At 38.4% G+C, this 235,044-nt stretch overlaps 20 protein-coding genes, 1 long non-coding RNA gene, 3 pseudogenes and 8 gene segments (V, D, J or C); 19 read left to right on the forward strand and 13 right to left on the reverse strand.

Annotated features, from left to right (window-relative positions):
- Positions 1 to 6,447: 6,447 nt before the first annotated feature.
- Positions 6,448 to 11,033, reverse strand: tufm (Tu translation elongation factor, mitochondrial). The gene is made up of 10 exons (XM_044330829.1): positions 10,951 to 11,033; positions 9,427 to 9,473; positions 9,200 to 9,338; positions 8,839 to 9,005; positions 8,450 to 8,719; positions 8,160 to 8,292; positions 7,926 to 8,030; positions 7,405 to 7,556; positions 7,047 to 7,166; positions 6,448 to 6,652 (listed from the first exon to the last, which is right to left on the reverse strand). The coding sequence occupies exons 1-10, from the start codon at positions 10,985 to 10,987 to the stop codon at positions 6,482 to 6,484; spliced, it is 1,341 nt and encodes a 446-aa protein (XP_044186764.1). The 5' UTR covers positions 10,988 to 11,033; the 3' UTR covers positions 6,448 to 6,481.
- Positions 11,034 to 11,777: 744 nt separating this feature from the next.
- On the forward strand, positions 11,778 to 15,733 carry hspbp1 (HSPA (heat shock 70kDa) binding protein, cytoplasmic cochaperone 1). 2 transcript variants are annotated; one of them, XM_044330831.1, is made up of 8 exons: positions 11,778 to 11,878; positions 12,351 to 12,499; positions 13,477 to 13,693; positions 13,875 to 14,099; positions 14,212 to 14,367; positions 14,875 to 14,971; positions 15,079 to 15,190; positions 15,483 to 15,733. In XM_044330831.1, exons 2-8 carry the CDS (start codon positions 12,368 to 12,370, stop codon positions 15,561 to 15,563), a joined length of 1,020 nt encoding a protein of 339 aa, XP_044186766.1. In that variant the 5' UTR covers positions 11,778 to 11,878; positions 12,351 to 12,367; the 3' UTR covers positions 15,564 to 15,733. The 2 variants fall into 2 exon arrangements, with proteins under 2 accessions (XP_044186766.1, XP_044186765.1); XM_044330830.1 differs by lacking the exon at positions 11,778 to 11,878 and adding an exon at positions 11,947 to 12,098.
- A 240-nt stretch (positions 15,734 to 15,973) lies between these two features.
- tmem86b (transmembrane protein 86B) lies at positions 15,974 to 18,134 on the reverse strand. Its single transcript, XM_044330833.1, has 3 exons — positions 17,537 to 18,134; positions 17,117 to 17,360; positions 15,974 to 16,833 (listed from the first exon to the last, which is right to left on the reverse strand). The coding sequence occupies exons 1-3, from the start codon at positions 17,585 to 17,587 to the stop codon at positions 16,382 to 16,384; spliced, it is 747 nt and encodes a 248-aa protein (XP_044186768.1). The 5' UTR covers positions 17,588 to 18,134; the 3' UTR covers positions 15,974 to 16,381.
- Positions 18,135 to 18,225: 91 nt separating this feature from the next.
- Positions 18,226 to 22,933, forward strand: aspdh (aspartate dehydrogenase domain containing). Its single transcript, XM_044330832.1, has 8 exons — positions 18,226 to 18,770; positions 18,967 to 19,024; positions 19,188 to 19,332; positions 19,467 to 19,551; positions 20,195 to 20,344; positions 20,850 to 21,073; positions 21,160 to 21,299; positions 22,335 to 22,933. The coding sequence occupies exons 2-8, from the start codon at positions 18,970 to 18,972 to the stop codon at positions 22,370 to 22,372; spliced, it is 837 nt and encodes a 278-aa protein (XP_044186767.1). The 5' UTR covers positions 18,226 to 18,770; positions 18,967 to 18,969; the 3' UTR covers positions 22,373 to 22,933.
- On the reverse strand, positions 22,565 to 31,611 carry gys1 (glycogen synthase 1 (muscle)). Its single transcript, XM_044330827.1, has 16 exons — positions 31,470 to 31,611; positions 29,197 to 29,315; positions 28,765 to 28,946; positions 27,784 to 27,975; positions 27,343 to 27,528; positions 27,003 to 27,147; positions 26,601 to 26,718; positions 26,074 to 26,194; positions 25,867 to 25,973; positions 25,648 to 25,707; positions 25,192 to 25,384; positions 24,786 to 24,912; positions 24,595 to 24,690; positions 24,338 to 24,501; positions 24,170 to 24,250; positions 22,565 to 24,039 (listed from the first exon to the last, which is right to left on the reverse strand). The coding sequence occupies exons 2-16, from the start codon at positions 29,312 to 29,314 to the stop codon at positions 23,791 to 23,793; spliced, it is 2,139 nt and encodes a 712-aa protein (XP_044186762.1). The 5' UTR covers position 29,315; positions 31,470 to 31,611; the 3' UTR covers positions 22,565 to 23,790.
- Positions 31,612 to 33,907: 2,296 nt separating this feature from the next.
- On the forward strand, positions 33,908 to 45,978 carry pold1 (polymerase (DNA directed), delta 1, catalytic subunit). The gene is made up of 27 exons (XM_044330825.1): positions 33,908 to 34,081; positions 35,084 to 35,272; positions 35,884 to 35,997; positions 36,178 to 36,318; positions 36,541 to 36,666; positions 36,840 to 37,008; positions 37,635 to 37,749; positions 37,882 to 38,011; positions 38,154 to 38,320; positions 38,424 to 38,528; positions 38,673 to 38,813; positions 38,955 to 39,065; positions 39,234 to 39,425; positions 39,517 to 39,605; positions 39,694 to 39,810; positions 40,319 to 40,432; positions 40,675 to 40,822; positions 42,795 to 42,890; positions 43,090 to 43,227; positions 43,454 to 43,629; positions 43,756 to 43,908; positions 44,024 to 44,126; positions 44,258 to 44,390; positions 44,810 to 44,923; positions 45,092 to 45,144; positions 45,508 to 45,605; positions 45,712 to 45,978. The coding sequence occupies exons 2-27, from the start codon at positions 35,086 to 35,088 to the stop codon at positions 45,797 to 45,799; spliced, it is 3,318 nt and encodes a 1,105-aa protein (XP_044186760.1). The 5' UTR covers positions 33,908 to 34,081; positions 35,084 to 35,085; the 3' UTR covers positions 45,800 to 45,978.
- An 839-nt stretch (positions 45,979 to 46,817) lies between these two features.
- On the reverse strand, positions 46,818 to 54,072 carry zgc:55558 (GTPase KRas). The gene is made up of 5 exons (XM_044330834.1): positions 53,757 to 54,072; positions 53,413 to 53,525; positions 50,783 to 50,961; positions 49,339 to 49,498; positions 46,818 to 49,186 (listed from the first exon to the last, which is right to left on the reverse strand). Exons 2-5 carry the CDS (start codon positions 53,521 to 53,523, stop codon positions 49,073 to 49,075), a joined length of 564 nt encoding a protein of 187 aa, XP_044186769.1. The 5' UTR covers positions 53,524 to 53,525; positions 53,757 to 54,072; the 3' UTR covers positions 46,818 to 49,072.
- A 1,328-nt stretch (positions 54,073 to 55,400) lies between these two features.
- Positions 55,401 to 72,507, reverse strand: slc17a7a (solute carrier family 17 member 7a). The gene is made up of 13 exons (XM_044330828.1): positions 72,352 to 72,507; positions 63,504 to 63,756; positions 62,864 to 62,982; positions 62,426 to 62,540; positions 62,215 to 62,302; positions 61,873 to 61,959; positions 61,109 to 61,251; positions 60,729 to 60,878; positions 59,961 to 60,093; positions 58,917 to 59,027; positions 58,519 to 58,646; positions 58,328 to 58,397; positions 55,401 to 58,241 (listed from the first exon to the last, which is right to left on the reverse strand). The coding sequence occupies exons 1-13, from the start codon at positions 72,411 to 72,413 to the stop codon at positions 57,937 to 57,939; spliced, it is 1,764 nt and encodes a 587-aa protein (XP_044186763.1). The 5' UTR covers positions 72,414 to 72,507; the 3' UTR covers positions 55,401 to 57,936.
- Positions 72,508 to 73,699: 1,192 nt separating this feature from the next.
- slc6a16a (solute carrier family 6 member 16a) lies at positions 73,700 to 86,991 on the reverse strand. Of its 2 annotated transcripts, none has more exons than XM_044332079.1 (12): positions 86,541 to 86,991; positions 81,320 to 81,539; positions 80,242 to 80,399; positions 79,262 to 79,388; positions 78,993 to 79,168; positions 78,779 to 78,889; positions 78,387 to 78,628; positions 78,104 to 78,284; positions 76,931 to 77,132; positions 76,215 to 76,374; positions 75,940 to 76,102; positions 73,700 to 74,892 (listed from the first exon to the last, which is right to left on the reverse strand). In XM_044332079.1, exons 1-12 carry the CDS (start codon positions 86,541 to 86,543, stop codon positions 74,551 to 74,553), a joined length of 2,085 nt encoding a protein of 694 aa, XP_044188014.1. In that variant the 5' UTR covers positions 86,544 to 86,991; the 3' UTR covers positions 73,700 to 74,550. The 2 variants fall into 2 exon arrangements, with proteins under 2 accessions (XP_044188014.1, XP_044188015.1); XM_044332080.1 differs by lacking the exon at positions 86,541 to 86,991 and adding an exon at positions 82,133 to 82,218.
- A 4,097-nt stretch (positions 86,992 to 91,088) lies between these two features.
- On the forward strand, positions 91,089 to 98,989 carry eps8l1a (eps8 like 1a). Its single transcript, XM_044330666.1, has 14 exons — positions 91,089 to 91,177; positions 92,025 to 92,142; positions 92,309 to 92,367; positions 93,428 to 93,563; positions 94,702 to 94,790; positions 94,880 to 94,954; positions 95,029 to 95,177; positions 95,274 to 95,480; positions 95,729 to 95,837; positions 95,941 to 96,081; positions 96,179 to 96,326; positions 96,934 to 97,096; positions 97,774 to 97,906; positions 98,363 to 98,989. The coding sequence occupies exons 2-14, from the start codon at positions 92,025 to 92,027 to the stop codon at positions 98,447 to 98,449; spliced, it is 1,614 nt and encodes a 537-aa protein (XP_044186601.1). The 5' UTR covers positions 91,089 to 91,177; the 3' UTR covers positions 98,450 to 98,989.
- A 659-nt stretch (positions 98,990 to 99,648) lies between these two features.
- On the reverse strand, positions 99,649 to 102,785 carry nme4 (NME/NM23 nucleoside diphosphate kinase 4). Of its 3 annotated transcripts, none has more exons than XM_044330667.1 (5): positions 102,556 to 102,785; positions 101,494 to 101,624; positions 101,299 to 101,400; positions 100,872 to 100,984; positions 99,649 to 100,735 (listed from the first exon to the last, which is right to left on the reverse strand). In XM_044330667.1, the coding sequence occupies exons 1-5, from the start codon at positions 102,689 to 102,691 to the stop codon at positions 100,615 to 100,617; spliced, it is 603 nt and encodes a 200-aa protein (XP_044186602.1). In that variant the 5' UTR covers positions 102,692 to 102,785; the 3' UTR covers positions 99,649 to 100,614. The 3 variants fall into 3 exon arrangements, with proteins under 3 accessions (XP_044186602.1, XP_044186603.1, XP_044186604.1); XM_044330668.1 differs by lacking the exon at positions 102,556 to 102,785 and adding an exon at positions 101,764 to 101,895; XM_044330669.1 differs by lacking the exon at positions 102,556 to 102,785 and adding an exon at positions 101,717 to 101,895.
- A 1,583-nt stretch (positions 102,786 to 104,368) lies between these two features.
- Positions 104,369 to 122,629, reverse strand: xpo6 (exportin 6). 2 transcript variants are annotated; one of them, XM_044330665.1, is made up of 24 exons: positions 121,802 to 122,629; positions 120,576 to 120,666; positions 119,902 to 120,014; positions 119,263 to 119,460; positions 117,939 to 118,098; positions 117,315 to 117,392; positions 116,615 to 117,146; positions 115,564 to 115,690; positions 114,456 to 114,565; positions 114,167 to 114,275; positions 113,902 to 113,994; positions 112,639 to 112,708; positions 112,333 to 112,492; positions 111,961 to 112,053; positions 111,281 to 111,425; positions 109,963 to 110,109; positions 109,472 to 109,655; positions 109,164 to 109,319; positions 107,870 to 107,984; positions 107,559 to 107,730; positions 107,051 to 107,212; positions 106,657 to 106,755; positions 105,315 to 105,545; positions 104,369 to 105,004 (listed from the first exon to the last, which is right to left on the reverse strand). In XM_044330665.1, exons 1-24 carry the CDS (start codon positions 121,802 to 121,804, stop codon positions 104,903 to 104,905), a joined length of 3,450 nt encoding a protein of 1,149 aa, XP_044186600.1. In that variant the 5' UTR covers positions 121,805 to 122,629; the 3' UTR covers positions 104,369 to 104,902. The 2 variants fall into 2 exon arrangements, with proteins under 2 accessions (XP_044186600.1, XP_044186599.1); XM_044330664.1 differs by having other exon boundaries at positions 109,466 to 109,655; positions 121,802 to 122,628.
- A 1,471-nt stretch (positions 122,630 to 124,100) lies between these two features.
- On the reverse strand, positions 124,101 to 127,847 carry antkmt (adenine nucleotide translocase lysine methyltransferase). 2 transcript variants are annotated; one of them, XM_044332289.1, is made up of 6 exons: positions 127,398 to 127,847; positions 126,488 to 126,651; positions 126,277 to 126,381; positions 126,051 to 126,191; positions 125,546 to 125,596; positions 124,101 to 124,920 (listed from the first exon to the last, which is right to left on the reverse strand). In XM_044332289.1, the coding sequence occupies exons 1-6, from the start codon at positions 127,501 to 127,503 to the stop codon at positions 124,714 to 124,716; spliced, it is 774 nt and encodes a 257-aa protein (XP_044188224.1). In that variant the 5' UTR covers positions 127,504 to 127,847; the 3' UTR covers positions 124,101 to 124,713. The 2 variants fall into 2 exon arrangements, with proteins under 2 accessions (XP_044188224.1, XP_044188225.1); XM_044332290.1 differs by lacking the exon at positions 127,398 to 127,847 and adding an exon at positions 126,878 to 127,340.
- Positions 127,848 to 127,883: 36 nt separating this feature from the next.
- On the reverse strand, positions 127,884 to 135,304 carry hirip3 (HIRA interacting protein 3). The gene is made up of 8 exons (XM_044332291.1): positions 135,188 to 135,304; positions 132,237 to 132,357; positions 131,945 to 132,089; positions 131,378 to 131,770; positions 131,101 to 131,255; positions 130,858 to 131,005; positions 130,216 to 130,314; positions 127,884 to 128,269 (listed from the first exon to the last, which is right to left on the reverse strand). The coding sequence occupies exons 1-8, from the start codon at positions 135,259 to 135,261 to the stop codon at positions 128,085 to 128,087; spliced, it is 1,320 nt and encodes a 439-aa protein (XP_044188226.1). The 5' UTR covers positions 135,262 to 135,304; the 3' UTR covers positions 127,884 to 128,084.
- A 550-nt stretch (positions 135,305 to 135,854) lies between these two features.
- kctd13 (potassium channel tetramerization domain containing 13) lies at positions 135,855 to 141,099 on the reverse strand. The gene is made up of 7 exons (XM_044332234.1): positions 140,687 to 141,099; positions 139,682 to 139,942; positions 138,944 to 139,113; positions 138,225 to 138,314; positions 137,802 to 137,854; positions 137,476 to 137,671; positions 135,855 to 137,283 (listed from the first exon to the last, which is right to left on the reverse strand). The coding sequence occupies exons 2-7, from the start codon at positions 139,917 to 139,919 to the stop codon at positions 137,035 to 137,037; spliced, it is 996 nt and encodes a 331-aa protein (XP_044188169.1). The 5' UTR covers positions 139,920 to 139,942; positions 140,687 to 141,099; the 3' UTR covers positions 135,855 to 137,034.
- Positions 141,100 to 142,771: 1,672 nt separating this feature from the next.
- On the reverse strand, positions 142,772 to 160,165 carry sez6l2 (seizure related 6 homolog (mouse)-like 2). Of its 3 annotated transcripts, none has more exons than XM_044332296.1 (19): positions 160,043 to 160,164; positions 159,198 to 159,278; positions 158,873 to 159,001; positions 158,550 to 158,765; positions 154,308 to 154,444; positions 153,417 to 153,609; positions 152,567 to 152,752; positions 152,278 to 152,461; positions 151,263 to 151,426; positions 150,347 to 150,541; positions 148,910 to 149,048; positions 147,773 to 147,969; positions 147,398 to 147,592; positions 146,296 to 146,490; positions 146,003 to 146,194; positions 145,652 to 145,690; positions 144,608 to 144,725; positions 144,358 to 144,469; positions 142,772 to 144,123 (listed from the first exon to the last, which is right to left on the reverse strand). In XM_044332296.1, the coding sequence occupies exons 2-19, from the start codon at positions 159,253 to 159,255 to the stop codon at positions 144,094 to 144,096; spliced, it is 2,679 nt and encodes an 892-aa protein (XP_044188231.1). In that variant the 5' UTR covers positions 159,256 to 159,278; positions 160,043 to 160,164; the 3' UTR covers positions 142,772 to 144,093. The 3 variants fall into 3 exon arrangements, with proteins under 3 accessions (XP_044188231.1, XP_044188232.1, XP_044188233.1); XM_044332297.1 differs by lacking the exon at positions 160,043 to 160,164 and adding an exon at positions 159,856 to 160,008; XM_044332298.1 differs by lacking the exon at positions 158,873 to 159,001 and having other exon boundaries at positions 160,043 to 160,165.
- Positions 160,166 to 160,260: 95 nt separating this feature from the next.
- asphd1 (aspartate beta-hydroxylase domain containing 1) lies at positions 160,261 to 167,883 on the forward strand. The gene is made up of 6 exons (XM_044332299.1): positions 160,261 to 160,343; positions 162,067 to 162,546; positions 162,775 to 162,981; positions 163,868 to 164,075; positions 166,562 to 166,675; positions 167,065 to 167,883. Exons 2-6 carry the CDS (start codon positions 162,094 to 162,096, stop codon positions 167,172 to 167,174), a joined length of 1,092 nt encoding a protein of 363 aa, XP_044188234.1. The 5' UTR covers positions 160,261 to 160,343; positions 162,067 to 162,093; the 3' UTR covers positions 167,175 to 167,883.
- A 2,013-nt stretch (positions 167,884 to 169,896) lies between these two features.
- cabp5b (calcium binding protein 5b) lies at positions 169,897 to 175,534 on the reverse strand. The gene is made up of 6 exons (XM_044331819.1): positions 175,289 to 175,534; positions 173,725 to 173,755; positions 173,488 to 173,631; positions 172,253 to 172,362; positions 171,943 to 172,090; positions 169,897 to 171,192 (listed from the first exon to the last, which is right to left on the reverse strand). The coding sequence occupies exons 1-6, from the start codon at positions 175,337 to 175,339 to the stop codon at positions 171,164 to 171,166; spliced, it is 513 nt and encodes a 170-aa protein (XP_044187754.1). The 5' UTR covers positions 175,340 to 175,534; the 3' UTR covers positions 169,897 to 171,163.
- Positions 175,535 to 180,425: 4,891 nt separating this feature from the next.
- Positions 180,426 to 184,799, forward strand: LOC122966560. The segment is given in 3 exon segments: positions 180,426 to 180,509; positions 180,606 to 180,737; positions 184,615 to 184,799. Coding segments are annotated over 3 exon segments (360 nt in total).
- A 1,039-nt stretch (positions 184,800 to 185,838) lies between these two features.
- LOC122966533 lies at positions 185,839 to 186,322 on the forward strand (annotated as a pseudogene).
- Positions 186,323 to 189,153: 2,831 nt separating this feature from the next.
- Positions 189,154 to 189,741, forward strand: LOC122966512. The segment is given in 2 exon segments: positions 189,154 to 189,323; positions 189,414 to 189,741. Coding segments are annotated over 2 exon segments (351 nt in total).
- Positions 189,742 to 191,107: 1,366 nt separating this feature from the next.
- LOC122966502 lies at positions 191,108 to 191,607 on the forward strand. The segment is given in 2 exon segments: positions 191,108 to 191,163; positions 191,258 to 191,607. Coding segments are annotated over 2 exon segments (363 nt in total).
- A 789-nt stretch (positions 191,608 to 192,396) lies between these two features.
- Positions 192,397 to 192,994, forward strand: LOC122966514. The segment is given in 2 exon segments: positions 192,397 to 192,596; positions 192,687 to 192,994. Coding segments are annotated over 2 exon segments (351 nt in total).
- A 1,369-nt stretch (positions 192,995 to 194,363) lies between these two features.
- On the forward strand, positions 194,364 to 194,853 carry LOC122966503. The segment is given in 2 exon segments: positions 194,364 to 194,436; positions 194,526 to 194,853. Coding segments are annotated over 2 exon segments (363 nt in total).
- A 924-nt stretch (positions 194,854 to 195,777) lies between these two features.
- LOC122966887 lies at positions 195,778 to 197,819 on the forward strand. The segment is given in 3 exon segments: positions 195,778 to 195,811; positions 195,897 to 196,198; positions 197,517 to 197,819. Coding segments are annotated over 3 exon segments (639 nt in total).
- A 1,514-nt stretch (positions 197,820 to 199,333) lies between these two features.
- Positions 199,334 to 200,000, forward strand: LOC122966516. The segment is given in 2 exon segments: positions 199,334 to 199,550; positions 199,641 to 200,000. Coding segments are annotated over 2 exon segments (351 nt in total).
- Positions 200,001 to 207,834: 7,834 nt separating this feature from the next.
- On the forward strand, positions 207,835 to 212,853 carry LOC122966477 (zinc finger protein 501-like). The gene is made up of 2 exons (XM_044330760.1): positions 207,835 to 208,116; positions 211,350 to 212,853. Exons 1-2 carry the CDS (start codon positions 207,850 to 207,852, stop codon positions 212,553 to 212,555), a joined length of 1,473 nt encoding a protein of 490 aa, XP_044186695.1. The 5' UTR covers positions 207,835 to 207,849; the 3' UTR covers positions 212,556 to 212,853.
- A 5,943-nt stretch (positions 212,854 to 218,796) lies between these two features.
- Positions 218,797 to 219,300, forward strand: LOC122966554 (annotated as a pseudogene).
- Positions 219,301 to 221,814: 2,514 nt separating this feature from the next.
- Positions 221,815 to 222,442, forward strand: LOC122966535 (annotated as a pseudogene).
- Positions 222,443 to 224,236: 1,794 nt separating this feature from the next.
- LOC122966890 lies at positions 224,237 to 224,722 on the forward strand. The segment is given in 2 exon segments: positions 224,237 to 224,285; positions 224,376 to 224,722. Coding segments are annotated over 2 exon segments (396 nt in total).
- Positions 224,723 to 225,612: 890 nt separating this feature from the next.
- On the forward strand, positions 225,613 to 226,120 carry LOC122966561. The gene is made up of 2 exons (XR_006398404.1): positions 225,613 to 225,813; positions 225,904 to 226,120. It is a non-coding gene; the product is annotated as an uncharacterized LOC122966561 (long non-coding RNA).
- A 504-nt stretch (positions 226,121 to 226,624) lies between these two features.
- On the forward strand, positions 226,625 to 230,294 carry LOC122966892 (the record flags this gene model as incomplete). Its single annotated transcript, XM_044331263.1, has 4 exons — positions 226,625 to 226,655; positions 227,587 to 227,895; positions 228,365 to 228,441; positions 229,992 to 230,294. Coding segments are annotated over exons 1-4 (720 nt in total), but the record flags the coding sequence as incomplete, so codon positions are not given.
- Positions 230,295 to 235,044: the final 4,750 nt, after the last annotated feature.

Consider the following 235,044-nt stretch of genomic DNA (forward strand, 5'->3'; position numbering starts at 1 on the left):
CATATTCCTCTGTGTCGTAGACCTTAGGTGTTGTCCAAAAGCTATTAAAAACACATCAGTGAGTCACACTATTGCCTTGAGTGACATGCTCTTTCATCACGAAGAGTTTGGGCATGTTAGTTTGTTTAGAAACAGCTCCAAAGACTAATAACAGCGATCACATTTTCAGTCTCTGAAGAGTAGTTCTGTGTACAGCAGACACAGCTTGTTGTGTTACATATCACAACCTCTTGACTTTGTGTCAAGGCTCTTTGAGAAATTTACAATGAAGCTCTGTAAAGGGAACTGCGTTCCTACGCATGCGCAGTGGTGTCTGCTGTACACGAAACTACTCTCCAGAGACTGAAAATGTGATCACTGTCATTAGTCTTTGGAGCCATTTCTAAACAAACTAATGTGCCTGTAAGGAACATATCACCCAGTGGACAACAGTGGAGGTCTACAGCACAGAGGAATAAGATATATCATGGGTATACACATAATACTTGTAAGTAGGATCAGTTCATTATTGGAAATCTCCAGCCATATCCTTTAAGTAGAATATAATTGTATCTGCTTCTTGGTAGGTGGTGGGTACTTCTATCCAAGAATAATGTTATCCAGATCTGGTTTTATTCAATTACCATTTATTATGACTAGTCAGCTAAAGAGTGGGTGTGTGAAATATTAAACTGTTTTTCTGGCAACAACAAGTCCCATCACAGTGACATTTAACAGAATAAACTGTTCTATCCTTTCATGCATTTGACTTTCATGGAGTTATTTTACTGCCAAATGAATGTATAATTTATTACTTTAGAAGACTGTATCCTCTGAGAACTGCTGTATGACGGAAGGAACATCGAGAATAAAACGGGATGCTTCCCACCCACTCTGCGGTGTTGGAGGATGAGAAGCCGTGGAGGGTCAGTCTTCAAACACGCAGAGTGGGTTGTTGAAAGAAACATTCAGCCTTAATTGCAGCAGCCCTACTCTTCACTGGTTTCCCTCAGCTGCCAGGAGGAGGTGGAGGGTAGAAAAAAGTAACACGATGCAACACTAACAGCTGTGCTTCCCTTCCTGAAAACCATAACTCCAGACATTTTAGACATGGATCATTAACAATCGGCTCTCATCAATAACATATCAACTGGGGTATTTTTAGGAACTGACAAAAAAAAAAAGATACTTTGGCTTGTTTCATTTTCTACAGGATCATATCCAACAGGCTCTAATGTGGAAAAACTGACAAGACGGTCAAAATCAGTCATTATGTTTTATGAAATGAGGGTCCTTGTTGAAAATGGAAGGAAAAAAAGGCATAACTCTCTTCGCCCTTTCTCTGGGGATGTGACATCTCATTGTGAGAGGACAAGTCAAGGAAACCAATCTTAGCATCTTTTCCCCCATGTGTACCTACGTTTTGATATTACATTGCAGTTATCCTTTCCATTCACAGTAAAACCAGATCGCTAAGACTCGTCTCATGTTATTCTTTTGAGGGTGGGGACAGCTTAAAGGTTAGAAAAATGAACTTGTGAACGGAAGATGGCTGGTTGGAATAACTCGCCCTGACTGGGAAAAGCTGAGAAAGGAAACTGAGCAACTGGTTTTACAAATCAGGTTGGAGAAAAGAAAAAAAATAGTGCAAATGCGCCAATATTGTCTCTGCACAGATAACTTTCACTTATCCTCTTTGGTAACACTTTACTTTAACTCCTTATTTTACATTCATAAACACTTCATAAACTGTTAACACACTACAATGTATTTGTAAGCAGATGTAGGGACATTTTAAAGTGTTTATAAATGTCAACAATTATAACTTCTCGTATGAAACATGCATTACTGGTGTATTAACAGTTAATAAAGCAACAGTAATATAGTATAACTTAGCTGTAATCATATTACAGATATGTAATAACATATGATTATATACATGAACAAATCCCTAAAACATGTATTAACTGTTTATACACATTTACAAACCATTCATAGGTTGGTCTACAGTTCATTTTTGACCTTGGAAACTGTCAAAAAACTTGTAACTTAAGGTCCTCTTACTAGATTTCTCACGGGGCATTCAGCTGCATCTCATAACCTTCATTACCTTATGGAGTCTGCTGAGTTGTCATGGGGAGTGATGAAGTATTTATAAGAAGTATTTATAAATATGTACATATCTCATTGATAGATATAATAAATCAATACATCATATTTAGTATCCATAGGACAGCTGTGTTACATTATGCTGTCATTATCTGTTACAGATGTTTCTCAGTCTTGTTGACCAATGAACTGACCAAACATTAATGTAGTTAATGTCCTCACATCTGGTTACAACTACATTACAAACCCTTTATAGTGCTTATAAATGTTAAATGGCAGGCAAACTAGTATTCAGATCCTTGACTTAAGTAAAAGTACCAATACAAGAATGCAAACTACATTACAAGTAAGACTCCTGCATCCAAAATCCTACTCAAGTAAAAGTACAAGTATTATCAGCAAAATAAACGCAAAGTATCAAAAGTAAAAGTATTCACTCCACAGAGAAATGGTCCCTGTGACTGTTGCACATGTAGCATTTAACTGTTGTACCTGTTGGAGCTTGTTTTAACCATTTAATACACTGTTAGTTTCATCCTGTGGTTCCCAAATGTGGGGTCAGTCCCCCTCAACTTTTTATATATAAAAGTTCTGTTTATATATTATATATTGGATAGTATTACCTATTTGGTTCTTATTTAAATGACACCATCTGAGATTTTTTGAGGGGAAATCTCTTATGATATACAGTATAACGTACGTAATCTTAATCTGAAATGTAACAGTAAGTGCAGCTGTTGAATAAATGTACAATAAAAAAGCAAATATTAAAAAGTAATAAATAAGTACAGTAAATCTCTCTGAAATGTAGTGAGGTAAAAGAATAAAGTGAAGTACCTCAAAATTCTACTTGAGTAAATGTACTTAGTTACTTTCCACCACAGCAAACTAATGTTATTGAAAACTAACAGTAATGCTCCTCATCCGTCTGATGTGTCTACTCATCGTGAGGTCGTCAATGTGAGAAACATGAACGGAGCAGTTTGACGGTGGTTTGAATCACATTCAGTGTATCAGCAACTCGTACAGGACAGTTAAAGCCAGTATCACTGAAACATACTAGTGTTTACCGTCTGATCATATCTCCTCAAGTTATTTTGCTTATGGAGACATTTGTCCTCCAGCTGAGCACATCACTCAGTGGTACTCGCTGCTTCAGCCTCAACTCCTGCAGACGTACAGTATTTGATTACAGCAACAGGCTGATTGGATTACAAGAGGCACAGACTCAAATACCTACAGCAAACAGAGCAACTGGAGAACTTCCTGTTGGGAATGAGCATGCAGAGAGGACACCAACTACTCTGTGCACACCAAGAGCAACAGGGTCAACCTGGATTAACACACCTAAATTATCTACTAAAACAACTATTGCTATAAGACTTATCAAAAACCCTCCAGTGGTGTCTCATTCCCAATCTCCCCTGTCAACTATTCACCGGAAGAATATCATCTTAGACTGATGATGTTTTTCCATATCTATTCTCAGATCATCATCTTTCACTGATGAATTTAGTGGACTGAATTGTTTTAACAGAATATTAATAATTTTATTTAATTATTAAATTTCACAATGTTCACTGAAAAGACTGTTAAAGGAACAAAGGAGGAACTATATGTCATTTTTACTGTAAAGATACTGACAGATTGTATTCATGGGTGCCCACCTTTAACATAACGATAACATATTATGGTGGAGACAGTTAACATGTGAAATCAAGGTAAAATCAGTTCAGATGATTCCCGTTTTTAACCAGACCACAACCAGACCTTTTTCTTTATTATTTACTTTATCTTGTAAGTTGAATATTTTGCGTCTCAATTAAATGCTCGTCTTTTGGTCAGGTGAGTTTCCAGTATTTTGGCTTTTCTCCAGCAATGTCTTTAAAAGCCAACTCTACAATTAACACATTTGTGTAAGTTGAATACTGGACCACAATTGAGTCCAAACTAGTTGTAATGTCACAAATCCTGCTCGTAGGTAGACATATTAAACTCAGTGTTTTTGTGAGCAAAGAGAAACTTCAGCAAATGAAAGTTAAAAAAAAAACCTTCTACTGTCAAACTCACACACACGTCATTCTGCACAATAAAACTAAAATTTCACGTCAAGTACCAATAAGCTATACACATTTTTGAGTGGAGGAGGACTTAAAATTAGATTTAGACAAGATTTAGTTCTTGGCTGATGTTACTCAAACACCTCTGTGTTCAGGGATGATAGCTGGTTTCCAATCAGGTGTGCTGATTTTTGGTTGTTACATATTGTAACCATTTGCTGTTTCCTATTTGTGCGGTTAATTGTATAAACCATTATCAATAGTTTAATCAGTTCTGTTATTGTGCAGAACTTGATACACTGTTTAAGTATTATACAAAACATTTTTTGTAAACCTCACTTTCACAGCTAACAAAAGACATAACGTTGAGCACACAGTAAACTTGACTTCCTAATGCTGTTCGTTGTAATTAAAATAATTTTTCCATCAGAACTGTGACTACAGACCTGGAAAGCTCTTGAAGTACATCTTTGCTGCCATCCTGTGGCAGATAAAGCTTGTAACATGCAGTACCATGTACTCTTTGTCAGACCTAAGTCTTCATCAGATTTACAGTGGTGCTTGAAAATTTGTGCATCCTTTAGAATTTGCTCTATTTCTCGATAAATATGCCCTAAAACACAGTCAGATTTTCATACAAGTCCTAAATAGTCCTAGATAAAGAGACATCAATTTAAAAAATGAGACAAAAAACCTTACACTTGTTCATATATATAACAAATGTTATATATTTGTGTGGCAAAAGTATGTGAACCTCTCGGATTATCAATTAATTTGAAGGGGAAATTAGAGTTGGGTGTCAATCAATGGGATTCTGGGAGGCCCTCCCTTATTTAAAGAGAAATCTGGGTCCTCACTATCAAAGTCTGAGCTTCACAACACAGGTTTGTGGAAGTGTGTCATGGCTCGAACAAAAGAGATTTCTGAGGACCTTAGAAGAAGAGTTGCTGATACTCACCAGGCTGGAAAGGAGTACAAAACCATTTCTAGTTTGGACTCCACCAGTCAACTGTCAGGCAGATCGTGTACAAATGGAAGACATCCAACACCATTATTACCTTCCCCGGGACTGGTCAAACAACAAAGATCACACAAAGAGCAAAGGGTTTAATGATCTGACGGGTCACAAGGGACCCCAGGGTAATGTCTAGGAAACTAAAGACCTTTCTTGCAGTGGCTACAGTCAATGTTAATGAGTCCACCATCAGGAGAACATCAATGGTGAGCATGGCAGAGTAGCGAGGAGAAAGCCATTTCTCTTCTAAAGAACATTGCTGCCTGTCTACAGTGTAATGGTTTGGGCCTGCTTTTCTGCCTCTAGACAAGGACAGCTTTCATCATTGATGGAGCTATGAATTCAGCACATTCTGCAAGAAAATGTCACGGTATTGTCCATGAACTGAGGCTCAACAGAAAGTGGGTCATGCAGCAAGACAACAACCCTAAACACACATCTTTCTACAAAAGAATGGTTAAAGCAGAAGAAAGTTTATGTTTTGGAACAGCAGAGTATAAATCCTGACCTTAATCCTATAGAAATGCTGTGGAAGAACCTGATGCTGGCAGTTCATGCAAGGAAGCCCACCAACTTCTAAGTTGAGACTATTCTGTAAGGAGGATTGGGCTAAAATACCTCCAAGCTGATGTGCAGGGCTGATAAATAGTTACCAGAAACATTTAATTGAAGTTATTGCTGCAAAAAGGGGGGGGGGGGGGGGGGGGGGGGGAGGGTTAGGGTTAGGGTTACACCAGTTACTGAATGCAAGGGTTCACATACTTACCCTCCCACAAATATGTAAGATTTGATCATTTTCCTCAAATAAATAAGTTTAATGTTCTTGTCTCATTTGTTTAATTGGGTTTCCTTTATCTAGTTTTAGGACTTGTGTGAAAATGTGATCACATTTTAGGTCATTTATGCCGACATAGAAAATTCATAACAAAACAAAGTAATAGTGTTTTAGATTTCTTGTTCATTTATAATATTTAGTCCTTTCATTTTTGGAATGGCCTGGCTAGCAATACCTAATACTATAAAGCAGAGGAGGCATTTTTATTATTAAATACATTTATTACATAAATGACATGACAGTATGGCCTTTAAACACATAGACAGTGCTAAATATTTCATGTATTCTGGTTGGGTGGAGCTTATAAACAAAGCCATGTGATCCTTTGAGTCCTCTCCTGCTCCTGTGAATGGGTTTTTTTGTATTTGTATTCATTGATAATTATTTGATTTGACCAGAAATAGACACCCACCCACCCTGATCCCCCCCCCCCCCCACACCCACCCTCACCCCCAGTCAAGCCCCCTCTGCAGAGTTTCCCCTTCAGCCCCAGTTGCACTGGTCTTCATCTGTTGCGGTCTCGATGTCTGTGACCAGGCCGGTGCCGATGGTTCTGTTCCCGTCTCTCAGAGTGAACCTCTGACCTTTCTCCAAAACCATCGGCTGACGGAGCGTGAGCGTCAGGGAGGTGTCCTCCCCTGGCATCACCATTTCCTGGAAGAGACGAGAATAACGCACAGGAACGTGGTTACTAATAATTACTAATATTCAAAATGCAGCTGCTAGACTGCATTGTTTATATATAACAGAAGATACACAAGTTTGTAAAAAAGCTAGTAAAATACATATACTGGTGGTCAGCCATCAGTCAAACAACTGTACAGCTGGTTTTCAAATCATTGTGTAAACGAAGACGATGCTGATGTGACAACATTTCTGATCTGAAACATTGTGAAGTTACATCATGTTCTAACACATGCATGAGGCGTGGGAACTGTTATGTTTGTTTAAAGTACTTAAATGCAGCTTGACACTATTTGACAAACATCCATGTATTGACAGACCAAAAGACACACAAAGAAATACACACACACACACACACACACACCTTGTCAGCGGGCAGAGTGACTCTGCAGGCCATGTCCCAGGTTAGTGAGAACATGACGGGCATGAAGTTGGAGACAAACGGTTTGTGTCTGCCTCCCTCCTCCTTACTCAGAACATACACCTGTAACACAGGGAGCACAAACATGATACAGTCCAAACGTGTTTTCACTTACAAACTCAGCATCATTACTGTGACATTTGTCTGGTCTCCCAGTTTGCCTTTAAAACTGCTTTGTGGCCATTACAAGTATTAAAATTATTGGATGTGTCTATAAAAAGACATGTAATAGATGTATGACAAATGAATCAATAAAAAAAGTGTGTATATGATAGTTAAGTGCAACTTTGTGCTCCCAGACCTGAGCCTTGACTTTCTGGTGAGGCATGATGGATCCTGGTTTGCACATCACCATCCCTCTCCTCACATCCTCCCTCTTCAGGCCTCGGACCAGAGCGCCCAGGTTGTCTCCTGCCTCTGCCCGGTCCAGAGACTTGTGGAACATCTCAATACCTGAGCCCAACGGGATGGACATGAAGGTCAAATTCTTGTGTGTACACCTTTGCTCATTCAGTATAACAAATGCTTAGACACACCAGTACAGTAGACACATAGCCTGACTTACAAAAAGACTTACCAATAAAGTATCTGAGTAAGGTATTGGGCCAAGGAGCCACAAAAACAGCTGTAATGCTCCTTGACTGTGAAGGTCATAGCATCTGATTCCCATCATTTTTATACACTTCAAGCCATGAAGTCACTCCTAACGCTCTGACTTCATAATATCTCTCCCCTCTTTGTTTTGGTTAATTTCCTGTGCAACCAACACAGGAGTTCCTCTTCTGAGTTTCTATTCCTTTTTTTTTTTTGTTTTCCACTCACCAGTAACCACAGATTTGAAGCTGCGATTGTGGCCCACAAACTCGCAGTCGTCTCCTTTCTTGATGATACCTCTCTCCATAGTGCCAGTCACTACTGTACCCCTGCCTGAAAGACACAAATGTTCGCAAGTCACCATCATTTGTTGATTTTTTTACAACCTTGAGTGAAATATCTGCAGTGCAGTCTTAAGTGGTTGTGTTTGTGCAGCCTGCGTTTCTTGTTTTTTTTTCGTACCTGGGATGGAATAAACTCCTTCAATGGGCAGAAGGAAAGGTTTCTCTAGTTCTCTTTTGGGCAAAGGAACATAATTATCCACAATCTCCAGCAGTTTCATCACTGCATTCACGCCCAGGTCCGGCTGTTTGTTCTGAGATGGAGCAAGACAATCGTTCAGTCAGACTCACATTAAAGACTTAAATTGTCCTGCATTTGGTCGCTTTCCATAAATGATGGCTGAAATCTGTTTGTTGATAGATTTTTTCCTTTTACAATAGCTAATCGATCAATCACTTTTTCCCCCTCACCTCCAGAGCGCAGAGGGCGGAGCCTATTACAACAGGCGTGTTCTCGCCGTCGTAGCCGAACTCCGTGAGCAGCTCGCGGATCTCGATCTCCACCAGCTCCAGCATCTCCTTGTCCTCCACGGCATCCGCCTTGTTGATGAAAACCACCACGTGCTCAACACCGATCTGCCTGGCCAGCAGCAGGTGCTCACGCGTCTGGGGCATCTGGCCGTCGGTGGCCGCCACCACCAGGATGCAACCGTCCATCTGAGCCGTGCCTGTGATCATGTTCTGAAAAAGAAAAGAGGTGGACGGAGATTAAATGGGATTCATCATTAAGAATCATTAAGAAAGACGAGGCTGCGTCATGTTTAGCGGTTTCTTGGTCAGGGAGCAGAAAAGTAGATTACCTTGACGTAGTCAGCGTGACCAGGGCAGTCTGTATGAGCGTAATGTCTGTTGGCTGTGGTGTATTCTACATGAGAGGCGTTGATGGTGATTCCTCTGGCCTTCTCCTCGGGGGCATTGTCAATTTCCTCATACTTTTTAAAGTTAGCACCACCAGCATCAGCGAGCACTGAGGACCCAAAAAAAAAAACAACAAGACGGTCACATTTCTGACTTCTAGTATCATGAAACTAGAAAAATGTGGGCCGTGACTTTTTCTTCGTAGGTCACTGGAGCTAATTAGACAGAATTTAATTAAATATTTTGGACATGCAGTCATCTGAGCCTGTGTGTGAGTAAAAGCTAAGACATCAGTGACTCTACCTTTTGTGATGGCTGCAGTTAGGGTGGTCTTGCCGTGATCCACATGACCGATTGTTCCGATGTTCACGTGGGGCTTGTCTCGGCTGTACGTCTTCTTAGCATCTGCAGCAAAGGTCCGCCGACTCAGAGGCACAGCGCACTAGAAAACAAACTCAAGAATTATACAACAAGAAACTCTCTGTTAAACTGGCAAAGTACTTCAGACTGCAGTTTGTGTGCACACTCACCAGTTTGTAGGAGCTGTGCAGGAGGCTTGGCGAAGAAAGCTGAAGGGCTGAGCAGAAAAGATCAGCTGATTATTTGACTGGATATTTCAGTGTAGTTTCTCCTATATTTCCACTACCAGTGTTCCAGTACAAGTTCTTATCACAATACGTATCTTTCCTTATTCAGCCTCACATAGACTGTTCACCTGCAAAAAAATCACACCTGCTCAACTCAGCCAGCAGGCTGTCAGTGCCTGAACCTTTTAAGTCAGTTTCAATCAGTGCAGGCATCTGTAAACAGAGAGAACACGTCTCCTCTGCCTTAATAGTAATGAGTGTCTCACACAATGTTGCCGACTGTTTGATCCAAATCTCTCCCAGAATCAGAAACCACAAAGACACAACACAACCCAGGTGTCACCAGGATGCAAACTCTGGTGTTCTGCAGATTCATTAGAAAACTATTTTGTGGACTCCTGAAATGGACTTTTGCCTCCATCAGAGTTTATTTAGCTATTTTTTATTTAATGTTTATTAGCATAGGGACAAGTATATAACATGAACTTATGCCACATACCACATGATTTATTCTAGCCTAAGCTAGTTTGCAATGATTATCCCTAGATGGGCTTTTTAAAATACATATAACTCAACAATACATATATCACGACACAAAATTCAACAACAACGTACCTACAAGCAGCATAAAACACAACATAAAAGTTTCATAAAACAAAAGGAACCAGATCATTCATGACTACATGATTGATCCTTCTTTAAAAAGCCATCTGTCCAAGTGAGGATTTACTAAAGGGCTCTTTATTATTCCCTCGTGTTAATGAAGCCCTGAGAGGAACCAGCGGGTCACTGAGCACCTGAGCAACCTGCTTATTTAAGCTTTTATAGACCAGTTTAAAATTAGCAAATTTAATAAAATGATCAAAACATTTCTTAAGAACATGACAGTGGTATGATCTTATTGCTTTCCCGTCCAGAATTGCTCGATTATAACTAATCTTAAAAGGCTTGATTATTATAGGTGCTGCTTGTGACCATGAAATGTTACAGAATGCCACATTTTTACTTCTGTTTGCACCAGATTACATTATTAGTGCCATATTAGTATCAGTTTGACACACAGAGCATCACTGACATTTAGTTCAGACATACAAAGACAATGCTCAGAGAGCTGAAGCTACACCTGCATTAATTCATGTCTATCAGTATTTATTGATGATAGGAGCCTTTGAACCAGAAAGGAAGAGTCTCCTTCACATGCTGTCAGCTATCTAACCAGCAGTATCTATCTGTGATGTTTGAGCCTGTTTCACTCATCATTCACTGTTAGCTGCATCGTTAGCTAACACTCACAGTAACGTGACCTTGCTCTGCTGTTGGAAGAGACAACATCATCTCTTTCTCATTATCGTTTACGTTTAAATAGACGCAAAGAACCAATTCTAATATGTGCACAACAAATCAGAGTATGCAGAAATCAGACATGCATAAAGCGTCGGATACTGATAAAGATTTTAACTATTTTACCGGAGAAACACGCACGCAGCCCCACGAGCGCCGCCATCTTGGATGGTTAGACAAACCAAAGACGATCGGTCAGTCAAGAGAAGTCACTGCCTGCTTCCTCTTCTTCTTTTGGCGGTTGGCAAACCAGCTTAAAGGCGCATTACCGCCACCTACTGGACTGGGGGTATGTTGTAGTAGTAGCGGTAGTACTTGTTGTAGTAGTCGTAGTAGTAGTAATAGTAGTAGTAATAGTAGTAGTAGTCTCTCTCGGGTGATATGTCACTTGTATTTCACCGACACATACCAGGAACCAGGGGAGGCATATCATCAGACACTTTTCTTTTCAATCGGATGGTGATGGTAGTAATACACAGCAAACCATTAATTACAATCTGATGAGAGAAAGTGCCAAAGTGCAGTTTTAAGGACACTACTTTCATTATCAGACAAGAGTAGCTAGTTTTGTTGGAAAAACTGCATAGTTTTCATTTCTCCTCTTCGCTTATCTGCGATATTGCAGGAATTATTGTTTTGCCCTGGACAAGTACCTGACAGGCTCCACAATTGTGTTGATATCTAAGTTGTAAATGTTGTATATTTTACATTATATACAAACCATGTATCATATATATTATAACATATAACATATCGCAGATATTATAACATTAGATATTATAATATATGACTGTAATTTTTAATATTTGACACTGTTTCTCTGGATGCTTCGAGGCGATTCTTATGAGAGACGTATTCCTCTCACTCCCACTAACACTCTCTGAACGTCGTGCGTACATACGTCACTGATTTACCGTAACTACGTTAGTAGAGAGTTTACCGTTTTGCCTTTTGTATACTGAGGTCGTATTCCTGTTCAGTTAAAGGTCTACCACATTATAACTTGAGAGGACTGAGTTGAAGCTGAAATTCTGGAGATTGATGAGACTCTGAGGTGAGACAGGAACACAGCCCAAAAATGTCACTGACCAATTTAGTTCAATCTTTACGGTAAAGCATGGCAGCTTGGTTGCAACTCGTGAAGCTAGCTAGAATATTCTAGCTCATTCATGTGTTTGTGTTCGAGAGGGTTTATAGTGGGTGTTCACTTCTTTGGAAGTCAAAAAGGAGCCGTGTGTCCATTTATTCAACACGCTTTTTAGGACTCTTGAAAGGTAGGTTGGGAATTAGTGGATTTTGCCAAAGATATTCAGTGTTAATCGTAGCTACATGAAGATCTGTAGCTAGTTATGTCAAAGTTTAACATGCTTCTGATGTTGTAAACTAATAATCTTTACAGTAAAGTCAGGTGAACTCCAAGGTTTAAAAGCTGATTTCTGGGTTTGCTTTTTGTGTATTTAATTGATATCCTCACCTCAGTATCACTGCGATTTGATGTGGATCATTTATGAAGTTTTTCTCTTCAGCTCTTTCAGTAAACATCATGGCAGAAGACAGACAGAACAACAGCAACAGCAGAAGATATCCCCAGAACCTTCAGGGGGTCCTGCAGCTGGCAGTAGAGGCTGGCTCCGCTGCAGAGGGACCTGCTCCTGTTCAGCCAATGTCAGAGGAGGTATGTGCCTATTAATTATAAGGTTCAATCCTTACAAGGCCATTTTCAAGTCAGGTTAGTATAGCTCAATATCACAAACCACAAATTTGTCTCAGGGGCCTTTACAGTCTGTATAGCAATAGGAAATCCTCTGTCCTTAGACCCTCGATTTGAATAAAGAAAAACTCCCTAAAAGAACCCTTCAATAGGGAAAAAATGGAGAAACCTCAGGAACAGAAACAGATGAGGGATCCCTCTCCCAGGACAGACATGCAATAGATGTTGTGTGTACAGGATAGAACAAGATGTATAGCATGGAAAACAGGATGACAAATGTATAATGGACTTATAATGTGATCAAGCGGAGGCCAAGCAACTTCCAAGTGCCACCAAAACAGATCGGACCTGAGCCATGCAACCTCCATCACCATAGAGACCTGGGAAGAGGACAGACTACACATGATAGAGATGAGAGAGAGAGAGAGAGAGAGAGAGAGAAATGAGATGAGATGAGATGAGATGAGATAAGATGAGATGAGATGAGATGAGATAAGGCTGAAACTCCTGCAGGATGAGGAACCAGAACTCTGGAAGTGGAACTGACAGCTAGGGAAGCAGAGTGGATCTAGGATGGGTGATGGTTCAGCAAAGTGATGGCTAGGCTTTGGGCATTGGACCCCTACAAACACACATCTTATCGCGACCAGACTGCACACATGTAAATTTTGATTATTCCTCACAGAACCGGAAACAGTCTGACAATGAGACATGTGAACAACATATGTTGTCAAATGTGTTTTTAAACATTATGTGGCTTTGTCACAAGTAAAGCTGATATGATTAAACATTTTTGATAATTAATTTAAACTAATTATTTTTGCTCAGTCCAGGTGCACATGCGTCCCTTTATGTTTGGATAAGATCGTGATGACTGCACATTGCCTCAGAGGTTGTTGATTCAGAATGACAAATATTCTCATGGTCTTTCTTCGTTCCAGAGGAAAGCATGGCTGAGAGAAGCTCTCGCAGAGGTCTGCAAAGGGCAGATGGATGAAGTAGCACAGATGAAGCAGTGCTTGGAAGTCCTATGCAAAGACGGAACGGGAGAGAGGGAGAGAGATGGAGAGGAGGAGAGGGATGACGAGGATGAAGATGAGCGGGAATCAGCCTTTGAGATACTGTCAGAGTTGTGTGAGAACCTGGACAATGCAAGAGGTTCGTAATAAACTACATGACACCAGAAGAACACACAAATTATTAGGTATTAGAGTTGTTATAGTCAGTTATATATAGATAAGAAATTATCTTGGAGCAGCTAGAAAGAGGTTTTGAGTAGAAATGATCTCCATTTACTGTAATATATCCTGACTCTGTCCCCTCTTTCTCTGCTTCACAGACTTGATGATTCTGGGTGGACTGGAGTTGTGCGTCTCCCAGTATCTGTGTCATGCCCAGAGTGGGTTGAGGTGGCGTGCTGCTGAGCTTATTGCCTCCTGTGCCCAGAACATGCCGCAGGTGCAGGTCCACTTGCTAAGCATTGGGACGTTGCCAAAACTGCTGCAGCTGACAGACTCAGACCCCCACCCCACCGTGAGAGTAAAAGCCCTGTATGCAGTCTCATGTGAGTACCTGAGAGCTCTGTTGCACACAGGTCACATTCACTGTGAAACATTTAGACGAGATTGTCTGCATCAAGCGGCATGAGCTGTAACAGCGTCCTGTTGTGACTCCAGGTCTGATCCGAGAGCAGGAGGAAGGACTCCAAGCGTTCCTGTCCCACGATGGCTTCTCAGTGCTGATGCGAGGCATGCAGTCGGACATCGAGAAGCTCAGGACCAAGTCGGCATTCCTTCTGCTCAACCTGCTGACGTCACATCCTGAACAGAAAGGTACGATTGACAGAGGCGTTTAATCAGGACGGTGTTGTTAAACTAAGACGATGTTGGGATTACTAACTTTATAACAATGCTGTAATGATCTCTTTCTTCAGAGATGGCACTCAGACCATCATATGACACCAAACTTCTCCAATTTGTTTTAGGTTTAGCAGTTAACAGTGGAGGAGGAGCCTCCGGGATACTGTCTTTGAATTAATTATTTGCAATTTGTAGTATAAAGCTATTAGATATGAACTAAAATAAGCAAAGAAAATTCATTGCACATTTTATTTCCTGTAGCTTTAGTCAGGGAGAGATCTCCATTAAATTGCAAGGTACTCTTTTTATTGTGGCAGATGAGCCTAATCATCTCTGTCCAGCTCTGCTCTGTTAAGCGTGGTAGTATTGACAATATAAAGCTGGTTCTTCCCTGTGTGACAATACTGAGACTTTAATTCATTCTGGCTCTGATATTTCTAAAACTTCAGCATTTCCTTTCTTGTTTTCTCCTCCCTACAGACACAGTTGTCTCCATGGGTATGGCACAGCAGCTGGTTTCCGTGCTCCGTACACCACACTCACCTTTCCACGAACATGTGCTTGGCGCCCTTTGTTGGTAAGAAACATTCTCTACCTTACTCTGTCTTCAGCATCTACAGGTTGACATTAATTCATGGTTCACATTAGTAACTCTGCCCGTCCTTGTTTCTGATGTTTGTCTAGTTTGGTGGAAGACTGTCCGCAGGGGCTCAAAGACTGCAGGGAACCGTCTCTGGGTCTGGAGGAGTTACTCAGACAGAGAGCCAGAGAGCTCCAAGGAAAAGAAGAAAGTCAGGTAATTCATGTTATAAATGGCAAATTACAAAATCAAGGTGGTAAAAATGGGTTCAAGTAATTCAGACCTAATTTTTTTGTTTAAGAAAGCAAAAGAAATGACCACAAGAAAAAAGTCATCTTTTTTATTATTTTCATTTTCAAGTGCTAACCAGATGCAAAAATGGAGATACTTTGCTTATATAAATGAATTAAAATTCAGAGAGTAGTAAACTAATACTGAACATCCACAGTTTAGTACTTAATTGTTGTCCTGGAAATGGCTGTTAAAGTCACTTTTTTGTTTCCAACAGGAAGAACTGGACTTCTGTGAGCATCTGAGAGTTACGTGTTTCCGTGGGCAGCAGTCAGAGGACAATGGGATGGATCGCTGAACTTTACCTTGCTTGTTTTGGTGTCAGTGTGTTAAGATGTAACAGAACATTCACGATCCGGATCGTGAATCTTAAGCAACGTTTTTGTCTGTTACAACAGTTGCATGTAATCCAGGTGCTGGAATTTTACTGTGTAAATAACTAATGTATAAAATACTTTTTTCAAGTCAGCTCTTATTTCAGTCCACTGTTTTCAGCTCTTCATGTCTTAAATGTACCAAATATCTCCATTGCAGATAATATGTGTATTATTTTCTATTTTAATTGTTAATATTTACAGATAATGCAGTGACATGTACATCTATTATTTAATTATAAGCTTTGGTTTGTGAAGCCTTTTCATTTCAGTTAGTTGTTTCATAAAACATGACTCAGAATTATGGACATCATAGATTTTTTTTTCCACCATATTTATTTATTAACAAAACAAATGGGAGTATTTATATACATATAATGATCAGCTCACAAGTGGAAAACATCGCCACCACATGCACAGCCTACACATAAACATGGATGTTCTCAAAAATCATTGATTAAAATATTTTTTGGCACAAATAACATATCTTTTAAAAATGTTATGACTATTGGTATGAAGCAAGCTTCTCTTTTGCTTCATCTTACATCAAAATCATTCTCAAGTGCTGACCGGTAGGAGACATGTCCTTTTTCTTTCATTCTTCATCTTTTTCTTAATGTGCTGGGGTTTTAAATAAAATCCAAAACTTAAAGGGGGTATTTATAGGCAGTTTGGGGATTTTACCAGAGAAATAAATGTAAAGGAGTTACATTAAACTTAAGGGATGCCACAGAGATGCTGGTTAGGACCTCTTCCATTTTGAAAAGTCATCCGTGTCATCCACCGCCTTTACATCGCCCACAGCGATTAGAAGCTGTGCCAAATAATATGTCACCATGATAACAGAGTTACCATGCTGCAGAGGTGCTATTGCCTTGAAAACTTGCAGAGCCAGCATAAGGTCAGACACCATGAAGAACAAACTTCCGAACAGTGTTGCTGGATGACGGGTCCTCACAGCTAATGTCCCCATGAGAGTAATTAAGATTGCATACACCCCCACAGCTGGAACGAGCGCATCTGAGTCTGGTGCCTTCCTCAGAAATGGATATATGTAAACATAGAAACCTCCCCCAATCATGAACAGGATCAGATATAGAAAGCGGATCCAGGAGGAAGAGGAATTTGGTGCATAACGAGCCGAGAGGAAGGCGACTGAGTACAGCAGATGAGCCACGGCAAATGCACCCATTCCTGAAACAGATACGCACTATAAATTAATAAAACATGAATTGTGAATAAATAAATGAATTGCAGTATATACAATGTACATTTCAAGATGCTGAAAATGTATTTTTACCATGACAGTTAATACTGTTCTGTATATGCATGTACTGTACATGCTGTAAGTACAAGGCCTACTTTAGCATTTATGTCACTGGTCAATTTGATCATATAAATCCCCAAATTGCAGCTTATTGTGTGTCTGGAAAATACTACAATCTGTGCTTCACTCGTGTACAAACAAGGCTTTTACCATGGATAAACAGCTCAGGCCAAATCAGGCACACGTCACCGACCGCAGAGAAAAGTAGTCCTCCTACCACTCCCAGGACACTCTGACCTCCGTTCCAGTACAGCACCACTACAGCCAACAGGAGTATCGGTGCTGATTTGACACCTGCTGACACGATGGACGCGGGGGAGTTGGGGGTCCACAAGTAGAAGTATGCAGCTGTGGCCAGAAAAAAAGGCAAGAGAGAAAATAGGAGAGCACAGGACTGATGGAGAGGGAGGTACAGGAAGAGCAGGCAGAGAGGGGAACAGGGGAGATGTGTCACAACTTGAATCTGCACAAGAGTAGATGATTTTATACAATTTTACAATTTTCAAATGGAGTCAGTTGTAGTAAGTAACATAAACAATGATTGTCAGTAAGTCAATGGTTTTTAGGTACCAGATTTCTCCTCTGCCGCCTGTCATAGGCATGTGTCTCAAGGATGTCCATCTTCTCCAGCACTGACCTGGGCTCTACCTCCTATTTTCTTCTGCTATTGCTGTTACAACAGAGATGGTCACAACACAATATAATCCTCAGATCCTCTCGTCTTGTTCTGCTGTTCTCCGTCTCGGTCCCTCTCGGTCGGTGGAATCTCTGCCGTGTCCTTCAGTCTGTTGGTGATTTAGAGCAGTGAACTTTAGACCAATCCTTGCTGTCTGATTGCACTTCGATAATCAATGTTCTCGCTCTTGCTGTGAGTTCTCATGGACAAACTGCTGACCTTTGACCTCTCCGGCTCAAACAAATTGGTGATGTCAACACAGGAAGGGCAAAGTTGAACTAGGCACAGTCATTTTGAATAATAAAATATCCATTTTTGATGAGGTTGCTTTCTTTCGTTTGTTTGCATTAAGACACACATGTCTGGATTTTGACAGATTGAATATGTGGAGATAACCACATTCTCACCTGGAAAGAACACAATCCTTTTAAATCATGTCTCTAAACATTGCAGGTGCTTAAAAATTAACAAATTATCTCTGCAGCAACTATTACAAGAAAGGGGAATAGATCCACCAGCAGTCACTATGTGAAGGCTGACAACACCAACCAAACAACATCACCCAGTTTTCTTGACTGATCTGTTAAATATAAAAGAAAAAAAAACATGCTGCTTTACAGGATTATTCAAATAATTTCAAATTGCATTGTTTGTATTTATTAGATGGCCACAAAGCTTCAGATTTCTCCAAAAAGGCAAAAGAACAGAAACACCAACTGTGCAACATCAACAGCAGATACTGCTGCAGAAAATCAATATATTGTTTGAAAATGAAAAAAATAAAACAACATAGTGCGTGCAGGACAAATGAATGAAATGTAAGTGTATTGATTGCTGTTCAGTACATGCAATGTAAGAATCACTTTCTGTCACATCTGTCTTAAAATTTAGTTTTTCATTGCTCTTCACAAGAACTTTTTAATGCATCTGAAGCTGATATTGTCTAAATGGGTGGAGGCGCAGCAGCGTATAATAATTCCACAGATTGAAGAACTAACAATGATTAACTATGGTCTCTCTGAGTCAAACTTTGTACCGTGCTTGCCCACAACTCCTGGAGTCACGGGCCGCTCGTGGTGCTTCAAGTTGGGAGACGCACAGCTCTAGAGAGGTGTGGGATTATATCAGGTGAGTAAAGCAATAAATAGCAATAAAAAAAAAAGTTAATACTAGTCACTAGTTACTAGTCAGACGCTAGTCAAGGAGAGCTTGAAGGAGATCAGATGTGAACTAAAAAGCAAACATGTATGTATGTTGGTTTGTGTTGTCAGGTTGCAGGTGAATGTTCTGGTCTTTTATTGGCATGTTTGCTTTCTCTGCATAGGACATGGCAACCAGCAATTCTTCCCTAAGGATTGGAGTTGTAGGATATGGACATCTAGGTCTGCAACCCCCCCTCTTACCCACCTCGCACACTTTCTGACATACATCCTTATGAATCTCTATTTTCACATCTACACTTGAAATTATATAATGTCACAAAAGTATGATAATCTATCCATGACTTACTGTAGTTTTTTACTGTGTGTGTGTGTGTGTGTGCAGGACAGTACCTGGTGGAGAGGATCCTTAAAGATGGGGCTGCTGTCGGTTTAACTCTCGCTTTTGTTTGGAACAGAAATTCTGAGAAGATCAAAGGTTTAATTGCTGATGAACTCATACTTGGTGATCTGTCATCCTTTGCAGACAGGTGCAAACACACATATAAGTAAAAGAAATGTGCAAAAAACAGTATGAGCATCTTGTATTATCTTGGTGCTGTCATTGACAACATGTGCCTAATGTCCCATGAAATCTGATGAACAATCGGTGTGTGATTTACAGGCGGTGTGATGTGATTGTAGAGGTCTGCCATCCTCAGATAGTCAAAGAATTTGGGCTCCACTTCCTGTCTCAGTCTCATTTAATGGTGAGATTCTTCTCTATTTGTGTGGGAGTTTTGGTGGTTACATTTACATTACGTGCTTTTTTTTTACTGTCACTGCTTTGATTTTTTAATACAGCATTTGTAGCAGTTGTAGATACTGTATGTCTTCCTCTGGAGAGAGCTATTTGATGGTACGTTAGACTGCGAATAGATTTGAGTGTCTGTCACAGAGATTTGCAGATTTATTTTGCTTCATCTCAAACATTTGCATACAAAAGAGCAATTTAGTAAACTTTTATACAGAAGGCGACCAATTGGCCTTGATAAATATTGAAAAATATCTATTGCTCCTCAACTGTAACAAGACTCAACAGAGACAAGAGTAAAACAAGTGACAAGGTGTTTTCATGTTTGTCACTAAGGACAAGGTTATGATAGTGTTTTGGGTGCATTATTGTCTTCCTTGTCTTCAATACATACAGTATGTATGATCACTGGTCAGAAATGATATTTACATGTAACATATTTCTACTTTAAACTCTTGTGTGTACATTACTCTGTGCTGAAATAAAACAGATGCAATATGCATCTTAAAAGGTCCTGAAAACACAACACAAAGCGTTGAGTAGTTTTCACTGTTAATCACAGAATCCTGTTTTGTACCTTTACTTCTCCCTCCTCTCAGGTGGGCTCTCCCTCTGCCCTCTCTGATGCTGATCTGAACCAAAAACTCCGTCAAGCGGCTCAGCTGCATGGTAGGACGCTCTACGTCCCCAGTGGTGCATTATGGGGAGGCCAGGACATCCAGAGGCTGAATGATAGTGGGGCCTTGAAGGTAATACTTGGGTAGTGCAGGAGTGGCAAAGGGACAGACAGGTGTGCAGTGCTCACTCTTCACATGGTTTAGACTGAGAATGATAGTACATCTGCTTTGTTTTCAACCAGTCAAGTTGTATTTGCTGCACAAAACTCCTGATAAATGAACTCACTGATGCCAAATTAGTTTTTTCAACACAGAAAAATGATCTATGACTTTATTAGGTTTAACCTTTTGTAGTCTTTTACTACATGTTGAATAGATGGTACATGCTCACCTTAATATTTTATCAAAAGCATCCGTTACCCTTCACATCTTCTGGTTGCACAATGGTAAGTTAATCACAGCACTGCTGGATCCTCACAAAACTATATAAGGTATATAAACATATATATAAATAAGGCAAATGGTTTTTAACATCAATATAGAGTTTACTTTGCTTTTACTTGATTTTACATAAGCATATCATTTGCCGAATATGACTCAGTACTGTTTTTTGTTTCTTCTCTCGGCTTATTTTCAGGCTCTGTTTATAAGAATGTCCAAGCATCCATCCTGCTTCCGGCTGACAGGAGACGTCCTCTCTGATTGGACGGAGGGGGAGGGCAGGCGTGTTTTATTCAGTGGCTCTGTGGCAGAGCTGTGCCCCCTTGCTCCTAACAACGTTAACACCATGGCAGCAGCAGCGGTGGCAGCAGGAACACTTGGCTTTACAGGTGTTCAAGGGGAGATTGTGTCAGACACAGCGTGAGTCCCCCTAAAAACCAGATTGACCTAATGTAGCCTTTCATCTCTGCTTGAATCAGCCAATTTTATACCTCTTCATGCCGCAGGTTAAGTGACTATCATGTGGTGGAGGTGGAGGTGACTGGGCCTACTGGCTTCTCAGTGCACACAGTGAGGAGGAATCCAGCCAAACTCGGTGCTGTAACCGGCAGTGCAACGTACAACTCCTTCTGGAACAGTTTACTTGGTGAGACCCACATTGTTTTCCAAGCTCTTTTTCAAAGATCCTGATGTAAAAACACCATGAGGCACCTATTTAATGTTTTTTTTTTGGAAAACTAGTCCATTTTACTTTCAGTTACAGTATCTTATAGCAGTGGTGGAAAAAGTACTCAAATCTTTTACTTCAGTAAAAGTACCAGTCTAAAAATACTAGCAATACAAGCAAATGTCCTGAATTCAGAATTGTACTTAAGAAAAAGTACATAAGTATTTATCAGAAAAATGTACTTGAAGTATCAAAACTGCAGAGAAATGGTGACTGATATATTATCACATATTACATGATTATATTATTAATATGATCCATCAGTGCATAGAGCAAGTATCATTTTACTTGTGTAGCTGGCTGAGGTGTAGCTCGTTGTAACTATTTTATGTACAGTTTGGTAGTTTAGTCCAGTGGCTCCCAATAGGGGTCGGGCCCCTGCTAAGTCTCACAAGATAAATCTGAGGTCATGAGATGATTAATGGGGTTGAGGTGCTTTCATTGTTAAATATTGAATCAGTTTTTTAAATGTAAAACTATCTGAGATGTTTAGAGGGGAAATCTCTCTCTGGTGAAAATGCTACTCAAAACTTATTCATCTGAAACATGACAAGGGGCCCCAAAGAGATGCAGCTTTTTGTAAAGTAACAAGCCAAAAAAGGGTTTAATCTTTAATAATGTCAAAGCTTAATCTGAAAAGTAACTAGTAACTTGAGCTGTCAAATAAATGTTATGGAGCAAAAAGTTTGCCTCTGAAATGTGGTGGAGTAGAATTATAAAGTAGCATAACATGGAAATACTCAATTAAAATACCTCAAAATTGTACTTAAGTACAATACTTCAGTAAATGTAGTTGCTTTCCACCACTGTCTTCCTGAGAGTCTATTGGAAACAATAATCTGTCTATTATAAAATATCTGCTGAGGTCAGATTAGAAAAAGATCTAAAGTTGATGTGCGAAAATAAGTGAATTGTGATTGAGAGTCTGATTTGTACCTTTCTTATTCTTTTCAGTTTGCAAAGGTCACGGAGGCAGAGTTTACTTGTGCTGAAGCCAACAGAGGAAGAAGATCCACTGCAAAGTTCCAGATATAAATCAGGAGGTGGATAAGTTGTGTGGATGGTGTAACTAGATCAACGTGTTACTGAGCATTTGAAAACCCACAGATCTTTTGATATTTGTGTTCCAATAAACTGCATGCAAACAAAGAAAGAAGAGCCAGTTACAATTTGTAAAACACTAATAGGTCTATATATTTAAACTTTATTATAAGTTCATCTGGTGCAAGATTGTAACAAATGATAAAAGTCTTACAGGGAGTGTGAGTATATGTCTGGTAAAACCATTTTCCTTCTTCCATGACAGACAAATAGTCAAGACGCACTCTAGCTCTTTCTCTCATATGAAAACATGGTTGCCATCTCAGGACACAGTCCCTTTTTTCCTCTATTTGTCTCATCTCTATTCCTTTTACAAATAAATACTTGCTGAAACAGGCAAACCCAGGAATAAGCATTCCCACACAAGCACACGCACAGATAGATAAACAGGATTACAAGGCTGTTCATCGCTAATCGACACTGAAAGGCTGTGATACAATAAGGCACAGAAATGAAATGAAAATACACACAAACTATTCTCAAAATGAGAAAGCTAAGAGCCTTTTCAGAATTGTATTCTGATGCTATTTGTTGTTTGTGTGTTTTCTACATTTTATTTCCATTCTGGGAGATTTTGTAGTAAAGAAAGAAAGAAAGAAAGAAAGAAAGAAAGAAAATGCTACAACAATATGGAGAATTGAGTTTGAAACACTGTATCATCATCACACCTATAAGCAAAACATGAAAATAAAAAGGATAAGTGCTCTTTGTGGCTACTCACAGCAACTGACACTGTCATACATGGGCCTTTTTTCCTGCATTGAATGTGACAAAAGATGACAAGCTGGTAAAAAAAGGAGGGTTATGTTGTTTTCCCTGCTAGGACCCACCTTTGAATCAAGTAAAAAAAAAAAAAAAACACCCCCAGGGACTCATAATAATCCTTCTATTTTTTTTCATTGCTCTATACCTGTGTTATCCAGTGTTAGCACACTACAAAATCCAGCAATTGTGATTTTTTTCCCCCCACGCTGAGCTGTCATTTAGCCCTATCTACCCGCTGCATTTAATCCACAAAGCAAACCACTTATTGAACTGCTGGTGTAACTGAAAAAATACCAAAACATGTCAAACTGGCAGATATTTTAAGAAATTCTGAGGTACACACAGGTCGGGAAGACACTGACAGTGATGCAATTTTCACAACATGCCGATATTAAATTTATCACTCGCGTTCACACAGCCGCACACATGTATTAAGTGTGTGAGTACATGGATGACTTTAATGATTGCCACAGATAAAGTTTCACTAGTGAAGTTTAGTAGTACTCTATGTGTGTGTGTGTTTTTGTGTGTGTGTGTGTGTGTCTCAGTTTTTGTCACTTGTGACACCGTCGCTGTACCCATTGGCCCCATGGATAACAGAAATCTTTGAATTTTTGAACGGCAGGGTGTAGGGCTGGCGGATGTTCATCCGGTCCTTTTCTGCCTCCAGATCCTCGTCATAGCGTTCATCTTCATCATTGTCCTCAGCCTCGCTGTGGTGAGGGGAGGAATGGCGGGACAGAGACGGGGACGGTGGCACAGAGGCCGGTCGGGGGTAGCGGAAACCTGCGGTCTGAGGACGAGAACGAGAGCATCAGAATGTCTGTCAGAGGATGGAACTGAAATGATTTCACTTCTATGAATGAAATAAACATTGAAACTCAGTAAATCTCTCACACCGGGACACACAAGTTAAAACTTACCGGGGTGCTGTCATGAGGTTCGTACATAAAGGTGTCAGGGTAGGCTTTAGCCAAGGCCATATGACGGGCAGCTATATAATACTAGTGCAGAACAGAAGAGAAAGAAACATTAATTCATTTCAAAGTTGTCACATGAACAAAACAGATCCTCTGAATTTGAAATCTCACCCTGCCAAGGTATCTCCAGTCCAGGAGATCACTTAGACGCTCAGTCCGGTTCCTCTGGATGATCCGCTGGCGCCGACTCTGCTTGCAGAACTGGAACAGGAAGGAAGTGAGCTGGTTACACGACTCGTCCACCCCTCGATACCGCCGGTCCAGGATGTAAATACCTGCAAAAGGAAACAAGTGTGATATGAGAGGGATCCCTCTTTATAGAGAAAACTTTGAGAATGATTTAACAGATAAGTAAAAAAGAAACGCACCGTATGCTGAGGGGTCTGCTATGTGTTCCTCCATGAAACAGCCAAAGCCTGACAGGTTAGTTGAGACGGATGGAATTCCCATAACGGTGCACTCAGCTGACGGTGACAGAAGAAGTCAAATTAACATTTGGATTTAATATATTATACCTTCTTGTGTACAGATACACCTTACCAGCATGCATGAGTCATACCTGGTGTGTAGCCCCAAGGCTCATAATAAGAGGGGAAGACACCGAGATGGCAGCCTCTTACAAACTCCTCATAATCCATGGGAAGCAGCGGAGAGGTGGATGAAAGGAACTCTGGATGGAAAATAATCTGAAGAAGGGAGAAGCCATTCAGTATCAGAGCTGGTTATATGAGAATCAGCAGCAAACTGTAACTCTTGTCCACATGACGCTCTTCAGAAGTCACAAGGTGGACTGAAAATCACAGCGGAAACTCACAACCACAAACCACAACCTCCACAAACTAAACTGAGTATTCTGTATTCATGTGACCTTGTCTACATCCTGCCTGATCAACAATATAGTACATAAAAAGGTGAGAAGAAATCTACTGGAGTTAAGAGGTGATCATTTTTGAGCTCTGACATACCTTGACACGGTCAGCAGAACTGTTGAAGAGGCCGATACGGCGGACACAGTTTAGGATGGGGTCGGTGCTGTCCTCCAGCATGTTATGGGTACAGATTGGAGGCTGGCACTGTCTCTGAGTGGCAAAGATGGCACGCTTCATCATGGTGAAATCCTCTTTGTCCAGCATCTTTGACACATCTGGCAGCTGCCCACTGAAGAAAACAACAGGGATTAGAATTAATGATGATGCTTGAACAGCTGGGACCATACTTGTAGGACGGTTAATTGGGTTTCTTAGAACCAAAACCAACTACAATGCCATATTTAGTAGCATGAATAAAGTCAACCAGCTTGTTTTGACAATGATGTAACAAAGTATATCCAGAGCTGATGTGAAGAATCTGGATTTTGTTATAAGATAGGTCATCCCACATCTGACAGGTTTCTTTAAGTAAAGTTAAAGTGGTAAACTTACACTAGAAGAGATTCATAAAGTTTCTTTCCGAAACGTTCCTTCACAGTGTGAGCAGTATCCCTGTCAGGGACAGAAAAAAGAGACTGTAAGACAACTGCAAACACTTTTTCAGGTTGTCTGCTGGTAAAGATAAAGCAGAATCTGTCTGTATATGGATGAATGTTTGGTTGTCTGGCTCACAATGTGCACTTTTAGTTAGTTGCAAAAAAGCCACCTCACCAGAGCTGCTTCCTGACTGCCTGGCCTTTCAAGGTCTCCACATTGAAGTTGTTTGTGCGAGCCGGCATGATGAAGAATGCGATGACGGTCACGTCACTGTGGTTGACCTGTGACAGGCAGACCAAACAGAAATATGGGGTTAAATTTTATACTTAACACTTATATATGTGTGCGCATCTGCTGACACCTCTAGACAAACACACTTACTCTCAGTAGATAGTTCAGTCGGGCTAAAGCCTCCAAGAAGACGTCGGCTCCTTTGTTGGAAAATTCATATCTTCCGGCAATGAAGAGGAACAAACACTTGTCCAGGTTGAAGTCAAGGTTCCTGATGGTCAAGACAAACCAAATTCTGTCACATGATGTGGATGAGTGTTGCACTTTGGCTGTCTGGCTTACAATGTAAAGTTCAGTTACAATTACTTTTAACTATAACAGCAAAATAAGTATTATATGAAAATCACATCACTAGCAAAATGACTTATTGAAATGACTTATACTGTGTTCATTTTGGTTCTTTTAGTTATTGATAGGCAAACAGGAAGTTAATGTGTCCACCTAAAGTCAACAGAACATACCTATTAATATAATATGCACATAAAACACACTTATTTCCTTACTCTTCCTTACTGTTATCATACATTCATCAACACTCAATGTTCATCCTCTCTTAACTTGCTGCTAAAGTTTTGACCATGCTGTGATATTGTGATGTGTGCTGTGGGATCTCTGACCCGTAGAAGTGTCCCCTGACGAACTCCTGAATCCGAGCCTTGCTCTGAGCGTGGAGGTTTTGAAACTCATGCACAGCTGAGAACTTCTTCACATTGAGCCCATTGGGAGTGACGATGTCTGTGCATGGTGGGACAGATTAAGTACAATAAATGGGGCGACATAAACAGAGACAAAGAGAAAGAAGGAGAGAAATCAATTCAACTTCAGTCAAGTATCCAATTCTAATCGCTTTGTGAATTACAATGAAGTAACAATGAGACATTCAGTGCAAAAAACAGCAAGAAGACCTTGTATCTCTGTTCGGGGAGACCTACTCCCTCAGCCAGTGATAAATGAGAATAGAATGAATAATTGAGGATGTTTCTGAACACAGCACCACACATCAATTCACCTCCACACACCTGGTTTCCTCTTGAGTAGGTGCTCTGCCTCAATGGCTGTGATCTGTGACACTGTGGTGAAGACGTGGGCACAGTGTGCAGCCGCCCGCTCAATACAGTAACGGTGGTAGATCTGTCTATCACCTGCTTCTTTATCCACGTTGAACTAAACCAGAGACAAAGGGGACAGAGAGTATAATGAGGTAATGCAGTAAATTTTGAATTTTCCTTTATATGTCAATATGTGTACGATTCAATACATTATCCATTGCATTTCTAATAATAAAAATCACAAACGTGTGTGTTTTTTATTACATTCCTATGTAACAAAATATAAATGCACACATTTGCACACACACACCTCTGAAAGTTTGTTATAGAAGTCCACATTTCCAGCACACAGGTAGCGTCCCAGGAGTGTGGCATGAGTGGTGAAGATGGTTGCGACGGGCAGCTGTCTCTGTCTACACAACACCAGGCCCAGGCCAGCCAACCACTCATGGAAATGGGCCACGATGTGTGACGGCCCCCCGCACTGGGCTGCGAACTGCGATGTGAGAGAACAAAGGGTCAATGTGGACAACACACTCACACACATATTACACTCAAACACAAGGTTTTCTTCCAACGCTTTCCATGGTTTTGATATTTCAATCGATACTCATTAAAACACCTTTTCAGACAAAACACCCAGTATTCAAAACAAACAGCTAAAATGTTCATTTCGTTTTTATATACAGTTCAGTATAAATGTTCATATAAGTTCCTGTCAGTTGTCAGGTACGTAGTGTGAGCTGCTGACCTCTCCCAGAAGCCAGACTGTCAGGAACCCGAACAGCACAGCATCGTTGGCCTCACGGTCAAACCACGGCACACCGATGCCGCAGTGTTCCCACAGCTCACTCTTCCAGGTGTCCAGAGACCAGGCGGTGAACCCAACATCAATCAGAATAACATAGGGACTGCCCTCAATAAGCCAGCGGCCGAAGTAGATCTGGAGGAGGCAGAGAATGGTGAAAGTAAGTAAGATGACTTTCATTCTATCTTGTGGGTATCATGTGTGATGTATTATCTTGCAAGAAAATTAGTGTAAACCATCAAATCTTGGGACACGTATTTGTTTAACATTTAGAGTTGCAGCTGCAGCAATTCCTATTTTTTGTTACTTTGACCATCTTTGACACAGAATCACAATCAAAAAAATGTTTATGTGGTATGCATGACATAGTTTAACATACAGAAGCTAAATATCTGCACATTTACAGCCCAACTAACTCTGCTCTGACGCTGGCTGTTTCTTGGACTGTCAGAATGGCTGTGTGATTCAAGGTAAACCAAACAGGCCTCATTTGAAAAAGCTGCACTATCCCCTTTAAAAAAAAAAGAAAGAAAGAGAACCATAACCACTCTTAGCCTTGACCCATAATTTCATAGCACTGCTAGAGTGACACAGCACAAAACATTAAAAGTATCACACACACACACGCGCAGACTGACAACCATCTATTTCTGGAATATGTGTGTGAGAGAGAGAGACAGAGAGACATTGATACAACCTCTAACCTTTGTGGGGAAAATGTCACGGGGTTTAGAGACATGTTCGGGGACAGAGGGCTGGGCAGATATGAAAGAGGGGCTGAGGATTTTCAAGTGTAGTGCAAATTCACCGCACAAATCTCACTCTATAATCACTCCAACTATGTGCAGTGAGAAAGACTGCCCTTGAGTGGTACATACAGATATAACTCAGTGTGTGTTTACTGTGTATGTGTGGTAGTAGTACCTTACACCCACTGGAGTTCATCTTGTCAATGGTTCTCTTCAGCTCGGGGTTAGTGGGCTCGATCAGCTCCACCTGAGTGCGCACGTTGCTCTCCACGTAGGGACCCACCAGGAAATAGTTCTCCCCCCATTCCTCTGAGGTCAGACGGGCTTTGGTCTGGATGACGGTGTAGATGCCTCCAACTTCACACATGCAGCAAACATGCCACACATACGCACACAATGTCGAGACAGATATACAATGTGATTCAACCTGATATACGGTATATGAGGCAATATGGTGATAAGTTCTACACTTCCCCCTGAAAAGAATAAACTGTGTACATTAAAAAGCTTAAACATGAACTTTTTATATAATGTTTCACATATGCTTACTACTTATTTTCACATGCGAACACATACAGTCTATGGCGAACACACATCAGACACTTGCCTTTGTTAGCGACCTCCCACGCGATTTCAAAAAGAACAGCATCCTCCAAATCAAACTCCTCGTCCCAGTCCTCCATCCCCGACAGGGATGTGACGGACAGGCTGCGAGCCAGCGGCATGCTGGGTAAACACAAAACAAGCCGCATTGAGCCGGATGCACAATTATATACACACAATACATACTGTAATCGAGGATGAAAGGCTCTTACAGTGTCACTTATTTAATTAAATTACTGCAACCCCCCTAAAAGTCCTAAAACTTCACATAAAAATCTGTTTTGCTTTGTCGATACAAAAACATTTATCGCATTTATTACCAGGACTTTAGACCACTTGCCTGTGATGACGAAGAAGGATTTTTAATTTTTAATTCTGATACATCCATGTAAGTTTCTCTGGATAACAGTATCAGGCAACTCCCAAGTCTAACTGACCAACACTTCCTCAACCGCCTGCCAAGTGTGTGTCATCAATGAATCACAAAATCCCATTTCATAACATAAAATTCAGATTATTATGTAAATCTTTCTCAATTCTTTAACATTGGGACGTGATGATCAGCACGGTAGTCAAAGAGCAGATAAAGACACTTGTTCCTCTCATTTGTTGTCAGCTGTTGGACTATATGTTTTGAACATTTTCATGTTGCTGGTAACTTAATATGTGTAACCTTTAGCTGTTCTCACAAGAAGCCCTGGTCAAACACACAACACTGGTACATTGAGTAACATGGATCCAACATACATTCTGCATATGTGTGTGTGTGTGTGTGTGTGTGTGTGTGTGTGTGTGTGTGTGTGTGTGTACAGCATTTTTGCTCTGTGTACAACCTGAGATGCTCAAAGGGCTTCTTCTCATGCAGCTACTGTAAATAACACACACACACACCTACACATGTACAGTCATGCCTCTCACATACTACAGGACTCCTGTTTTGCAACATCTACAAGTCGACTTTATGAGGGCAACATTTTAATCTTAATTGTGTTGCAGTGTGAGGGCTGTAACTCCCATATCAATGCCATCTACTGCAATTAAAGTTTTATAATCTGTCTTCTTTTCTATCTTGTGAGGCGTCTAAAGAGAGTAATTTAGGGAGGACAATCTGAGGGTTTAAGAGTTCAGTGATTGATAGTGCAACTTCTTGTTCAGTTCCTGCTAACAGAAATGGTGCAACATCCTGAGCAAAGGGGGGAGTGGCGTGAGCAAGGATGCAGAGGTGGAGGGAGGCACAGATGAAGATATAGATCAGGTACAAACTTGATCCAACCATTCATACTGTGACACTTGTTGATATGCTCCAATGAAATGTGCCCGGCCAGTGAAGTTGAGACATGTAAAAAACGACAAAACAAGCATGTCCACAACTTTGTTTTTTTTAAACTGCTCACTTATATTCTACCCATGAGCTGCTCTCAAACCCCTTTGTGCCTAGCTGATAGCAGTTGACAAAAGGGACAACGAGATAATGGCTTGAGTGAGTGGCTAACAGCTCATCACTATCCAAGGCCTAGATAGGAAAGAGCATCATCCTGAGAGGAAGACTTTGTTCACGTTGATGTCAAACATTTTCACAAATAATTTTAGTCTATTTGCATGTCGTATATTTCCATCTAGCTAGACTCACATCAGACCCCTTTAAATAGAAGTTAAAAGCTTGCATTATGGTACCACATGTGAGACCACTTTCATATATAGATATAAGATAGCCTATGTAAACTCTTACTAATATGGACAGTAAATACCACAGTGCTGAAATTAAACTTCTGCCCATTTCTTGGCAACCCCCCGGGGATTCCCTCTGGGTACTCTCACCTGTACTTGAGACACCACTTTGTTGTTCTGTAATGGACTACTGGCACTCATATCAACACAATAATACCCATCATACCCTTGTCTATTTATGAATATTTTTATTGCACCGTCTAATAGGCCTACAGGTCCGAGGGAGGACAAGAACCCCCCCGATGTCCCAGATCAGGCTATGGAGGACGCGCTGCACGCCCACCTCGAGCAGTGACTGCTCCGTCAGAGATTATAGACGACAGCAGCACCACAAAACCATCAGCAAAGTGCCCGGTTGAACATGCATATTGCCTGTCTTTATCGTCAGTGTTTTATCATGAGTTGTAGGGCGAACGTGACAGCACGCACACACTGCAAACCAGCTGCGGAAACGCGCAGAGGACACGGCGTCCTGATGCGCGCGACCGTTCATTGAGGAAGTATTCAACTATTATCATTTTCGACAATTATAAACAGATATCTACTCACCCTTCGGTTTTGTCCCAACTTCACGAAGATGAAATACTCATTGGCAGCTGTCGCAGTCAATCCAAAAAAAAGGAAAACAGCGGAGAGTGAGAGAAAAGGGGGCGGCGGCTTTAGTTAAATGCCATCGACTCACATTGGTTCTTAAAATTTACTGTCATAATGAAGGACAGGACGCTTGTGGCCTGCGATGGAGGAAGAAGGCTGGGTTGGTGAATGCGGGGTGTCCGCTGTCACATTATTCATGAGCTTCACTCCTATTGGCCTCAGTCTCATCTCTGTCTCCTCCTCTGCTCACAATGTGACGGGAACTGGGCGTTTTCCTCAACTGAGAGACTCTATTGGCTGAGCAGAGGTTAAAACGAGCTGCAGTGGTTGGTGAATTATCATTTCATTCCTGCAAAAGAGGGGAGTCACGGGCAACTTTTTCTTTTTTTTCCCAGTGAGGAGGGAGAAGAGCAAGTTATTTATAAAGCCTTCTCTAAGGGTCACGGAGAACATAGTTTGGAGAATACAACGTGACCAGTGACATTAAGACACCCAATCCCTCTACATATCTTTGTGATCTATCCCACAGTAACCTTAATAGCTATTTTCAACCCGCTGCTATCCCCCTAACCACCCCAACCACTATACGCCCTTGATCAGCCTGACCACATGGGCCACATGGTCTGGGTCTATATTGGTAAAGCTGCTGAAAATAAATGAGTGGCCTGTGGTCCCCCTGTTTTCAGCAAAGATCTATGCTTCTGAGGTGTCACTGTGCCTTGCACTGACCTCCTGCCATCTTCAAAATGTGTTGTTCTGTAGCATGGTGTGACCTCTGACCTCCTTGTATGTGTGTGTGTGTGTGTGTGTGTGTGTGTGTGTGTTTGTGTTTATGTATGTCAGGAGGGGATGACAGAAAGTACAGACATCTTTAAGGGATGAGTAAAAACAGACACACAGTGGAGTGCACTGATTTACATGAAAAGATTACATGGTCATCACTCACATAAGGCATCAGCATACCTGTGTTTTCGTTTATGATGCCTTGATTTACAGAAATAGTTGAGTTCAAAGTGAAAAAAACATGACATCAGATCGTGATACGTTCGCTTTAACAGTTCACATGCCAACTCTGAATTGGGGATCACTGGTTTCCAGTGCTATGCACCTCACTACTGGAAGGAACTGCAAAACAAAGTGAAATTGGAGATATGCATTCCTCCTCTGAGGGACTTTAAAGTTTTCCTTGCCGATATTTTGTTTTGAATGAGATCTTGATCTTGATAAGAAGTAAAGCACAGCTATCTAACATTATGACTTACCTATATGGGCATCAGTATGATGGACATATGCAAATGAGTTCATCATTACCAAAAGCAAACATACATAACACCTTTTAGTGTTATGTAGTCTGTGAATGACTGTTGCCCTCCACACTTCCGTACTTATTGCATTTATACTCCACAGCCTGTTATCAGATAATGATTTCAAATATCAGATTACAAAGCTCAAGTAGATCAAATATCAGATAGCATGTATATAATGTCTTTAAAAGGGACAGAAAGTATAGCAGGCAGGGATAAACTTTTTAACATTTGAGCACATTTACAGTACAAATAGGGGAACATAATTATGACATTGTCAACAATCATAAGGAGTATTGAAGGCAGACCTGAATCGTATTATTTTATTTTATGTGTTAAGATATTTGCCTCCTTCTTGTTTGTGTGAAGGCTGTCATGTTTATGCCTGTGGTACAATACAAATATAAAAAATGTTTCGTTTGAGCAATTAGAATCAATCATTGTTTACAAAACTTCCGGGTAGAGAACCCCTGCGTCACGTACAAGCAATTTAATGGCGCGGAGCAAAAATAAATGTCAGTTTAAGCAATTAAACAAGTAAACAAAGAAGGAAGCGTAGTATAAGTAAGTATAAGCAGTAAGTAGTAAAAGTAAATAAGCATAAGTCCGTGTAAAGCAGTGGTAGGGCTGCTTATCACTGCTTTACAAAGTCAGCCACCTGTTAGTCTGACCGGCGGCGAGATGTCGCTGTTGGGTAGATTTGGTTTATCTATTTAACTATATATGTTTACAGTAACGGCTGACAATGGCAACAGAAATGAACAATATCACATATCTCTGCAATTCAAATCAACTGCCTGTTGTCTATCCGGAAGTGACAGTTGTTATTAGCGCGACATCACGGTGATTTGGTCTATTGTTATTATTAAATACAGTTAATAATATGCCTGCTTCTGTTCTTGAGCCCTATTTCCCTCCCTCACTGCTGCGCTCTTCTGACGTCATTTTGCCGGGTATACACGGTTTTTATTCACGTACAAGGTATAGCCAAGCCGCGTTAAACTTCCTCCTCACGACACACGCTCTTACCACTGAGTCTCCGCCATGTCAGTGACGTCATTGTCCATTCCTTGTCTAACTGGCCTAGTAACAAAACGGAAATTTTTCCGCGGGTTCTGCGGTGAAAGTTCACAAATTGAAGAAGAGTGGCGGGAGCTGTTGTCAACTGGGGTCTGCAGCGAAGAAGTAACGTTGATTTCTAACTTTGTTGGAAAAGCACCAGCCATTCACAGTTGTCCTGACAGGTTTCATACCTACGTTTAGGTAAGATAAGCGTTGGCGCTGACACTTGTTCTGTTGTTTACACTCGCGGATGCTAGCTCGCTGCTTTAGCTTGTTACAAAAGCAAGCAGCTGCGCTAGTTAAAAACAAAAGATAACTCGGCATTAACTGTGCAGTAGGGATACCGGGATTGATATATATACCACGTTTTAGAGAAAATATGAATGTGAAAGCGCAGCATGAACACGTTATGTTACCTACGTCAATCTGAAATATCATTGAGAATACACAACACAGTTACAGGACTTGGCAGTTGTGATGCTAAAAGTGTGTAGTCTATGTTGAGAGAAGTTAGAAGGGGTGCAGCGACAGCCATACTAGATTCATAAAGAAGCTAATGAAGCAGGATGTGCAGTATTGAAATCAGGTGTCTTGTCTTTATATTCATGCCAGTCTACTTTTGACTTGTGTCCAGGCTACTTTTTTTTCCTCATGCTGTTTTGATACACCTTATCTTTTTATTGCACGTTATTTCCCATTCTCATTGACATAGCAAACACGTCGTGCTTGTCATTTAAAAAGTGCCATACAATACTACAATATTCGTTTTATAAGTAATGACAGCACTGTACGCACTTCACCTAATATTCTACAGTATGCATACCCTATCCTACACATTTCCTGAGCTTATACTCTAGCTGCCACAAATGCAGACAGTGCAAAGAATATTGGCATAAGTAAAGTCAAATTAAATGTTTATTAATTATTCTGTCTGAGCTTTCATATGTACAATAATATCTTAGTTTTCTGATAAAATGCTGGCTTTCATTGCAGGTGGTATTATGCTCTTAAAGTGGTACAGTAGTAAAATGCCGTAAAATTTTGCCTGAATATGAATATATGTGTTAAATGCTATCATTAAGGACTAATTGCCACACTATTGTAAGCGCCTCTTTTCCTGAATTAAGCATTTTCTTTCTCTCTAATCTTCTTCTTTAAAGTGCTTTGTTCCACTAAGTTTTCTTTTGATTGACTGAATTGTAGGCATGGATTTTAAAAGACGCAATGGTGGCCCCTTCAATGGTGGTGCGTCCCAGGCCAAACGGGGTAGGACGGCTGCTGAATGGGAGGACAGTCCATCGCAGTTTGAAGAGGAATTGCTCATGTTTGACGAAGCAGAGATGGAGGCAGAGGAGATGGAGGGGCAGGCAGGGCATGATGTTATTCCTGTCGGTAAGTTGTTGAGAGAAAAGCACAGCACAGTGCAGTTGTGACCATGAATTTTTGTAGTATCATAGGCTGGTCATTCTTTTATTGGTTTTTCTATAACATTACATTTAATGTTGTCATATATGTCAGTGGCCAAAAAAAGTTTTACACCATCTCCATAACTGGAAAATCACATGATGAGCTGAAGCTGTAGACTCTCATAGCAGCCACCCAATATGAAGTCTCCTTATGTCACACAGTTATCATTTTTAGTTGAACAAAGACAGCTACATACACTATTCTGCAGAACCTATCTTCGTGTAGAATAACGGTCATGTTTGTTTTACAGCCTGATTTTCTCTTTTGTTAGGTAAGTAATTTGTATGGCTGCTGGCTCTAACAAATCAGTTTGAATGGTGAAATGGGTAATCTAGTCATGCCATGAGTAAATAAAGCATGCTTTGCTTTGTGATTTATGCAAACGCCTGCAGCTGTGGAACTAGTTAACCTTCATCCCAGGAAGTTACTCTTACTGTGTTGGTTCAACTTCTGACAAACAGTTCTTAGCTGTACCTATTGTCATGATAAATGATGCACTTTCATTTAATTTCTGTCTTACGTCTTTGTTCTGTCAGGGGACCTCTTCTCAGCAGACCTTAACCCTCGATGGCGGCGGCCTCATGCCCCCCCGCTGGAACCATCTTCTGATACTTTGGTGTTTCAGCAGATTGATCTTGACCATTATTTAGGTAACTGCAAAACAGACTAATTTTATTTCCCCTTAAGCCACTTCTCTGGCTTTCTTTAAATGGCCTAATCTCACAGTTATCTTGGGTTCTTTGACTTGGACTTGCCCACCTGCTCAAGTGCTGTTGCTATACATGAAAAGAAATGGCATCTAAGTTAGTTTTCCCCTTTGTGTTCTGCAGGGCTGAGTGTGGCTGGCATGCCTGGCCAGTCACAGGGAAAAGTCCCGATCATTCGGATGTTTGGGGTGACAGACAGTGGCAACAGTGTGTGCTGTCATGTTCACGGTTTCGCACCTTACTTCTACGTGCCTGCACCAAGTGGTGAGTCATTTTTTGGTCACACATGATAGTGAGTATACGTTGTATTTAGATGACTCATTTACACATTTAGCTTTTATTCAATTACAATTGAAACATCTTCTTAGTAGAACACATTTCTGTCTACTGAGTGTCACTTTTCTGAATGATTTTACTTTAAAAATCATGTCATTAAATCTTTTTGAATTTAAACAAATTTTCCCTCTTTCTGCTTTCTGTGAAAAGGGTTCAAACCTGATTACCTGGGTGAATTTAAAAGAGAGTTGAACAGTGTTGTGTTGAAGGACATGCGCTCCAATAAAGACAACATCTCTGTCACTGTGTTGGCTGTGGAGATCACCCGCAAAGAGAGTGAGTACACGTGATGTGCAAATACTGGTGAGCATTTGTTGTTCGTTAAACATATGTGTGTGAAAGTGTTCTCACCAGTATGTTCTTTGGTCTAATTACTGTGAATCTGATGAGGATGAGCCTAGTTAGAAAAAACATTTGAATACAAACTTCTTATTTTCTTCTCCCTGCAGATATGTATGGTTACCATGGGAAACGTATTCTGGATTTCTTGCGGATAACCATGGCGATGCCTCGTCTCATTGCTCCCGCAAAGAGACTGCTGGAGCAGGGCTTCAAGTTTGGACATTTCCCCCTCCAGGGTTACCAATCCTTCGAGGCCAACATAGATTTTGAAATCAGGTGTGTGTGTGTGTGTGTGTGTGTGTGTGTGTGTGTGTGTGTGTGTGTGTGTGTGTGTGTGTTAAAAATGGATAAAGTGATTCGATAACTTGACAGTCAAAGGGACGGAATAGACTTAAAATTAATCTCAAAATATATTTTGAATGTTTTTTGAACAAAAACAAAACAGTTAAGAGACCTCATTAAATCAACCATTAGATTACACACAATGCTTTCTAGGTCTGTGTAAACAGACAAATGATTGTTGACTTAACACACTGATACTTAATGAGTGGCTTAATTCAGCCTGTGGTGTATGTACCTCAGAGTTTTACCGAGATGTATTTATTTATTACTTAACTTCAACATGGTGTTTGCACTGATTGTGTTGTGTTAGATCAAACAGGGTTTTGAGTAATTTTGTAGCCATATTCTTGTGTTATTATATATTAAGTTGTTTTCTTACATGTATATGCAGGAGATCGTTGGAATCTCACTAAAATGCATGTCCAGGTTATGAAGAATTTGGGAAAACTCACTTGTAGATAGAGTTTTTATTTCGTAATTAATGATTTTCTTACAAAATACTTACTAATACGATACTTAAGTTGTACTTTTCAGTCTCATGAGCCTCTCTGTTTTGTCAGGTTTATGGTGGACTGTGATGTGGTGGGATGCTGCTGGATTGAACTTCCCAAAGGCAAATACAGATTACGTGAAGAGAAGAGCACGGGAGACACGGATTCTCAGTACCCGGGCAAGGTGGGTCTAGTTTATGTCTTACATGTTGCACAACACAATGTCATTGTTGTGGGTCCAACATGGGTCATACAAACAATATATTGTCAGGATATCAACAGTGGTGTTAATGAACTTCTTTTCTTTATACTTCAGGTGTCCTTGTGTCAGTATGAGATTGATGTAGGATGGACAGATTTAATAAGTCACCCAGCAGAGGGAGACTGGCAGAGGATCGCACCGCTCAGAGTCCTCAGTTTTGACATCGAGTGTGCAGGAAGAAAAGGTCTGTCTTTTTCTTTCTCTGTGACATTATTATCATACAGCAAGCAAACTATCTCCCTTAACAGATTTCTTAACACATAAACGAAGCCTGATCATGCAAAGTTTTTTTTTTCTTGTGTGTTAACTATTTCCTCTCTTTCCAGGAATCTTCCCAGAAGCAGACAAAGACCCTGTGATTCAGATTGCGTCTATGGTGCAGCGACAGGGTGAGACAGAGCCCTTCATTCGCACGGTGTTCACGCTCCAGTCCTGCGCCAGCATCGTGGGCAGTCAGATATTGTGCTTCACACAAGAGAGTCAGCTACTGCAGGTATACAAGTTGGCTTCAGGAAGGCACTGAAAAACATACATATTTTGTAATGTTCTATTGTTCATCCTTCACATCCTTGTTTGTTTGTTTTTACTGTGAGCAGAGCTGGGCGGAGTTTTTGAGGACAGTGGACCCAGACATCATCACCGGATACAACATCCAAAACTTTGACTTTCCCTACTTGCTCAACAGGGCTGCTGCTTTAAAGGTTAGATGGAGCCACTTTCACCTACTACTTCCATGCACATATATACTAATGCACTGCCTTGGGACACATATATTTGTCGTAGAAATACTTCAGATCTCCCTTTTCTCCCACTTTACTCATTAATATATGTTCTTTTGTGTTCAGGTGAATCTGTTTCCCTACTTGGGCCGAGTGCGAACCACCAAGTCAGTCTTGCGAGACCTAAACTTTCAGAGCAAGCAGATGGGCCGCAGAGAGAACAAGGTCATCAACATGGAGGGCCGTGTTCAGTTTGATCTGCTGCAGGTCAGCACTTACTAAAATCACTAAATTATGATTTGACAATAGTTACATCACACTGCAAGTTAGTGCATGTTACATTGCTTGGATAAGAATGTTTTCAGTAAAAGATACACTGAGTATAATCTGACTTTGTGTGTCTGTTAGGTTCTCCTCAGGGACTACAAACTGCGCTCGTACACGCTGAACGCTGTGAGTTTCCACTTCCTGCAAGAACAGAAGGAGGATGTGCAACACTCCATCATCACTGATCTGCAGGTAAAGCACAAACCAGTGACTGTCTTTCATCTTGAAGAGAGAGCTGGTTACCTTTTTACATTTCATTTACATTTTAAAAAATAAAAAGATGTAAACTTCTTGAAAAACATTGTTGTTGCTGTTTTTTTTTTTTTTTTTTCCTGTCCTTCCCCCTTTTCCCCATCTCAGAATGGCAACGAACAGACACGCCGTCGTTTGGCGGTGTACTGCCTGAAAGACGCCTATCTCCCGCTGCGTCTGCTGCAGAAGCTGATGTGTGTGATCAACTACATGGAGATGGCCAGAGTGACCGGTGTGCCTCTCACCTACCTGCTCTCAAGAGGACAACAGATCAAAGTTGTCTCTCAGCTGCTGCGACAGGTAACAAACACAGGCAAACACAAACTCATGAATCAGTTACTGCATGCGTGCATACATATGTATGGAAACTAAGTGATGTATGTGTGTTCAGGCCATGAAACAGGACCTGGTCATGCCTGTTGTAAAAACAGAAGGAGGAGAAGATTACACTGGAGCAACTGTCATTGAGCCAGAGAAAGGGTATGTGTGTGTGTGACTCCTGGTGATGATGGTTTAGTAGGTGCAAGCTTCTCATATACCTTTACATCACCACCTCCTTCTCTTATAGGTATTACAGCCTTCCCATTGCCACCCTGGATTTCTCCTCCTTGTATCCGTCCATCATGATGGCTCACAATCTGTGCTACACCACCCTGCTGCAGAAAGGCTCAGCGGAGAAACTAGGGTAAAAAAAATGTTTTTTTCATTATGTCAAAATCCATAAACAAATGGCTTTTGTTTCATGTGATTCCCTACTTGTGCAGTGGGAGTTGACAGTCAAAAAACCTGTGAGTCATGAAAGTTATGAAGTTAAAAATGGCGAATAACGGCTTTAGTTTCCCTCAACTTCGACTTCTTGTAGTTGAAATGTGTTTTATAAAAGGAGCTGCTGACTTCATGCCACTTGCATCATGAGTCTCATGAGCTGAATGTGGTTTGCCATATATGTTAAGCCAGCCTACAGACTTATTCTGATTAACTGATTATTTAGGAAACTGACAGGAAAAAAATAAAAATAAGCAACAAATTTTTTTACCTGAAACATTGAAATGCATCGACACAACTTCAGCTAGTTTAATTCATTGTTTCTTAATTGATTCATTCTTTGTAATACCCATTTAAACACGTACAATGTGCTTATGTTTAGTATTATAAATGGAGGACTAATAATTGAAGGGATTGTGTGTCTTTAGTCTGTCATCAGAGGATTTCATCAAGACTCCGACTGGTGATCAGTTTGTGAAGAGTTCTGTGAGGAAAGGACTTCTACCTGAGATCCTGGAGAACCTGCTGTCTGCCAGAAAGAGGTTTGAATTGGTTCAATAAACCTTAGAATTCAAATTGTGAACACCTATCCTCTAATTCACAAATAGTGTTTGACCTGTTTCCTCTTGTTGTAACAATTTTCAGATTTACGCTGGAAAAAACTATTTAGAATTATATTTTAATACCTTACAGATGACATACAACAGGTGAAGGTGCTCTTGGTGCACCCATAAATCAACCTGATGTGGCGTCTTTCTCAGATTGTCCCACTGTCTGTCCACAGGGCCAAGGCTGAGCTGAAGAAGGAAACTGACCCTTTCAAGAAGCAGGTGCTGGACGGCCGACAACTGGCCCTCAAAATCAGCGCAAACTCTGTCTATGGCTTCACGGGGGCCCAGGTGGGCAAGCTGCCCTGCCTAGAGATCTCCCAGGTGAGCTCTTTATTCTGGGTGTTAAAAACTTTGGAATCATTGTGCAGACTAGATACAAGTGACTGCAAAATGTGTGATATTGCAAGCTTTCCACATATGTCATATATCATGATTTACATACTGCAATTACTGTGAAGAACAATGTTTTACTGTGGCCATATTTACAGTATGTTTACAATATCAGTGTCCTGGTCTTCAAATGTAGCCAATTTATCAAGATTTTTAAAAATAATGAATAATGTTTTTTGTTTTTATTCATTTTATTTTTTTAACAAAACCTGATTACACACCTGAAGGGCCTGAACTGTAAACATGTGTAAAATGTTTACAGATCAGGCTCTACATCACAATTTTAAAGGAGGTTGTCCTCACTTGACTTAACGTCACTCTTCCCACTGCGCTGCACAGATGTGAAATCAGAACACAAGTGGTAACCAACAAAGATGTAGAACAAAGATAACTGTTGAAATTGAACCCGCAAAACAGGTGGAAGAATTGTAAAAATGAGTTATGACCTCTTATCTGTAAAGAGCAGCCTCCAATAAACAAAGCTGACAAGATGTCAAAGCTAGAGACTTGTTCTGTACAGATTTTACACAGCTGTCAGTAGCTACGTTTACATGGATACTAATATTCCGCTAATAATTTGAATAATAGCTCAATCAGAATAAAAATGCCTCATGTAGCTGCCTCAATCTGAAGAGATCCAGCCTGATCAGAAGGAATTTTCAATTGGGCAGAGAGGGGTGGTGTAAACCTTTGATAATCTGTTCAATAGGAAAATATTAGTACCTATCTGACAGTTTCTCTTTGGTTGGAATAAATGTATTCTTCCTGTGCATGTTTGGCCCACATGGGTGTGAGTGAGGGAGAGATAGGGAGAGAGAGAATGAGGTTAGCAGCTGTGAACATATGGGTTCACAATGACGACAATGAGTTAGCCTAACCTGACCAGTTCACTTAAGGTGGACCAGCTATTCTCACTCATTCTATTCTTTTCTCTCTCATCACTTTTGTGCATGTCACACAGCTGTTCTGATTAAAAGCGGCGATGCATGTATTAGATTACATCACATGTAAACAGTTGACCCGAAATCTTCAATCGGGATGATTTCATTCAGAATGGGGACAAAAAAAAGTGTGCATGTAACAGCAGCTATTGAGGGACTTGTTTGGATCAGATCAAGTTTTTAAACCTTTTAGAGTTGCATCATATTTTAACAGTCCAGTTAATGAGACAGACATTTGGAGGATAAATAGGAGTCCTCCATGGATGGACTCTGTTAGCACGATGGAGCTGAAGTTAGTTACTTGAACAATAGCTATGAGGGCAGCAGTTACAGATGCTTTTAAAACTGGGGAAAACTGTTTGTAATGCTACTAGAATAGAAATTTAACAATCCATTACGTTTTGGGTGACTAATTATCAAAGAAGACAAACACTGCTATAGAAAAAAAATTGGTTGCCCTACTGAACATCCTTATCATCCAGCATCAGGTATGATCAGATAAGATGACCGTTGCTGTGTCTGAACACTTCCTGCTGACCTAAAAACTGCTTTCAGTCTCAGTTGTAGTTTGAATGTCGTACCACATGTACATGCAAACAAGCATGTCGCTTGATGTTTGCATCTAACAGAATTTGGACACAGCGTCTTACAGCTGCAGCAACACCGGAACTGACAAATAAAAAATGTATTTAAAAGTAGACTTTAGTGTCTGAACTCAACCGACTGTGATTCTTACAGTCAGTTTTGTGTGAGGTTGACTTGCTTAGTTACACAACAATCTCACAGTGTTGAGCTGCTGCTGAGCTATTTGCAGGTTTAGTGGTCAAATACGTCACTCAGTGGCCAATATGTTGCGCAGTCACTGAAACTCACAATGTGTAATGTGGATGTTAATGATTTTACTCCACATCATAGATAATTTTAGTGAACGTGTTTAAAATCTTTTGTCTTTTCTCCTGTAGAGCGTCACTGGTTTTGGAAGACAGATGATTGAGCAAACCAAACAGTTGGTGGAGTCAAAGTACACCATTTCCAACGGTTACAAGGCTGATGCCAAGGTGAGGAACACATGGAGCTGCCCTCCACCAATACTGACCCAAACTATTCTCTTTTTCCCCTTTTTTGGTCATTATATCAGCTTTATTTATTTATATCAATAAAATACTTAGTCATTTGAGTTTTGAGCTGACCAATGGTTCACCTTTGTGTGTATGTTCTTGTTAAAATAACATTTTCATTTTTATTTATATTTTAAAGGTAATTTATGGGGACACAGACTCCGTCATGGTTAAGCTTGGTGTGGCCACAGTGAGGGAGTCCATGGATATCGGGAAGGAGGCAGCCGAGTGGGTGTCGTCCCATTTCACACCACCCATCAAACTGGAGTTTGAGAAGGTACCATTTCATTATAAGAGGTGTTACACAAATCAGTCTAATGTAAATCAAACTAAACGGAGAGGGAAAGAGACGTGCAGCAGAAACAGACCTTGTCTTCTGGCCAAAAAATGTCTGAGAATCAAGCGACAGTGTCAGACTGCAGTGAGGCAGGGTTTTAGATCACAGGAAAGTTGGAGCTTCGTCTCTCTCAGCTAACGAGAGCTCTTTTTTGTTAATTCCACAGGTGTACTACCCGTACCTGCTGATCAACAAGAAGCGCTACGCAGGCCTGTATTTCTCCTCCAACGCAGACACACACGACAAGATGGACTGTAAAGGCATCGAGACTGTCCGAAGAGACAACTGCCCTCTGGTGGCTAACCTTATTAACACCTGTCTGCAGAGAATCCTCATAGACAGGTACACACACACACACACACACTGCAGTTCTAAATGTGGTATTCAGATGCTGAACCCACTTTGTGGTGGAAGTTGGGTTGAATTTCAACTATGAAGGTAATCACAGCTGATGTGATGTGTCTTTAGGGATCCTCAGGGTGCTGTGGCTCATGCCAAGGAAGTGATATCCGACCTGCTGTGTAACCGTATCGACATCAGCCAGCTGGTCATCACCAAGGAGCTGACGCGTACCGCCCAGGAGTATGCTGGCAAACAGGCGCACGTGGAGCTGGCCGAGAGGTCTGATTAACCAGAGTGATCAGACACTGATCAATAATTGCTCAGAGGGAAATATATATATCCAGTATGTGTGCGATATGGGTGAGCTGACCTATTTCATATTGATATTTTCCAGGATGAGGAAGAGAGATGCAGGCAGCGCCCCCAACCTGGGAGACAGAGTTCCATATGTCATCATTAAGGCTGCGAAGGGAGCAGCAGCTTACATGAAGTCAGAGGTCTGTAGCGCCGTCTTTGATTGTCTGTTCATGTTTGTGTCATTTGTTTATTCCCCCTTTACATGTCATACATATAAAATCCTGATGAGATGTGGTTGGCCTCTTTTTTCTGTTGCCTCATGTTGCTTCAGGACCCTATCTATGTGCTGGAGAACAACATTCCCATCGACACACAATACTACCTGGAACAGCAGCTGTCCAAGCCCCTGCTGAGAATATTTGAGCCCATCCTGGGAGAGAGCAAGGCAGAGAGCATCCTGCTCAGTGAGTCTACTCGCATCATAGTCTTGTAACAGTATTGCATAAAAAAAGTAATGATACCAAGCATTTGCTGTGTTCTGCCTTTTTCCATTTCCTGACCATGAAATATTTTTTTAGGAGTTTTACAACTTTAAGATGCCACTTTTGAGGCTGTGAACTCGTGATTGGCATTTGTCATTTGTCAGTTAAACTAATAATTGAACAATCTATAGAATGATCATCAAATATATCAGCATCTGCAGCCTCACACTTATCTTTCTGTGTATCAAAGCTGCCTATTAAAGTATCAAGGCTGCACGATTTAGCCAAGACATGTGGAAAATACCTGTGTGTGCTGGTTAAATAAATTACACAATACTCATCATGTATTACCATCTGGCTTTACATCTCAGCTTTGATGTTGATTTTCTGATGTGTTTCAGAGGGAGACCACACTCGCTGTAAGACCGTGTTGACGTCGAAGGTCGGGGGCCTCATGGCATTTGCTCAGAAGAGGAGCACCTGTATCGGCTGCAAAGCTGTGCTGAAGACAGACGGTGTGTGTGTTCAGTGTTTTATTATATATTATATTATATTTTTGAAAAAATGGAATGTTTTTCTTTTGGAATTTTTAATTTAGGATCAGTCTATACTTATTTTTGTATGTATCGTGGTACATTTAAGAGCTTTATACAGTATGTGTAACATCTAACATGTCATTGCAGCGGCTGTGTGCGATTTCTGTAAGAAGAAGGAGTCGGAACTTTACCAAAAAGAGGTGGGCAACAAGCCAGACGACTCAGTATTTTAACATGTTTTCTTCATTAACAGTTGTAATACCAAATTTATTTGAACAATTTATGTTAAGGTTCTACATTTATTTAAGTACGTTGATTTAACACAACAGAATGTCTATTTTAATATCAAATCAAATTTAGTATTATGATAATTGACTTGCTGGCTGCTATAGACCAGTTAGCTGGTTAAATTGTAACTTTGTTTCAGTAAAGCACAATTAATTTTTCATCAGATTGTTTGAACTTTTGTTTCTAGAAGAATTTACTGGATAATATATGAGGGAAAAGTCACTTTTGTCCTGTCATTACCAACGAGTTGTTAACACTCAAGTTGTGAATTTCAGATCTTTCACCTAAACACTCTGGAGGAGCGTTTCTCTCGCCTGTGGACTCAGTGTCAGCGTTGTCAAGGCTCCCTCCATGAGGATGTGCTCTGTACCAGGTACATAAACGGCACATATTTATTATAACTGTGTGTTTACTGCTGAGTTATGGCTGATCCCACATGGTTACGTCCGGTAACGCTGTCCCTCCTCACTCCTCTGCAGCCGAGACTGTCCCATCTTCTACATGAGGAAGAAGGTTCAGAAAGATTTGGATGATCAGAGCAAGCTGGTGTCTCGTTTTGGATGGTGAGAGAGGCGCACACACTCATTCCCAATCTGCCTCATTTCATATCACCACAGACTCTTATCCAATCACTGTGTGTTTTGGTGGTCAAAATGCATATATATCACTATTTCTATGTTTTCTAATGTGAAAAAACTGACATTAAGTAGTGTTTTTTTTGTAAAATAAAATGAAAAAGCAATCTATTCCTTTTGGACTGTTGAGTATGATCACTGCTTATCGAATAATTATTGGAAAAATCATCAGTGACAGAATTTGCATACATGCTCTTTTGCACATATGCAAATGTTGCGTGAATATATTTTTTCTACTTTCACTGTAGCAGTTGTGGCAGACATGAGCGTGTGAATTGCGCAATTTAGGGTATTCTTGAGAGATCTGACAGGCTGTGATAGAGAACTTGAGAAGGTATACTTAAACTGGGTTTGACCAAGAAAGGGATTTCTACAAAACTATTTTCTGACTTCAAATTTATTGATATATTTGAGTGAAAATGTAATTTTATAAAAAGGGATCCAACTTACAATAGAAGACAGATTTCCCTTTTTATGAAAACCCCATTGACAAAACCATGATGCTGAACCACGCTGCTGTCATCGAGTTTACACACTGTAAACAGGTTTATAGTGCATGATCCAATCTTAACTGTGATGACAAAGCATGTACTTTTACAGAAAGGAAGAGGAACTTGATCGCCTTCCTCTTCAGCGTTATTGTCGTAGTCAAACCTCATAAACCACATCCCTTCCTTCCCACTGATTTGGAGGTTGAAAAAAAAAAAAAAGATCTCTAAATGTTCATGGCACAAACTGAGGATGGGGAAACCAGACGTAGTGTTTGACCTGCCTTCTTTCAAGATAAGGTCTGAAAATATAAGGTCTGTTATCAGAGCTCATGAATCAGACGTGGTACTTTAGTTTGTGTTTGAGATGAGTTCTTGTCATGTCCATCTTTTTAAAAATACACATATCCTCTTGTTAACCCCTTATCTGTGAAGAGCAACCTTAGATGAACACAACAGACAAGACGTAAAAGACTTTTACTTGTTCATTACAGATTTTACACAGCTGTCAGTGAGAGACTTGTTCAGATCAGATCAAGTTTTCAAACCTTTTAGAGTTGCTCTATATTTTAACAGTCCAGATAATGAGACAGACATTTGGAGGATAATTAGGAATCCTCCATGGATGGACTCACCTCTGTTACCAACTGAAGTTAGTTACTTGAACTTACAATAACTATAAGGGCAGCAGTTTATTAATGCAGATGTTTTTTAAATTGGGGAAAGCTGTTTGTAATGCTACAAAAATAGAAATTTAACAAATCCATTACATTTAGGGTGACTAATTATCAAAGAAGACAAACACAGCTATATAAAAAAAAAAGTGGTTGCCCTATTGAATATCCTTATCAGCATCAAGTATGATCAGATAAGATGACCGTCACTGTGTCTGAACTCTTCCTGCTGACTGAAAACTGCTTTCAGCATCAGTTGTGGTTAAAATGTTGTACCATATGGCACATTTTCTCATGGTACATGCTTGATGTTTGCATCTAACAGTATTTGGACACAGCGACTTACAATTGCAACAACACTGGAACTGACAAATAAAAAAAAAAATGTATTAAAAGTAGACTTTGGAATACAGTGTGACTGTGTGGGACAAACAGCAGTTCAACAATAAGCTGATGGAGACAAAACATCCCATCTCAACTAATCATTGGACACAGTTCCCAGCCTGTTACTCCTCACTTCCTGATAAGACACCATATTCCTGAGTTAACTTTTTCAATGGCACTAACTAATCCTAAACTCTACAATAAACACATAACAGGAGATGAATAAAGTGCACCTAGGAGTCTGGAACACTATTTTGAGGCTTTGTTACCGTGGTGATCGTGTCCTTTTTACAGCATTTTCGTTGACATGTGGTCTTTGTGGAAAAGCAAAACATACACGTTAGATATTGCTGTTGTGTTTCAAGCCCAAAAGGACACACTAAACTGTGAAGAAACACCAGGAGAAGACAACTAATTTCTCAACTTCCAGAAAGTTTTGGCCAATCATCTGTCTGGAAGCAAAATGTTTTCATAGGAAATCGTTGTCAGTAGGATGACTTTCATGTTCGTTTTTTTTGGGTGGGGCTCCATGAAGACAGATGTGTACTTGAGCAATCACATAAGTCACATGACAAATTTCACCACACTAAATGTGTTGAGTCATAAAATCATTTTGATTTGGATCACCTGATGCGACGGTGCAAAGTGCAGCGACGCACCACTGTGAACCGTCGAACAGGAGCTGAAATGTCTGTAAAAACACTGGCCGGACAAATCACAATTACAGAAAAATAATTATCTTTCCAGACTCATTCTCATTTAGGTTCTTGAAGGAAAAAAAAAGTCTACCACAGACTCAAATTAAGTTTTCACAAATGCTGGAAAAAAAAAAAAAAAAAACTCAACTAAAAACTGCAGTTTCGAGTTGTTTGGTCATCAAAACAAAAACCAACAATTCAGTGTTAAATGAACACTGCACATTGGATGAATAAATGGCCAATCTTGTTGCAGCTTACTTTTAAAAAGGCATACTATGCAGGATTTTCCTTAAGAGACTGAGTATAGACTCGCTTAATAACACAGCAGAGCACTCCTCCTCCCGCTGACTTTGTTATTCTCACACAGACAAGAAACTGTACGATGCTTTCACATCAATTAACTTTTGGTTGTGGACCATTTATCTTATCTACCTGTTATGTTTCATATATTCATCAGCATGCAAGGTTATTGATAAACAGTGGAGATAATAAAACAGTTGTAATAAATCAGTGTTGACACTGAAACCCTGTGTAGGCCTACTTTTTTCCCCCCCACACACAGATCAAAACTGATCAGGAATTGATAAATAATCGCACTGATGACCTTGAAACAATCAGAAAATTACGTTTTATTTATCTGATTGACGCTTTGTTTTTGCTACCGCCGCTCTCTTCATTCACTCTCTAGCGCGCTCGATCAACGCTGCTCTCTCTCACTCCCAACTAGCTCTGGTGTCGTTTAGGAGGAGGGGCCACCTTTAAATGTTGCATTTACAAACAGCAGCAGCCGACAAATCCTGCATAGTATGCCTTTAAATGAAAACTGACAGCAGGAGACTGGATCTGCTTCCCTGTCCAGAGCTGTGCTGGACGTCTCTGAAGTGACAGAGGAGGTGTGTGTGTGAGAGGGGGGAGCATGAAACAAGTGCTGCATCTGTGGGATGCTGGTGTATGTGCTTTGCTATAGTATTATGCAACGTCTCTGAGTGTTCTTCTTGCTCTTCTTGTTGCTGCGGTTGGTCTCTTTATATCTTCTAATCTCCCGTACTAGCGAATAAAAAGCTTCTTCTACACCCTGCAAGACAGACACAGAAAAATGCAAACTTCAGGGTTTTTTTTTTGTCTTGGTAAGAAGTTTTTTTTCCTGTAATATCTGTAATTTATTTGCAGGTGTCATGCATGCATCAAATCATACTAAATACAGATGTTATTGTCTTTCCTACGTACCTGTCTGGTTTTGGCGGAAGTCTCAACAAACGGCACACCGTAGGTTCGTGCCAGTTCCTGCGCCTGCCGCGTCTCCACCGAGCGGGAACTCAGGTCGCTTTTGTTCCCCACCAACACCATGGGAACGCTGTCACTGTCCTTCACCCGGTTGATCTGCTCTCTGAGGAAGAGACGGAAGCCATATTCATAATATATACACCTGATATAAATTGGATCAACCCACATACAATTTCCCAGACGATATCCAATAATGAAATTAATATATACATACAGCCTCACAGGTATAAATAGACATAACCCAAACAAAACTAAATCTACATTTATGCAGCAGTTCATGTCTGTTAACATTATATCCTTTCAGTCCATGGATAAATAGTCTGTAATCCATATAAAAGGAAACTATGAGTAATGTTTTTTCCCTCCTGGTACTCAGTGCTTTAGAAATATCCAGAAACCAAAAGGTATTCAATCAAAGCTCCACCCTCACTTCTATTCAAATCTAAATCTGGAACCTGAACTTTTTTGAAAGGTTTATCGCAAATCATGATATGAAGAACAGCAGAGAACAGAATGAATTTCGTTCTCCACCTCAGATCCTTTCAATTTCATCCACGTCTCTGTATCTTCCAGTTTGAATATATAGTTGCAATATTTACCACATGTCACATGTGCACAGTTTTCCCTTGGTATTCAAATTACACAGAATATAGAGTACCAGTCAAAGGTTTTGACTTTTCCCGGATTTCTTCTACCCATTTTTGTATACATTTACCTGTGACCTCCTCCACCTTCCTGTATTATATATCTAATACTTGATACCTGTTACCACATGCAGATATTTTACAAGCAGTTGGTGATAAAACCAGCAGCAGCCTATTGCACAACCTCAGCATGCTAATCTTCCATCTAACCTCACAGGAGTCCCATCCCATATCACCATCAAACAGATGCACATTTATGAACTCCCAGAAAGGATCTGATTACCACATTATGGACATGTTCACTTTTTCAAAAGCTTTTATAACCCCATCCTCCTGACACATTATCTAAAAACAGGACAGACATGCTCTACCTGGTTACCAAAAGCTTTTTTTTCCCTCCTCTCTCTTTGGTGCCAAGTCACTTTTTACCCTATTCAGCAACACGTCAACATTGATCGTAAATCTTACATACAGTAATACCTCTTTCTGTAACTCAAAACTGAACAAACCATATTGCAGAGTACAGGCAAAGCTGTCCGTCATAGCTTGTAACCACACTCTGCTTATCTGTAGACGATATTACAAGTGCTTCCTGCTAATCAGGAAGTAGCCTTTTCAGGGCTGGACAAACGCGTACTGTTGAAATAGACTTTTAGTCCATCCTGCTTTGACAGTAATGTCTAAACTTCTCTCCCTAGATGCGTTTTATTACTGGCGCTTGCAAGCCACGACTCATCTTGTACCTGTAGAGGTGAACGTCCTCAAAGGACTTGGTGTTGTTGATGGCGAACACGCAGAGGAAGCCCTCTCCTGTCCTCATGTATTGGTCCCTCATAGCGCTGTACTCCTCCTGACCTGCAGTGTCCAGGATGTCCAACAGACACGTCTCTCCGTCAATCACCACCTGTTTTCTGTAGGAGTCCTGTAATGTTTACCCCCCAAAAAGAAAGAAAATCAGATAATGATTGCATCATACAGATTCCCATGTTTTACTGACTACCTCACCGCTGCTGTCATGTAGCAACAAGATGTTGTTGGCTGAAATGTTATGTAACGATCTAGCTGAATAGTTTTCAACAACAGCAGAGATAACAGTGTTTGATTTATATCTCTCTCTAGTTTGTGGCAGTTATTTGAAAGGAATGAGGTTACCAGGGAACTCTTTGCTGTAATGGGATTTACCAGGTATTACCATGTTTAAGTCCACTTTTAGAGGTTCTGAGAGGTTTAACAGGATTTTGGTCTGATTGATGGTGCTGTTGATTTGTGATGACAGCTCGCTGTTGTTATCTACGGTGATGTTTTTCTGCACTTTGTTACTGCACTGGTTACTTTGCAGTTTAAGATTTTTACACACAAAACATATGACCACTTTATTAAATGTGATAACAGATAAAACTTTCCAGCGGCAGTAAATCAAGTTGTTGAAATTATCTCCACCTCGAGGACATTGAAATTCTTTCCACGCGTTCATAGATTAGCAATAATAATAATCCTACAATATAAACACAATGTCTGACATATTTTAAGTACAATCTACTGATAAAAGATTTTGAATGTAGAACTTTTAATTATAATGAAGTATTTTTACATTTTTGTATTGCTACTTTTACTTAACTTTTGATACTTGTTGTGTCATGCACATTCACAGTGCCCAGCTCACATGGACTTAAAAGATACCCAAAAAGAAAGACTGTTGCAGCAGTAAAACATTTGTCAGACAAGAACATAACATTGCAAACAAGTAACTTTGTCTCCTGTCTCAAGCTATACAAATACAATCTGACACAAAAAAGGTCTGAAGGTAAGTTAAAGTCCCCCTTCACTCAAAAACATGTTCTTGTTTCTTCAGTTGGATGTTTGAGCTTCACTCTGCACAATGATAAATGTGCAGAGTTTGACACTAGAAGGCTGTTTTCACATTTATCTGCTGAAAGTGGAAAGTTTCTCTGAGCTCATTGAATATCGAAGTGGTGGGCCAACAAGCATAATTCATAACACCACCAGTAGTTTGGAGACAATTCTGATCCAATATTCAGTTTACACGAGTGTGATGTAGAAACGTGAAGCCTCCAGTGCACCAACACTGAGAATGGACTTCACAGTGAAGTAGGAGACATCTTGTCACCGGCAGGAAAACTTTAGAAATCAATAGTATTTGCTTATTTATAGATTGTGGATTTTTCAATGAGGGAGAAGAAGGAGTAGATGTCATTTCTAGAGTTTTAATGTGGTAATTTAAGTTTTCTTTTTGTGTAGAAAAAAACATCAAACAAATTATTAGTTAACGTAGAGTATTTTATATACATTTAAAAACAAGTCTGGGGGGGATCTTTAAGTGAGGGATCTGTGCACCTTTTGTTTCACCCTCTCTCTTCTCTTGATTTTTGGTACAAAGGTCAGTAAGATCATGTGTATGTTAGTTAATCTCCACTAACAGGGCAGATGTGACTTGGCTGTGGCTGTTTACAACCATCTAAAACCTTTAAAAGGCAGATTCACTCACTGACAGGTAAAATTACATAAGAACAACTCATATAGTGAACACATTACATTTACAATGCGTCTTCACCTCAGGACACACTCTATACACTCTAATAATGCTGCTCCTCCACCACTGAAGAGCTTTGTTTGGCTCCGCTCTGAGTGAATGAGCAGAGCTTCAAAGTCTGCTTGAAGGGGAGAATGTAGTGTCCCTAAATGAGGCTCTGTCTCTGCACAATCTGCCTTTTCTTTTAAAGCCATTAAACAATGAAATAAATAAGCTCTCTGTCAATCAGAAAACCTGCACAGATTCCCATATTATCTCCCATGAAGTTACAAAAAATCTTGTCAGCATTAATTTCATATTTTGACAACCTGTTTTTATAACTTTGAATATATGTAATATTTTGATATTTGTATTCTGCTTTGTCTTTATTCCTATTAAGTGTGTTATTGTGTGTGTGTGTGTGTGTGTGTGTGTGTGTGTGTGTGTGTGTATGACTTAAGTAACTTTCAGGGACACACACCAGACTTAAGACCAGTTAATTTGGGACGGCTTTTGCAATTGGGGACAAAAGCCATGTCCCCAATTGGTAAAACGTTGATTTTTGGGTCAGTGATTAAGGTTAGGGTAAGTCAGGATATTAATGTAAGTCTATGTAAATACCCCATTGTGTGTGTCTGTGGAGATGATAAGTTTTGCTTTGTGTCTTATTGTTTCTGTTCAACTATCCAGGCAGGGACTACAGATGGAAGTGAACTAGTAGCCAAATCTGGTGCAAAGCATCTTTTTCTCCTTGTTTGAGATTAATGATTTTGTACACGAATCTCTCTTTAATAAACCAAACTTAACACAGGTAGAGTGTGTGATGGTTGGTCTCAGTCTCACCTCGATGGTTGGATCATATTCATCCACAAAGTGGTTCTGGATGAGCTGGATAGTGAGGGCGCTCTTCCCCACGCCTCCTGCCCCGACCACCACAAGTTTGTACTCGGTCATGCCTGGAAATATGGATGAAGCCAGCAGGTCAAAGTTGTTATCAAAAGCCAGTATAGTATCAGGTGAACATGATCAAGCCTAGTGAGTCGGGATTTGCCTCCTTCCTGCCTTCACCGACATGGCGAGACAGTGACCCAGATTTAAGGTGACTGTCCGTTTACGTTAGTTGTCTTAAAAGTTAAGTTTTTAAACAGAGCTACTGAATCTACATGAACGGCGGTGAAAGTTCTTACCTTGTTGTAGGATTTGTAACAGTCCGTGAAATGATAGCTGAGTTTACGAGTGAATAAATGAGATTAGCTTGCTACATAACGTTAGCCTGAGACGATTTCCTTGTTCAAAACACTTGTAGAAACACTCCAAGGCTCTGACCGCAACTTCTTTTCCTGATTACGTGTCAATGTGTGAACTGGAGATTTATGAAACTACCGATACACACGTAACTTTCTGTTTTAAATAAATAAAACGCCCGGATATTTCGTGCGAGTTCCTATTTAGTCTCCATTGTGGTTCGTTGAAGCAGTCAGAGGCGCTATCTATCGCGTTAATCCCCTCGCTCAACAGCCAATGAAACGACGGCAGACAGACAGACGTCTTAATAGCCCAATCACAGTGGAGTTGGAATTTGTAACCCCGCCTATACCGAGCAAAGATGACCAATCATAAACAGTAGCCCTAATTGGGCGTGGCCTTTCAGGAAACCTTTACAGATAGTCATATCGCCACATTCTTCACATATCAATACTGATCATTATTAGTACTTATAGGAATCAATAAGGGACAGCCATGTAAGTACTATTGTACTTGTTAATCTATATTGTCAAAACACATTAACCTCTGCATCATATAATGCATTTCAATAAACAACTCTGCAATAAATAATATTTTTGTGAAAGTTTTGCCCATTTAATTTACACATTGGACAGTCAGTCAACAACTGTTTATATTTTTTGTAATTTTTAAGTGTTTAAAGTGTAGCATTGTGATTATAGTGACGCTGTGGGGTTGACAATTGACTATTGATTGAGTACATTTATAATCACAGGTATTCACTGCCCTCAAGTGGTCACAGCGATAAACTGCAATAATACAAAAGTGTTAATATCAGTATATATTGTTAATTAATATCAATATTGTGGACTCATTATTAGTGTGATTATTATAACAACGGTTATACTAGTATTGGCATTAAATGTTTCATGTTAGAGCTGTTTTAATACTGACCTGAGTACTTTAGGTGTCAGTACACTGACATTACAAATTTTCAAACCGAGAATCAGGTGTGTTCACTGCCTTCCTGTGGTCAAAATGAGGAACTGCATTACAATATTAATATGAAATAATTATGAAAATAGTCAGGGATCACCCAAATGAAAGATTTGTTGAATCTGAAACCTAAATTAGAATAACTCTGATTTCTGCATTTTAAATTGACTCTACTCATGAAAAGAAACCTATGATTTTGGACACAAACACACCCAACCCACCACCCCTCCACCTAAACACCCACACACCCACCCCCCCCCCCCCCCCCCCCCCCCCCCCACCCCCCCCCCCCCCCCACCCCCCCCCCCACACACACACACACACACACACAGAGCATGCATCATGCCCCACCCTCTGGTTCATCCTCACTTCCCTTGTCTGTGACGTTCATGTTTCTGCTTCACTCTCCCACCGAGTGCATCTGCTCTCCCATCTAATCTTTGCCTAAAATCACACAGATAATCCTGCATCCATCTGTCCTGAGAGAAGGAAAGAGAGAACTGACATGGCGCTCATGATGTAAAAAAATACTCAACACTCATTTAATGTGTCATCATACTCTTTAGGTGATAAATCCTGCTGATTGTGCTGACATAGTGACATAGTGAATCTTAAATTGTTGCTTAAATTTTATTATACACAAGGATTTTTCACATATACATCTTTTATACATAGAATATTTTCCACATATTTGCATGTTTAAATATTATCATTTTGTTTTTATTTTCACACTGATTCCCACCAGGTAACCACACATTTCATCAAGAAGGAGGAAGACAACATCGGAACAGTCATAAACTGAGACAAAGAAGAAACTTGATTAAAAATACACCAATACAACACTTAAAAATGAAATTGTTCACAGGAATGATCATTCATGCCTTTAAGACATTTCTCTCAAAACAAAATGGTAATTTTCTTTAGTCACTTTTTGAAATAATTTATTAACATACTAACACATTTTGCCATAAACCCATAAATCCTTTTTTACATTCCAGCAGTGATTTTTTCTCTCTCACAAAAGTGAGATCAAATCACAAACCCTCTACGAGTTAAATAGACTTGATCTGAAAAAGAGGCATCTCCAAATGTGCTTTTAATTTCAAGATAAATTGCTGTGTGTCAGCATGACTTGTGAGTACACGCAGAATGTGTGTGTGTGCATGCACATGTTGTTTCATGTCTGCTGGCTCTGTCTACTGCATGTGGAGGTGCAAAGAGTTGCACTGTGCAGCTCGCACAATACAGTATGACAGTTCACCTCCTGAATGTTAGTGTCCTCTCAGGAGAAGTTCCTCTGGACTATTCACTCAATTACCCAGCTGTCAGTGCATCAAGATGGAGAGATAGCTGCTTTTAAAGGGCTTTAAGAGGAGCTGAAGTGATTGGCTATGACTGTTACCAAACCTTAACACACCCTCTGATAATACATGATAATAAATTCTTGCTAATCCCACCCTGTTTCGCTCTGTGCGCCAGGGTTGCACTTCACAGTCATGTAAATACCAAATAGCGTGCCACCACTCCCTCTGCACACTGTGCGTGGTGTTTTTGAGTGTGCTTGCATGAAATTAGCACCCTGTGTGTGTGTGTGTGTTGGTGTGTAAAAGGAAGAGAGGGATGGCGGGGTACCGCACTGCTGTGCTCATTAAAACATGCTCACTGCACAGTGTTTCAGCACCTGCACCCAACACAACAACACATTCACTATCACACACACACACACACACACACACACATAGACAATCTGAAAAGCTCAGAACTGACGTTTTGGTACTAGAGACATGGAAACATCACCAACAAATATCAAAGACTGGAGGAGAAGACAGAGAACTTCTTGTTGAATACAGGGAGGAAGACGGGGGGTGGGGGGAGAGGCAGCCACAGAGACAGAAAAAGGCAAAAACAGAGGCAGCATGTTCTGTGATGCCTGGGAATATCTGAACTATAGTCCCACGCTGGTTTAAAACAGTTAATCAACTATATCACGCACACTTGACTTGTCTTTACAGGCCGCCTCTCCAGCGGGCGCGTACACGCCACATGAAAAGTCAAAAGTGTGAGATGATTGCTCATGATATGTGCCTTGTGACCCATGAGCCTAGCTGTACATGACCTAGTTAGGTCAGACTCAGGTGAGACTCAGCTAGACACCACATGCAGCTTTGTGCACAAGCTCTAGCACAATCAAATACACACACAAAGCACACAAAGGGGAGCCTGATGTAACAAAAGCTTTACACACAGAATGATACAATAGCTAAGCACCATTTTCCTCTTTGATTAAAAAGTACCAACTACAGTAAATGAAGCCATGTTGAATACCACATGCAAGCATATTTTAATTATGCATGCTTTGGAAATGTAATGTTGCTGTGTTGAAGGAAAATTAAATGCATTTCCAGTGTCTTAAGATAGTCTGAAAGGGCCCTCACTTATAAAAACACATTTGCTTTTAGTTTGTGTATTGATTTCTTTTATATCTGAGAGCATTGAGAGTAATATAGACTGGAAGAATCAAGTGTAAGCTTTTTTTAGTGACATCACATTTTGTATTTAGTCATTTGTAAGCTCAAAAATTTCACATTAAAAAACCCCAGAGGTGCTTTTCCAGCAAAAAAACCCAACAAAAAACGTAAATGTGAGGCTTACACATAAAAATTTAAATACAACACAATGCCAGTGGCCTGGGAGAGTTGCTGTACAGGCAAAAAACCCACCACACACACACACACACACACACGCACACAGAATCTCCTATGTGATGTCGTGGAAACCAAACTCCTGACCAATCACAACGAGCTCAGGAGCAGGAAGGAAGTCTGGGAGATGAGTTCAGTTTTTGCAAATGAATACTGTACGTGTTTATGCACATTAACAACTCTAACACTGACATGCACGTAGCACACACACACACACACACACACACACACACACAAACAAACAAGCACACACACACACGCACAATGGAATGAAACAGATGCGTACTTTTGATATGTGCAATTGTTAATATTGTACAAAAGCACACAGCAGGTCCATTCAGTATTGCAGTGACTCTCTCTTACAATCCCTCTCCAAAAACAATCTTCCTCTTTTCTTTATCTTGTCGTTTTTTTTTTTTAAACGTGTATCATGTCAGCTTTTCTTCTATGTCAGCTCCTTTTCTCCCCCATACATGTAAGAGTTGTATCCAGGTGGTTGTACATACTCCTCAGTTTTATCCCAGTCCGTCACCCATCCGGCCCCGGCTCCTCCTCCTCCTCCTCCTCCTCCTCCGGCCCCTCCTCCATTGGAACCAACCACCTGTTGGCTCATGGCCCCGTACTGCCCACCTCCACGGTAGAGCTCCTCTGTCTCATTGGCCAGTTCATCCTCATCGATGATGCCGCACTTCTCCTCACTTGTGTCCTCTATGTCCGCCCATGGCTGCTTTTCTCCTGATGCAAAGAGTCCTAGTGAAAAAGAAAAAAACTTTTATGACAGACTGAAGTCTTCTGAACACGCCTAAGAAAACTCTTTCATCATAGTCAAGTCATACCATAGAAAATCACTCCTCCATAATGAACGAGGGAAGCTATCAGGAAGACATACTGCCACTCCTCACGTGTCTGAAATGATGTAAAAGATATTGAAAATAGGTGAGTTCAAGAACAAGTTTGCCTAATCTCATTTACCATTTAAAATATTACCATTTTGAAATTAAAGTTGATGGAAGTGAATGTTTTTTACCTTGTGTTTGGTCATGGCTCCCACTATGAGGGGACAGACCATTCCAGATAATGTTCCCACCCCGTTTGAGATGCCCATCAGTATGCTAGCATAACGAGGCGCGATATCCAAGTGATTGACATTAAACCCTGAGTGAAGCAAAAACAGTGCACAACATCATGATCCCCAATTTCTTATGGTTTTTCACTTTCAGTGTTACTGAAGCAGATGTTTGCACTGACATTTCTCTCAACAACACAGTAAAGAGAAATAGATGAGGGGTGAAATTTACTGCAACAACCTGTTACATCCAAATGTTCTCGCAAATTGTTGATTCAATAATTTACACTGAACTAACAACAACAGCAGGTCTTATTATATCAAGTTTTCAGCTCATTTGTTCATGACCTTGTTCATACCTGAGATAGCAAATCCACTGAAGCCAACAGCGAGGACCAGGAAGGAAATGGCAACACCTTTTGTGTGAGAGTATCCCACCACCAGCAGGAGGGTGGCCTCCATTCCAAAACCTGAAACATCCAAGTTAACACATCAAAAATTAACATGGAGAAGGGAGGATTCTCTGTCTTAACAATCAATGATACTTTGTTATACAGCAGTGCGTCATATTTGCTTTTAGAAATGAAACATGCTCATTTACATGCAAAAGAAAGACTGACTCAACCTTTAAGTTGTGTTAAAATATTAATATCATCCCAGTAGTGGCTGCTGTTGCTCTTCAAAGACTCAAAATGAAAATTGCTGGGTAAAATGTGCCAGACAATGATGTTATTAATGTTGGTGATTTAAATCTGAGGGGGAAATGGAAGCAACACATACACAATCAAAAATGAATTAGTTTCTGACGATTGGCGCTCATTGGGACTGAGGATATTTGTTATTTAGTTTGTCAATGTCTGATTGTTCTTTATGTTGATTACACTAAAGCAAATATGAACTTCCATTTTTATCCACCTGATGACCAAATGTGCTCATGTCTAAGTGTCTGTAAAATGTTTTTTTTTTACATTATTATCAGTCACAGCGGTCAGATATGTTGTCACACTTTACTCTGTTTAGGGCCAGAAATGTTGAGTTTACTTCAAGATTTGGAGGTTTCTTTGAGTGAGGTGATATAATGTTCTTTAGTAGTTACTCAAAGTCTGACTTAACCAAGAGTGAGTTTAATTTTTCTTGTGTTAAACCAATATTTATCTTTTATACTGCGTTTACTTTTCAATTTTTTACAGCATCTCACAACATTCAAGCATGTGCGAGCACTTACATACACAAACTTAAGTGGCAGGGTGAAAGAGTTTTAACTGTCCCGCTATTTCAAATCAAGTCACACTGTAGTGGCACGCACAAACTCTCACACTGTCTCGAGCTTTCTTTTTCCATCCATTTTCATTCCTCCTCCCCCCCTCCTCCGACCACCACCCTTTACTGTTTGACACGCTCACCCCCACAGTTCATTAGCTTCCTGACATTCGTGGTAGACATCAGGTTGTGGGTTCTCAGGTAGTCTGCCAACTGGCCTCCAATGGGCACGATGATTGTCATCACCAGATGAGGCAATGCTGACACCAAACCCACCTGAGAGAGGAAAGGGGAGAATGAGTGAGAGAGACCAGAGTAGTGTTTTCATTTCTAGAAAATTAGAAAGAATGAGAGGCCGAGGGTCAGTTAAAACGTGTCTTGACATCCAGGCTAAATTTTTTTCAAAGTGTTTTAAAAAACGTCGTAATAAACATAAGCTCTGTGCCACTAATAGCTGAAGATTGATTGATGGGTGGATGTCATGATGTAATTGGTTGAAACTTCTTATGTAAGCACACATCATTTTGTTTTACAGGAAGAAAACATTATTGGATTTTGCTATAAGAATACAAAGAAATAGATTTTTTTGTATTTTTTTGGCATACATTGTTAAACAGGTGCCCAGTATGACCAGGGATGTGATCTAAAAGGGTTAAAAAAGCATTTTTCATTTCATCTCGACTTTAAGAGGGAATTCTGTTATTTTTCACTGTTTTATTATTTTACTATTTTATTATTCTCATAATTGTGGCTTTTCTGATTATGAGTCATAATATCTTTGCACTCGCCATCTCTGATGTAGAGATTTTGGAAACGCAACTGTGACAAAAGACAAAACAGCTTGGATTCAAGGTCAAACTATAGTTACTATAAAATAAATCTGAGTAGCTCTATAGATTATATGATCTCACCTTGCTGATCTCAAAGCCAAAGACTTCTTCAAAGTAGGCTGGCTGGCTGATGAGCAGCAGGTAGAAAGTCCAGCTCCTGCAGAAGTTGGCCACAATGATGGCGTAGACTGGCATGGAGGTGAAGAAGTGTCTCCATGGGGTTTTAAATTTCTGCCACCAAAAGGAATAAGACATTACGGGGATCCACTGACTACAGAGAACTAGAGAGTCAGCCAAGTGTGTGTGTGTGTGTGTGTGTGTGTGTGTGTGTGTGTGTGTGTGTATAAACACGTGCAGTGAACACTTATGTGTATAGGCATCCACACTATCTGTATTTGTGTGTAGGTCTAAGAGACTGTCAATGTTAGATTAAAACAAATGAGCATCATATAACACCGTACGTGGAGAGGATTGAGAAATGATGCTGACTCTCCGATTGCATCTTCAATGTACTTCCTCTCCTCCGGTGTGATGGTGGGATGGACTGCGGGACTCTCGTACGACACCAGAATCCAGAACAAATACCAGAATATCCCAAAGCTGCCTGGGAGAGTTAAAGGGTACAGCAGTGAGAGAGAAAGAGAGAAAATAAATGAAAAGTAGCTACTAAGAATTCCTCCCAGGTTACTGTTGATGCTGTGCAGCTCAGCTGTAAATTGTGTTGAGTTTGTGAGGAAATCAGGTAGTGTACCTTTAGGGAAGTATAAATGAACACTCTCAGTACAGAAGCAGATGAAAAGATGCAAGTACATTTCAATAAATTTTTAAAATTCCTAAATTTTAGCCAGCGCCAAAGTCTGCACACTCAGAGGTTTGTAACATCAAAGACATACAGTATAAGTTCTTGAGTTTCATATAATTGCTCTCGAGCTGCAGAGTTGCTGCACACATTACTATGCTGCAGTAGTTCTCAAACTTTTTCATGTCAAGGACCCCTAAACTGACACAAATTAGACCATAGACCCCCATTTGATAAGATTTTTGCTTTCACATGTTTTATTACAGAAAACGTATGAAACCCATGGCCAAAATATTCACACATTCTGTCATTGTGTTACATATGGATGGAATTATAGTGAATATAAATTATTCACCACTTTGAGAACCCCTGTTATACTGCTATACTATACTGTACAGAAACACATTTGACTATAAGGATACTAACCATAGACATAGAATACTGAAGGCCACCCAGTGTATTGCACCAGTATCCCAGCTAAAGGCATGGCCACCACCGCCCCCGCATAGGACCCTGAGAAGGCATCAAGCACAAAGACAAGTGACAAATTATCATTTTTTCCCTTTTAGTCATACAATATGTTAGGCATTTTGTGTGCAGAAAATATGTACTATTATGAAGTGGCCATGGAAATCCACATGTCCAGTATGTTTAACCTCTTCTCAATCTCATATTCAAACCCACAGAAATCTACTTTGTGGGATCTGAAAGTTTCTGAAGATGTCAGAGATTTCAGGGAAATGTGTCAGTCGGATATTGAAACTTTACCACAAAAGGCTGTTGTGGCTAATCGACTTCTCTCCAGAGGAGGAGCCCACTTGGCCCAGATCCCGTGGCAGGCTGGGTATGATACACCCTGAAGAACACAAGATGGTCAGGAAAAAAAAACAAAAAAAACCACTTGCTGTTTCATACAATATGTACACACAGTCATGCACAGAGTTCTGCAAGCATGTGTGCACACAGACACATACTTTACCTCGACAAGGCCCTGACATATCCTGACCAGTATGACGCAGCTGTAATGGCAGCGTGCGGCAGAGGGAATCAGCATGTTGAGGGTGGATGTGGCCACTATGGCAAAGCCAAACACTCTTAAAGACACAAAGACAAACGCACTGACTCAGATTGAATACTCAACACTAACAGCAACAGCAGAACAAGAATGACGAGAGAAAAAAACATATCATCACTGTCAAAGGATGGTCGGATGCCTGTTCTTTCTATGCTGCTACATCTGCTTATAAAGACCATGTTGAACTGAATTCTTTGTGTAGTCTGATACTGCTTAAAGCTTAGAAATTGATTCAAGGAATTAGCTCGATATTTGTCTTTTCATAACTAGCACAATAATGAACTGTTCAGATTACAGAGACGCCCACATTGGAGAAGATATTGTAAAGTTGAAGACATTCACCTGTTGGCTGCAAATTTTTGACATATAAAACCACCCGGGATCTGCGTGACGATGTAGCCCCAGAAGAAGGAGCCGTGAATCATCCCCACTGTCTCAGGGTCCCAGGTGAACTGTGCAGCCTGGAGATATATGTATATATATATATATGTATTGAAAATATGTTTCCTTTAAAACAGAGGAGATAGCTGTACACTGTAAGATTTTAAAGATAGTCACAATCAAAGTCTATCTTTCTAAATTTTCATCCCTATTCTGATGTACTCTCAGCTTCCTAAATATATTTTATGAAATTATTAGTATAGTTTTATTAGTGGAAGTGCTAAAATGAAGAAGTAAAGTGATGAATGGGAAAGAGAGCAAAACATGAGAGTATATATGCTTATGTCTTTACATTGCAATGACACTGCACTTCATAAGTACATGTGGCCTGTTTGCTCTATCATTTTGTTCTTTCTTTCAGAGAAATAATATCTATCAATCAGGTTCTGAACAAAAATGAAGAGCATAAAGAAACGGAGACAAATCCTTAAAAACATGTCATACATGGAACGCTTGTCTAACAGTGCAAACATCCCTCTCAAAGACAGACAGAAGCAGTAAAGGCAGATATGAAAACTTTGATTTCTGTTGTGCCACTTACCACCAGTACTTCTTTGTTGCCTTTGTAGACAGTGTGGTCATTGACCATGCTTACGATGGCCACACCCAGGTTGCACCGGATGCCGAATGAGATGCAGAATCCCAGGCCAGACAGGATGGCGATGATGTACCGCCTCGGCAAGCCGAAGCAGGTACAGTCCACCACCGGCAGCTCCTTCTCCTCCACCAGCTCAGGACGGCCCTCCGCTGATAACTCAATGGTTTCTCCATTGGGCTGCCTCTTTTCAATCAGCCTGAGAGGAGACACAAAAACAATGCATCACAGTGATCAAGGTGTTCAATCCAACGGTGCGACACGGTAAGAATATTTTCTGGATATATTTATTTGTTGTTTTGCTGATACATGCAGATAGCTAAGCACATTTCCCTTAAAAAAAGAGACACTGAGTTCCTGATGGAAATAAGGGGAAGAGGGAGAGATCAGAGATAGATGACACACTGATACAAACGGGGATTTCCAGGGAGTATGGGGAACATTTCCGGCTCAGATGATGCTTTAAAAAGAAATCAATATGGATGTAACAGCTTGCAATGCAGGAAACATGGCCTGGTGTCAGCAAACATTTTTTTAGCAAAACACTGATCCAAATCTATACATTTCTCACTGTGAAGCAATTTAAAGTAGTTTCTCAAAAGTATGAGAGATATTTTTGTGGGGTCATCATATTACTCTTAAGCTGTGACAAGGAGTATATATATCTTTTCTTCATCCATGTTGTTACTGCAGAGATTTTGTAGTATTTGTCTTCTCTTCAAAGGCTCACACACACACAGAAACACACCTCCATGCAGACAACATGCACCATATTGGGGTCGTGTCTGAGTCAGCATGTCGCAGTGTGTGGAAGCAGCTGCCACTAACCGTGGAGCAGCTAGTTCGCTAGGACAGCACATCCCCCCCAGCGTCTGCTCCTTTAGGATACCTGGGACCTGCTGCCACACCGGTGCTGTACAAGATGGCCACTCTCTCAGGCACAAACAGGAGCTCTCTATAGATCTGCATCCAACCACATCGTATTACCGAACAGAAAGGTGTGTGTTTTTATACTGTGAGGTCATTCACACAGTGTGAACGTGCAGAGAAAGCGAGGAAGTGTGAACGATGAAAAAATCTTTCTTTCAGATGTCCTTCTTAGCAAAACATCAGTTTGTACATTCTGTATGTGCATTATTGTTTTGTAGATAAAGGGGAATGTTCACACATTTAGAATTCATGCCTGAACTGCTATACTGAGAAGAAAATGTATCAAAATTTGACGTGTTATATCCCAAACATCTGTTCTGTCATACACACTTCATTTTTTTGTCTAAAATGTCTTTTTGGCAGCCAGGGACCTTCTGAATTTTCCTTAAGATTATATGAGTTACCAAATTTGTCTTAAAAGACACAGAAAGGTGTTGTTATTTTAGGGTAATGGCTCAATTTGTGCAACACTTTTTGTGGCAAGCGTCACTTTTTTCCACAGGAGTCAAACAGAGAAGTCAGGAGAGCGGCCATCTGGGTATTACAACCTCTATATTCTAAACAACACCCCCCACTATTTCAACACACACACACACACACACACAGATGCAGAAACATATATCTCCAGGAAGCACATACATGTTTCTCCAGTTAAATTAGACATAGTGCCACATTTTCCACATATATGTTTTAATGTGATTGTGAGTGTGTGTGTAGTTCTGAGTATGTCTGAGTTCACAGCGAAGCGGGCTCGTGTGTCAGCCGTCCACTTTCCATTGGGCTGATCCAGTTAGTCAGTGAGCTGGAGAATTATGCAGAGAAACAGACACAATCACCACAAGGATTTGTTCCATGTGACAAGGATGATTGCATTTTTAAAGAGGTGTTTCAAATTTGAGCTACAAATATGGTAGACAAGTGTTTACTGCATTGAACCCTGTTCTGTTTTTCAGGCAAATATTAGAGACAATCCATCTCTCTCAGGCTCTCAGCACACCCAAACTCTAAAATAACTTATTCACGCACGCTAACACAAGACAAGTCAGACTCTGACACTGGTTAATTATTGATGTGTTTTTGGGTGGGATAAATAATTCACTCTAGCTTTTACACCATAATCTGTCAGTATCTATCTATCTACTGGCCTGTCTGTTTCTGCGTATACTGTACACTCTGTCTCATCCATGCAGTCATTATATTTCTTAGTTATGCATGTGGATTGCGCTCCCTCCCCCATTTCCACACAGTAGACTGCATAATCTCTTTATACATACATGCAACCAGTCAATAAACAAACAAACAAAGTGATCTATACAACAAACTTGGATGCATCATGAGATATTCTACTTGTCAAGTAAAGCACAATGAACAGAAAAAGTAATACTTTGTAAAGCAACGTTTTAGAATTTGTAAGAGATTAGAGAGGCTGCATCCTCTCCCTCTCCCTCTCTCGCTCTCTCTCTCTCTCTCTCGCTCTCTCTCTCTATCTCCCCCCCTCTATCTTAATCTGTCACAACATTCAGATTAGGATTACAAAAATGATTTACTTCCGGAAATGAATATGGAAGGACAGACTAGCGCTGGGCGCGGCTCAGCATGTTTCTCCCTCTGTGACGACACACTGCTGGGTTCATGCTGGCCTTTCATTCACTTTTTCAATCCTTTTGTAAATCACATTGCTTTCACTTGCAGTTATCTTATTACTATTTATTGATTTACAAAATGTTCTGTTTTAGAATTATTTATAGAGAAATAACCTTTATTCCATTATTGGTTTAGCTACAGCAGATGCAGGCACATCATATACATTTGATACAAAGCTGAAACAATTAGTCAATTCATTTATTTGTCAATAGACAGAAGATCAATTGGTAACTACTTTGATGATTGAATAATTGTTTTAGTCATTTTTCAAGCAAAAATGCCAAAAATTCACTGGTTTCAGCTTCTCAGATGTGAAGATTTGCAGCTTTTCTTTGTCATATATGACAGTAAACTGAATATCTTTTGGTTTTGGACTGTTGGTCGGATAACTCAAGACATATGAATATGTCTCCTTAAGCTGTGGGAAATTTTAACAGGCATCTTTTACAATTTTCTGACAATTCATAGACTAATGATTAACCAAGAAAATGATCTGCAGATTAGTCAATACTGAAAACAATCGTTAGTTGCAGCCTAATTTAATAGAGGGTGCAGTAGTTTCTGGACATGGAGCTTTAGCAGATGCACCTCAGTGCACTGAACACATTACAAAGGGAGATTAAATTGATGTCACAAAAAGGAAGGTGTGTACATCTTTTCTGTTGAATCATTTGGCCACACTCACACTCACTGCTATCCTCTCTGTGTTAAACAATTGTGCTGACTCGCCCCGTGAGTGGAGCTCAGTATCCTTCTTCAGAGTCCTCATTAAACCTCAAGACAGATTGCAGCCTGACACCTACACATATGCTATCAGCTAACGAGGCTAGCCCACAGCAAAAAAAAAAAAACCTGCCACTAATTATGGATGCTTCCCACTAAAGGGCAATCTCACTAAAGTGTGTGCAAATGTCCCAGAATAGCTGACTAGCTGTGGGTCTCCCTCTTCTGATATTCTAATATGGTGTTTTAAGGCGGCACTGCCATTTCAGTTTATAAATAAATACAGGTATCTTGACATAAATCAGCATTTGTCACTATGCCTGCCTGGCTGATGGAGGTTCCTGTGCATGTAGAGGTATGAGACAAACACATTAGAAGAGTTGTCCCTGGACATTTGCCTCCGTGTGAGGCTCACAACACTGTGAGCTTCCACTCAGCTGATGTAGCGTCTCTCGTTAGCGTAGCGAGGACTTGATTGGTCTCAGCTGGCAACAATTAATGAGCGAGAGAGCATGAGCAGGCAGGAGTCCCGTGACCTCAGGCTCTCTGAAATATCATAATTACAATAGTAGCAGGCTCAGAGGAGACCTAGTAACTACTCACACCTCAAACTGTGCACTTCACTTGACCATAGGCCGCAAAGTTCAACCTACAATATAAAACCTGAATAAAAATCAGACAGGAAATGCAGAAAGTCAACTTAACAAAGTTGTGTTAGAAAATAAAGACTTAAATGCCTTTACACACTGGATCTGAAGTCTTTGATCCAATTAATGTAACTTTTTCTATAGTAGATGTAACCCAAAAATATACAAATATTAAAAAAAGATTTGCATTTTCACATTGAGTGTTATTAATAATCAAGGTGAAGTCAATTAAATATTGAATTCAGTGCACACTAATTGTTCCTTCATCCATGGATTATTTAATCACATGTAATGTAACAGCCAGTATGATAGAGTGTCATTGTTTCTTTTCATACGGAGGTGAATATCTGTCTTGAGTCCACACTGATCTCAAACAACTGCTCTTGTCTTGATGATGAAATAATGCTCATGAATTTAATTTCATGTAATTTTGCATGTAGGCTATGACTCGCACCACATCACAAAAATACCACTGTGACACTCACGTGCTGGCTGGTGACCTGGGACCTTTGTTACCCTGTATATTAAATTCACCAATTCACAGAGCGTTCTCTGTAATCCTCTCATAAGAGGATGATAGAGAGAGAGAGAGAGAGAGAGACAGCAAGGGAGGTTGACAGTAAAAATATTATATAACACCAGACACCCTGGTCATTATTTGTCCACAACATGCTGAATTGATCCTGCATTGTTCTGTATGTAACCTAAAATAATAAAGTTAAAATAATTCAGTTAGTTAAAATAATAGCTAAAAATGGTTTCCCCTTCATTCGTCCTCTATTTGTGGGTGTTTGGAAGTACGCGTGGCAGCTTGAGGAATTTTTGAATTCAAATTTCCGCAGTCATTTTGTAATTTCGATAGTGGTGTCTCCCCCTTTCCTCTGCGAGCCTCTCACTCTCCCCGAAGTGAACAGATTGGGTCTCTGTGGGACTGTGTCACCCAGGGAGACACCCTCCTCCCCATCCTGTCACACCACTTTTTTTTTTTTTCTCTCACTCTCTCTCCTGTGTGGACACAAACACACTCGTGACCTTCATAGAGTCTATTATCTAAAAGCTCACATAGTATAACTCAATCACTTATGCACTCACACAAGTCAATTTCATTTGTATAGCCCAATATTGGAAATCACAAATTTGCTTTAGGAGGCTTTACAGTCTGTACAGCATACAGTACAACATCCTCTATCATTAGACTCTTGATTTGGATAACTCCCCTAAAAAAACATTTACACTTTCACAATGTTTCTCACAACCTTTACCGGACAGCTAACAATGAACTGAGATGTGTCATAATATGATCATCACATTAAGACACATGAAGATGCTTCTTATCTTCATGTTATCTTGCCTCCCAGTTCTGCTGTGTGCCACAGTGTTTCTTTAACACATGGAGGCAGTGTAAATATGTGTGTTGACATCATGGATACAAACAGCATTGCTGCCAATAACCGGCTGTGCTGAGAGGCTGCAGCTGACTTTCCAAACTGCTCAACTTTGATAGATCCATCGTCTGTGAAGAACCTTCCATAAACCTGTGTGCACGCAGACACCCCCACACACAACAATACAGGTACAAAGAGTAACAAACTGGTAGTGACGGACAGTGCAGAAGTGCCTCAGATGTAGCACTTGCTGTCCTTTTCACTAAACTGGAGTAAATTTCTAAAACACCCTGAGTGATGTTTTTCTGCCTCAGCTACAACGACGGCCGGTGGAGAAGTCATCTTTTGGCTTCAGCTTTAACATTATCACTGCCATTGTTATAGCTGCAATGATTATAATCATCACAGTCCCTGCACTGATGTGAGATAGTCATATGTTAAGACTAAGCTTTGGTCTTCGTATACTGTATTTTACATTTTTTACATTGTTTTTTTCTTCCATTATGAAAATATTTACATCTGACATCAAACCAGCTACACTGTATTCTGCAAAAGTGACAAAAGTAACTGCAATGTTACATTTCACATGTTTCTTGGCTTGCACATGTCTCTGGGTGTGCTTTAATTATTAATGTTAAGAACACGCTGCAATATATAACAGAACAATTGACAATAATTCTTAAATGGATACGAATGCTATGATTAAAATAATGGCATTTTCTTCTTCCTGTAGATTCACATAATTAGTTCATCCAACCATTATTCAAATATTTTATTTAGACCACCTTTCAGACCACTGTGTAAAGCAAATGACAACGAAGCACTCCACCATAAGTAAAATGGATTAAAAATGGATTACCTGTTTATATTCTGCACTGCCTTATGTGTAGTGAAACATAAGCTCTCCTTGTGGAGCCATGCAATCCTGCAGATGCAGACAAATGGCAGATTCATTTAAAGTCTTTTAATAAACCAATTTAGGGGATTTTTCTTGGATGCAAAATGTCCATGGGGTGCTATTAGAGACTTTGCATTTGGTGCTGAGGAGACAGTTGTAGCACGAGTCTGTGTGATTATAATTCATTTAGTGTTGTGAGGTACTTCCTTGACACAAGGAGATGAATAGATGATATTCAGGCATTAATTTAAAGATGTTAAAAGAACAAATGCTAAGAGGAGAGATGCAGAGTGCGCTTGACCTTACATCTCTGAAGTTTATGCTTACCTAGTGGAGTTTAATATAGAAACAGGAGATGCATTCTGATGGAGAAAATGTTTAAATAATAGATGAACTCCTGGCTGCTTTCATCGGGAGGGATCACAGTTTTGTGTGTGAGGTGGTGAGATTGCACACAGACACACTCATCTATCCACACAGTGCAGGGATGCCCTCTGCACATACATTTTCACACAGGAACTCATATATACACATATACAGATGCCTCAAAGCACACAAATGTATATTTTTCACATCCATTTGAACCAAATATTCACTTTTATATATGAAACCATTACTTGTACCTAACACTGTGGCCGCATAAAACCCAAGTTCACTAGTTAAGCTGAAGAAACGCCCACTAAAACCAATCTGAATCCAATCTGATACATCGCATCTCTCACAGCATCAGCCGTGGCTGTGCACATGACTCACGACCAGTAAGAGAGAAAATGCCTGAGATTTGCATGTCTGTTAATCTGGGAGACCCCAATAGGATGAAAGTTGTCTGTGCTGGTGTCTCAATGGCTCGATGGATGGATGGATGGATGGATGGATGGATGGAGGAGGAGGAGGGAGCGGCTGGAGGAAGTGACATGGGCTGGGATGGAGTGAGTGGGAGGGGAGAGTTTAGGGATTTGCGTGGCTCGACAGCTGGACTGAAAAACAGGCTATTTCAGGACGGGATTTATACGTTTGGTTGCTACCTCAAATCCTGAGAGAGCGAAAGCTTAAAGCAATGGTTATTGCAGCAGGTTCTATCAGTGTCTTTAATCTCTCTTTTTCACTGAAATATTGTCAGCACACCAATCTGTGTTGCAACTTTTGTACTGATATTCTATTTACTTAGATATATCCGGCACTTTAACACATTATTATTTATGAATAAGAGACTCCAGTAAAATATGTTGATCATTTCTTTAAACATTTCACTGGCACAGACATTAAATATAACGAAGATCTGCTTCTTCATAAACTGTCTCAACGATTCATTATTCTGAATTAAAGGCTGCAGAGGTGATACAGATGTATGTTTTTTATTTGTCTCTTTTTTGATCAGCCACACAAAGTGGTTACAATATTGTCTTTGCTGTATAAAACAGTTTCTTAAAGTTAGTGTCCTTGGTGGATTTCATGAAAAGGGCCTGATATCTCATGGTTCAGTGATCAGAGAAAGACAGTGAAAGCTTTTATCAGAAAGACCTGAAATGTTACACAAACTCAAGTTTGCTACATGTTTCATAGTGTAATCTTCATTCTAGAGAGTGTGAAATAAATCATGTCAAAATTAGTTATCAGAAATTTAAAAAACATGAAAATGTTCCATGTCACATTGAACTACTGTGTTAAATGAATATAAAGGAATCTAATTGACCTCCATGCTAGACTTGAGTAGTATAATGGTAATTATTCAAATGTTTATTATTATAGCGGATGATATCTAATTATTATATTTGGAATAACTCTCATTTTAAGTTTACTAAAACTAAAAATGCTAAAACATAGATAGATAGATAGATAGATAGATAGATAGATAGATAGATAGATAGATAGATAGATTTGACGGCTAATTGAGGACTTTAGTTCCATCTGGGCAGTGCTCTCATTCAGCCAGGTCGTGCCAATAACGCACGGAAACATTATGTAACATCACTTTCTTTTCGTCTGAAACAGCAATAAACCCAATCTACTCTGAGCTCGGCCAAATCTGACAAGAGCTAAATAAAAAAATGCATACAATATAAGTATGCAAGTATAAAAAACCACACTCCAGTCCCACATGCACAATATAAATGCACAATATTCACTGCACTTTGTGCTCTAAAAATTTCTCCCGATAAAATCCCAATTATGGACTTCTGGTTTAGTTTATGTCAGCAGTGGATGCTTTGTTTTAGTACCGAATAAAACCAAACTAACCACGAAATGACAGCCAAAGATTTTCTCCATCACCAGAAGGATTTTACACCCACTTTCACCCACGTACAGCATCTTTCACTGCTCTGTGCGCTGCGCCAAGCTGGACTTTTGCCGCTATCTATCTAAACCCAACAGTCGCCTATTTTTCCAGTTAAAATCGACAAAAAAAACTTTTCCTCCACTAGAGAGTTACAGTTTAGAGGAGAGAGGATGGAAACCCGCAGCATGATGAACTGCGGTGTATCGCACAACAAAACTATCTTCAGTAAACGGGTGAAAAACGGGAAAAGTCAAGAGTGGAGTCAGGAATATTTGGAATAGGTGTGTACCTGTGAATTTTCCCCAGAGTTTTGCCCGCGACCGCCTTAAACCTGTCTGGTCGGATCTCCATCCTTGCAGCTCCTTGACCCGGCCGGTGTGCTGATGTCCCGCGCGCCCTCCTGTCCTGCCTGAACGCGCACAGTCCTCTCTCTCTTTCTCCGTGCCCGCACCAGCCTCCACTCACTGAGAGGCGTAGGCCTCTTTAGTTCACTGTAAAAATCACACGGTCTAATAAAGCAACTGTTTTTGACTAAAGCGTGGGCTGTGGGGTTGAATAGTCTGCACAGGTCGTTTGTGACAAATCTAAACCTATAGCGCGCGTTACTCAGGTGTTGTTTTCAGTCTGATTTTAGGGCAGAGCCACTCATGAGAAAACATCATGCCATCATACTGAGAAAGAGCTACTATCGTCTAATATTAGTATGAGAGTGAAGTTGGAAATTGTAAAAGACAAATTAACACTTAAGTGACAAAACCCAACAATATACATGTCATGTTTCTCTCTTGAGATTCTTTTCTGTTTTGCTTCCTCTTGAGAGTGTGTTAAGGGGAAAAAAGACACTTTTTGGTTTGTCATTTGAAAGTTCTCTTTGCGCAACAGCCTCTGCATTTTCATATAATGAATATTTATTATCTCAGGGGCCACATGTTTGCTCTGGAAGAGCTGAGCCAACTCATAAAATCTACTCTGTAAACTCATAATGGACTAATACATGCAACGCCAGTTTAAAAAAATATACATTTTGTAAGAATTACACACAAGTGATCATAAACCAAGAAGATGCAGTTAATAATATAAAATGCAGAAGCAGCACAAAACTAACTTCACGGCAGAAAAAAATATGTTCGTTTATGACACCCCATCCCAACAAAACCTAAGACTGTCAAGAGCACGTGTAGGTGACTTAAAGCGCATCTGGATCAGCATTACTCAGCAAAAATGGTGTCAGCGAATCAGGTATGAAACATTTTTTATATGTCCTGAGTAGGTTTATTGCCTCGTGTAACTTTTCAAACAGATACATATAGAAATATTACTAGTGTCTGAGGGATGTTGCCAACAGAACCAGCCTCACTGAAAAATGTCATTTTTAATTGTTCTAACAATTCAATCTTGCATCAAAGCTCTAAAACATATAGAACCTGTAGTACTAATTAAATGTTGGTGGCCTCCAGCGTTTCGACAATCTAGAAAACCCCCTTACTTAAATTACTTCTACTCTTTCTTAACCCAAATAAACCCCCAAAAATCATATGTCCAGACTCGACAATCTAATTAATTTATTTTTGTTCATTTGAAGATGTTCACGGCTTATGATTTGAGTTGAGATGTGTGAATCATTAGGAGGCACAGAGTCAGGTTGCTGCCATCTAGAGGTTTATTCACGTCCTCATCTAGTACAGTACAATACTGCTACACTGAACACTTTGTGTGAACACATGTAAAAACATTGCTGTGATCTTATGAGGTAAAATCATAGAAATATAATGTACAATAAAGTTATTTTACTGTCATACTAACATCTCTCATTTCACGCACGCACGCACGCACGCACGCACACATCTAAAAACACAACCACACAGACATGCAAACAAACATATCACAGTTGCTCAAGGTAGAATGTTTTCATGCAAATCCATACTTGGCATGTAGCTAAAAAATAGTCAACATAAAGCATGTTTCTGTCAGTTGCTGCATTTCTTAACTCACCAGCTGCTCACACTCCCAGCCCACTCAGTTCTGACCCCTACATGATATCAGGCTGGCAGAGGCAGTAGATAAACCCAAAATACTTGTGGCTGGTGTCAAATTTCCTACTTTAAAACCTTCCATAAAAGTGTTTGTTTCACCAGTTACAGCAGCTTATTGCTTTTTTGTGTTTTCATTTTCTGAAGAGGTGGTGTGATGCACAAGGATGAGTTTAGATAGAGTTTCATGACTACAAAATCTAAAAAGCTTTTGATTAGACTGGTAATGTTCATTCAATAATATAAATTGTTAAAATGACTTTGGCTTATCAGCAACATGGAGCTTGCCAAATATGATAAAAGGGTGCTACCCAAAGTCTCTTCCTCAGATGAAGAATACTTCTGTTTATGACTGTTCTTCCTTCGCTTTGCGATCTCTCTTGCAGGGTCTTGCTTATACACTCTCTGAGGTTCAACATTTTGTCCTTTCACGAACAACTACCCTCCCACAGACGTGTTCACACTCCTGTATCTTGTTCCTCATCTTCCTCCTCCTGTTGGGGCAGGAGCCGGTAGTGTTCATTGCCCATGGGAAGGAAAGTACTCCTGGGACGAGCGTCGTCTTCCTCAGGGGCAGCTTGGTGAGAGTTGGTATCCAGCTGATCAGTGGAGCTGCACTTTGTGTACAACTCACGGTGCATCTCCTGGCCACTTCCCTCCTCAGACTGAGTGTTAGGGGACCTGCGGTTTTTCAACATGGAATGGATGTAGCCAATAGGAACAGGCAAGGTGGCAATGACTATGAGCATGACAATCATACCCAGAGCCCAGCCCGGGTACTCTAGAGTCGTCTCAGAGGCCTGAGGAGAACAAGAGACAAAACAAGTCAGAGAGGAGCGTATGGACAGCCACAGTAATGCTTAGTAGTTACCTGAGTTAGTCTTACATATAGTCAGGTCAAATTTGACACATTACTATATCTGAGGGCAGTAAAAACACCTTGTATACCTTTCTTTTTGCTTGAAAGGTTCTGACGTTTTCTGTGACCCAGAATATACAAAAATGGAAATATTTCAACTTTATAAAATGCTCCAGGTTAAACTGAAACATTTAGACCTGTATTTATTCAAAATGACAAAAATGACCTTTCAAAAATGCATTCTTCACATTCAATAATTTTCATTTAAATCATGATGGTTGTTCTCCTATTTTATGTTACATAGAACCAAAATATAATGTGATTGTGAGTGTTTTTTCTCAATAGCACAATACACAAACCCACCAATAGTTTCTCACTATTCCACTGATAGACAGGTGGCTATAATATGCCAAGAAACACAGCAATGTGCCAGCAAAGGCAGTGAAGAAGAAGACTGTAAGCTAGTAAACATGGATGTAAATATCACAGAATTTGAAGTATTTTTCAGCTTTGCAAATGTTTTATGAGGAAGGAAATGCATTCAGTGCATCCATTAGACCTCGAGGATACACACAATGCGTTTTGGTGAGTAACACTGAATGTAAACAAAAACTGTGTTTGTTTACAAGAAAACTACACAGGGTCCCTTTAAGATTACCTTTAACTTTTAGATTAATGATTCCTGTGGGGAATCAGGTCTTTATAGCAGATAATAAAAGCATATTCATAAATATGAAGAAGAAAGATGGTGAAGCAATGTTGTAATTCTGAAAAATCTACACAACATCCAAACAATCTGAAAGTACAATTAATGAATACAAAGTTGATACTATAACATATGCTTCAACAGATTTACAGGCTGAAACAAATCTACAGTTGTGCATTATAATATAGTGTATAATAATGGTGTATATCTCACATACACATTAAACTAAAACAGGATTTTTATCCTCTGTATAGGACAAAAAGCAGTGGTCCAGCATCTTACTGTGCTTTGATCCCAGGCGGTGTATGTTGGTCTTTTGAAGACCACACGCAAGAAACTAGCAGCCAAGAGACCAATCATCGCCAGTAGACAAACGTATTTCCAAAGGTATTTGTACAACACCGGAGGGCGCCATTTGAGCATGACTTCAATATCATCCAGGAAGCTGCAGTTGTGGAAAATACTTCTGTGAGATGTATCTTTTCAATGTAGGAAATGAGGACAATGAACACAGATCATTTAATGGTGAAAAGCTGTCAGAAATATTGTCTTCTTACCGATCTGTTCCATAAACCCACGCCACACTGATGGTTTCAAAGACCACTACAATGACTAATGGTAGGGTTGCAGAGTAGTCGTCAAACATAGTCACAAAATAGTTGCCCGAGCGCTGAGTAAACAACAGTCCTATCAAGAACCCCAAAATACAGCTTGACACTGAAAAACAGATAAGTTAGTGTTAGAAAAGAGTACAGATACCTGAACAAACAAAGCATATGAGGTTCATCTGATATAATTTACTACAATTAATATCCGATACTTCTGCTAATAGTGCTGTATTTCTCCTTTCTGGTGTTTAAATTGCAAACATTTTCAACAGTTCTGGTGTTCAGCTCATGTTTTCAACTTGTTAGAGTATTTTCTTTTTTAAAATACGTTCATAAATAATCAAGAACAGTCAGTATCAAATATTGGCTGCCCTGGCCTGTTCTTTAAGCTTTTAATAATTTTCAGTAACTGCAAATAGACAATTGTTGTATAGTCTTTAGAGGCAATCGACGTCTGAACTCTAAAAAAAGGAAGAAAATGATGACAGGTTCAACATCTGGTCAGATATCTAAATGTTTTGCCCAGGATGAATATTTAACGTTTTAATCGTATTAATCTTAATTTAATTTCACTATAATGTGAGGAAAAAGAGTTCTTTCAAACAAAAACTGCAATCACCTGTAACACTTTGAACTTTAAACACGTGTTGACTTGTGTGTGTTACCAGTGAGAAGGGTCCGTTGGTGTCCAGACAAGTTGAAATTGTCCATGAGAGGTGTGAGGATTCCCTGCATGGTCCCAAACATGGTGCTGAGGCCCAGGTTGAGCAGCATTAGGAAAAACAGTGTAGACCAGAAGGGACTGGCTGGGAACAGGGCCATCACCTCAGTGAATGCTATGAATGCCAGGCCTGTCCCTTCAACACCCTGTGCTCACACAAAGACAAGACAGAGAGGGTGGAATGAATAAATCTGAACAAGAGTTTTTATAAATGTTGACTAAAGATTGCAAAGTATTTGGCGGCTCCATGCACAACCAAAGAGGAAACAAAAATATGTCACTTGGGATTGGCATTTCCAGAGGCAGTATGTTGTGCAAGTACATTATCCAATCATGCTATTATGTTTTTGGACTATAACATGCAGATACTGTATATACTACAAGACTACAAGTCTACAGCCACACTTGTAGCTCTGTGAGGCTTTAATGCTCGTTGTAAAGAAAAGCTAACTCTTACATAGATAAACCAAAGTAATGGACAAACTATAGTTTTGACCTAATGATACAAAAATATACTACTCCTGTACCTCTACTTTTGAGAGTATGGGATTTTTGATAAGATAAACACTGTGAGGTAACATTACTTTTAGTACCTCCTCCTCTGTTTCTTTAGTTTTTCCTTTCACTCCTCAATCACAGCTTGCTTCCATCTCTCCTGGGTGCCTGCTAGATACGGCACATCCCATATGTTTTCATCTTCTTGCCTGCTGGATGTTTTACAGTACCTCCCAGATTTCTCAGGGGTCCTGGGAACCATAGCAGTCCACCCACTTACTATTGTTATTGAGGGACTGATCTCTGGTTGAGTTCCTGTTGTTTTTTTAAAGCAAGTCAGTGTCCAGCACCTCATGAAGCAACCTGCTGTGATCCTTCTCTCCCTTAAAACTTGTTCTTGAGAAGGTAGCTGGTTTATAACTTTTCAAGGCACTGGATGGAAAACAGCTTTATGAAATTCAAAATTTCTCAAGTGATACAAAATGGGTTAGAACTACATCTTACTGCTTAATAATAGGATGGATTTGATACCACTGACCACATATTCTTGGATGAGCCTCTCAGAGTTTGATTCTTGGTCCTATCTTGATCTATTATGATCTTCTAATCAAGTGTCCCTCACCTCATTCATCTCCTTCTCCAGATTGCAGTCAGTGATGTTAGCGCCCACCAGGGAGCCGTAGTGTTCGTACCACTCTCTGTATTCAGCTATAGACACAGAGCTTGGATCTGTCATGTTAAACCAAGGCCACCAGTGCTGGTTAGATCCGTGGGACATCATGGTGCTTAGTAGACCAAGATTTCTGGAAGTGGTTGAAATAAAAAGGTAAAATATAAAAAAGGCAATGTCTGCTGTGGAAAGCTACTTGTAATTATTTTGCTTGCCCTTCAAGATAGATCCATACTTAGCCACGCAGCGTAGTGCAATGGTCTTGGCACGGAAACCTAGTACGACAAAAACCACTAGCGAGGCCAGCACAGATGTCATGAAGTTGATGCCGGAGACCATCAGCGCGTCCCTGTGGCAGTTGTTGTGTACTGGATTGTAAGAGGAATATGCGATAACAGAGCCGTAACCCAGTCCGAGGGCAAAAAATACTTGTGTAGCAGCCTGCCGCCACACCTGCACATGACCCCAAATTTCCAGCTGAAAAACACCACAAAATAGAGTCTTGTTACGTCTAAATTACCGTAAATGCTACAAAGTTTAGAAAAGGTCCTCATAAGTTAACTCTATACAAATAAAACACAGTCTTTAAGCAACATAAATATGACCAAACACATGACGAAAACTTACTTTAGGGTAAAACATATAGGTGATTCCTTCCATTGCACCGTCCAACATCAACCCTCTGATGAGGAAAATAAAGAGCACCACATAGGGAAAGACTGAGGAAAAGTACATCACCTGAAATATGGAAAAAAGGAAAGGATAATTGCTGTGGCAGAAACTTTTAACAGTGAAACGAGCAGAAATTAGTATATGGGGTGAAAAAGAGAAAATAACTTACCTTCGCAGAAGACTTGATGCCCTTGATCATAGCTAAGGCGACGATTGTCCATGCAGCTAATAAACAGCCTGTCATGATGGGGTTAAACTCTCCAGATTCTTCGATGGAATTTGTGATGTTAAGGGCTTTCCGAAACCAGAAATATGACGTTGGGGAGCTGCTTGCACATTCTTTGACTGTGGATTAAGAGCAAACAACACTATAGACCTCGGACTGACATGTATGTGACATCACATTTTGTTTAACTTCTCAGTTACGCTAGCAAGTACCTGTGTCATTGGTGGTTATATCAATTGGACACTGGTTCCATGGCAGCGGATACTGAAAAGAATTACCCAAGTAGAACAGGCTCCATGCAATGATAACATTGTAGTAAAGGGCCACATAAAAGCAGACCTACAGGAGAAGAAAGGGTTTATGAATGATTTACTTCATTAATTATCAATATTTACATAGTAAGTCCTTGAGATATAGCATGCAGTGTGTAGTGACCTGTACAGTATACTGTACATTCTGTGAAACGTTCTGTCAAGGTCAAACATCTGGTCAGTGAGTTAAGGTATGCTTAAAGTGTAACCATAATGGGTTTATGATGATGTCTAACAGAGCAATGAGGTTTTTTTGGAAAATAAACAAGTTTTTTAAAAAAAAATGTCTGTGCCAAAGCATACAAGTACACGTCTGTGTGCTGAACATGCACAGAAAGTTCTTTTCACACTGTTTGCCTTGTCTCGTCTGTACAGAAAACTGTTACGCAACAAACTGCCAGCACCACGGCGCACAAACTCTCTCACATTACATGGTAGGATGTCATCATCATCCTTTCTTAAGTGTAGTGTGGCTGGTAATAAAAAGAAAGGCTTGTTTACAGAAAGGTGATAAAAGGGGTAGTACTGTAGGTGTGATGGCTTTTTAATGAGAATAAGTGGAGGAAGACATTCATGCTTATAAATCTTTTCATTCTGGGGCTGTGCAGCAATGAACCATGTTAAAAATACTGATGATGGCCCAAACATGAAAAAGCCAGCCGGCTACCAAGCCACAGCAGGCCAGTCGACATACTATGAACTATCATTTTGCTGACACATGTGCAAACAACAGCCTTTTTTTTCAGAACAGTATTGACAGTTGAGGTGTCTTGTAGAAAACAGGATGGAGAATTGATTTTATTGCTTCCCTATTTTAACTTTTATTTGCCCCATGTCACAAATAATCCAAAGTATGAAATAGAAGAACTATAAATCTTCACCATGCAGCTGGAGTAGCCGATTCCTGCCAGCTTTGGGGAGATCTGCTTCCATACGCCGATGCTGCCCTGTCGAATGCTCTGGCCGGCTGCCAACTCCATAAAAAAAAGCGGAACTCCCACAACCAGCAAAAGAAAAACATACAGCAGCATGAAGGCCCCTGGAAGGAAAAATAAAGACATATATATTTTAAGGGGAACTCCACTGATTTTACACATCCTAGCCTGTTTACTGATATTAAAGAGTAATGCTGTATATGTGAAAATAGTTGTATAAAGAAGTAGAGGCGTTACAGTTTTCTGTTGATTGGTGATCACATGATGTGCCCTTAATAAAGAGAGAGTTCACTGCTGTCACACATGCTCTAAAGGGGCTTTATGCAGAAATGTGTCAGCAGATTTGTCAGCCTATTGATAAATAATAAAAGAGAAGAGAATAGATGAGAATATAGCTGTATAAAGCCAAATTTTGTGGCTCCAGAGGTAGCTCTGTGCAGTCTGATAAATTGCCTCAAGTGATGTCATCTGAGTCCGACTAAAAGTTTGAAACTGAAAAAAACAAAACTGGGATGTGTAGTTAGAAAGAAGTTAGGTAACCAGACCTCTTTAAACCTAATCCTCATCTCTGCTTGAGGCCATATTAGCCGCTATAACACACCTGAATCTGTACAGTTGAGTGAATTGAGTAGAGATGCATGGTGGGTAATGTAGGCGCCAGATTTTGATAAGGAAGAATGCATGAAGGAGAAAAGGTGATATCTCTGGTTCTGCTGAATCGATTTTGATGCTTTTTCCATCATGAGACAGGACACTGTTATAGAAGTGCGATGCTAAATCGGTGGAGTACTCTTTTAACTTATTTACTCACTTTGCTGATCCCTTCATTGTTTTTCATATCTCTATGTGTTAGTTCAAAATCAAAAGGAAAATTTAAGTAAAGCTACAGATCTATTTTCTTTATTATGCGTCATGTTGTCTTCTGTTTCCTGTGTTTTTCAAATTACAAAGGTGTAAGTTACTGGTGTCCAAAGAGCTACCATGATGAGTTGAAATGTACAATTATTTCCTCCGAGACACTCACCTCCTCCATTTTGGTGGCAGAGGTATGGAAACCTCCATACGTTCCCTAAGCCAACACTGAACCCCACCTGGGCCAACACGTACTGGATCTTAGAGTCCCATGCTGGCCGGTCATTTGCCTCAGCTTCATCTTGACCGTTCACAGTTGTAAGCTGAGTTTCAGACTGGCCCTCACCCAGCCAGGTTCTGTCCTCGTTGCCGTCCAGCGCAGGCTTCTCCATCTTGTAATAAACAGAGACGAAGAAGTTTAGTGTTAATATGGGTCCAGTCCAGATAAAATGAAACATGATGCTGTTATGTTATGCTAAGCTACTTGTGTGATGCCAATATTCCACACATATATGCAACCAAAATAATGACCAAATATGTCTATTTCACATTCCAGCAGATGCACACCGAGTTCAACTCCTTATTTATCAGAGACCACAACAGTCCATAACAATATGCAAAGTGTATGGTGTCTGAGGGGAGTGACTTAAGACCACTGAGAAGGGAAAGCGAGTCTGTTTTTGTGTTTTGTTATTACAGCGTCACGTGCGTGCTAAGCTCTGGCCTCCCACCCGTCACCTGTCATGTGAAAACACCATTGTGAGTCATATGTGCTGTAAATCATTCCACTCTCCAATTTCATATCAAGGACGATACGCTCCATGTGAGAAAACTTGAGCAAACATGCAGGGTCTGGGCACAACTCAAATATTCTAGTTTAATAGCAATAAAAATTTGTTTTTTGGTAGGTTAGTAGAATACTGCACTATGAAGTACATTGTTAGGCAACATTACAAAGGAATTGATCATTCAATTTGTTATTTACTGCAGTCTGTTCTGTTCTGGTCTGAAAAGTTGGTAGTTAAAGAACATTAGATCATCGCTCCACACTTGAACAGTGAACTAGACACACTCATTGGACTGAACACACATTTGGATCCAGCTCAGATAAGCAAGCTGGATCCAAAATGGCTTAACACGAGCCAAACTTCGTTCAGGACATGACCTAGCGGGATAATTTGTATGAGCCACTGCTGGTATCAGCTGGTGAGAATGGAAAAGTACAGGAGGTGTATGACCCAGAAAAGCATTTGGCTGTCCGAGACACACGGCCAGATAGGGAAGGCGGTTTCAGAAATATGTATACACACATATGTAGAGGAGTGTGAGAGAATGACAAATATGCATGCACACGCAAATAGTGAGAAGGGAAAGTAAGAGCAGTAGCCACTAGGCAGCCTTCAGGATGAAGGGGGGATAGTTTTTAGTGACGTGTGGGTGGGAGTGGGTTGGAGAATCCACAGGGAGGTGTTGGGATTACATTGGTTCACACTGTGGGTGGTGCTGAGGTGCATGGGGGGGGGGACCATGTAGTGGATATAGTTGGCAACAAGGCAGGAGAAAGGCTACAATTTAAAAAACAGAACAGCTGACCAGACAGCAGCTTCACTAATGTCCAGGTTCAAAAAAGTTCAATCCATCAATTCATGAAACCATAGAAATTAAAGTGATCCCACCCTGATCAACCAATTACATTACAGAACATCAGCGGCACTGTAAACGCCCATGAACAACCAAATGCTTTCATACATTTCAGCAGAAAACAGGTTTTTGTTGTTATACGCAGGTTAGGCTGAAGCAATTAGTTGATTAGACGGAACATTAATATGCAGCTATTTTTATAATTGGTTTCAGCTTCTCAAATGTGAGGCTTTGCTGCACTATATTCTGACATATAAATTAATAGAAAAAAACATAATGAATAGACCAGATGATGATGAAAATAACTGTACATTTCCTCCAGACTGAGGTAACCTTGGATAGTGATTCAGCAAGGTAACCTGAACCTGATTCAGTAGTAGATTGAGAACTGATAATGTCTGGCTATCAGATCTGTGTGTAACCTTGGTGGCGTATCTCTCTACTTTCAAAGGAAAACACCCTTTAAAACAAGTGAGCGGCCATCATATTTCACATCTATTTGAACTTTTTCTGAAACGTGCTTTTAATTTTTAAAACATCTTTGACATAAATGGCAATATACTGAATGCTCATTGTTCAGTTCTGGGCCTTGCTGCAGTCTTTTGCAAAATGTTACTGAACTGCTTAGTTTTTTTTTTCTTTCCTTCTATTTTCCTATATTTGGTTTAACCCTAAATTATCTTCTTTCCCAACAGCCCCCTTCCCCCAGCACACCAACACAGACAGACACAAACCACACATATACACACACATACACACACACACACACACACACACACACACACACACACACACACACACACACACACACACACACACACAAACGGTGGTTGTAAATTTTTGCCTATTGGTCAGTCAAGCTCTATCTCTGGGTGCAGTTGGAAAACAGGCAACCGCAGTTAGCGAACAGTAATAGGCAATATTCAGAAGCAGTGGCCTGAGAACACCTTAGGTCTAAAAAGGTTGTCTAAAACCACCTTTAATTTTTATTTTATATTTATAGAAAACTGAGATGTCTTTAGAAATGGGAGACTTTTAAAAGCACTGTGCAAATATGGTTACACTCTCAATCACTCTCGATCACATCTCAAGTAGTCCTGAACTTTTCTGAATCTAATGTTTTTATTGATAAATGTCAATGCATTTGCACCATAACTGATATCCAATAAAACAGAATAAGCACATCCATATGTCAGAATATGTCATTTCAATCTTAATCTTTGTATTTTATTATTTAAACTAAAACCATTGTATGAAATGTATGACTTTATATGTAATGATGTCATCAAATCTCATATTTACACAGTAAATACAGTAACTCAATACAACTGCTATGCTGCTGTATTGAGGAATTCCAGTTTATCAGTTAAACAGTAAATAACTGCTGCCTGACTGATTCACTCAACTGACTGAAATGCAATAGTCTGGTATCACACTGCATAAAACACAGTTTTATTGTGTTGTGTATTGGACTGCTTTGTAATAAAATGTGTTTCTAATATTTTGTCCACCTCCTTGAAGAGGAGGACATGAGAGGACATTAGAGGACATAAAGAGGAGCAATGTAATGTTGTTGTACAACTTCAAAAATATCCATAGAGTTCATTCAAAACCCATCTGACACGACATCAACGACAATTAAAAATGATTAATAAGAGTATTTATTATGTGACTACTCTACTGGATTAAATGACAGTGTAGAGGGAATTAGATTATATTCACTCAGATTAGTTTAGATGAAAATGTCTAACTGTTTTACATTTGCTCAAATTTGTTGGTATTTGTTTGTGGGTTGGAAAATGCATTTTATTGACACCATAAATTACCTACAAATTGTCACATACACATTTGTTAAGTCTCATTTTGAACTTGCGGATCATGAAACATTTTTGACAATTTGTCACCAGTCACCAGACTAATTTCACTCCGCAGTGCAGAGACGTATTGATATCCGAGATCCATAAACCTCATTCAGGTTTTCAGCATATTAAAAAGACCATTACCTAAAAAGTATATGAAGGGTTATACATATTACTGTAAATGTTTATGTGGGATATGCCATTTTTGTTTCCTTCTGTAGCAGCAGAGCAACAGTGGAATATTAAATATAAGTGAAACAGAAAGAGAAAGTTGCACATATAAGCAAAAGTGGCAATAAGTTACTGTCACACATATTCAGTATATAAAACATTTTCTTTTATGTGTTTACACATATGCGGATGAATGTCTTAAACAGCATGTATGCTTGTATGTGTCTCTTAGGTTATAATGACCCCAACCCTGCAGACACAGGCAGAATAAAGCCCCTTTCATGCATGCACCCTCTGTAAACGCTCTAGCAATGTTACATGTCAACGTCATGTTTGAAACGAAGACTGAGTCAATTTATCTGTAAAAGTCTGTCTGGCAATCGGCCTACTCAGGACATGTCTGTAACGCTTGGCTCTGTCTTGGCTCAAGAGTAAATTGAACCAAACAAAACACAGTAATCACACTCATCAGGCCATCAGCTAACCTGCCAAACAGTAGAATTACAACAGCATGTGAGCAAAGAAGGAATTAAACAAGAGCCAAAACCTAACTGTAGTGTCCTGACAATCTTTTTGATGTTGTGTCACAGGATCTATTGCAGTGCTGATGTCAGTCTTGTGCAAAACATCACACCAGTGATTGCGTATCAACACGTGTCGCCACTAAATATAGGAAAATCTTGTGGATACTTTTAAAAACAAAGGGCATGCAGTAGCAGAATATTAACAAATAAATCACAGCATCAAGAAGCTGCAGAATGGGAGCTATACAGGATATAATCCAGCAGCACTGAGACAGACATTTAAATTTACTTATTCACTTTATCAACCTGTTTCACCATATTTTAGGTTCAGAAGGGCTGATATCTATCGAAGCGTACATTTAAGGTATACACTTCAAAATACACATACGGCACTCTACCTCTTAAACATACATACACATATACACATACACACATATATAAACACTGTAGTATTACATAACCTAAGTAGCTGTCAATCATGAACATACTCACACAGATTATTTTACCCCTGCAGTGTAGTTTATTGCCTGTGAAATATCACAGAAACATACATCTACATACAGATTGTTTTACTCTACATTTATGAACCGCTACATCTGTCTGACACAATAATTGCGGGGTTAAAGTGCTTCCTTTCAGCTTTAATTTCAGGGTGTTAACATCCACATCAGATCAACAGTGAAGGAACTGTTGAATGTTTATATACAGTGCTCCAATTATAGACCAAATGGGAAAATGGACATCTTGAAAAAAGTCATTAAATTTTATGTTTGGCTGTAATTTGGTTAGTGCTGCAGTACAGTAGCCCATTTGTCCCCTTTTTTTTTATTGCAAATGAATAAAACAGACGTCATGCAGTGACACATTTTACAGTAATTTATGGGTATTTGTCGCTGCTCATACAGAGCTGCATGGTTACTCCTGTGGAAAAATGTACAGAAAATCAGCAGCATGGGGGAGATTATCCAAAGTGAGGCACCCTACAGTATTAAAGCCTATTCATGACCGGTTAAGTAACAGACAAAGACGTCTAGTTAACGGAAATTCACACAACAATAGATGCAGAACTTTTGACTTTTCATGAGGAAGAAACTATGGGAAAAAAAACCAAAGCAACACGTGGTCTGGATGGATAATAAACACTTAAACTCATTCTAACACATTGACACAGTAGAACAACGACGTTGAATAGACATACCATGCTGACAGCACGGTCCAAGAGAGGAGTAGAGTTTCCAGTAGTCCTGGTGTTGGTTTCTCTGCCCGTCCCTTTCTGACAGGGCTACTTTTAAACTCTTCCTTTTTTGGGGTTTGAGGATATTCAGGCTAACCAATACTATGATTTGTTAAGGGAGAAAAGTCCCTGAGCCAAGTGCTTTTAACAACATGTGGCCACTCTTGTGTTGGAACAAGCTCTGTCGTCGTCAACCAGAAAGAAATGCAGGAGAAGTAACTGTGGTTGGAGCCAATGGGAGGTCTGAAGGGGCTGAACTACCCTTACCCGAAACCCTCAGCGGGGCTGGACGACATAAAAATACTCTGCTGGATGTTACTGTGTGTGTAACCTGCTGCTTTCACAAAGAACGCACTTAGATAAGAGTTTAGGCCTCTTCTGAGAGCAGCATAAAGACTCCGCTTTATACTGCGTTCATGCATGCAACAGTTTGCAGAAACAAAAAGCCAACAGCTGATTGTACTTGCGCGTCTATTTGTGCAATTAGGGTACAAGCGCTGACTGCACCCAAAGTAAAGACGTCTTAAACGCTCAGTCAGAAAGCGCAGCACAAAACTGCGATCACTATCTGCGTGTTAATTATCGCCTCATTAACTCACAGCGGCCCATTAGTCAGCGCCTTAATTGGGCTTCCTGTTGCGGCATTCTGCTGCATTAAAAAAGACAGATGCAAGATAAAAGAACATTAAAAACATAATAGAGAAGATAATAGAGAAAATCAAAGAGAGATTTAAAAACGAATACAATTATACTAATAGTCAGTAAAAGGACAATTAATTCTGTAGGTGAGGATCAAAAGTTGTAAGAGCTGCACATTCTCAACTCAACAATAATGCAATGATCCAAATTCAGCACATTAAGGCCTCAGTTCCGGATTAAAAAAAAAACAATCCTGCTCTGCATTCAGAAATACAGGCTATAGTTTCAGATATAAAAACATTATCCAGAATGGTTCCTGTTATTATATATTAAATGATATAACTGAGGTTTCATGTTGTAACTGTTTGAGGAGGAGCAACAATAGAACATATTTTATGAACAGTTCATTTACTTTGGGAAGTTCATGTCAATAACAGCTCTTATCTCTCTGGAAAAACAGAAGGAACAGTAAACATTGACTTTGAAGATGTGAGAGGAAATCACTCAAATAAAGCGTCTATTTCCTCAGATTGTCTGCAGAACAGTGTGAGCAATATGGGCTCAACACTTCAACAGAGATGATAACCGCTACACATTTTGCAAAGCCTATGAACTGTTAGGAGTCAATAGTGACTACAGCAGCATCACAAATGCAAAACTGGGGAAATGCAAAATGTATACAAAGCTGCTGTGGGTTCTGTCAATGGTGCTTATTGTCTGCGTGTAAACAGCATAAAACTCATCATCAGTGCATCTGAATACATAAATGAATGGAATGAAACTGTCTCTTTAAGTGACTTTTTTCAGTGACAACTGAAGCGAATAAATGAACATGTTCTTGCCCAACTACAGGGTTATACAGTATGTGAGCGCCGGTGTGCGTACGTTTGCGATATATACTTTCTTGTGGACAGGGATGATGCACAAATGACTTTTTGGAGCAATAACGCCCCCTCGCGGTCAGGTTAGGCAAAATTCTTATCTTCCAAGCTCCTGACTCACCTGCTGAGGTGATGATGAGAGAATAATGTGGCTCTCAGCACTTGAACTAATTGTTTACTGAATACATTCCAGCGTAAATAAGTAATGATTCAGTGTTGAGAGTGTCCAGGTTTAGATTTTACGCTCCTGATCAAAGCACCTCCTTAGTGGGGAAGCCACTGCAGCTAAGGAGATCAATCCTGGACTCCTATTGATGCACCATAGAAAGTATATAATGATTTACTACAGTGTGGTAGGCAAGTCACTGCGGCCACACAGCTGATGTAAACAAGTTAGTAGTAAATTCAGTCTCAGCCACCTGTTCGCCGAATGTGAGAAAAATCACTACTGCTCCTAGTGGCAAAAATGTGCCATGATGATCCTAAATAGTACCAGCTCTGACTAATGCACTTATAAATTCAGCAAAACACAATTTGTATGTATTAAAACTTGCCTTCTGGTTCCTGTAGTATGAGCTGCAGACCATTTTTACCATTCAAATGCATTTAAAGTGACTGTTCAATTCATACAGGTACATCAGACACTTGCAGAAGATGATAAATCTGAGGGCTCCACTTCTTTCCTCCTTCGGATGTTTACACGTCAACGTCAGGAATGAATGGATTGCTGACACCATTACAGTGAATCCCTAAAACAACTCTGGTAACTGAACGGCTCTTAAAGGCATGGGTTGACATAAGATATGTCATAGTTAAATGTCATGCATGTCATATACAAACAATAATAAATGCAAAATTTAAACAAAAAAATGTCAGTTTGACAGACTGCTAGATAATTCATTTAGCCAAGACCTTAATTGATTTGTCAAGCTTTAATTCACGCCAGGTGAGAGTTTGCAGAGTAAATACGTCATCCATAAAAACATTTATGGGTGTCAACACACACTGGATCCTCCAAGAAGCAGAGAAACTAACCTGAAAATGAAGATAACTGACCCAAAGCAGGGAGGCTTCATCCAAATATACCTGCAGTACACCCCACCTGTTTATTATTACTGTCCTTGACAGAAGTGCTTGTAAAATGCTTGTAAAATTTTCCATATTCCTTTAATACAAATCTAAACAGAACATTAATATCTTGTATAACTACAAACAGTGATTCATACCCTAGGGTCTTAGGTTAGTCTTAGGTGTTTTGTAGGTTGTAAATTAAATCTAGACAATGTGTTAGTAAACATATATTTTAAATACTATCTGCTTAGTGTCTGGGCCCCTATTCTCAAGCTTCAGATAGCTCAACAGGATATCCCCATTTCACATATCTCCATTATGTCTTATGTGATTGTATTTGTACTTTAACTGATTTGTGTGACTGACTTGTAGTATAAGTATAGTACGCTATTGAGACACAGTGAATGTCTTTAATATGCAGTACAAAATTAGAGGCTTTTTAGAACAAAGCGCTGAAAGCATGAAGCATAGAGGTGAATCTGTTATGCTTTGTGGTTGTGTGGCAGTGAGTGGTTCAGGAATTTCTCCCCTTTCTCCTCTACACTTGCCAATTCCATCAACCATCAGATTTTCATTATGAACAGCATGTCTTCAGGTAGTAGGACTCGTAACGGCCAGCCGGTGTCACTGTGCACCAGCATAAAAATGCTCAGTGTGCCCCAAATGCCATGTCCTTGGCTCTTTTAAATTCCTCTTATCCAAGAGTATCTTATCTTCAGACCCTTAGTGACTTTAGGTTGTAAGAAGTTAAAATCATGATGAAGACACTGTTTTAACTTAAATGTTTAGTAGACCCACTTCTCATCCCCTCATAGTTTAACCTCTTGTCTGGACGTTTGCTTCTCTGTCTTCTTCGACTGTTGATTGCTCCCATTAAAAACCATCACTCGTACTCTGAAACATCTTCACAGTACAGTAGCATCCATTATGGGTGTGTATGCTCAAAAGAAAGAAAATGGAAGTCTGGCTGGGGCCTTATGACAGATTAATTTCTTCAAGAACAGACACACCAACTATTACCTCTATTATCACTGTATGTTTGCTAATTAATTCAATATGAGTTTGTCAAAATGCTGAAGATTACATGAGCCAGCAGCACTGCACCTTCTCACATGTCATTTTTATTAGACTTGCTTTTTTTTCTGGCAAACATATTTACTGTCGGCCACTCAATGTTTGCACAGTACTTAAAAAGTCAGCACAGCCCTCAGACATTGTTCTCTTATTTGATTTTATAATCTTGATGAGTTTTTACAGGGATTTACTTTTTTTTTTTTATCAATACTTTTCTTTCGTTCACTACACCTTCTTTGACAGATTCTTAGTTGATTAAAGGATTCACAGCCAAACTATTTCTTTTTTTCTATTTCCTTATAAAGTGATTTTATTGTTAAATGTGTTTGGTAGGTGGTTGTGTGGCCACAAACAGACGACCTCATAGGGAAGGGAAATCAAACGAAAGTCATCTTAACTAAAACTCAACATTCTCTCTGCAGGAAAATCAAAATCATAAATTGCATTTAAATCTTTAATTATTACCTATTCAAACTTTTAATTACCTTGGTCTCTGTCAAGCCTTATCTTGGCACATGTTTTGTTATTGTAGTCTCAAACGAAACTTAATTTTACAGACTTTGTGGAGGTGGAGAGTTTGAGGTAGACTGCATTACATTTCTGGAATAGCATGTGTTGCAGATCACATTAGCCCCTTGGCACAAGCTACAGGCAGTTGTTGATAGAAGTGGCTGTCATAAGGAAGGAGAAGCTCACAAAGATGCAGTCAGAAGAATGGGAGGGAGGGAGCGTGTGTGTGTGTGTGTGTATCAGATAGTCAGAGGAGAGTGAAAGCAACACAGATTAGCTGCGAAAGGAAAGCCAGACTCGTTTTTCTCGTTTCTGCATATCTCAAGAAGGTGGGACGGACTCGTGTAAACAGCTTAGCTCAGTGCACATACAGCTCTGCATGAGGATTGGTTTCTGAAACTTGGATTTAAACACTCTAACCAAAAGGTAAAGTGATTAATCTAGACTGCATGTCTTAACTTTATGTAAATAGTGTGTGTGTGTTTGTATGTGAAAGAAAGAGGGAGAGAGAGAAAGAGAGAGAGAGATACACCTGTCAGATGACGGGCAGCTGCCTTGTGTCAATAATATGTTGCTGAGTGGAGACTTGGAAGCAGCTTCACTTCATCTTGATACATTACAATATTTATTACTTTGGCATTTTATGAGAAACTGAACTAGTTTATGCAGTATAAACTGATTCATCAGTAGATTGGAAGAGGAAGAAGAATTACATGAGGGAGAAAGGCAGGAAGATGAGCAGAAGAGATGTAAAACATTACACTATGTTTGCATGGCAGAAACTTGTGATGAACTGACAGTGTCTCTATTAAGTTTTGGTGGTTGTGTCATCTGCATGCTATGCATCTGCTGACAGTGGTTTTTCCTGTAGTGTGTATCGGTCACTTACAGTGAGTATGCACACTAAATACTCAGCATTCCTACAATCAACTCATGGAATGTGGCAATATCAAGCACTCATTTGTCATTTTGTATGATGTCTAGACAAAGTTGAGAGGACCATGTTTTAAACAGTCGGATAAAGTTTATCAAAAGTTTTAAGCAAAAAAAAAAGCAAAGTAACAAGCAAAACTTATATATCATAGTCAAATAATAATGAGAAAAGGTATTACTAAGTTCCCAAAGAACATGAAATTAGGTGTTGGAAACATCACAGAAAGGTGATACACCGGTAAACATTTTTCAGGCAAAAGTTTTATAGTACCTAAATATTATTCCCTATTCTATGTATAGGCTATGTTTAATTTTACTCTGTTTTATCCTCACACAACAGATGTCTGGACCACCTCCTCCAGTGGTCCCTAGAAAGCCTTCAGGCGTCCGAGTCATGATAACTCCAGAGGAGCAGCTTCCTCCTGGTGGCCTACCCACCTACACAGATTTTAACAAAGGTAAAATTATCTGCCTAATATTAAATTATCTAAATGATCTGTGTACATGTATATTATGTGTATGTGTACTGTTGCCATGAAAATGTCTTTTTCTTCCTCTGCATGTTATTTACAGCTGACCTGATAGTTTAGTTTGTATCACTAACCTTGTTCTTCCTCTGCTCAGAGAAAGGTGCCAGTGCGGAGCAAAACGACACATCTCTATTGAATGCAGAGAGAGAAGTGGTATGTGCTTGCATATATCATTTAGATTTTCCTTTTTATATGTGTGGGTCAGTGGGTTTAAGAATACAGCTTACAAATAAACAATAAGATCTTAAAGTCAAAGGAGACAGCGATTTATGTGGTCCCATAAAGTTTATGTCAGTAAACACAAAACCCAGACCATTGTCTATTGTCTACTGATCAAAATAAAAAAGAAATGTAACATTTTCAATGTATATATATACATAAAACTGAACTTTTGCTCACTGATCATATAGATTTTTGAGGCAGACTTAGTGTGGGAGGTGTAGAGCCAAGAGATTATTTAATATGTCTCTATATTTACCGAAGGAAAATACCTTCAGTGACCTTTGTATTGACTTTTGAATGAATATAGAGCTTTGAAATATGTACATGTTAAACACATAAGGAATAAGAAATTCAGAATATAAAAAGAAATATTTATACAGAATTAAAATATCATTTTAGACATTTAGTTAACTATTCTATGATTGGTGACATTACAATGAACCACTAATGGTGCTGCAATGGCCATAAAATCCTGTTAGAGAGGATTATCACAGATATGAAGATGAGAGATGATCATGAGATGATTTTTATTTTAGTTTGAGTAGGCCAAGTCTACATCATCAGCTGAGTTTGACTAATAGTTACAATATACTGAAATCCAGTGATACAGCCCTGCAGTAAATAGTGAAGGTTACAGTGTTCAGTTTGTTTGTTGAGACAGTGTGAGGTGTTAATTCAGCTGGTAATGGTTATATCTGAGGCTGTAGTTTGTGGTGATGCTGTTGTATAAGATTCATGTGGTGATAGTGTTCCTCTAGGTGGACAAAATAACAGAAACACACAACATAGAAGATTATATAGAAATCAATGCCTCTTTCACAGTCTCAAATGTTGAACAGTTTAAGCATAATGAATATAAAATATATGCTACCTTTCATGTTAGTGCAACTCCTTGTATGTTGTTTAACTGACCAGCATTATGAATTATTAACTTATTGAAACAATTTCTGTAAGTCTCTCTAAGTCACTGTATGTGTCAAACCTTCATCAGGAGATTATGAACCACTGTTTTGATGATGTGGAGCGATTCATGGTGCGCTTGCAGCAGACAGCCGAGGCCCAGAGTGTCCTCAACCAAAGGAAGAAGAAGAGCAGCAGGAAGAGCAAGAAGAAGGAGAACCAAGATGGTGAGAACTGATATCCTTTTATACCATCCTTTTGACTAAGTACTGATGTCATAGTTACACAAAGATATCAAGATAAAAGACATACCTTTCAAAGCATCTGCTCTAATCAAGGTAACTGTTTGTGCATGAATAACACAGCTTGAACAGGCCCTCAGAAATGAAGCAGTCAGAGGTTTGAGGCTATTTGGAGGTGCTTGGTGACTGCAGGGGAAGATTGAAACAGATAAATCTTGGTAGCAGATTGGAGAATGCTGGCTAAGGCTGCCGAAGAAGAGTATAGAGACAGGAAACTCGAGACAATAGTAGTATCGACACTATTTTACAAGATGAAAGCGGGTCAACAGGCAGGTTGCCAAAAATGTTTCAGATAATTCAGAAGACTGTTTCCTGCAGTAAGCGTAACAAGAAAACTTTGTAGTGAAGCACTTTAAATGTATCTTCAGATCGAAGATAAATTAGATTTCTGAGTGGCTGTCTCTGTTCCACTGTGACATCAAGATTAGTAAAGAGAAAAGTGATAAGATTTGGCTCTCAGGCCTGATCTTTCTATGTATATTGCTGTTTCTTCACCACTAGAAACTACAAATTGTCAATAGGTGTGAATGGGAGTTATACTGTTTGTCCCTTATCTGTGTACGCCCTGTGTTGGCCTGGCAACATGACTGGGTGTTTCCTAGGTTTCTGGCTAGTGCATGCTGGGATAGGTGTGACCCTATATAACAATTAAGACAATTAATGTATTCATGAAGAAATAGAGGACAAATTTTATTAGTCACTACCACTGGCTTTGTCTAGTAGGCGAGGACTAGCTGGAACAAGCTAGAACAAGCATTCCACTCCACACCTAGACACATTTTAAACAATGGAAGTTTCTATTATTTCTATTTTCTACAATTCCTTCCACTCATAAAGTGTTAAATACTTAGTTAACTTGCACTTGGCAGCTTGCATATCACTCTATATGATCAAAAAGCACTTAACAAATGATACTGTACATTTAAGTATGCCAAGTTTGAAAAATGAATGCAAGACCAACATCAACATGGATTGTATTGTGGTTATAATGTGTCTGTGTTTTATATGTATACTGTATTGGGTCGTTTTGGTTGTAGCTGCGATTGTGCTCTTCTGTGTGCAGATGATTTGTTGACCATGAAAGCCTGTCCCCCATCAGAGGAAGAATTCGTGGACCTCTTTCAGAAAATCAAATACTCCCTCAGTCTGCTGGTGAGATTAGCTCTCTTGTAACGTAATGAAAACTGAGAATAGCTTTTGAGTGTTTAGAATGGCATGATCTAATTTCCTGGTTTATATAGGACCGTCTCAAGTCATCCATCTCAGAGCCTGACGCGCCGGAGCTGCTGCATCACGTCTTTGTGCCTCTTAGACTGGTGAGTCTCTCTAAATGTTTCAATCTCTCTCTCTCTCTGTGTGATGCTGACTGTAGTGACTGCCTCTTTCACAGATGGTGAAAACCACTGGAGGGCCAGCATTAGGTGCAACAGTTGTCAGTCCTGCTCTGACCACTGGTGCCGTTTCACTTCTCCAGGAGCATCTAACTGAAGAGGAAAAAGAGCTCTGGGCTTCATTAGGGCCTAACTGGACTTCACACTGGTCTGTGTGTTTATGTATGTGTGTATAAATCTCTGTTTTGGAATGTGTGTGTGTGTGTCATGTTGCTCTAACAAACCCTCTCGCCATCTCTCCCAGTTCACAGCTTAGTGTGTCTGTTCCTCCATACTCACCTGTCTTCCTGGATGGATGGAAGCCTCATATGTTTGATTCAAATGGCGAGCCTTTGGAAGATCCCATCGAGTCACAACACAAACAGGATGCCGTCAGAGAAAGCAGGGCGGCGCAAACTCTACATGACCGAGCTCGACAGACAGCAGTGGGACCTGAAGGCACCGATGAAGTGTAAGACTGTAGAGATGCTCTTTTTACAATATGTAGCTCAGTATGGAAAGTTATGCTAAATGAGGAGTGGGAGCACAAATGCCAGTAATATTTGTAACGGCTGCAATTAACAGTATTTTGCCAAATAAAATCTGTCTGGACGCTGTTAAGAGGGTAACTCACTTGGACATCTCTCATCAGAGATTACAATAACTGATATGTGATAACTTTGTCAAATCTGTTGTTTTTTTTAAACATTTCTATTTCAGAGAAGGAAATGGGCTCCCACCAGAGGGTGAGAGACTTTTCTGCTGCAGTTATGATTTTGTGGCTAGAAACAGCAGTGAACTCTCAGTGCTTCAAGGAGAAACACTAGAGGTACAACTTCATAATCAGAATTACAGATGGTGACTGACTCGTAAAGGTACATTCTTGGAATATGTCACTACATTTGAATGATCTGTGTCTTATCTTTCTTTAGGTCATTGAGTCATCAAAGCGATGGTGGAAGTGTCGGAATCGCTTTGACCAGATAGGATTTGTTCCCTTTAACATCTTGGAGCCTCTGTCAGCTCTGAATAATACTGGGAGAGAAAGCCCAGTGGCACGCAGAGAGTCAAAGGTAAAAGTATGGACCCGATGTTAAAAACTTCACACACTGAGCTTTTTTGTCTCGTGTCATCTTACAGTTTTTACTCATTTCTGCTTTTCCACAACAGAAGGTGCCTCTTACTCCTCAGTCAAAGTACTTCTCATATGCTCCGCCAAGCCCAGCTGGGACCACTCCTACAGCTACAAGCCCAACAATGCGACCTCAGAGTATGGTTTTACCATCTACAGCAATGCACGGAGAAGACGATGACCGAGGTAACATACCCATACATGTTAAATGTGAGCTCAGCTATGATAGCAAATCATGTGTACAGACATAGGAGGGGCTTGTTAGTTAGAATATCAAGTGAGATCGCAAACATAACTATTGGCTTCTTGTATACAACTTCTTGGAGTTTGCAACCCATAAACATGAATGAACAAAATAAGCAATTTGCTCAATCAACACACTTAATTTTTAATACGTTAAGAGCATGTTGAGAGTAGAATATTTCAGCATGTAACAGCAGAAGCAGTATGATATGATAAGAAATATACATATAAGAAATATAAATGAAATGTATCATATGTGGAAGCAAGGATTACACATGCACAGGTGTAATAGAAGGCAGGTGTAGTCTTTTGTTGAACATTATTGTCTGTATAGAGCTAACTGGACATAAACAGACCTCTGACTATGTGGCGCATCTAAAAATCTTTAGAAATTTAGTCATAAACCTTCATGAACATGTATCACATTTAAATGCAAAACAACCCTGAAGATTGAGCACTAATCTTGAAATGGAGCAATGTGATGCTCAGACTCACCATGCTTTATACCGTACTGGTTTACATGCAAATGATGTTGTGTGTGTTTTTGCAGTGCTGATAATGAATGATGAGCTTCTTCAGCGGCTGGCTGGTAAAAGAAGCTCGGGCCGTCCTCTGGTGGTCCCCCGCACAGCTGACACTTCTAGTCCACTGAACTACCACTCACCGCCTGCCGAGGTGGAGGCCTGGCTCACTGCCAAGGGCTTCAGTCAGCAGTGAGTATGCACAGTGGCAGCTCAGGCAGTTTCCAGAAACCTCATTCAGAACAAGACCTGTTTCTAGAAACTATTTATTCATTTATAGCCACATCTACTTGTCTTATGCTGAAGTAGTTTTAATTTGACAAATGAAAATGACTGAAGAGCATCATGACCTATACCAGGCAATTTAAAATAAGAAGTAGATTTTTATTGGTCAAGTGGAGAAGCACTGTCTTGCCTTCAGTGTGTTGTATTCAGGTGCTTATTGGACAATGAGGTGCTAAAGAACAATGAAGAAAAAGTTATCTTCACACTTTATTGCAGTTTGCTGTACATGCTACGCATGCAGCTTTCACAAGTACACTCCCTGATTTTGTCACAGTGCCCAATAGCGCCCTCAAATGTCAACATTTCCTCCCTGCTACTGTTTATATACTCAACTCTGAACTGAGTAGGGCTGGAGTTGAACATAAACAGTGAGCTGGGAGGACATTTAGGAAACTTGATGGCACTAAATGCAACAGAAAAATTAAGAAGTCTAAAGAAGAGAAACTTAGGTTATTCCTATTTCAACAATTTCTATTTGACAAATATACTCCAGGTTACACTGTAATTGAACTTTTGACAATGAAAGCTCCATAAAATTGAACAGACACCAACACAGATTTTGTTGCTGCTCCCTCCTCTGTTAGGACAGTCCAGAGTCTGGGCATTTTAAATGGAGCGCAGCTTTTTTCCCTGAATAAGGAGGAGCTCCGCACTGTGTCACCGGAGGAAGGTGTAAGAGTTTACAGCCAAATAATGGTGCAGAAGGCCCTTCTCGAGGTTTGTTTGTCTGTCATCCTGGATGTAGGCTACTGTGTCTGTGTACATATGTGTATGTGTGTGTGTGTGTGTGTGTGTGTGTGTGTGTGTGTGGTTATGCTTGGGTTCATGTTTTCTGAGCCACTTATTTGCTCAGCCTTGGCTTATGCACCAACTTACGTACCACATTATTAGTGACCTACATTGACTGCAGAAATACACATTAGCTTCTTACCTCAGTGGTCACTGTGGATAGATTTTGCAGTTGTTAATTGCTAGAGACTCTGATATTAAGGGGTGTGTTTTAATTTGACCTTCACTTCACAAACATCAGTTTAAAATATGACCATAAAGAGCTGTTAGTTCAGTGCAAAGGTCATCTTCAAATGACAGAGTCAAAATAATGGACTAAGCCAGTTGGGAAACTTCTTTCATCTGCCAAAAAAGGAAAATTTCTTTGATATTTTTCTTCCTCAGGATGTGCGCAAAGCCACAGAACTGGAGACGGTGATGGAGAAGCAAAAGCTGAAGATTGACCTGAAATCAGAGAGTGAGGTGGTGTGATAGAGCGATCTAACATCCACTGATGCAGACGTGGCATCAAAGATCAGTGGACATAAATGTAATATTGCTTATACAAGCTGTTATATCTCTCATGTGCTACAGATTCATCAGCCAAAGCGAACTGTGTTTTGATTTTTAAGACAGAGACTTTAACCTCCTTGCCAGAGTTGACTAAAATTATCCTTTTGTTTGGTTTTCATCATATATTTAACAATGTGTAAGTATTTCTACTATCCACTGTTTAGCCAATACCTGAAACATGACATTAACCACAAGAAAGCAAGTGCTACAAATACGGACTAAGACTGCTTTTAGAGCTACAAGACCCATGAAATGAGCCTTCTGATAAACATGTTTATGACTCCACAGAACAGTCAGCTGTTGATTTACAGTTTTTATTGCTTGCACATCAACCTGTATTAAAAGAATGTTGTTTGTTGCAGCCGGATGCTGTTATTGACCAAATATATCATAAATATACAATTTGAGACCCGACTTTTTCTTTGATGTTCTCTGGAGACTAACATATTTAATGATTTTTCATTGTAATTCGGTGCATATTATGACATAATGTGAAACAAGGAAACACGACATTGTCTGAAGGAATGTGTATTTCTGTATCGTAGCTTTTGAGCTTGTAGCAACCATTACTTTCATATTCTGACATTGAGCAATTATATGGTTAAACTATGAATTCTCAAAAAAGATGTTCTAAATAAATCATTTAATGTTTCATATTGAGTAAAACATAAAGACTCTGTATAAAGAAGCAAAAATATGTTTGATTTAAAGTCATTACAAGCAAGTGACACTGAAGATGTCAACATATACAATCTGAATCACTCCCCTGCATCTAACAATAGCAGGTGGAGGTAAATCATCATCATTACCATCATCATGTAAAGCTGTGCAGGGCACAACAACATGTTATATAAATACATTTTTACACTGGAAGCACCACCAAATTCTACAAAGAGGTCAAATCTAGTTTTAAGAGTGATAATTTGATTTTGGCTCAACAATTCACATTTCAGACAAATCCTATTCTCAAGTTTTGTGCTTAACTTGAGACTGTTCAGCCTCATATTTCATTGTTCTGCTCCACAGTGGTTTTAAACAGAGGTAGGAGGATTACTTAACGATTTCAGTTACGCAGATTTACTCAAAGTAGAATAATTACACTTGAGGACATACTGTAGTTCAAGTGAATGATTAACTTAGTTTCTTTATTAAATTGCTTTTCAATATTCATAAAAACAACACTACTACATAAAAATAGGATTGCAATCTCTTGAAAAATGTGTATTTTTTTTCTCTGTGGCAATATTGTTGATGAGAAACTTTATGTAACACTTCATCAGTCTGCTGGATCATAGTTGGTGAGCTGAGTGCAGGTTGTGTGTAACAGTTTGTATGTACAATAGAAGCTGTTCATGATCATCATACAGCAGAGCAGTTACAGATGGTGAAAGTCAGTTCTTACATTTTTACAGAATAGGCAATAAAGATTTGTTAAATAAAATTAGATTACACTGTGTCTATGTTGATTGGTAGCACTTCGATCTAACATTAAGTCAATTTTAACATAAAATCTGTTTAGACTCTCTCTAGCTATTTAGACTACTGTGCAAGATTTTGGGATAGAAGCCAGAATGCCTAACATATAAATAAGCACACCAGATTTTAGCCATTTGTCAGAAGGACCTTGACATATTAGATGATTGTGAAATACATTCTGATGTCACATCTGCTTTGATCCACAAGCAATTCAAATATTTTAGTTGGAAATCAGGCACTGACATTTTCAACATCTGCCATGCATATTTCCACACTGCAGGTCAATGTTTTACACATATTGCATCCACTGCAGGGGACAGAAGGACAAATGATTATGATACACGTTTCATCCTGAGACCAAAAACCTGTTCAATGAAAGATGTAACAACATATACTTGCTAATGTAGCGTGAATTATACAATCTCAGTGACATTCGTTTCAACAAAAAATTTCATTGTAAGTGCACTTGCTGAGGTAAATTATTTGGCAGGAACTCTAAATCTTTTTCATTCGCTGTGGTCACATTGTCAGAGGAGAAAGAGCTTTTGAGCAGCAGCAGGAGAAGAGGTAGTATTACTGATTCTCACTGCGTTCGACTCTCGGCGTCTTTACACCTCACAGGTGATGCTCTGGTCACAGCAATCCCAGTTCAGGAGCTCTTTTCCCTGAAACCACAGCTGGATTTCCCTCTGAGCGCCCTCCAATGAATCGCTGGCATGGACCACATTCCTTTAAATGACCAAAGCACATCATGATTTTACCTCCAAGACATAAAAATCACATGTAATAGGTGCATATCAAAAAGTTTATTGCTCAATCCTAAAACTTACTGTGGACATAATGAGATCAAATGACACCAGGTTACCTGCTGACATGAAAGCTGAAATCTCCTCTGACTGTGCCTGCCTGGGCTTCAGCTGGGTTGGTATGTCCCACCATCACACGTGATGTCTGGACTACATTGTGCCCTTCCCACACCTAAACAAGAATAAAACAACACACATTTGAAAACAAGCTATTCAAGACTTATATTTGTAGCAGCTTTACACCCCAAACACTGTGTATTAGGTTTAAATCAGTAGCAGTCATTTTATAAAACACAAATGTCAATATGGGACCAATGAGAAAGGTGATGAAAATCACATAGAAACCATTATAAATCAATATATGCACATTATGACTAGTATTTGTTATATTTTCAAAGACAATAATTACATAGAGGTGAAGAAAAATATAACTGTAATTCACTCATATTAATGATGATAGAAATGATGGAAGTGAAGGGGCCTCACCATGACAACCACAGGACCGGAGGTCATGTAATGCAGCAGACTGGGATAGAAGGGCTTCTTCCTCAGTGCACAGTAGTGCTGAGACAGGAGATCCTCAGACACCTCCGCAACAGAGACAGCCACAGTTCAAATTAAACAAACAGAAAACTTGCACATTACAAACATTGCCAAACACATGATTTCTGACTTCTGTACCTGCAACATTTTCAGGCCAACCAGCTTGAAGCCCCGCTGCTCAAAACGCCGAATGATTTGTCCAACAAGACGACGTTGAACTCCATCTGGCTTTACAGCTACAAGAGTCTGCTCCCTAACATCTGGAACACCTGGCGGTACAGACAGAAAAGATGCTGATGTTAACCATCATCCTCGCGTGCTGCCATATTAGTGACATTCAGGGAAGAGGACAAAAATTGACCCAAATTCAGCCACAGTACTACAAGGGAACACGCCTCCACTACACACACATTGAGCTCTGCTGATGTCAAACACAAACTATCTCTGTGAGCAGAACGAAACTAAACACATTAGATATTGTATGTATTTGGTGTTAGTTGTAGTTTGGCAGCTGTGAACACAGCTGGCCGCTGTGAACACTCCAGGCACGAGCTAATGAATGACTGCATGCGATCAATTAAATACACACGTGACCCAACACGAGAGAACGTCACTCTACTGGTATTTCACATTAAGACTTTCTGTGCCAGTAAAGTCCAGCGAATCGTTAACGGGCTGGATGGAAGTTCAGTTTGAAGAAAAAGGTTCTGGTGTCGTACTGGACGGTTTCTGTGCGTTGGCCATTACGCACGGGTGTGCGCAGATTTTGGCAGATTACGCACGCCGCAGGTCACCTTTTCTCCAGCATCGCTGATACCCACATACACAATCATCATCATCATCATCACTATCTTCTGTGCCTCTAACCTAGTTCCAGTTCATGACCTCTTGAGTTTGGCGAGCAAATTTGTTTTCGAAATGGCCCCATTAAAGTTGGAACAAATAAACGGTGCGCCTCGGAGGTAAAGTCGCCTAGACTTTGTGCAAATCATGTTAAACACATTAAATCTAAAGGAATATATTGTATTTCATCACCACATATTAAAAATAGACAGTTTTCTTATGTCCTGGAAGAGTGCCATCTAGTCCTTCCACTCGAGTTTTCTAAAATGAGAACAAGTTGTTTGAAAGTGGTTGAAAGACTAAATGAAATGTACAAAACCAAAAATCGATTAAATACATTCTCTATAAGTCACTTACTTGATTTGCTCCTGTGCGCAGAAGCTCTGTGTCCTTTCAGCAGCGCGGTGGGAAACCCAAACAAAACTTTGGTGGTTTCTTGATTCCCTAAAGAAATCTGCTGGAGGATCCTCTTAAAAACGCACCGCTGCAACATGACCGTGTTTTGACGTGTGTTCAGTTCTGTCAGACACCACAGACAGAAGTCAACCCTTCTCAATCAAAACTCACGAGTCATCCCCCTCTCTGTCCCCCCGCACCGACTGTCTGAAACATGTTTAACTCCAGTGATGCCAGAGGTGTGTCTACTATTTCTCTTCTACTATTTGCTCCAACATTCACACTGAATTCGGAAATGTTTAATTTACAAACCTTTCTGGTTTATTTGTTGGATTTCTTTGAATAAACTTTTCCCAGAATCTCGTGGAGCATATTTCTATCTTCACTTTTCATTTTACTGCAGCCAGTAACAGTGGACTGGTGACTGTGAGTTTAAGAGTCAAACATGGATCCTGGAACTCAGTTCCTACAACTAGAGCCTTGAGATCATGATTTGAGTTTTACAGCATTTAAGGCGAATGTTAACCACAGTAAAATGACTAATAATGGCACAAGAACATTAGAAAGAAAAAGAAAAAAGAGGAAAGGAGGAAAAAGTCAAATAATGCAGATGCCAAGATACGAGGACTTTGTCCCTTTTGGATCTTTTTTAGATTCAGAACTGCTGGATCCTTCACTTCTCATTATGTAACTCAACAGCGTTTTGTTCTTTCATTTTCCATGATAATTAAACTCTATAGTGGCAGTTTGTAAAGCAGACTCATATTTTTGTCAAAGAATACATCGTACAGTTGAAGAAGGTTGAGTGAGTAGTATTCCCTGTGATGAATAAATTGATTTGGAGGTGTTAAATTGGTGGAATTCTCTTTAAAAGCACATTAATCTCTGGAAATGTTAGTGATTTCATTACCTTTTAGGTTCATTTTCAATGCAAACAAAGTTCAATCAGCACTAAATGAAAACATCTTACAATTATAATTATATACATACTTAAAAAACATCACTAGATATTTAGCAGCAAGATGAAATTTTGAGACAAAAATAAGTTCTAGTGAAAATAAGTCCAGCAATAAATCCAATTAATTCCGTTCCTGTTGCAGCCTGTAAGATGTAGTAAGTGACACAACCTTCCAGCCCGTTTTCTAATATCCAGCAATGACACAAACCTCAATGTGAAGCTAACAGCATAACTGAATAAGCATTTGCCTTCAGTATTTACACAGCAGCCATCTCCATTCAGTCTTGGTGACACTTCAACATCTCAATATCTGAAATCCTGGACAGATGGACAGCATCACACACGAATATTAAAGCTGTAACTCTGTACAAGTTCATCCTACAGAAAAGATGATGGAACATCTGGTGTCGAGTTTGTGAAGTTTCACCTTGTTAATACTGTGAAGTTCTTCCTGTCTTCTGTATGCAGTGTCCTCACACAGCATGTCACATGTAATATGTCACGTGCCACCTCATCAAGACCTCTGGCTGTCAAAGCTTCATAACTTTCAAAGGGCATTAGCCATTCTTAAAATTAAAATTAACTCAAGCTTAACCATTGACTCTTTAAAGACTCAAAATCAATGTTTTGCTTATTTGTGTGTGTTCTAAAAGATACAAGGCTGAAAAAAAAAAATCAGCAATTAAAAAATGGATTCTAAAAGGATGCCATTGATAGAGAGGTTAAAACAGTATGAACATTATTCTCACATACAACACTTTAATAACAAATACAAGAGAAGAGCACAGAAACCGATGAAATTAACCGATACCTGAGTTTTACTAAAAAAGCACTTTATTAATCAAGCAGGTTTTCTCTTTTTCAGAATGGAATGATATGAAAGATCTTAAGTTGAGAGTCCGTCTCCTTTGGAGATGAAAAAAACTTGAAGGCAAAATGAATAAAAGCAGACATTTTAAAAACTCAAAATGAGTTGAAAGTGCTCAGTCCCAGCCCAGCTTTGTTGCAGAGGCGTGGGAAAGAAGGCCTGGCTCAGACTGCTCCAGGTCTGGGCGAAAGCCAACTGCAGACCAGGTTTACATTTCTTGCCAAAATATCATTGGCAACACATAAGGAGGGCGCTGCTTTCAAAAAATAATTACGCGCCAACCTTCTACAGTAGAAATCAAAGAGAAATATCAGCAGCATCCTCAACTTCCAATCACTCAACCGTGTGTTTTGATCCTTCCTATTTCTTTGAATACATGGACCAAAGCTGAATTTGGAGAAGGAGTGTTGGGCAAAGTGGTCAGCACAGGCAGTCCTTGAAGATCAGAGTTGATGTGTAGAGTGGTTCAAGCAGTCATTGTGCTATAGCTTGATGGTGCCAGTGGGCAGGCTACTATTACACAGTCTGTAGTAGCGAAGGTCATTCACCAGCCGCTGCACGCTTTGAGTGAACGAAGGCAGGTCCTAGAGAAAGAAAAGAAAAGTTGGAGAGTAAAATTACAGAAGAGACAGGAGTCGACATTGTTCAGAGTGCAGAGGAGCAGAAAACATGTAAATGAGAGATCAAAGCTGTCTGGCCAAATCATGTATGAAACGATCGGTAAACTAATGAAAATATGCCAAATATGTGCACACAGATGACAACATACATTGCCATGGTTACCCATTAGAGAATAGCTCACAAACCCCACATGCTTATGTCAGTTTTGAAGCTGTGATTACAGTTGCGTTTTGCAAATTCTTACTCTTACACTGCGTTCAATTTCATTCTCACCTGTTCAAGCTTGAAGTTGCGTGCGAGTACAGCTCGTTGGTTGGTGTCCACACCCTGGCAGCCATTGAGGAACTCTGGCATGAAAGCCGAGTAGAAGGCATCAAAGTCAACAGAGGCCATGTTGTAAATAGCAAGGGTGATTTCCTCCTGAAGGAGGTCGTGACTTTTGTGGAGAAGGACCTGCAGCAGCACGTTGATGAAGTGGAAGAGCATCGAGGTCCGGAAAAGCTTCTAAAAACACAATAAAAACAAACAAATAAAACAATTACAATGGAGTCAATACATGAGATGAAAGCACTCAGTGTAGCTCTCATCTAGTCACGATGTGTGGATCACAGGACACATGTTGTCTAAATTACAGGTGAATCTTTTTATCAAGGACATCTAAGAATTTGGTTTAATACTGACAGTGATGTCTGAGATCTTAGAAGCTAAATTTACTGTTGCTTTGATTACAGGGGACAGATCACACTTGTGTCTCGTGTGCTTTCCCTCCTCCTGATTACTAGAAAGAGTTTATTTGTCAAAAAGGGATGAAACGGCCAGAAGGAAAGAGAAAAAATTGACAAATTCTACTGCTAACAAGCTTTCAAGTTTACAGCTGACAGTGATAAATGTTACATCCTCATAAAAATTATAGCTATGGAAAAGAAAGAGAACTGCACTGCAGTTACAACCATTGCCTGCAGGTGGCCCATGTGTTAAAATTGCAGACATAAAAGCAGAATGACTCTGGGATGGCAATGTCGGACTGTCAGAGGTTGATCAGCCCACAAATTCGGTCCAAACCTTGACAACTTTTAGATGGTTTTACATAGATTTAGATTTTGTCCAGATATTCATGTCTTTAGAAAATGAATCATAGAGACTTTGGTGATTACCTGACTTGTTACCTATTGCCACAAGGAGGTCAGTTTTCACTTATCTGTGAAATATCTCAACATCTACTTGATAAAAAGGCACAACATCTGTACACACATTCATGGCTTGCAAACGATGTATTCTAATAGCTTGGTAATACTCTGACTTTTCTTCTAGTGCCACTATTAGTTGACATTTCTTTTCTTGAGTGAAACTATTAGATGGATTTCCATAGACATTGGTACACACATTCATGTCCCTCTCGGGATGAATTTAATAACTTTGGCAATCCCCTGACTTTGAAACTAACACCATTCATCAGGTCAGAAACTAACTGCAAAAATAGTGACGTTCCCGTCAGCCTTAGTTTACTTATGAGTTAACAGCTAATTATCAAATATTATTATTGATGTTAACAACTCTGCTCTGTGACGTACTTAAGATCTAAACACAAAGACACTGATATAAAAGCTCAACTTACTCTGTGATACAACTTGTGCTTGCTGTTGAGTGACTCCAAATAGGAGAGATTCTGCTTGAAGATGTGGATGTCTGGCTGCAGGAAGGACTGGCCAAAAGCCTGCCAAAGACATTTAAGCAGTGAGTCAGGTAATTGAGAAGAGCTATGTTTAACAATAACTTTAATTATTAGCATTGCTTCAATTAGCCAATTTTACAATTTGATATGACTGCTGATTTTGAGAACACTTCAGTTCTTTATGCTCCACATTAAAAGCTATACTATTGTTACACCGACTGTATAAGTAAACTGATATTCTCTTGAAGAACAGAAACTCAAACTAAGACCGAAAGTCTGGATTTCCTTGTTCAATCAAAAGGAATTTGATGAAGTGTAGGTGCATGCAAACACGCACCTGCATGGCAGCTGTGAACTGGGCCTCATTTTCCATGGTATCTTCAGTGGCTCCTCTTTGGACACTTGTTAAGACTGAAGTTTTAAAGAAGTACCTCCAGTTTTGGTGAAGTATTTGGTATAGCAACTCAAACATCTCTGCCTTCACATCCGGGGAAGGCCGCTATCAAAGACAAAAGGTAAGAGACAAGATACCATCAGTTATGCAGGAAATGTGATGAAAACAAAAGGCAAAGATATTATTGTTATAAAATAAGATCATTGTTAAGTACCTGAGAATTCTAGTTTTAACATTTGCACTGAGATATTTTTGGTAATACTGGCAGCTCACGCCACAACATTCATACTTCACTGTAGGTACTGTACATCTTTTTCAAAAGGGTTTCAGATTTCAAAAGGGAGAGGTGACACTACATGTCTACAGGCTAATCAATAAAGATGCAAACCAAATCAGGATGGAGGACTCCAGGATGAATATGATAATTCAAGACAGGTGACCAACAACTGACCTCTGCCACGACTGGGTAAACCTGCTCCATGCACAGAGAGAGGATGCTAGGTAGGAAGGGCTTGAAAGCTTGACCCGGCTCTTGCACCACCACCTGCAGGATTTTCAGGAACTTCTGTACCACTCTACAGCCTGCACTGCCCTCTTGCAAAATACTGGCCGCCAGCTGTTCCCTGAAACACACACAAGTGACATTGCATAATTAGCTTTAAGAAAGTTTTTGTGCCTTTTAAATCTTCATTAGATTCACCTAGGCAGGATGTAATATTACTACAAATAATAACTATTGTTAAATAATCTTTTTTTTTTAACCTGGTGAACATGCTGAGGAAAGTGTGGATGATTTGTCCTGTGAAGGCAACTCCCATCTGGACTCGCAACGCCTGAAACAGCGTCAAGAAGAAGGCCAACATCTCATCTGTCACATCTGGAAGGAGAGGTAACAATTAACAGCTAGTCAAATAACCTTTTGTGTCCCAGTTTATTAAATAATTGTAATGATTATCATTAATCACATTTTGTTAAAACAGCTATGAGATATGTCTACTGAAACAGAGTATGGTTTTGTACAGAACTTGGAACAGAGTATATGTGACCATTTGACAGTAAAAGCCAATTCATGCTTTCCGCCTCGACGGGCAGCTGAAGAGTTGCATGCGGACCGTGGACGCATGCGGTTCCATTCGTACTACATTCGGGGGTCCGTGGACACAGACATGTTCCACATATGCCCTCTAGTAAACAGGGTCACAGCGTGATAACTTTCCAGAGTTGTAAAATCCAGTCTGTGAGTATTACAAGCAGCTGTGGTGTGTTTTTCTTATAAGCCATTAAACACAATATTCTTTTACTCCAACTGCACTTGCTAGATTGGATTTCATTGTCTCAATGGCACTTTAAACAACATGTCCACACCAACACGGCCCTTTGTATTGTTTTACACAAGGCTGTTTTCAGTCTGAATGCAGCTGCAGAGTTCCTGTATGTTGCTGAACAATAAGAAAAAGTCAAAAAAAGGAAAAGAAAAGCGACAGCTTAATAAGAATAGGAATACAGTGCACGTATAGCATACAGTAGATGAGACGTTTTGCTTTTCTAGCACATGCCCAGTTGACATGCATGCCATGCGTATAGTCTTGGGCTGCGTGTCTGCAGAGGGGTCTGTTCACACCCTTGTGGCCTAGCGGACGTGGAAAGCATGAATTGTTAACACAAGATGTTTGCACACTGCCATTAATCAGATTCAGCGTTGTATACTTAAATCAAACTCAGTTTTTTTTTATTATATGTTATCTAACACAATCTAGCTGCGTCTATAAATACCAGTTACTACGGTAGAGGCAGTCAAAAAGCAGGCAAAAGTCAAATGTTAAGACAGTATAATGATGTGGATCTGATCTTTTGCAATATGAACTGTTATCATCTTGCATGCACTGATGGGAGACAGGGGACCATTTCTACATGCCAGTACAGTGCATGCTGGGACAGACCTCAGTCCCTGCCCCCCCTGACAGGATAAGGTAAGTAATGGATGAATTGGACCATCTTTATACTGTGATCACATTTTTAATTCAAACTAACAAACCTGTAGATGAGACACACTGACCTGGCTGCTGAATAAACACCGGGAAGAGGCTGAGGGAGACTTGGACAGACTCCTGAAGACTCTGGTAGCAGATCTGACGTGATTTGGTGGATTCCCCAGAAATGCTGTCCACTATGTCTCTGAGCACAGGCAGGGTTTGCTGTATCACTGTTTTCACTAGTAAAACAAAGGCAGGGAGAGCAAAAAGAGCAGGACAAAATGTGAAAAAGCTGATAAATCTGTCATCAACATCAGTATAATTTTTAAAAAAGATGCCAAAACTAACAAAACCAAAAACAAAAGAAAGAGAATGAAATACTGACAGTCACCCAGATCAGGTCGTCGTGGAGTTATGTTCACTGTCCCTCTTAAAATACGATATTCCCGAGTGAGTGCTGCCAGTAGGCTGGCATGGTTGCTGGAGCGTGTTTGCCACTGCTGCTCACTCTCTGGTAAATTCGGCCACGGGAGCAGCAGCATGTTGGATAAAGCCCTACACACCAACATGTGAGCCTGTATGAGCAGGCACATGCACACACAAAGACAAAGAGAGGATGATTAAATCAAGTATTTAGGACATTTTAAGAACTTGAAACTTCAACATTATTTTAAAAACTCCACATAATTTTAATCTTTCGTTTGTGTGGTGTTTTCTTCAAAGATTATTTTATGACTAAATATCAAAAAAGATAAAAACTATGATACCTTTAAGGAGGTATGCCTACTTTGCTACTTCTTGGAAGTGAATAAATCTATTAGTTGTTAATTAATTGTTAATAAGTGAGCCACGATATGCACAATAAAAGCAACAAACATTTACCTCTTGAGGGAGTCTGCGGGTCTGATTCTCTGTAATGAGGTTGAAGATGTTCTGAACAGCTGGCAAAGTGACCAAGAACACAGGTCGCACAGTAGAGGTGATGGAAACCATCAGATGGCATGCTGAGAGCAGCAACTTTTCAGGTACCTGGAAATAAAGAGAGAATTTAAGTGCTAGAAACAGGAAAGAAAGTCTGCTTTCCTTACCAAGGCTTGTTTACTAAGGATACGTGAACACATTTCAGTCAGATAATGTTGACTTGTCTTGAATACAGTGATGAATGAGTGGCTCATCTGCAGTAAAACATTATTAGTTATCAAATACAACATTGCTGACTGACACACCATCAAGAAGTTATAGTGAGAAGCCAGAGTTTTGGTGGAGACACAGCTACACTCTCCACCCTCTTACTCTTCACACAGACTCAACCCAAAACACCCTTCTCCTCCCACAGTCCTCACACTTATTTTCATTTTTTTAAATCATGCAATAGTTGGAAACGAGCTGCAAATCAAGTCTTTAGCTAAGGAATAGTGAATAATGTGCAATGGCTGGACTGTAACTTTGTTCTTCCATCTATTTTTCCATGAGCAAAACTGGTGTCTCAAAATAATCGACATATTTCTAAGTATATTTGGGCCATTCTCTACCTGATAGAATAGGGTTGAAAGGAAACGAGGGAAGAGACAGACGGGGGAAATGACATGCAGTAAAACTGCCTGGCTGGACTTGAACTTAGCCGTTCATGGCCAGCGCCTTAACCCCTAGACCACCAGCTTGATGCCTGTCTTAGGGCAATCTGAATAAGATCTGCTCTGTGTCTCACCATGTAAAAGAATACTGTCAATAATGCGGAATTATCAAAGCTAATAAATCTGTTATAAACAAAATGTGAATGATATGGCTAAAAAGGCCGATTTATGAATAAATTAAATTGTACCATTTTACCATATTAACACCCAGCCAAGAGGAACAACAACCAAAAAGCATGAGATACATAAGTGGAAAATTCTGTGAACACCGTCTTAAGGTTTAAGTGTTAGTTCATATTTTCCATATCATACTTCCTCCCAATGAGCTACCGTTTCAACATGAAAGCAGCACTTTTTTATGAGAGTATCCATGAACTGTAGTCACTTATATTTGACTTATAAACTTATTTCACCCAAATAAGAGATCCTGCGTAGATCATATTTAAGGCTTTTTCAAATTATGAAGTTTAAATGTAATAACTTTTACATGACATAAATTCATCCCAGACTCATTATTCATTTATAAACACCAGAAAGGACAACAATATGAGTATGAGGGAAGCTACCTTTGCCGTGATGAGTGGGCTACTGGCATCTATTGCAGATGTGATGAGGTTGATGAACTGGCTCTGGTTTTGACCGTGGACCTCACTGTAGAACTGCGCGAGCCAATGAGAGTAGGCTTGCAAAGCAGCGAGGGCCTGTGCATGTCTGAAACCAACAAACAACATTCACACAGCTAAAAAACATACCGCAATGGCCTGAATAAAACATACTCGCTTCTTCTACATACAAGATTGTGTTCCTTGTGATGTGTTTAGTATATTTATGATAGTATTCATTTAAGTTATCATCAGTTTCCCAACCAACACTACAACATAACTTTAGACGTAATTGTATTTCTACGAAGTCTTTCCCTGAAATAAAATTTTTATGCAACTGCATTATGTCAAACATGAAACTGCTCCAATAACAATGAACAGGGGACTCCAAAAAAACCTCCCCAACACTGTGCCAACAGCAAAGGTGGCTTTTCAGGGGCTTTTGTTCATGCTGTGAAATACAGCAAAGTGACTAAATTCACACAAACACTGTAATTATCAACAAAATTTCCCCTTTTCTCTTGTCAGTGAGCGGTTTAGACTTGTTATTTGTAACTGCAACTTTCATAAACAGTGGTTCACATATATAAACAGCGTGTCACCCATGTTAGAGCTGAGTTTTCCTTTAACCATGTGATACTCACACATCTATGAGGTCTGGCTTGAGCACAGAAGGCACAGCAGTCTCCAGGTCGTAAAGGCTGGTCTGAGAGCCGTAGCAAGTCACTTCAACCAACCTTGAAAAAGAAACACATGGTCCATTATAATATTTTGCTCCTTAAACTGAGCAGAATTTACCAGCCAAGATCAAGATTTACCAGTCACACTTATTACGCTAAATACATTAAACCATATAGACAGAACACTAAAAATAGAAACCAATGTCACTATAAGAGTAGAAATTATTATTGACTAAAGAATGTGCAACAATGTGGTTACTCTTGTTCAAATACAAATATAGCCTCATTATGTTGGCACAAAATCACTTTACAATGTTTTGGTGGCAGAGCACTGACCTCTCCACCACTGCCAGGGCATCAGTGAAACGTGCAGCAAAAACTTCTCCGATGAAATGCTCAGCCAAGCGTCCGACCGCTTGAAGTAGGGAGCTGAGGTCCCTGAGAGAACAGTGAAGTCGACGGCAATCATTCTCTGCTGTGATATTAAGCCTTCGACCTGAAAGAAGGACATCATGACAGGTCATCTTTACATTTTCATCTATGGGATTACAATCACTCAGTTTGACTGTACCTCAAAACAGAAGACAGAAGGTGAAGCTGAAAAAACTACAAAACAAACTAAAAACATGGGAAGTTACTTACTTGTGCCAGTGGTAACGATAAACTGCTGCAAACCCAGGTACACGTCCAAATTTTCTTGAAGGACTGGAAACTTGAGAGAGAAGAGGGGAAAGAAAGAGACTCTATATAACTGTACTGTACTGTATATAACTGTATATCATCTATAACAAATACTGATTTACATGGAATTATAAAATCAATAGCCACGAGAAGAGAACTGTTTCTTTGGGATATTTACTTTTTTTTTTTTTAAACTTATGGACATGTCACTGAAAACAGCGAGACATGTACAAACACATAACATGCACGATACAAAACTGAAAGAGATAAGATAGAAAAAAAAATAAAAAGATAACCTCAGTTCCTTAAAGCATGTTTACAAGTAATTACTGAGAAGATATTTGGAGGAACTGATCCCTAACAGGAACAAATTCATGCAATCATAATTGAACTAAAAAATACTTTAAAGCACAATAAAGTACAATAAAGCATTCACTAGACTGAGCATTTTACTAAACATTGCAACTCATCTCCTGATATGTGTTCTATTCAAATCTGACACGAAAACTAAAACTTACATCCATAATGAAACACAAAAACAAACTGGATGTTAAAAAAAGGTGTTTGATTATGTTACCTTCTAGTAAAATGATGTAATTTATAGTGCCGTGCTGGGGCAGGTAAGTTGTCTATCTCTTGTTTTATGTAACCAAAATGGACACTCTCTTATAAAAACAAAATGAAACTCATGATTCTACATTTCACAATTCTTGAACGTGTGAAACTTACTTGTTAGATTTGAAAAGTTAATTTACATATGAGTGCATCAATCTACTTCTGCTTCAACAATCTTAAGTTATAGTTCACTGTAACTGTGACATTCAGAGAGCAATGTTAAAACTTTTACCATTGGTATGAAACCCTTGTGCCTTATTTTCTAATATTAATATATACATGAACTCATGATTCCAGTAGTTTCACAAATGAGGTTGCTAGTAACATAGCATTAAGCATTAAGTATCATTGCTGTGGGTAGCTGTGATTTAATGCAACATACATTACATAATGATTTTGAAATGTGGTTAAACATCAGACAAATTACTGTTGCACAATTTTAACGCACACCTGGCAGCCAATCAATGCCAAGTGTCTAGTATAATATTCAGGAGTTGGTATTGCTCCTTTAATGTTTTGAGACATTACTACTACACTATGAACTAAATGTTTTAGAGTGGATCTTTGAGGCTATAGGCTCTCTTGCAGCTACACATTTAGATCTCTTACCAAAGTGGTGAATGCATGGGATGGGAGCAGCTCCATCACCTTGGCAACCACCTCCAGACTCTGACGCAGGTACCTTTGCCACTCTGTCTGTTGCTATAGTTACCAAATAAAATAGAACATTAGGATTTGAAGTGAAAAATACTGTATTTGCTTTTGTAACGTGGACATATCATTAAGGGGTTTATATGCTAATAATATAATAAAAACACAGAACATATTGAGTGAAAAGGTGCAAATGACAGAAACATATGTAAATTGTTCTTACATCATCATCCAGAGTCTCATCATCCAGCTCTTCCAACTGAGCCTGATTGTATCTGAACTGTATGCGATTCAGAACTTCCCTTAACAGAAGAACTAAGGCATCTTTGTACCTGTCAAACAATACATTCATTTACTTAACAAGCACATTTTAAACAAAAGCAAAGACAGATTAATAACAATCACCAGGCACTTTGTACACCTTATTGTCTATATTTCATATGGTTGCATTAATTTAAGATCATTCATCAATTTTAAGTTTAAAAGGATAAATAGGTTTTTAAGCTACTTACCTATTTAGAACACTATCTCTGTCAGCCAGTCTGCTTTTGATTTTGGTTGTTAGAAAATCCAAAAACACACTCCATATATCCAAACAGGCAAAGTAGCCCTCATGGGTAGGCTGAAAAAAGAAATGAGAAGGAAATTATGTAATCCGTCCGAACTAGCTAGGGATGTCAACGGTTAACCGCTGAGAATATTTTTGACCGGGTACGCATGTCTGTCTACAGGTTAATTTGCAAACACTTCGCTAACGGCTAGACAATTACATCATCAGATATTCTTTCTGAATGGAGAAAGTAGCGTTGTAATACCGATTTCTACACGAAGTGTTGCATTATGGGTTGTTTGTAGCATTAATGTTGCTAGGCTAGCGAGTGTCTTAAAGTCTGTTTATAGCGAGTGTGTTAGAGTCAGTCAGCACTAAAAAAGTGTTTCCTTAGTTCAGTTTAACCTGCAGGAGTTTCTGAAGGCTTGTGTAATGTGTTTTTCTGCCACGAAGGAAATAAATTCATGTGAAAATGAGTCCAAAGTGTTTTCCAACGCCTCTACTGCAGAAATGGAATATGTCAGGCTGCCAAATACCACTGTCAGATGATAAGGAGCTCAAAAAGACAAACAGGTAGTTGTATTAATACTAACTGCCGGAGGGAATAATTTTTACCGCTTCCAAGAGCCTGGTAGGAGAGTGTGTGAGTATGTAACCATAATATGATGTAAGTTATATTCAAAAAGTAACGTTATTTTTCCAAAAACAGCTGTTGGAAAAGGGGGGTGTTCTGATAATCAGAGTCGCCTTATATTCATATTATTATTTATATCGTACCTCAAGCCTGAGTACATTATGCACTTTGAGGGGAAGAAGAATGAGCTAAAGTCAAGCTAACGTTAGCTCTGACCACCAACTGCTGGACAGCTCTCACAAACGAAAGTTATGTCACAACTTTTCTTAAAAATTAACCGATTAGTTATCGGTTAATAGGTGTCAGTCTGTTGAAAGCAAAATGAACTAAAACTGACATCCCTAGTCAGAACTCACATGTTGTAGGAGATCAATAGAAGTAAACATCCTGTGTTGCACTTCATGAATAAATGACTTATTGATAAAATTATCATTACCTGGTTGAAGGTGTACTTGAAAAGCAGGCCAAGAAACTCTACAATTGGAAACTGAGGACTGGATTCAATCCGCCTCAAGTGAACACTGACAAACAGGCGCAGAAAATCTGTGAACTTTTCCAAGTAACTGCAAGATAAAAGAGAAAACATTACAAAACAAAAACATGTAAGTCTTGCAGTCAGGAGTTACTTCATATTGTTTATGCTGGTTAATCACAAAACTATTTCTTAAACCAAGTTCAAAAGCACACAGTGTCAGAGGAAGTCACATTACCCAATCGTAATTTTCATCTCGACAATGGACAGTGACAGCTGGTTTGTGGCTGCACAAACTACGAGACCACTCACGAAAATATCAAGATTGTGTATTGATGTATGATTGTGATGTAAAAGATGAGGTAAAGGGGAATAAGAGAAGCTCAATGAAGGAACCGATGTCTGGAAAGACCAAACTGGCCACATCTAGTCTGCAAATTGCCATTTTGCCTTTTCTTTTTAAGTCATCACTCTGTGGTTAGGTCTGCAAAGAAACTAAGTTTGGAAAAGAGGCCACATTCAAACTTGAAACTGATACAATATACAGTCATGTTAACTCAACAGCCAATGAAGACTAACTTAAAACTAAGTTGAGTATATATTTAAATAAAATCTGATAGGACCGAAGAGACATGGGTTTTTCTCAGCCGCTCTAGTCAACTGAAAAACAGATGAAAATAGTGTCATTAAAAAGGTTTTAAAAATGTGTTATAATATTAGCACAGTTTTATACATAGAGCAGAAAGAATAGGTCAGAATGACACACATGTGACAGAGCTGAGGTACATGGCTGTATAGAGCCAGTGTACAGAGCAGTAGTGATGAAAACAAAGACTGTTTTGAGAGGACTGCTAAGAAATACCTCATAGCAATCTCTGACTGCAAATTAGGCTTGTCTGTAACCACAGTAAACATGACCAGTAGACTACATGTTGGAATTATTGTGGTAGAAAACACTGTACTGTCCATGAACAGCGAAAGCAATACCAGTGTCAACTTAGGGACAGAGACATACCTCTCATCAAGCTCCTGTAGGCGACTCTTGACTGTGTGAGCGTTATTCTCTCGTGTCAGCCTCTGCAGGAGAAAGAAGGTCTGCTGGAACATGCGCAGCAGGTACTCCTCAAAATCCAATGGCACACAGTTCTTTGACACCAGTTCATTGACACAGGTCATAGCGAGTACACCGAGTCGGGCGCGATCCACCTTGTTGCCCTCGCTCTGCTGTCCGTTTCGCCCTCCTCCATTCGATGTTGGTGGCATTGTCCCTGGATTGAGCTGTCCATTAGAAGAGGAGGAGTTGGAGGAGATGAAGGGTCCTGTTTTGGCCTTTGTCCGAAGATCACAACCGAAACGCGCAAAATGGAAAATGGATGCCAGCAGGGTGGGTGTGATGCTTGTGGACAGAGGGATCCAGCTGAACAGGTGGGCCAAACACTCCAAAACAAGACAACAGACCTGTTGACTCTCATTGTCCAGTGCTGCCATGGGCTGGCAAAGCAGCTTGGAGTACTGGCTGCCCTGAAACAAATTGCCCAGCAATTCCACTGACAAGATTGAAGAGACACAAAATAGCCTGGTTAACACATGAAAACAAACCACTCCATAAAATACTGGCTTTGCTATCATCAAACAAGCAACGACTGCTCTGTGATTATAACCACATCACTAGCAAGACTTTGTAGTTTTACGTAACTACAGGACGATTCACTCACCACTTTCCCCTGAGGTGGGTGAGGGAGGTGGGGTGGAAGCGATGACACTGTGCTTGTCCCAATAGGTCTCCAGGATACCTGCAACACAAGATGTTTTAAGACTGCAATTATCCACAGATACTGAAAATTAGCCACCCAAAAGATTGTTCTAACTGGGAGCCTGACTCTAATATTTGGCAGATTTTTATCTTTAATTAAATCTGAGAATAAAAAAAACCCCCATAAAAATACTGAATTTTGCAAGTCCTCATTACCATGATATGTCATATCATGGGTGGCTTTATATCCAATTCAAATAGCATTTCTTTTAATGTGCATTAGTTTGAAATTTAGAATGGATTTCAGATTGTAATGTGGCTTTTAACATTGTCGTCAGACAGAGAGAGCATTATTAGCTCACGTCAGTATCAACCATCAGTTCTACACCATAACTAAAACAAGAATAAACAGAAGTGCTTGAATTGTTTTTGTACATTGTGCCTGCAACCTGCTGTTGTGCTCCAATACTGAAGAAATGCACTACCATTAACCTAGCAGCAACGACTACTGGGACTTTGTTGCCTTTATAAATCCTATTTACATTAGGAAATCATGTTGCAGTAAATACAAAAAGGTCGCTCTCACCTGTCAACAGTCCAAGCACTGTCGGTACCTGCTCCAGCAGCAGTTTACGCAGCTCATCTTTCCTGGCAACACAGAGGTCTTCTCGAGGACATGCAAGTTCCTCTGATGTGGTTTTCAGCATCACCAACCCCAGTGGAGCCAGTGCTGGCGACTGGATCAACTGCAATTCACAAGAGATTGACGGACAACCGCTTTTATCAATAAAGATACTGAAGTTTGCTACTAACAGAAGCTTTATAGGGTTTGGTCAATAGTTTTTCATAGTGTTTTATAGCAGCGGTGGTCAAACTCATCTAAAAGAAAGACAACCTCTGCTATCATCTTATACGATTAATACCCTTATATGAAAATGCCATTTACATAATGAGCATGTATGTTTAAGCAGTCATCTACTAACTAAATCGATAACAAGACAAGATGCATCATAGTCCATTGTTTGTAGTTTACCACCTTGGTTGAACAATTTCCCCGCAGTTTATTTAATCTATTGCTTTTCTGTTCATAATCTGGTGCTACACAGTAAAAGGAGATATGTTAGTATATGCAAAGTGTGGAAACAGCTCAGCAAACCAGAAAAACACCTTGCATCCCCAAAGGCGAATTATTTCAAATTAATTTGCTAAATTTCTTTAATTAAAAAAAAAGGGAGCATGTAGTGGAACTAGAGAAGCGGGGATGAAGGCTGGACTACTGGAATTCAGATGAAACTACCTAATAAGCTATGGGACCAGTTAATATAAGTTAGCCTAAGCAGATACAGTGCAGATGTAAGGCTGGGTCAAGCCGTCAAGTATTTGCTCTTTGCTTTGGTGACAGTAGGTTTTCAAAGGCAACTTAGAAGTATGTTAGGTCAGGGCTTGAGAATGGTGTTGCCTGCCGGAGGATTCAGTGGATTTATCACCTATGAGCCTGGTATCCACTGCAGGGCCTGATGATAGGTCAAACATAATTTAACATGAATACTGGGCATGTTCAATCAGCTGTAATTTTACTCTAACGCTTGCCCCCCGCTCTGAAGGAAGAGAGGCTTTGCAAATAGAGCCTCCAATGTAGACTTTTTTCTTTAAACCTAATCAATGAAATCCTATCCACCCAGCAGCAGTACAATGTTGTAGGATCAATTAGGAAGAAAGATACTTTTCACAGCAACTTCACATGATCAAAGAACGGAAACTATGGTTTTGCAACCTTGTAGTTTTGACATTATTTCTGTTTCTTAGGCAAATAAGTATTTTTAGGTATTCAGCAACACATCAATCAGCACCCAGCTACTGATGATTGAAACGCCACACTTAACAGCAGAGACCACATGAGCAGGACTTACCTGAAGGGTGTTCGTGAAGAAATCATGGTAGAACATTGGCCAGTCCTGGCGACCAATGTCCACAATGACTTTACAGAGTTTATTACGAATGAAATAGGGCACAGATTTGTGCTGCGCAAGCAGGAGTTTCGGCAAACAGTTGCGAATCTCCATCTTGTCTTGTGAAGCAACACCGATCCACATCTTGTTCACCAGGTTCTGGAAAAAAAAGGGGAACAATCAGCTATCAGAGATGTGACTAGGCAATACAGACAGAGATTTAGCAACAGTTCTCGATAATCTGTCTTATCTGATTATTTGTAATGTTCTGATATAGTGAAAACATTTTTACTGACACCGTATACTACAAACGTAACACTGCAAATAAACCACCTAAATTGAAGCAAAAATGTCTGAGATATGCATGAAAGAAGGTGAAAGTATGTCACAGGATGTTCAGCCTTTTATCCCATGCAACATGTAAGTTGCATAACGTCTTTAAAAGACAAAGAGGAAACAGGAAAACAACATCTTTACCACTTCATGTATTCAGACCTCAAAAAACAATACTTTTACTCTGAGTATTGTCTTATTTTCCAAGCATGAAAAGGGCACAATTCTATGAACTGAAAATACTTATCTCCCACCTACAGGACTTACTTCAAATACTGTGAGGCTGTACATCATTACATACTCATTCCGAGTATTAGAGAGGAAGAACAAGCAGTGGCGCCATGCTCCATTCTGCTGTGCAAAATTATTCAGCAGCTCCTCTGCAGAAAAAAGGAAGTAAGCATGATCACTGACAGAGGTACATGACATTGTAATACTTAGTTCGCAGACATACTGAAAGTAATGCGTCACAACACAGGAAGTGTGTTAAAAAGAAATGCAAAAAACCTTTAATGGTAAGCAAATCAATTCAGATCACAGTAAACAATCTACAGTGACTGTCGGACAACAACATAGTCCATACATTTTATTTGTGGATCCAGATACTATTAAAGACCTTGGTAGAGAGTATCAAGTAGGTAAAATTTCACAAATTATATTTAAAGATATGAGAAGGCCTCATGTATATTACCATTTTATCAAATAACAAGATGAGATCTACAAAGTGATCTAATTTCATTTTGAATAAAAAGACACCTTCAAATTTGATGTATGTGCAATTAAGCAGACCCTGGGGAAAAAGGTTGTAAAACAACACTTTTTCCCCTCCTCACTGTTTTAGAGACAAGCTCTATTTTGTTTGCATTAAAACCCAGCTTGGTGGAAAACACAGAGCCTTGATCCTAATGAATAATGGTAGGTTTTTACAAGGCCAAACCTACCTATTTCTCTTTTTCTCTCATTGGTTGTACAGCTGTGAAAGAACTCCGTCATCAGGCTCTCCAGAGCACGCAGCGATGCCTCCTCTGAAGACTGGTGGATAAAAAAAGGCCAAGTTAAATTCAAAACGCACATTTAGCCTATTTTAAAATATGCATGATCCAAACCACAGACAGGTGTATTTTTATCATAACCAAATACCTATTAATATCACATCAATCACACTCAGACTAGCAAGTGCAATCTGTCTAATGGTTATATTTAATAACCACTAGACATAAAATTTAGTGGTGTGCATGTCATGCAGTATACATGCACAGCAGATGCTCAACTGCAGACCAATCACAAGCCTCTCCAAACAGCTGCTCGTGAACAAGAAACCCACCTTCACAGTGAAGAGGACAATGGATTGCCAATCAAATATCTTGATTACAAGATATTATTTTGATTACATACCTGAGCATTTATTATGCCTATTTATTTGGTGAAAAATGTTTTGTGTTCTATGTGCAAAGCTCTTCAACAGGCCTGATTTAAGGACATTTTGTAAGAGTGCTTGCAGGCGTGTATGTACCATCTTGCTTAGTGAGCTGGAAATTTATTTCCCCATGCTCATACCTGCACATATCTATGGTTGGTTAATATTACACATGTTTTGGTAAAGTCCCATGGAAATATGGTTCACAACTGCAATCAGACTTGCTCATATGGTTCAGCATGATCAGGATTGCATGATAATCTTTTTTCATACAAACCAAAGCAAGTTGTACGTTAAAATCGACTGTAATACCACACTTACACAGGTAGAGGAAGTTGGGCCCTGCCTGGATAAAAACCAGATAGCAAATTGAGATTTTAAAGAGCAGCTCCTGTGGCAGGCGGGTCTGAATTCCTCAAATAAGCCACAACTTGCCGAGGCTGAACACTTCTCAGGGCAAATATTCAGTTTTGCAAGATGGGCGTCTTGTATCGTGAAATGGCTTTAAGGAGCTGTCACATCCCGTGAAATACCTGTCCTCTCACAAACCGTTATACGACTTCACCGACGAACAGAGCCGTCAGTTAGCTATACAGTAAATAATTAAAATACATTATTAACATAACTTTAGGTCCTTCCTGTTCAAGTGTGCGAATCAAAAGCTTATGCACCATGTTAAGTTAGCTATTAGCACATGAGACAGAAAGACCTGAATACCTTGTGAAATAATAATCGTTAAACTGTACTTACCATGTTTAACTGGCTCAGATGCTTTCTTCAGTTCAGTCTCGGATTAATTACAGCAGTAAGACAAACGTTAAGTGACCGAGCGAGCCAATTCTGTAGCTACCGTTAGCTAAGGTGTTGCTGGCTAACGTAACCGCAGAGGGGCTTCATCATGGTCTGCTCGCTTACTTTGAGGTCGATACTTCACCGACAAATATCTAGCAAAGACAGGCAGCGTTTCCTTTGCATACAACAACCTTTAAACACTGACTTAATTTCACCTTGCTCGAGTAGCTTAGACGCGTTTTTTTCGATTACCAAGCAGCTAGTTGCACTGCATTGTCGTCGTATAATTCCGTTTACAGCTAAGAAGTTAAATACAGAGATCTTGTTCTTTTGTGGAAACTAGCTAACATTTGCTCCAGAAAAGGAGAAATGTGCAGCGTTAATTAGCTTTCTCTGTCTGTGTGGTCAAAGTGTTTTGAAGCTGGCTTAAGTTACCTAAATGCTAGCGTTGCAGCGGGTGGCTAGCTCGCTAGCTTTTCTAGAAAGATGAAGGCAACATTTTCGTTAGCTCGGTTAGCTGTCAAACGTAGACATGCTTAACTACAGGGCTGTCGCTCACAACTTGCCTTTTACCGGTTGCAATTTCAAAGCGGGTAAATATGCACACCTAAGTTATGTAGCAGACAAATTTATAACAACACTAAATACATAATACTATACGCGCTTGTGCCTGTTATTCCCCTTTTCAGTGCTTAGGGCGGCTCAGGAATATAGCTCGCTTGCTGGTTACAGGGTTTCTTCGCAACTTCCTCTTCTGCTGCAGGAATGAACCAACCCAAAGCAGCTTGAGTCGAGTCAGTCAGTGATCTCCGGTTAAACCTTTCAAACTACAGCTACTTTTGTGGACAAATTTGCAGACAAGATTCCTCATAGTATGCATCAGTGTGAAAATGAGTTACAGATGAAAGAAAATGAGATAATTACTCAATAATCGATTTACATGTTATATATTCTGAGCTCTAAAAGCATATGCAAAATGGTCATATAATATTGTCTTTCTGCTAGAATAGAGACTACACAGAGACGGTTCAATTCAATTTGTGTATATAAAGTATACGGCGTGAATTTGTGTATATGAGGTAGTATATATCTGCAATTATTTGTAGTAGAGCTGTGCAAATGGCAGTGGAAACATAGCAGTGGTGCAAAAATAAAGTCATTAGATTGGGGGGAGGGTGGGGGGCATATAGGGACCTACATGGCATAAAAATAGACACAGTATATACACATAGTAAATAGCACATTATAGTAAAAATATATATTCATATAGTAAAGACATTAAAAAATGTCAACATATGCTGTGCAAATGGTATTGTAACATGACAGTAGTGCAAAAGAGAAAGTCATTAAAGGAGGGAGCAGAGGGGAGAGATCAGGGTGTGAATGTTGATAGGTGAGAGGACACGGAGGACAGTGTGAAACAGACAAATAGAGAAAAGACTACATACAAATACAATACAATACAAAGACAACAATAGAATACAAAAGAAGGCATACACAGACAAATAAAAAAACTCTTCTGCTATAAGTATATTATGTCTAAAGTTATGGTTTTTTATGCCATAACTAAAAAAAGTGCTGTAAAAAGGCTCTTACTGATGGGGATAAAAAAAATAAATTAATTAACTTAATAAAATTAAGATAAAAATTCGGCAATTCACATAATACAACACTGTCGTACAATTAGTAGGTGAGTGCAAGATGAATGCTTTTGCTAAATATTCAAAAAATAATTGTATTACAAGCAATTTGTTACATGGCTCACTGTATATTACTGTCACTCCTGATTGAAGAAGTTATTCTTTGCAGCTGAGTGCATCTTTTTTTATTTATAATTTGTGTATCAACTCAAACTGCTGAAGCCTCAGATAAACTTTGGAAAACATTTTTGCATAATATGAGGATTTTAGATTTTGTCCCCCATCACTTACATTGAAAGTGCTTTAGGAAGGGAATTTTTAATAGCCAGTATGAAGAGGAGGAAACATTCCAGCAAGCAAAACCTGTTTGAATGTTGATTATGGGCACGTGACTCTTGTTTTAAGGTTGCCTCCAATAGTTACATTTCAGTCTCTGTAAGCCATTATTGCTTGTTTTGTTTGGGCAATTAGAAGATAATCCAGACAAACAACTACCACCAAAACAAACCTGTGGGATTATCACTTACAACACAGGGAAGGTAAATGCATGACATGTATATAATATGTATACAGAGTTAACTGTGTCAAACTGGCAAAGGATGCACTGTACACAGGGATACTGGTACATCTGAACCCTTTATTCACAGCATTTCACAGTAGCCACCTCTGACATAAAGAGCCTGAATAGCCACATTCCACACTTGCTGACACAAAGACTCCCCAGCGCTGAGTGCCTTTGACCATCAACCACAGGGCATTTTAACTATTTCCTCTTTCTCTCAGAAAGATTTATTTAAGAGTTATTACTCACTCAGTAATAACAATAATGGATAAAATTAACAGAACACTTAAAAAGGAAATGACATTAAGTTGCATCACCTACAGATGATACAGTATTAAAAGCTTGTTGTCCCCAGGAAGGTTTCAGAGGTAAAGGTGTTTTCCTTTAATGTTGAGAGAAACCCTCTCTGGGGAAATTCAAACATTACAAATAACAAATAAAATCCATCAAAACAATGTAAAAGAGCATTTTATGCAGAAATTCTACATGCGTGCTGATCCCTGCACCGACTTTGCACAGTTTGTCAGAAACTATCCAATCAGTGTCATTAGTTTTGTTTTGAGTCAGTAAAAGGTCCTTGATATTCCAAGAGAAGGATTTTTACATCTTAAAAGAAGTAAGTTAATGATATATAATTTAATTTCTCTGAGGGAAAACGACGAGGAACATCAAGGTAGCTTCAAAGTGGATTCTTTCTCCTTGTCATTTTCCTTGCGGGTGTGCTGTCTTTGTGCTTGCATGCTATATGCCCAGGCTCTGTCCACACCATGTCCCTCAATCCTGCAGGGTGTCCAGTCAGGTAGGGGAAAACGACCAGCTACCACTAGAGCATCATCGGGAAGCTCAGCCTGCAGCTTCTCCTGCAATAATGAAAGCTGGGAACACAAGAGCACAAAGAAAAATTACTGCAATACTCGAACAGAGTTTGAAATTTCTTACATTTACTGGTATTGACCCATAATAATACATCTGACTGCAACTGCACCTCAACCGTGTGCTGACAGATTATTCCTAGAATAATTGTTAAACTGAAAAGTTGCAACCACCTGACTGAAATAGTATAACAAATAATTTAGAGACAATTCAGACAGAAAAGTATTTCTTAAAACATTGTGTTCACCATCAGTGTGATACTCAAACATGATTAAAACCAGGGCAACAAATAGATTTGGCCCAACCAAGTGAAATTTCTTACTCTTGTCCTCTGAGATATCCTACTAGAGACAGGGGTGCTGCAAGGAGCTCTACGCTCCAAGATCTGATATTAAATCACCCAACATATTACATCACACCTGGCATAACGGCTCCCTGTTTCAAGACAGACAAGAGACAAGAGTTTCTGTAACGCCTGCAGGTGACCCACTGTGCCTCATCTCATCTGGCTTTTAAAGAGCTCATCCTCATTTTTTCTTTATTGTTGCATAATTTGGCTTTAAGCTATATCGAGATGGCCCATCATCCATCTATATATATATATTATATATATTATATTTTACTCACCACGCTAGGTGCCAAAAACACTGTGATATTCTTGCATTCTGTCAAGTCGACCTGTGATGAGATACAAGGCAGCATGTAAATTGGCAATAATAAACAATTCAGATTTAAATATGGATACAATAATCTCATTAAAAAAATACTCTTTAGTATTCACATAAAACACTGACAGGATTTACTCCTTGACACTGTTAAATTAATGGTTGCAAAGGTTCCTGCTGAAGGGAGGAAAACCATGCTGACTGATTCATTCATGTTATCTTTACCTTCCACCAAAATTTATTTCCTTTTTATTTCCTGCACACAAGGAGTGGGGATATTTCCACTCAAACTATGATTTTGTTGCAATAATATCCTGTTGCAAGAACAAATGCAGTAATACCGTCAAAATTAATGTTTACATTTCATGGTGGTGCAGCTTGCATCAAAGCCTCCTAACTGATAATTCAGCTGTCAAATTTGAACAGGAGTGTTACTAATGCCATAGCACAAGTGACAAATGTCAAACCTTCCAGAGATCTTCTCGTCGGTACGACACTTTTCCGTGGTGGCCTGCTCTCCACGCATGAAAGTGGGCCATTCGAACGAGCCAGGGGTTGAGCTCATATCCAACAGCAGGAGTGAAACCCTGCCGATGGGCTTCCAAGACCTTAAGGGTTAAAAATGACCACAATCAAAATGCATTTCTCACCAGTGTGAGAAAAGGTCAGCACAAATAGCTTGCCTGTACTTACAATACGGCCGTCACCAGATCCCAAATCCACAAGGTTTCCCTTTCGACCTCTCAGTAATGTCATTACATTATTTACTTGGGCTTTGCTGGCAGGGATGTATGGGACCTGGAAGATATATTACAGCCCTGATTCTCAAGCCTTTCAGAGGTATGAGTTGCCCAAGCAGCTGCATCAATAGTTATTCAAAGTATTATAAATGTGTAGATCATACCTGTAGCCTCAAGGGGACTTTTCTGAAGCCTGGTTGGAGGATTCCCACCCACATAGCATATACAGCAAGCCCTGTGCCAGCAGCTATCTGAGCCACATCCCAACCTCCAAGTTGCCTGGTCTTGAGCTCAGCAAAGGCCTCGTTTGGTGCATCGTCATCCATTTCTGCATGACATGGATGTAATATAGGATCTGAGTAAATGTAAATTCTAGAGAAAATTCTAGACAGCAGTGGCTTAGCTATTGCTGTAAAAAAAATCTTCTTATTGCTGTATGCAATACATGTGAGACATATCAATAATCTCTACATGCACACACGTAATGTATATGCTCAAAAATGTGGTGCCCCAGTGCGGTGGTTGCAGAATAGCACATCATTGATTATTACCACCTGTATGTCCCTTGTTATTTCAGCTGAGTGTCTGGATGGAGTTTGTGGTGATAGTCAGTCTTACAACATGGTGTTTTTTCTTTGACAATCCTCTTTTCCTTCTACACAAAAGCCAGAGAGGTTTACAGACACTGGCGATGTACTAATCAGCGAATCAGCTGATGTGCTGGTGTCTTCTTTTTAGACAAATGACAACAAATAGCTCACAACTGGAGACTCTACTGCTTTAGAGAAAGTGCTAATGTGTGTTGGGAGCAGCATTGAAGAACATTTCGTCCCATATGTATAGTACAGTAACATCCGGTGGTCAAAATATATAAAGCTTTAGAGTTTAAAGAGTAAATTAACCTTCACGGTATTGAAATGATATGAGGGTGAAGTTTATTACGTTGTAATTAAGTTATCTGGCTAAGTATCGACACATTCCGTTATTAGCAAACATCTTTAAGGCCTATAATCCCATATACAAACAACACAGCAGGAGTGTGCATATTAAAGTAATAGATAATATCTCATTGACCTGCAGGAGAGCGGGCGGACACATTACCACATCGGACCAGTCCGTCTTCGGAAATATTCCGTCCATCCGGGAGCATACGTACGTTAGTTCCGGGAATGTGACGCATAGGGTGAAATTCCCGAAATTCCAGCTAACACCTGACATTTTCAGCAGTGATTTCCAACTGGGTTGGTGTGAGTTATAGAGAGGCACTTCTGAAACTTAGGTGTTTTCCTCAATAAAACTTCAGCAGGGTGGATACAAACACAAAAGGCCTGAACTCTGACTTTCTAGCCACAAGGGATCACTACTATTTGCTTCCTGCTACTTTTATGGGCTCAGTTAGCAAGTTTTTTTACTGTGCTGTCAGGTCTCTTTTTTCCTTGTTTTGCCTTCCTTCATCCCAGTTAGATTCAAAGCTAAATCAACCCTTTTCAGTTTTTTGTTCCTCAGGTAAAATAAAATAGTTGTTACAAATGAGCACAATATTTTATTTGAAACTGAACATAAATGTACATTAAATTATATTTATCATCACTTTCCATTATTTTCTGTAAAAAAAAAATTATGTATCAATTTTCTCGCATAATGTTTTGTAAATATTTAGTATCAAAACAACATATACAAGACAAAGCCCCACTTGAACAGAGGAAAAGGAATGTCTATATCCGAGTGGCATCTGAACACCTGGAAGAAGAACTGTCCCTGTCAGTCGCTGTCAGCATCATCACTGATGATTCCCTGCAGGTTAGACCAGTCTGTTGCTCTTCTGCGCCCTCTGTTTGTATTTTCCTGATCACTATCAGAGCCGGAGTTCAAAGAGCGCTGATATGCGGAGGATGGAGGGTCTTCTTGTTTCTGCCATGCTGAGGCTCCTCGCCGTTTAGGTCGACCTGAAAAAATAATTTATTAATATTTTCATATTTCGCAATAATACAAATAATATCAGTGACTTAATCACTTCGAAATTACAAAATCATAGATTATATGATTGCAACAATGACATGACTATACACTTTGCACTTCCCCATCCAACCAGGCTATAAGCCACACCTATAGCTATCATTACTCATGTGCTATGTACACAATGTTAACGCTTTGGACAGTTACCCACTTGGGATACCAGTGAACTTCTAAAATTCTTCATCTGACCCAAAGATAATGTCACAAATGCTTGATTGAAAAGCCTTTTCTTTAACATTTCTTACTATGTTTACATGTACTCTGCATAAGTATCACCACAAAATGAGTATTTTTCTTTATACAACAGTTAGATTCAACCAAGTAATTTGACTGGACAAGAGGCATACCACGAGTACTGAGTGCTAGAGTACAATAGCACTGGGACTTTTAACTATAATTACATTAGTGGTTGTTATCTATCTCACATTGCAACAAACTTTGCACCACAAAGATTTCCACAAATAGAATTAAATTATCAGTGATCGTCATAAAAAGATCACTGATAAAAAGACCAGCACATCTTAAAATATTCTGCAGCACTAAGTCCAGACAAAATGTTTACTGAACAAAGTCTGGTTCGATATTCAGTTACACTTTGGATACAGGGGTAAAGACGGGAATCGGGATCTCAAACCTGACTCATTCATTCTAAAACGTGATGAGAATGGAGCAAAGTATTTCACCATGACATTCAACGAAGAAACAAAAAAACCACAAAGACCCACTGGAGAGTGACAGAGAAGATCGGAGGGGCGCTATGTTTGAGGAGCGAGGAAACCCCCTCTGTCTGGTGCCTTGGTCTTACACCAACCACAGCCGGAGAGCCACCATCATACAGAAACTGTCTGATGCAGTACTTGAGGCGAGGGAGATCATGGCAGTGAGACGCTACGATGTGAATTGTGATTTATAATGAGTCGCGGAACATAAAAAAAAAAAATATCAGTAAACAAAAAACTTGGAGACCATCCACGGAGAGCGGGAAATGATGGAGCAACGTACTATCTGATCAAGCCGTTGACTCATCGGAATCACACATGCCAACAAAGTGACTGTCAACACACTGGCTGGTTGCCCAATAAATGGAAACAGACTGATAAATGTACATGATGCGGCTGTGATTATCTTCGACGCTCAGCCTGCAGCCTCGTACCTACAACTGAATCACAGCTGTACTGATATTCAGTACAACAGCACTCCCTCACGTGTGATATTACTTAAATAACCTTTAGTGACCAAGAAAGCCTGACGCATTTCAACAATGCAAGCAGCATGAGAAAACATTTATAGCATCTATCGGCCTTACAACAGTAACAAAAGGCTATTGCCTGTATTTGGAATAATTCTTGTATGAATTCTAAGGTGTTGTGAAACCTTAATTGTTTCAAGATAGTTTTGAATGAACTTTTTGCTTTTCTGGTATTCATATTGAGTTGTGTGTAAAATCAAATTGTCTTTCCTGTTCAAACTACAATGAAACCTAATTACAGATTAAAGCCACAAAAATGTAATTTCCACAAATTCTGGTATGTATCATGTTCATTATAGAGCATATTTATATTTATTTATATCCACTGGTACTTGTGTTGTTACAGGTTTTTGAATAATGTGGATTTGAACCACAGAAATGTATTTCTGTATCTGTATTTTATAAAGCAAGTGTGTTTCCAATGAGCAACTGCATGCTACTACCCAATTTTGCACTGATTTTTGCTTGGAGGGAACCAACAGCAAAACTCTGTTTGTTTTTTCCTTCTATGGTTCATGGATTATTATGAGAAACTCTGCTTGGCATATACATTAATACTTAATTACTGCCTTCCTCCATAAAACTGGAAAACATAGTTATGGGTGCAAAAAACTGCCAGATAGTTACCTTGTGTGGCAATGATGTTGCTGACATCAAGCTCAGCCAGTTCCCGAGCTTCTTCTCTCTTCATTCTGATTTTTTTGCATTTCATAATAGATGGATTACCTGTGTGAAAAGACAATTATGTATATTATTACTTTAACAGGTGATTCTCTGAGTTTATCGAACTGTTTCAGTTATGGAGAAAATTAAAATTGTTTTTACACTGTTCACAAACGACAAATGTCACACTGCTGTTTTACCAATTTAATAGTCCACTGAAGGTTTTTGTTTTAGGCTCATCTAGCATTCTTTTATGTGCAAAACCAAAAACTTTATGTACAGTATTTAAACAATTGTATAAAAAGGGAGAAAGCAAGAAAAAAATACAGATGTAGGTGCCTGGTAAATTTCTGGAAGCTTGCCAGTTAGATTTTTATAATTTTTGTGCATTTTGTGCGTCAATTTGGCCGTCTAGTGACACTAGACAATTGGCCCGTGGACATCAAAAACATCAGGATACGTTCTCAGGCCACAAACATCCCTTCTACTGTTTTACCACTCAGAGGTCATTGAAAATACATTTTCAAGATACCTTCTCATGGGCCAATGTGAAACCTGAATTTGGGGATGTGTATTATGTTAAAAGGTGAATGTATTCCCACTGACCTTGGACACCAAGATCCTCAAGCTCCCTCTTCAGAACAGCCACCATGGAACGAACGGAGCGACAGTCTTGGAGAAGCTTCTTGTAATTATGTCTCACGCCACAGAGAGAAATGTAGCGTTTGAGCCTCACAACTGCTTTGTTTTCTTCCTGCAGGATAAGTCAGAGGTCAGACAGGTTGTGAAGAGAAGATGCGGACTTCGTTCCTCCAATTCTGATTTATAACATCACTCATGGCGAGTCACCTTTTGACTTTTCGAGCTCTCCTTTGTTTTCACGGTTTTCTTCTTTTCAGTATCTTTCTTATTTTCTGTCCCACTGTCCTGTTCATCCAGAGAGGGGAGTGATGATGAATCCGAATCTGACTCGTTCGTTTTCTTTTCCACTGAGACTTTTTCTTCTGCATACCACAACGGAAAGTCATGTCAAGTCATATAAAAAGTGTGTTATCTTTTTCAGATACAATATGAATGAATGAACTTTTATTGATGGGATATGCAAGCATAAAGCTTTCATAGTCACCTTTTTCACTGTCAGCGGCGGACTCATTCTCATTGTTCTTGTCACTCTTTTCCGACCCATTATCTGAGTCATCTGAGTCATCTTCATCCTCTTCGTCACTCTGTGGTGTTTTCTTTCCTCGACTCGTATTACTGCTCGTTATCGCTCCGTTCTTTGTAGTATGTGGTTTCTTTTTTACCTTTTCTTTTGGACTGTCAGCACAGCTTCTCTCACTCCCACTCGTTTCTGACTCATTCTTTTCCTCACCTGCTGAATCTTCACTGTTTATCTGCCGTTTGCTGTTCTCATTTGATTTTTTCACCTCTTTCTCTTCATCCTCGGATCCAGTTTTAATTTGCTCTTCCTCTTCACTCTCCTCACTTCCTGTTTTGCGGTCCTCTTTATCCTCGGATTCTGTCATTAGCCACACAACAAGAAAATAACACATGAAACACAAAGATTTCATGCTCTACTAAAGGAGAAACACAACACACTGAAGGAAATTTCACCACAAAGTAGACCGTGCTATAGATTATTAAAACTACAGGCATCTAAATGCATTTCATGTGAAGAACAGTTATAACCCACCTGATGACGAGTTTAACTGACGACGGGATTTCTTTGCACGGGATTCATCTTCACCCTCACTTATCACCTCGTCATTTTCCTTTTCTCTCTTCCTTTTATTTTGGGGCATCTTTGTCTCCAACTCACATCCATTTTGGTCATTTTCCTTGCAGGAAAAAAAAAAAAAAAAAAAAAAAAAAAATCAGGATTTACACAAGAGTAATGACTACAGCACTAAAATGATCCCCCTTCAACAACTTAAAACACTGAAAGAATGAAGCATATATGAGCTGCACAGGAAGAATTCACATACCTGCATTTTCATCAGTTCCTCTTTAACCACCTGTTTCATGAAATGTTTGGCCTCTGGACTTAATGTTTCACATCCCTCACGTGCCAAATATCGCTGTTTTAAAATTCCTAAGGTCAGTGTGCTGAAATAAGACATCAGAAAGCTTTCATCAAGATTTGTGAGGGAGAAGGTTATTTGCAGTAACAGATACTGAATAATTAACCTGACAGTTTGTGTTTCTGAATACAGAATGAGAAACACATCTGAAAATGGTAACAATGAACATAAATACCCACATTATACTGAATGACTGGTTTTAAAGAGATGAAGACTATGAATCCTGAAGGCTGAGTGACTGTTGTTGAAAAAAATCATTCAAGTCCAGTTCAGAAGTTTGCTGTAGTGCTGTGAGTTTAATGAATCCACAGACACAGAGAGGATCTGAACCGGTGAGCTGACTCAGAGCGATGACAGGGAAGCACGTTGATGCAGTGATCAGACAGTATGCAGCTAGATAGTAGTGATCAATGGGTATTGTGAGGCGGTATGTAAGGGGCATTCTAACTGTTGCCATCTTGTTTTTTTTGGAACCAGAAGTGATGAGAAGTGACCATATTTGGACGAGAGCATGCAGCTGGGGAGGATTTCACCAGGGTCCAACTACAGCACCTCATAGACTGCTGTGGTAGCGACTTCTCTATAACAAGGTAGCCACACCCTAAATCATACCCTACTTTATTGTCTATTTTACTCTAAATGGGACCATAATTTACTAAATGAACATCATGCTGTATTGAAGAAGACTTGAAACTAGTGATTGAGATCATAAATTCATTAGGAAAATGTTTACTAAGGTAATAAATCAAGTGAGAAGTAGGGTCATTTTCTCATAGACTTCCATACAATCAGACTTCTTTTTGGAGTCAATGGAGTCGCCCCCTGCTGGCCAATAGAGAGAATGCAGGTTTAAGGCACTTCTGCATTGACTTCACTTTTCAGACCCGGAGCCACCTGCTTGGTTGTGACACACAGTTGGCAAATGACAAGATCAAGGGGCCAAACCAGGGTGGGGCAGACGTCCCAGACTTTACTCAATGAGTAAGTCTGCACTGCCCAAATGTGCATGTCTTCATAATTGTCAAATGCAAAATTTAGAGGTCGCAGACACAGATAATAAAGGATTAAATGTCTTTTTTGAATGAAATATTAGGGGACATAAAAGAAATATCAACTAATAGATTTTATCCACAGAACTGATTAACCAAAATTTTCACTAAAGTTTGTGAACACCACTTAAAGTACAATTTTCCATCTGTGGATTAAAAAAAAAACACTATTTCAGTTAAGGCTTTCTAGTCATAACAAAATACTTACAATATAATGACTTTATTCAAAGTGCATTGTTTATTTAAAAGACGGATATACGTGGTCTTACTTAGCGTAAAAAACTGACGCTACTTTTTTTTTTTTTTTTTAAAACAAGAAATTCAAACCAATTACAATTACCAAAAGACAAATCGCTAAAATTGCATTTACTAACCAGAAGTTGACACAATATTATTGCATCTTATTCCACTGACAGATACCACATCTCACCAGCAGGAGTCGTTTAAAACTGGCAGTTTATCCCAATATCGTGGCAAATACTCTTCTTCTTGGCAGCTGTCCCTCACATGGATAACTTTACCTAACTTAACGAAGCTAGCCAGGCGACCTAAAAGTTCAATTTTAGCCCCGTACGGCCCTCACATCCAATGTTGGCTGACGGTGTTGTGTTGGGATGATAAACCAAAACATTGCCAAACCGTATCACATCTGTTGGGTTATTAGTAGTAAATGGCACATTAACTGCAGTGCTGGCAAATGGTTTGAGTAAATGACCATTAAATAGCCGTGTTCAAAGAGGTAAATGTCAGTGGGTATTACTCAAGCCCCTTTCACACATCCAGTCTATCCCTGAAATGTTTGGGAACATTTCTTGCATGGGGTCATGTGTGAATGGGAGCAGGGATCCATATTCAGGGAAATTGGTACCGCCCATTTCCCACCTCAAGACCTAGTAACATTTCAGGGAAAATGCCGGTACGGCTGTGTTGTGCAAGTAGGTCTATCTGTGGATTCACAGTACCTACATGACACACCCAGTTTACTACATGTCACACTCACTTGGTTAGGTTTAGACATTAGCAGTGAGATGATTACGGAGTACATCCCAAGTCTCTTAATTGTATCCACATTTCCCTCACTTGTGTCCTTTCCTTGCGTCTATGTCCCTCCCACTAGGGATGGGCAATATATCAATATTATATCAATACTGTGATATGAGATTAGATATCGTCTTAGATTTTGGATATTGTGATATGGCATAACCTTTGTCTTTTACTGGTTTTAAAGCATTACAGTAGAGTGAATTTTGCCAGACTGTTGTAGCTGTTCTATTATTTGCCCTTACCCACTTAGTCATTATTTCCACATTACTGATGATTATTTATTAAAAATGTCATTGTGTAAATATTTTGTGAAAGCACCAATAGTCATCTGAATGGCCCTTCACTTCTAAAAGTTAGTTTTGAGCCTTAGCGCTTTCCATAGTACCTCGGTGGTACGAGCACAGCACCTCGGGGGCGAGCTTTTGTGAACGCGCGTTTGGACGGCGGCGGGGCTACGCATAGGGGGAAACAGATCGATACAACACCAGCATTGCCATGGCATGTGTGAAAAGGCGAAAGATAGAAATGTTCCTGAATATAGCTGTATGTGTGAATCGTGAAAGTCACCAGTGGCGTCTGAACGGTTATCCCAGTAGGATCTATGTGTGACAGAGGCTTTATACTGTTAACTGACAGCAGTTATCAGTCATTGTAGATCAAAGTTAGCAACAGTTAGCTCAAACACTCACAATCATTGCACTAACCTGTGCTCTTAATCTCAGTTACAAACACACAACGTGCTCAAACAACTCTTAACTGTACCTTAAGTCTGGCTCATTATCGAGCTGCCGACACACAAATCTGCGGATCCTTGCTGTCTCTTTCTCTGACACCATTATTCCTGACTGCGACGGTTTCTATTTAGCGCCCAGGCACCCGGACGTGACAGGAAGTGACGCCAGAGACACGCCCTTTCATGATTGAATTTCAGAATAAAACTTTGGACAATTGATAGACTTGATAGCAGTGGTTCCCAAACTTGAGATTGACACATATTTTTCCTTTTTCTTCAAGCTTTCCTCAAACCTTTGTTTTATGTATTGTAAAGCACTGTGTTTTATCTCCTCAGGCCTCTAAAAGTTATTAAAATCTTTCAAAAAAAGACATTTTTTGTTTAAGTGACAGACATCACAACGTGTGACCAGGGGTCCCAGGCATACACTTTGCTTTATTTTAAGGGGACACAAGCCGGAAAGGTTGGGAACCACTGATCGATAGCATGTGTCACAACGAAGTGATATATAACTTCAGTCTCAACTTAGATTTTGTTCAATTTAATAAGAGGACAGTCACATTGAAAATATAAACTTTGGTAATAAAATATGACTATGGGTAACTTCCATTTGTTTTCTGTAACAGTTATGTGTTTCCTGAGTCAATTTCTTTATTATACTTTAGGGAAGAAGGAGAAAAAAAAGAGAAGTGAAGCTGAATTTCATAAGTAATTTATTCAGAACATTCATGACCACAATTGGACGGAAGTTTTATTAGTGCATATTTTAAGGTATTCTAAAGGTGATTTTGTTAAGTGTGTGAGATGCATATTGCTCTCATTCAATTTTTTTGTTTCAGTATTCAGAGTGATTAGGCTTGCACAAGACACTGGTGAATATTAGAAAGAGAATACTTATCTTTTCCCTGAGGGGAATAAAAACACAACCCAGGATTAACAGCCTTTATCATTGCTGTACAGCCAATTATTTTGAACAAATTTCAGTGGTTTGATGTAAGACATAAAGCAAAAGATCATGGCTCAGAATAAAATACAAATACAATCAAAGAAATGGTGGACAGGTCATGGTTCCTCTTGAAACATGAAACTGAAACATAAGTTCACGATTTAGTCATTTACACAAGTAAATTCAAAATCTGAAGTGTGCCATGGAGTGCATCATATTCCAAAAATTAAAATTCACTTGAGCACTACATAACACAAAGATTGCATACAATACAAAAGTTAAATAGCAAACAATAAATTAGGTTCATAAATTAATTAATAAAAAACATCTGGAAGCAACAGCAGTAATAATTTAAATAAAGAAAATGGAGCTGCTCAACAATCTCATTCGTAGAGAACCTCACTAAAAATGGCTACTCAGTTTTATTCCAGTGTTAATGTATCTAAGCTAAACACGAAATCCATCCTCTGTTCATTACTGTCAACTTATGAAAAGGCAACAGATGTTCCACAACCTGAAAAAACAGTGCAGTGCATATCACAAAACAACCATATTAACAGTAGGCATAAAATCCATCTGTGTGGTTGGTGTTGGGCATTGAGGCCCATTCAGTAACATGCAGGAGGTTCCTTGCAAGGTAATATTTATGCCAGTTTCGTGTCCCAGGTAAATTGACATATTTCCTATTTTTAAGAATGTACACAATTGCTTTTCATGTAAACAAAAGCATTTTCATCTCCAAATGACTCTCAACTCGGTTACAAATCAGTCGTCAACCCCTACACGTACTGCAGTGATGTCTAAAGACATTAAATGAAATAACTAACACTCAAGCTATTGCTATGATCAAGGACATCTCTTTCATTCTGCTTCCAACAAAAAAACAAACATACATAAAGTCACTCTTCCATGCCTTATGTCTTCACATTATTAGTCCTTGTACACAGTTTGCTGACCGTGCCCTCTTTCATCATGCATTATATGCCTCCTCACGTGGATCCGTCTGACTCGCCTGTCCCCTCCCGCAGCACCCTCTTCCTCTGATTGGCCAGCTCCCAGTGATGTACCTGACCCTCTTGAATCTAAAAGGTGAAGGCCTCCTGGACCAGATCCTCTACCGTTCTCATAAATGAGAATATTGAGGGTTTCTTCAAAGATTCGAGCCTCAGGAAACTCAACCTAAAAAACACAGATGTTAAAGTTTGCTGGTGAGTGGCTCAACATTTATTTTCAATGGACAATATAGTTGAAAGCTTTTACCTGTTAAAGCGGAAAAGTTGGGTTAAAATAAACACCAACATGTAATTAAAGCGTATTTACCTCCTCTACTTCCAAGAATCTACTGCAATGTACACATTATGTCATGCTTACTTTGGTCTGCTTCTTCTCTGTGGCATAAACAATTGAAGTGCAGCACACTTCAGCAATCTTGCGGCCTTCTCCATAAAAAGACCAGCAGCAGATCTCGTCCCCCAGCACGTCTTTGACAAACAGGACACGGCCATTAAACCGTAGCACGAGTTTGTCAAACAGTTCAATGTTCTTCAGCAGGTTATCATCCGAGTTGCTGGTCACAGGGAGAAACAAAGAGTAAGTTATTATCAAATGAGCAGATTAATACTCTTAATAAAAAAGTATTCCACACTCTATAGATAGGTTTTCGTGCCCTATGTAGGACAGTCAGCCCTGATTATTACCTGGTGTAAGAGTATTTGTTGTTTCCTCTGTTGTTCTGCAACTTTACTACTGGCTGTAAAAACAAGAATCAGGGATAAATCTGAGGAAGTTGTTAAATAACGATTATCTCTGTAGTCCATAAATGAAAAATAGTCTTTACAAATTTTGTGTACATACAATGTGAAACAACTTAGAAATATTACGATTTACATTTTGGCAGTGAAATGAATTCTTTCAAAGTTAACAATCATATTAAAAAACTAATAAAACAATTTTCATGGTGCACAATTCTACATCAAATGTCTCTTCAAACCATGTAGGTTTCTCTGTACAGAAAAACCTACAGAGGACACTACTATATTGGACAACTAGGGTTTGACAGCTGCAATCCTAATAAACACTTTTGTCACTACTCCATTTGATATAGATGAAAGTTAATTTACCTTTCTGCAGGTAGCAATCATCCTCTGCTCTTCTTTGACTGAGGTGATCATGGGGATGCGGCACACACTTTCAAAGACATCCTTTTGTTTCTGATGATAAATGAAGAAAGTACGTCAACACACAACTGCAAACAATATTTATTTTTGACGTATCCATTAACCAGTTCATTATATGGTCAATTAAACATCAATAATTCCAGGGTCCAAAGTGAAGGCATTGAATTTCTTGTTTAGTCTGACCAATAGCCAAAACCCGGATATATTAAATTTATGATATGAAATGGGAAAAGCAAGTAACTCTTTGTATTTGTGAAGGTGTTTTTACAAAATAAATGACTAAGACATCAATGAATAACATAGTGTGTATTAACTACATGTTTATCAGCTGATCAGCTTATTGTTTTGACACTTTATTAAACAGACACTGATAAATCATAAAGAGTTAAGATAGTGAAATACAGACATGCAACTTTGAGGATACTTTGGTCCTTTGGCACATATTAACTCACTGGGATACTTAGGAGATAGCTGACAAGCTGGGAGGTGGATTTGATGTGGAAGAGACGAGGAAATTCTAAAATACTTCAAATACTTCAATAGTATATTGTGCTAATATGAGAATTTCTCTGTTTCACATCTGCATGTCTGTATGTTCTTAGATGCTCTAGAGCAGAAACAGAACCAGTAAAATTGTTTTAAAAAGCATTTTGTCCGTTTACCTGCATGGCAGTGAGGCAGTGCTGGACAAGGCCCTGGACCTGGTAGTACTGGGCCTCCTTCAGAACCTCATCCAGTTCTTTGTGGTCCTCTGGAAGTGGTACTGAGCCGTCTCGCAGGAAGTTCAAAACCAAAGAAAAATGTCGGCCACATCTGTCCAAAACTACCCAACCTGGGACAGTGGGGAAAATGATTTTCAGTAATTAGCATTCTTCTGTATTTTCTATTTATTTAAATGGTAGACTAATGGCCCCCAGTGTGCGGTATGGATGTGAGTCCTTTTAAACATTTTACTGAGACATATGAAAAGGCAGTATGGACTTGTAAGAATAAATTCAGGACTCACATTCAGTTTAAGCCCTGAAAGTGACCAACATTTGGGTATTTAAACTTCAAACAGCACATCCACAAAAATCAGTTACATGTTCACTCATTGTTGGGTCACTAAAGTAGATAAAATCATGTTTTACATCTGAATTAAATACACTGGATTATGAAAGAGCAAAACTTAGAAGTGTAGTGACGTGACACTAATGTAAAACTGAAGTTATGTACTAGTCATTTATTTTATAAAGATTTCATAATTTATATAAATTCAAAACAGAACACCTGAACTAAGTATGATAGTAACACCTCATAACAAATCCTGAGGGGACGTCATACTTAAAGTGACATGTACAATAAACAATAGCAAAGTGGATGCAGTAAAAAGGTGAGAACAGTCAGACACGTCCACTCACCTTCTGAGTCTATGGTAACCTCCGTGCCTCCATTGCATATACTGTGTAGCAGACTGTCTTCCTTGCTTAATGTCTGGACAGTTGTATAATGCAGCGAGCCACCCACATTTAACTTGACATACTTGCTCCCCAGCAGACCTCGATTCCTGAGATCATCTGTGTTCTGACAGGCGGGCTGGGAAACAGCAGACTGGGCCGAGTCGGCAGCATGACTGCCAACTGAAGCCTCAGCAGACATGGGGCTGAAGAGTCACTTCCTGACTGTAATACAGAAGAATACAATGGCTTGTTTGTAGTACAGGTTTGGACTAGAACAAGGAACAGTTTTTTTTATCAATGTCAATATGGATTGTCACTATTTCAATTGTATCTTAAATTGACCGATTAACTGTGTGGGTAAAATATGTATAATGGCCTTTACCATTAAAATTAGGCCATTTCTGACTCTTTCCTGTTTTCCTGTTGCTTTATAGAACAAAGGACTATTATGAATTGTATCCACGGAAGAACCACAGTGGCACTATTTTCAGCATGAAATACTTAAATCCAAGAAAGCAGAGCTATGTGTCCTTGAAAATAGAGAACATACATAAGACTAACGTTACTTCTACTACTACCACTGCTACTTCTTTATACCCCCTACGTGTGAAGCGTATCAGTTTGTAACCAGGCTTTCTCCACACTTCATCTCAGTGGGATGCAGAAATTATTTATAAGTACAATAAGTCATCCTACATTAGAGGCAAGCATGTAGACTGTCCTGTCAGCTCACTGATGCTTCTGTTGTCCCACAATTTTGGTGTTAGCTTGATCAACATAATGTTAACAACAACCAGAAGCACTGTTAGCTCATAAATGATAGCACCGACTGACGTCTGGTTGCTAAGATAATATTTGCTTTACTTATCGGGCTTATAAGATACAGCGACAATAAGTTAGCATATAATTAAGCTTTATGTTATAATATATTTGTATAATTTATTAACAAAATGTAACTTTACTTACCACGCTAAACATCCAAGGGAGCTACAGGAGTGAACGTAACTACGCTGAGATAGCTGGCGTTAAATGTGTTAATATAACTAATATATATAAAACTAATTAATTTAACTACAACGCAGCTGACGTTTCACAACTCATTTTAACAGCAAGCTAAATCAAAATGGCTAACATCGGCTAGTCTGTTTTTGTTACGCTGAAAGCTCGCCTCCGTTTTCGTACCGGTTCTTAGAGGACAAATCAGATATTAACCATCAAAAAAACTAAAAAACATAAGCCAGACCCCAAACGAAGAAGGGCCACTTCCATTATTAATCATAAAAATGATGAACTGATGCTAATATGAGGAGCTAGGGAGCTAAATAGGTCACTCGGAAACGAAACTGGAGCATCTTCTTCTTCCGCTGCTTTCTTCTTCTACGTTCTAAAACTGTTCAACAGCAACTTGTAACGGAATCACTGCCACCTTTTGAACTGGAAATTCCTGTTTCCAACAGAAAAACTATATAATATATAATAATAATAATAATAATAATAATAATCATAATCATAATCATAATCATAATCATAATCATAATCATAATAATAATACATTTAATTTGTACTGCACTTTTCATTTGCAGTGAATCTCAAAGTGCTACAGCCTCAAAAAACAAACAAAAACATATGAAGATGACAAAAGTTGAGATAAAAAAAGTAAGCTTTTTAAGCTTGTTTTAAAAGAGTCTAATTTAAAAAAATCTACTGTACATAGACGATTGTTAAAGTATGCAGTAGATTGTCCATGTACCATGTTTAGCATGGTTTATGCACAAAATATAAGAAATACTGCTCTCTTTTTTATGACACTAAAGGTGGAGTTTTTTTTTTTTTTTTTTTTTTTTTTTTAAACTTTATTGAGAACATGAATCCACATGAGGTACATTCTTGAGAACAAAATACCAGGGGGGATTCACAAACAACACAGAATTAAATAACATAATAATAATAATAAAAAAGAATACAAATAATGAATATAAAATAATTACATAAAATAAAACAACAGAAAGACATTAAAAACAATACACTCAACAGATTTTAGTCTTCTTTTTAGTTCAAGATTTAATGGTCTGTAAGTACTGCTCATATTCTTTATGACAGTGGTCAAGGACCCTAAACTGACAAATTTTACTACGGTCCCTCATCTGATAAGACTTTTGCTTTTAGATGTTTTATTACAGAAAGTGTATGAAACCCATGACCAAAATAGTCATAGATTCTGTTATTATGTTACTTATAGATGGAATTATAGTGAAAATAAATTATGCTGGGGACCCCCTGGAACCACTGCTTTATGAAAAACTGAGAAGAGAGACTTAAGGTGTGGAACTATATTGAATTTGTGACTAATTTTCACTCTAATGATTCAATATGAACAACTTATATTTGTGTGATTCTTACAAAACAATGAGAACACTTTAATAATAACTTGTAGAGACTAGTCTATCCTTCTTGACATGTTAACACCAGACTCAAGCTTTGACATTGTGGATGGTTGACTAAGTATATTTAGAATCAAGACTTTTACTGCCCTCTAGTGGCCACAGTGAGGAACTTCAATGAATAATGCACAGTCATATCATAACATTAGTTATTTAATATTAATATATACAATTCATATTAGTGTGATTGTAACAAATACCAACAGCAGCATGTTATTTTTTTCTGGCGTGCAGATAGGTTTACCTCTAGATAAGTTCATGAATTAAACGAGATGATGGTTGTCTGGAGTGTATTCAAAATCATAACAGAAATGATCTTTATGTAGAATAATGATAAATACAAATGATCGCCACTAATTAAAGGTGAATTTTAATTTCCAACTCAGTGCTTAATGTGTGAAACCTAAAATATTATCATGCACCAACTCTGTATTTTGCCCCTCTGTGTTTGCTGTGAAGGAAAAATGTCTATCAAGTACGAAATAATCTCATATATATTACATGACTTTTCAATGGGCGAGTTATATAATCATTAACACAGTTTTGTTTATGTGCCAATGTAGGTATGACAGCCTTGTTATTCGGAAAAATAAAAACTCATTTCAACAAGTTTTACACCATTCAACAGAGACTTTATTTCCAGTTTAGCAAATAATTGACTGCCTTCAAAAGAATGTGTTGTATCATATATGAAGCAAAGAAATGCTACTGATGATAAGAATTAAGTCTACAAAGCAATAGTCTCCAAGATCCTCCATGTGGCACAGCGAATGAGACTACATTCACTGTTCAAACAATCAGTCGTAAATAAATACATAATGCATCACAGCAAGCAGCCAAGTTTGTAATTTTTCATCAACATAGTGCATACAACATCAAATCTGATAACAATGATAACTGTCAATAACTATAATGATAATGGTAAGATTGAGCAGAAGCAATATAATTTACAATCAGTGCATGCTATAAGCATAATGACATTCATGTCCTCGCCTTTTCTTCTATGTCATGTGACACTGGGTGACGATGCACTCCAGAAACAGCAAAGAATAAAATAAACACTGCCTTTTGTAAACACTATTGCAACAACAGATGAAACACTTAAGGACATTAAATTATTTAACATATTTTGGCACTGAATTTTCATTATACATATAATGAAAATATATAACCTCCCGCCACCATGTATAAGTGTATATATGAGGCTTATATATATATATATATATTAATTTAGTGTATATATATCAACCTCAGTCAATATTAAGTCAGATATTTACATTCAATCTGTGTGTGTGTGTGTGTGTGTGCGTGTATGTTACACAGAGAAAGACAAAGTAAGGAAGAGAGAAAATGACTGCTGATCTCAAAACTTCTCTCATGATTGAAATTAAAATATTCTTCCCGTAATACTTTTCAAAATGTGACATGAGCCACGCTAAAAATGAAAGAAAAACATTCAGCGTGTACTGTATGCTTGTGACTGTAACTTTTGATTGTTAAAAATAAGGTATTGCCAAGTTTTCTAATGTTTGGCCTCATAATAATTTAACTTAATCAATAAAATCCATTTCCCATCAGTCTGTTCCCCTCCTTTCCTGTTCTTATGCCTCCCACACTGTTATTTCTTCTCTTTTGTCAATTTCTTACCCTTCATAAGGCACCAGTCCTAATGATACAGGAAGTTGGACTGTGAAGTAGGACCCACAATTGGCAGACAACCAAATCAGTGCAAAAAAATCAAAATAAAGCACTTCAGAAGAATACAGTGCTATAACCAAGAGCTATAACCAGAGGTACAGTGATGGTAAAACAGAAAGATAAGTAAAAATGAGTGATAAAAGGGGAGTGAGGCCTTACAATACTAAGCATTTTTTCCTCCAAAAGAATTTATTCTTTTTGTGGTTTTTAATTCTCACGGAGATATTTTCTCCTTTAAATGGATACTTCATACTCCCGTGTATCCTGTGGACAAAGTGAGAAAGCAATTATTAAAAAACAAAACAATACAGTTTTACCAAAGCTCTGAAATCACAAAGTATTTCTAAGAAAAACATAAAGGACCCATTTCAATGTTCATGTTTGAAACTGTGAAATCGTCCATGTATAAAATAAATATATCTAAAATCATTTAATGTCTCAATTAAACAAATATGAAGTACAGAAAAAAGAGGTTTAAAGTTTCAGCTTTATACTCACCCCTGCCTCATAAAGAGGGTTGTTGAAATCGGACTCAACTGTAATGGGACTGTAGGAGTGTGTGTGCGAAAGAGACTTCCAGAAGAGCGGCTTCCATTCTAGTTTGCATATGCTGTGAGTGATATAAAGAAATGACATATAACCACATGAACAGAGAGTTAAAGCAGTGTTGCAACTACACCACAGAGATGGATGAGTGTGGACATTTGTAAAAAGTGAATCAAGTTTTAGATGTCACATTGGTACTCACTTTGTATAGTACATGTAAATTCCTCCAATCAGGAGGATGACCAGGATGATTGGCAGAATTATTGCCAAAGCGATGTTCTCACTCAGGATCTGATGGGACGGCTCGAATGCCTGGGACACTGTGAAGAAGTCAAGAAAAAGATGCTTCTTCTATCAACTGTGATTTGTTTTCTCTTCACAATGTACTTTTAATTCATTAAAAATGATAACATAATGTAAGCCAAACACATGAAAAAATAGGTTGCTAAATCTGGGGACCCTTAAAGCTGGAGTGCAGGACTTTTGTCTCCCCCTTCTGGCATTGAGAGTAGTTATAAAAGCACTGTCGACAGGTGCTTACGTCATAGGCTACACTGTAGCCTACTCTGTCGCTACTGTTGCTGCTGTAAAACGGTGGATAAATTGTTTTGAGCATCACACAACCCCAGCAAAATGACAGATCAGAATTTGATCAATTTGGTCCAATAACATTTGGAAAGTCTAGAAGAGCTGCACGATTAAATTATTTTATCCCTATTCAAGTTAGCAGAGAGCTAACTGGAAGTTAGTTGGGTTGGCCAGCAGAAATCTCTAGTATGCATGCTCTTCCCATAGAGCAGCAGTATACATTCATCCAGGCCAGCGCGGGAATGTCAAACACAACACCAGAAATATAATCTCCAATATACTGTGAAATACAGAGAGATGTAACGGATGTTCATTTATATGTAAAAGTTCCACACTGCAGGTTTAACTTTAATTTGAAAGAGTATCTTTTTAGTACACCAATTACCACTTATATTACATTTTCTAAATGTAAGTAGTCTAACATTGCCCAATGTTAAACAACACTATTGTATCCCTCGTGTCCAGTGTAAAACAAAAATTCAAAAATCACATTTACTTTTGTAACGGCATCTATCAGCGTCCTTCTTAATATCACTAGCTAGATGGTGCCAAATTTAAAAAAAACAAAATCCTGCACATAGTTGCTTTAAATATCATGTCTGAAGGACTTATTTGACTTCATATGCATCAGATAGGAGAAAAGAAGAAATGAAATCACCTTCTAATTTGTGATCATCCAAAAGCTCCTCATATGCCACTGTGTGAAATGAAGATAAAAGAAATATTATAAGACATATTCATGTTGCAGAGGAAATAAAGTTATTATTACAAATTATTATAAATTACATGTGGAAGTTCTCGTCTTATTTCTGTGCTGATGTTTATTTTATTACTAAAATAATGAGTGGTAAAAGCACCTTGGTAATCAAACTCAAAAACGTAACCTTATTAAGTCAAACACAGACACAGTGAATTGGTTTTCAGACATTTTCCTGTTCTGTTTTTTAAATGAAATCAAAGAGAGTCCAGAGCAGTATATAAAAATGTGGACAACAATGATAAGCTTCACCTTTGCAAAAGGGCGGTGGGCTGTTCCACTGAGACGGGTGGCCAGGAACGCAGCTGATAATGACCTCACCAATAAGTTCATAGCCCTCATAACAAAAGAAACGCAGAGTTTCTCCTGCCTGGTAGCTGTGCTTGTACAACGTTTGGTAACCATTGTCAGGGACACCAGGGTTTGGGCATGGGTCGTATTTTACTGTTCAGAGCACAAAAAAACATACAGAGGACAGTCATGTAGTTGAACGTTACTTCATAAGCAGACAGGCAAAACCAGCAGAGAGCAGGAGAGGGACTTACAGACACACTTTGGACTGCGGTCACTCCATTTGGGAGTGCCAGTGTCTCGTCCATGGCAGGAGATTTGGCTGGGACCTTCCAGTTGATAGCCCTGGTTACAAGAGAAACGGACCACTGTTCCAACTGCAAAACCTGCTTCAGGGCGCACTGAGCGTGCTCCGTTTACCACCTCTCCTGGATCAGGACACTGCTGGACTGTGGGGGACAAAAACGGACATGTATGACAGCATCTAACTTGCAATTGGGAAAAAAACTCAAGACAAAGAGGAGCAGCAATAACAGCATGGATGATTTCTACATCAACTGTATGATGAAACATTGATACTACTTAGAGAGATAACAGCAAACGAGAGAGAAAGAGATGAGTAACGGCATGCATGGGGATTTTGGGGATGGGGGTGCCTAGCTTAGCATAAAGGCTGCATAAATCTGCTTACCAAGACCTCTAAAGCTCACAAATTAACATGTTATATTTAGTTTTGTTTAAGCTGTAAGGAAACCAAAGTGTAAAAACAACACATTTCTTTTCATTTCTTGTACATAATCCCTTGTAAAACTATTACTTGTTGTTTTTACACTTTGGTTTTTGTACAGATTGAACAAACAAGATATAACAATTTAATTAGTGAGGTACTGTTAGGCGGATTTTGGGTAACACTTACTCAAAGTCCCCCTGTTTAGCATTTATAAGTATTATAGTGTGCTATTTATTAAATTTTTATGTGCTGCTTACTATGCTAAATAGGGGGACTTAAAGATAAGATTGATAAGATCTTTGATAAGATCCAGATTCCAGTCTTGATGCTAAGCTAAGCTAACCAGCTGCTGGCTGTGGTTTCATATTTAACATGGTATCAATCTTCTCATCTTATTCTACGCTGGAAAGTGAATAAGTGCATTTCCTTAACTGTTGAACAATTTCTTTTGTGACATATGAATGTGTTTAGTTTGGACTTATATGATAAAACTAAAAACATGAATCTTTTATATCTCATCATCTGATCTTATCTTCAGAAAAAGTCAAATCTCTTAGCTTCTATACTGTCTCAGTCCTAACAAAGATTTCTGTGTGGAGAAAAGATCTTTAAAGTACTTGTCTCACCTTTAACACAAGTGGGTGGACTGCTACTCCAGGAGAGGTCCCACTGACAGGTAATGATGTCAGAGCCACTGATGTCATACCCTGGTTGGCACTGATAGGTCAGCACACTGCCTCTCACAGGGGAAGAGTGGGACGAGCTGATCCATCCGAACTCAATTTGAGGCAGGGTAGGGCAGGTGTCATTTGGCTCAACCTCTGCACGACACAGAAAGCAATTCAGTGAAAGAAATTAAAACAGGTTGGTCATGATCTCATTTGTCCTGCCCAATTATGAGACAGACTTTTACATAATCTATATTTTAAATGTAAAAGATGTGTAGATTCACAATGTTTACACTTTACGCCATAAAATTAGTTAATTTAGGAGTCACTTACCACGATAATGTATAAGGAATCCCTGACTTAGGATGAAACTGGAATCATCTGGATCACTTTGAAACTGAATAGTGACCTCTGACCCCCCAGACACAACCTGGAAGCGCTCTCTGGACCCCAGGTATTGGCCGATCACATGGGACATGAGATCACGTCCATCAAAAACAGTCAGCACATCAGTGTGACGGATATTTAAACTTTAAGAGGGAAAGACAAGAATAAAAAAAAGAAATGAGATTTCACTTCAGGGAGATTCTGTTTTTTAAGACGAGCAGTCCACATACCTGATGCATTTTATTAGTTAATAACAGGACAAAGAGCATAATAATAAAATATTCATTAAGTATAACTCATTTGAAATCTGTAAATACACATGTACAATATATCACAATGTAAACTGCTAAAAATGAAATAGTAATAGTAATAAAAAATAGTAACATGAGCTGTTATTGAATTGTATATGCAGTGCAGACACAAGCTGAATTGCTGTTTAAATAGATTTTTGTCTATTTAAGATTTTTTGCAATTCATTTGGAACATTTACTGAACAATATACACAGGCATACTATTCAGTAAATGTTCCAAATAAATGTCATCAAAAGCCTTTGTACCATCTCTTATTAATGCTTTTCTTGACTTCAAGGTTTCATGCAGTGTTTCACCTACCAAATATATTGCAAACCCTTGTCATGTAAGATGTTTGACACATAATTTTACACAATAAACAATAACTACATAATTTAGACATTTAACTATTTGCAGTATTTTGCGTGAACAATATGTCAGTTTTTTCCAAATGTGTATGGCATTACAAACAAAATGTTGCATAATGCAGTCTTGAAACATGTACTCCTACATATAAAAATCAGTCACACTGCCAAACTAGATTTCCAGGTCAGTATTTGATATATGTGATAACCATCCTCCTACAGCTAGGGCACCTTTTGGGCCCAGTGAGAATTTGAGTTCTGCAAATTAGAAAAATTAGAAGCAACATCTGTGAAGTCAAGGGATTATGTAATTATATTTGTAGGGGTACTGTAGTTTTCAATTACTGTGTGTTATAAATATGACAATATGCAAGTATTTAATTTAGTCACTTTTTAACTGCCAACCAATTAAATTAGCAATACTCACATGTGGACATCCAGTTCAATACGTTTCTCCTCGTTACCATGGATCTGCCATACGCAGTCGAGCCCCTTGGAGTAGCTCTGGGGCCAATCAGGAGACAGGATGGTACCTGCAGGCTCGGTCAACTCCCCTCCACACAGAGCTTACAGAGGAGAAGAGAGGAGAGAAATTGAGGTGAGAACACAGACTGGAGGACAAAGGGAATTATGAAATAACAACAGAAATTGGAAAAAGAAAAGCCAGAGAGCTGGAGGAAAATGAATTATTAATGGAAGGTGAGAACACAAATAAAGACAGTTTGAAAAGGAGAAATGAAGAAGAGGTGATAAAGAGTTCAGAGAGCACTTAAAAAGGAAAAATAGTGGATACTATAAAACTTTCATAGTTACACTTGGACTAATTAAAAACAGCCATCTGCCTGTTGTCTACTATTTGTTCTGCTATCAATTAATGAATGTGATCACTTTGACACTGTTACTACATTACATTACATCTACCATCAACTATTAGATTAACATCAACCACAGCAGCTTGTGGCCTAATACGAACAGCTAGGAAAGTGTGCCAGTAGGGAGATGAAAACTCTTGGGTGCAAACTGCAGTGATGATTGTATTTGGTTGCAAACCAACAATTTTGCCTGTGAGAATGCATAAAATTAGATTTGGATTGAAGAATACTGCTGACTTCATATACAATGCCAGAACTTGCTCTCATACAAAGCATCAACCAAGCATGAAACTAGGAAGCCACACACACGGCCAGCCGTGTCTGTGGCGTGAATCCAGGTATTGTTCACAGAAACACGTGATAGAATAAAAAGACATCCCACACACACTCCTCTGGGAACATTTTAACCACAACAGTTGTCAAATATCTTTCAGTGAGAGCATAACAGGCAGATATGAGCAGGATATGACTTCCAGGACATAACACTGGAAACCAAGAAAACAAAAAAATGCTAAAGTTACTGACATCCTACCATCCACCTGCTGTTCCATCACTGTGTGTGAGCTTCTTGTGCTTTACTGAAAGCAAAAACACCACACAGCATATGGCTTTCAGAATGTCTTTCTGTCACTTTAACGCTTGGTTGAAAGCATAACACCTGTGTTTTCAACCAGTCCCTGACCCTGTGCAATGTCTCTGCCAGTTTCATATCTGCCACAGTCTCTCTGTTGCTCTCAGTTTTCACAGCATGCCAACAGATCAGCAGATGACAGAGTCAGCGAGGCTGTAGTCTTCATGCTATAACATCTTGACGCCTCTCAACACAATTCAATTTGAATATTAATCAAATGACTTTCTCACTTCATATAAAACACAAGGGTGGACAGGGAATAAGAAAGATTGCAATTCTGATAAGGGAAATAAAAACTATTTGATTTCATAAGGATAAATATATTAATGGATTCACTCAGATGCTCAGTCCCAAAAGTTACCTTTGCACACAGGTTCGCTGTCATTCCAGTGGGGATTGCTGGGGTCAATGCACTCAATCGTCCCTGAGCCTTGTTCCATGACAAACCCTGGAGAGCAAGTGAAGGTAACAGTGGTGCCTAGCTGATATGTGATGTCACTGCTGCTGAAATTTCCATGGGGCATGTAGGGCTCCCAGCAGTGTTCATCATCAAAAGCTAAAAACAAAAAAAGAGACAAGGAGAAAAAAAGATAACAAAATTATTTTTTTTAATAAAAAACATAATTCTGTTATGTGTGTGAGTGCACTGATCCAGGAAAGTATTTTTTTTCTATTCCCTACATTTTTGCATACATTTTTACAGATTCTACACGATCTCTGTTGAGAAGCAGATACAGTAGTTGTTCTCGTGGTTGACAAAATTAAGCAACCATACCTGTTTAATTGAGGAGGGAGAAGTGTAGCTTTTCACTTGGGATGACCAAAAGCCTCAAAACCTCTTTCCTAGAAAAAGCCCAGCTGTGAGACACTAACAGCTTCAACGGTAAGCATCTCCAAAGCCTAAAATACATCCCACTGAGGCGTAGGCAGACTGTGAGCACTTATGTGGCTTATTATAGCCCTCTTAAACACAACAGCAAATGAGAAGAAAGCACTGGTTTTCTTGAGTGCTGCCTATTAAACTTCACTCCCACTCCAGATATAATACATATCAATAACCTGTAACAAGTGACATATCACCTGTGAGGATTTTAAATTTTTATATTTGGTGGGTTCCTGTTATTCAATAATGTGTCACATCTATTCTTATATCTATCATATTTTCAGGCAGGATGTTGACACAGGTATTGACAGGATGTGCAGCTATGCTACTGCCTTTGTGTTATGCTGAATGTGGAAAAGGATGCAGGCTGAGTATCCGGAGTCTCTCCGCTCACCCTCATAACGCAGCGCCAGAAGCAGAGGGATGGAAGAAGAATCAGCTGTGAGCTCCAGGTACAGTGTAGAGCTCTCACTCAGCAACCCACGCTCTGGGACATCATCCAGGTCTGAATCAAAGAGCGGTGGAGACAGGGAACTGTTTCCACTGCGCACAATTAACCTAAAAGGAACAAACCACAAAGATGGGCGGTGGTAAGCCCAAGAAAAGAGGAAGACGTTATGATAAGTGTCTGAATAAAGAATGCATGAATGTGCATGGATAATAAGTTGAAGGTACATCAACATGACTGTGAATAAAGTTATATTGCTTTGGTCTTGGATATACTAAAGCTACTAGATTTTTCTGTTCATTTGTGAAATTAAGTTATTATAATTTTTCTAATATTGTTTTGTAATGCTTAAATAGAAGGTTAAGTTACAAGCTAAGAAAAATAACTAAGGGTTTACTTTTCAATTGTATTAATTAAATAAACTCGTAATTACTTATAATGTGCGGCTATCATTAAATGATGGTTGGTGGTAGAGTAGTGAGAAATAAAAAACTGAGCAACAGTCTAACTAGTCAAATGGGGACAGTCTGGGCAAAAGACAATATCCATTTGCATCATGGGTAGTGTAGTACCCAGGATTTCAGAGAACGAAGCATATTTTAGAATCGTTTTAGCATATTTTATTTATTGTCTGTCTATCATAAATTGGACAGGTTTAGGGATGTGCAATTTTGAAGTAGTTTGGTATGCTTTAAATAATTGACAACAACTTTGTGCATCTCAGATCTGCGGAACATTAAGTGAAGGTGGTGAAAAATAAAGGGAGGGCTGCTGACTGTCCCTGACTTGCCAAAAATCTGAAAGAGGAACATAATTTTGTGGAAAGATGCCAAAACTAAAAATACAAACTTTCATTTGCCAAAACAAAAGACATTGGTGATTCTGAATTTGATATGAGCATTCAAATTTTCAAATGATTGAAGATTCTGTGATACACATATTAGTGGAAACACAAACTTACTTATCATCATCTTCATCCAGTGCAATCCTCTCAAAGTGTAGGTGGAGTCTGTGCCCCTCTTTGGCTTCTATTAACCAGTGGCAGCTCAGGTTGTTTCCATTACTGTGGTTGCTGACAGATGGAGGAGGTGGAGACAGTATCCGGCCCACTGTTGCATTACGAATCCATCCTCCGCAAGACACAGCTACGGAAAAATAATAATCCACATATTACTTTCCACGGTCACAATCACACTGCTATGAAAGACTAGCCAGACTTGTTACATTTATTTCTAAATGAGTCTACTGACCAACACACTGTGGCTCAGGAGTGCTCCAGTGTGGCTGTGTTGTGTTGACGCAGGTAGCCACCTCATGGCCGCGAATCTGGAAACCTGGATCACAGTGGAAATGTGCCTGACCTCCAGGATGGATGTCTGTCACCGTCACTCCGCCGCCCTCAGGAGACAGGGGGAATGGGCAGGACAGCAGAAAGGCTAAAAGGATGTTTTAGAGAGACAGGAAGGAAGTGGAAAAAACAGTTAGACCTGCAACACGTGTGCTTCATTCTCTTGACATCATATTGTATATAATGCTTTTTAGGAAGTTCAAAAAGGATATTTTCTTGTGTTTTTAATTTCTTCTAATGATGAATTTCTATTCAATTTTATTTATATAGCGCTAAATCACAACAAAAGACATCTCAGGGCACTTTTCACACAGAGCAGGTCTAGACCTTACTCTTTAATTTACAAGAGAAGACTGTACTCTCTAATTTCTACTCTCTCTGTGCACTGTGTGATCATCATTCATAAATCTCTACAATTTATGTCATGTCCATTGTCCCATTCTGTCAAAACTCTTATTCACAATTTTCATGCGTCATCATTGTGACCAGGAGGTCGTCAGTTCAATCCCCTGGCCCCACAGGATAAATCAGGGTGGGGAAAGTGAAAAGCAGCACTTGCCCCTCCGTCATCACCACCACTTAAGTGACCCCAAACCCTAGCTGCTCCAGTGGAGCTGCCCAGTGGTCAGCAAATCAGACTGTGGTTGTACTGGGTGGCTTCCATGTGTGAATGTGATCAGGGTGTTCCTGAAAAAGAGAGCATTGCTGCAATAGATAAAGGGGAAAATATGTAACCTGAAGGGTTAATTTACCTTGATAGTGGAGGCTGAACATGCCATGGTTGGTCTGTCGGAGACTGCGATAGTGAATGTACACCTGATTGGTTGTACTGCGAATCACCTGACCCTCTCTCATCAGGGTCTCGTTGGCCAACAGCTCTGGTCCCACACCTCCGTACCCCATGATTGTCAGAGACTCTTCCTTGGACAGATTAACCTTCCTCACCTAGAGGGAAAAGAGGAAATAACAGCACAGAACCAGCTTTAATTATTAAACTTGCCAGGCAATTTAGCAGCAAGTGAACTATAAGTCTTTCTGTGCACATTTGGCACCTTTAAGATGAACAAATGAAAAACATAAATACATGATATGGTGTGTGAAACGGTCTTAATTTATTGTTCAAATAATAAGAGACATCATGTTTGCGGTTTTTGAATTGTGTGTGAATGTGTTGGCTTCAATTTGCTAACAATTAACTTGAGCCTCATTAGCTAAGAATCAATACAGCGCAGCTCATTGACCATATTGCTACACTTTTTTTGTTTGTATACAGCTAACTGTAAACGCGTTAGCCACTCAACATACAGCATCAACACTGCAATTATTTATTTGACTGAAAATGTAAAATATGTTTCAAATTTTGTATCTACTTTGACAGATATCACAGTTCACATTCAAATAAGAGATCTAATTAGATTTCTATGCAAAATTTCACTGACTGTATTTAATAAAACATATTTCAAGTCTCACTTTTGTACTGAATCTATATTCCTCTCAGTAATTAGAAAAGGACAGAAGCCTAAATATTCAGTTTAAAGAAAACATTAAAACTTTATTTTACATTGGAAATATGTCTTTGAAAATAGGTGCATATTTGAAAAATTATTTATGCTTATGGATTCTTAAGAAATAATACACATTACCTGAATTTCCACACCATAACCCGCATACACAGTAATGCTGTAGGTGCATTCCAGTGGGGAAAAAGATGATGATGATGATGCAGGATCTGGTGACTCAACAACATCCTCCATTGCCGACAAAGTTGCATTGCATTGGACTGTGAAAAAACGGAAAATGCAGGGGAAGAAAAAATAAGAACACGTGATGGGAAATAGATCTAAAGTTTTTAAAACTTACAACAGGAACACTTTAGAGAACATATATTATTTTTTAGCATCATGACTCATATTCATACACTTTCAGTGCTGTTTCAGCTTTTTTCCCAGCTGATATTTTCACAGTCAAATGTTTTTGAGAATCAAGGTGCACTGTGCAAAGGCCAGTTAACATGTATGCATTCCAGTGCATGTGGGGATTGTGACATTTTACAGTTTTACAGAGACACACGGTGCACCTTTGGTATAGCGAGGAATGAGATGGGATTAGGAGGCATACATACTCAGCTGATTTGAAAAAAAAGGAAAAGAAATTATGATTTGGTAAGATAAAATATCTGCATATTTGTGTTTAGGAGGAAAATAAACACATCAATAGGATTACAGATTGGTCTGAGGCTGATTTTTAGTATTATATTTATTGTCACGATTACCAATGCACAGGAAACGCCTCCCACCAACCTAGATAGAGATAGTGGCAACAGCTCAACACTACGTGCTGCTATTGCGTGACAAGCTTTTAGCAAGCTAGCAGAGATGTCAGAATAGCTAAAAGTAAAGAATGAATAGTTGAACAGGTCCAGCTTCTGCCACACTAAGAGGTTAAGTACAAATGCAAAGTTTAGCAAATGTACCAGAAAAAAGGAAGAAAGAGATCAGGCCTAAACATTGACAATGCCAGGATCACTATGTCTTGTGTCAAATAAAAGTAAAAACATAAATTTTTATATGATTAATTATGTTTAATAATAATCAAATTAAAATAGAAGTTTGGATTATTATGAGTGGTGTCAATGAAGAGATATTTGAGATCACCTAGGGCCTCTTGGGGCAGAAAAGTTAAATCTGAGCTTAGCTTGACCCTGATTTATCGTCACTAAGTAGCGGTATGCAGTTGAATGGACTCCTTACCACTGAGTACTGGCTGAACTGTACTTTTAGATGAAGCTGTGATCTGCTGGATTGCCTTGGATTCAATTATTTTATGGGCCGCATGACTGACTGAAACTGCTGCTATGCTTGAGTAGATTCAAATTATTGACCAGCCCTTGTAAAACAAATGACATCAGAAGAGGAAAGGGCTTTACAGTTCATTTGGCTAGCAATAAACAGAAACCAAAATGTGTTAGCTAGAAGCATCAATCAGGGGAAAGCAACCAAACACTTTTGGAGCTGACAGTGTTAACTGAGCATGCAGACAGGTGGGAGAAAATGTAAAATCTGGCCACTTAGATGGAACACCTTTATGCTATTTTTTCAAAATAGACTGGATTTAAGTGTAGTGGACACACTTGTTTGTTGTCAAATAATTCTTTAATGGCAGGGAAATTATAATTTGTGACCACAACACATAATGTACATTTCAGAGTTGAAGTTAAATGTTAAGAAATATGCTTATTTGCTCTCTTGCCAAGACTTAGATGAAAAGATTGATACCACTCTCATTTTTATACAGGAAATATGAAGCCACCACCAGCAGCTGGTTAGCTTAGCTTAGCATAAAGACTAAGCAGGGAGAAACAGCTAGCCTTAGCCTTCCAACACCTCTAAAGTTCAATTATTAACAGGTCATATCTAATTTGTTTAATCGACACAACAACTTAAGTGCAAAAACTTTTATTTGGTGTATTTTGTTACCTCTGGACAGAGCTTGACTGGCTGTTTCCACAGACATTTTATCAAACTTCTCACCTAACTCTTGGCAAGAAAGCATATTTCAAGTGTTGAACTCTTCCTTTAAGCTACAATTGTGTTGCCATATAGGCTAGTGAAAATGTCGGCTTAATCGATAATCTCCAGTAAAAACACAATAAAAAAACTGTGGAATCACAGAGGAAGTAGGTGACAAAACACACACATCTCACTGATCACTCATCTAAAAATCAGCGGACCCACCTCCTACCTCCTCAGTCACATTTCCTCAATTCTCATCTGTAGCTGTCATAGTAATACTGTCTTTCAATGCTGCTGAAGGCCAACCACCATCATCACCACCTCCATCCCACTCCACACACTCCAGATCCAATCCTCCAGAGCTCTGGACTCGACTATTGCACACAAACTGATTTTTGTACATGGACTAAAATATGTAGAAATATAGCTGACCTGTGTAGATAACAATGCTGCATATTTTATTTATATTTTGTTGTCACTACTTCACCTACATAACATACATACATAATTATAGCTACACCAGAACCATTACTGCTCCACAAATTTTGCACAACCTTTTTTTTTATTTAAAAAAATACAATCCACAAGTCAGGTCATGTATATAGCTTAAGCATTGTAATGTGTATAATATTCATAGACTGAATTCCATTTACTTGACTTCTTATTTTGTTTGCATTTTACTCCTAGTTCTTATCTGTTTCCTTGTTTCCTGCACTGCTATAACATGCGCATTTCCCCTCTGGGGATCAATAAAGTCTTATCTTATTTCATGACCAGAATGAGTAAACACTCTCATTGAAGGTGGATGAGTGCTGATACTCATTGTGGTACCTGAGCCAAAGGAAATTCTCACTTAAGAGCATTTCTGACAATCATTTGAATGCTATTCTGTTCTTCACCACCCCTCATTAGTATTCTTGTCATGATGGCATTGTTGACTGACTCATACTGATTTGTCAAATTAATACCTCTCTTCTTAGAATATGACAGTGATGATATCAGTGTTCATGTTCACCTGGTTGCTCTTTCTTCAGTTAATAAGTTGTTTGCATGTTCACTGATTAGTATGTATTTGTTTGTTGTAATGATAACTAAAACACAGAGAGAGTGCATTCAGACTTTATTGTCAAGATTCTTCCGGATACAGAGATTTTCATGTGACAATGTGAACGAGGAGGACAGTAACAGTGAATGTGTCGCATGAAAATGGACACATTTCATTTACAAAATTCTTGTAGATATTGAGCCCAAACCCCTCCTGTATGATTCATACCTCACTTGTCTCAGAGCTTCAAAATCTTCAAAGTCGTCAGCTTCTCTTTATCTCCGTACATCTTGTCCTTTGTGACTGATACAGATTTCATTGAGGGAAATAAATCAGTATTTTTTTTACTTGGATTCAGCTCATCAGTGTACTGCAAAATTTTGTACATTTAAATCTCATGTGGTCATGGTGCAGTTGCCCACACAGGAACAGACTATAAACTAATGCCCTGTGTACTTTCTTCAGTGCCAGCAATGCTAACCATCATCTGGGTCAAAGATGCACACATCCATCTAAGTACTTTACTGATAAAGGTGGCTGTATGATCATCTCTCTGCAGATCTCATGTGTGTTTTCTTGTGTGTTTTCTTGTTTTGGGTTATGGTGGAGAGATAGGGGAAACACTTCATCATCTCTTCATCACCGTTCATGGCTCCGTGCATTATTTATGTCTCTTCACAATTTTGAAGAATGAATCCTGAAATGTAGAGGAACAAAAAACATGTTATTTTGCTGAAATAAGACCAGAAGCATGGGCAAACATGTCTGTACTTTAGACTGTTCTCAAATAATACTGTTACCAAACAGCTAAAATTCTAAAACCAATATTGGATACTGAATATATTGCAGAATAACACTTAACATTATTAGCGCTAGCTATGTTGACTGAATAGCTAAACAATGAGCATTAAGTCACTGGTTATGTAACAGTGTTGCAGTTTTCTAAAAAAAAAAAACATAAGGTACATGCATGTTTTTCTTTACAGCTAACTCACATTGTACAGTAACCCGCTGAGTAACCTATTAATATTTTATGACTGTTTCATGTTACCTTGTCTGTCAAGATCTTCTTGTCACCCTTTCTTCAAAGAGTCAGAGGCAGAGAGGAGAATTGAATGAAGTTGTGACGGAAACCAAAGTGATTCAGTAGAGGAATTTGTTGCTGTTGCCGGCGCCACCGAAATCTGAACAACTCCAAAGCCACAGGCGAGATCCTGAATTATTTGTTCAAGCATTTTTTTTGTTCACGTTGGTTTATCAGAACCATATCAACTAGCATCAACAAACAACCAAGACTCATGGGAAGCCAGGTGTTGGCATGCAGGTACCTGGCATGTGCATTGTAGTTATAGTGGTCGTAGTGATCAGAGTGGTAGTTGTCTCCTCCTCTATGGGGAGCGAGGACATGGTATTCCTTGATCCTGTCTGGCTGGCTGCAGAGGAGGAGCTTAAAGCTGTGGTGAGCAGGCCTGGTGATATGACTGTTGCTGTAGACTCGGTTTGCCCAAGCCCAGGCACAGCCTGTGTTGGGTTGGTGGTAGTACCTGCAGAATCCAAACATTCAATTTAAGGTGTGTCATTTCCAATGAGCAATCACCCACATCGTACTGTAGCTGCATTTCCTAAGCCATAAAGACCTGTGTTAATGTACCTGTGCCCGCAGAAGCCTGTCCTAAGTATTCCTTACTCTGCAGGGCAGCATGGATCAGGTCACCCAGAGGGTAAGAGTCTGGGGTTGATGTTGGTGGTGTATCAGGCTCAGGAGTCATAAAGCTCATACCTGAAATAGCCAGGACTAATTACTGTATATGTTATTTGCCAGAATATAATGAAATTAGCAAAATGTGGCAAACAAACTGAATAGAAAATACATTTTTCTCTAGGTTTAAGATAAACAAAACACTCTGCATTATTCTGGTGGGACACATTAGAGAACACACACACATACACACATGCACACACATACATGCAGTTACCTGAAACAAGGTGGATCATGGTGACAGACAGTATCACAGCAAGTTGTGTGAACCCCATGGCTTTGGATGAAACTGAATGACCTGAGAAGGTTAAAGTGAGCAGGTTAGCAAACTGTGATCATGTAAACAGAATAATTACTGTATCTTGTATACTGTCATGTAACTGCTTATTAGTGGACAGCTGATAATAACAGCAAGAGGCACATGAATAATCCATGTTGACTGGAGAGGCATTAGTTAGCAAATTATTAGTCATATCATTTCTTTCATGACAACTTCAGGGAAATTCTCTCGCAATTCAGCATATGTTTACATCACACAGGCCACAATGACTCGGATTAGAGGATAAATGCGATGTGAATACTGCAAAAGCTCAGCTCCATCAATCTGGAAAATATGCATTCATATCATACGATGAAGATTCTTAAAATTAACAATTAAATAAAAGTTATTTTTACAGGTCTACGAAAAAGGAACAAGCACACATCGCATCCGAGAGAAGGTTAAATATTCAGGCTTTCCCCTTGCATTTTCTCATCCAAATCTGCAATAGCATGTCCGAAAATGCGCTATTCCAAAACTGCCTTCCTTCGCCGCAGGTAGACTGTAAACCTTTATTCTATCATTAAACGGTTAATGGTAATGTGTCAAAAAGCACCTCCGCTGTTATTCGAGGCGTTTCCTCGGTAAAAATACCAGCCTGGTGTGTGTCAAAATGATGGGGCTCTACGAGGCAGCATCACTCGCACCTCTCCCGGCCCTCTTTGTGCGGAGGACGAATTTTGGCACCAGTCATCACTACTGTGACACCATCTCAGCTACGTAGAAAGGTGCCTGCCGCTTACCTTTGTCTTCAAGGCTGCGTCCTGTTGTCTTTTTGTTGGACTGTATCCTGTTGCTTTAGGCCCCGGGAACACGGCGGGGTTTGTGCTGGTGAGATGCCCCTCGCTGGTTACTGTGTGGTTGACGCATTCGGCTATGATGTGAGGGCATTTGTGTTGAAGCTTCAGGTGCGCCCTAGCGGCAGGACGCGGCAACTGCAGCGGCGCGCGGTAAATATCCACATTTTGTCTGTGCGCGCTGGAGGAGCTGTCCACCAGCACGGCGCTGAAATCTGCCAGACACAGCGCTGCACGGTATATCAAGGTAATCAGACACAGATGTGAGATGCAGCACGCAGTGGGTAAAATAGTGGTGTTTGCTCATTTAAAGGCCTGCATGTGCCATACGGTATGCATGGCGAACCTTTTTGTGCTGTGCTTTCCTGTAATGGGTGGATGTTGGCGCTAACATGGATTGCGGACATTATAACATGAGCCAGCTGAGCTGTGGGGGCTAGCGCAGAGCAAGAACAAGATGAGAGCTGAGGCGAGTGAAAGAAAAAACGACTCAAGTCCGCAATTTATGGGACACCTTTGCGGTGCGTAGCCTTGCTGTAGCCTATAGGTGTTTCCACTGCTCATCACTTAGCATGTAATTGATGCGACTACCAAACGAATCCGTTGGAATAAGCCTATTAGGAAAGAGCCCTCCCACCTAAACACACACACACACACCGGCACGCACGCACACATACACACACAAGCGCGCGCATATAGACGTACACGCACATGTTTTGTGCTTGCAGGTAACAGTAAGCCTAAGAGTCTGTCTGTCTGACTCTGTGTCTGTCTCCCAAACACACACACACACACACACACACACACACACACACACACACACACACACACACACACAGACGGATATCTTCTACTTTCTCGTTTCCATTCATAAAATAGCAGAAATCGGATTTATATACAGCTGAAATGTAACATCTGGCCCACTTCCGCACTAAGAAGTGTGTCTGTGCCATGGGTGCTCTGCAACATTTGAGTACACTTCACATTGGTTCAAAGAGATACACAGTTGCAATGTGTCCTTACTCATACAAAGATAATATTAACTATAATTATAATCAATTCCGTCCAAAGTTGAACACTCTTAACAAATGTTATTAGCAAGTAATTGAACAGAGAAATGTTTTACAATTAATAGGAAAGAGAACATTATTACAATAGCTTTGATCATACAGACAAGAATGGTGATTAGACAAAAGTTAGGGCTGCTTGGAAATTAGGGGGCAAAGATCAACCGTTCAGAAGTGGTTAAACTTTCAGCAGCCTGTTTACTTTGTAGACCACAGAAGAAGAAAGAAAACACAATAAATGTGGCATATTAAAAGGAAATAACATAAACTGTCTCCATTAGCAGCCAAGGTTGACCACTGAAGATGGAAAAACCCTTGGCATGACTTCAGAATATTTCCTGCTGAGAAATCTTTGACTACATCCGCAGCTAGCTTGCTCAGGGAGTGAGGGGTCTGAGATCACTTACATAACACCATGAAGTCAGTCTCAGGGCTACTAAAGCAAGAGCTCAGTGGCTCTGTGACGGACTGGAAACCTATCCTGAATGTTTCATTAATTTCTTCCAAGTGCATGCTGGGATGTAGCTCCATATGACCCTGAAGGGGATTAAAGTAAAGAAAAGAAATGAATGTGTAGTCTGTTTGAAACCAGGGCAGTCCATCATTTCCTTTAGGCTGTGCTTGTTGGCAAACACAGCCTGTCTTACCCTTTATATTATCTGAAAGACGGTGACAAGCAAAAAACTGTAGGAAAGACTGTCTTAGAATACATACCACTGTTGTGTTCGCTATGTAAATTAGAGAAATATAATTAAAAAATTACGATAAAGTTTTTGTCACCTGGAGAATTAGTTTTCTGCCAGAAATTTTTTAAAATTTTTTTTATTTTACTGACATGCTGACTGATGCCATATTACACATATTCATGCATTACCATAATCTTTCAATCTGTTTCTTTTTCAGTATTTTAGTGTCTCACAAAATCAAAGGATGCACTGGTCAATGAACACACTGCCCTTGCCTCCATATGTTGAGCTGGGTGTCCATTCACTGAGCGGCCTTCTGTGGACCCTACTGCTCTTGTTTCTATGGCACTGTTATCGGATGGGCTCCGACCTGCCAATCCCAGGTCACACACATGCTGGAAAGCTCAAGTCGGGCTTAAGGCGGTCCATGATGTCCCGTAGCGGTAGCTGCGCCGGAACAAAGTGTAGTGCACGGTCCAAGCTATTGAGGAGTGATCAAATTACTCCCTTTATTTCCATGGAAACAGAGGAAGATGAGGAGCAGGGACAGGGCTACCTCACCCCAGTGCTGAGTCATGCCTTGTTCCCAGCCCAGGCATCTGCAGAAGCCAAGAAACTGTACACAGCACTGCAAGAGTACGCCAAGCGCTATAGTTGGGTGGGCATGGGTCGCATTCATAAGGGCCTCCGAGAGCAGGTACGAGTTTATTCCATGCAGGCCATAGGCTGGTGCTTGCAATTGGCAGTACATCTTGTGTATATGTGTATTCAATGGATTACATTGAATTTCATCATGGTCAAAGATTTGTTTTAATAGCATTTATAATCTTATGTAAAACCTTCACACCTTCATTTGGACAACAACATTGAAATTTTGAAATTTAATTAAGAATTAATCACTGATTTCTCATTGTTCTTGCTTTAGGTCAGACTGAATGATCACTCTGCTATACAGAAGCCTCATCTTTTCTTCCTGCCAGATGTCCCAAGTGTTCCTTTCTTCCCACGTGATGCTCATCGGCATGACATTGAGGTCTTGGAAGCAAACTATCCTGTGATTTTGGCCGAGTTCCAGGCTGTTTACCAGAGGGGCATTGACTCAAAATTAGGCTGGACGTGTCTGGGACCAAAGGTACATAATAATATCTCTTGGGCTCACTATGAGAAAGGCGCAATGCAAGAAGCACTTCCAGCTTTTGTATAAAATCGTCGTCATTACCTGTTATACATAGTCCTGTGGAAAAAAAAATTGGCACAATCTGGGAGCTCAAATACCACCTTCTGAAAAATAGCATTATATGGAAGGAGAGAGAGTGACTAGGGCAATAAAAGTTTTTCTTAAAGATGAAATTCAACGTTTATCCAAATGTTTGTGACTTGTTGAATGGACTTTGCAAACAAATATATTTATCTTTGTTTAATCAATTAAATCAATCAATCAAATAAAATCAAATAAAATGACAGATTTACTTATGGCTACAAATGTTTTAGCCATGTCAGTATGATTTTTACATTTAACTATCAAAATTATTATCAAAATTATTGGTCACAAGTAAAAAATGGTGCATGAGTAAATGTGCAAAGTCTAAAATGTTATTCATGTTTCTAAATCACATTAAATCACGCCTTAAAATATGAAAAGTACGTGACACAGAAAGTTCATAAATGTTTCTCTCAGAATCTTATAAATTTTCATGTACAACTGCATTGATGGCAAAATAAATGCTCATTAAAGTAAGGCCTAAATGGTTAAGTACCCATAATAATAAACCATTGTTACACACTGGATTTTTATAGTGTTCTTGTTTTGCAAGGGAAGGTCCAAAGCAATTTCAAATAAGCCAAAAAAAAGTATAACTATGAATGAATCTAATAATCTTGTATTTATTTTGTATTTTTTATTATAGAGTTGGTTCCTTAAAAATGCACCTATTAATTCTGATATTGATGTATGTGTCTATTCTACATTAGAGGCCTCATCTGAGTCATATTTTAATCACATGTCATTGTTTTTTTAGGGCCAGGCAGTATTTTCTTTGTACAGCGCAGGTGTCTGTGTGGCGGGAAACTGTCGCTCCTGTCCTTGCACCTACCGGACACTGCTTTCTCTCCGTACGTTTATAAACAGCAACTCATTGGGATCTGCTGGATTTTGGCTGCTGGGGCCCGGTGCTACACTGGGGAGCTCATATGGACCCACTAATACACGTCTACGTTGTCATCTAGGTCAGTAAATGAATTAGGACTTGGAAGAGTTTTTTTGAACATGAACATTTGAAGTAGATTTTATGCATGTGACTAAGTATTGTCATCTCAGACATATCTGAAAAATCTACATTCTACAATCTACATTCGAAAGCCGTCACTTTACATACATAAAAGTCAACAATACACAGCATACTCACACAGACAAAAATTAAAAAAAATATACTCTAACTTTGAAATAAATTCAATTAAATACATAACAACTTTATCATCCAAACCTATTTGAACACCACTGACTTCAAAGGTGATGATTTTTTAGGAAACGGATAGAGGTGATTTATTCTCACCTTGTTGCATCAGTCATCACCAACCAAAATGTCTCACGCCCAAATGAGATACACTGTGGAACTTGACAGGGTTGCCCTCTCTCTCCATTTTTGTTTTCAATTATGGAGGATCCATTAGCAATCAGTGTTAGACAGAACCCTGAAATAGATCTACAGGGGATCCCACATCTCTCTCTTTATGATGACGATATCCTTTTGTATCTATCAATCCCAGATCAGTACCTCCACTGCTCTCACATTTACAGTTTTAGCTCATTCTCAGGATTTGCAATTAAATGGGAAAAGATCACTCCTTTCAAAAATGCCTACAGCAGCTTCACATATCTTGGAATTACAATAAGGCTTTCATGCCCCTTTCTCATTTTAAACAGCTAGACTCAATTCAATTCAAGACTCATTGTACCCTTCATATGGGGCTACAAAACTGTATGAATCACCAAAAAACACCTAATCAAACCAAAAGACGAGGGTAGTTTAGGCCTGCCACATTTTAAAACTTACTACTGGCAGCTCACTTAAACATAATATCGTGGTGGAAAAAGGGCACTCATTATAGTGCACTCTTTGTAATAAGACCTCTCTTCTTGCCCTTCTTAACAGCCCCACCAAAACAGGCAAATTACATTAAAATAATATTTTTGTTATGAATACATTTAAAATCTTGAACCAAATCAAATTACATAACATCCTAGCCTCATATTTCTTTAGGTACTTGCAAATTCGAGACTATGTTAGGAACATAACTTGATAACCTTGAGAATATCAACAACTTTGGTCCGTGTAATAAGGGGGCAATCTCTTACTTTTATCAAACTAGACAAAGACATATTGATGTTAATACAAGTGCACATGAGCAGAATCGGGAGACTGAGTTGGGCAAACAGATAGACGATGAGACTTGGGAGGAAAGCCTTGAAAGTCTGCATAAATGTTCAATTAACTCTAGACACAACCTGATACAATTCAAAACAGTGCATTGGCTATACTACTCCAAAGACAGGTTACATTTTCCCTGATGTGTCCCCTCTCTGTAACAGGTGTAAAGAGGCAGAAGGGTCACTGACGCATTCTCTTTGGACATGTTGGAAATTGTTTACTTATTGGAAGAGTATATTTGTTTATTTCTCTGAAGCCTTTGAGAAGAACTGGGAAGTGTCAACCTAAACCACTAGTTGCTGTCTTAGGTGCCACAAGTGTGTTACCTGTATGGCAAACAAATATGAAACTCAAGCCATTTCATTTGGTATGGTGGTAGCAAGAAAACTTGTTCTACTTATGTTGAAGTCAGACTACGCACCAATATATATTATGTGGATAAGAGAGTTGATGAATGTGTTATACTTAGAAAGGTTAAGGTTCTCTAATAAGAACAAGACTTGAATATTTGTCAGAATTTGGAGCCCTGTACTAGAGAACCTCAAGGGTAGTGGACTGATGGTGTGACTCAAAAAATTGGGGAGGACAGGAGGAAAACCAACCCATGGAATCATGTTATTTTACACTAACTACTTATCTTTCTTATGCTCAAGTTATATTATGTTCTTATGTTCAAATGCAGGGCAGTGCAGAGAGCTTTAGAGGAGCAGGTGCTCAAGGTTAAAGGGGCACAGGAACAAAATTTTAAAACACCATACACCAACATAATTTATATCATAACCTGTTGAATTATAGCAACCCATCATTTGAACCCTGTAAGACTTCAACACATAATTATTCAGTAGGTAATGACCGTATTATCACAGAAGGAAATAGTCTATGTACATTGTAAGAGATGCACTAGCAACAAACATCAAGTTGATGGAGAGAGAATAAAGAGATATTACAGCTCAGTATACATATTGTGAAGTGCATTTTGGAGCTGTTCTGTTGTTTACCACACACACACACACACACACACACACATACACACACACACACACACACACACACACACACACACACACACACACACACACAAAATCCAATAAAAAACTACACCACTGCATTATGCAGTACTTTGTGGTTTAGGGTTAAAATTCATTTCCCCTTTAGCCCATTTTGTGCTGTGATCCGTCTGGCTATAATCCTCTCTGTTTTTCCTTTAAACAGTGCATGCCCTTCTTAGCTGAAAAAATATAATATTTTGTAACCAAAGTTTAAAAGCAGACATCACTTTTGTAGGTCTGCAAACTCCACCCCTGTGTGAGCTGGTGGTGGGAGGGGAGCCTCAGTGCTGGTCAGAGGGACACTGCCTTCTGGTTGATGATTCCTTCCTTCACACTGTCTCCCATAAGGGTTAGTGAACCACATAAACTTTTGAAGAACTAAGTTTAATTTGTGTCCATTTATAGTATTAAGAAATGCGGGAAATTATAGGGGAAACGTCTCAGTTTACTGCATTTATTCAGTTAAAATTTAGAAAACTGAATTACAATGAAGACAACTAGTAACAAATAAATTGTGGTGGGAAACAAATGCATATATCATTAATTTTATTCTTATTTTTTACTTATTTGTATTTGTATTCTCATTCTTAGACTTAAAAAAACATTCAAGTATTTTAATGAACTCTTTCATAAAATATCACTGGAGTTTTTTGCTTCAAAATGAATCATTACCCAACAACTGAATCTATATGACTATTACATATTCCTCTACAATTGTGTCTGTATTTATTTTTAAAGGGCCTCCAGATGCCGGACCCCGAGTCATTCTGAGTGTGGACCTCTGGCATCCGAATGTGGCTGCGGCAGAGAGACAAGCTTTGGACTTCATGTTCAGCCCTGACCTCTGAATTCACTCCTGAACTACCAAAATACAACATGCAGGGGTGCCTTACCTTAGCCCTGCTTGTTGTTGGTCATATAGTTCATTCCAGTCAATGAAACACTGTGTGAATCTGCCCTAAGAATTACACAAGCCATTAGCCATGCTTTCAAGTGGTATTGGATTTATGGTCTATGCAAATTACCCACCAGGAAGTGCCAAATGGAAACATTTGAAATGGCATGACATGGGGAAATTTGGCTGCAAACTATGAACTGACATCACTTGAAAGCACAATAAAACCTAACCTAAGAAGAGCAGATCTGGTGTATATTATGCTTGTGAATGCTATTTGCATGTGAAACCTATTTGTTATGATTTTGGACTTTGTTTTGAGATGCTGGTGCATGTGCTATGCCTTCAGGAAGGAAAGGCCACGAGAGTCAGCCTGAGATGCTTTATTTTAAGTTTACCTATGGTTCAACCAACAAACTGTGAAAACATGAAACTGAAAAACATGAAAAATTATATACATATAAATTTTGATTTATTTTTGCTTCTCAGTTTGATGCCAAACATATGTTACCTTTTGCATACTGTGATTATTTTTCCTCTTCTTATCACTATCTTGTATGTAAGCTGGTGTGTATCTATCTATGAAGTATAACATGCATACATCAGGGTTTTTGTTAATTCTATTCAACAATTAAATAACAAATAAATCAATATTGACTCAGTGCCTCAGTGTAAATTAATTTATGAATAATAAAGATGATATATAGAAATACATTATGAAATAGCATAAAAACAATTATAAAAATTTCACAAGACATAAGTAAATTGAAGATGGATTAATCAATTTCAAAGGTGTAATACATATATAATGAACTTCTATGGGGAAACACTCATCTCAATGTAATAATTAATATTTAGGTGTATATTATTTAGACCTGTTGTCTACTTGGCTTGTCAGAACATTGTGATAAAATAAAATCTAAATGTGTTAAATCCAAAACAGCCAGTATTATTGTTTGGGAAAATATAATATATATGAATATGTCATAAAACAATAAAACAAAACATAATTTTAAAATAACATTCTGGTTCATTAAGCTCCTATAGCTCTTTTTGGTTACTTTTTTTTATACAGTAGATGAGAATTAGTGTGGTGATTTTATCTTATCTGCCATCTGCTTATCTGAGGGTCCCATGATGAGGATTACAGAGACTGAACTAATCCACCCCAGAGAGACAGATTATTCCTGAGATTGTTTATATGTTGTTGTATGTATATGTTGTTTCATGATGTATGAATTTGTTCAACACCGGACATTTATTCTATCAGTTGTTGAGGATCTGATGAGGGGCAAAGCATCTGACTGTCAAATTCAGAGGCAAATAATAAATAAATCAAATACACTATCATGGACCAGCATTAAAACTCGTATCTTAAATTTGCTCAACTGTCCACTTCATCATCACAAGTCCAGTTTATACACCTCTGGCATGTCCTTGTTTTCAGACCAGTGATATATTTTAGTGATAATATTTTACCAAGATATCTTGCATTAATATTGGTCACTTGATAGATTAATTAAGTAATATTTTTTAGTTTCTCAGGAATTGTTTTGTCATATTTTTTGATAACCATCTCAACATAGGCTGTAGCCTTCAAAAATTAGGACCAGCACATTCATTCAAAAGGGAAAAATAGCAGTTGTCATGATTTCCATGTTGTCCTTTTGTTGTGTAACAGAATTAGTCAACCTTATGGGGATTCTTATTTATTTTCAGCCAAAGATGCTAAATGAACAAAGTGGTTGAAAAATAAATTTGTTATTATTGTAATTTATAATAATATAAGTCAAATGACACTTGTTGAAGTACTGCATGAGAAATGATGATTAATCTGCTTGGTATACAGTATATTTTTTATTTAAGTTTAGTTAAATTGTCTATATTAAGACTTAAGGCCTACACTGTCATCTACAATACCCTATTTTCCCTCAATGTTTTATTCCCTGTTGATTCTTTGCAGACATACACATAAATATGCCCATGCATAAAAATAAAAACCTATATGCACAGATGTACTTAACGAGTATGTTTGTGCCACTGAGGCAAAAAAAGATGAAGGTTTGCACATTGTAGCTTCCTTAGATGCAGTTTATTGACACATCCACCAGTGATGTTTTGAGCCACATGCTCTTCTTCAGACTAAACAATATATATATATATATACAGTCACCATCTTAAATAGAGCATAGGCTCCAGTCACATGACTGTCACATTATATATGTGCAAAACTCATTCTATCACTGACCAACATATTATATATAAAGACTCAAGGGCCACTGAGGCCCACTCCACAGGCTTGGTCGACAGTGACAGTGCTGCCAGAAATAATCATTTAATAATCATCCTCTGGGGAATTTATAATATTCATTCACCAAATTGGAAAGCTATCCAGTATGTTGCTCTGGAACAAAGTGTTGGATAGACAGAATGACTGACAGATGAACGGACTGACCCCACATGCTGCTCATAAGAACTTGTTTTGTTCATTTCAAAACTTATTTTTGAGAATTTAATTTATGCACATGGTGATATTTGATGGCAAATCACTACATCTGCATTAGTAATCATACTTTTCAAACAAAATTTTAAATGAATGAAATTACATTTACATACCGTTTTACTGACAACTGTCTGTTACTGTTCTGTTACTGTTCAGCCTTACTTCACTACTGCAACAAGTGGAGCTGATTAGGCAGCACATGTAGGATTCAAGAGAAAGAATAAAACATCTGAGAAATACCTTGTAGTTTTATTTTTGGAAATTTGCAGTAGAATGTCTGACATTGTGTTGTAAGCTCTGGTGTTTCATTTGATGGGTCTTTGAGATGTATGTATGCTCAGAAGAACATTTGTGACTATCATTGATGAATAAACTTTAAGCAGATGAGTGGCCTTTTCACTCTGGTGAGACAAAGGTGGAAACATGGCAGAGGGCATACAATCCTGTTGAGATTATGATGGCATCACTGGAAGAACAGATGGTTTTTGGGTCAGAGCTGCAGTTACATTGAAGGACCTGTGGCAGCATCAACCGTTACTTTTGAGAGGTCAGTGCAGGTGAGGAGCAGATACATCATCAAGGAAGGGTTGTTGTCATCGTCCACAACTAATATACCCTTGGAAAAATATCATCTCAGTGAGCTCAATAATCACCCAGACGCTAGTCCTTATTTTTTAAACAAGTTAAATTCTCTTCTTTCTGGGTCAAACAATAATGTATTAATAATAAGGATGACCAGTTGGCCCTAATAGTACTTGTGAAGGAAAAAGAGGGCAACATCCAGAAAGGTGTACTTGCACCACACACTCTTCCAACATGTAACTTTATAGCACATTTAGTATTACAGTGCCTCATTCCAAATGTGACCTAGATCTTCATCCATCTAAAGAACATGTAAACTAATCTACCCAGTTCCCTCAGCATAATCTTTGAATAACAAAGACGGTAAAAGACATTTTTACATTATTAAGTTTTACTTTAGTTCTCCGAGGCCAGCCCATAGTACAGCACACTCACAACATCTTCACAACACACATTTGTTGACTGAGACTTGTTCTTTGTAGCACTTTAACTTCTGCTGACATAATTAATAGCTAGAATTTGTAATTTCACCCCTACCAGATATTCAGCTGCTGTGCACCGTATTCACTAGTTCCTCACAAGAGACAACAGCACTGCCATCCTTTTTGACCAGCTGACCATGACATCTACACTCACTGCTCTGTGGGACAGGTCTGGGAGATTCAGGGCAAATTAGACAATACCAAATTTGCCAAATATCATATCATAGCTGTCTAGAGCTACCATTCAAACATTCATTACTTTATATCCACCAAGTAGAACAAAAAGAACAAGAACAAAAGTAGGCTATCATCAGCATAAAATTAAATAAAAACTGCATCCTCTCCATTCTCAGTCATCCATTTGTTCAATTCTCCTCATTTTGATGACATCATTTTCACAAACTCTGTAAAGACAATGGAGAAGATATTGATTAGCTAAATTGTTTTAGATTTATAGCAATATGAGAACAATTATCATAGCAAATGTTGTATGGGTTACGCCACATTGCAAACTACTTTCTGCTTTGGTTGGTTTAGCTGTTTAAACTAGTGACCACTGCTGTTGTTTTCCTATAGAGGACTGTTAAAGTGAGTTCATACTGTCTGTGAAAAGTGTAACTAAAAAAAAAAAAAAAAGTTAGGGTATGTGTGAACACAATCAAATGAAATAACCATTTTACTAAAGAAATTCTTTCAACAATTCTTTCTTCATGGCAGACATTTTGACTTGTCATTACAAGAAAAGCACAAGTGAATAATACCATTAATTATGGCTAAGATTCATCTACAGTAGGTGTGCAAGTCAGCAGTAGGTCAATTAATGTTATTAGTTGCATTTGTGTTTGATAAGTTAAAATGTTGTGTGTGAGGAAAGTCTATTTGGTATCAAAATAAATAGACTTTATTGAAATTAAATGAAATCACTTTTGTAATTTTTCTCATCAAAATTACTTAATTTAACAACAGTTTTAACCAAAGATCATTGATCAAAAAATCCTGTTACTTCAACTTCTGTGTCTCACAGAGCAATCCTCTTCAACATTTAGTCAACATTTATTTATACAACAGAGGTCAATATAAGGTTATAAACAGACAAAATTAATTTTTTGTTCTGTATGTGTGTGTTTGTATGTCTGTGTGTACTTGTATCTCACCCTCAAAGTCAACTGTTCCATCTCCGTTGTTATCAGCTTCTCTGACCACAGCATCAATTTCATTTTTGCTGGTTTGTTCACCCAATAACTTCACCATGGCATTTCTCAGCTCATCAGATGTAATTGAGCCATCACCATCTATATCAAACTGTAAGAGAGGGAAGAGGAAAACAAACAATTGGCATTTTGGACATATCACAATCATAACATAATGTTTTACAAGATTTAAAGTTTGAGATGTTCATTTTCATTTGGTGTCCACCATGGGGTGCCAAAGACCAAAGAGAGAGAATAGGGATGTTGAGCTCACCTCTCTGAAAGCATCTTTAAGTTCCTTCAGCCCAATCATCCCTGCAGTTTCAGCCAGAAGTTTGGGGGACATTAGTTCCACAAAATCCTCAAAGTCCACCCGTCCTCCCACTGTGATAAGACAAATAATATAAATGATACAAACGATAAAAAAATATAGTGACTATAAGCAGTAGTCAGTAAACACATTTTAAGCAAGGTTTAAGTGTAATAACCCCATTGTGATTTAAATGACAAAACAATCACACGTCAGCTATTAAAGAGATACAATGTTTTATCTTTAGCAATCAGTGATTTTCTATTTCATACATTAAATTTCCCTCTGCTGCAATAGTCACTGTGGGAAAACAACTGAGATCATATACAGTATATACAGTATGCAAGCACAATTGTGCCACTTTCTCTATTTTTATCTTCCTTTTCCTACATTAATAAGTTCATACACAATGTTAGTGGCATGAAATACTTGCAATACACACTCAGGTTTCATAAATGTGCATAGGATGTTTCACTTTCAACTATTAAATGTGATGTACAAATATACTACAACTAAGATAATATATGTGGTTTTCTGTAAAATTTATGGTAACCAGTGACATATGATAAGCCATTAGACAATATATTCATATTTTTGTTCCTACCAACACTTGACAAGCTACTTTCGAGATAGAAATATGTAAATAAGAGCTCAGGAGACATGGAAACTGAAAGACACATTTCCTGAAAACATGTCGATTCACACACAAAACACAATTTAATGTCAAATTTCAATAATTTCATTTTCTAATTTAATTTCATTCATTTTTCTCGGGAGGAGTTGTGATTTTTTTTAGGTTTTTCATAATGAAAAATAACTTCAATGCATTGTTCAATGTATTCATGATTCTCCTTGAGAAATTGTGTTTTCTCATATGTGTGTCAGGTTATATCACCAGTCTTGAAAATGCTTATATTTTTTATTCTGTGAAAAATAAATAAAATAATATAGATTTTATATGGTATATTCTTCGAACATGTTCTTTACATATGATATATTTTTAAGGGGCCAGCACAAGTTGCATAGTTGCACATCTGTTTATTTATTTTTTGGCACCAAAGAGGTAACGAGTGACATTTTTCTTTGTCTATACTTCATATAATGTGCTGAAGAAAAAGGGAAATACTCATGAAATCATTGGATTATTGTAGTGCTGATGTATTTTGCTTTCACCTCATAAATTAGAGTACATTACTCACAATTCATGTTGATATTCTGGCCCAGTTCTATCAGCTCCATTTCAGTTGGCATGTAACCCATGGTCCTCATCAGGTTCCCCAAGTCTTTACAGCTTATGAAACCGTCCTTGTCTTTATCAAACTCTGCAAAAGCGTCACGTAACTCTAGAGAGCATGCAGACACAAGCAAGTGAGAAGTGAAAAATATTATACAGCACTCTGCAACAAATACGTAGGAAAGCATGCAAAAATAATTACCTTCTATCTCATCGTGTGTAAGAGCTCTTGTCTGCAAAACAACAACATGGACACAGATATAAATTGATTTTAGAATGTTTTATACACAGTAATTTACCACAAAATATACAACTCTTGTTATGTGCATAGTCATACATAGTGTCTTTCTGCAAGGCACTGACCTCCTATAAGCCTCATACATACATACATACATACATATATAAATATGTATTGCACCTGTTGAAACAGGTTTTTTAACACATACAGTCTGTATATAGATTTGAATTATTAATTTAATTTATTGAAAAGATTAGTACACTTAATTGTTTTTAAGAAAGGAAATTAGAGTAAAAGAGGGGAATGAGTCATTTAGAGGCATGAATACAGAAAACCTGTGTCCAGAAATGTAATGTGTCATAACATTTTGAACTATTAAATGTTGGGATTTTTGCATTTTCTGCAACATTCTTTAAAATATATTTATCAGTTTCGTTAAATTAAATTACACATTCATATAACATTGTACAGCAGAAATCTGAGCTACATTTTTTAGACCAGAGCAATGTAATAAATTGTACATTTATTCAATATTTTGAATCGTTCTCCCAAACTGACTGGTCTCCAAATAACATCCTAGTATGTAACAGCACCATTAACATTATGTTTTCTGATGAACATTCACTATTTTCACTGTGACTCTCGTCCTGCTGTTCATTATTTTGCATATATGCTTTTAGTTTTTGTGCTCCTGAAATATTGTTGTGCATATGAATGATGGAGTAAACTCACTTATTCAGCACTTTTATTCAGTTCTCAAACTTATTGGTTTGAACCCAAATTTCTAATAATACTGAAAAGTAATTCAAATCAAAGAACAATGCGGAATATCTGAATGAGTTTATATTTTGTGTCTGCTTTTAGCCACATGGTCCAGGAAGGCTCCTGGACTACTATTTATTACATTATATATTAATCAGCCTGCTCTTTCTGATGAACACATATTGATGTTTATTTCTGTACATTCTGAGAATGTATTGATGATAATCTCCAGATGCACTCTGTTCATGCGATTGCACCTTTAGCACGCATTTCCTATATATTTAAAAATATGTACGTTTCAAAATATACTGTAAGTGATGAGTATAAAATGCACCTTAACGATGTAAATATGTTTTCATTTGTATATAGAATATTCAGGTTTTGCGTGAATGTATTCTTTGAAATTAGGGACCAAGCACAGAAGCTGAGTACCAATGCATCCGCCTGATGCATCAGCTAAAAAGTTTGCCCTCCCACCTCAACTCTAGAATAGGACTAGTGCTTTAAGCTTCTTTCCCCTTAGCCCACAAATAACACCACATTAAAAAAACAAAAGACACCCCCCCCCAAAAAAAACAAAAAAAAAACAGAACAAAAAACAACAAGATATTTGTTTCATACATAATCAACAAACCTTCCTGGTAAACCAATGAAAAATAATGATATGTACACATATTTATTTAATTTGCTCTAGAAAACTCCTAAAGTAAAAACACACACAAAATACCATAAAACCATAAACTGTACCAAAAACCTCCCGACTTACTTGTCTCCTTGTTCCTCCTCTGAGAAAGATGCAGGCTTGTTTGAGACTCATGATGACAGCCTTAGTCGAGATCCTGGGATACTTGTTCCTATGAATTTCTTATCAAAGTATAATTTTATAATTGAATTCACTCTGTTATATGTTGCTATATCATTTGGTTTATTTTTTCCATGCGTTCATGTGTCTGTGAGTGTAAACTGTGATGAGCAGTGATCTGCGTATGCCAGAGAGGAGGGATGAGGTCTCTCATGGATTATCTCTGCAGCTTTGGTCTAGAAAAGAAAGATGAGCTTAATGCTGTGCATATACACAATTTCATATGCACAGTCAAACATTACTGTTGTTTTTAAGACCTTTTCATGAGGTATAGTAAAGAGATCTGAATTTCAATAATAGAAATTGTAGAAGAGTAAAATTAAAAAAAATTGTTCACTGCTGATAAAAATAGCTTTTTGACTTCCTCTTTGGATTTCAATCTTTATTCATTTGGAAAAGGGGAACTCATGTAGAATACATATCAGTATTTGCGTATTGTTTCCAGTTTTTGGCTGCTTGCATCCCTTCATGTGGTGCTGGTTGAGTAAATGGCTGTCTGGATAGAGCTTTCTGTCTGTTATCTCTACATGAAACAAGATAGAGTACAACAGATGGGAAAGTGGGGAGGGAAAGTCTGTTGGAGGGATTGTGCTTCATATGCCACTGCATAATGTGCATTAGTAATTTCTTTATGAATATGGAAAAAAACTAAGAACATAGCAAAAGTTTTGATAAAATTTCTGTATTAACCTAAATGAATGTAAAAGATTTTTCAGTATGTTATTTTTTATTTTTTATTAATCTCAGCATGCAAACTGACAGGGTTTGTTCACTATGAGAACATACATCACCACCATGCCTTCTGAATGCTGCTATCAGTACTGTAGTTGTTGAATGACTGTCTTCTCTATGCCTTTCAAAAATTAATAAAAACTTTATTCTAAAAAAAAAAAACAACAAAAAAACCCAAAACAAAACAAAAAAAAAAACGACTTCCATCACAAGCCTATTACATAACCATGAATGCATTGGGAAAATTAAATCTGAACATAATCTAGATCTGTGCAATGTAAGAAGATTCTCAAATCGACAGGCAACGATATCATTTGAAGCAGAATCGTTTGTTACATTTCACAAAAAGCCCAACAACACTAAATGAGCACATGACCAATTTGATCATCACAAAAACATATACATATATAGTGACTTCAGCCTGTCTGTATGTAGCAGAATCTGCACTTTCTTACATCATAAGCATGATGCCAGATAATGTCCTGAAATCACTTCTTACATAACGGCATTGATCCTGTACATATAGTCTGTACACTACCATAAAGACAGATCAAATTCTGTTTCAATTCACTAGTGTAATTTAGAAAACACTTTTGTAAAAATGTGAGAGTGCCATTTCATTCTTTATATAATCCATATGCTTAGTCAAGTCAAAATTTATAGAGCACATTTAAAAACAACAGAAGTTGACTACAGTGCTTCACAGAAAAATCTAAAATACAATTAAACTGAAATAGACAGAGTTAATAATTTTATCATGCTATAAATAGGACAAAAAACTGATTCTATAAAGCTGGGATTCAAGCTGGGATTTAAAAGTGGTGATAGATGAGGAAGATTTGACAGCGAGCAGCAAACTGTTCCACAATCTGGGAGCAGCACTGACCGGGAACATGGAACAGAGAGAAGTAACCGGTCAGAGGATCTGAGGGGTCTGGATGTAGGATATGGACTGAGGAGATCAGAAATGTAGGCTGGTGCCAAACCATTCAGAACTTTAAAGACAAATAAAAGAATCAATACTATATTTCTCTGGTAACCAGTGGACTAAGGCCAGAACATGGGTGATGTGGTCTCGCTGCTGCATTTTGAACCACTTGCAGATGAGACAGGGAGGACTAATGGACTCCCACTTTGAATATATTCATAGAGTAAAAGGGCTAATAGGCTTTGTCCATTGAAATAAACTTTGTAAAATGATGAAATAAGATATCCATACACAACATATTTGCACTAAAAACAGAATAAAAAGACTCAGTCACCTCTGGTTTTAAGCCTCAACCTACAGGAACTACTAACATACCACTACTGTAGGTCTGTAAGTCTTCTACTTGCAGACCACAGGTCCTTTTCATGATGCCCTAAATTCTTTTTCAGACATGATGGACTTACTGAAACAGTTTCAGAAAATAATATGCACAGAAAGATATGATTTTAATTGCATAGACAGCTAGACAGACTCAGTCTGACTCTTTTTCGGTAATTTAAGCAGTGAAAAATCATGAGCTAACCTAACACCTACCACCTAACTGCTGTAGCAACTGAGTCCATTGTTTGTCAGTGAAACTGATGCTGGGAAAGAACATAAATATCCATGAAACATATTTTTGCCTCTGAGATGTATTTGAATGATATGAGCCAAATATGTTGGCCCCTCCCTTGTATAATGCAAATCTAGAGTATTTTAGAGAGTATACTTTTGTCCTCCCACTAACCATCTGTCTCTTAGTGTGAAGCATCTGAGTTCACATTGCTAGTCTCAAGATGATGTACAAACTGTCCATTCTGCTGACAGCGCTTTGTCTGCCCTGTGAATTGTTTCATGCTGCAATACTGATCAGAAATTGAAAAATGCATATATTTCATGCTCTGACATTCAGTCTTCTCTTGTTCTCACCCCTCTCTTACTTCTGTTTCTTTGGCAGGTTTGAATGGCCAGGCTATGGAGTCCATTCCCTCAACTTCAGTGCTGAAAAAGCCCCAGGAAGCCCTCAGTCTTTCCTGCAGGGGAACTGGTTTTGATTTCAGTCAGTTTGGAATGCACTGGATTAGACAACCTGCTGGAAAAACACTGGAATGGTTGGGGCTCATTTACTATGATGCAAGTAAAACAGTGTATGCAAGCGGCGTGCAAGGACGTATAGAAATTACCAGAGATAATAGCAACAGCATGGTGTATCTGACACTGTCCAACTTAAAGCCAGAGGACTCTGCTGTGTATTACTGTGCCAGAGACACACTGGTTAAAGTAAGCAGAGAGGCTTTACAAAAACTCTACACATGATATTTTTACAAAGACCTACAGGTGGCAGTAGAAGAAATGGTTTGGAAAAATACTCTCTAAGGAGAGTAATGACAAAACCTCTAAACACGTACACATGGAATTCCACCCAGGGAATACATCAAATAAATTCCTACTTCGATCACACAGGTAAGTTTCACAAAAAGAATTAACAGACATGGTTTTTTAAAAAGGTATTAAAAAGAGTTGGTGTTTTTAATCTTCTTCAATGATGCAGCATATCATAAAATGGCAGTAAAAATAGAGGATATAAAAAACATCAAACTGAAGAACATTAGTAAGTGTCTAGGCTTCAGTGATCCTAAAATAATTAAAAAAAACAAAACAAAAAACATATTAAAAAGATAAAAAAAAAAACAAAAAAAAAACATAAGATGGGGAGGTGGAGGAATTGACTAAAAAAAGGGAACATACAAAGGTGTTACAGTTTAGGTTGGCGTTAACACTACAAACAAATCACAAAATATATATGCACACAAGAAGTATACATAAATAAAAGCACAAAGCCACCTTTTAAATGTTAGCACCACCTCTGTATGAATCAGCTAGTTAAAAAACAATAAATATGTTACACCAAGTAAACTTCACAACCACCACAAAATGTAAAACAAATTAGGAATATACTAAAAGAAATAAAACATAAAGAACACTAAGATCACTGAATAAAACCTAGCATTTAAAACTCAATAAAAGAAATTAAAAATCAAGTGAGTTTCAGGTATAACAAAGCAGCAGTGGCAGTCACAGCTGCAGAGACAAAAAAAGAAACACAGGTTAGTCCAATCTTCTTTTTTTTATTATTTATTTACCGAAACACACAATGATAAAATAAGGTTACCTCGGCTGTATAACTCCAATCAATACCGTCAGGCCATGGGGGACACAAAGTGTGAAAGTATGGCACCAAACAGAGCAGCAGCAGCAAATGGAAGACAAAGGATAACAGTGCTACTCCCTGTGTTTATGTGCCACTGATTGGGGACACTTGGTTCAGGTGTGTGGAGCAGGAAGGGACTGGGATACTACAGCTATGTAGCGACCCCAAGTGGTGGGGAGGACTCAACCTGTTGGTTACATCTGCTTTTCTACAGCAATACATTGGTTAATAATATTCCCATCAGTTATTTTGTAAAGCAAGTGTGAGGATTTTTCTGTTACATTTCAACTATTAAAATAAGAAATTACAATGGCTAAATAATGATTGAAAGGAGACAAATAAAACACATAAAGAACTGAAAAAACAGGTGTTAAGCAAAATGTTTTTGTCTTGAAGCTGTGGATGAGTACAAAAAAATAAGGACCTAACTGAAATCTGATAAGGCCTTGTACATGAGGGCACATATCTTTTCAGGCAGGCATAATTAAGGTATGGCTTTTGTTTGACTGATTAGGAAATGGTTACTGTGAGAAAAAAATTCAGTATATGTGTACACAGTTGGATTTATATATCTATTTGTATCCTTTCAATGTATATAAAGAAAATCAGACTTAACAAGCATCTCCGACAGTCTATTAAGGTTAGACCTCATCAATCACCTGCCAGGTCTCTTATTCTGTTAGAGGCTCTAAAAACTTACTCAGAAAGCACAAAGGACTGCAGAGGACTGAGACAAATAAGATTGACTTATAAATTGCACTGGTGTCTGAAATCAGTACACTGACTGTTCACTGTTGTCACACTGATTCAGTACTCAACATGTTTTCCTCCACAGGTGTGGAGGATTCACTAAAGAAGTTCTAAAGAAGAGATCAATATCAACTTAGAATGTCAGCAGACCTGAACACTTAGCAGAGGAGGACCCTTAAGACCACTAAAGATTTCAAGACCAGTATGAATTTTCCATCTATGTTTTGTCTGTCCAACAGCATTATTTCTTAACACTAAACTCTTCACCTTTAATGAATTTAAATTAAATTTAGCTGAATGATTATCAATAATATGCATGTTTACCTCATTATGGGTTTCCTCATAAGGAAGTGAAGTGTGTGTGTGTGTGTGTCAGTGAGAGGACAGAAGAGCTCACATCAGTTCAGCTTCAACATCAACCATGTTCTCTGCAGCTCTGATGCTGCTGCTGGCAGCTGGATCCTGTGAGGAGCTTTCAGTGGATTCACACTAATAAACACATTAGAAACACTGAATAGTCAGATGAATGATGGAGATAATGTTGATTTCTCTTTTCACAGGTGTGTACAGTATTGATCTCACCCAGCCAGATTCAATGGTTGTGCAGCCTGGACAGTCTTTGACCATCACCTGTCAGGTCTCTGGTTATTCTCTGACTGATAGCAGCTATGCAACAGGTTGGATCAGACAGTGTGAAGGAAAACCAATGGACTGGATTTTCCATCAGTGGGGAGGAGGCAGCTTTTATTAAAATAATGCCCTGCAAATTATTTTAGCACACATACACTTCTACTAGCAGAGTGACATTAACGTAAATCACCAACAGACTGGTACAAATACCCCAGCAACCTATGTGACTAATATTCACACACACATACATGCATGCACACATGCACTCACTCACACATGCACACACACACACACACACACACACACACACACACACACACACACACACACACACACACACACACACACACACACACACACACACACATACACGCACGCATGCATAAACGCAGGTTACATTACAGCATTTCAGATCTTCATATTCCTCTTCATGTTCACTCTGCTAGTTTAACTAAAGAATGCATGATGGGATATGAAAACAGGAACAACAGTTGACCAAATATTCAAGAAGAGTTTTGTTGACATATTCATCTCTGTGACTCTTGTAGATTGCTCTGGATATTTTTAACAGAAGCTGAAAAAGTGTTGAAATGCTGAAAATGAACAGGAGTTATGAGAAATCTGCATATTAGTGTTAGCATAGAGAGTGTCGTCAACCACATATGCACTATTTTTTCTGTTACACTTACTGATGTACAGAATATAAACACTACAGATACCATCTTTAAGAAACCAGTCACAGTGAAGTAGTGTGTCCCAGTGTATGAAGATAAGCATGTTATAAATCCAACTTCAAAAATTGTTAGAAATGATTAAAAACACTACAGTATGTCTGCTGGCCAGATCTATCTACTGCAGACACAGAGATCATTTGGGTCACAATACCTTTTTCAAACTAACACTACTGTAGTTCAACCTGCAGGGCCACCACTTGAGAAAAGTGGTGTACAAATACAGTGTTTTGTTTAATTGTTTTCTTTTTCAGATGAAGCGACAAGGTGAGAGGGATATGTAGTAGACATAAGTGACAACATTTTTGTAGCATCAGAATATTCCACTGTATCTGTGATGCTGAAAGTCGGTACATAAACAGCTAAGGACACTTAATCATCTACTGTATATTTGTCTTCATACATAATGATTTACTGAGTCATTCAAATTGACGTATCAACATAAAAAAAGAAAATGAAAACTGAGATGTTATTTTGTCTCATAGATACAAAATGTATGTATTGGGTATTGTGTAATCAACATTGAAGTTCTTGAACACTTTTATCATATAAGTGTGTTATACTGTGTTCTGACTTCTTACAGAAATGCAAACATGTTGTAAAAACAGATATTTTCTGTTTAATTGTCAAGTTTTGAGTTTCACAATTATGATTCTTTTCAAATTTGTAATTCAATCATCATTTTGATGATTATAATTGCTTTTCTATCAGGGTTAGGTATAGTTTAATTATTACATGGAGTATAAGTATGAATAATGGTGTACTTGTGATACACAATAAAGACTTTTGAGGATTTCGTTGTCATTTCAGACACAACACAGGCCAACAAATTTCTAAAATAACAATTTGAAGTCAACAGAGCATAAACTTCTGTTATCAGTTAATTTCAGAAGGTTTCTCTGTTTTCTGACATTTCTAAACATATCATCTTTAGAGAGTCACTTCTCGTCTCTCTCTGCACCTCTGGGAGCACACCTGCAGCTGTGAAACTTTGTAGAAGCTGTCAGTACTGCAAATAAACTTTGTTAAAATGAGAGACATGTCTTTCACATATATTTGCATATCAGTATGTATCCAGGCCTGAAGTGGCCTACATGTACGCAGACTGACACACGTCCTCAGAAAGACAAAAAACAGAGACAACCAGGGGCATTTAGTTGGTGGTTTGAACTGTGGTGTTAAAACTCATGGCCATTCTTTCCATATGAATCCTCTGCAATTTGGCAAAGGGTGATAAAAGATAGTTTGAATTTGGTTAAAAAATACTGATGAGTTCCTGTGGCGGGTGCTGTTGTTAAGATTTTAACCTCATTAATTTGGTCAGTATCACAAATCTGTTGTAAATCATCATTAAACCACAATAGTTCATGAAATTACGATTGGCACCTTGTAATTTACATTGAATATTTTAGTTTATATAAATGACCAAAGGACTGATAAATAATAATTGGCATATTATCAATGTATTGTAAGTAATGCAGTTAGTGATTAGATGTTATTATACAAAAAACCTTTGTCAATAACTAATAAATAATTACAGTCATTTAAATATGTTTTTTAAGTTTAACAAGGATCTAAACAGGAGACAAAGAATAAATGAACTGATATTTTTCTACAAACAAAAACTTATGTCTTCAGAATTATTTGAAAGATGCTACAATCATACCAACTGCCAGAAAGATCATGCTATTTCTTTCTTTCTGGTTTTTAGTTATATGACATAATATTAATAAAAATTGGCACCCGTTTGTGATATGTGATATTATATTGCATATGGGAGGACAAATAAAAAATTGAACAAATGATAAATGATACTATACTGATGGTCAGTCACTAATGCCAGAAAACTTCTCAGATGATGTCTCACTTTGTTTTATGATTCCTCTCTCCTTTCATCTCATCAGATTGTTCAGATCAGAGTATCAAGTCAGTTCAGTCATGAAAAAACCTGTCTCAGTCTGCAGATTGTGTTGTGGTATGAAGTGGACCAGACAACCTGCAGGAAAGGGACTGGAGTGGATAGGGGTTTGCTTCTGTGATGCCAGTAGTAACACTTATGCTAGCAGTTTGAGGACTCTGCTGTGCATTATTGTGCTAGACACATATACACACACAAACTGTTTATTACTGTAAGGAGTAGTAGTAAGGCTCTACAAAAACCTCAAAGATGTGTCTGTAGCAAAGACCTACAGGGGGCAGCAGGAGACTGCATAAATGAAGGCAGTAAGAAGACTGACATTGTCCCTAAAAGTAATGTCAGTGAGTAATGTGAGTAATGTTCCCAATAATATTTTTGCATATGCATTATGGACATATCTATCTATCTATCTATCTATCTATCTATCTATCTATCTATCTATCTATCTATCTATATATATATATAGATAGATAATTACATATATAGTAGCATATCATATCTCCCGTTAAGTCTAAAGGCTAAGATTTTGTGTCATAACAAGAACAGCAACCATTTTATACATTTGTTTGGGGGAGACTCTGGCATCCAGCAATTCAGAGTTGGCTGCAAAACATTTTTTAAATGTATGTGGTAGGTTTTCTAGTTGAGTGTTGTGTTTTTGCTTGTAGCTTGCATTGTTGTAGGACTTTTCTCTTGAATAATCCTTATAATAATCTTTAAGAACAAAAATCTATTTTCAGACAACAAAAATTCAGACAACAAAATGTAACCTCTGAAAAGAATTCAAAAAAAGCACACATTTTAAATTCACATTGCATAAAAGTATTAATTAATTTGGCAAGAGTCATGACTCTGACTATACACTGTAATAGTCTAACTTCAACAAACAACAGGTCTAAATGAAGGACAAATCCAATCCAGTTGTTTCCTTCCTGCAAGGAGGAGTCAATGCAAAACTCAGAAGTCTTCCACCTCTACTTATCTGACTGCAGAGAGGATGACAGAGAACAGTGGACACACAGTTTAACATGATGGACTATAGGACAGGACTGCTGCTTTTAACTATCTGCTAGGCAGGTGAAAATATTCACAGATCTTGAGTTGAATGTGTCTTTAAATTGTTGCCAACATATGTAGCAAGTGACTTCTTTTTTGGTTTGACAGGTGTTGATGGTCAGACTCTGACAGAATCTGAACCAGCAGTTAAAAAGCCTGGAGAATCCCACAAACTGACCTGTACAACATCTGGATTCACATTCAGTGACTACTGGATGCACTGGATTAGACAAGCTCCTGGGAAAGGGCTGGAGTGGATTGCAGCTATTAGATATGACTGTGCTGAGATCTCCTACTCTCAGTCAGTTCAAGGCCGGTTCACCATCTCCAGAGACAACAGCAGAGAGCAGCTGTATCTGCAGATGAACAGTCTGAAGACTGAAGATTCTGCTGTTTATTATTGTGCTCGAGATTCATAGTGACTGGAGTTGTTTGAGCAGCTGTACAAAATACTCATACAATACTCATCCTTACTGGGCTGATAAACCCCAACTATGTCACTTGTTTTGTGTATTCAGCTGTATGGAAATAATAAAGTACAGTAGTAAAATACAGTACGTAAAGAATAAATACTGGACCATACAGTCACATACAATACACACACATGCACACACACAGTAAAAATCAAATAGAAGTTCATCAACACTCATCTTAGTTCATTGTTTATGTGGAACTTAAAACCTGCAATATCTGAACACAACACTGACATATCATCACCTTTTATGTTTATATGTTTATAACAAACAGTTGATCACATCCAACAGTTATGGAGCAACATTATCATTCATTTGGAGTTGTGTGTGGCTTTTTACCTACTAAATGCTTGACTATGTTCAGCAGTTGGTTGCTAAAGCTGCAAAAAAATGCCTGCTGTGGATGAAATCAACGCTATGAGAATGGTGAGAATGAACCAAAACAGTAAAGTTGCGGGCCGGACAGATAAACTATTTTTTAATTTGTGACTTTTTTCCCTGAAAGTCAGATACTAACTGAACCTGTGCAATTGGCTAAAAAATTTGGACAATCCAGTGGATCATTACTGATATGATTTGAAATGATGGTTAGACAATCTGATAAAACATCTTCATTATCTCAGACATGCGCTTGTGTATCTCTGATGTTCTCTGTAGCTGAGGCAGAATGGAAAAATTAAATTGTCTGTTTATTTGAGTTTAAATGCATTTGTCTGACTTGTGTTAGAAGTTTTCTTAAGAATGAAAGAACATTAACTTTAAGTTACTGTTTTAAATAATAATAATATGTGTCAAAATAAATGCTAATAACACAATTCCAAGTGGACTCTGTGTGACACAACAGTCCATCCTTCTTTTGTAGCCTGTCAGTATCCTTCTTTATGCAAAGTGAACTTCCTCACAGTCTGCTATAAACACTTGATATCATGCTGTCAGTTGCAGCAGAAGAAGAGAAACTCCCATCAGATCACCTTCAATACCAACCATGTTCTCTGTAGCTCTGCTGCTGCTGCTGGTGCTGGATCCTGTGAGTCTCACTGAGGCAGAGACACTGACAGTATGATCACAGCACACTGACTGCTCACTGTTATTACACTGATTCAATACTCAACATGTTTTCCTCCACAGGTGTGAAGTGTGAACAGTTGACACAGCCAGCCTCAGTGACTGTGCAGCCAGGTCAACGTCTGACCATCACCTGTCAGGTCTCTTATTCTGTTAGTGACTATTACACAGCTTGGATCAGACAGCCTGCAGGGAAAGAACTGGAGTGGATTGGAATGAGATTTACTGGAGGTTCATACTACAAGGATTCACTAAAGAACAAGTTCAGTATCGACTTAGACTCTTCCAGCAACACAGTGACTCTAATCGGACAGAATGTGCAGCCTGAAGACACTGCTGTGTATTACTGTGCCAGAGACCCACAATAACACAAACCATCAGCAGACCTGAACAAAAACCCCTCAGTGCCTGAACACTTGTAACATGAAGCCACCAGAGGAGGAGCCCTCAGACCACTAATGAGTTCAATATTAGTTCCCTTTTACAAAAAGGAAAGAATAAACAGAATGAAACCTTAATGTATGTATTGTAAAAACCCATAATATGAAAGTATAAAACATTTTGTAAATTTACTTTTAACAAGGATTGAGTTCATGGTGTAGATACTTAAATGTTTTAATTGGTATTATATCACAGTGTATATTCCTATGATGAAAAAATTCAAGAATAATGTTTTATTTCTTAACTTTTATATTTATGAAAAAGACATGTAAGAGGCAACATTAACACATGCATTTCCCCAAATTATCTCCCGGTGGGTGAGATTAAGATTAATAAATACAAAACATAATGTCATCTCATGTTTCAGTGAAGTTATTTTGTGTCATGATAATTCTGTTGCAAGTGTGTTAAAAATATGAGTTTGTTGGGGGAAACTCTGATATCCAACAACACAAGTTGGTTGTAACTCAAACTTGCAACACAAAATTCAACTTTTGAAGAGAATTCTGATTAAGTACAATTTTCAAATTTAGATCAAAATTCATTTAACTGGTGTTGCAATTCTTACATCATTGTTTTGTCTGTGAGAACGAGTCAGTTCAAAACTTGGTTGTCTTCCACCTTTACTGATCCGACTGCAGAGAGAGAGACAAACTGGTTACTGTAGTTTTCACTGACATTTGTTTGACACAAGAAACAGAGTTGATATTCATGTTGGGTATTTTATTTTTATTGACTAAAGAAGATGGGTATTAATAACATCCATGTACTGAGAAGTTACATATTTTTCATGTATTCTCATCAGTTTTCATCACTTTTTGCTTACTGGGGTTTTCTGTTCTCTGACATCCTGAATATATGACATTTTGAGAGAAAAAACAAAACAAAGAATAACATGAACATGTATTCAAGAGTTACTTTGATACTTTTGTTTCTGTTAAAATGTATTAATATATTAATTCAATATTGCAAAATTTCAAAAGATCAATCCAGTTCTCTGCTTTCTGTGAGGAGGAGTCAATGCAAAACCTTGATGTCTTCCACCTCTACTTATCTGACTGCAGAGAGGATGACAGAGAACAGTGGACACAGTGTTCAACATGATGGACTATAGGACAGGACTGCTGCTTTTAACTATCTGCTGGGCAGGTGAATATCTTCATAGATCTGAATATGGCAGAGCTTTTATTAGTGTCAGCAGGTTATTTTTATTTTCCTTTTTCTGTTGACAGGTGTTGATGGTCAGACTCTGACAGAATCTGAACCAGCAGTTAAAAAGCCTGGAGAATCCCACAAACTGACCTGTACAGTCTCTGGATTCACAATCAGCAGCTACTACATGGTCTGGATCAGACAGGCTCCTGGAAAAGGACTGGAGTGGATTGCCTGGCATGAAAGTGGTAGTAATAGCAGAAGATTCTACTCTCAGTCAGTTCAAGGCCGATTCACCATCTCCAGAGACGACAGCAGAGAGCAGCTGTATCTGCAGATGAACAGTCTGAAGACTGAAGATTCTGCTGTTTATTATTGTGCTCGAGAGCCACAGTAACTGAGTTGGTTGAGCAGCTGTACAAAATCCTACAGTACTCATCTTCTGGGCTGGTAGCATTTAGTAATACAGTATGTTTAATAATAAATTACAGCAACATTTGTCTCTGCATTATGTAAAGTTGTGTGTTCCTCAAAAATATTTTTACTAAACATGAGAGACATCAAACTTCATGATACATTTGTCGGGGTGTAAAATAAAAAAAAATACAAACTACTACAAATAATAATAGAGATGTTTAAAAATAATACATATTTTTATGAATTAAGACAACATAATGTCTATAAATAATGTGGAATCATAATATGAAGGAGTAAAAAAAGTTGTAGATTTCTCTACAGAATCACTACAGGTCAGTGTCAAGTTTCTCTCTCCTCTTTTACAATAAGGAAACACTCAGATCTGCTTTTCTCATTAATCTTAACTGACTGACACTTGAAACCTGCACTGAACTAAAGCCTGATACTCCTGCTTGTCATGTACATGGTGTCAAAATGTGCTTGAAACAAAAGTCATGTGAGTTTGATTCAGGTAATTTTGAATAACACAGTTTGAATCTATATGATATTTACCATCAGCCGTGAGTGCAGCTCAGTCTGTCAGTGTCAATTCATCATCTCAACAGACAGGAAGTAAATCTCAAGATGAACAACAGAAAGCCTAAAGGAGCTGTTGTGTATTTTTATTAAAGCTGGATGAACAAAAACTATGTCCTCCTTCTCTCATCCTCACTGATAGACTCTGCACAGTCTCACATTATTAATGTCCTCAGGTCAACTAATTCACAATTACACAAGACACAGTCATCTGAGTACCACTGATGTATGACTGAGCTTTAAAAGTAAGATTTCATTACAAAAAATATAATGTTAATATAAATGAAAAATCTGACTCTTCCATCACATACTGTAGCTTCATTGAAACCATTGCAGAGAGAAGACAGCAGTAATCTATAAAGTCCAAGTTTCTCTGTGTGTCTGTTTCTTCAAACATTTGAAAACACTGAAACCATTCAACGTCTTTTATGCAAACTCAACTTTTCATGATATTTACATGATCCTGGTGCTGTTGCTGTATTTCTGTTTGAAAGAAATATGTAAGTAAAGTCAACAAATAATTAAATAATTAAATAAATGTAATGAAATTAGAATATTATATGTAAAGCAGAGGTGATTTCCAGGTGTGTTTTCACTTTGCAGATATACAGTAATAACAGTCATCATACTCCTCTATTAGTCTCCAGTTTGACCAACATTAATGCTTCATGTGTTTGATTCTATGCAAACTCAGTGATCCTCCTTGTTTCTCAGATATAAAAACTTCACATCAGACTGTCAGTGGAGATCACAGCACATCAGCTTCACCATAAACCATGTTCTCTGTAGCTCTGCTGCTGCTGTTGGCAGCTGGATCCTGTGAGTCTCTCTGGATTTGTCACAGTCAGCATTTCTTCTTTTGTAGTGTAACTTGATAATTTGTCACACAAAACTTTCTTCTTTTAACAGGTGTGAAGTGTGAACAGTTGACACAGCCAGCCTCAGTGACTGTGCAGCCAGGTCAACGTCTGACCATCACCTGTCAGGTCTCTTATTCTCTTAGCAGCTATTACACAGCTTGGATCAGACAACCTGCAGGGAAAGAACTGGAGTGGATTGGAATGGAGCGTGTTGGACAAACCTCATACTACAAAGATTCATTAAAGAACAAGTTCAGTATGGACTTAGACTCTTCCAGCAAAACAGTGACTCTAAATGGACAGAATGTGCAGCCTGAAGACACTGCTGTGTATTACTGTGCCAGATACCCACAATAACACAAACCATCAGCAGACCTGAACAAAAACCCCTCAGTGCCTGAACACTTGTATCATGAAGCCACCAGAGGAGGAGCCCTCAGACCACTAATGATTTCAACACCAGTTCACTGTTACAGTAAAGAGAGAAACAGTCTTTAAACATGTATAGTGTAGAAAATGAGGAAAGCAAAACAACTTCTTCATTTACTTATTTCATGGGGCTTTAGATACTTAATGACATAGATAATAATGTCTTAATCACTAATATATCCCAGTGTGTATTCCCATGGTGAAAAAAAACCCCACTTCAATTATCTAAACTTTTAGATTCATGAAAAAGTAAAGGTAAAAATGTGTTTTTTTTACACTCCAATCCAGTTACATCACTTCAATGTGCAAGTTGTGTGTAATAAAAACTTGAAGCCTTCACCTTCAGTCTATTTTATTTGAATACCATGAAATTACCTGAAGAGCTCACATCAGTTCAGCTTCAACATCAACTGAGTTCTCTGTAGTTCTGATTCTGCTGCTGCCAGCTGGATCCTGTGAGGAGCTTTTTACTGTTTGTTTTTCTTCCAATACAAACCTGATCACTGCTTGAGATCTTCATGTTGGTTCCCACTAGTAGTTCCAAAATCTCACCTTGTCATAAGAGTGACTGAACATTTGCTCTACTCATCCCTCAGCTGCCTGATCTCAACCAACGAGTTTCACATCTCCTGATTGTTATTTGTTGTATTTGTTTTCAATATCATCTCATTTTACATCTTAGATGTTCTTTGATTTTATTTAATTAATAAACCTTATGTTACTGTATTATTAAGATATTACCATTTAGAAAAATATATATCAATTTTTAGATTTCCAACCAGTCACTGATTTCAGGTTATGTGCATGTAAAGTATGAAAATCACGATGTAGACTTTCTTTCAGATGGGAAACAGTATATCATATCTCCTAAAAGTTATTTTTTGTTAAAGTTGAGACTTTGCGTTATGATAATATGAGCAGAAACTATTTCAGATGGTTGATTTTTGAGATCCAACAATTCAGAGTTTGCTGTAAGTGTTTTAATGATCTGCATATGGTTGATTTTTCAGTTTTTGTTTTGGGATTTTCTTGTGAATAATTCTTATGCATGATATTTTTATGATTAAAAGAACAAAATTCAATTTCAAGCAAAAAAACATTTCAGATCACAAACTTATTTAAATTCAAATTCATTTGGCTCAAGTCACAACTCTAATTATACATTATAATTGTCTCAGTTCAACAAACAACAGGTCTATGATGGCCAAATTCAATCCACTTCTTCCTGTGAGGAGGAGTCAATGCAAAACCTTGATGTCTTCCACCTCTACTTATCTGTCTGCAGAGAGGATGACAGAGAACAGTGGACACACAGTTTAACATGATGGGGTGTATGACAGGACTTCTGCTTTTAATGATCTTCAGGGCAGGTGATAAAAAATCACAAATCTTGTGTTTAAACTGTCTTTAAAAACTTACCAACATACAGCAAGTTACCATTTTCTTTTTGTTTTGGTTTAACAGGTGTTGATGGTCAGACTCTGACAGAATCTGAACCAGTGGTTAAAAAACCTGGAGAATCCCACAGATTGACCTGTACAACCTCTGGATTCACATTCAGCAGCTACCCTATGAACTGGATCAGACAGGCTCCTGGAAAAGGACTGGAGTGGATTGCTTTTATACACACGGGCAGTTCTCATATCTATTACTCCCAGTCAGTCCAGGGTAGATTCACCATCTCCAGAGATGACTCCAGCAGTAAGCTCTATCTACAGATGAACAGTCTGAAGACTGAGGACACAGCAGTGTATTACTGTGCCAGAGACACACAGTGAGAGACAGTAATAGGAGAGTCATACAAAAACTACTTCCTCTATTTACCACCACTGATAATATTCATTCCTTCAGTATCACTGTTTTGCAAAACTGATTGTGTTGAACTGTCAGTGATGAAAAGTAGTGATTGGCTGAATATTTAAGTCTTATTTGTAACCTTTATAAATATAGATTATTAAAATAGAAAAATGTTTGTATTTGATGAAGGTGTATTTTTGTGTGTTTTTCCTTGGAAGCAACGCTTACAGATAATGTAATAAGACTAGCTCTGGTTTCATACAATGCTGATGATTAAATTCTCTATATTAATACAGTGAAACCTAAATGTAAATTTTGTTCTGTAAATACAAGAAGAAGAAGAAGAAGAAGATGTTGTGTATTTTTGTGTTTAAGACTGTGATTAAAGCTGGATGAACAAAAACTATGTCCTCCTTCTCTCATCCTCACTGATAGACTCTGCACAGATTTCATTACAAAAAATATAATGTTAATATAAATGAAAAATCTGACTCTTCCATCACATACTGTAGCTTCATTGAAACCATTGCAGAGAGAAGACAGCAGTAATCTATAAAGTCCAAGTTTCTCTGTGTGTCTGTTTCTTCAAACATCTGAAAACACTGAAACCATTCAACGTCTTTTATGCAAACTCAACTTTTCATGATATTTACATGATCCTGCTGCTGTTGTTGTATTTCTGTTTGAAAGAAATATGTAAGTAAAGTCAACAAATAATTAAAAAATGTAATGAAATTAGAATATCATATGTAAAGCAGAGATGATTTCCAGGTGTGTTTTCACTTTGCAGATATACAGTAATAACAGTTATCAGACTCTTCTATTAGTCTCCAGTTAGACCAACATTAATGCTTCATGTGTTTGATTCTATGCAAACTCAGTGATCCTCCTTGTTTCTCAGATATAAAAACTTCACATCAGACTGTCAGTGGAGATCACAGCACATCAGCTTCACCATAAACCATGTTCTCTGTAGCTCTGCTGCTGCTGTTGGCAGCTGGATCCTGTGAGTCTCTCTGGATTTGTCACAGTCAGCATTTCTTCTTTTGTAGTGTAACTTGATAATTTGTCACACAAAACTTTCTTCTTTTAACAGGTGTGAAGTGTGAACAGTTGACACAGCCAGCCTCAGTGACTGTGCAGCCAGGTCAACGTCTGACCATCACCTGTCAGGTCTCTTATTCTCTTAGCAGCTATTACACAGCTTGGATCAGACAACCTGCAGGGAAAGAACTGGAGTGGATTGGAATGGAGCGTGTTGGACAAACCTCATACTACAAAGATTCATTAAAGAACAAGTTCAGTATGGACTTAGACTCTTCCAGCAAAACAGTGACTCTAAATGGACAGAATGTGCAGCCTGAAGACACTGCTGTGTATTACTGTGCCAGACACCCACAATAACACAAACCATCAGCAGACCTGAACAAAAACCCCTCAGTGCCTGAACACTTGTATCATGAAGCCACCAGAGGAGGAGCCCTCAGACCACTAATGAGTTCAACACCAGTTCACTGTTACAGTAAAGAGAGAAACAGTCTTTAAACATGTATAGTGTAGAAAATGAGGAAAGCAAAACAACTTCTTCATTTACTTATTTCATGGGGCTTTAGATACTTAATGACATAGATAATAATGTCTTAATCACTAATATATCCCAGTGTGTATTCCCATGGTGAAAAAAAAACCCACTTCAATTATCTAAACTTTTAGATTCATGAAAAAGTAAAGGTAAAAATGTGTTTTTTTACACTCCAATCCAGTTACATCACTTCAATGTGCAAGTTGTGTGTAATAAAAACTTGAAGCCTTCACCTTCAGTCTATTTTATTTGAATACCATGAAATTACCTGAAGAGCTCACATCAGTTCAGCTTCAACATCAACCGAGTTCTCTGTAGTTTCTGATTCTGCTGCTGCCAGCTGGATCCTGTGAGGAGCTTTTTACTGCTTGTTTTTCTTCCAATACAAACCTGATCACTGCTTGAGATCTTCATGTTGGTTCCTACTAGTGGTTCCAAAATCTCACCTTGTCATAAGAGTGACTGAACCTTTGCTCTACTCATCCCTCAGCTGCCTGATCTCAACCAACGAGTTTCACATCTCCTGATTGTCATTTGTTGTATTTGTTTTCAATATCATCTCATTTTACATCTTAGATGTTCTTTGATTTTATTTAATTAATAAACCTTATGTTACTGTATTATTAAGATATTACCATTTAGAAAAATATATATCAATTTTTAGATTTCCAACCAGTCACTGATTTCAGGTTATGTGCATGTAAAGTATGAAAATCACGATGTAGACTTTCTTTCAGATGGGAAACAGTATATCATATCTCCTAAAAGTTATTTTTTGTTAAAGTTGAGACTTTGAGTAATGATAATATGAGCAGAAACTATTTCAGATGGTTGATTTTTGAGATCCAACAATTCAGAGTTTGCTGTAAGTGTTTTAATGATCTGCATATGGTTGATTTTTCAGTTTTTGTTTTGGGATTTTCTTGTGAATAATTCTTATGCATGATATTTTTATGATTAAAAGAACAAAATTCAATTTCAAGCAAAAAAACATTTCAGATCACAAACTTATTTAAATTCAAATTCATTTGGCTCAAGTCACAACTCTAATTATACATTATAATTGTCTCAGTTCAACAAACAACAGGTCTATGATGGCCAAATTCAATCCACTTCTTCCTGTGAGGAGGAGTCAATGCAAAACCTTGATGTCTTCCACCTCTACTTATCTGTCTGCAGAGAGGATGACAGAGAACAGTGGACACACAGTTTAACATGATGGGGTGTATGACAGGACTGCTGCTTTTAATGATCTTCAGGGCAGGTGATAAAAATCACAGATCTTGTGTTTAAACTGTCTTTAAAAACTTACCAATATAGAGCAAGTTACCATTTTCTGTTTTGGTTTAACAGGTGTTGATGGTCAGACTCTGACAGAATCTGAACCAGTGGTTAAAAAACCTGGAGAATCCCACAGATTGACCTGTACAACCTCTGGATTCACATTCAGCAGCTACCCTATGAACTGGGTCAGACAGGCTCCTGGAAAAGGACTGGAGTGGATTGCTTTTATACACACGGGCAGTTCTCATATCACTTACTCCCAGTCAGTCCAGGGTAGATTCACCATCTCCAGAGATGACTCCAGCAGTAAGCTCTATCTACAGATGAACAGTCTGAAGACTGAGGACACAGCAGTGTATTACTGTGCCAAAGACACACAGTGAGAGACAGTAATAGGAGAGTCATACAAAAACTACTTCCTCTATTTACCACCACTGATAACATTCATTCCTTTATTATCACTGTTTTGCAAAACTGATTGTGTTGAACTGTCAGTGATGAAAAGTAGTGATTGGCTGAATATTTAAGTCTTATTTGTAACCTTTATAAATATAGATTATTAAAATAGAAAAATGTTTGTATTTGATGAAGGTGTATTTTTGTGTGTTTTTCCTTGGAAGCAACGCTTACAGATAATGTAATAAGACTAGTTCTGGTTTCATTTTGGTAATTTAAAAAAAAAATCAAAAGTTCTGATTTGTTTGTTTCTGAAACATAAGTTTTGATTGTCCAATACATAGTCAAAACCACATGCAATCCTGAAACTGAAGCATTTTACACCCTTAACAATATGTTTCAGGGAAAAAGGCTGTGCCAGATGCATTTACTCATTAACAAATCAAATATATAAATGCTACTTTTTGCACTTATTATTGAAGTAAATCTCAAGATGAACAGCAGGAAGCCTGAAGAAGATGTTGTGTATTTTTGTGTTTAAGACTGTGATTAAAGCTGGATGAACAAAAACTATGTCCTCCTCACTGATAGACTCTGCACAGTCTCACATTATTAATGTCACCAGCAGTAAACTCAACTTTTCATGATATTTACATGATCCTGATGCTGTTGCTGTATTTCTGTTTGAAAGAAATAAGTAAGTAAAGTCAACAAATAATTAAATAAATGTAATGAATTTAGAATATCATATGTGAAGCAGAGATGACTTCCATAAAAAAAATCTATTAGTCTCGAGTTAGACCAACATTAATGCTTCATGTGTTTAATTCTATGCAAACTCAGTGATCCTCCTTGTTTCTCAGCTATAAAAACTTCACATCAGACTGTCAGTGGAGATCACAGCACATCAGCTTTACCATAAACCATGTTCCCTGTAGCTCTGCTGCTGCTGCAGCTGGGTCCTGTGAGTCTCTCTGGATTTGTCATACTCAGCAGTTCTTCTTTTTTGATATTTTGTCACAAAACATTTTCTTCTTTTAACAGATGTGAAGTGTCAACAGTTGACACAGCCAGCCTCAGTGACTGTGCAACCAGGTCAACCTCTGACCATCACCTGTCAGGTCTCTTATTCTCTTAGCAGCTATTACACAGCTTGGATCAGACAGCCTGCAGGGAAAGGACTGGAGTGGATTGGAATGAGATTTACTGGAGGTTCATACTACAAAGATTCACTAAAGAACAAATTCAGTATCGACTTAGACTCTTCCAGCAAAACAGTGACTCTAAACGGACAGAATGTGCAGCCTGAAGACACTGCTGTGTATTACTGTGCCAGAGACCCACAATAACACAAACCATCAGCAGACCTGAACAAAAACCTCTCAGTGTCTGAACACTTGTAACATGAAGCCACCAGAGGAGGAGCCCTCAGACCACTAATGAATTCAATATTAGTTCCCTTTTACAAAAAGGAAAGAATAAACAGAATGAAACCTTAATGTATGTAATGTAAAAACCCATAATATGAAAGTATAAAATATTTTGTAAATTTACTTTTAACAAGGATTGAGTTCATGGTGTAGATACTTAAATGTTTTAATTGGTATTATATCACAGTGTATATTCCTATGATGAAAAAATTCAAGAATAATGTTTTATTTCTTAACTTTCATATTTATGAAAAAGACATGTAAGAGGCAACATTACCACATGCATTTCCCCAAATTATCTCCCGGTGGGGGAGATTAAGATTAATAAATACAAAACATAATGTCATCTCATGTTTTAGTGAAGTTATTTTGTGTCATGACAATTCTGTTGCAAGTGTGTTAAAAATATGAATTTGTTGGGGGAAACTCTGATATCCAACAAAACAAGTTGGTTGTAACTCAAACTTGCAACACAAAATTCAACTTTTGAAGAGAATTCTGATTAAGTACAATTTTCAAATTTAGATCAAAATTCATTTAACTGGTGTTGCAATTCTTACATCATTGTTTTGTCTGTGAGAACGAGTCAGTTCAAAACTTGGTTGTCTTCCACCTTTACTGATCCGACTGCAGAGAGAGAGACAAACTGGTTACTGTAGTTTTCACTGATATTTGTTTGACACAAGAAACAGAGTTGATATTCATGTTGGGTGTTTTATTTTTATTGACTAAAGAAGATGGATATTAATAACATCCATGTACTGAGGAGTTACATGTTTTTCATGTATTCTCATCAGTTTTCATCACTTTTTGCTTACTGGGGTTTTCTGTTCTCTGACATCCTGAATATATGACATTTTGAGAGAAAAAACAAAACAAAGAATAACATGAACATGTATTCAAGAGTTACTTTGATACTTTTGTTTCTGTTAAAATGTATTAATATATTAATTCAATATTTCAAAATTTCAAAAGATCAATCCAGTTCTCTGCTTTCTGTGAGGAGGAGTCAATGCAAAACCTTGATGTCTTCCACCTCTACTTATCTGACTGCAGAGAGGATGACAGAGAACAGTGGACACACAGTTTAACATGATGGACTATAGGACAGGACTGCTGCTTTTAACTATCTGCTGGGCAGGTGAAGATCTTCACTGATCTTTATTTGACATATTTACATTTGTATTACCAACTTGATGCATGTTAGGCTCTTTTTTCTGTCTTGACAGGTGTTGATGGTCAGACTCTGACAGAATCTGAACCAGCAGTTAAAAAGGCTGGAGAATCCCACAAACTGACCTGTACAACCTCTGGATTGTCATTCAGTAGCCACAACATGGCCTGGATCAGACAGGCCCCTGGAAAAGGACTGGAGTGGGTTGCTATTGATATTGGTAGTAACCAATACTACTCTCAGTCAGTTGAAGGCCGGTTCACCATCTCCAGAGACAACAGCAGAGAGCAGCTGTATCTGCAGATGAACAGTCTGAAGACTGAAGATTCTGCTGTTTATTATTGTGCTCGAGACCCACAGTGACTTGAGTTGGTTGAGCAGCTGTACAAAATCCTGCAGTACTCATCAGACCCCCTTTAAATCACATGATTAATGTCTTCTCTCAGCTCAGGTAGTTCAAGAAAATGATATAATTCCTTCACACCAAAACATGTTTTTTTTTGGGACCAGTGATATTTTAATTGGGTTTTTAAAGTACATTTCCTGAGAGAGGATGATTTTTTATCAGTACCTCTTAATGAAGATTTTTATTTTTTCTCACTTAAAAAAACTCTGCAGATGAACAGTCTGAAGACTGAAGATTCTGCTGTTTATTATTGTGCTCGAGACTCACAGTGACTGAGTTGGTTGAGCAGCTGTACAAAATCCTACAGTACTCATCTTCTGGGCTGGTAGGATTTAGTACTCGAGTATGTTTAGTAATAAATTACAGCAACATTTGTCTCTGCATTATGTAAAGTTGTGTGTTCCTCAAAAATATTTTTACTAAACATGAGAGACATCAACTTTCACGATACATTTGTCGGGGTGTAAAATAAAGAAAATACAAACTACTACAAATAATAATAGAGATGTTTAAAAATAATACATATTTTTATGAATTAAGACAACATAATGTCTATAAATAATGTGGAATCATAATATGAAGGAGTAAAAAAAGTTGTAGATTTCTCTACAGAATCACTAGAGGTCGGTGTCAAGTTTCTCTCTCCTCTTTTACAATAAGGAAACACTCAGATCTGCTTTTCTCATTAATCTTAACTGACTGACACTTGAATCCTACTCTGAACTAAAGCCTGATTCTCCTGCTTGTCATGTACATGGTGTCAAAATGTGCTTGAAACAAAAGTCATGTGTGAGTTTGATTCGGGTAATTTTGAATAACACAGTTTGAATCTATATGATATTTACCATCAGCAGTGAGTGCAGCTCAGTCTGTCAGTGTCAATTCATCATCTCAACAGACAGGAAGTAAATCTCAAGATGAACAACAGAAAGCCTAAAGGAGCTGTTGTGTATTTTTATTAAAGCTGGATGAACAAAAACTATGTCCTCCTTCTCTCATCCTCACTGATAGACTCTGCACAGTCTCACATTATTAATGTCCTCAGGTCAACTAATTCAAAATTACACAACACACAGTCATCTGAGTACCACTGATGTATGACTGAGCTTTAAAAGTAAGATTTCATTACAAAAAATATAATGTTAATATAAATGAAAAATCTGACTCTTCCATCACATACTGTAGCTTCATTGAAACCATTGCTGAGAGAAGACAGCAGTAATCTATAAAGTCCAAGTTTCTCTGTGTGTCTGTTTCTTCAAACATTTGAAAACACTGAAACCATTCAACGTCTTTTATGCAAACTCAACTTTTCATGATATTTACATGATCCTGGTGCTGTTGCTGTATTTCTGTTTGAAAGAAATATGTAAGTAAAGTCAACAAATAATTAAATAATTAAATAAATGTAATGAAATTAGAATATTATAAGTAAAGCAGAGGTGATTTCCAGGTGTGTTTTCACTTTGCAGATATACAGTAATAACAGTTATCAGACTCTTCTATTAGTCTCCAGTTAGACCAACATTAATGCTTCATGTGTTTGATTCTATGCAAACTCAGTGATCCTCCTTGTTTCTCAGATATAAAAACTTCACATCAGACTGTCAGTGGAGATCACAGCACATCAGCTTCACCATAAACCATGTTCTCTGTAGCTCTGCTGCTGCTGTTGGCAGCTGGATCCTGTGAGTCTCTCTGGATTTGTCATAGTCAGCAGTTCTTCTTTTGTAGTGTAACTTGATAATTTGTCACACAAAATTTTCTTCTTTTAACAGGTGTGAAGTGTCAACAGTTGACACAGCCAGCCTCAGTGACTGTGCAGCCAGGTCAACGTCTGACCATCACCTGTCAGGTCTCTTATTCTGTTAGCAGCTATTGGACAGCTTGGATCAGACAGCCTGCAGGGAAAGAACTGGAGTGGATTGGAATGGAGCGTGTTGGACAAACCTCATACTATAAAGATTCATTAAAGAACAAGTTCAGTATGGACTTAGACTCTTCCAGCAACAGAGTGACTCTAAATGGACAGAATGTGCAGCCTGAAGACACTGCTGTGTATTACTGTGCCAGAGACCCACAATAACACAAACCATCAGCAGACCTGAACAAAAACCTCTCAGTGCCTGAACACTTGTAACATGAAGCCACCAGAGGAGGAGCCCTCAGACCACTAATGATTTCAACACCAGTTCACTGTTACAATAGAAGGAAACTTTTGGACATATTTAACCATAAAAAGTAAAATATATGTAACATGAGTTATTATAATATATAATTATATTAATATTGAATATTAAAGTGGAGGCATTTATCAAAAAGTGTTCTCTCTTCCTGACTTTCAGTATTTATATTTCAAGTGGTGAATTGTTGCAGATTTATATATATATATAAAATAATATAATTGACAACTGACAATAGCATTACTATTTTCTTGCTCTGCTGTATTATTACTCATTATACATTGAAACAGGTTGTTTTAAGTCTTAGTCCTCTGTGTATTGTAGACTAATGTTCATCATTTTTTAAAATGGACCATCAGATTTGAGATGTCCTTTCTCTTAGGCAGCCATTGGTTTTTGTTCATGTTTATGAAAATCATTTTAGTTATCTGAGATGAGATTAAGATTGGTAAAAACAAAACATAATGTCATCTCATGTTTTATGTTATTTTGTGTCATAATAATTCAGTTGCGAGTGTGTTAAAGAGTTTGTTGGGGGAAACTCTGATATCCAACAACACAAGTTGGTTGTAACTCAAACTTGCAACTTACAATTCAACACTTGAAGAGAATTCTGATTAAGTACAATTTTCAAATTTAGATTAACTAAATCAAAATTCATTTAGCTGGTGTTGCAATTCTTACATCATTGTTTTGTCTGTGAGGACGAGTCAGTTCAAAACTTGGTTGTCTTCCACCTTTACTGATCCGACTGCAGAGAGAGAGACAAACTGGTTACTGTAGTTTTCACTGATATTTGTTTTACACAAGAAACAGAGTTTATATTCATGTTGGGTATTTTATTTTTATTGACTAAAGAAGATGGGTATGATGTCAGAGGCCAGTGTGTGTAATGGGAGTCTAGACTGAGCTACCTGCATCTTCAATTGAGTTTCTTTTTCTCTCTGCTACAACATGAAGTACAACATTAGCGGGACAGGGCGGAGGACGCATGGAGGTCATCTAGAGGTCATAGAAGACCTCCAGCACAGTAGCCAGAGAGCAGGTCTGGGTCTCACAGCTGAATGGGCAATACTGGCTGTTCTCATTGGTCAGCTCTGGCAGACACTTCCATGGAGACCTGAGGAGATGGAGGACAGGTCGAGGGAGAAAATGCATGTTTTATCTCATATCTGTTTATAATTTAGTTTAGAATGAATGAGATTGTTTTGTCATTTGCTGTTTCCAAAGTCAATAATGTACTTTGAGGCTCAATATTCAAAATCATATTTGTTTGTAATTTTAAAGTCAAAATGAGAAAAGCATGTTGTCCATTTATTATGTAAGACATATAACAGGTAACAGTCCTACCTCTCCAGGTGAGTATAATGTCGTGACAGAACATTTTTGACAAGGTGACTGTCTTGCCGTAGGTTTCTTCACCCAGCTTCTTGGCAAAGTACAGTTTAGCACACAAAAAGTAACTTACAGGCCACAGCCACTTCTACACACACACACACACACACACAGACGTAGTTATTGTGTAGCTGGCAGCAATGTGTGTTAAAACAATGCAGTCTTACTGAGATTTATTTCAACTGACAACTACACTTTAAAAGCTCTTCATCTAACAAGAAATGAAACATAAATAATCTTTCTTTATGTGACTTTTAGTTTTAGTTTGTGGCTCCACATAAATTACTTTTGTCAGTCTGGACTAACAATGAGAGGAAGGACTGAACAGGACAAGAAATGTAACGTTTTCTTCTTTTACTCGTGAGAATACAAGAGCTTTACAAAACACTTTCACAGCTTTTGGTACGATCTGTCTCCAGCCAACACGGTCTCCCTGCCAACTTGTCACATATCAAAGCTTGGTCAGGACCCCGTGGTGTCACTTTTTAATGCACTGGGTACCACTTTAGCGTCATTTTTCAACACGCAGTATCACAGCAGTCACTGTTAAAAATTATATTTTATGGTGTAACAATGCGGTGGTTAAGGTCTGGTTAGGTTTAGGACCAAAAACCACTTGGTTAGGGTTAGGGAAAGACCATAGTTTGTGTTAAAATAAAAAATAAAACAAAAACGGCGAGATGGTTGCTCTCTGCTGATTTCCTTTCTGCCAACAACGTTACCAACTATCCACCAACCCCTCCACCTCCTAATAAGAAAGTCAATCAGCTTATATAGATGTAATATGAGGTACATCACTTCAGAAATGTTGATATGATACTATTGTTGAAATGTTAATATGCTCCGTATTACAGGTGTTGAAATGTAGATATTCAACGTATCTGTGGTTTGCAGGAACGTACAATGCCAACGTTTACCAAGCTGAAATTTGTCACCTTATATAGACGTCATCTGTCTCATGGCGTCTATTTCAGACGTTGTGGGAGTTCAACAGAAGTCTATCGGACTACCCTGCACGTTGAAAAATGACCCTAAAGGGGTACTCACTGCGTTAAAAAGTGAGGCCACAGAGTCCTGACCAAGCTTCAATATATGACGAGTTGGGAGTGAGAGCGGGCTGCTCCAGTATAGATGCAATCATTACAGGTGACCTTAGTAAATCAAAATATTGGCAAACTGTAAATAAGTTAAATAGGTGGTGGTATTGAAATAAAATAATATAATTGACAACTGACAATAGCATTACTATTTTCTTGCTCTGCTGTATTATTACTCATTATACATTGAAACAGGTTGTTTTAAGTCTTAGTCCTCTGTGTATTGTAGACTAATGTTCATCATTTTTTAAAATGGACCATCAGATTTGAGATGTCCTTTCTCTTAGGCAGCCATTGGTTTTTGTTCATGTTTATGAAAATCATTTTAGTTATCTGAGATGAGATTAAGATTGGTAAAAACAAAACATAATGTCATCTCATGTTTTATGTTATTTTGTGTCATAATAATTCAGTTGCGAGTGTGTTAAAGAGTTTGTTGGGGGAAACTCTGATATCCAACAACACAAGTTGGTTGTAACTCAAACTTGCAACTTACAATTCAACACTTGAAGAGAATTCTGATTAAGTACAATTTTCAAATTTAGATTAACTAAATCAAAATTCATTTAGCTGGTGTTGCAATTCTTACATCATTGTTTTGTCTGTGAGGACGAGTCAGTTCAAAACTTGGTTGTCTTCCACCTTTACTGATCCGACTGCAGAGAGAGAGACAAACTGGTTACTGTAGTTTTCACTGATATTTGTTTTACACAAGAAACAGAGTTTATATTCATGTTGGGTATTTTATTTTTATTGACTAAAGAAGATGGGTATTAATAACATCCATGTACTGAGGAGTTACATGTTTTTCATGTATTCTCATCAGTTTTCTTCACTTATATTCTTACTGGGGTTTTCTTTCCCCCTGACATCCTGAATGTTATGAGCACTTTGTGAGAAAAACAAAACAAAGCAACATCTTTTAAGGAGGTACTTTTTCTATTAAAACTTAACTAAAATAACTATAAACTTTATATTAAAATAGGTATTGCAAATTTTCAAAAGTTCAATGCAGTTCTCTCTCCCTGTGAGGAGGAGTCAATGCAAAACCTTGATGTCTTCCACCTCTACTTATCTGACTGCAGAGAGGATGACAGAGAACAGTGGACACACAGTTTAACATGATGGACTATAGGACAGGACTGCTGCTTTTAACTATCTGCTGGGCAGGTGAAGATCTTCACTGATCTTTATTTGACATATTTACATTTGTATTACCAACTTGATGCATGTTAGGCTCTTTTTTCTGTCTTGACAGGTGTTGATGGTCAGACTCTGACAGAATCTGAACCAGCAGTTAAAAAGGCTGGAGAATCCCACAAACTGACCTGTACAACCTCTGGATTGTCATTCAGTAGCCACAACATGGCCTGGATCAGACAGGCCCCTGGAAAAGGACTGGAGTGGGTTGCTATTGATATTGGTAGTAACCAATACTACTCTCAGTCAGTTGAAGGCCGGTTCACCATCTCCAGAGACAACAGCAGAGAGCAGCTGTATCTGCAGATGAACAGTCTGAAGACTGAAGATTCTGCTGTTTATTATTGTGCTCGAGACCCACAGTGACTTGAGTTGGTTGAGCAGCTGTACAAAATCCTGCAGTACTCATCAGACCCCCTTTAAATCACATGATTAATGTCTTCTCTCAGCTCAGGTAGTTCAAGAAAATGATATAATTCCTTCACACCAAAACATGTTTTTTTTTGGGACCAGTGATATTTTAATTGGGTTTTTAAAGTACATTTCCTGAGAGAGGATGATTTTTTATCAGTACCTCTTAATGAAGATTTTTATTTTTTCTCACTTAAAAAAACGTTTTTGTTTTTTTTTGTTTTTTTTACATGAATTTCAAGTTTAGTGTTGTTTTGCTCTGAAGAACAAGTTCAGCTACAGCAGAGACACTTCTGCTCAAACAGTGACAATAAAAGGACAGAATCTGCAGCCTGAGGACACAGCTGTTTACACAGCTGCTGTCCACAGTGATACAAACCACCAACAGACCTGCACAAATACCCAGCAACCACGTAACCCAACCACAACTAACATGTACAACAATAACTACACGGTCAAAGTCAATACAGATTTTAGACAGCAGTTCAGCAAACTCATCAGTAAAGGTTGCACAGTATTTTAGTGGCCTGTAGATATTTAAGAACATAGCTTGTGAAGAGGAATTCAGCTGAAGAGCCACATATTCAAAAGAAGCAAAATTCCATAAAAAAAGCAAAAGCAAATTTCCATAAGATATCTGCTTGCACTGGAGGGAATCATTAAACACAATGGCAACTCCACCTCCTTTGTTATGCACTCTAGCTTCACTCATAAAACTGTAGATTTGAGGGGTTGAATCGATGCTAAATATTAAAAGTAGCATAAGGAAAAAGGACGAAAAATCATAGTCATATCATAATATTTTTTCTTTTTGCTATGTGTCCCCAGTACATTCAAATCCTCTTTTAGAGATCTTTCAGAGATTTCTTAATTTACCTAGTAATTTGAGCCCTCTAATAACATTAATTAGTCTCTTGTGCAATTTTTTTTAGCATAGATTATTTTATAATAATTTTTCTCTCTAGAGGATTGATTGAATGTATTTTTTATGTAAGTCATCGCTTTATTATGCTTTGGGTAACTGTTTTTTTTAAATTTATGGGCATCTTCATATATGTATTAATCTGAACTGTATTGTCCTCTATATATTGTCTCTTGCTGTGTGTTTCTTGTCTGGGGCATTCAGTCCTATATATTATTGCCCTTTGGCTCATGACACCAGTTACTGTTTCCATTGATCACTGAGGTCACACCTCTGTCATTTGACGAGGCTACATTGGGGTTGTCCTTTCACAGATGGATCCTATTATACAATTATATATTGTCGTCGCTGATTGGCTTTTGAATCTCACCTGTTTGTCTATATATATTTTCATTTCTTTTGTTTTTTACGCGGATGATGGCTTCACGCTGAAATGCGTCCGTTTCTGTCGTTTCTGTCCACAATAAAAAAACATAAGAAGTTGGATCAGTGAGTGCTGGTGTTTTGTTTAGTTTATTTCATCTTTACCACAACTGTGCACCCGATACTCTCTTAAGATTTGGAGCTGTGCGCACCGCTGCTTTGTACCAGATCTTTAATGATAGAGACCATCAACAGTACTGACTCATTACTAATTAGTTATTTAATGATTACAAGTATTAATATGGCCTGACAAGACAAATTACTCTCTGGGCTTTCAGTTGTAGGATAACAATGTGTTAAAGTTAAATAAATCTCATCATGGTATCTTGTCAGCTTTAAATACTCTTTAACATGCACTTTAGTTTTTTTCCCCACAGCTCTTGAATGCTGCACGGGAACCTTTCTGATGACAGGAAATGATGTCAGAGGCCAGTGTGTGTAATGGGAGTCTAGACTGAGCTACCTGCATCTTCAATTGAGTTTCTTTTTCTCTCTGCTACAACATGAAGTACAACATTAGCGGGACAGGGCGGAGGACGCATGGAGGTCATCTAGAGGTCATAGAAGACCTCCAGCACAGTAGCCAGAGAGCAGGTCTGGGTCTCACAGCTGAATGGGCAATACTGGCTGTTCTCATTGGTCAGCTCTGGCAGACACTTCCATGGAGACCTGAGGAGATGGAGGACAGGTCGAGGGAGAAAATGCATGTTTTATCTCATATCTGTTTATAATTTAGTTTAGAATGAATGAGATTGTTTTGTCATTTGCTGTTTCCAAAGTCAATAATGTACTTTGAGGCTCAATATTCAAAATCATATTTGTTTGTAATTTTAAAGTCAAAATGAGAAAAGCATGTTGTCCATTTATTATGTAAGACATATAACAGGTAACAGTCCTACCTCTCCAGGTGAGTATAATGTCGTGACAGAACATTTTTGACAAGGTGACTGTCTTGCCGTAGGTTTCTTCACCCAGCTTCTTGGCAAAGTACAGTTTAGCACACAAAAAGTAACTTACAGGCCACAGCCACTTCTACACACACACACACACACACACAGACGTAGTTATTGTGTAGCTGGCAGCAATGTGTGTTAAAACAATGCAGTCTTACTGAACTGCTGTATCACACATCACCAGCAGAGGCTGATCTGACTCACCGGTCCTTGGTGGTAGTTGTCATACAACTTTGCATAATTAAAATGCAGCTAAAATCATCATTATGTGTTTAGTATTGTAAACGATCTCTCAGTTCCTTAGAAGCTCTGTTTTAAAACCAGAGTGGAAATAGAAAGCCTGGAACAATAAAATGTTTCCACTGACCTACAAAAATATATATTTCTCTTTTTTACTTGTAACTTTATTGTAATGCAGGACTTTTGTCCTTGTCAGGATCCTGTAGGAATGATGACTATTTCATTTATGATGAGTACTTTTACTTTTGATACTTGAAATACAAGTGTACACAAACATTCATACATCAATAGAAAAGACAAGCAATACAAATAAAATTTGAATGTCTGAATTGCTTTTTTGACTTTTTTTCAATAGGTTTCTGATATTTTTATTTATTCTTTCATTTTTGAAACAAGTAAATAGTGGTTTGTTTGCTTTGTGAAATATAATGCAATAAAGTGAAATATTGCCCCATTAAAATAAAAATGACTGACATTAAAATGTGTCATTGCTTCTAGTGTCATTAGAGTAGAAGATAAGTCCTTTAAATTCTTTAAATACACAGTTTAAGTTTTTTTTAGTCCACAGGAAGTTTCCAAGATTCACGTGTTTCAGGGCAGGAATTACACAAACACAAAAGCTTCTGGGTTAACTTCCGTGTTGTACGGCCCACTGGATATCGTGGATGTATAAAGAGAACAAATTATTATCTTAAGGGTTGGATATCTGTTATCTGTTTTACACTTTGTTTAATGTATTATGTGCTTTATGAGTGAGTGGTTTTACTATTTTTGTCTTTTTCTGTTTTTGTTTAAGTAAGCTCACTAAGACAAATTCCAATCAGTCATTTATTTATAAAGCAATAAAGTATTGAATAAAATGTTATGTTTTGGTGCCATCAAGGTAACATGATATGTCGCAAAGAGCTGTCCCATTCCTATTTAAACCATTCCGAGCCCTTGCAGCCTCTCACACTCAAGCACTTACCAGGGTTTAGGGGGGACATTGGGATTTTGATGACATCACTGATTTTAAAAGCTTTTCTCTGCTCGAGGAAAGTTTTACAAATATAAAACCTCCATGGATCAAACATTCATAATAGAAAGAGTTATAATTAACCTTTTTTGCAGTTCGAGGTGTCGTGTAAACAGTTTTACAGAGGTCTCTTTAACAGTGGTAGTCCATGAGGAAAATGCTTTTTGAACCGCACAGGGATTTTTCGCTGCAATACCACGAGTGGCCACTGGAAAAATTGGCTGCAAGGCTGAAACACGGAGGTGATAAAAAATGGCAAAGACACACAGTCCGTCAGAGAGGAGAGCTGTTGGAGGTAAACGACAGGGACCACTACAAGAGCGGAATGGAGGAGAACCAGAACCTGGAGCACCGCACCGACATCTCCGTTAAAAGGGAAGAATTAGGCTCACCCTCTGCTACCACCGATAAACAGGTCAGTGTTCACGACTTCATGATAAAACCGGCTTCATAATGAGACTAAAGGCACGACGAAGAGTCTGGAGGGTCCGTGTATCGTGAATTCATTTTACTGTTGGAGAGAAAGTCTGAAAAAAGAATCTAAAACACTTCCAGGCTTTTTGTTCACGGACTTTTCTGGCCGTGAAAACTACAATACGATTTCAGTGTTTGCTGTTTTCACCCTGTTGCGAACAAAGCCAGAAAATTATCTGTTGTTGTCTACTTTTTGTTTGAGGAATTTTCCATTCTCCCTGAAAAGTAAAAAGTATACAGCCATGTAAAATTACTCCATTACAAGTAAAAGTCCTGCATGAAAAATCCTATTTAGTAAAAGTAAAAGTAAAAGTACATAAGTATTAACTGTAAAATGTAATTAAAGTATTAAAGTAAAAGTAGTGGTTTGGTCCCTCTGACTGATATATCATTCTATATGAAGCATGAGTGTGTAAGCAGCATGTTACTGGCAAGATTTGACTTTCATGTATTAGTGAACACATTCAATCAAACACAAAACAGCATTATATTATTATACATAATATAATGTATCATAAAATTCAATGTGAGAGCGATGGGAGTAGCAATACTTATTAAGATCAGCATCCCATTTATTTCACCTAATACCATCTCTGCTATTAACGATTGCTACATTATTGTTACTGGCAAACTATTTCAGCAAACATTTATGCTCCAAACTGGGATCATGGGAAACATGCTGAAATTGTATGAAAACTCTAAACACACATGACATATTACATAAAACACTGCTGGGTTGAAGATTAAAAATTATTATTGTATTGTAGAAGTGAATGAAAGACCCAATGGCTGGTTTATCATTTTAATGTACAGAATTGTGGAAGTAAGTTCATTGCTCCTTTGCTTTGTTTCTTTGTGCATGTCATTGAGAGAAGGAATGTGCTCTAGGAGGCCCACTCCTCTCCTTCCATCCTGGCTTGGGCAAGCCGGTTAAGCAGGAAGATGTTAAGGGGTCAAAGGCCACATATAGCTTATGGCTTTTGGTTTCCTGAGTCTTGAGAAAATGTGACTCTTGTTTATCTTAGTGTACATGTGAATGTGTATCTCGTGGCTGTGTGCTATTGGCTGTAATCATATAAGCTGATACACTGACCAATCACCGATCATTTCTCTGTTCCTTCTAGAACTATAATAGAGTAAATTTACTCTTTGTTTGTTAAAAAGAACTGATGCAAATCTTTGTGTGTTCTGTCTCCCTATTGTACAATAATCATTTTTAATCTCCAACCCAGCAGCGTTTTGTGTATTATTTCATATTTGTGTTTATTGTCTCTAGACAATTTCCACAACATTACAATAAGGAGACAGAACACACACACACACAGATTCTCAACAGCTTGTCTCAACAAACAAAGAGCAAACCTAATCTATTATAGTTCCAAAAGGAACAGAGAAATAATCTGTGATTGGTCAGTGTATCAGTTTATATGATAACAGCCAATGGTCACGAGATATACTTCTATATATATGTGAGAGCCATCTTTCCCTAAGACACACAAGAAACCAAGGCCCACAAACCATATGTGGCCCTTGACCCCTTGATGTATTCTGGTTATTTTGAGACCCAGAATATCACCTTATTTGGACCTAAGCCAGGATGGAAAGAGAGGAGTGGGCCTCCTAGAGTACATTCCTTTTCCCCATGACATGCAAACAGTAACGAAGCAAAGGAGCAATGATCTCACTTCCACAATTCTGTACATTAAAATGATAAACCAGCCATTTGATCTTCTTATCACCTTTACACGCCAACCATTTCTCATGGGTGCAAGAGCTCCATCTACAGACTGATTTCTGTCCAATGTGAATTATTTCTTCTGTCATAGTCCGTTTATTTTGTCCGTGTACTTTATGCTGGTGGGAGGAAGCAGAGGGGGCGGACCAACTATTTATTCATTGAATTAAAATGTGCTATATACTTTATCAATTAGGGCTGGGCAATATGACCAAAATCGCATATCCCTATAAAGGTCATTTCATATCCTGATATAGCACATTTTAATTCTGTCCCCCCTCGCCGGCATTAAGCTGCCTCCATGTGTGCTTTTACATAGCATGCTGGTGTTCCGGATTCAGAGGCGGGACGGAGATCAGACTGATCAGAGCTGTAAACTCTGCCATGAGGGGGGACAAAGACGTTACTAGGACGAGGGATAACATTAAAAGTTATTCACAGCAGAAGAGACAGACAGCAGTGGAGAGTTGATGACAACTAAACTTGTTATGTTACTGTCAATGCAATAAAAGCTTTGTGAGTAAAAAGCCAGGAAGAGTAAAGATGGATGGACTCCAAATGACAAAAAATATTGCCGTAGAGAGTGTATGCATCACAACGATTTAAACGATAGAGCATAATATGAAACATTTTTCTCTCGTCACACCATATATATCGTCATATCACACAGCCCTATTATCAATACACATGTTCAACAAGCAGAAACATGTAGAAAAGAGATATTTCAATCTGCTTTGTCCGCACTCTCTCATCCACCACCGCAATGTTTTACACAAGCACATTAGCTCGGCTAATAGCTAATTGTTACAGACAAACTCAAATGAAAGCTGTCTGTATGTAGTCTACATGTTTAGCTTAGTTTCCCACATACCTTAAAATTTGGCAAATTCTTGTAAACTTTACTCAGTATTTTGATGTCAGGAATATTATTTATTTTACTGACATTTTTTGATTTCTTCCCAGTGAGATGTTATTGTGTTTATAGTGACTTTGTTGTTGTAGACATTCATTTTGGTACTCTGTATTTAGTTATATTTAAAATATGAATCAGTTCTAATCCTGCTGTGAATTTATTCTTTTTTAAAATAATTTAAAAAAATTTAAAAAGCAGTTATTTAGAAATGAAAAAGAGCTGATAAGAGTATTGATTAAGAACCAAACTGATAAGGAGTATCAATAAGAGTAGTGACTGTCAGTGTGCAGCCACATATGTTAATATTAAAGTGACAAGAATTTTAACTTTTTTCTTTTACTGACCGATGTAGATTCTGGTTATGTACTGCTTGTATAGTAGGTGGCTTCGAGTGCAGCCTTAATCTGTGGTCAGATCTGGATCCTACATTTCCCAAAACTCTATTTATGGTTTTAGATCAGTTGTTTCACTTTGTCATCTCACTTACTCTCTCTCTCTTTCTCTGTATGTTTGTCTGTTGTCATAGAAACAAACAAGAAAAAAGGGACTCAAACATCACTGCTGTCAGCACTGTGAAAAAGCCTTCACGACATCAGGATATTTAAAGATTCATCAGAAAGTTCACACAGGAAAAAATCTTCACAGCTGTGAACAGTGTGGGAAAACTTTCACTAAAGACATTAATCTAAAAATCCACAAACGTATTCACACTGGAGAGAAGCCGTACAGCTGTGACCAGTGTGGGAGAGCTTTCACTAGATGCAGTAATCTTAAAATCCACCAACGCATTCACACTGGAGAGAAGCCGTACAGCTGTGAGCAGTGTGGGAAAACTTTCACTCAAGACAGTAGTCTAAAAAGCCACCAACGTTTTCACACTGGAGAGAAGCCGTACTGGTGTGAGCAGTGTGGGAGAGCTTTCACTACAGACAGTAGTCTAAAAACCCACCAACGCATTCACACTGGAGAGAAGCCGTACAGCTGTGACCAATGTGGGAGAGCTTTCACTACAGGCAGTAGTCTAAAAACCCACCAACGCATTCACACTGGAGAGAAGCCATACTGGTGTGAACAGTGTGGGAAAACTTTCACTACAGACAGTACTTTAAAAAGCCACCAACGCATTCACACTGGAGAGAAGCCGTACAGCTGTGAGGAGTGTGGGAAAACTTTCACTGAAGACAGTAATCTAAAAGTCCACCAACGCATTCACACTGGAGAGAAGCCGTACAGCTGTGAGCAGTGTGGGAAAACTTTCACTACAGACAGAAATGTAAAAATCCACCAACGCATTCACACTGGAGAGAGGCCGTACAGCTGTGAGCAATGTGGGAAAACTTTCACCAGAGACAGTAATCTGAAAAGCCACCAACGCATTCACACTGGAGAAAAGCCGTACAGCTGTGAGCAGTGTGGGAAAACGTTCACTCAAGACAGTACTCTAAAAAGCCACCAACGCATTCACACTGGAGAGAAGCCGTACTGGTGTGAGCAGTGTGGGAAAACGTTCACTCAAGACAGTGCACTAAAAAGCCACCAACACACTCACACTGGAGAGAAGCCATACTGGTGTGAGCAATGTGGGAAAACTTTCACTCAAGAAAGTAATCTAAAAATCCACAAACGCATTCACACTGGAGAGAAGCCGTACAGGTGTGAGCAGTGTGGGAAAACTTTTACTTGGGCCAGTTCCTTAAAAATCCACCAACGCAGTCACTCAGCATTGTGTTGAACATGTTTTAGAGGCAGGTGAGCGATGTCCCCCTGCCTCCTCTCCATGCCTTTAATAACAGCGTTGTTCTATCCTGAGCTTCTCTACAAACTGAGGGCTGCCAACTGTAAGTTTAGAATCAACATGTATGCCCTTAGTGGCTCACCTGACCAAATTTTAAGCTCAGTGATTGGTCGTAGTTCATTTCTACCCTTAAAGTTTTGTTTTACAGTTTCATGTTCATCCAAGTCGTAGAAGTGCACAAAGTGTGAGCGATGTAACACTGTCAATGGGAAAAAATGAAAAGCATTTAAAGAAACCTTTAAGGGGGATTTAGGAATCGTTTTTTGATTGTTTTACAGAAGATTGAAGAACTTAACCTGAACATTTAAGTTTAAACTTGAAGTTGAGTTTAGTGGTTTTTAATAAAGCTAGGTTTAAAAGAGAACATCAATAAGAACAGGCGAATACAGGCGAACTGAGGCTGAGAGAGATGTTAGGCTCCTTCGACCTGAGCAGATCTCTGATGGAGAAGGAGGTGAAACTCAGAAAGCTCCTCTGAGAGAGAGAGAGAGTGTTAGGTGTTAGACCTTATCACTAAACTATAACATGTCAATGTTTGAATAGTCTGTTTTAGCACATTCTGTATGTTTGTATTGTTCTAACTAAGCAGTGATCAAAGCAGTATTTCAGTTCATGGGTGGTTTTCCACTTGCTGTTGAAATGTTTTTGATTGATTCGACAGGGAGTTATTTGCTTTGTTTCTGCTTGGTGGAAAGCCAGGGGGACTTTGCCATGAGTTTAGTGTTCAAGGCAGAGCTAGGATTTACAGACCTGCACCATGTATATGTATGTAATCTAATCACTTTTTACAAAAAGGCTATTACTATAAAAGATATCCACTTGATTTGATTTACTCAGATCATTGAAGCCTCATATTATCTCCAAATAAATGTCGGAATATATTTTTGCACAGATGAAGGGTTATAGATTTTTGAACGGATCTTTTAATGCCCAGTATGAACAGGATGAATGATTACTGCGCCCCACAGCCTACCCTGAAAACAACGCATGCAAAATGGTGAATCATCCTCTTGTGATTTGCTGCTGCACGTTATGGAAGGTGTTAAACGAATGTCACTGGCACTACTAACAATCCTCATGGACTCACTGCTCAGCAGCACACAGGTGATTCAAATTGCTGAATTGAGGGCACAGAACCAAACACAATCACAGATTAAACAGCTTGTTAAAATGACCAGACAGAAGCTTAATGAAATTGACAAACTGCTAAAACAGAGATAAAACAGGCACCATGCTGCTTCACTAAACCTACCGGTAATCTTAAACAGTCGGCATGGTAAAACACATTGTTGTAAGCACACACCCTCTGGTACCTGTGTCAGCTCAATAAAGACAAGGGTACAGCTACAATGCTTGAGGCCTGTCCTCCAAACTCCAAAAGTTCTCTGAGCTGATCTCACTCTATGTTACCAGATATGATAAGGTGATCCTAAACGGAGACCTGAATATCCATTTTAATAAAAGAAATGACTCTTAAACTATGGAGCTCATAAATTTACTAGACAGTTTTGCACTAACTCAACATATAATGGGTCCGACTCACCAGCATAGTAACACTCTAGACTTAGTGATATCAACTGGGTTAAACATTGATAACGTTTCAGTAAATGAATTACCTTTCTCTGACCATCACTGTGTACTCTTTGATGCTGAGATAACCTTTACTAGAACTAAAAGGGAACTTAGAGTTCAAAAGAGACTTTTAGATGACAAAGCTGAAGCTAAATTTTCTGATCTTATGAGATTATTCGAGCCACACAGTCATGACTGGCCTTTAAGTGAAATGGCAGAAAATCTCAATAGTGCATTGTCATCTGTGTTAAATACTGTTGCTCCCCTAAAAGTCAAAAAGAGGCTGACCAACAGAATCTCCACATGGTTAAACAATAATGGTGTTAATGAGATCAAGAGAAACTGTCAAGCAGCTGAGAGAAAATAGAGGAAAACTAAGCTCACTGTTAACTGTGATATATACAAAGAAGCCCCGACTGCCTATAACAAAGCTGCATGCATGGCAAGAACGGAGAACTCCTCTAAAATTATTACAGAGAACGCTTGAAACTCTAGAGTACTATTCTCCACTATTGACCAGCTGTTCAACACTGCCGCCACCCCTCCACCGTGTTCAACAGCAAAGTGTGAGGAGCTTGCACTGTTTTTCCACAAAATAACCTCAGTTTGAGCCAGTACTGCCGCTAGTGTAAGCACAGATTATCTCAGCATACACTGTAATGTAACTATGGGAAGATTTACAGGTATCACGTTAAGTGAACTTTGCAAAACTGTCACCGAGTGTAACTCCTCCACCTCATGAATTGATCCTGTACCTACTGCATTTTTTAATCAGGTGTTTAATACTGTCTCAAGTCTTGTCCTGAACATTATAAATACATCTCTTAGAACAGGCATCTTCCCTAATGCCTTTCAAAACAGCTGTTGTAAAACCTTTATTAAAGAAACCAAACCTAGATAGTAATGTACTGACTAACTATAGACTGATATCCAACCTTCTGTACATTAGTAAGATACTTGAAAAGATAGTTTCAGTCCAAATAAATTCCTTTCTCAAAGAAAACAATATCCTGGAGGAGTTTCAATCGGGCTTTAGAACAAATCACAGCACTGAAACTGCTCTCACCAAGACAATCAGCGACCTCAGACTGAACTATGAGGAGAATAAGGTTTCAATTCTTATCCTTTTAGACCTTAGTGCAACATTTGACAGAATTGACCATGATATCCTAATCAATCGTCTTGAAAAGCGGGTTGGTCTTTCCGACTTGGTGTTAAACTGGTTCAAAACAACTATCAAAGGGAGAAAGTTTTATGTCAGCCTTGGAGATCATGTGTCTGAGAAATGTGACAACTGCTATGGGGTTGCACAAGAGAACTGCCTTGGTCCATTATTATTCTCACTGTACATGCTGCCATTTGGTGACATCATCAGAGAGCGCAATGTATGTTTCCATAGTTATGTGGATGATACACAACTGTACATATCCACAGAACCAAATGATACTGCAGCTATTAACTCCACCACCAAGTGTCTATTAGCAATAAATAAATTAATGAACAATAACTTCTTAAAATTAAATGAGGATAAAACTGATATCCTATTAGTTGGCCCCAAAACAAAAGAGAAATGCTATTTAATAGTCTGGGGAAATTAACTCCCTGGATTAAATCTGAGGTCACAAGTCTTTGTGTTATGTTAGATTCAGATCTAAGCTCCAGCTCACACATTAACAAGGTGATGAAAACATCATTTTTTCACCTTAGAAACATAGCAAAAGCACAACCATTTATCAATCAAAAAGATGCTGAGAAACTAACTCATGCCTTCATCTCAAGCTGGTTAGACTACTGCAATGCACTTTTTACTGGCCTCCCGAAAAAGCCACCTGGAGACTTCAGCTCATCCAAAACACTGCAGTTCAGCTATTAACCAGAACCAAAAAAGAGAGAATACATTAATCCAGTTTTAGCTGTTCTGTACTGCCTTCCTGTAACATTTAGAATTGACTTCAAGGCTAGCTCTAAACAGGCAAGGACCAAACTATATCGCCAAATCCCTTGTTAGCTACTTGCCCTCAAGAACACTGCGATCATCTGCTGCTGGTTTAATAGAGCTTCCCAGCAACAGCTGAAAGAAGATCAGTGACCTAACCTTTGTCAGTTATACCTCCAAACTATGGAACACACTGCCCATAGATACCAGGGAAGCCAGCTCACTAGATACTTTCAAAAGAAAGCTTAAAACCTGTCTCTACCCGAGCATTTAAATAGCTTTGCACTTGCTCTCTGCTGCACTGTTTAATGCTCAGTCAGCCTCACACTTATGCTCTACTGCGCTTCTTTTAAAATGTTATATTTTATTTTTATTTTATACATTCTAGGTATTCTGTGCTTTAACTTGTTTTTTTTTTTATCATATTTTACTCTTTGATTATTATTCATTATGCATTCTATGTATTTTAGTTTCACTTTATCAAGTGGATTTCATTATTTTTTTTATTTTTATTTTCCATCTTATGCTACATTAATGTTTTTACATACTTTTATGTTCTATTCATATAAGACACTTGGTGAATGTAATTTCTTTTGTTGTAAAGAACTTTGAGCTGCATTTCTTGTATGAAAGATGCTATACAAATATTTATTAAATATGTATTATTATTATTATTATTATTATTATTATTATTATTATTATTATTATTACAGTAAATAAAACCTGTTCAAGCTGTTGATGTTATTATAAAGAATGACTTAATTTAGTTTATGAATAAAAAGAAACTTAATTGTTTTCTTGTCTTTGATATTTTTTGTCTTTGATACTTGTTTTCCTATCTTATTCTATTGTATTTTATTTCTGTCAAATGATACTAACAGAGGATTTCAAGCATCACATAAATATTTTAGAGAATTAAATCTTTTAGTATCTTGATTTAATCAGATTATTTCATTGAAATCAAGATCTGTTCGAGAGAGTCAGAAAACCAGCATACATAAATAACACGTGCAAAGCCAGGCAACAAACAATTAAGTGACAACAATGAAATTAATGACAATGACAAGAGTCATAAAAACATCAGATCAAAAAGCTTTTAAATCTCCAAAGGAAATGAAAGAATCTAGCTTGACAACACTTTGCACCTCATTCTGTTAGATTAGTTGATCCCAAAGGGGCTCAGGCCCTAATAAGAAAGAAACAAACACACGAAATACAATAGTGTCTTCGCCCTTTGGGCTCAGGCCCTAGTAAAGGTGATAAAATGTCCATAACAATGCTTTCTTCCTCTGCAGCGAGTTTCAGGTCTCTGAAAGTTAATTTTCACACTAGTGTGAGGGCTGGCATCAAGGTTGTGAGCACTGCCCCCTGTAGGTAGGATTTGAGAGAGCTCTTCTACTTTATAAGTGGGCAATTAGTGCCTCTTTTGTCTGAGGCCTGATCTGAGGTGTGGTAGGACTGCTTTGTCTGTGCAGATAAGGGAAATTTGGGGTGGTGAGGGGGGACAAATGTCTCACCTAAACCACTAGCCAAAGTAGGCCTCAAGTACCTGAGAACTGAGTATTACACAAGCAAATTTGCTCACACCCTTCCTTGTAAAAGAAAATAGCTCTCTCTAAACCTACCTACAGGGGGCGGTGCTCCCTACCTAGAAGCTAGCCCTCAGACACATGATGTGAGAACAATTACAGCTGAAACTAGCTTTCCATTACTTTTGTCATTTTCAATTACAATACCTTTCTTTCAGTTAACCACTGGTTTATAAACTGTCTAAATTTTCCAGAACCCATGCCAATGTCTTCAAATTGTTTGTTTTTGGCCAAAACTCTTACAGAGTTTTTTCAACTATGTCATGGTCAGTAACTGACATGTGTTTGTCTCTGTCTTTTTGTCCTCTCTCTTGTTTTAAGACCTATAAAAAAATATGAATATTTAGATATAGTTTGAAATAATAATCACATTTTCTTTCAGTCTGTAAAAGTATGTAATAAGTTGTGTCATTCAGTAATTACACATTTAAGTAATCAAATTAATAAGTGGAGTTCAACAGGGATCCATTCTCTGAAAGCTCCCACTAGCTCAGTTTATGGAAAGCAACAATATATCCTAACATAGTTATGTGGATGGCAAAGGATGTCAGCAAGTGACTGTGGTAAATACAGTCACTAAATAAGTGCATTGAACAAATTAATATTAGGATGTGCCAAAATGTCCTTCAGTTAAACAAAGATAAAACTGAGATTGTGTTTTTGGTGCCAAAGAACAATTAGAAGTCAGCGCTCACCTTGAATCTCTAATATGATGAATACAAATCAAGCCTGAATTGGTGGTAGTCAATTTCAAAACTCACATTAAAACAATTACAAAATCAGCCAATTGTCACTTTAAAGGAATAATTAGACATTTTGGGAAATATACTTATGTTTTGTCTTGCTGAGCATTAAATGTGAAGGTAAATTCCACTCTCATAAATATTTGTATCCAAATAAATTCCCTTGCTTATAATAATATAAGAGGTCATAAGACGAATCAGGATTTTGATTACTTGTGACATAATAGTCCATCATTCTTTTATAGCCTGTCAGTGTCCTTCTTTATGCAAAGTGAACTTCCTCACAGTCTGCTATAAACACTTGATATCATGCTGTCAGTTGCAGCAGAAGAAGAGAAGCTCCTATCAGATCACCTTCAATACCAACCATGTTCTCTGTAGCTCTGCTGCTGCTGCTGGCAGCTGGATCCTGTGAGTCTCACTGAGGCAGAGACACTGACAGTATGATCACAGCACACTGACTGTTCACTGTAATTACACTGATTCAATACTCAACATGTTTTCCTCCACAGGTGTGAAGTGTGAACAGTTGACACAGCCAGCCTCAGTGACTGTGCAGCCACGTCAACGTCTGATCATCACCTGTCAGGTCTCTTATTCTGTTAGCGACTATTGGACAACTTGGATCAGACAACCTGCAGGGAAAGGACTGGAGTGGATTGGAAGTAGTAAGATTCACTAAAGATTCACTAAAGAACAAGTTCAGTATCGACTTAGACTCTTCCAGCAACAGAGTGACTCTAAACGGACAGAATGTGCAGCCTGAAGACACTGCTGTGTATTACTGTGCCAGAGACCCACAATAACACAAACCATCAGCAGACCTGAACAAAAACCCCTCAGTGCCTGAACACTTGTAACATGAAGCCACCAGAGGAGGAGCCCTCAGACCACTAATGAGTTCAACACCAGTTCACTGTCATGAAAAGGAAAGAATAAACAGAAAGAAACCATAATGTATGTAATGTAAAAACCTATAGTATGAAAGTATAAAATATGTTGTTCATTTATTTTTAACAAGAATTGATTTCATGGTGCTGCAGATACTTTAATGTTTTAATTAGTATTATATCACAGTATGTATTCCTATGGCGAAAACATCAATAATAATATGTTATTTTTGTCTAAACTTTTATTTTTTATGAAAAAGACATACAAGAGGTAACATTACCACATGCATTTCCCCAAATTATCTCCCGGTGGATGAGATTAAGATTAATAAATACAAAACATTGTGTCATCTCATGTTTTAGTGAAGTTATTTTGTGTCATGATAATTCAGTTGCAAGTGTGTTAAAAATATGTGTTTGTTGGGGGAAACTCTGATATCCAACAAAACAAGTTGGTTGTAACTCAAACTTGAAACACAAAATTCAACTTTTGAAGAAAATTCTGATTAAGTACAATTTTCAAATTTAGATGAACTAAATCAAAATTCATTTAGCTGGTGTTGCAATTCTTCCATCATTGTTTTGTCTGTGAGGACGAGTCAGTTCAAAACTTGGTTGTCTTCCACCTTTACTGATCCGATTGCAGAGAGAGAGACAAACTGGTTACTGTAGTTTTCACTGATATTTGTTTGACACAAGAAACAGAGTTTATATTTCACATTGGACATTTTATTTTTATTGACTAAAGAAGATGGATATTAACAACATCCATGTACTGAGGAGTTACATGTTTTTCACATATTCTCATCAGTTTTCTTCACTTATATTCTTACTGGGGTTTTCTTTCCCCCTGACATCCTGAATGTTATGAGCACTTTGTGAGAAAAACAAAAAAGTCAAAATTTGTTCAGGAGGTACTTTTTCCATTAAAACTCAGTTATAATGACTATAAACTTTATATCAAAATTGGTATAGCAAAATTTCAAAAATTCAATCCAGTTCTCTCTCCCTGTGAGGAGGAGTCAATGCAAAACCTTGATGTCTTCCACCTCTACTTATCTGACTGCAGAGAGGATGACAGAGAACAGTGGACACACAGTTTAACATGATGGACTATAGGACAGGACTGCTGCTTTTAACTATCTGCTGGGCAGGTGAAGATCTTCACTGATCTTTATTTGACATATTTACATTTGTATTACCAACTTGATGCATGTTAGGCTCTTTTTTCTGTCTTGGCAGGTGTTGATGGTCAGACTCTGACAGAATCTGAACCAGCAGTTAAAAAGCCTGGAGAATCCCACAAACTGACCTGCACAACATCTGGATTCACATTCAGTAGCAACTGGATGGCCTGGATCAAACAGGCTCCTGGAAAAGGACTGGAGTGGATTGCAACTATCAGTAATGATGGTAGTAGCTACATCTCCTACTCTCAGTCAGTTGAAGGCCGGTTCACCATCTCCAGAGACGACAGCAGAGAGCAGGTGTATCTGCAGATGAACAGTCTGAAGACTGAAGATTCTGCTGTTTATTATTGTGCTCGAGAGCGACAGTACTCATCCTTACTGGGCTGATAGACCCCAACTATCTCACTTGTTTTGTGTGTTCAGTTGTATGGAAATAATAAAGTAGAGTAATACAGTACAGTATGTAAAGAGTAAATGCTGGACCATACAGTCACATGCAAAAACACGCACATACACATTAACAAACAGTAAAAACCGAAAAGAAGTTATTCAAGACTTAAAACATCTATTTTTCTCCTCTGTGTATCACTGACAACAGTTCTTTTAATCCATCTTAACAGATGTATCATTGTAATAATAATGATTTACTTTATACTACTACAAATAACACTAATGCCGAACTATACTTATTTATCTATTTTGAAACCATAGCATCACTAGAGCCAAGGACTAACTAGTGTTTATTTAAACTCTTTAAGCAGAGAAAGGGTGCATACACTTTTATATTGTTTAATTTGTTGCCAGAAATTTGTGGCTTTTTCCCTTGAAAGTCAGATAATAACTGAACCTGTACAATGGGCTACAGATTTGGACAATCCAGTGTACATTACTCGACTACCTGACAGAGATAAGATCCTGATTAAGGACAGGAAAAGGTTTGAAGAAATTATATGATATTATTTCAGAAATGATGGTTAGACAATCTGATAAAACAGCTTTATTATCTCAGACATGTTCTTGTGTATCTCTGATGTTCTCTGTAGCTGAGGCAGAATGGAAAAATTAAATTGTCTGTTTATTTGAGTTTAAATGCATTTGTCTGACTTGTGTTAGAAGTTTTGTGAAGAATGAAAGAACATTAACTTCAAGTTACTGTTTTAAATAATACATTTGTATGTGTCAAAATAAATGCTAATAACACAATTCCAAGTGGACTCTGTGTGACACAACAGTCCATCCCTCTTTTGTAGCCTGTTAGTGTCCATCTTTATGCAAAGTGAACTTCCTCACAGTCTGCTATAAACACTTGATATCATGCTGTCAGTTGCAGCAGAAGAAGAGAAGCTCCCATCAGATCACCTTCAATACCAACCATGTTCTCTGTAGCTCTGCTGCTGCTGCTGGCAGCTGGATCTTGTGAGTCTCACTGGATTTATCATAGTTAGCAGTTCTTTTTTATTTTGATATTTTGTCACAAAATATTTTCTTCTTTTAACAGGTGTGAAGTGTGAACAGTTGACACAGCCAGCCTCAATGACTGTGCAGCCAGGTCAACGTCTGACCATCACCTGTCAGGTCTCTTATTCTGTTAGCGACTATTACACAGCTTGGATCAGACAGCCTTCAGGGAAAGAACTGGAGTGAATTGGAATGAGATTTGCTGGAGCTTCATACTACAAGTATTCACTAAAGAACAAGTTCAGTATCGACTTAGACTCTTCCAGCAAAACAGTGACTCTAAACGGACAGAATATGCAGCCTGAAGACACTGCTGTGTATTACTGTGCCAGAGACCCACAATAACATAAACCATCAGCAGACCTGAACAAAAACCCCTCAGTGCCTGAACACTTGTAACATGAAGCCACCAGAGGAGGAGCCCTCAGACCACTAATGAGTTCAAGTCCAAGTTAAGCAGTCTATGAATACTGTATACTGTACAGTAGTATTGAAAATATGGAAAAAAGTATAATAAAATCAATTAATTGCATGGTGCAATAATATAGATACTAGAACATTTTAATCACTGATATATGACAAGATGGGACAAATGAGTGCAAACAAACAAGACAAGTTGATGCATTTCCTACATAGTGTCTTACTTCTCTGACTCATAATGTCTATATGTAGAATATTGAGGAATGAATAACAGCAACATTTCAACATGCACCTTGTTTTTAAAAGGAAGCAGTGAAACCCCCAAAAGTCATGTCTTTTCCATAACTTCATCATTTAAAAAGGGAAACAATATATTATAATCTGAATAACTATAGTGTTAATAAGTTCACTGAATCACTTCTCTTCAGCCTTCATGGTGTTGTGTATCATTTATAAGTAAAACTATTGAAAATTATGTTTTTTAATGATCAACCAACTTCCACTTTCTCTTTTTGTGAGCAAGAGAAAAAACACTCTTGAGCCCGTCGTCTTCATTCTTCATCTTCAATACATTCATCAATGTTTAGATGTTCAATCAACCATTGGTTTCAGTTCATGTACAGTATGAAAACCTTTTTTGAGATAGGAAAGCAGCATATCATAAATCCTATTATGTAATTTTTTGTCAAAACTAAGATTTTGTGTCATGAAAATTATTTATATATTTGTTCTGAGGAGATTCTGGCATCCAGCAATTCAGAGTTGGCTACAAAACATTTTTTATGTGTTAACTTTCCAGTTGTGTGCAGTGTTTTGGGATTTTCTTTTGAATAATCCTTATAAATGTTATTACTAATTGAAATCTCATAAAAAAAAATCTATTTCCAGACAACAAGAATTTTAACTCTCTGCTGGGCAGGTGAAAATATTCACAGATCTTGAGTTGAATCTGTCCTCAAATTATTGCAAACATATGAAGCAGGTGACTCTTCTTTTTTGTCTTGACAGGTGTTGATGGTCAGACTCTGACAGAATCTGAACCAGCAGTTAAAAAGCCTGGAGAATCCCACAAACTGACCTGTACAACCTCTGGATTCACATTCAGCAGCTACTGGATGGCCTGGATCAGACAGGCTCCTGGAAAAGGACTGGAGTGGGTTGCAGCTATCAGTTATGGTGGTGGTAGTAGCAAATTCTACTCTCAGTCAGTTGAAGGCCGGTTCACCATCTCCAGAGACGACAGCAGAGAGCAGCTGTATCTGCAGATGAACAGTCTGAAGACTGAAGATTCTGCTGTTTATTATTGTGCTCGAGACTCACAGTGACTGGAGTTGGTTGAGCAGCTGTACAAAATCCTGCAGTACTCATCCTTACTGGGCTGATAGACTCAACCTTTCTCACTTGTTTTGTGTATTCAGCTGTATGGAAACTAAACTTTGTGGTCATACAATATGCAAAGACTACAGAAAGGACCACAACATCCATGTACTGAGGAGTTACATGTTTTTCACGTATTCTCATCAGTTTTCTTCACTTATATTCTTACTGGGGTTTTCTTTCCCCCTGACATCCTGAATGTTATGAGCCCTTTGTGAGAAAAACAAAACAAAGCAAAATTTGTTCAGGAGGTACTTTTTCTATTAAAACTTAATGATAATAAGTATGAACTTTATATTAAAATTATTATTGCACATTTTAAAAAGTTCAATGCAGTTCTCTGCTTGCTGTGAGGAGGAGTCAATGCAAAACCTTGATGTCTTCCACCTCTACTTATCTGACTGCAGAGAGGATGACAGAGAACAGTGGACACACAGTTTAACATGATGGACTATAGGACAGGACTGCTGCTTTTAACTATCTGCTGGGCAGGTGAAGATCTTCACTGATCTTGAGTTGAAGTTGTTGTTAAAAAGTTACCAGCTTAAAGCAACTGATTATTTTCCTTTTTCATCTTGACAGGTGTTGATGGTCAGACTCTGACAGAATCTGAACCAGCAGTTAAAAAGCCTGGAGAATCCCACAAACTGACATGTACAACATCTGGATTCACATTCAGTGACTACTACATGGCCTGGATCAGACAGGCTCCTGGAAAAGGACTGGAGTGGATTGCAGCTATCAGCAATTATGGTGGTAGTGACACATACTACTCTCAGTCAGTTGAAGGCCGGTTCACCATCTCCAGAGACGACAGCAGAGAGCAGCTGTATCTGCAGATGAACAGTCTGAAGACTGAAGATTCTGCTGGCTGGAGTTGGTTGAGCAGCTGTACAAAATCCTACAGTACTCATCTTCTGGGCTGGTAGCATTTAGTAATACAGCATGTTTAATAATAAATTACAGCAACATTTGTCTCTGCATTACTTAAAGTTGTGTGTTCCTCAACAATATTCTTTACTAAACATGAGAAACATCAAAAATCATGATACATTTATCTGGGTGTGAAATAAAGACAATAACACTACTACAAATAATAATCAAGATGTTTAAAAAAATATTTCTGTAAATTAAGACAACATAATGTCTATACATTATGTGGAATCATAATATGAGGGGGAAAAAAGTTGTAGTTTCCTTTACAGAATCACTAGAGGTCAGTGTCAAGTTTCTCTCTTTGCTTTTGAAATAAGGAAACACTCAGATCTACTTTTCTTGAACCCTGTACTGAGCTAAAGCCTGATACAACTGTTTGACATGTACATGGCGTTGAAATGTACAAAAGTAATTTGTGACTCTCAGTCTCACATTAGTAATGTCCTCAGGTCAACTAATTCACAATTACGCAACACACAGTCATCTGAGTACCACTGATGTATGACTGAGCTTTAAGTTAGTTACATTTCATTAGAAAAAATTTATAATATATATATAATTTAAAAATCTAACTCTTCCATCACGTACTGTAGCTTCATTGAAACCATTGCTGAGAGAAGACAGCAGTAATCTATAAAGTCCAAGTTTCTCTGTGTGTCTGTTTCTTCAAACATCTGAAAACACTGAAACTATTCAACGTCTTTTATGCAAACTCAACTTTTCATATTAACATGATCCTGCTGCTGTTGTTGTATTTCTGTTTGAAAGAAATAAGTAAGTAAAGTCAACAAATAATTAAAAAATGTAATGAAATTAGAATATCATATGTAAAGCAGAGATGATTTCCAGGTGTGTTTTCAGTTTGCAGATATACAGTAATAACAGTTATCAGACTCTTCTATTAGTCTCCAGTTAGACCAACATTAATGCTTCATGTGTTTGATTCTATGCAAACTCAGTGATCCTCCTTGTTTCTCAGCTATAAAATCTTCACATCAGACTGTCAGTGGAGATCACAGCACATCAGTTTCAACATAAACCATGTTCTCTGTAGCTCTGCTGCTGCTGTTGGCAGCTGGATCCTGTGAGTCTCTCTGGATTTGTCATAGTCAGCAGTTCTTCTTTTGCAGCGAAACTTGATAATTTGTCACACAAAATTTTCTTCTTTTAACAGGTGTGAAGTGTGAACAGTTGACACAGCCAGCCTCAGTGACTGTGCAGCCAGGTCAACGTCTGACCATCACCTGTCAGGTCTCTTATTCTGTTAGCGACCATTGGACAGCTTGGATCAGACAACCTGCAGGGAAAGAACTGTAGTGGATTGGAAGTAGATATACTGGAGGCTCTGCCTACAAAGATTCACTAAAGAACAAGTTCAGTATCGACTTAGACTCTTCCAGCAAAACAGTGACTCTAAACGGACAGAATGTGCAGCCTGAAGACACTGCTGTGTATTACTGTGCCAGACACCCACAATAACACAAACCATCAGCAGACCTGAACAAAAACCCCTCAGTGCCTGAACACTTGTAACATGAAGTCACCAGAGGAGGAGCCCTCAGACCACTAATGAGTTCAACACCAGTTCACAATAAAGGGAAAGAGTCTTTGAACACGTTTAACCATGAAAAAAGCAAAACATATATAAAATAATACATAATTATAATAATATTAAATAATACAGTGGAGGCATTTACCAAAAAGTGTTCTCTCTTCCTGACTCACAACATTTATATTTCAAGTGGTGAATTTGTTGCAGCAGTATTTCATCTGACAACTACACTTTAAAAGCTCTTCATCTAAGAAGAAATGAAACATAAATAATCTTTCTTTATGTCATGTTTAGTTTTAGTTTGTGGCTCCACATAAATTACTTTTGTCAGTCTGGACTAACAATGAGAGGAAGGACTGAACAGGACAAGAAATGTAACATTTTCTCCTTTTACTCGTGAGAATACAAGAGCTTTACAGAACACTTTCACAGCCTTTGGTACGATCTGTCTCCAGTATAGATGCAAACATTACAGGTGATCTCAGTAGATCAAAATATTAGCAAACTGTAAATAAGTTAAATAAGCTGTGGTATTAAAATAAGATAAAGTTATAAACAACTAACAACAGTGTTACTTCTTTCTTGCTCCTCTGCACTATTATTAATGATTATAAATTAAACAGGTTGTTTGATGTCTTAGTCCTCTGCATATTGTAGATTAATGTTCACCATTTTTAAAAACGGTTCATCAGATTTTAGATGTCCTTTCTTGTAGGCAGCCATTGGTTTTTGTTCATGTTTATGAAAATCATTTTAATTATCTGAGGTGAGATTCATCTCATGTTTTAGCAAAGTTAAGATTTTGTGTCATGATAATTCAGTTGCGAGTGTGTTAAAAATATGTATTTGTTGAGTGATACTCTGATATCCAACAACATGAGATGGTTGCAACTCAAACTTCAAACACAACATTCAGCTTTTGAAGACAATTCTGATTAAATAGAAGTTTCAAATATAGATTGCCTAATTCAAAATTAATTTAGCTTGTGTTGAAATTATTACATTATTGTTTTGCACAACAAACAAAAGGCCAAATTCTATCCTCCATGTGAGGACGAGTCAATTCAAAACTTGGTTGACTTCCAACTTCACTGATCCAACTGCAAAGAAAATGACAAATTGTTTAATTTCCACTGCGACTTTTTATTTTGCAAGGTAAAAGAGTATTGCATATTTTAAAAACTTCAATGCAGTTCTCTGCTTTCTGTAAGGAGGAGTCAATGCAAAACCTTGATGTCTTCCACCTCTACTTATCTGACTGCAGAGAGGATGACAGAGAACAGTGGACCTTTTTCATCTTGACAGGTGTTGATGGTCAGACTCTGACAGAATCTGAACCAGCAGTTAAAAAGCCTGGAGAATCCCACAAACTGACCTGTACAACATCTGGATTCACATTCAGCAGCTATGCTATGGCCTGGGTCAGACAGGCTCCAGGAAAAGGACTGGAGTGGATTGCTTTTATCTACGGTGATGGTGGTGGCAAATACTACTCTCAGTCAGTTCAAGGCCGGTTCACCATCTCCAGAGACAACAGCAGAGAGCAGCTGTATCTGCAGATGAACAGTCTGAAGACTGAAGATTCTGCTGTTTATTATTGTGCTCGAGACTCACAATGACTGAGTTGGTTGAGCAGCTGTCCAAAATCCTACAGTACTCATCAGACCCCCTTTAACTCACATGAATCGTGTATTTTCTCAGCTGAGGTGGTTCAAGAAAATGATGTAATTCCTTCAGACGCAAACATCTTTTTTGGAAACAGTGATACTATAATTTGTTTTTTAAAGTACATTTCCTGAGAGAGGATAATAAAGAATAAAGATTCAAATTATCTTCTCATGTAAGAAAAAAACTTTTTTTGTTGTTTTTTTTTATGTGAGCAGATCTCTAGAGGCTCAAACATCTGCAACACTAAAACCATTAAAAATATTTTATATAAAACTCCAAACCTGCACACAGCTGCAGAAAACTTGTACTGTTACATGATTTTGCTGTCACTTCACATTTTGTTTTAATGTAGTAAGCACACTGACTGTTCACTGTAATTACACTGATTCAATACTCAACATGTTTTGCTCCACAGGTGTGAAGTGTGAACAGTTGACACAGCCAGCCTCAGTGACTGTGCAGCCAGGTCAACGTCTGACCATCACCTGTCAGGTCTCTTATTCTTTTAGCAGCTATTGGACATCTTGGATCAGACAGCCTGCAGGGAAAGGACTGGAGTGGATTGGAAGTAGATATACTGGAGGTTCATACTACAAAGATTCACTAAAGAACAAGTTCAGTATCGACTTAGACTCTTCCAGCAACAGAGTGACTCTAAACGGACAGAATGTGCAGCCTGAAGACACTGCTGTGTATTACTGTGCCAGAGACCCACAATAACACAAACCATCAGCAGACCTGAACAAAAACCCCTCAGTGCCTGAACACTTGTAACATGAAGTCACCAGAGGAGGAGCCCTCAGACCACTAATGATTTCAACACCAGTTCACTGTCATGAAAAGGAAAGAATAAACAGAAAAAAACCTCAATGTATGTAATGTAAAAACCTATAGTATGAAAGTATAAAATATGTTGTTCATTTATTTTTAACAAGAATTGATTTCATGGTGCTGTAGATACTTTGATGTTTTGATTAGTATTATATCACAGTGTGTATTCCTATGACAAAAACATCAATAATAATATGTTATTTTTGTCTAAACTTTTATTTTTATGAAAAAGACATACAAGAGGTAACATTACCACATACATTTCCCCAAATTATCTCCCGGTGGATGAGATTAAGATTAATAAATACAAAACATAATGTCATCTCATGTTTTAGTGAAGTTATTTTGTGTCATGATAATTCAGTTGCAAGTGTGTTAAAAATATGTGTTTGTTGGGGGAAACTCTGATATCCAACAACACAAGTTGGTTGTAACTCAAACTTGCAACACAAAATTCAACTTTTGAAGAGAATTCTGATTAAGTACAATTTTCAAATTTAGATGAACTAAATCAAAATTCATTTAGCTGGTGTTGCAATTCTTCCATCATTGTTTTGTCTGTGAGGACGAGTCAGTTCAAAACTTGGTTGTCTTCCACCTTTACTGATCCGACTGCAGAGAGAGAGACAAACTGGTTACTGTAGTTTTCACTGATATTTGTTTGACACAAGAAACAGAGTTTATGTTTCAAATTGGACATTTTATTTTTATTGACTAAAGAAGATGGGTATTAACAACATCCATGTACTGAGGAGTTACATATTTTTCATGTATTCTCATCAGTTTTCTTCACTTATATTCCTACTGGGGTTTTCTTTCCCCCTGACATCCTGAATGTTATGAGCACTTTGTGAGAAAAACAAAACAAAGCAACATTAGTTCAGGAGGTACTTTTTCTATTAAAACTTAATGATAATAAGTATGAACTTTATATTAAAATTATTATTGCACATTTTAAAAAGTTCAATGCAGTTCTCTGCTTGCTGTGAGGAGGAGTCAATGCAAAACCTTGATGTCTTCCACCTCTACTTATCTGACTGCAGAGAGGATGACAGAGAACAGTGGACACACAGTTTAACATGATGGACTATAGGACAGGACTGCTGCTTTTAACTGCTGGGCAGGTGAAAATATTTACAGATTTTAATCTAACAGAGTTTTTTGTGTCACCAGCTTATTTCTTTTGATGTTTTTTTTTTCTCCTGACAGGTGTTGATGGTCAGACTCTGACAGAATCTGAACCAGCAGTTAAAAAGCCTGGAGAATCCCACAAACTGACCTGTACAACCTCTGGATTCACATTCAGTGACTACTATATGTACTGGATCAGACAGGCTCCTGGAAAAGGACTGGAGTGGATTGCAACTATCAGTGATGGTGGTGGTAGTAGCAAATTCTACTCTCAGTCAATTCAAGGCCGGTTCACCATCTCCAGAGACGACAGCAGAGAGCAGGTGTATCTGCAGATGAACAGTCTGAAGACTGAAGATTCTGCTGTTTATTATTGTGCTCGAGACTCACAGTGACTGAGTTGGTTGAGCAGCTGTACAAAATCCTACAATACTCATCTTCTGGGCTAGTAGCATTTAGTAATCGAGTATGTTTAATAATAAATTACAGCAACATTTGTCTCTGTATTATGTAAAGTTGTGTGTTCCTCAAAAATATTCTTTACTAAACATGAGAAACATCAACTTTCCTGATACATTTGTCTGGGTGTGAAATAAAGAAAATACAAACTACTACAAATAATAATAGAGATGTTTATGAATAATTAGCATTTCTGTAAATTAAGACATAATGTCTACAAATTATGTGGAATCATAATATGAAGGAGTAAAAAAAAGTTGCAGTTTCCTTTATAAAATCACTAGAGGTCATTGTCAAGTTTCTCTCTCCTCTTTTACAATAAAGAAACACTCAGATCTGCTTTTCTCATTGATATTAACAGACTGACCCTTGAACCAAATCCTTATCTCGCCTAGGGCATCAAAATGGCTAGAGCCGGCCCTGAGTTCACTGTTACAATAACAGGAAACAGTCTTTGAACACATTTAACCGTGAAAAAAGTAAAACGAAATAATATGACTTATTATGATATATAATTATAATAATATTAAATAATACAGTAGAGGCATTTACCAAACAGTGTTCTCTCTTCCTGACTCACAATATGTATATTTCAAGCGGTGAATTTGTTGCAGCATTATTTCAACTGACAACTACACCTTAAAAGCTCTTCATTTAACAAGAAATGAAACATAAATAATCTTTAGAGTGACTCTAAACGGACAGAATGTGCAGCCTGAAGACACTGCTGTGTATTACTGTGCCAGAGACCCACAATAACATAAACCATCAGCAGACCTGAACAAAAACCCCTCAGTGCCTGAACACTTGTAACATGAAGCCACCAGAGGAGGAGCCCTCAGACCACTAATGATTTCAACACTAGTTCACAATAACGGGAAAGAGTCTTTGAACACATTTAATCATGAAAAAAGTAAAACATATACAACATGATTTATTATAATACATAATTATTTAAATATTAAATAATTCAATGGAGGCATTTACCAAAAAGTGTTCTTTCTTCCTGACTTGCGGTATTTATATTTTAACAACATTTTCTCCTTTTACTCGTGAGAATACAAGAGCTTTACAGAACACTTTCACAGTCTTTAGTATGATCTGTCTCCAGTATAGATGCAAACATTACAGGTGACCTCAGTAGATCAAAATATTAGCAAACTGTAAATAAGTTAAATAAGCTGTGGTATTAAAATAAGATAAAGTTATAAACAACTAACAACAGTGTTACTTCTTTCTTGCTCCTCTGCACTATTATTAATGATTATAAATTAAACAGGTTGTTTGATGTCTTAGTCCTCTGCATATTGTAGATTAATGTTCACCATTTTTAAAAATGGTTCATCAGATTTTAGATGTCCTTTCTCGTAGGCAGCCATTGGTTTTTGTTCATGTTTATGAAAATCATTTTAATTATCTGAGGTGAGATTCATTTCATGTTTTAGCAAAGTAAAGATTTTGTGTCATGATAATTCAGTTGCGAGTGTGTTAAAAATATGTATTTGTTGAGTGATACTCTGATATCCAACAATACGAGATGGTTGCAACTCAAACTTTGAACACAAAATTCAACTTTTAGTGACAATTCTGATTAAGTAGAAGTTTCAAATATAGATTGCCTAATTCAAAATTAATTTAGCTTGTGTTGAAATTATTACATTTTGTTTTGCACAACAAATAAAAGGTCCAATTCTATCCTCCATGTGAGGACGAGTCAATTCAAAACTTGGTTGACTTCCAACTTCACTGATCAAACTGCAAATAAAACTACAAATTGTTTACTTTCCACTGCGACTTTTGTTTTACACAAAGTAAAAGAGTTTATATTTTTGATTGGATATTTTACTCTTATTGACTAAAGAAGATAGAGATAAATGATGTCCATGTACTGAGGGGTTACATATTTTTGATGTATTTTCATCAGTTTTCGTCACTTTTATGCCTACTGAGGTTTTCTTTTGTCTGAAGTTCTGAATATGACTTATGAAAAGTTTGTGAGAAAAAAAGACATAAAAGAAATAAAACAAAGTATAACACTATGAAAAACGTTTTTTCAGGACTTACTTTTTTGTATTCAAACTTCATTATCATGTTGAAGCTTTTCAGTATTGCACATTTTAAAAAGTTCAATGCAGTTCTCTCTTTGCTGTGAGGAGGAGTCAATGCAAAACCTTGATGTCTTCCACCTCTACTTATCTGACTGCAGAGAGGATGACAGAGAACAGTGGACACACAGTTTAACATGATGGACTATAGGACAGGACTGCTGCTTTTAACTATCTGCTGGGCAGGTGAAGATCTTCACTGATCTTTATCTGACATATTTACATTTGTATTACCAACTTGATGCATGTTAGGCTCTTTTTTCTGTCTTGACAGGTGTTGATGGTCAGACTCTGACAGAATCTGAACCAGCGATTAAAAAGCCTGGAGAATCCCACAAACTGACCTGTACAACCTCTGGATTCACCTTCAGCAACCACTGGATGGGTTGGATTAGACAGGCTCCTGGAAAAGGACTGGAGTGGATTGCACTTATCAGCAATGGTGGTGGTAGTAGCAAATTCTACTCTCAGTCAGTTCAAGGCCGGTTCACCATCTCCAGAGACGACAGCAGAGAGCAGCTGTATCTGCAGATGAACAGTCTGAAGACTGAAGATTCTGCTGTTTATTATTGTGCTCGAGACTCACAGTGACTGGAGTTGGATCTCATACACATTTGTACACACACACTCACACACACACATGCACACACACACTCACACATACAATAAGTAAAACTCAACAAGTGAATTACAGTGACACTGTAACATCTTGATATGATTTTGTATGATTGCACACTTAAATGTCTTTAGAGAGAAAATTAATGAGCAAATATATCAAAACAATGAACACATCGTTTATATAAACACTATCCCTACATATTATTCATAATTACAGTTTTGTTACATTGTATTGAAATAGACAATATGTTGCAGGTCCACTTTAAATCATTAGAGGGCAGTTAAGGCCTTTACAGTATTACTTTCCTCTGTCTCATAGATCTATACATGTATTTACATGTGTCATTGTAGTCTTGTCATGAATAAATAAAATAGAAGATATTAAGACAAACGAATCTGATTACAAGAGCTGTGACATAAGTTTATAAACTGCCTGTCTAAGCCTTCACTATATATCTCTTCATATTCATTATTGAGAGCAAAATGGAAATCACAATGAGAAAGTGAAAAATGTTGCAGTTCTTCTTATAAAAACACAAAAGAGCAATCGATGTCAAGTTTGTCTTTCCTCTAATTGGACTGAATGAAATACTCCTTCTTGTCTTGTATACTGGATATTGTGATTGTGATTATTCCATAACAAAAATCATTTGTGAGCTTGATTCAGCACATGTTGAATAGTAAAGTGTGACTAAGGTGTAGGGTAGGTGTTGATCATCAGCACTGAGTGTAGCTGCATAGGTACAGTAGATCAGTTAGATATCAAGATGAACAGCTGAGGGCCTGACAGGGCTGCTGCTTATTCTTGTGTTTGTGAGAGTGTAATTAAAGTCACATGAACAACAAATCCTGCAGTAACAAACACTTCCTGGGATTTTTGATCTAAAACAATGTCCTCCTTATCGTCCTCCTTTCTTATATGATTCTTCTCTCAGCAGTAATGTGTGATAGAGTTCAGAAGGTGAATGGATTAATATAATAAGGTTTTCTTACTCCTGTTTGTTCTACAAATGTGTCAGTACAGTGATCAATCTGATTCTCTCCTTCCTGTGAAGAGGAAATGCAAACATTTATACATCTTCCACCTCTACTTATCTGTCTGACTTATCTCCACATTCACAGAATAAAACAGGCAATAAAGTTTTCTAAATCAGAATATGAGGAAAAGGAAGCTACATCCATCTACAGGCAGGATCAGATTCACATAAATTGTGTCTTTATTTATTTATTCATTTGTTTTGTTTATTTTTTACAGTGTTTACCTTGTCAACCAACTGCTTTATAGTTGATTTAGTTTTTTATTCATAACACATCTGTAACCACCACAGATAAAGGCAAAATGTGATGATTATTGCTAAAGAAAGTATTTCATCAATGCATGAACTAAAATAGTTTTCTGCTAAGTTACAAGATTTAGTTTTTTGCATATTGTCACACAGGTTTCAGTTCCTGAGCAGCTGTTTATCTCGAGGCTCCATGTCTGTGGCTTTAAACACCTGCAAACACTGAAACCATTAAATCTTTTATGCAAGATTAGGTTTTCACACTATTTACATGATCCTGACTGCTGTCACTGTATTTCTTTTTGCAGCAAATACAATACATACATACTTACAGTGAGTAAATTAAAATATTTGTACATATATTTTCTGTTATTGAAGAATGTCTTTGACCCCCAATGTATTTATTATAATGTGAAGACTACAGTATAACTGAAGTTGTTCAATTTTAGAAACAGCAGTCCTCACTTTAAAACATATCTAATAATAATACTTGAACTTCTCAAAATTTACTCAGCTTGTCTTTCTAGTCATGTAGATGGAGATGTCTTATTGCAGGCTCAGACTACAGGAGTTCTGGGCTGGTTTATCTCTGATTCACCCCTCCAGACAATCAGAGGAAAAATCTGGTCTGGGACCTTGGTCAGTACTCATGTTCTGCCCAGAGTTTA

Source organism: Thunnus albacares, chromosome 17 (assembly GCF_914725855.1).
Source record: "Thunnus albacares chromosome 17, fThuAlb1.1, whole genome shotgun sequence".
NCBI lineage: Eukaryota > Metazoa > Chordata > Actinopteri > Scombriformes > Scombridae > Thunnus > Thunnus albacares.

Excerpts from the sequence above, each read along its gene's own strand:
- tufm (XM_044330829.1), bottom strand. The coding sequence starts at position 10,987 with ATGGCGGCGCTCGTGGGGCTGCGTGCGTGTTTCTCCG. Across the intron at positions 8,293-8,449 it reads CCGCCCTCTGCGCTCTGGAG|AACAAACAGCCGGACCTGGG; the intron begins GTGAGGGGGAAA and ends GCTCCATCTCAG. Across the intron at positions 7,557-7,925 it reads CTTCAAATCTGTGGTTACTG|GTATTGAGATGTTCCACAAG; the intron begins GTGAGTGGAAAA and ends CGTTGGGCTCAG.
- hspbp1 (XM_044330831.1), top strand. The coding sequence starts at position 12,368 with ATGGCAGAAGACAGACAGAACAACAGCAACAGCAGAAGATATCCCCAG. Across the intron at positions 13,694-13,874 it reads GAACCTGGACAATGCAAGAG|ACTTGATGATTCTGGGTGGA; the intron begins GTTCGTAATAAA and ends TCTGCTTCACAG. Across the intron at positions 14,972-15,078 it reads GTGCTTGGCGCCCTTTGTTG|TTTGGTGGAAGACTGTCCGC; the intron begins GTAAGAAACATT and ends ATGTTTGTCTAG.
- tmem86b (XM_044330833.1), bottom strand. The coding sequence starts at position 17,587 with ATGGACATCCTTGAGACACATGCCTATGACAGGCGGCAGAGGAGAAAT. Across the intron at positions 17,361-17,536 it reads GGCGGCAGAGGAGAAATCTG|TCCTGTGCTCTCCTATTTTC; the intron begins GTACCTAAAAAC and ends CCTCTCCATCAG. Across the intron at positions 16,834-17,116 it reads GCCTGAGCTGTTTATCCATG|GAATGGGTGCATTTGCCGTG; the intron begins GTAAAAGCCTTG and ends TATCTGTTTCAG.
- aspdh (XM_044330832.1), top strand. The coding sequence starts at position 18,970 with ATGGCAACCAGCAATTCTTCCCTAAGGATTGGAGTTGTAGGATATGGA. Across the intron at positions 21,074-21,159 it reads GAGATTGTGTCAGACACAGC|GTTAAGTGACTATCATGTGG; the intron begins GTGAGTCCCCCT and ends TTCATGCCGCAG. Across the intron at positions 21,300-22,334 it reads CTTCTGGAACAGTTTACTTG|TTTGCAAAGGTCACGGAGGC; the intron begins GTGAGACCCACA and ends TATTCTTTTCAG.
- gys1 (XM_044330827.1), bottom strand. The coding sequence starts at position 29,314 with ATGCCGCTGGCTCGCAGCCTGTCCGTCACATCCCTGTCGGGGATGGAG. Across the intron at positions 25,974-26,073 it reads GACTGAACTATCTACTGAGA|GTCAACCACAGTGACGTGAC; the intron begins GTAAGTGTGTTT and ends TGCCTGTCACAG. Across the intron at positions 25,385-25,647 it reads CTTTATGAATCTCTTCTAGT|TGGGCAGCTGCCAGATGTGT; the intron begins GTAAGTTTACCA and ends TGTTTTCTTCAG.
- pold1 (XM_044330825.1), top strand. The coding sequence starts at position 35,086 with ATGGATTTTAAAAGACGCAATGGTGGCCCCTTCAATGGTGGTGCGTCC. Across the intron at positions 35,998-36,177 it reads TGATCTTGACCATTATTTAG|GGCTGAGTGTGGCTGGCATG; the intron begins GTAACTGCAAAA and ends TGTGTTCTGCAG. Across the intron at positions 45,606-45,711 it reads GAGGATGTGCTCTGTACCAG|CCGAGACTGTCCCATCTTCT; the intron begins GTACATAAACGG and ends ACTCCTCTGCAG.
- zgc:55558 (XM_044330834.1), bottom strand. The coding sequence starts at position 53,523 with ATGACCGAGTACAAACTTGTGGTGGTCGGGGCAGGAGGCGTGGGGAAG. Across the intron at positions 49,499-50,782 it reads GAGGACGTTCACCTCTACAG|AGAGCAGATCAACCGGGTGA; the intron begins GTACAAGATGAG and ends TCTCTTCCTCAG. Across the intron at positions 49,187-49,338 it reads CTTCCGCCAAAACCAGACAG|GGTGTAGAAGAAGCTTTTTA; the intron begins GTACGTAGGAAA and ends TCTGTCTTGCAG.
- slc17a7a (XM_044330828.1), bottom strand. The coding sequence starts at position 72,413 with ATGGAGATCCGACCAGACAGGTTTAAGGCGGTCGCGGGCAAAACTCTG. Across the intron at positions 62,983-63,503 it reads GCAACAAAGAAGTACTGGTG|GCTGCACAGTTCACCTGGGA; the intron begins GTAAGTGGCACA and ends ATATATCTCCAG. Across the intron at positions 61,960-62,214 it reads AGCCACAACAGCCTTTTGTG|GGTCCTATGCGGGGGCGGTG; the intron begins GTAAAGTTTCAA and ends ATGCCTTCTCAG.
- slc6a16a (XM_044332079.1), bottom strand. Across the intron at positions 80,400-81,319 it reads CTGCCACCAAAATGGAGGAG|GGGCCTTCATGCTGCTGTAT; the intron begins GTGAGTGTCTCG and ends TTTTCCTTCCAG. Across the intron at positions 76,103-76,214 it reads TGGGTTTATGGAACAGATCG|CTTCCTGGATGATATTGAAG; the intron begins GTAAGAAGACAA and ends CCACAACTGCAG.
- eps8l1a (XM_044330666.1), top strand. The coding sequence starts at position 92,025 with ATGTCTGGACCACCTCCTCCAGTGGTCCCTAGAAAGCCTTCAGGCGTC. Across the intron at positions 92,368-93,427 it reads TGAATGCAGAGAGAGAAGTG|GAGATTATGAACCACTGTTT; the intron begins GTATGTGCTTGC and ends AACCTTCATCAG. Across the intron at positions 94,955-95,028 it reads TCTTTGTGCCTCTTAGACTG|ATGGTGAAAACCACTGGAGG; the intron begins GTGAGTCTCTCT and ends CCTCTTTCACAG.
- nme4 (XM_044330667.1), bottom strand. The coding sequence starts at position 102,691 with ATGTTGCAGCGGTGCGTTTTTAAGAGGATCCTCCAGCAGATTTCTTTA. Across the intron at positions 101,401-101,493 it reads TTGGCCTGAAAATGTTGCAG|GTGTCTGAGGATCTCCTGTC; the intron begins GTACAGAAGTCA and ends TCTGTTGCGGAG. Across the intron at positions 100,736-100,871 it reads TTCAGCTTTCATGTCAGCAG|GAATGTGGTCCATGCCAGCG; the intron begins GTAACCTGGTGT and ends GGTCATTTAAAG.
- xpo6 (XM_044330664.1), bottom strand. Across the intron at positions 111,426-111,960 it reads AAGCCAGACCTCATAGATGT|ACATGCACAGGCCCTCGCTG; the intron begins GTGAGTATCACA and ends TGTTGGTTTCAG. Across the intron at positions 110,110-111,280 it reads GCCCACTCATCACGGCAAAG|GTACCTGAAAAGTTGCTGCT; the intron begins GTAGCTTCCCTC and ends CTTTATTTCCAG.
- antkmt (XM_044332289.1), bottom strand. The coding sequence starts at position 127,503 with ATGCGTCACATTCCCGGAACTAACGTACGTATGCTCCCGGATGGACGG. Across the intron at positions 126,192-126,276 it reads GATCTGGTGACGGCCGTATT|GTCTTGGAAGCCCATCGGCA; the intron begins GTAAGTACAGGC and ends TTAACCCTTAAG. Across the intron at positions 125,597-126,050 it reads GACGAGAAGATCTCTGGAAG|GTCGACTTGACAGAATGCAA; the intron begins GTTTGACATTTG and ends ATCTCATCACAG.
- hirip3 (XM_044332291.1), bottom strand. The coding sequence starts at position 135,261 with ATGGTGTCAGAGAAAGAGACAGCAAGGATCCGCAGATTTGTGTGTCGG. Across the intron at positions 131,006-131,100 it reads AGAGCTCGAAAAGTCAAAAG|GAAGAAAACAAAGCAGTTGT; the intron begins GTGACTCGCCAT and ends CTTATCCTGCAG. Across the intron at positions 130,315-130,857 it reads TGAGGATCTTGGTGTCCAAG|GTAATCCATCTATTATGAAA; the intron begins GTCAGTGGGAAT and ends CTTTTCACACAG.
- kctd13 (XM_044332234.1), bottom strand. The coding sequence starts at position 139,919 with ATGTCTGCTGAGGCTTCAGTTGGCAGTCATGCTGCCGACTCGGCCCAG. Across the intron at positions 139,114-139,681 it reads GGTTACCATAGACTCAGAAG|GTTGGGTAGTTTTGGACAGA; the intron begins GTGAGTGGACGT and ends CCACTGTCCCAG. Across the intron at positions 137,672-137,801 it reads AACAAATACTCTTACACCAG|CAACTCGGATGATAACCTGC; the intron begins GTAATAATCAGG and ends CCCTGTGACCAG.
- sez6l2 (XM_044332296.1), bottom strand. The coding sequence starts at position 159,255 with ATGGGGTTCACACAACTTGCTGTGATACTGTCTGTCACCATGATCCAC. Across the intron at positions 153,610-154,307 it reads GTTATGGTGTGGAAATTCAG|GTGAGGAAGGTTAATCTGTC; the intron begins GTAATGTGTATT and ends TTTTCCCTCTAG. Across the intron at positions 146,195-146,295 it reads CCGCAGTCCAAAGTGTGTCT|TAAAATACGACCCATGCCCA; the intron begins GTAAGTCCCTCT and ends TGCTCTGAACAG.
- asphd1 (XM_044332299.1), top strand. The coding sequence starts at position 162,094 with ATGCACTGGTCAATGAACACACTGCCCTTGCCTCCATATGTTGAGCTG. Across the intron at positions 162,982-163,867 it reads GGACGTGTCTGGGACCAAAG|GGCCAGGCAGTATTTTCTTT; the intron begins GTACATAATAAT and ends TTGTTTTTTTAG. Across the intron at positions 164,076-166,561 it reads ACGTCTACGTTGTCATCTAG|GTCTGCAAACTCCACCCCTG; the intron begins GTCAGTAAATGA and ends TCACTTTTGTAG.
- cabp5b (XM_044331819.1), bottom strand. The coding sequence starts at position 175,339 with ATGAGTCTCAAACAAGCCTGCATCTTTCTCAGAGGAGGAACAAGGAGA. Across the intron at positions 173,632-173,724 it reads TACACACGATGAGATAGAAG|AGTTACGTGACGCTTTTGCA; the intron begins GTAATTATTTTT and ends CATGCTCTCTAG. Across the intron at positions 172,363-173,487 it reads CCAGAATATCAACATGAATT|TGGGAGGACGGGTGGACTTT; the intron begins GTGAGTAATGTA and ends GTCTTATCACAG.
- LOC122966477 (XM_044330760.1), top strand. The coding sequence starts at position 207,850 with ATGAGGAAAATGCTTTTTGAACCGCACAGGGATTTTTCGCTGCAATAC. Across the intron at positions 208,117-211,349 it reads CTGCTACCACCGATAAACAG|AAACAAACAAGAAAAAAGGG; the intron begins GTCAGTGTTCAC and ends CTGTTGTCATAG.